This window comes from Stenella coeruleoalba (genome assembly GCF_951394435.1).
Source record: "Stenella coeruleoalba genome assembly, chromosome: 19".
Classification (NCBI taxonomy): domain Eukaryota; kingdom Metazoa; phylum Chordata; class Mammalia; order Artiodactyla; family Delphinidae; genus Stenella; species Stenella coeruleoalba.
Window position 1 is genome coordinate 51,999,362 of NC_137165.1, and position 283,369 is coordinate 52,282,730.

Consider the following 283,369-nt stretch of genomic DNA (forward strand, 5'->3'; position numbering starts at 1 on the left):
GTTTCTAGAAGAGGAAACGTGTAAGATGGTCTGAGGGGTCGGCCCCAGCTTTGCCTTGCTCCACAGCACAGCCCGACAAAGCCGAGAACTGCAGCAATACCCACTGTGCAAAGGAAACTGAGCGCAAAAACATTTTCTCCGCTTCTCTACAAAGCCAGTTTGGAAGGACCAGTTATTAAAGTGAAGTATCCATTTACAGATTGGCACAAATATCAAAAATAAGCAGCTGAGATGAATATAAAGGCGGGAGTGCTTTTTTCCCCATAACAAAAACCTCTGCAATATTCTCCAAACTTGGAGGGAAAAATTCATTTTACTCTCTGAGATGTGGCAGAAGTACCTAAGTCTGAGGAGCATTTTTCACAGCCGGTTACACACGGAACGAGTCCAGATGACACAAACAAATGCTTCTGGGTTCAAGTGGCTCTTGCAGAGGAGCCCAAGGCTGGCTCTGTCTCTCTGCGAGGACTCATCCCTCCCCTGCAACCGCTGGGGCGGGAAGGATCAGTTGGCAGGCTAAGAAGGGACCACCACCAAAAGCCAACAATATTTTAAAAGCCCAGTAGGGTCTGCAGTGTTTGAAATGAAATAGTTTTTATTCTTGGCAACTACCAAGATGACCCCCAGAGGTTTCCAGTAGGACAGTGACAATCCACCCTGCAGCTTAACTTTGTGAAGGAGGATGAAATCAAATCTATCATCTTAACATCAGGCCTCAGCCCTGCGTGAGCCGGCCTCGGGGAGGAGAGCAGGGTACCCGTGCGGAGGTGGTGATGTGGAGAATGTGGCACAGATGTGGAGCAATGGAGACACAGCCATTCAGGGCTGACAGATCGCCTGCAGCAGCCCACCAAGTCTCCACAGCTCTGAGCCAAGTCATTTAGAAGGGATTCAGGCCACTGTACTGTTCCGGGGAGCAGCAGCCAGTGTGCGCCCTCCGCCTCACCAGGGCGGCTAACTGTGCAGCAATTTCGTAAATGACAGTTGCTGCTAGATATTTCCTGCTGCTTTACTTTGTCTCCAAATCCATCTAAAATTCACATTGGTGCCCCCAGTGACTAAGAAAGGCTTTGTGCTTACTTTTAATTGTAGTTTGTCCTGTTCTGTGAAATAATAATTCAAACAAACAAACAAAAGAAAACAACATTGCAGAATGTTGTGCAGAGGGGCCGAGGGCTTTGTCTCAATTCCTCTCCTCCTCAAATGAAAACCATGTTGCTACAATAAAAAAAGCCAGCTGAGGCAACAAGGTTCTAGGATCCCCACATCGCTGTGAGGAAACTGCAGCTCCAATTCAACAGGCGCCAGTCCCAAGCCCACAAGGCAAGCACACCGTTAGAGGGCACAGTCAGGGCCCGGAGTGGGTGTCCCACAGGCCTTTTTTACAACTGCTCCAACTCTCTGCTCAGTCCGTGCTGGTGCTGAAACTCAAATATCACTGAATTTGTGATCTTGCAAGACTGCAAACAACATAAACGACTCATCTATGTTTTTAAGAAGTTTCCCCCAAAGAGGTTTTCCAATCCACTTTTTAAATTAATTTATTCCTTTAGGAAGATTCACATTAGAAAGACAGTGGAATTACCAGCTGCCTAAGCCACATCATTAATGGGAAGCAGCTATTCGAAGAGTATTAGAAATATTAAGAACAGGAACTCCTTCCTTGGATTTTTCGTCCCACCCCTGCCTGCTGTGTCCATGGATGACAGCTGGTCCAGAGCAAAACTTCCCAGGAAGAAGCCCCTCTGTGTGCCCTGCTAACTAAAGAGGAAGAAGCAGTGAGCCAGGCTTCTGGAAAGTTCCTTGTCTGGCACAAAGGACAACCTTCTCCTCGTCCACTATAGAGAAATGTTGCAAACTTTCCATGTGCCACTGGAGGTGAAGAAGTATCCTCAGCTGACCTCAAAAGCAAGAGGGCAGCTCTACTCTCAAGACATCAGTCCTTCTGCATCCCCTCCACGCCCCAGCCGCTCACGCTACAGTCATGGAAAGGGCTCTTACACAGATCAAGTCCAGAGGCAGAGTCTAGGGTCTAATCCCACAGCTCCCCCTTGTAAACCTGCAAATCACAAGATGGGATGGCGAGGAACACCTCACACACAGGGCACCTTCAGAGGCATGGCAGGGATGGGTTTGTACAATCCACCTGGGAGGAAGGGAGCTACTGAGACACCACAGACCTGATGCGGTAAAAAGGTATAGTCACAGGACCTGCAGCCGTCAACGTGAGATAATACAGAGCACCTGGAACATGAGAAGTGCACACAATAAATGGAGATTATTACGCAAATGAAATTTAAAATGGCATTCTTAATCCTGTTTGTCCAGTCACAATGGACCAATGATCACATTCACACATCGCATCTCAGCTGGACAGCCAGTCGTCAGTGTGAAGCCCAGACAGGTCACTGTAAAAGGGCTCTACCCACGTGGACAAACTTCTCCCCTCACCCTAAGTCCAGGAATCAATAAAGCAAAAACTACCAAAGAGAAAAAAGAGAATCCGTCACTGTACTTAGCACCAGCTGTACAACAGAAATAGCCCCTGGCACCGCCTTCAAGGAAAAACCCAAAAATACAGGTAAATATTCTAATTTCAAAGTGTTGATGTTCTCCTTTCCTAAGGCACAGTTAAGAGGCCCCAGAGGAAAGCTGGTAATGCTGAGGGCTGTGCCTTGGAAAGGATGTGTCTGTGTCCCTGTGGGACAGTGACGGTGGGGATGGCGTCACTCCGAGGCAGCTAGCTGCTCAATGGCACAGCGGACTTTCTTTGCAGTTTCTTCAAATTCTTTCTGTTTATTGTTGGTTTCCTTTGCCTGGAAATAAAGAATAGACACATGAAACTGAAGCTCTAGGCATGCTCGAATAGAGATGCCCAGCTATATGGGGTAAATGTCCTCATTCACCTCATCTGCCTCTCTCTCTCTCTCTCTCTCTCTTTTTTATCGGCCATGCCGCTCAGCTTGTGGGATCTCAGTTCTCCGATCAGGGATCAAACCGAGGCCCCAACAGTGAAAGCGCCGAGTCCTGACCACTGAACCGCTGGGGAATTCCCCTCAACTAGCTCTAATTTGAGCTGTCCCACAATAATTATAACAGAAAACACTGATGGACCGCTTTGCTTGTACCAAGCACCATTCTACCTGCTCCACACACCCTAACTCACTCACTGCTCCATGTCCCCATGAGGTAGGTGCCACCTTTATCCCCATTACACAGATGAGGACACCGAGGTCCACAGCAGCAGCCAGCTCAGGGGTACCAGCTAGTCTGTGGCAGAGCCCTGCTCTTCCCCACTACCCTACATTGCTTCTGAAGCTCCCACAGAAAGTCCGGAGCCCTCTTCTTGTTCACTTAAAGAGACGCCGTCAAGCATCAGCGTGCTCCTCAAACAGAGAAACCTTCCACCTGCAGCAGCTCTCTAAATCTGGCTTCCAACCTTTCATTCTGCTAAGTGCTCTCTCCAGGAGGACAAATGACAATCACATCAACAAATCCAGAAACCTCCTCCCTAATTTTCACTCTCCTGATTTCTCTGCCACATTAAAAAACAAACAATAGACTTTTATTGGGTTAAATGTTTTCTAATAAGAAAAACAACAGAGGTAACTTCTTTTCAAAAGAAGGTGGCAGCGATGCAGTAGCAGGAGCAGAGAGCACGTGGTGCACTCCAGGGTCAGACCCTGAGCCCCGGCTCTACCTCAGCCGCACACGTGCCCAGCGTCAGGCCCAGGTGGCTGCCTGACCAGTGGTCCTGTCAAACTGACCAGCAGCATCTCAATTAAATGCAGGGTCTCAGAAATTCACAGCATCACGACAAACAACACTTGTTCCTCGTTTTCAGTATTTGTAAACTGCAACGCATAATTATCTCACCTGGATAAACGTTTGCCTTACAGCTGTGTGCTGCAATCCCATAACTGACTTAATAAATGGTTTAAAAGTTCAGCTCCCAACTTATTTCCACCCCACGGTACAGTCGAGGTCCGCACGCCATCCCACCTCCAGGAGCGATGTACCCTAGAGGGGCCATCCAGGAGCTCTAGCAGGAAGCAGACAGGCCTCTGGTTATGCCCATTCCCTGCACTCTGACCCCAAACCTTACTGTCCACATCCATTCACATGCAAATGTGCCTAGGGACACAAGGGGACCTGAATTTTTATATCAGTGATAAATTATTTGCAACAAACCTCAAAATTGGGTGTCACTCTAGAGCAGCCCTGTCCAACAGAATTTTTTGCAATGATGAAAATGTTCAATTGTCTGCACCGTCCAGTAGTCACTGGCCACATGTCGCTAATGAGCAGATAAAATGCTGCTAGTGCCACTGAAGGACTGAATTCTAAATTTTCTTTGATCTCCTTTTCTTTTTTTTTTCCGGCTGCGCCGCATGGCTTGCAGGATCTTAGTTACCCGACCCGGGATCGAACCTGTGCCCTCGGCAGTGAAAGCACGGAGTCCTAACCACTGGACTGTCAGGGAATTTCCCCCAAATATATACATTTTAAAATGATCTGGGGGACTTCTCACAGCTTTCTCACAACTGTTCCTGAAGTACACAAAGCTCGTCTTTTACCTAGAACAGGAGTGGCAAACTACGCCCTGTGGGACACATCCATCCAGCCCATGGCCCGTTCTTAACCCAATGGCTAAGAATGCTTTTTACATTTTTAAACACTTGTGGAAAAAAACAAAGAAAGAATAATCTCTAACAGAAACTCTGTGGCCCAGGAAGGCTACACACTTACCATCTGCGGCACTTCACAGAAAGTGAGCTGACCCCTAATCTCGAAGGCCCTCCCTAGCCCCCTTCCCAATTCCAGCACTGCAGTTCCCAAGACCTCCATCGAATACACCGCTTTACTGACCACTGATTTCTTCTCACTTCCTGAAAAAATTTTCAATTTTGTCCTTAGCATTTAAAAGGTACCATATTACACAGAATTATTTCTAGTGATCTCTAAAAAGGAATACGATTTTCAAGCTGAAAAGGACCTGAGAAACCACAGAAGTCTATCCTCCATTTTACAGCAAGGAAACTACGACCAAGACTGGCCTAAACTCACAAAGTCTGTGAGTGGCAGAGACAACCGGTACATCTGGACTCCCTGCCCAGGGCTTTGCTAAAAATAGATTAAATACCTGAATATTTACTCTCTGTAGAGCTGCCAGATTTAGCACATAAAGATAGAGCCTGCTCAGTTAAATTTGAACATCATATAAACGAGTAATTTTTTAGTAAACAGCCATACAAAATGTGAGATATACTAAAAAAATTACTCCTTGTGTACCTGAAATTCAGACTTAACTGGGAGTCCTGGTTTTCTCTGGCAACCTTAATTCTCTACAGCCCGGGCTGCTTGGGAGCTGCCTCTTTGTGGACTCACTGTTTCACTCTTCCAATAACCCAGTGCAAGAGCCTAAGTTCGCCTGCAGAAATCCCTTCAAGGCCCAGTAGGACTGGTGCTTCTTTCTCCCAACACACATAATGCCCCTTTCCCAATATGCTGTCTACTCTGTGTCCCCAAACCCTCTGTTTCCACCACTGCTAACACATGAACACACCCCGTATAAATGACCTACCATCTCAGTTGTCACTAAAGGCAGAAATGCCAGCCTAGCCATCACATGTCCCACCACCAGAGGTAACCGCACACTGAGGACACCTCTACTCAGGGGATCCGTTTTTCTCTCTGCACAACCCCAAGGCCACACTCCAGGACAGATGCTTTTCTACCCTTTTATATCCACACGCACACACATCAGAGGGGCTCAGAAAGTGCTTACTGAGGAAAGGCGTCTATGCAGTGCTTGTGGCGGGCTAGGGAGTTTAGCACTAAAGATGCCGAACAGGATTTGTGCTTGCTTCTTATTCCCAGTAATACATACAATTTTGTTCTTGGCTCTTTCTTTATCCAGTTTTAAAAATTCGCTGAGGGTTAATTCTTCAAACTGCTTCTTGACAGAAAGGAAAGCACAACCAGATGAATGCTTTTTATGTTCTTCTCTAGAAAAAGCAACACATGAGCACGTCAACAGAGAAAATTCAGGTAAAGGGAGAAAGGCAACAGTTTGTTACCACCAGCCCCCTCCCCACCTCACAGACACACACTGCTCTGCTTCAGGAGCAGAGTGTGAAGTCTGAAGTGGACGGAACCAGGGGCAGGACCCACATTCCCACACAACTTGTCTCAGCACCTTCTTGCTCTGTGGACTCCCCCCAGCCCCACCCATATCCTGTGGCTGATGTAGTCTACCTGGAGTCCTTTAGCAATTAGTAGGAAAAGTGTTAGAGTATAAATCCAAAGGTATCACATGTCAAAGCCCTTAAAATCCTCCAGGAACCATTTGCAGTTGTCTCATTTCACTCGAATTATTACATAATCTGTTGGTTTGGAAAAAGGGCACCACTGACCCAGTTTCTCCAGTGAATTCCTCTGCTTCATACCATCATTCTGTGCATTCGGAATTATCCCTGCTAGCGGATAGCACTATAACGAGAACAGTCTGGGGAGTTCCCTGGTGCTCCAGTGGTTAGGACTCCACACTTTCACTGCTGAGGGCCCAGGTTCAACCCCTGGTTGGGGAACTAAGATCCCGCAAGCCGCGCGGCATGGCAAAAAAAAACCAAAACAAAAACCAGAACAGGCTGGAAGGAACACTCAGCCACGCAAATTCCAAAAGGACAGCCAATAGTAACTATAATCTGAAAATATTATAGCACTTGGAAATTCACTCCCAAGAATACAACCAGTATTTCCCCAGTGATACCTGGTATGATCACCATATCATCCCAGTCAATACTGGGTCATGAGAGCAAACACATTAGGGAAAACAGCAACACTCTTCTTGCCAAGAAGAGAAACAACTCCGGTGATTCTCTACGGGGGAAAAAAAGTTCAAGCCGTGGAAGCAATTGATTCTGACAGGAGAAAAAGCGGTGCGGGGAAAATGTGGCATTACATTACGGGAATATTGTTGTCTGTATGAATATATGCACACAATAAAAAAAAAACTAGATGCCCTAAAGAACGAAATCTAAACCAAAACTGAGTGTACTATTTTAAGGGGTGGTTTTTGTGCTGTATGAATTATAGTTCAATAAAGCTTCAGGGATTCCCTGGTGGCGCAGTGGTTAAGAATCCGCCTGCCAGTGCAGAGGACATGGATTTGAGCCCTGGTCCCGGAAGATCCCACATACCGCGGAACAACTAAGCCCGTGTCGCACAACTACTGAGCCTGCGTGCTAGAGCCCGTGAGCCACAACTACTGAGGCCCACGTGCCACAACTACTGAGGCCCACGTGCCACAACTACTGAGCCCACATGCCACAACTACTGAGCCCGTGTGCCACAACTACAGAAGCCCGTGCGCCTAAAGCCCGTGCTCTGCAACAAGAGAAGCCACCGCAATGAGAAGCCCTCACCGCAACAGAGTAGCCACCGCTTGACGAAACTAGAGAAAGCCCGCGTGCAGCAACGAAGACCCAACGCAGCCAAAAACAAATAAATTTATTTAAAAAAAAGCTTCAGATTTAAAACCTCTGAAACAAGAAAGGCACCTGGACATCCCTAGGTCACAACAGGATCTGCTCCAGTATTCTGTCTACCCGGAAAAGTATCAAGCACCTACAAGAATGAGCCTTTCTTCAACACTCCACCCAGGAGGACATTCGGCCAAATCAGATTTGATTAGGTTGAAAGCATCACCAAGGTGCCAGCAGAGACTCATCCTTTACAGCAGCTATTTAGGGCACAAACGAGGCTGGAAAGCCGCAGGTCCTTCAATAATACTTCGAAATTCAGATGTTTTGGGGGGAGCCCAACTCAAAACAAACGGTCCTATGGACATATATACGCTACCAAACGTAAGGTAGATAGCTAGTGGGAAGCAGCCGCATAGCACAGGGAGATCAGCTCGGTGCTTTGTGACCGCCTGGAGGGGTGGGATAGGGAGGGTGGGAGGAAGGGAGACGCAAGAGGGAAGAGATATGGGAACATATGTATATGTATAACTGATTCACTTTGTTATAAAGCAGAAACTAACACACCATTGTAAAGCAATTATACTCCAATAAAGATGTAAGAAAACAAAACAAAAAAAACCCCAAACGGTCCTGAAGTAACTGGGGAACCCCGGAAGCCCAGCGAGGCTGGCCTGAGGGACTTACATAGGGTCGTCATCTGGCTCCCAGCCTTCCAACTCCTTGAAGCAGAAGAAACACTGAGCCAAGTCGGGCTCGTTCTCAGTTGGACAGTGGATGAAGCCGGCCGCGGCCATCTGCAAAGCAGAGCTCGGCTCAGGCCCCAGAGTGGAGGGGTTCCCCCGAGATCCGGGAGGCCACAGAGGGGCTAGAGCCCGCAGAAGCGGTCGCCCCAGGGGCCCGGGAACCCACAGAGGGACCAGAGCGCGCGGGAGGGGTCGCCCCGGGGGCCCACAGAGGGGCCGGGGCCCGCGGGAGGGGTCGTCTCAAGGCCTGGGGCGGGGCTCTGGGGGCGGGGCGGGCCTGGGGGCTCCGGGAGGCCGCGCGGACTCACTCGCTCCGGGGTGCAGGCGCAGCCCTCCAAGAAGGGCCAGTTCTTAAATGTGGAGACACGATGGTCCTTGAGGTAGAGCTGCCAGGCCGGGGGCAACGACGGGGTATCCATCCCGCCGCCGCCGAGCGGTGCCGCGATTCAAATCCGGCGGTTGTCGGCCGCCGCGGGGCATGTCGGGAACGCGCCGCCCGCGGCCTTCTGGGAAATGGGAAGCTGGGCGGCGCGGGGTACGCTGGGAGTTGTAGTCCTCCCGCCACATGTCTCTGCTTCTACTCACCAGGCACCGACCCAACCACGCCCAGCGTACTCCCATCCCAGCTACTTGCAAACAGTGGTAGGAAGAGGAGTGGAGAATGGGCCGAAGTCCCCGTGATAGTTTCTTGGAGTGGCACCTGCCGAGCACAAATGGATTAAGCCCTTTAAGCGTGCAAACTGTTATTGTTTTTGTGGGTACCCCACTCCTGGAACCTCCTAGTGCCAGCTTCCTCAGCCAGCCCTTGTGCCGTCCGGGTTGGAACATGTGCTGAGGCAAGTCTTTGCACTGAAGCTTCCTGGAAGGCCAGAAATTGACCCTTGGAGCTTTGTTCTTCCTTTTCCACCAGAATTCCTCAGGAGTTAGATATCCCTTCTAAGTCCCTGCCCCAAACAGACGTGCGGGTGGGGGTCAACAGAGGTGAAGAAATGTGTGGAAACAATGCCCACTGCCCTCCAGCCAGGAGACCTGGGTGTCCTATCAGGGAGGTGGGACTGTTATGTGACTCCAGGAAGTGAACAGCCTAGGACAATCCGCCTGGATAATAGAAATGAGAGCCCAGGGAGCAGGCACCTGCCTGTAGGCACAGCCAGACTGGGTTCAGAGCAGGCCTGTGTAGCTGGTGCCTAGCCTCATGCAGACGCCCCAGCCTTCCAGCTCTATGGACCTGACTTTAAGTGGTTTTTATAGAGGTTTCACAGGCTTGGTTGATCAAATCATTGGCCTTTGGTGATTAATTGAATCACCAGCTCCTCTCCACTCTCTGAAGATTGGGAGGGTGGGGCTGAAAGCTCCAAGCTTCTAATGAAGGCTTGGTCTTTATGGCCACCAGCCCCAGCCAGAAGCATCTAGGGGTTGCTCATTAGAACAAAAGATGCTCCTATCACTCTGGAGATTCCAAAGGTTTTTTAGGAGCTGTGTGCCAGGAATCGGGGACAAAGACCAAAAATATATTTATCACAAAGGCAAATTTGCATTTTTATGTGAACTTTCTGGATTTTCAAGTAGTTGGCAACAAATCCTGATGGATACTGTGATGATCAGACAAAACTGTTTTGAGATCATAAAACATCAATGCTAGATATTACCTTATGGCCATCTAGTTTCACCAAAACTTTTGTGAACACATTTTTCCTCTACTGTAAGAGTGACACATCAATGCTGTAAAAGCAAAACTCATGCAATGGGAAGGAAGTCTTCCTCTCCCCAAAGACCTCTAGCAGAAAGAAACTTTTCAGCAGTTTCTATGTATACTTCCAGGTGTGTGTGTGTGTGTGTGTGTGTGTGTGTGTGTGTGTGTGTTCATACACCAGTTGGCATCCTGTCTTTTCAGGTAACAGCACATCTCAGCTTTATCGGCACCTAGAGATCTCAACATGTTTTATAAAATCTGCATGGTGTTTATTGGATGGTCTACCCTAATTCCAATTAACAAATTTCCCATTGGGTATCTCCAATTTTTTTTTTTTTGCTATTATGAATTGTACTACAGCAAACAGACACACAAACATGTGCAACTATGCCTGTAGCATAAACATCTGCAAGCAGGATTGCTGGGAAAGTGTGTGTGTGTCTTTCAACATTTTTTAATATTGCCAACCTGTCCTCACAATCATCAGACCAGGACACGGTTTGCTCCGCCATCTTGTCTGGGTGGATGTTGACCCTGCCTTTTTCATCCTAGGATATTTTAATCAGAGTTCTATCAATACTGATAGCATCTGTATAAAAATATATATCTTCCAGGGAACTCCCTCGCAGTTAAGTGGTTAGGACTCTGTGCTTTCACTGCCGAGGGCACAGGTTCAATCCCTGGTGACGTGGCCAATAAATAAATAAAACTATATATCTTCTGGATCAAACACCATCAAGTCAACGTATTTCTGTGATTCATTTTCTATTTGGCACCAACATATTCCAACTTTTACCATTTAAATTTTTATTTTACTGAAAACTTCAGCTGCTTAGGTCTTTTCCATAAGGTTTTTTTTTCCCAATTATCTGTTTTTGTCTGCGTTGGGTCTTTGTTTTTTTGTTTGTTTTTTTTTTTGCGGTACGTGGGCCTCTCACTGTTGTGGCCTCTCCTGTTGTGGAGCACAGGCTCCAGATGCGCAGGCTCAGCGGCCATGGCTCACGGGCCCAGCCGCTCCGCGGCATGTGGGATCTTCCCGGACCGGGGCATGAACCCGTGTCCCCTGCATCGGCAGGCGGACTCTCAACCAGTGCGCCACCAGGGAAGCCCCAGCTTATTTGTTTTATACATAATAGTTTATACCTCTTAATCTCCTGCCCCTATCTTTCCCCTCCCAAATTCCTTCTCCCCACTGGTAACCACTAGGTTGTTCTCTAGATCTGTGAGTCTGTTTCTTTTTTTTTTATATTAACTAATTTGTTTTACTGTTTAGATTCCACAGATAAGTGATAACACACAGTATTTGTCTTCCTCTGACTCATTTCACTTATGCCCTCCAAGTCCATCTATGTTGCTGAAAATGGCAAATTTTCATTCTTTTTTTATAGCTGAGTAGTATTCCATTCTGTCTATATGTGTGTGTGTGTGTGTGTGTGTGTGTGTGTGTGTGTGTGTATCACATCTTCCTTATCCAGTCATCTGTTGTTGGACACTTAGGTTGCTTCCATATCTTGGAAATTGTAAATAATGCTGTTGTGAACATTGGGGTGCATGTATCTTTTCGAATTAATGTTTTCATTTGCTTCAGGTATATATCCAGGAGTGGAATTGCTGGGTCATATGGTAGTTCTATTTTCAGTTTTTTGAGGAACCTCCATACTGTTTTCCACAGTCGCTGTACCAATTCACATTTCCACCAACAGTGTAGGAGGATTCCCTTTTCTCCACAGCCTTGCCAACATTTGTTTGTGGTCTTCTTGATGATGGCCATCCTGACAGGTGTGAGGTGGTACCTCGCTGTGGTTTTGATTTGCATTTCCCTGATGATTAGTGATGTTGAGCATCTTTTCATGTGCCCGTTGGCCCTCTGTATATCTTCTTTGGAAAAATGTCTATTCAGTCCTGTGCATTTTTTAATAGGCTTGTTTGTCTTTATGATGTTGAGTTGTATGAGCTGTTTATATATTTTGGATATTAACCCCTTACCCATCGTATCATTTACAAATATTTTCTCCCATTCAGTAGGTCGTCTTTTCATTTTGTTGATGGTTTTCTTTGCTGTGCAAAAGTTTTAAATGTAATTAGGTCCCATTAGGGTTTTTTTGCCTCATTACATTCTTATCCTAAAAGATCCAAATAATTCAGATGAAGCCAAAACACCCCCTCCTCGTGTTCCCGACGCCACTTCCCTCCCCAGAGGGGAGCAGAGGTGTTAGGTGTGCAGCCTCCCCAAACTTTTTCTCTGCATACACACACTCGCGTGCACACACAGAAACATGTCATTTTGTGAGTATTAGGTAATGCTGTTGAGATGGTACTGTATTGTATCGTTGAGCATCTTGCTCTTTGTCAGGTAATAGTATGTCTTGGAGATGTCCCCCGTTATAAACACAGACCTCGGACTTCCCTGGTGGCGCAGCGGTTGAGAGTCCGCCTGCCGATGCAGGGGACGCGGGTTCGTGCCCCGGTCCAGGAAGATCCCACATGCTGCGGAGCGGCTGGGCCCGTGAGCCATGGCCGCTGAGCCTGCGCGTCCGGAGCCCGTGCTCCGCAATGGGAGAGGCCACAACAGTGAGAGGCCCGCGTACCGCAAAAGAAACAAAAAACACACCAAAAAACCCACAGACCTCTTTCTAATGATGGTCGGCTGCTCAGATGTACTTACTCCCTACTGATGAATATTCAGGCTATTACCTATTTTCGCTATCATCAATCATTCTTGAACTGCTAGCTATTCAGAGTGGGCGAGGGAGGGGTGTGGTGGATGGTGGGTGGACCCAGCTGGCTCCTTGGGAACTGAATGCACACACACCCCTGTGTGTGGGGGGGAGTGGCAGAGGAAGTGTGTTCTACCTGTGGATGTCACTGTCCCGTCAGTCAAGGTGTTAACCCCAAGGATAAAATCCCAGGGCTTTCCGGGACGAATCCAGACGTCAGGTGGAGCCCAGGACAGAGTAGACAAAGGAGTGAAACAAAAACACAGAACAAAAACTGGTTTGGGGAGCTCTTACTCTTCATTTTGGTTGGGAGTTGTCACTTTTGTTTCACCCTCTCAGCAGACTGTGGGCCAGACTCTGGGTATCACACATGGCGTGGACCTGGGCCAGACCTTCCCTGGAACCCGCTCGATCCAGGCCAGGGGCAGGCCATGGAGATTTGTACTCGTGTTCAGAGCAGTGAGGGGAATGGACCCTGGCCGGGGTGGGTGGACAAACAGAGGCGCTGCTGGGCACAGGGAAAACTGAGGCCGGCAAGAATGGGGAGCAGTCGGGCTCTTGGGAGAAGTTTCACAAGTCGGGGTGCATGCTGGCGGCGGGGCTTCAGGTGTCATCAGGACTCCTGGAAGATTGTTTTCAAAATAATCTGCAGCAGGAGGGAAAAATACAAAAGCTCCAGAGTTGGAGAGGCTCTTGTGAGGATCTCTTGGGAGGAATTTGATTAAAGAAACAGGCTACGTTTTCGATCACAGAAACGTAATTTAAATGAGTCCTTTCCCACCTCTCATTTGAAATGTCACCCACTCATTGCCCGTTTTTGTACGACCCATGAGCTAAGAATGGCTTTACATTTTTAAACAGTTGGAAAAAAAATCAAAAAAAGAATACTTTTGTGACATGTAAAAATTCCACAAAATCCAAATTTCTGCATCCATAAGCACAGTTTCATTGGAGCAAAGCCATATTTATTCACCTGGGAATTGTTTCTGGCGGCTTTTGAGCAATAGTGGCAGAGTTGGGGAGTTCTGTCACAGACCATATGGCCCTCCAAATCTAAAATATTTATTAGGTTTCTTTAAGAGATGTCATTTATTGGGGGCTTGTTTTTCCCCAGTTAAAAAAAAAGTAATACATGTTCATGGTAGAAAATGTGGAAATTGATTTTTTAAATCCATTGTAACACCACCGGTAAACGTTTTTTGCGGATGCATATATATGCCTCTAAGGGCCTAGCTATCTATGTATCATAAAACTAGGAAGATACTAGGCCAGTTAATTTTTGTGTTTTTGCTCTTACCTCTGAAGCAATTTGACATGTCCTAACTAATTTTCACAAACTTCACTCTGTTACCTGATTATATCATAATTTAACCTCATTAGACATTTAGGTTATTTCCAAGTTTAGAACATTAATAAAGCTACAGAGACTATGTTTCTGTGTTTCTCTGATTATGCTGAAGACAGATTCCAAGCAGCAGAATTACTGGGTGAGTGGGTTTGGGTCCATATTGCCAGGCTGTACTCCCGAAACATCAGGCCAACGTGTGCTCCACAGGATGGGGGAGGCCCGCTTCACTGTGTCTTCACCAGCATTAGGCACTATTATAACTAGAATATTTCCCGTGAGAGGTGGGAAAGGACTCATTTCCAGTTACATTTCTTTCTTTCTTTTTTTTTTTTAAAGATTTTTTGGATGTGGACCACTTTTAAAGTCTTTATTGAATCTGTTACAATATTGCTTCTGTTTTATGTTTTGGTTTTTTGGCTGTGAGACATGTGGGATCTTAGCTCCCCGACCAGGAATTGAACCTGCACCCCCTACATTGGAAGGCGAAGTCTTAACCACTGGACCACCAGGGAAGTCCCATTTCAGTTACATTTCTATGATCACTAATGCAGCTTACTTTTCCCCCATGTTTACTGGCCATTTATATTTCTTTTTGAATTATCACTTATTTTTTGTCCATTTTTTCTATTTATTTCTGTTCTTAAAGAGAAATAAGACCTGCTCTTATTAAGTGGTACAAACTATTGATACTATGTATAAAATAAATAAGCTACAAGGTTATATTGTACAGCACAGGGAATATAGCCAATATTTTATAATAACTTTAAATGGAGTATAGGCTATATAAAAATATTAAATCACTATGTTACACACCTGAAACTAATATAATATTGTAAATCAACTAAATTTCAATCTAAAAAAAGAACTGTTCTTATTGATTTGAAAGTGCTCTTTGTGTGGTAAGGATATTAACTATGTGAATTAAAACTGAACGCTATAAAAGCCTAATGGAGGGACTTCACTGGTGGCACAGTGGTGAAGAATCCACCTGTCAATGCGGGGACACGCCTTCAAGCCCCACATGCCACGGAGCAACTAAGCCCGTACACCACAACTACTGAGCCTGCGTTCTAGAGCCTGTGAGACACAACTAATGAGCCTGCATGCCACAACTACTGAAGCCAGCATGCTACAACTACTGACCAGCGCGCTTAGAGCCCATGCTCCACAACAAGAGAAGCTGCTGCAATTAGAAGCCCGTGCACTGCAACGAAGACCCGATGCAGCCAAAAGTAAATAAATAAATATAAAAAATAATTTTAAAAAACGTCCTATTGAGGTGGCAGCTAATTGGGAGTGGGGGGGAGGGGGAATTGGAGGAAGGTGGTAAAAGGTACAAACTTCCAGTTGTAAGATAAATAAGCACCAGGGATGCAATGTACAACATGATAAATTTAATTAACACTGCTCTATGTTACATATGAAAGTTGTTAAGAGTAAATCCTAAGAGTTCTCATCACAAGGGAAAAATATTTTTTTCTTTTTCTTTTCTTTTGTATCTGTGAGATGATGGATGTTCACTAAACCTATTGTGGTTCATTTCATGACGTTTGTAAGTCAGATCATTGTGCTGCACACCTTAAACTTATACAGTGCTGGATGTCAATTATATCTCAATAAAAGTGGAGGAAAAAGAAATATTAAAAAAAAAAAAAGTAAAGTTAATCAGGTACCCACTTTCCCAGGAAAAAAAAGTAGTGACTGTATATTTTCCGGGTCCATTGCAAATATTTTCCCCAATCTAGCCTTTGACTTTTTTAAAATATTTTTTTCAGTTGAAGTATAGTCAGGACTTCCCTGGTGGTCCAGTGGTTAAGACTCCATGCTCCCAATGCAGGGGGCCCAGGTTTGATCCCTGGTCAGGAAACTAGATCCCACGTGCCACAACTAAGAGCATGCATGCTGCAAGTAAGACCTGGTGCAGCCAATAAATAAGTAAAATTTTTTTAAATAAATAAATAAATTGAAATATAGTTGATTTACAATGTTTCAAGTATACAGTAAAGTGATTAAGTTATATATATATAATATATATATTCTTTTTCAAATTCTTTTCCAATATAGGTTATTACAAGATATTGAATATAGTTCCCTATGCTATACAGTAGGTCTTTGTTGGTCTTCTATTTCATTTATAATAGTGTGTATAGGTTAAACCCAAATTCCTAATTTATGCCCCCCGCTTCCCCTTTGGTAACCATAAGTTTGTTTTCTATGTCTGTGAGTCTATTTCTGTTTTGTAAATAAGTTCATTTGTATCATTTTTTCCTTTAATTTGTTTTTTTAATATAGTTTTTGGCTGCATTGGGTCTTCATTGCTGTGCACAGGCTTCCTCTAGTTGCAGCGAGCGGGGGCTACTCTTTGTTGTGGTGCGCGGGCTTCTCATTGTGGTGGCTTCTCTTGTTTTGGATCATGGGCTCTAGGTGCGCGAGCTTCAGTAGCTGTGGCACAGGGGCTCAGTAGTGTGGCACACGGGCTTAGTTGCTCTGCATGGGCTTAGCTGCTCCGCAACATGTGGGATCTTCCTGGACTAGGGATCAAACTCCTGTCCCCTTCATTGGCAGGCAGATTCTTAACCACTGCACCACCAGGGAAGTCCCTGTATCATTTGTTAAGATTCCCCATAATAAGTGATATCATGAGATATTTGTCTTTCTCTGTCTGATTTACTTCAGTTAGTATGATAATCTCTAGATCCATCCATGTTGCTGCAAATGGCATTATTTCATTCTTTTTTATGGCTGACTAATATATATACCACATCTTTATCCATTCATCTGTTGATGGACATTTAGGTTGCTTCTTGGCTATTATAAATAGTGCTGTTATGAACACTGGGGTGCATATATCTTTTTGAATTATCGTTTTCTCCAGGTATATGCCCAGAAGTAGGATTGCTGGATCATATGGAAACTCTATTTTTAGTTTTTTAAGGAACCTCCATGCTGTTCTACATAGTGGCTGTATCAATTTACATTCGCACCAACAGTGTAGGAAGGTTCCTTTTCATCCTTAGACTTTTTTTTGTGTGTGTGGTACGCGGGCCTCTCGCTGTTGTGGCCTCTCCCGTTGCGGAGCACAGGCTCCGGACGCGCAGGCTCAGCGGCCATGGCTCACGGGCCCAGCCACTCCGCGGCATGTGGGATCTTCCCGGACCTGGGCACGAACCCGCGTCCCCTGCATCGGCAGGCGGACTCTCAACCACTGCGCCACCAGGGAAGCCCCATCCTTAGACTTTTAAAAGGATTCTCCACATTAAAATTGTAATGAACACTGATGTGGCCAACTCCAGCCCTCCTTTCCCAACGGCGTTGGTTTTGCTTTCATGCTTACACACAAACAGGCTAATACTTTCTCGTACCTGCCTGTCCCCATCCACACCACAGCCCCATGCAGATCCCACCTGTGTGCCCAGGACTAGCCTCTGCAGATCACCTGGGGCTGTTTCAGAGGGAGGTGAAGTACAGGAAGCAAGCGTGGCACTCAATCCCTATCGTCAAGTCCCCCAACCTCCTGGATGCCAAAGAGCCAGCGAGGTGACTCCCCACGCCCCCTGCCTGGCCACCTCGCCTTATGTGTAGGGGCTACAGCAGGACGCATTCTGTCCACGGTGAAGGGATGCACCCTACCTGGGTGAGCACGTAGTCCTTCTGGGTTAGGTTCCAAAGGATTTCAAAGTGATCCACATCATGGAGCTCTTCAAAGGAGACTTTCCACCCTCCTCGGCGCAGAGTCTGAGTAGGAGAAACGAGGGAAGAGGAAGCATGAGGCTGGGGGGGGCTGGGGGGAGAGGGGCTCTCGCAGCTGCCTGGCACATACCGGGTGCTAAGTATTTATTGAAGAAATGACTGGTATCGTGGGGTCCGTTTGGGTGAAATAAACAGGAAGATAATAAGACTGCATGACCCTCAACCTCGAGCCAAAAGCGGGGTGCTGGGGGTACCTGATAAAGTTCCCTGGACTGTCGGTGGAATTCGGGGCTGTCGTGTTGGCCCACAGTCACCAGGATGCGGCAGGCTGGATCCACAGGCTGTGTCGGGGCTGTCTTCAGGTGCCACTGTGGGCTGTTCCTCTGAGCATCCTCCCTGGTGCAGGGAGTAAGTGTGGTCAGGACAGACAGCAGCCTTCGCTGCACCCCTGGCCCTCCTCGCAGGCTGCAGGCCAGCTGGGGGACGAGCGGACAAGTGACTCACAGGGTTGTGAGGAGAGAGGCGTTCTCAGAGGTGTGCATGACAGGCTCCAGGTCATAGATCCCACTCACCAGGAAGAAGCCTGTGAAGGTAAGGAACAGTCACAGAGCCAGGCTGCAGGTGGGGCAAGATGGGGCCAGCCCGCCTCCAGGGCCAGTGGGGCAAGGCCAGGGTAGGGGGCAGAGAAGCAGCAAAGCAGGCCCTGCTCCCCAGGCTCAAAGCCCCGAGGTCAAGCTACTCACAGCTGTTGAAATTTCAAGCAGCTGTTACAGACCCTCAGGCCCATCAGGGGAGGGTGAATGCTGCCCAGCCAGGCTCAGTCCCCGTGGAAACCTTTGAGGTTGGGCGTGACTCCATGCTTGGTCCAGTTGGCCAGGAGCATCATGGCGGCGAGGTGAGCCCCAGCTGAGTGTCCGCACAGGTAAATTCCCCTTGGGTGGGTCAGAGCAGAGAGCTGGGTTTGCATCCAGTATAACCAAAGCAACAGGCCAGTATCAAGGAGTCCCAATTTGCCTTTTGCTCCAAAGCCAGAGGGGGCAGTTGGGCTGCATCCAAGATTAGTCCACTGTCCTCCCACTCAGTCTGACAAAAGGAAAATCTACAGCGATACCCACTGGTTGCCTGGATACTGTTTCTGGACAAACACGATGCTCTGGGTCACCTGGGCTACCATCTGGTCCAGGGTGCCTGTGCAGAGGGTAGGCGCTATGTCAGGCTCCGCCGGGGGCCCTCTCCCCTCCAAAGCCCACCAGCCCTTGCACCTGCAAGACTACCCTCATTACCTTTGGGGGCAACGTCATAGGCCACTATCACCACAGCCACTCCCTGTGCTGTCAGTGGGCCGACCATGAAGGCTGACGAGTCTTTACTGCAGAAGGAGACAAAGACGTGACAACTGGAGGCCACTTGGCCACTAGGCTGCTTCTGTGTCCTGTCCACCCAGGGCACTGTCGCTCTCTGACCTGGTGCAGTAAGGGAAGAAGGGAGGCTTTGTCCTTGCGACATCACATGCTAGCTATGGGACCCTAGAGACTATATTTAACCTCTGAGCCTAATTTCCTTCTCTGTAAAATAGGAACAATTATGTTTTTTCTCTTAGGGGGCTGTTTTTGAGAATTGAAGGAGGTGAGACATGTAGAGAGCTTCACAAAGCAAAGGGTAAAACTGCAATAAATGTAGCATTGAGATGATATGCTTGAAGAGCAGTAGGTCCTATAACAGGCAACGCCTTAGTACGATCCTAGGGAACAACAGTGTCCCTGAAGATCCCAAATTCCCCTGTGCTTATCTTAGGATGCCCCGTGGTCCCAGTTTGCCTGGGACTCTCTCTTTTTTTACCACTGAAAACCCCAGGTCCTGGGAAACCACTCACTTCTGAGCAAACAGGGATGGTTAGTCACTGTGGTTTTCCATTTGATTAGAGTAGACTGAACAGGCTTTTCACCGGGTATAGTGGATCCAATAGTGTCCCCCCAAAAAACATGTCCAAATCCTAAACCCCCATACCTGCAAATGTGACCTTATTTGGAATAGGGGCTATGCAGATATAATTCAGAATCTTGAGACGGCATCATCCCAGATTCAGGATGGGCCTTAAATCAAATGCCTGGTGACATTGTAAAAGAAAGGAGAGGGAGGATTGAAATACAGACACACGAAGACCCTGTGAAGATGAAAGTTGAGGTTGAAGTGATGCGGTCACAAGGCGAGAAAGACCCGGACACCCCAGAAGCTGCAAGACGTAAGAACGGGTCCTCCCCAGAGCCTTCAGAGGGAGCGTGGCCCTGCCCACACCTTGAAGAATTTCAGATTTCTGGCCTCCAGAACTGTGAGGTAAGACATTTCTGTTGTCGGAGCCCCCAAGTTTGTGGTAAGTTGTTGCAGCAGCCCTAGGAAATGAAGAGTCCAGGCAAAGATGAATCTCCCTTTTTCTCCATTCATCCAAATCCCCCGACTCACCTTCCGCTCTGCCAGTATCCTCCATGAAAAAACACGAGGAACGGCAAGGCTGTAGGACAAGACAAAGGGCGTGTGGGCCAAGGCAGAGCTCCCAGCTGAGATCCATGGGGGACCACTAGCCCCCGCTTACCTTCAGACACTGCCTCAGGAAAGTAGATGTCGAGTTTCTCCCCTTCGCCATCTCCATAGGGCACATCGAGCAGGTTCCTCCCGGTGGCCTGGGCCCTCTTGGTAGCTGTCTCCAGAAATGGACAAGTCGCTGTCAGCACAACCTCAGGCAGAACCTTTTTGCCGAAAGCCCCTTTGGGTTGACCAGTTAGCTCCAGCTATCAGTGCTTCCCCAAGTCCTCATGGTAATCGGGGCTGGGGGTCTGAAGCATCCCACAGGTGCATAGTTACAAAGAAATCAGACTGGCCCATCCAAGTGGGGGCCAGAACTATCTGTGACGTCTGTCTCTGGTGAGCGGGCAGTTCTGATGGGCACCATTTCGACCACTACTTTATTACATGCTTATTATGTGTGTTACACTTGGCTATGTGCTCTGGGAAGTATAAACTTTTCCAAGTATTTGGAAAAATAACCTTCTAGGAACTAAGATATAAAATCACTTGAAATAGATAATAAAGCAATATGAATATATAATTGAGCACCATGATGGGAGAGGTCAGAGGCATGTGAAAATTGGCTAGGACTGGGGTCAGGAGAAAGGACGAAGTACATTTACGTAATTTACCGTAAGTAAATTAAATACCAAAGGCAAAGGCCTGGAGGTGGGATGGGACTCTGTATGTTCATGTTGCAGTAAACAATGTCCCCTCAAGGCCCCACTTCGATCACTGAAACCCAGGAAGCTCAGCTCCCTCCACCACGGGGTGCCAGAGAGTGTAAACTGGTAAGTGCTTCCTGGGGGGCAACTTGGAAATATGTATCAAAGCCCAAGAAGATCATATTCCTTGATGCATAAGTCCTTCTCCATACATTTATTATAAGGAAATAATCAGAAGTATTCTTAAGGACTTGTTTTAAAGATGCCCACACTAATGCTATTCATGACAGCAAAACATTGGACACAGCCCCAGTGATCTACAATAGAAAACAGCTAAAATACATTATGGTATAGCCCCTTTCTCTCCTTTATTTAAAATTTTTTATTTTATTTTTTAAAATTTATTTATTTATTTTTGGCTGCATTGGGTCATCATTGCTGCGCGCGGGCTTTCTCTAGTTGTGGCGAGTGGGGGCTACTCTTTGTGGCCACGCGCGGGCTTCTCATTACAGTGGCTTCTCTTGTTGTGGAGCACGGGATCCAGGCGTGCAGGCTTCAGTAGTTGTGGCTCGCGGGCTCAGTGGTTGTGGCTCACGGGCTCTAGAGCACAGGCTCAGTAGTTGTGGTGCATGGGCTTTGTTGCTCCGAGGCATGTGGGATCCTCCTGGAGCAGGGCTCGAACCCATGTCCCCTGCATTAGCAGGCGGATTCTCAACCACTGCGCCACCAGGGAAGCCCCACTCCTTTATTTTTTATCCCAGCATTCATTAATCCTTCATATATTTTTTACTTGTTTACTGTCTGTCTGTCACCCTAACTAGAACATGAGCTCTGAGAAGACAAGGGCTTTGCTTTGCCCACCTCTGTACACCCAGGACCTGGTACATCATAACCACTTAAAAGAAAATTGTGTAGGGAATTCCCTGGTGGTCCAGTGGTTAGAACTCGCACTTTCACTGCCGAGGGCCTGCGTTCAATCCTGTTCAGGGAACTAAGATCCCACAAGCCGTGTGGTGCAGCCAAAAAAAAAAAAGAAAACTGTGCTGCTCTGTGGTGACCTAAATGGGAAGGAAATCCAAAAAAGAGGGGATACGTGTATATGTATAGTTGATTCATTTTGCTGTACAGTAGAAACTAACACAACATTGTAAAGCAACTATACTCCAATAAAAATTAATTTTTAAAAAGAAAAGTGTGTAAAAAAAAGAAAGAAAAAGAAAATTATGTAATGAATAAATATTTCAGTAAGTAGTGTTGGGTCTATTGAATATCTGAAGGGAGAAAAAAATAGTTTCCTGATCCCTACCTCACACCACACCAGACCAATTCCAGATGGACCAGATGAAAGCGAAAACAATAAAGCTTTTAGAAAAGGAAATAGGAAATCCTAATGACCTTGGACTAGGCAAAGATTACACAAACAGGACCCAAAATGCATTAATCAAAAAGGAAATACTGGAGGGAGAGTATTTTGCCATGTAAAGAGCGAAAGCAGGTTACGCAAATACCATACAGCACGAACACTGCAATCTTTCTGATACTGAAGATTGGTGGCAAGAGACCTTCAACTTGGGATCCCTGTCCCTGGAAGCCTCCAGATCCCCAACCTCGGTGGCCACAGTTCCCCCGCCCACCGGCCCCTTCCCAAAAATACTCACCAGGGCTCCCTTGGGTTGGGTGATTCTGCAATTCCAGAAAGGGCAAACTAGGTAGATGAAGATAGTTTGCATAGATCGTGTTTATGCAAGTGTGAATAAACTGTTAAAATGGGCCGCCTTCATTTCTGCTGGACTCTGCTCAAGGCCAAGAGAAATAAAAATGGTGGCAGGTGCCAAGTTTCCCACGTGCCTAAAGCAGGGACCAGGCTGCCTCTGCAGGACAGGTGAGGTGGCTGAAAAACCGATTTTGCCATCACCAACACCCCACCCTTGAGTGAGGGAACAAGGCCAGGGGGAGGCTTCTTAGGAAAGGGATGAGGCTGGCTGTGTTCTGTGGGTTCCCACTCCCTCTCCCATGGAGGGGTGGAAGGGGGCTTCCCATCTCCTAAAGCTTCAAGCGACCAACTGCTCAGAGCCTGATGTGTGACTTCTACAAGGATCAGACCCAAACAGGCTTCACCTGCCCCCAGGTGCCACGCTGGGTGCAGACCACACTGCAGGACACACTTAACTGAATCAATCCATTATAAATAGGTACGTTTTACTTGATTAGAACCATGCGATTCTGTTAAGCAGATCAAATGCATTGCATTTGCGATTATAATTTGAAGTGCTTTTTTCAGAATTCCATCACATCTTGTAAGTTGCGTTGAAAAGTTGACGGGAATTTAATCTGTGAAAGTTATGAGCTATCTGAGCATTAACTTAAAAAAATAAATGAAATGCCATTCATTTTTCTTTTGAAGAAATAATATGTTTATATGGTTAAAAAATATACAACAGGCATTTGCATGAAATATCCCTGCCAAGGTGACTGTTATTATTAATACGAATATGGACTCTCTCTCCCTTTAATCCAAAGGGCAGCGTATGAAATACATTTCTGCCCTGCCTGTTTCAATTCATCTTTCTTGGAGAGCTTTCCCAATCAGTACATAGACAGCTTCCTCGTTCTTTTCTTTTTTTCATAAAGTTAACTTGCTATTCCATCCTATGGCTGCACCTTAATTTATTTAACCAGTAGTGACACTTTTTTTTTTTTTTTTTTTTTTGCAGTACGCGGGCCTCTCACTGTTGTGGCCTCTCCCGTTGCGGAGCACAGGCTCCGGACGCACAGGCTCAGCGGCCATGACTCACGGGCCCAGCCGCTCCGTGGCATGTGGGATCTTCTCGGACCGGGGCACGAACCCACGTCCCCTGCATCGGCAGGCGGACTCCCAACCACTGCGCCACCAGGGAAGCCCAGTAGTGACACTTTTTAGGGCAAACAAACCACATCTGATCATCAGTAAAGTCTCCCGGCTCCCTCTCTGCTTATCCTGAATCCTGAGTCTTCCCCCCACCCCTACTGAGACCACCCTGGAACCCCTTCACTACTCCCTTGGAAGCAGGGACAGTCCCTCTCCACTCCCTTGCTTTCACCAGGGCGCCATCCAGCCACACGTGTGCGCCGGGTATAACTAGCATCACATCCTGTTGATCTGAGGCGCAAATTCAATCGGAGCCTCCCGTCTTAGTTGCTGAGGCTGCCTTAACGAAATGCCATACAGTGGGGGGGCTTCGATGACAGACTTTTTTTTTGCCCAGTTCTGGACACTGGAAGGCAGGGTCAAGGTGCCAGGTGGGGTGATGTCTGGTGAGGGCCCTCCCCAGGGGTGGCAGATGACCTTCTTGCTGTGCGCTCCCGTGGCCTCTTTGTGCTTGGGAGGAGCTCTCCCTCTCTAGGGGGAGGAACCCTCTGTGTCTCTTCTAATAATCCTACTGGATCAGGACCCCATCCTTACGACCTCATTTAACCTTCATTACTTCCTTAGAGGCCCCATCTCTAAACACAGCTACAGTAGGGGTTAGGGCTTCTACACGTGAATTTTGGGGAGACACAAAATTCGGTCCATAACAGCCCCCACACTCCCCCCAAAGGCCCTGGAGCTCCCCTGCTCGCCTTCTCTGAGGGGTTTGCCAACCACCCTCCCACCAGCACTGTGTGAAGGTGTTTGTTCCCGACAAGCTCGTCAACACAGCAGGCTCAGCAAAGGGGAGCAACTTAATTAACGCAAGGGTTCTGGAAGTGTACGTGGACCAACAAGATTTATGCTGTGCCAAAACTAAGAAAAAGATGATGCAATTTATGCCCTAAGCTGAAGAGCAATTAAAACCAAGCAGCTATCGATATTCGTTATCATGCATAAAAAAGTCTTCCTCCAGTATTAAAAAACCCAACCGACCCTGAGCCAGAGAAATTGCCTCTCTCCAGGAGGTGGTATGACGGTGATGGCGGGCAGCTGGCTGCAAGGACAGAGAATGGGGGGACCCACTGCCTCCTCCAGAGCGTGAATCCTGCCAGCCCTCCAGGCGCTGCACTTACAGGCAGCACAGGAGGGCTTCAACAAGACACCCCAGCAAAAACCCTATTACAAACTTCCTCTTTTGAAAAAGCAAAACTTCGGTTTCTATTAATCACAGTCCAAAGTGTCACAGCTCTTACAGAGAGAAACTCCAGGTCCCTGGACCCAACTGAGCATCGTGTTGGAGCAATTAGGGGGAGCAGGGGCCTAGAGACTAATGCAGGCGTGGGGCGGGGAGACCCATCAGACAGTCACGGAGAGCTGAAGACCAAGGGTTCATCACGTCTGGGGCAGCAATTTAAGAGGAGGCTGGGGCCCATCAGCCTCCATCTAGTTTCAGAACTATTCTCCCCCAGTCTTTTAATTCATTTAGCAAACAAATACTTATATAAGCAGCAGCCTTGTGCCCATTTTGGAATATCGTAGTGACAAAATAATAAAAAAAATCCAAATCACATGTGCCTTACCCCTTAGTGAGGGGGACAAGCAGTTACAGAAAGATGTCAGGTGGTAACGTGTGCTACAAAAATGAGCCAGAATCTGAAAAGGCTACATAGTGTATGATTCCAACTATAGGACATTCTGGAAAAGGTGAAACCACGGAAACAGTGAAAAGATCAGTGGCTTCTAGGGAGTGGGCGGGGAGGGGGGAGAGGGATGAGTATGTAGAATACGGGATTTTTAGAGCAGTGAACACACATTGGGAGCCATTGTCTGCCAGAACCAGTGGACAAGCTGGAGAAGTTGGGGGAGGTCAGTGGGGTGGGGTTCTGGGGCTCAGTCACAGTGAGTTCGTAGCCAAATCTGTGATAACCAAAGTCAGAGAAAAACCAAGTTTCCCAGGAGGAGGGAGTGGAAACCAGCAGAGCGGCACAGGCTGAAGAAGTGGAGAGGGGGGTGGTCAGGAGAGAAGACAAAGGCCCCCTCTTCTTCCCAGCACCTAGCACAGTGCCCCCGGGGCATGAGGACTTGCAGATGGACAGAGAGAAGTGGTAGTGCTGCAAAAGATTAAAAATAATTTATTGAGGTGAAACTCACATAACAAAATTAGCTACTTTAGGGACTTCCCTGGTAGCGCAGTGGTTAAGAATCTCCCTGCCAATGCAGGGGACACAGGTTCGATCCCTGGTCCGGGAAGATCCCACATGCCATGGAGCAACTAAGCCCATGCACCACGACTACTGAGCTTGTGCTCTAGAGATCGCGAGCCACAACTACTGAGCCCGCGTGCCACACTGCTGAAGCCCGCGCACCTGGAGCCCGTGCTCCACAACAAGAGAAGCCACCGCAATGAGAAGCCCGTGCACCGCCACGAGGAGTAGCCCCCCCACTCGCTGCAACTAGAGAAAGCCCGCATGCAGCAACAAAGACCCGACGCAGCCAAAAATAAATAAATAAACCAATTTTAAAAAAATTAACCATTTTAAAGTGAACAATTCAGTGGCACTTAGCACATTCACAATGTCATGCAACCATCACCTCTATCTAGTTCCAAAACATTTTCATCACTCCAGAAGAACACCCCCTACCCGTTAAGCAGTGTCTCCCCAAACCCCCCTTACCCCAGACACTGTAACCACTAACTGCTTTCTGTTCCTACGGATTTCCCTATTCTGGACATTTCACCTAAATGTGACCTTTTGTTCCTGGCTTCCTTCACTGAGCATTGTGTTTTCAGGGTCCATCCATGTTCTAGTAGGTATCAGTACCTCATTACTTTTTAGGGCCAAAAACGATTCCATTGTATGGGCATATCACATTTTGTATATCCATTCATCTGTGGATGAACATTTGGGCTGCTTCCACCTTTTGGCAACCGTGAGTAATGCTATGAACATGTGTGTACAAGTACTTGTTTGAGAACTTATTTTCAATTCTTTTGGGTTAGAAAGCTTTTTTTTTTTTTCTGTCGGTACGCGGGCCTCTCACTGTTGTGGCCTCTCCCGTTGCGGAGCACAGGCTCCGGACGCGCAGGCTCAGCGGCCATGGCTCACGGGCCCAGCCGCTCCGCGGCATGTGGGATCCTCCCGGACCGGGGCACGAACCCGCGTCCCCTGCATCGGCAGGCGGACTGTCAACCACTGCACCACCAGGGAAGCCCTGGGTTAGAAAGAATTTTTAAAATTGAAGTGTAGTTGACTTACAATATTATATTAGTTTCAGGTGTACAACTCAGTGAGTCAACGTTTTATAGATTACTCTCCATTTAAAGTTATTACAAAACAATGGCTATATTTCCCTGTGCTATACAATATATCCTGTTGTTTCTCCATTTTATACATAGTATCTCTTCTAGAAATAATTTTTAAGGCTGTTTATGCTATTACAAACAAGATTGCACATTATAAGTACAGAACACTTTCTCCTAGGAGAAAAAAAGACTGTAAGAAATGATCTCACAGTGTTAACAATGGGTGACAATTATTGACGGTTTTATTTTCTAAAATCCTTTTCAATCAGCAAATGCTCCTTTTGTAATCAGAAAACAATTGTTGCCTAAAAATAGCCAACCTCAGAGAGTGCAGAGCAGGGCTATTATAACGTGGTCTGTGGACAATGGGTGTCCCACACGGCTTGCTACTGGTCCATGATGAACTAAGTAAAAAGGTGGAGGTAAACATTTGGAATACATGCAGTTTGGTAGAATGGCTGTGTCTATCGAACTTAACAAGAAATTAGGGCTTTCAAACAAAAACTTGTACATGAATGTTCACAGCAGCGCTTTTCACAATCGCCAAAAGGTGGAAACAGCCCAAATGTCCATCAGCGGACGAATGGATAAACAAAACGTGGTCCATCCATACAATGGAAAATTATTCATCCATAAAAAGGAAGGAAGCACTGACTTGCTACAGCATGGTTGGACCTTGGAAACATTATGCGAAGGGAAAGCCACCAGACACAAAAGACCACATCTTGTAGGATTCCATTTATACGAAACGTCCAGAATAGGAAAATCCACAGAGACAGAAAGCAGTCAGTGGCTGCCAGGGGGCTGCTTAACGGGTAGGGGCTTTCCTTCTGGGGTGATGAAAATGTGTTGGAACCAGGTAGAGGAGATGGTTGTACAACATCGTTAAGGTACTAAATGCTGCTGAATTGTACACTTTACAATGGTTAAAGTGGTACATTTTATGTGTATTTTATCACAGTAAAACAAAATTGGGGCCTGTATTTTGCGTGCCTTTGTTTTCTTCCTTTGGTTTTTCTGATGGAGAGGAAAAAGCACAATCTCAGCCTTGAAAGGCAGGAGGGGTCCTCAGAGAGGCTCTCAGTCGCAGGGGCTGTCAATCACGAGGCCCCACCCACCTCACTGGTGATTGGTGCTCCTTGGGCGAGGCGTGGTTTGGGGGAATGGGAGTTTGGAACTGTGCCCCAAGCCGGGTTATACATATACCTCCTTTAGTTTCTTGTACAATGTGTTTTTACTGAGTCTTGTTAATCAAATTTAATAGCTACTGGTAGAGGAAACAGTTCTTCAAACCTTCCTCTGCCGGTGCTCACCCAGCTGTCCCCAGGTGCCCAGCCTGAGAGAGGCCAGGCCTTGGTGGAGGATAAAAATAACCTGCTCATTGGAAGAGGGCAGTCCCCACTGCAAGTTCCAGGTCGACGCTGTTAGAATGAACATAGATCAAAAGAAAAACAATTTCATTCTCCGTAGTGCAAAAAAGGAAAAGAGAGTTTACCTTCCTCCCTTTTCTTAGAGCATTTATTTTTAGGAGACTTCATCAAATATCCTTTCTCTACCCCTTTGGGAATGTGTGTAAATATTTTATCTATCTATCTATCTATCGCTGCGCGGCTTGTGGGATCTTAGTTCGCATACCGGGGACTGAACCCCGGCCCTCCGCGTGGAGTCCTAACCACTGGACTGCCAGGGAATTCCCCATATGTAAATATTTTTTAAAGCTAAAAGAGTCTCTTGCCAGTTTTACAACCTAGGAATGTTCTTCTCAAAGACCTGGGAGCTCTCCCTTTGAAATATAATTATCGAGCAAGATACCCCATGGGAGAGAAGGACCCTAACTTCTGCAGGCACCTGGCTCCAAGTTGCAAAACCACCTCTTGCCTTAAGGATATGGGAATTTCTCATCTTCCTCTGGATAAAGGCAATTTGCAAACACAGATGGCCACCCTTATGGAATTAGGATGGACTAGGGCAGTAGATAGTGCCCTCAGGTCCTCTTGCTTGAACACAGGTATGCTGATTTTGAGAACAGGTATGCCCTAGGGATATAAGCCTGGCTGTATAAAAGGGTGAGGTTTCTTTCTGGTTTTGCAATCTCCTTACTCAATTAAAAATCATGTTTTCTTTCTCTTCTACCTCTGTGGAGAGGTTTTCTGGGTTGGCGGGGGATTCCACTGTTCATTTTTTCCGCTTTATATTCCTTCGCCATCTCCTGGGAGTTTGACCCCAAGGAGGCAATCTGCAAGTCCAGAGGTCTGGGGAACTCCACCAAGAGAGGCAGCTGGTGGGCACTCACCAACGCCACCTGCCTGTCATCACCCCTTGTCAGCCTGCTCCCCTCTTACCTGGAAGCTCAGCTCTGGGAAGTGGTGGCTGTCCCTAGCCACGTGAGCTTGGGTGAGTTGTTTAACCTCATCATGCAGGACTAGGATGGGGTGAGTGAGCCACCTCAGGCACAGCATGGGGCAGGGCACCAAAGACTCAGTAACGAGGATCGCTATGGGCTGAAGGCCTGTGTCTCCCAAAAATTCATACGCTATTTTGATGGTGACTTTGGGAGGTAATTAGGTTTAGTTGAGGTCATGAGGGTGGAGCCCTTGTGATGAGATTAGTGGCCTTATAAGAAGAGGAAGAGCAAGTGTTTCTTTCTCTCTCTTTCTGCCATGTGAGGATGCAGGGGCAAGGGGTCTATCTGCAAGCCAGGAAGAGTACCCTCACCAAGGAACCAAATCATTTGGCACCTTTTTTTTTTTTTTTTTTCAGTTGGCACGTTGATCTTGGACTTCTCAGCCTCCAGAACTGGGAGAAAGAGATTCCTATTGTTTAAACCACCCAGCCTATGGCATTTTGTTATGGCAGCCTGAGCTGACCAATACAAAGATAACATTTAAGTGCAATATTTTTAAAAATCAGAATTAATGCCAAAAAGTCCACGATGAAAGAAATATCAACATTTCCAATAGAGACAGCCTCCAACCCTGCGCATGCATGGCTCCGCCCACTCGTCTGGCCCTGATGCCCCCCTGTTGTCGCACTCACCTTCTTCACCAATGAAATAGGGCAGATGCACCTGCGGCACCTCTGGGCCAGCTGGAGCATCGAAAATAGGAAGGGAGGTAGGATGTGAATGTAAAGCTGTCCATAGGGCTTCTCAGGAGGGATTGCTAAAGACAGTCTCTGAGGGCAACAGCCTCAGAGTCTCTTCTAAGCCCTTGCTTCTTATGAGAGACTCCCTTTCTCTACAGGGTCAGCTCTTTTCTCCCTCAAGACAATTACAATAGACAAACAGGTTTTCTACCAGCTCATGTAGGTTTCTCTGCACACTCAAATATATATTGAGTATATAGAGACATATTTGGTGCAGAGCTAGGCACAGTAGGGGACTCTGAAGAGCCCAGGACACAGCTCCACCCCCTATCAGGACAGGGAGGGCGCTGAAATGTGCTGGAACCAACCCCCACTAGCCTGTCCCTCCAGCTGGCTTATCTCAGTGTAGAGAACCACCAACCCTGGGAGCTCCAGTCAGCCTGCTGACACAAAGCTCATTTGCCAACATCCAGTTTTCCGACTTGGAGGAGAGGCTGGCTGCTCCCTCACCCACACATCCCCCATGGAGCCCACCTGCCCAACCCACTCAAAAGGTGGCAGCACAACACTCTAGAGACCCAGGGCTGGGATGGGAATTAACCTTGAGACTTCACTAGCTTACAGATTCCCAAGCCCTGATTTCTCTAAAGAAAAAAAAAAAAGACCTCTTTGCTTTTTGTAGATAGCAACAACATCCCGCATTCAGCAGCCACATTCCTTTTCTCACTCCACTTCCCTGGGCCACTGTGGCCTTAGGGCCTGGGCATAGTTGGCAGGTTGGCTGAGCAGGAGGGGAGGTGGGGCATGGTCACTGCCCCTGCCCTGCCTCCGGCAGTCCTGCAGCGAGGGCTCCGGGGCGCCTGGCCCCGAGCAGATGAGGTGCCTGGACTTTGGGAACTGTCCCGAGAGGCTGGGGCTGGGAGGCCCCTCCTCCCCGCCCTGGCATCCTGAAACACTGCCACATGCTAAAGTCCACCTGAAGCGGCCACAGAGAGAGCCCCCGGTACCTTCGTTTCCTATCTGTGAGTAGGTCCTCAAGGCCTCCTCTGCTCCCAGTCGGACGACCCATCTGCTGGGGGAGTACTGATTCTCCAGCTCCTACGGGACAAAGACACGAAGTTCCATAAGACCTTTGACCTCCACGCAGACTGTGCTCCCGCCCCTCCGCGTGCCTGGAGAAGCCCCTTCCCTGATATCTCAGGCTCTCATAGATGCCCTTAGCTTCCTTCAAGCCCCCCGGTCTCCAGCCTGGCAAGCCACTCCCCACTCTCCCCCCACTAACTAATTAGGCGTTTCAGATACAGCATTGCAGATGCTGCCAGATCCACAGTCTAGAGCAATGGCCATGCCTTTAACCAGCAGGACAGCTTTACAGGGAAATGAGGTCCCATAGATCTGTCCCAGTCAATGCCATCATGGGTACCACTTCCACAGCGGCTAAGGCCACAGGAAGCCAGGGAGCTGGGGTGGCCACTGCAGAGAAAGTGAGGTAGAGCTGATATTCCCTGAAAAGGTATGATTCTGACTGCAGGTGGACGCAGCACAATCGGTGAAACAGAGGTGAAGAGGAAGGAATCAAAGGTCAGTTTGGAAATGTTGACCAGCCAGATTGCTGAAACACAGAGGTGAGGCTGGGAAGCGGGGGCTGGGGGGTGGAGGGTCTTGAATGTCAAGCTAAGATGTTCAGACTTAACACAGAAAGTAATAAGGAACCAGGTTTTGGAGAAAGGGCTCAGAGGCAAAACAACAACAACAAAAAAACAGGTGAAGGCTGGACTGGAGAATTTGAAGACAGGTGGCCTCATGGAAAGGTCTTGGGCTCTGGAATCAGATGGGCTGAGTGCCATCCAAGCTCCATCACTTGCAGGCTCTTTTACCCTGGGCAACTTACTGACAGTCAGTTCCCTCATCTGTATAATGGGCAAAACAATAGTACTTTACTTCATTCACATGACTTATAGCTTTCAGCCTTGTGAGGCTGTATACCTTGTGAGGCTGAAAGCTATAAGGCATGTAAATGAAGTCAAGCTAGCCACTCAAATGTGGGTTTCCCCCTCTTCCCATTGAACGGGGTTCTTGGCCAGGGGTCTTTGGATCTGTACAATCTATGCCCGTCGGATGTTTGCAGTCATACCTCGCACACTCTGTGATTGCTATCATCATCATCTTTTATTATTGCTATTATTTATAATAATGAAAATGCAATGGGTTTCTGAAAGTGCTGATATTATAGGGGGGTGTGTGTGTGTGTGTCTATGTGTGAGACAGAGAGAGACAGAGACAGAGAGAGACCGAAAAAGAGAGGTTAGAATTTCTTGGGGGCAGTATCTGTAACTGTCACCACATTCTTAGAGGCGTCCGTGACCAGAGAAAGAACCACTACCTGAAATGTAGGAAAACTAGTTAGGAAATTATAACAGAATGATAAGCATAACAAATGCTTTGCATATGTGGTTTCTAACCCCCATAACCTTCCCTCAGTAAATACCAGCCCTCCGGTATTTACTCCTTCAGGTCTGACACATCCTCCAAACATTGCACAACCTCAGATTAAGGTCCAGAACTTCGGCCCCAACCTCATCCCGGTTTATGGGTATTGACATAGCCAGGGCTGGACTTCCCTGGCGGTCCAGTGGTTAGGAATCCGCGCTTCCACTGCAGGGGCACGGGTTCAATCCATGATCAGGGGACTAAGATCCTGCATGCCGCACAGTGAGGCCAAAAAAAAGTAGAAAAACATAGCCAGGGCTTCCATTTCCTCTACCCTTAAAATCAGGCTAGCAAAAGCCTACCTGTGGCGAGAAGTAAAATATCAATAAATCACAGTGCTAAAGCTTTCGGGAGCTGGCACACAGTAGGCTATCAACGGCGCCCACAGGAGTGGTTCTAAACTTTCCTCTCAACCCCCATCTCACCTCTGAAACACACTCCTCAGCCCTAGCCTCTCCCAGTGATCCGCCTACCTCTTTAGACATCCTCTTCCAGGGAGCCCCGCCCTCAGGACCTCCGTCCAAGTCGTCCATCCCGTCCATCCCGCTGTGTACGAGCCGACAGGCGGCCGGGCCGCCTTTTTATGCCAGGAGGGCGGGGCTCTGGTCAGGCCCCGTCCCTGGGAGCCGCGCCCACCGCCCTGGTGAGCTGAGCCTGGTGCGCGCGTTCCCGGTCCCTCCCACGAGGGGGCGGGCTGAGGCCAAATCTCCCGCCGGTCCCACAGCCGCACGCTGATTGGCTCCGGGCCGGCGGCGCCGGCTCCCGATTGGCCCGCGCGCCGGGGATAAAGAAGCAAGGCGCGGGAACCGACGAGAGCCTGCAGGGCGGCGGCGGCGGCGGCGGCGGCGGCGGCGGCGGCGGCGGCGGCGGCGGCGGCGGCGGCGGCGGCGGCGGCGGCGGCGGCGGCGGCGGCGGCGGCGGCGGCGGCGGCGGCGGCGGCGGCGGCGGCGGCGGCGGCGGCGGCGGCGGCGGCGGCGGCCGGGCCCTCGATTTGTGATCTCCCTGAAGGCACCATGAGCTGCATCAACTTGCCCACCGTGCTGCCCGGCTCCCCCAGCAAGACCCGGGGGCAGATCCAGGTGCGGGCCGCGGGGCGGGGTCGGAGTCGTGATCGAGGCCCGGGTGTCCGTGCGCACCGGGGCCCAGTGACCTCTCCTTCTCTCCTAGGTGATTCTCGGACCCATGTTCTCAGGAAAAAGGTAATGGCCTCGCGGGACAGGGGTAGGCCGGGATCTCTTCCTCTACTTCCCTGCTTCTCCTCCAACCCCCAGGACCCCGTCCTCCTCCCATGACGCCCCACGACCCCGAGCCTGCCGCCCCTCTCAGAGCCCTGCTTCTAGAGCAGCCCCCACTGCCCGACCCCGCGTTCGCGCCCAGGATGCCTCTCCTCCGTGGGATCCTACCGGAGGAGAAGCTCCTCCCCTTCCCGTCCGGGTCGGGAACTCTTCCCCTTGGGGTCATTCAACCACCGCTCCTTCCGGGAGCTGGTCACAGCTGCTCACCGTTTAGCCCCTCACTAAAGCCCTCTCTGAAGGCATCTACGGTGGCCAGGCTCTGTGCGCCGTGCAGTATCTGTGGCTTCCTTGCAGTGTATGATTGTTTCCTTAGATGGCCCAGGAGCGTAGTTACTCTCCACACTGAAGAGTCGAGCGCTGGTGCCTTTGCTTCCCTGAAGTGATAGAACCAATCCCAGTGAGCCCCCAGTAACTCCCCTGGCCCCCCTTCCTATATGGCGCTGGGGAATCACTCCAGCTCAAATCCCTTGCCCACGACGGTGAGGCTCAGGGTGGGCTCAGGGTGGGCTCAGGGTGGGCTCTCGGACTCAGAGACAAAGCACTTCCCTTGTTGCACCAAAAGGTTCTGTGAAGTTAGTTCAGGCTATGTGAAGAACTGTGGGGTGAGATTACTTTGGAATGGAATCTGAACCCCTCTCCTGTGCATGTGGTCTTTGCTTTGCCCCCAACAAAATCACTCCTCCAGCCCTTCCCCGAATCACCTGAGGGCCCTTCTTTGCCACCCCCCCCATAGAGAATGACTATCAGCCCAGGCATCCTCCTCCCTCCTGGGTCGAGACTGAACTCTCTGTGTGGGCCTTTTCTGTCCTCACTGGTCCACGCCCTGCCCTGCAGCCTTCCCATCCATTGGTGCGCTCAGGCTGTATACCCCTAGAAGGCTAGGTAAGGAGCCCGACTTGTGCTGATGGGGTCTTCCTCGCCCACACTTATGCATGGGCCTTACCTTGCAGTACTGAGCTGATGAGACGGGTCCGTCGCTTCCAGATTGCCCAGTACAAGTGCCTGGTGATCAAATATGCCAAGGATACGCGTTACAGCAGCAACTTCTCCACGCATGACCGGTCAGTCCCTGCCCCTTCTGTCCTGTCCCCACACCTTTTGTGAGAAGGCCAGTGACTGTCAGAACTCTTTAGAGAGGATGGTTAATAATGCTGATGCCAGGCAGTGAACCATTCAAATCTGCAAACTTTCCAGGTTGCTTGGCAAGGTACCCTAGAACTTGGCCTTTCTTGGGGCTCTAGCCCAGTGGTTCCTAGCGGGACGTGATTCTGCCCGCCAGCGTCTATTTGCAATGTCTGGAGACGTTTTTTAGTTTTCACAACAGGAGGAGGTAAGGGCATGATGGCAACTAGTGGGTAAAGGGCAGGGATGCCACTACATCCTACAATGCACAGACAGCCCCATAACAAAGAATGATCCAGCCCCAAATGTCAGTAATGTCTGGCCAAGGTTGAGAAACCCTGCTCTTGACCTATGTGGAGGTTGCAGACTGGTTTTGCTGGCCTGCAGGCTGAATTTTATTTAAGTTTTTAGTTGGCTTGTCCTTGCTGACTCCCTGTCTCGTGACCTTTGTGCATCCCCCTTTTATGTTTATCTGCCTGTGTCCTGTGGACATTTCAGCCTGCAGCCTGAGGTTGGGAGGTTAAATTTAATACCACTCCTGCCGTTCCGTACAGCATTTAGGGCCTGATGGTTTGGAGGCTGAGACACTTTTCTCGTCTTCCAGATTCATCCACCTGAGCCCCCAGCATCAAGGCTGTGCTGTGTGTGGCTTCAGGGTGGGAGTGCGGGGGGCTCTGAAGCTGGGCAGGTGGGTGAGGCGGAGAGGGCCCAGGACTTGGAGTTAAGTTAAACGTTGAGTGACGTTTCCTGGACATGTTGCCTGATGCAGGTCATTTACGTCTCCACGTTTGCTTTCTCATCCCTAAAACATAGGTGTCCGCTGCTCAGGACGTGAGAAGTGTCAGGGGAGGACAGTGAAAGCAGTGGAGAAGATTAGAAGTGCAGCTTCTGGGTCTGTCAGATGGGGGTGGAATCCAGGCTCTGCCCCAGTGTCACAAATCCTCTCTAATCTGGGCTGTAGAGGCCCAGACGAGCTGCAGCAGAGGCCTAGTGCTTGGCAGGCGTGACGGTGCTCCAGAGACGCTGCTCTTGCTGAAGCTGGAACCGGCTTGCGTTGCCTGCAGGATCAAAGCAAGATCATCACTAAGTAGTTGTAAAGTTTTACATAAATATATAGCTGCAAAACTGCAGAGCCGTCAGGAAACTCCTAGCTCCTTGGAAGGGTAGTTCAGAGGAGCAGGCAAAAATGGAAACAGAAGAAAATAACATTGCAGAAAAACAGAAACTAGAAGACAAAGAACAGCATTCCTCTTCCAAAAGGCCTGGCTGTGGGGCAGGGTGGGGTCCACCGCGTCATTGAATGCACTGGAACACTCCCACACATGGCCTTTCACTTTCAGACTCTGCTGGGTAGGAACCTCCCCTCAGGACACACGAGGCAGCGGTATGAATGTGGATCTGAATCCTGACTCTGCCCGTTAATAGCTCTATGATCTCTGAGAAATCCTTTAATCAACCAGAGGAGTCAAAGGGAGGGAATCCTAGGTCACTGCACTGCTGGTCGGTGTTCGTGGCTTATCTCTGCTGGTGCGCCTAGTCTTAGATTCTGGCGCTAATGGTCTGCCCGGGGCCATGGTAGGATTTTCATGGGCCCCTTCCTCTATAAAGAAAAAAATAAAAATATATATAATTTATGACTGCATTGATATAAAGACAAAGATAATCCAGACTGAGTTACATTTATTCTGATTTTTAGAAGAAATTAAAATGTTTCATTCGTCCCCAAAGCATCATGGGCCCCAGGCACTGTACCTGATGAAGTAACCCTGTCTGCACCCCACCCCACCACACACACACACACACACACACACACACACACACACACACACACACACACACACACACACACAGCAGAGAAGAGCTTTGCATCTGGGTTGAGCTTTACATTGGGCATTGCTAATTTCCAGTCCAAAGCGTGAAGTGAAATAGCTCTTGTTGAATAACTGGTTTTCCAAACAAAGGCCTTTACTCTTCTCCCCAGATGCCTTCCCACAGGTGCTAATTTCTCAAAGCTCTGGGCAGACATCTCAGCCTGCTCTGCAGGTAGGGGTTGCTCATGAGACCATTTCCCTGGCCCCTCATTCTGGTTCCTGGTCTCCTCTGGCTCCCTTCTCTTGCTCACACTCTGGCTTTCTGTCCCCAGGAACACCATGGAGGCCCTGCCAGCCTGCGTGCTCCGGGATGTGGCCCAGGAGGCCCTGGGCGTGGCTGTTATAGGCATCGACGAAGGGCAGTTTGTAAGTTGACTTGTCCTGATAGCACTCTCCCTGTGAACTCAACTGTCCCCCTTTTTCCTCTGCTGATTTGGAGGTTATTGGTTCAATTTCTGATATTTTTATAAGGTAAACATTGTTAACTTGCTTTAACTAGTGTCTGAATACCCTTTGAATTCCCTTTACTGCTTTCTGTGTTACTGTTATATAGAATTTATTGTACCTTAAAAAAAAAAAATTTACAGGACTTCCCTGGTAGCACAGTGGTTAAGAATCCTCCTGCCAATTCAGGGGGCACGGGTTCAAGCCCTGGTCCAGGAAGATCCCACATGCCATGGAGCAACTAAGCCCACGAGCCACAACTACTGAAGCCCGTGCGCCTAGAGCCCGTGCTCCGCAACAAGAGAAGCCACCACAATGAGAAGCCCACGCACCGCAACGAAGAGTAGCCCCTGCTCGCCGCAACTAGAGAAAGCCCGCGCGCAGCAACGAAGACCCAACGCAGCCAAACATAAATAAATAAATAAATAAATAAATTTTTTTTAAAAAAAGAAGCAACATTGAGCTAAACAGAACCAAACCCTCCCTATACACCAGTGTTGAGAAATCAAATTTTTTGTTTACTGTAAAAATAATTTTTTAATATATATAGTTTATTTATTTACTTATTTATGTTTGGCTGCATTGGGTCTTCGTTGCTGCGTGCGGGCTTTCTCTAGTTGCGGCGAGCAGGGGCTACTCTTCGTTGCGGTGCGTGGGCTTCTCATTGTGGTGGCTTCTCTTGTTGCGGAGCACGGGCTCTAGGCGCACGGGCTTCAGTAGTTGTGGCTCGTGGGCTCAGTAGCTGTGGCTCGCGGGCTCTAGAGCGCAGGCTCAGCAGTTGTGGCACACGGGCTTTGTGGAATCTTCCCGGACCAGGGCTCGAACCCGTGTCCCCTGCACTGGCAGGTGGATTCTTAATCACTGCACCACCAGGGAAGTCCGCTTCTTTTTTTTGATTTATTTTTTGGCGGTGTTAGGTCTTCGTTGTTGCGCAGGCTTTCTCTGGTTGCGGAGAGCAGGGGCTACCCTTCATTGTGGTGTGTGGGCTTCTCAATGCGGTGTCTTCTCTTGTTGTGGCTCACGGGCTCTAGAGCACAGGCTCAGTAGTTGTGGAGCATGGGCTTAGCTGCTCTGCAGCATGAGGGATCTTCCCGGACCAGGGATCGGACCCGTGTCCCCTGCATTGGCAGGCGGATTCTTAACCACTGCGCCACCAGGGAAGTCCCTGCCCCACAGTTCTGTTCCCTGTTTCTATGGCTACTTCCTCCCTGGCCAGCAAGTCAAACTCGAGTTCCCATAACTAGTGTTTATTAAACCTACTGCAGAAACATCACCAATCTTCTGTTCTGCCCTCACCCCTGTGGGTCTTGCTCTGCAAGAAGTTCTGGGGCCCAGAGGTGGCTGCCTCAGTTGCCTCTCAACATGGGACCTGACAAAAGGACTGCCTCTCCCTCCCTTCATCCTTCCCTTGGAGAGTGGTACATCTGAAGACCCCACGCTATAAGCTGAGGGTGCAGTGGTAGGTGGGCAGCTGGATCCTGGGCATGCCAGCCGCACAGTGTCACTCCAAGTGTTGGTCTTACCTCTGTTTCTTTTTAATTTTTTTTTTTGTCTGTGCTGGGTCTTAGTTGCAGCACACAGGGTCTTCGTTGCAGCGTGCGGGATCTTTAGTTGCAGCATGTGGGATCTTTAGTTGCAGCATGTGGGATCCAGTTCCCTGACCAGGGATTGAACCCGGGCCCTAGCAGTGAGAGCGCGGAGACCACTGGGACCACCAGGGAATTCCCTAGGAGGGATCTGGTTTTGTCTTGACCATCACAGTCACAGAATGGCCTTGCCGGAAGTTCGTATTTATAGATCGGGCTCATATCACGTGTTGTGACCATTTTTTCCTCATCAGCAAATACCTATCCTTATGAACATCCCATGTCTTCCACGAGCTGGCCCCTTGGGTGTGGCACTTACAGGCTGTGACGGACGTGTGTGCGGACATCCTGGCTATCGTCCGGTGTATTGGGGTTTATCTACTAAGTAGAATCACTGGTCAAGGGACCGATCTCATTCATTCAGTAAGTGTTTTCTGAGCTTGTGCTGTGTGGCAGCGATGTTCTAGGTGTTGGGGGTACAGCCAGGGTCTCACCCTTGCACTTACATTCTAGTTGGGGGAGAGAAATATGTAAAAGGTGGTGGCAACCGGGGGAGAAAGGCACTGTGAGGGGGTAGAGCTAAGGTGGGGATGATGCTTTATGAGGACGGTCAGAAAGGGGCCAAAAGGAAAGTGGGGTGAAGGTTCCCAGTCAGGAGTGTGCTTTTGGGCATGTCTCAGGAGCAGCCAGGAGGCCAGGGGCTTTGGCCAGGTCAGCGGGAAAGACTTTGGCGGTAACCCTGGGAGAGCCTGGAAGCCGCCCAGGGCGTCTCCTCTGCTGGAGGAGCAAGGACAGCATGGGGGGTGGGGGGAGAGTCATCTGGGTGTTTGCGGAAATCCCCGGCGGTGGAGGGCAGGGTGTTGGCGGCTGCATGCACACATCCTGTTCCAACTGCCCTTCTCTTTTGTTGCTCCGGTGGCTGACATCATTTTCCCTGTGTTTCTACTTTTGTAAATTGCCTCCTTCTCTTGGTTGATCTTTCCTCTACAGGACATGATGTAATCGGTGCCAGTTTGTCACATGCTGTAAATATTTCTTCCCTGTTTATTTGCCTCTGGATTTGGTCTGTGCATCTCATTTAGTCTCTACCATTCATGGTGGAACGGTTGAATGTTTCAGTGTAACGTCCTTCGTTCCTGTCCTCTGTGGCCTTTGCGCCTTCAACACCAGCCTGGCTGCCGGGAAGCCGGGCCTCCACCGGGGCAGGGCTGGGGTGCTTCCCTCGTGCATCATGAGGGCGCCACCTCTCGGCAAGATAAGGACGAGGGTGAAACTACTTCTTGGCTTCCTGATCTCCCCTTTCGGTCCTCTCCCCTCATCAAACCTTGTTCAGGAAGTGGCTCACGGCAGGTCAGCCCAGGTGCTGGATCTGCAGGTGAACCAAATGGGTAGACTTGTCACCATCAAGAAACCCCCCGTTACTTTTCTACCTGGATCCTGTGTGGCAATCATTTTTGTCTACCAAGAAAACCCTACGTTTACTAGGTCCTCTGAAGTTCCGCTTTGAATGTAACCTGTATTAGAGTCTATGGCTGCTGTGACACGTACCACAGACTGGGCGGTTTAAACCACAGACATTTACTTCCCACAGCTCTGGAGGCTGGGAGCCCAAGGCCAAGGTGTGGGCAGGGTGGGTTCCCCCGAGGCCGTGAGGAAGAATCTGTTCCAGTCCTGTCCCCTTGGCGTGCAGGTGGCCATCTGCTCCCTGTGTCTGTCCCTCTCTGTGTCCAAATTTCCCCTTTTTACAAGGACACCAGTCATACTGGAGTGTGACCCTGCTGACCTACTTTATGACTGGATACCTCTGCAAAGATCCTCTCTCCAAATAAGGTTCTGAGGTATTGGGGGTGAGGGTTTCTACGTATGGATTTGGGGGGTGGGAAGGGACACAATTCAACCCATAACATAACCTAAAAAATTTAATGGCAATAAGAACAAACGTCAGTAATGTGGTTGGTTACCAGTGGGCATTCTGGGATGTTGCAGACAGCTCTGACCTTACCTTTGATCATTCAGGAACCCCAGCTGGAGGCCCAGGGTTCAGTGTTTGGGTGGGGGCGGGGTGGCATGTGAACAGGGGACAAAGTTTAAGTGGAAGAATTGAAGTCTCTGATGGTGGGCATCGCTGCAGCGGGCAAGGTGGAGGACCCTGAGAGGTCCCCAAACCCTGGTGTGGAAGGACCCACATCTGATGAGGCCTTGACAGGGAGAGTGAGACGCAGGGGGTGCTCATCCCAGGGCAGTTTTGCCCCCAGCCCCTACCCGGGGGATATCTGGCAATGTCTGGAAACCATTTTGTTTGTGACAATGGGGGTAGGGTGGAGGGCACTGGCTGACAGCTCCTTGCAGGCTGGGGGCTGCATTTCTGTGACCTGTGATGAGTCCTTTAGAGAAGAAGAGGGGCCTCACCTGGAGCCAGGCTGGAGCCTCTGGGTGGGAGATGCTGTTTCCGTAGCTCAGGCTCGGCAGCCCTGCAGAGGCCGTCAGATCTGGCTTTGGTGACTCCCGCTGGAACTGATCCAGGTTTTCTAACCCCTCTCCTGGACCTCGTCTTGCTGAGCCCTCAGGTCTTGGTAATTTTGCACCTACATGAACGGCTTGGAGAGAGACCCTTTGCCCAAACACAAGAACTCCCCACTTCACCCAACCCAAAGACCAATCTAGACAGATGATTGACCAGTGAAAGTTCACCAAAGAATTTAAGTAGCAGCCTTGCCCTGGGCCACTTGAAATTTGATTTCCCAAGTAAGTGACCTTTCTGCAGGCCCTGTATTTAGAAGGGTGTGCCGTGCCATCCTGCTCTAAGTGGCCAGTGGAACCCTCACCCCTTCTCAAGGCGTCACACGGGCACATTATGTTTTTAAAGAAAGGCAAGCACACAGAGCCTGCCTCTCGGCCATATAGCATATGTCATAAATTATTCGAGGCTCCTGAATCCCTAAACACCACCAAGGGCCTTCCTTGCCTTTTCTTGGGCTCAGAAACGTGAAGTCATTGCCAAGGTCACAGCTAATGGGTCCAACCAAGACCACGGTTCAAGCCCAAGGCAGCCTCTGGCCTGGGCTTTTGACCACTGCGGTAGCAGACTGCCTCTCCTGGTGACTGTTCCGGGTGCTTGGCCTGGAGTGGGGCCCGGGTCTGCCATGGAAAGCTGGCAGGATGGTGGAGCAACTGGGGCTGCTGCAGATGTGCAGGCAGCGTGCCGGGTGTGGGGGGCTGGGGCCACCCTATTCTCGCGCTCCACGCCGATCCAGGTGGCCAGAGCTGTTGGGTCCAGCCACGTGTTCGTGGTTCCTGGAAGCTGCTGCCCAGGGCGGAAGCTCACTCCTCCTCTCACCCTTTCCAGTTCCCCGACATCGTGGAGTTCAGCGAGACCATGGCCAATGCCGGGAAGACCGTCATTGTGGCTGCACTGGATGGGACCTTCCAGAGGAAGGTAAGGCGTCTGGTCCAGGTCTCGGGATGGGACCCAGGAGGGAGGAAGGGGCCGGGGCTGTGCACAGCTCACCGCGCCCTGGATGACCAGACTGCCAGAGCCCAGGCGCTCAGGCGAGCCAGACCCAGCTCCCTGGTTTGCCCCAGACTAGGCCGCCTGCTGCAGGGGCTGGTGCTCTGGGGGAAAGCAAGGTCAGGGCCTAGTTTCCTGGCTTCAGGGCTGTGAATCAGAGGGTTTCAAGGAAAAGCCCACCCGGTGAGGTAAGTGCACACCAGTCTTTCCATGGGAATACAGGCTTTCGGGACCATCCTGAACCTGGTGCCCCTGGCCGAGAGTGTGGTGAAGCTGACGGCGGTGTGCATGGAGTGCTTCCGAGAGGCCGCCTACACCAAGAGGCTGGGCGTGGAGAAAGAGGTGGCGCCTCCTGCCTTCCCCAAGGGGTGGAGGGGAGGGGGTGGTGCTGTGTCCCCGCTCAGTCCCGGCGCTTCCTGTCCCATGGCCAGGTCGAGGTGATAGGAGGTGCAGACAAGTACCACTCCGTGTGCCGCCTCTGCTACTTCAAGAAGGCCTCGGGTCAGCCTGTCGGGCTGGACAGCAAAGAGAATAAAGAGAACTGCCCAGTGCTGGGAAAGCCCGGGGAGGCCATGGGAGCCAGGAAGCTATTCGCTCCTCATCAGATCCTGCAGTGCAGCCCGGCCAACTGAGGCACAGGCCCCACACCCAGGACGGGCGCTGACCAGCCACCTGCTCCCGTGCCTGCTGCTGCCCCCTGGCGGACGCCTGCCCCCTGCGTGCTGCCCGGCCTTCTTGGAGGAGGAAGCGGGGGTGGGGGGGTGAAGTTTCACCAGCGCCCCTTCCCCGGCCAAGGGCCACGGGCCGGTGGTCTGCACATCACACTTCCCTCCTTGCCTGCCCGCCGGCTTCCCTCAGTTCCCTTCCCAGACTACTCACAATCCACCCCAGGCCGGCGCGGGGCCACTGCTGACGTGAGTCCCTCCCTCTCCAAGCGGTGAGGCCGGAGGCGCGAGCTCCTGTGGCATCGGCGCTCCTGGCTTCTTCCCCTTTTGTGGCTTTTGCTGTTGAGTTTCTGTTCTCACTGGGAAGTCGGAGCACCAGCACCTCTGGCTCAGCACCGAGCCTCCTCTAGTGCAAAGACTTTAGTCCCCCTGCCTGGGACGGGCTCCTGGCCCTTCTGAGGATGGCTGGACTTGTTCTCTCTTACTTCCCTTTCGGCCAAAAGCCCTTCCTGCTCTGGCGATCGTTTTCTCCAGAATTACAGCTTCTTCCACGTGGGTGACACCCTGCTGGGGCTCAGATCCCAGGGGCTTGTCTTTTAAAGCAGGGGCTGGGATTTTTCTGTTGTAGTGTGTGATATTAATAACTAATATTAAAATTTACTGGTTGATGAAAGCGTATTTCTCTTTAACTGTCTGGGATTCCCCAGGTCTCACTGGAGACAGCTGTGACCTGATTTAGGTATGGGGATTTCTCTTCAAATCATTTTCTGGTACTACTGATCTCTTAGCCACAACGCTTTTTAACTGAGAAATGATCGTGAAGTGTGTCCTGAGAGGAATGTTTGCCTGCTCTTCTGTCGGGGCAGGTTTCAGGTCAAGATGGGGGGATGAAGGAGCCTGAGGCCCAGGTTGGAAAGATGAAGCTCTGGTCTGTGCTGCCAGATGGGGCTGTGAGGTCAGGTTTTGTTTGTGAAACAGACACTTGCCAGTTCAGGAGCCAAGAAGACCAGCTCTGCTGCGCCTCAGAAAATACGCTGTGGGCAGCTTACACGGAGGCAAGAGTGCGCCAGGTCAGGTGTGGGCGGGGTGAGCCTGGGCTGTAGGTGTGCCCCACGCAGATGGGGGTCCGGGTTCCCCACCCTCGCCCCAGCTTCTCCCTCCCCTTTGCTCGCGGTTGGTCCCAGGTTACAAAGGTGCAGTACAGTGATGAGAACGTAATTCCCAAACCCTATTAGTTTTTACTCAGGGTTTTGAAACTGTTGGGGCCCACTTTTGACAGCTCCCTGTCTGGGCTCAAAAGGGGAAGCCCCGAGTTGCCCTGGGGGCCCTGGCCTCCTGCCTGAGCCGGGCTTGTTCCCTGGGGCGGGCTGGGCGGTCAGGCCGGCCCCCTGTGTGTCCGGAACAGGCTGCAGAGGTGCTGAGCCCTGTCTACGGGAAGCAGAGGGCCCCTGCCCCTCCAGGGGCACACCAGGACCCTGGCAGAGCGGCCCAGAAAAGCCATGTTGTTTACAGGCTGAGCACAGTTACTATTTTAAGATGCTGATGGGAGGGCAGCGTGAGCAATGAGACCCTGGGTCGGTGGGGGGGTGGGGGTGGCGGGGAGCTGCTAGGCACGCTGGAGGGCCAGACTGCCACAACTCTGTTCAAATACAGGTTCCATAAGACCTCGGCAAGAGGGTGTACCTCAAGGTGGAATTTCTCTTTCTCCTACCCCTAGACAGAGGCCCCACCCATGACAATGGAGATTATGAATGAGAAAAACATTTATTCCATCTCCAAAGTTAGTCAACAGAATCCAAGGGTGCTGTGCATCTCCCCCGAGGCTCTGCAACACATTCAGAGCAGCCTGGGGGCTGTGGGTGTGCTCCACGCCTCCCAACTAACGATGCTGGGGTATTTACATAAAGCTGGGTGCTGTCGTCAGGCAAAGCCCCTTCCTGTGGCCAAAGGGTGGGAGCAGAGACAGGGCTGCCCGCCCGAGCCCGCTGGTGGGGGGCGGCACCAGCCCTGCGCCTAGGCTGTCAGGAAGGTGACCCAGAGGCACTGGCACAGAGCCCAGATCCAAGCGAGCAGACACTTCAGCAGTGAGCACGGGCTGCCGCTCGCAGAGCAGGCAGGGGGCAGGGGGCTGGGGGCAGAACGAACCTGAGTGAGGAGGAAAGGAGCCCCAGCCCAGTGCCAGCAGCAGAGCAGGGGGAAGGCCCCACAGCCTCATCTTTGGCAGAGACCCCCAGATGGCGGTGGCCACCGAGGCCTGCACGTGGCCCGGCTCCTTCAGGCTGGGGAGAAGCTAAGGCACTTGTCAAACCAGCACATCGGGCCCTTGGAGCTACTTCAGGTGGGGTTGGGGATCATTAAAAGCAATGACAAAACCCATCCAAACAAAAACCCTTCCCTAAAAAATGCCCTTGAGGAGTGGTAGGTGAAGCCCCCTGGGGCACAGGCCGAGGCTCTGAGGCCAGAGCCAGGACGAGGAGGCAGGGGCTCTCTCTCCAGGCCGTGCGTCAGCTCCGACAGGCGCCAGGTGGATCGAGCGGGGCCGGCAGCTCTGGGAGACCAGCCTCGGGGGAGGAGTCCGGGAAGAGGGGAGGCTCCCCAGGCGCCCTCCCTCCTCCCCTTACCATCCCCGGCCGCAGCTCAGTACACGGGGGGCGGCTGGTAGCCCTCTGTGGTCTCGGCGTTCTGGGTGAAGGGCGGCTGTTGGTAGCTGTCCACAGGCGCGCCTGGGTAGGAGGCGTAGGCCGTGCTGGGGTCCAGAGTGGGGTCCACATAGTTCTGGATGAAGTCGTCCACTCCGGCCTTGTAGCGCTGGTAGGCCAAGGAGGCCAGCACGCCCTGCAGAGAGCCCCGAGGTTTGGGTTCCTCAGCCCTCCACCACCCTTCACCAAAGACACCAGGGCCCTGGCCCGTCCTGGTCCACTTACCCAGGAGAAGACAGAAAAGAAGCTGAAGGCGATGGCCGCCCGGGCCGAGTCGGCTCCCACCAGCACGTATTCCGGCTTGGTGGCTGCCCACTGATTGGCAAGGAAGCAGAAGCTGACGAACCACATGAAGGTCCAGAGAGCTGGGGAGAAGGCCAGGAGGGCAGGGTCAGCTCCACGGAGCCGGCAGGAGGGCAGGGTCAGCTCCACGGAGCCGGCAGGAGGGCAGGGTCAGCTCCACGGAGCAGGCAGGAGGGAGAAGCCCCCGGGGGTGCAAAGGGCACTGATGCAGAAGCCAGGGTGGGGACAAGATGCTATCCTGGGAGTCCTTGCTCCAAGTCCCACTCAGCTGCGGAGGGTTTCAGCAGATGGTGAGAAATCCTTCCGTGCCAGCCTGTCTGCTGGGAGGTCTGGGAACCTGGGGCTACTCCCACCCCTCCCAAGCCCTGCGGTCACAGCACCCTAGAGCTCTTGGGACCACTGCCGCTCCTGTTCACCCCAAGATCAAATGGAGGTGCAGCCGGCAGATACCTGAGAAGAGCAGGTCGCTGATGACCAGGTACTTGCGGTCAGTGGCGTTGCTGATCTGGGGGAAATAGACGTCGATCACGAAGAAGAAGGCCGAGGCCAGGAAGGCCAGCACCCCGATGGCGCTGCCGAAGCGGCACGCGTCCTCGTTGCGGTTGAACACGCAGTACTGCTGTCTGGACTCGTGGGTGTTGCTGTAGCCCTCACCGAAGATGCATGAGAACACGATCAAGGCGAAGACCTGAGGGGGAGGCAGGGGAAGGGCTGAGTGACTGCTACCCTGTGACAAACCCCCCAGGTGGCACACAGAGTGGGGCCTCCTCTGCTCCTGCTGTCCCCCATGCTCCAGGTTGGTGTCCCAGCCCCTCCTGAACTTGGGGAGCGAGCCCCTCCCTCTCCCTTCTCCTGGGCTACCTCCAGACACCAGTCACAAGTCACGAGGGGCATGGCCGGGGATTCCTGGACTGGGGATGGTGGGGAGTGAAGGGGATCTCCTGGGAGGGGACTGCCCGCCCAGCTGTCTGCCTGGAGGATGGGTACTGGTGGTTAGGTACTTGAAGATTAAGGGCAATCGCCCAAACTAAAGCACTCCCACTTTCAGTGAGTTTTAAACAGGATGGGTCACAAAGTCATAAAAACCCAAGCTTGGAGTCTCACCCCCATCACCTGTCTGAGTCACCTCTACAGCACCCAGCCTCTGCCTAAACACCCAGTGATGGAGGGCTCCTCCCACCTCAGGAAAGCCATGCCTCTGAGCCGAAATAGCGTCCCCAGACCCCCACCTCCTGGAGCCCCCTCCACCTCTTCCCTGCTGGGCTCCCCAGTTTGGCCAGCTTCTTTCCTACAAGGAATTCTGGGCTCTTTGGCATCCTGGCCCCTGCCCTCCCAGGGAACCCCAGCTGGCCTCCCGCTCACAGTGGGTCCCACCCACACAGAGCACCTCACGCTGGTCTGCCCAGCAGGCCTGTGGACACAGCTCTGCACGCAGACCCCTGGATGTACTGGGGTGGGGGTCGAGGGGGTGTACCAGCCAGAACGCTGGGAGGGGCTCCAGGCCCTTGCGAAAAGCCTCACGTCACCCGTCTCCGCCCCAAACTGAAAGGCCACCGCTCACCCCTGCCTTATGTCAGCAGACCCGGGACAGTCTGGAGGCCTGGCTCTCTCTGGGACCGGCCCAGGCCTCTCCCCAGCCTGCCCTGCCTGCCTGCACAAGGCCCTCTCAATAGGCTCTGGAGCTGGCAGTCACAGGCCCCACCCCCAGCTGGAGATGAAGCCGGAACTCTGGATGCTGGGAGCAGTGTGCCAGCCTGACTCCTGGCACTGCCATCCCGAAACGTGGGCATCTGCTCCTGGAGTCAGACCCCACAGTCAGGCAGAGCGGGGGTGAGAGTGTCACCAGGGCAACGCGTAGGGCTCCAGTCCAGGCAGGGGCAGGTGTGGTGTGGGCGCCGCATGCCCAGCCCTCTGCCTGCGGGCTGGCTAACAGCTTGTTCAGCTTTGGGCTCCGGTTGTCCGAGAGCATGGGACCTCCCACCAACGCCCCACCCCGGTAACCTGGTACTGGAGCGCTCAGCCAGCTCACATGGAGGGGAACATCCTGGGGTCACCTGATCTTGGATGGGGAAGCAGACCCATGGGCTGCTCTTGAGAGACTCTATATCAGGGCGCCAGGCTGCCCCCCAACCCCACGCACCCCACGTGGCTTCGGAAAGCCCCTTCCTGATGAATTCCCCCAGGGTGGGAGTCGCGGCGTGCCGGCCACCTGTCCTGGAGCCGCCTCAAACTCCTCCAGCAGGGCGACGGGCCTGCTCCCCGCGGTGCCGCCCGGCCATTCCGCGCCCGGGCTGGGAGGTGGGGGGTGGCGGGACCCGGGTTCGGGGGGCGGCGGGGCTCGGGGGGTGAGGGGCTGGAGGGTCCCGGGCCCCGCTCGCCCGCCCCACGCGCGCCGCTCCCACCCCCGGGCCTCGGCCGCCACCACCTGTCGCGCTCTCAGGCTCCCAGCGGCCCCACTCCCCCGGCCTGGCGACGAAGTCGGTTCCCCGAGGCCCCGCACCCCGGCTCACCAAGCACACGGCGCGCACCACCACCTGCGGCTGCGTCAGGAAGCGCCTCAGGTCGAAGGAGCCGCCCGCCTTGGCCGCGCCGTAGGCCCCGCTCTCCATGTCGCCGTCGCAGCCGCCGCCGACGCCGCCGCCGCCGCAGCCGCGGACTGCTGAGGAGCCAGCCCGCCGCCCCGCCCCCTGCCCGGCTCCTCCCCAGGGGCGTGGCCGGCACCGCCCCAGGGACCGAGGGCAAAGTCCGCCCAAGACGAGCGGCGGTGCAGGAGCGGCAGGGTTACCCCGACATCCCGGCCTGCGCTTCCAGCGGCCGACATCCGTCCAGCGGCAGCGGACTCGTTGTCCAGCCCACCTCTCGGCCGGAGTCTCGTCCCTCTGCTCTACTGGTCCGCAGGGCGACTGGAAAGGGCCAGAGAGTCCCCAGGAAGAGAGGGTCGCAAGGAGGGCCCGCCCGCCTGCTCCATCCACTCTTTGCCCCTGCACTCCCGCCTCCGCCTCCAAGAAGTCCCGCCAGATGCCGTCTGGGGCCCATCTGCCCAAGACCCAGGCTCCTACGCACCTCCTCTCTTCTCCCCCATTCTACTTAAACCCCAGGCCACAGCCTGGACCCCTCCCTGCATGGCCTGTCACTCTTTTCTCCTCTCTGGAGCTAAGCCTGGGATGTGGTCGAGACCACCGCCCCTCCCAGTTTTTCCCGAGCCGGGCCCGGCCCCAGGGCCATGTAGGGCCGTGCGTAGGGCCGACTTCCAGGCTCCAAGATGGTGTGCAGACAGAAACGAAGTTCCCAGGGTGGCCGGCAGGGGGCAGAGTTTAATACAATTCTTTCCGGAAATGGTTCAGAGCGTCCAAACTGGGATGGCTCTAGGTGTGTGTGGGTGGGGAGGGGGGCTGGTTCTCCAGGGGCCTCAGGCTGACTCGGCAGGGAGGAATTCCAGACATCATAGTTGCAGGTAAAGATTAATGAGGGGGTGCTGGCCAGGTGGGGCCCAGAGTCCTCCAGGTGAATGGGACGGTGACAGGTGAGCAGTGGAGCCAGAGGACTGGGCCACCAGGAGATGGGGTGCCACTCCAGGGAAGAGGGGAGCAGGGGTGGGGGAGGAAGCAGTGGCCCTGGGTGGGCTGGTGCCTCTGGGCCTTCACATCTACCCCACCGTCTCCCCAGACCTGGATGGACGGTGACGAGCTGCTGAGCGGTGAGGAGAGGGGCCCTCACAGAGCCCCGTCCTCCTATGGACCTCTCCTTCCCCCTACAGCTCCCCCCATCCTAAATCCCTCAAACTAGCACCATGAGTATTTGATGAAGAACACCAGCGCTCCAAGAATCCAGGCTGGTGGGGCTTTTCTTCATTCTTTTCTTCATTTCATTTCTTCAAATGGTGGGTCCTTCTATAGGGGACAAGGACCAGGGCTCTCCTGGGGACTCTGCCCAGCCTGCATCTTCTGGTCACGACCTTGATGACAAAGGAGTTGAGACTCCAGGTTAAGCCAGCATACCTCCCAGCCACCCCCTCCCAAGGCCTCCAGGAATTTTATTGGTGGCAAGTGCATCAGTGCCCTGGGCAGGACGAGGGGCGTGAGGCTTAGTCACACCACGAAATAAAGTGGGGGCACTGAATCACCTGGAGGCCAAGTACTGGCCCCTGGTCTGTATACCCCCTGTTATAGAAGGGGAAACTGAGGCTCAGAGAGCTGACATGGCTCGCCCATGAGCCTAGCCTCTGGGACAGACTTGGGAGGGAGGGGCGCAGAGGTAAGACAAGGAGAGTGCCAAGGACTCCTGGACAAAGCCCACCAAAGAGGCTGGCCAGGTGTTAGTGAATTGGTCGACCAAACCCACACTGGGGTCCTAGCTCGGGCTGAGACCCCCTGTCTCAGCCAGGGAGGTTTGATTTGCTCAGTCAATAACAAAACGGATGCTGAGACTGGAAGAGCACCAGCTTTCTTCAATGGCCAAAGAATGGAGAAGCGGGAACCTAGTTTGCAAATCAACTCAACCCAATTCAGTTGGAGACACCAAATAAATAGGAGGGTTGGAGTAAAAGGGAGGGGTTTGGAATGAGTGGGAGGAATATTCATGAGTTATCCAAGAACAGGGGTGTGGTTTGGACCTGGAACTGATGCAACTCTCCTTTTCAGTTCTCATAGGGGCTTTTCTGGTTGTCATCATGGTGATCGCCAGCTGTCCTGGCGCTGGTGGGTGTGTCATTTAGCTAACGTATAGAGCGTGTAGTAAGGCTCTAGATCTATTGGAAGTCGAATCCTCCGCCATCTTGAGCCTAGTTGGTTCTAACTGGTTCTTGTTTTTTTTCTGTTTGCTGCTTCCTCCTGAAACTTAGATAAGAGTAATTGGTTTCTCTTCGAGGGAGGGACAGGGGTGTGATTCTAGGGAGACAGCTTTGGTACCAGAGGGGCGGGGAGGATGACCAGGAGACAGAAGTGTCTTAGGAATGAGGGGAGGTGAGAAGTTCGGAGGCAGAGGTGACCACTGCCAAAGGCCAGGCAGGTGGGGCGCACAGAGGCCTGCGGTGCCCAGGGTTGGACAGCACAAAGGCCCTGGTCACTTTACAAGTCAGTGAAGTAATAGCCTTCGAGAGGGGACCCCAGGAGGTCCGGCCCCTGCCTCCGGTCACCAGCTGGAAAGACTGACGGGGTTTCATGGAGGGTAGAAGCCCCTGGCCCACCCTGGTGCCCCGGAGGCTCCATCCTCCTCAGACCAATAGGGAGTATTGGAGAGAGCCCCACCCAGAGGCAGTGGACTCCACGACAAGGCGGCTAGAGCATGGTCAGGGTCAGATAAAGCCGCCAACGTGCTCCATGGGCACTTGGCACACGGTAGGCCCTAAGTAAACTTTTGCAAGTCATGCATAAGCCATACGGCCCTTTCTTTGCCCTGGTGGTGTTACCGAACGCAAGTTCATGTGCCCAACACACTGTGAGGCCAAACAGAACAAAATGTTGGAGTTTGGAGCACAGAAAGTTTTACTGCGGGGCCATGCAAGGGGAACGGGGCAGGGGCGCTCTGCCCCCCCAAATTCCGAACTCCTCGAGGGCTTTCAGCAAAGCACTTTTATCGGCCAGGTGAGGGAGGGGAGCCGCAGGGTATGTGATCAATTCTCTGATTGGTTGGTGTCACAGAGGTTAACATTATCGATCCTTAGGCACCAGAAGGCCCCTGGGCTACGAACCCATGATCCTCAAGTAGTTAATTTCTTCCATTGGGTCGTGGGTTTTAGCATCTGAAAAATTCAGGAAATATGCCTGAGATACTGTTATCTGGGTACTCCAGAGAGGAGCTACAGCAGAAGATATGGAGGAGGGGTCTGTCCTGGGAAAGCCCCATAGGGTCCTGCTTGGTTCCAATGGCAGCCCTGCCCTACCAAACCACCACCGGCTCTGCCAAGCCAGGGCCCCCGTTGGTCCACATAGGCCATCAGCAGTTCACTCCTCCCCCACATCCAGCACCCATTTCCTACCTGATCTGCTTGGTCCAGCTCAGTTTCCAAGAAAAGACGGCTATGATGGAGATGAGGCAGGCAGCCAGCGCGAAGGTGGGTCCCTGGGGCAGCTCTCCTGTGAAGGAGGCGGGGGACAGCTGGGCTGGACTTCCGTTAGGCCAGGCCAGGGTAGGCATGGCTGCGTCAGGGCACCCGTCCCTGCTCTTGGCACCTCCCACTGACCTACTCAGAAGCGCCAGCTGCCCCTCTGGAAACCAAGGGGCCCTCTCACCTGGGGGCACCAGTGTGAAGGGAGTGTGCTGGACGCTGATGTTGTTTTCAGCCTGGCACCGGAACCAGTCCGACGTCTGGTTCAGCGGGAAGGAGAAGTTGGCTGGCTGCCCAGGGTTCCGAGTCTGCTGCATGTGGATGTGCCCGTTCCTCCTGACCAGTCTGTAGGTGATGGGTGGGCTGCCCGAGGATGCCTGGCAGAACACCTCTACCCTGAGGCCTGACCCCCTGTCCAACAGGGTGAAGTCAGCTTGCAGCTGGGACACCGGCTCTGGCAGGGTGGGAGAGGGCGGGAGCACAGGTGTGGCTGGGAGACTTTAATGCCCTCCCCCTAGCCAGTTCCCTCAGTACACATGCCTAATAGGCCTAGTGGCCTAACTGACTGATTGCTCCTCCAGGCAGCCTTCTGGATTGCTCCCTCCGCCTCGCGTCTGAGCTTCTACCCTACTTGCAGTGTATACCATACAATTTCATCCATGTATTTGGTTTTATTTTCATGTGGTATATTCTGGGTTGCCAGACTGAGCAGTTAAAAATACAGGACACCCAGTTAATTTTGAATTCAGATTAACAATGAATAAAATTTAGGCAGTCTCTTAAAGATGAGACAGTCCAAAGAGGAAGAAGGAAACCAACGTTTAACAAGCACCCTAAGAAAATGCTCGTCTGGCAATTCCTCAAAAAGTTAAAGAATTACCACACGACCCAGCAATTCCACTCCTAGCTATATACCAAAAGAATTGAAAACAGGGACGCTAACAGATACTTGTACACACATGTTCACAGCAGCACTATTCACAACAGCCAAAAGGTGGAAACAGCCCAGATGTCCATCAATGGATGACGGATAAACAAAATGTGGTCCATCCACATGACGGAAGAGTATTCATCCATGAAAAGGAATGAAGCACTGACACCTGCTACAACATGGATGAACCTTAAAAACATTATGCTGCGGCTTCCCTGCTGGCGCAGCGGTTGAGAATCTGCCTGCTAATGCAGGGGACACGGGTTCAAGCCCTGGTCTGGGAAGATCCCACATGCCGCGGAGCGGCTGGGCCCGTGAGCCATGGCCGCTGAGCCTGAGCGTCTGGAGCCTGTGCTCCGCAACAAGAGAGGCCGCGATAGTGAGAGGCCCGCGCACCGCGATAAAGAATGGCCCCCACTTGCCACAACTAGAGAAAGCCCTAACGCAGAAACAAAGACCCAACACAGCCAAATAAATAAATAAATTTAAAAAAACCAAAAAAACACATTATGCTGAATGAAATACATCAGACACGAAAGGCCACATATTGTATGATTCTATTCATGTGAAATACCCAGAATTTTTTTTTTTTTTTTTTTTTTTTTTTTTTTGCGGTACGCGGGCCTCTCACTGTTGTGGCCTCTCCCGCCGCGGAGCACAGGACCCGGACGCGCAGGCTCAGCGGCCATGGCCCACGGGCTCAGCCGCTCCGCAGCACGTGGGATCCTCCCAGACCGGGGCACGAACCCGCGTCCCCTGCATCGGCAGGCGGACTCTCTGCACCACCAGGGAAGCCCTCATACTATTTTTTTTTCAAACACTCCTTCATGCAAAATCTTTGAAGTTAAGTAAAGCTCTATCTAGAGTTTAATCTACTCTCCAGGGCACCAGTTTGCAAACTGCTACCAACAATTTCGTCAACGTGACTCTGGGGCCCAACAGTCAACGGCTCTTGGGGCCAGAATCTTCCCCCCCCACACCCCCGGGGAAATGTGGGTTCAGGCTTCAGGGTGATGACACTGTTGCTCCCTTCACTGTGGGGAAATGACCTTGACTTAACAAAAATGGAAAGAAAGTGCTGGCCCACCTTCATTTCCATTACGATGGCCATTAATAGAAGCCTGATTTACATAAGTTCACAGACAGAAGCCACTTTCGGTTTTAGTGCCCTACAGGGTAGAGCACTCACTTTTTATTCTAACAAGACCTGTGTGGGTCTTTCCTTTTGATTATTTAGTTTATGCATCTAGCCCACCCATAACGAGGGGTCTATCATTTAATTACAAATTCATCATCTGTGTCTGAACATTTGAAGATAGGATGGCACACTCAGAATTTGATCAAGCGACAAGGACACCCCGGGGACCGGAAGCTGAGCCAGCCAGGGCTGGGGTGATCGAATGGCTGTGCAGAGCCTCCCGCTGTCACTAAAGAAAGAGCGAGCAGCTTAGGGCTGTGCCCAGGCCGGGCAGTGGATTGCCGTCCAGCTGGGCTTGGAGGCCCTTCAGGATCGCCCCTACCTCTCCCTAGCTTGTTTCTGTGATAACCCAGAAGCTTGGAGATTGGAGTCGCAACCCTGGAGGCCCAATTCATTAGACCTGAGCTCGGGCCCAGGGATCTGATGAGGGTTGAACAAGCAGCCCATCTGTTGAGAGCTGAATTGTGTCCTCCAAAAAGGAAGATGTATTCAAGCCTTAACCCCAGGTACTTGTGAATGGGACCTTATTTGGAAATGGGGTCCGTACAGATGGACTTCAGTAACCCTTGCTGGATTAGGGTGGGCCCTAAAGAGAAGAGACAAAGACACACACACACACACAGGCCATGTAAAGACAGAGGCAGGGTTTGGAGTGATGCTGTCACAAGCCAGGCAACGCCGAGGACTACCACAGCCCGCAGGTGAGCCTTCAGGTGAAGCTTCCAGAACCAGGAGAGAATCGATTTCTGTGTGGCACTTCGTTAGAGCAGCCCCAGGAAACTAGCACAGCCCCCTCACAAGTGAAGCGGGTTTCAGGATTGGGGGGAGGGGACAGTTATCAAGACTCCTTTGTACACACTCGCACTCTGAATCTGTCCTTCAACCAGCTGCGCCCCAGCCCCCCACCCCGAACATTGTCTTCTTTCATGGCAGCCCCACGGGAGACCCCAGGCCTCATCTTCCTGCCCCACCTTTTCTAGGGCTCTGAAAGTCCCCCTTTATGTCCCACCTCCCCCTGCGCCCTCTGGAAGGCTGGTAGGCTCAGTTGCACCAAATCCCGGAACCCTCAAGCTCTCCTCTCACATCTCACCTTCTACGCCTAATGGAAACCAGCCTCCCCTCCCCCACACAGTGCCTGCACCAGTGGTATCTCAGGTGGCGGGGGGTCCTCACAGCCTTCCCAACACTGGCCTGGGATGGCGAGGGCGGGCATCCTCTTGCTATTCCTGGACCACTCTCCCTCCTCCCTCCCTAAACAGCAGCCTTGAACCTCATGTCTTCGGACACTGCACCCTGCCCCTCTGGGTTACAGTTACCTGGAAATGCCCACCATCCCTTGAAGATTCTTGTGCCTGGTTCCTGCTACACTCAATACTGCACTTGCCATGATTCTTGGGGATTTCAAAATACACAGAAACGTTCCAAAATCTTGGCTCTTAACACCCAATATCTCAGGCCCAACCTCTTGTTCCCATTAGTAGTAATCAGTTGTAAGGCTGCCCTTGACTTCGCCAGTTCCCAGCTGCTCAGACCCAAACCCCCCGAGTCATCTTCCACAGCTCTGTCTTTCCCATCCCATCCCATCTATCAGCAAAGGCCTTCAGAATATACCTTGACCACCTTGCCAGGCCTCCTGGCTATCACCCAATCTCTCCTCTGGATCCCGGGAACAGTCTAAAGGCTCTCTGGGATTCTAGCCTTCATCCCCACCCCATCTCTTCTCAACACAGCAGCCAAAATGACCCCAGGAAGAGTAAATCAGGTCAACCCTTCTGCTGTAAACCCTCCCATTGCTATGCCCACAGGGCCCCCCCGACTCAACACTGCCCCCCTACCTCATCCAACACTCCCCTGCCCCTGCTTCCTGTGCTCTGGCCACGCAGGCCCTTGTCCAGGCACATCCTGCTCTACCACCTCCTTCGTGTCCTTGCTGGCGTGTCCCCTTCTCAGTGATGACTTCCCAGTAGATGGTGCCCTCCCTCCCCACCCCCAACCCATGTTCCCTTCCCCTCTTCCCCGCTTGCTGTTCTCTGGGACCTATCACGTTCTAGCACGCTGTAGAATGTGCTTATTTTTATTATCATCTGTCCCTCCGGCCCCACTAGAATGTAAGCTACGTGAGGGTAGGGATCTCTGTTTTGTTTCTGCACCCACCATCCTGGGGCCTCAAGCAGCACCTGGTACCAAACAGATGCTCAACCAGTAATTACTGAATGATTGGATAAATGAATGAATGAATGAATGAATGATTTGTCAGTCGGCTCCTTAGCAGTTTAGTTAGCAGGACTTGCTGGGCAAGAGTCTGAGCAGAAGTCAGGGGCTGGAGGGGGGTGGACCGGCCCTGCCCAGGTACTTCCCGGAGACCCAGAGGCCAGGGCCCTGCACAGTTCTCCTTTTAGCGGAAACACCATGGTGTGTTTTTTTTTTTTTTTGATGTGTTTGTTTTTAAAGCAAATAAGGAAATGATAGTTCAGCCCATGCGGCACTCAAGTGAGGTCCACCCTTAAGTGGAATAGAAGCGGCTGCAGCTGCAGCCCTGAGACCAGGGAAGTTACAGGTCCAGATGAGACCAGAGGAAGGGCAGCCGCCCTTGCAGAGATGTGGAGAGGAGGAGGTGACTGACCACCTTGACTTTAAGGGTCACAGGGCTGGAAATGGGGGCAGGGGAGAGGGCAGGAGAAGGAAGGGGAGTGGAAAGACAGAGGCGGCCAAAGCTGAGGGGAGGAGGGACGGCCACCGGGAGCCTCCCCTCTCACTGGCTCTTACACCAGGCGGCTGGTGGAGAGAGGGGCCCTGACACCTTCCTGTTGCCTCTGAGAGTCAGGCAGTTTCCCCTTTGCTGGACCTCAGGGAGGGGGGAGTTGGGGGAGCCCAGACTTCCTCATTCTCTCACTCACCCTCCTCCTGGGCCAAGGCACCCCACCAGAATGCCCCCAGCCTGCCCTGGGGTCACACCCACCCCAGGGGCTTCTGCTACAGATCAGGCACTCAGAGTGATTGGGGTACACCTGCCCGGGACACGCCCTCTGCCCGCCTCCGCTGGTAATACCTGCCCCCCCACCACACACAGCCCAAGGGGAAGCCAAGCACTTTCCTTGCCCCACGTCACTGTCCCCACCGTCTGTCTGTTGTCCCGCCCACTCCCACCTCCTGCAGAGCTTTCTCTTCTCCAACCCTCCAGGGCCCTGCATGGGTTGAGGCTGGGGTCCAGAACCTTCCAGTGGTCTAGCAGCAGACGCCACTCACCCGCAACACCCTTCCCCCGGCCGGCCAAAGCCTCTACCGTGGGTGGGGCCTCTGACTCCAGGGTCCCCATCTGGGGGTACTCCGCCCTCCAGCATGCGGGGAAACTCACCTTTCTCCTGCTTTGCGGAGCTGCTGGTGGCTGTAAGAGAGGGGAGGGCAGTTAGGAGAGCCCAGGGTGGAGGGGAGGCCAGAGCCCACTCAGAAAGCCTCATCCTCAGCCCAGAAGGAGGCCCAGGACTCCACAAGCACCGTCACTCACAGAAGCTCTTTGGAGCCCGGAGCGTTTCGTATCATCAGCCCATTCTGCAGATGAGTAGAGTGGACCCAGAGTGGTGAAGCAATAACTGGCTGGTCTGAGACTCAAGCCTAAACCTTCCCCTCTCTGTCCTGTGCTTGCAGAGGTGTCTCCTGTGCTCCCTAGACCCCTGGACCCTGAGTCTGCCACCTCAAGGCCCTGGCAGCGGCCCCCTCCCACCACGTCCCTGGGCAGCTCACCTAGCGCAGCCAAGCAGAGCAGCCGCAGGACGCTCATGGCTCTGCCGCGCGGGGCCCTCAGCCAGGAGGGCAAGCGCTTCCTCGAGCGAGGCCACCTCCACTCCAGAGCCTCTGGGTGCTCCCTGGGTGGGTGCGTGCCTGCAGCGGGGAGATAACCGGGATGCCACAGCGCCCCAGGGCTGGGCCCGGGACGGCGACTCTCCCCACACCCCCAGGGAGTTAGGAGAGGCCAGGAGCCAAACCAGGGTTCACAGTCGCTGCCACTGCCGAGCTGTAGGACCCCAGGGTAGAAGACGTCCGTGTCCTCACCCTGGAGTCCTCACCGGGACCCCCCCACCCCAAGGTGGAGGCACTGGTAGCCAGCAAGGGGGAATTAAGCTTGCTAACCCGCTGATTTTGAGACGAGAGGATTATCCCAGATTATCGAGGTGGGCCCGATGTAATCATGAGGGTCCTTCTGAAGAACTGGTGGGTTGGACCCCTCAGGGCTGGGGGCTCAGGGCAGAGAGAAGAGAGGGAGCAGGTAAGGTGGGACTAGGACCCATCCAATCCCACAGAGGCTTTTTTTTTAAAAAATGAATGAAGTGACTTTATTGAAACACTCCCTGTTTCTACACTGACACAGCTGCATATGTGTTTTTCTCCTGCTATCACAGAACATGGAGCTTTGATTTGTACACAGGTGCCTTCCTCAGGGAGGATGTCCCGCCCCCAGGGAACAATTTGCTTCCTGTGCGGGCTCTTCTCTCCTACAGAGCCTCACAGGTCAGTGGCACTCACATCCCCAGCACAGCCCGGGAACCGGCACCTGACCCAAGGCAGGCCAGTTACAGCCCTGCCCTGGGGCCCCTAGGCCCGGCTCAGGGGCACCCACTGAGGCCTGGGCGTGTTGGGAAGCTGGTCTGGTGGGATGACCCTGTCCAAGCCTGGGCACAGTGTCCTGGAGCTCCCCTGAGGACTGGCTTTGTCACCTCGGTGGTCCCTTCTCCTCAGTGGGCAAGAATCAGCATCTGTCCCTTGCCACCCAGAGTCCTGACTCGTACCCCTGGGGATGTGCTCTGGGGACCCACCTACCTCTCTGCATTTGGGCAAAAGCTAATCTTCTTTTAGTTTTCCTAGCGAAATTCCCTTCCAGAAAGTCTGTTCTCACTCTGCCGGGAGGGGTGCGTGGAAGGAACTGACGACTGAAGGCAGGCAGAAGGGTCCCCTCAGCTGTGGGCAATCTGTTGCCTGAAGTCCCAGAAGCTCGAGGTTTTTCCTCTACGTTGTGCTCAGGGCTTCTGATTCGAGCTGAGGCAGCTCATGAGAAGCCTCCCCCTTTTATCGGTGTGTCTGGGGAGCCAGAGTCAGAGCAGAGAACGGTGGGTGGACTCGAGGGACAATTCCCCCAGGCCTTGGTGGGACCGGGGGCATCTCTACTGCCTCACCCCGACTACCCCTCTCCAGCCATCACCTGTGTGCCCCACCAAATGAGGGCTGTTTCTCTGAGCTGTTCTGCGCCTCTTCTCCACAGGCTGCAGGTGTGACAGCACCGAGTAGGTTGCCCCAGGTGAGCCCAGGTCACCTAGATGGAGCGGAGTCAGGGTGTCCTCAAAGCTCTCCTGTCACCCACTAGACTGACATTTCGTGATTCCTGCCCACCGAGGGCCAGTCTCCTCTATGATAAATGGCCTTACCAGCACCTCCTTGCGTCACTTTCCTGGGAGGGTCCCCTGGGTGGGAATCTGTGCTGGGCTGCCTTGGCCAGAGTAGCTGGGAGCCCTCTCAGGGCTGGGTGGGGAGAGTCCGGGACCCCCTCCCCCACCCCAAGGTGGAGGCACTGGGGCTCCTGCACCTGGAGAGACCCTGGCTTCACTTACTGCAATAACCCCACGGGCCTCTCCCTGCCCACGTGTGTCTTCTCTGCTGCTGGTAGACGCTCAACGTTACCGGACCCCCGGGCTCTCCAAGCCCAGCCATAGGTGTGCTGGTTCCGCCTTCACTCTGGTTGTCCTCGTGGGCCCCAGAGCCCAGTCTAGAGGACTCAGAGTCCCAGTTTCCACAGCTCAGGCCCGCCCGGCCCGTCTCTACACCGTGGCTCAGGCCGTTCCTCTGCCTTCACCTCCGGTCGAGTCCTCCGTCCCCCAAGGCCCCGCTAGTCGCCCACTCCACGAAACCCTCCTGCTGACTGCGATGGCTCCCCCCTGAGCCCCAGGTTGCCTCGCTGGGCCGGCACGGTCACAGGGCCATCAGGGCCCCTTCCCATCTGTCCCACTTTGCTCCGTTAGGCCAATGACCATGTTGTAATGGGGCCTCAACTGCTCTTCTAGGAAGGACACTATATAAGTAACTGCTCATTCAGTCCTCACAGCCACACAGAGGAGGGTGGTGTCATCCCCAGGCTTTGGTCAAGCAAACTGAGGCCCCGAGTTTGAGTTCCTCAAGGTCCTGAAGCTCGTCCCCCTCACATCCGGTGATGCACTTGGCGGGTTCTCTGAAGGCACGTGAAGGTGATGAGAAGGACCTGGATGCCTCAGTGCTGCAGGTTCTCCCGCTTCGCACCCAACAGCCTCACCCCCGGGGGCTCATTAAACCACATCGCTGGGCTCCACCCTTAGAGGAGGTGCGGTGGGGCCCGAGAACTGGCTTTTCTAACAAGTTCCCAGGTGATGTTGGTGCTGCTGGTCCGGGACCACACGTTGACCCTAAGCTGCTAATTAACAACGTGTGTCGCCTTCTTTGGGGCCAGACTGGTTGCCCTCCCCAAGCTGAGCACGTAGCTCCCTGTGTCTCCCGCAGTCTCACCACCAGCCCCAAAACAGGGCCCGGCACTTGTTGACAGGCGGATGGGTCATGGGATGCTGGGTGAGTGAGAGAGAGGGACAGCGACAGGAGGAGCTGAACCAGCCAAGACTGCAACGACCACGTGAAGCCCCTGGACTGAGGGCGCCGGGCCAGAGCCGCCCAGATGCCGTGTCCAGGCTGGGAATCCAGCCAGGCGCTGGCCTCCTGCTGCTGGAAGTAGAGCCTCGTCAAGCACGTCCTGGGGTTTCTCCTGACCTTCCCTCCTGACGGCTCTTTAGGCCAGCAATCCTCAACCCTGGCTGCCGGTGAGAGTCACCTGGGAGCTTTAGAAAGTCCAGATGTCTGGCTGCTGGCTGCACCTGGACCAATTGCATCAGAGTCGCTGGCACAGGGCCAGCATCTGACGGGGCTTCTCAGGAGTTCTCCGAGGCTGAGAACCACAGATTGAGAACCTCTGCAGCCTCGGCACCCGAGGCTTGGGAATCTTGGACGCAGCCCTGCCTTCCTGGGCAGCGGGCTCCGCTACCTCCCGGGGCCCACACTCGGAGTGTCTCCTGATGCAGGTCAGATCTGAGCTCTGCCCCTTGCTGACTCATAACGTCTGTGGGTCTCAGTGGTCTCACACGTGAAGGAGGAATTACAGGATGTTGTGTAGGGTGCCTGCAGTCAGAGCTCAGTAAGCCCCCACTGTTTGCTCTCACTGCGGCCAGGCCTTCCCCTTCCCGCAGGTGCAGGTCTCTGGACTTTTGTAATGGTACTGCCCAGGGTAAACAGTTCCTGAGCACTGCCAATGGATGTGTATTTATAAACTGCATTCATGGGTTACTATACTAACATATTATGCATATTACAAAACATTCAACAAAAATAGAAACTTTTAAGGATTGAGATAAAAATATAAATACAAGTTCCCATATTTTCTTCTTGATGCCCCTAGGTATATGCACCCCACCTTAGGGCACCCTGCTGGAGGGCCCACTGAGAGAGGCGGTGGTCACCTGGGGTCACGAGCGTGGGGCGAGGGAGCAGGAAGTGGGGAGCTGCACACGGGGCCCTGGGGAAGCTCCGGGCGGTGGTGCGGGTCGGTGCTACAGCTCCGAACCGCTGGGGAAGCGGCAGCTACGGGCGGGGACCCGGACACCGCGCAACCCGTTAGGATCCTCAAGGGAGGGTTCCGGCCTGGAGGCCCTGGGTCCCGGGGAGCCCGGGCACGGGAATCCGGGGCAGAAGGATCTCGGGCGCGAACCTCGGGAGTGAGGGGACGCAGGCCCCAGAGAGTCGCCGGAGCCCGGCTCCGACATCAGCCGCGACAGGTCATCCACCAGGTGCCACTTCTCCTGCACTTGCTGGGGCGGAAGAGGGGAGCGAGCGGCCGGTTTACGAGCGGCGCCTCCTCTCACCAGCTGCCGCGGGAGAAGCGGCCACCTCGCAGTAGCAGCCCCGAGGCCCCGCCCCACCAGAGTTTCCCCTCCCCGCCCCCGCTACGGCCCCGCCCCACCAATCTCCCGCCCTATCCCTAGACCCGCCCCGCCGGGCCAGAGACCACGCCCCTCCCGATCCCGCCCCAGCCCAAGGCCGCGCCCCATCAGGTCCCGCCCCAGCCTGGCCAGAGACCACGCCCCCACCAGTTTCACCTCCTACTTCAGCCCAAGCCCACACTCCCGTTAAACCGGGTCCCCAAGCCTAAAGCCACATTCCTGTTGACTGGTTCCCGGCCGGAGGCACCGGTTCCCTCCCTCCACCTTCCCCACTTCTATCCGCGGCCTGAGGCCACAATCCCGACAGGGTCTTGCCCGGAGTCCGTGACCCCTCCCCAGTCCGGCGGACACTCACCCACACCAGTTGCTTCCGGAGCCCCCGGATGGCCCTCGCGCTGGCCTGGGACTGGGAGACGCACACGGTCAGGACAAGGCTTTGGATAGACGGGGATGCTAGGTCAGTCAGCCCCCCTACTTCCTCCTTCCCCACCCCAGTCTCTTAAAAACCACCTCCCGGGGTCTTCTCTCTTCCAGGTTCCTAGACACCGCTTTCTCTCTCCTCTCCTTCCTCCCACTGGTCGCTCAGCCCCTCTCCTCTAAATGTAGTAAGAATAACAAGCGCGGCAGGCTCACAGCATGTCTGCACCAGGCGACGTGCTTCCCCAGTGGTCACTTAAAGTGCCCGCTTTACAGGTGAGGGCCTTCAGGGGCTGCCCAGGGGCACAGGGCAACCCCCAGGCCACCTGCCCTTAGGCCCCTGGCTCCCTGCGACCTTGGGCTCTCCTTGTCTGGCCCCCAGATCCCATGAGACTGGCTGGGGGTGCCCCCTCCCTCGGCCCCTGCTGCCCCGAAAGGCACCTGAGCAGGATGAGAAGGGGGAAGCTGAAGGCGTGGGAGCCCAGGTAGTGGAGGATGCGCTGGCTAGGGGGTGGGAGCCGGAGGGCCACCAGCTCTGGGACCACCTGCCAGGGGGCTGAGTAGTTGGTGAAGAGGCCACAGTCCCAGGAGGAGCGGATGCTGGGGAGAGACCGCCAGAGGAGGGCCGGTGTCAGTGCTCGGGTGACGAGCTGCCGGCCCGGCAGTCTCAGCCCGTCTGCTCCCCTCACCTGCTGACCACATAGCCCAGGGGCACAGCGGCCAGGAGCAGGCCCAGGATGAGCACCAGCTGGAAGAAGAAGATGGAGCTGGAGGCGCGGAACGGCCGAGGGGACGCCCTGGAGTTCCTCAGCAGGGTGTACTAAGGAGCGAGCAAGGACACAGGGGCCTCAGCGCAGTGTGCAGATGGGAGGTGCCCGGCGGGGCAGCAGCAGGAGGTGAGGGCTGCTCTGCTGCTGGCGCTCGGGGTGCCCACACAGGTGCGGCCCTGCTCCCTCCCAGCCTCCGAGCCCTCACCTTCTTGATGTAGAAGGTGAGGAAGACGAAGATGCTGTTAAGCAGGGGCAGCAGGGGGCAGTAGAAGAGGCCCATCCAGGTGACTATCTGGCCCTCCACGATGTCCAGCACGTTCTTGGGCAGCAGGAACTCCTCCCGGTCCAGCCAGGCCCAGAACCGGCCCGAGAACCGCTCCACCAGCAGCCTGGGGGAGGGGAGTGCCCAGGTACCCACCACCCAGAAGTGTGTGGACCTCGTTGGTCCTGGCTGTGGACCATAACACACTCACACGGTAACAGGCATGTAGAACTGCTCACCCCTGGCTGTGGCCACTGGCCACCCCCAGACACGCCCACTCCACCCCCGTAGTGTCCCCACGTGGCTCACCTCCTAGGCAGGCTGACAAGGAAGGTGAAGGCCACCGTGAGGAGGAAGTTGAAGATGCTGAGTTTGTACAGCTCCTCCCCCACCGAGTTCTCCCAGCACTGGTCAGAGGGGGCATCTGTCACTACCCTCGGTCCCCAACCGCCCCTCACCCACCCGTTGGGGGACTCTGTGGTCTAGGAGCCTTGCCTGGAGTCTGATATGATTGCTAAGTTAAAACCCGGGCCTGGGATAAGATTTGAGCAGACAAAGCCCACAGTCTGGGCTGCCTCTCTGCAGAGCGCAGAATGTGATGTGAATGGCGCCCCCTGGAGGTGACTTCTGGGTGGGCAACTCTGCCCACAGCCTCTCACAAAGGTGAGACCCTGAGAAGGACGAGGAGATCAAAGAGGTGGGGCTTTGCAGAGGACAGGAGGGACAGGCCCTGATGGAGTCACCGGCCACCTGGTAGTCACATGCGTTGTAGCCGTAGGACTCACAGCTGGTCTTGTTTCTGCCAAAGCACAGCAAAGTCTGGCCCAGCGAGAAGGAGAACATTCCCAGGCTGGCCAGCTTCAGCACCACACACCTGGGGGTTAGGGGAGGGGGCGGGGACTGTGTCAGGGGAGGAGCCCAGGTACATGGCACATCTACTCGGGACACAGGTGTGGCTGACATCTGCATAAGCTCAAGTCTCTCCCGGGCCCAGCCCCCTCGAAACCCAGAGCCCAGCCTCCTTCCAAACTGCTCCATGCGTGGCAATATTTCCCAAAGTGCGTTCCCTAGAATCTTGGTCTCCAGATGATTCACAGGAGAATGGTTCTGTTTACATCAGTTTGGGAAACACGGCACAGTCCAGCCACCCTCCCCCCACACCCAGCTTGGAGATTCACAGGCACATACGTGCTTTTATATCATTAATGCAGGTGAGATCTCTCTTCTAAGGCCTATTAATGCCCTAGTCCGTTTACACTGTCCATATATCACAAACACGTGCATGCACACTCCTGAATAATATGTAACTGGATCACACAGGTAGGGTGGCCTAACCCCAAACGATTGCCTGCACGTTATATCAAAGTGTGGACTTGCTTTCTTTCTTTTTTTTTTACTTTTTATCCATACTCCGCAGTACGTGGGATCTTACTGCCCCGACCAGGGATCGAACCCGCGCCCTCTGCATTGGAAGCACGGAGTCTTAACCACGGGACCGCCAGGGAAATCCCATGAAGTGTGGACTTTCAAGGCTGATGCACAGCCGGAGCCTGGCTGGGAACAGTGGTTCTTGTGTTGAGGAAGGCAGGGGTGGTGGGGGCTTATTTTCATCTTCCATCCTTTTGAGCATTTTGAATTTTTTTTTTTTACCATGTGCACGTGCTATTACCCATTCCAAGAATAGAATTTCAAAGCAAACACAATCTACCTCGGAATGGGTAGATACGCAGAATGGGCTCCGGACAGCTTCTGTGCCAGGGAAGCCCGAGGAAAAGCAGACCGTGCCAAGTGAGGGGTGGGTGGCAGACGGAAAGAGAACCTGGGCTGGAGCTGTTGTGTGTGTGGGGTCCTGTGGGTGGGTGGGTCCAAGGCAGGACCCGAGTCCTGGGAGAGGAGACAGAGCAGAGCCTGGGGGCGGAGGACGGCTTGAGTTTGAACCTGCACCCGGCAGGCATGGGGAGCCTCCCTTGGCCAAGGCGCTTGACCCTTTCAAACCTCAGTGTCCTCACCTATCCAGTGGCAGTGAGGATGGTCCTAACTTCACAGGTCACGTGAGGGTGTCAAGGTGAGGGGTGTAAACCCTCGGGGCACATGGGAGGGAGCTGTGTTCCTAGGTGGGTGACTGTGGCACCCAACGTGTCCTGGCAAAAACAGTCACTGGCTTGCTTTGGATGGTGGGGACTGGAGAACCTTAGACCGGGGCCCCCCAGACTGTGTGTGGGAGCAGCTGCCTGCCTTCCCTTGCACGGGACCCCTGATGCCAGGTGATAACCAAGACAGGCGGCAGGACACAGCCCTTCCATGCCCTCCACACTCCGTCCCACCTGTCACCCCCCCAGGTGTCACTCACCAGATAAGGGTGAGGTTGACCTCAGTGTTGGGAGGGTAGTTTTCCAGCTGGACCAGGAAAACAAACAGCAGGGGACCCAGAAAGTTGACCAGGGCGATGACCCCAGGGGGCAGGTACTGGAGCAGCAGAAACAGGGACTCCTGTGGGGAGAAGTGGATAAGGGGGTGCCGTGGGCTGGAGGGCCCCCAGCGGCTCCCCTATCCCCTACGGCCCCCTTCAAGTGTAACTCTGGTGCAGGCCCGGAATCTGGAAGCCCACGGATTATTCCCAGTGGCAGCAGGGGGTATCCACAGGTAGAGCCTGTCTGACTTGGTTATGACTTTGGGAAAATTGCTTTAACCTCTGTGAGCCTCGGTTTCCTCTTCTGCAAAGTGGGACCATCCCGTCTCCTCCCCCAGGTCTGGCCAGGATTAAATAAATGCATGTCAGTCGCCTGGCACCTCCTTGTTGTCCTGCGAGTACTTGGTGGCCCAGAAGATAGCACTGATGGCCCCAACCACCAGGAGCCCGATGAGGATGTTGACCCGCAGGTAGGTGAGCAGGTGGCAGGCCCTTTGAGCCCGGGTCTGATGCTGCACCATCAGCAAGTGACGCCCCTCCTCCAGCTCCACCTGTCACGGGGGCAGGGGCAGGGGCACAGGTGGGTTAGGGCTGGCCCAGGTGGAAGCGGAGGGGGCTGGCAAACAGCCCCAGGTCGGTGTGCGTGGGGAGAAAGGCTGCCAGGCTCTAGGCAAGGTTGGGGTGACGCTGAGGCGGGGACAGACGGGCTGGTTTTGTCCAGAGCATCCCCAGAGTACCGTGCAGGTGAGCGCTCACACCCAGACACGGCACAGCCCCCGCCTCCAGCTGGAAAACCGTGTGTGCACACACACACACACAGACACATGCCCACACTCAAGCCACACACTCATACAGTCTCACGTGCTCTCACACTCATTCACTCTCACAACTCACACTCACGCACATCCTCACACACACCTTGAACTCGTTGCTGATCTCATGCTTCTTGATGGTAGCTGCCTCCTGCCCCTGGATGCAGAAGTCCCAGGAAGAGAAGACCTTGGCGCTGAGAGGTGACCTGTAGTCCTGGCCCAGGAACATCTTCTGTGGCAGCCCCTTCACCATCCTGGAGGGGGCAGAGGCCAGGGCTCAGCCTCGGCTCGGCTCTGATCTGGGGTGGGAAGTCCCAGGCAGCCCTAAGTGCAGCCTTTGGACTCGGCCTGGGTGGGGGGGGTGGGGACACAGGAGCGGTGGCCCCGCTCCTGAGGTCTGCAGCTGGGGATGGAACCTCCATTGGCAGGGACTCCCTGCCAGCTTGGGGGTACCACGCCAAGCAGGGGTGATCAGGGAAGACCCCCTGGAAAGGGGTGGAGGCAGGGGCTCTGCTCTCACCGCCGTAGAATCCCACAGAAGCAGAGGAGCAGGCAGGCCAGTGGGCTCAGTAGGTAGGCCAGGCGGATGCTGTATACTGAGCTGCTCTCAGGTCCCGCTCGGTACGCACCGTAAAAGAGATAGGTGTTGTTGAAGGCCTAGGGATGTCAGACAATGACAAGTGAGCCAGGCTGTGTGCTAAGTGTTTTCTTGCTGTTAACACATTAGCCCTCACAGTGACCCCATCAGGTAGAGAATAAGAGTATCCCCATTTCACAGAGGCTCAGAAGGGTTGGGCAACTTGCCTAAGGACACACAGCTTGGAAGAAGAGCCAGGACTGGAACACGGGAGCCTGCACGGTAACCACCCAGTGGCTTCCAGGGATGAGGGTAGGGTGGTGCTTATCCCAGAATCCTGGACACTTTTTCCCTTCTTGTCCTTCAAACCCCGACCCCAGCTGGGCTCTGAGGGCCGTGGGCACATGTCCATGGGCCTGGGCTGTGCACAGTGGCCTCAGCCTCTCTCTGACCCCACTGCTGACCCAGCCAGCCTGTCTGTGGAGGACCGTCTCCCTAGAAGCCAACGTGCCCTTGGAGGGGTGAGGGTCCTCTTAGACTGGGGTTCCCTGAGGCTAGATCACCAGGTTCCCCAGCCTCCCTGGTCCACAGCCAGTACAGACCCACTCACCCTGCCGGTTAAAACATTCCAAAGTAGATTGTTGAACTTGGGAACACCAGTCTGGGGTTGGTGGCCACCAGGACACTGGAGGGCTGTCGAGGAGGGAGAGGGGTCCAATAGGGAAGGGTCCCCAAGGCATAGGTGAGGCTCTGCCCCTCTCACTCCATAGCCTCCCATCTCAGGAGGCCTGAGCAGGGTCATGAGGGCATGTCAGGAGGCCTGTTATGCAAAAGGCGAGATCGAGTAGAGCCTCACGGCTGGACCCAAGCAGGACGATGCCCCGGGTTTGGACACAGAGGGTTGGGGCTGTCCCAGTGGACCAGGCCCCACAGGGTTCAGGTGGGCTCGGGGGGCACTGTTCCCTCCGTGGGCCAGGCACTCACTGAAGTTCAGAGCAGGTCCTCTGTCAGGGGGGCGGAGCCAGGTCAGGGGCAGCAGGACGAAGCTGGTGGTCAGAAGTAGGGTCAGCAGGTTAAGCAGCAGCAGGAAGCGAAGAAAGGTGAAGTAGGACTGGATTCCGGTGCCAAAGAGGCCTGCGGGGAACAGCAGGTGGGTCCGGAGGCGCCGAGCCGTGGGCCCAGCTGATAATCTGAGGGTTGTGGGGGGTGGGTGAGCAGCCTCACAGGGACCTCAGTGTAACAGCCAGTCCTGGAGGCTGGCCTAGCAGTACCTCTAACAGCCACCAGGGGTGCCATCATCCACCAAGGTTTGAAGGGTGGCTCTGGGGGCAGAGGGGGATGTGTGAGGAAGGCGGGGTGGGTTGGTGGGGGTGGAGGGGTACAATGGCCAGGGGGATAATGCCCTCCTCTGGTTTCCAAACTAGACATTGAGACTCCAGAGAGGGGAGGCAGGAGGTGGGGATTGGGGTTCAGGTCCTACCCCCGATCTCGTAGAGAGCCCCCTCCCAGAGCCCACAGCCCCGGGCCAGCCGCCGTGCTGCCTCCCCCAGGCGCCGTCCTGCAGTCTGCTGCCTGTGACGCCACTGCTGCCAGCACGAGGTCTTCACCCCCTCGGGCTCCCGCAGCTGCCTGGGATGGGGTGGTGACGAGAGGGGTCCCTGAGTCACCCAGCATGCCCACCTGGCCAGGCAGAGCAGCACCCTGGGCCAGGGAGTCTTCCCACTGCTGGTGATTTCCACCCCGCCAACCAACAGGTGCATCCTCTCCCCACCCCCACTGCTCCTCCTCTGCTGTGTTTGGCAAGGTGTTCGGGCACCCACCGGATGAAGCGCTTGTCCACCATGGCGTAGGGCAGCAGCCGCACAGGTTCCTGGGAGGAGCACAGCCGCTCCATCTCCTGCTCCCACAGCTCCTCGCCGGCCGGCTCAGGTTCTGGCTCCCCTGAGGCCTGCACCGACCACTGCCTCAGCATCTCTGTGATGGGGTTGAAGTTGGGGTTGTAACGCTCCCCCTCCTGGGAGGGGATGCTGTTGGAGGAGATCTGGCTCAGTCTCCAGCCACATCTCAAAGCAACGTATGGCCTCAGTTTCCCCATCTGTCAGACGGGGAGAAAGGTCCAAAGGGCTCGGAAAGATGGGACGTCACAAAGCCAAGGCCAGGTGTGGCCACAGTTAAGTGCGGTGGAGCCCAAGGCCCGCTCTGCCCCACCGCAACCGGTTACCAGTGGCCGCAGCCCTTCCCCATCGCCCCCTGGCAAGGGACAATTCCACGTGCCGATTCTCCCACTGGGAAGACCTCTCTGCCGCAAACCCCAGCAGTTCCCTGGATTCAGCATACTGCAACACCTCGAATCTGGACGTGTTGGGACCTCCTCTGTCTTCTACCTGGTGGTCCAGATCCCGGGACTGGGTCCACCCCGGCCCCCCATGGAACCCAAATGGGGAAGCGTGGCTACAGCCCCGGCCGTGGGAAAGGAAGGAAGGGACCCCTCTGCCTCTCAGCAGCGGCTCTCACTCCTTCCCCGCCAGCTGCCAGCAGCTCCTCGGCCTCAGTTCTCTCTTCCACCCCCTCACGATCCCCCCTCCCCTCACGCTGCACCCAGCTCACCTGGGGACAAGGGACCTAGAGACCGTCCTCCGACTGGCTCCCGCCACTCCCGGCGGGGCTGCGAGAGAGCCGAGGGGAGGGGTCACATGACAGGAACCCCAGCACCCCTAGCCGTCGCCTCCCCGCACTCCTCTCTCCCCCGCCTCCGGCACTTCCTCCGCGCTCCACTGAGGCCCGCACTTCCTGAGGGGGCGCGGAGCGCCAGCAGGCAGGTGAGAGGCGCTGCGCGTGCGCGCTGGGCGGGGGTCGGGCCCTTCCCCTCCCCACGGGGGACCCGCGGCTTCTGGGCCGAAGGTCTGACCCTGCGGGGCTGCGGTCGGCTGGGCGCAGGCCCCGCCCCTTATCCGCCGGTAGCCCCGGCTCCGCTCGGCTCAGAGGGTGCGATAGTGCAATAACTTAGGGGGTGGGTCCGACCACTCAGGGCTGCTCGATTTTCAGAGGCCCTAGGCGTTATTTCTCAACTTCCCGCCTCGATCTTTGGCACTTAAGCCGAAGCGGCCCAGCGCCTGGCCTATAGGAAGCGCTCAGGAACTCGCTGCACTCATGCCCCGCCCCGGCGAGTTATCTCGGCCCTTTCTCTCTCTTGCGACCCCCTGGGAGGCCCCGCGGTCCTGTCCTTCCTCCTTCTCCCTCTCCGCCTCCTTGAGGGCCCCCCCTCATCCCTAAAGAGCTCCAGTGTTTTTTCTGCCTCCCTGCCTGCTTCCGCTCCTGGTTTTCCAGACTCCCCCGCCCCCCCCCCCCGCCCCGCGCCCCATGCCAGGCCCCAGGCTGGGTGCTGGTGCTGGGCACACAGTGAGCATAGAGATAGAGACGGAGCGGGAGAGGGGGGACGGACTAGTAAATGTACATGTCACTAGGAAGTGGCACATGCTCCAACAGGGTTCAATCCCGGAAGACTCCTCAGAGGAGGTGACTTTCAAGTTGTGCCTGGGATCATGCAAGTAAAACGTGACTGGAGCATGGGTGTGCAGGGCAGGGAGTAGTGTTGGGGGAGAGGCGGGGGCTGGGCAGAGCTAGTTCTCTAGGCTGAGGTGCCTGTACCAAGATCCATCCTGAGGCAATGACTATTTGGGCATCCTGGCTTGGCTCACCTGTCCTCCCCTCCAGGAGGGCCCTCCCCTTCCTTTCTGCCTTCCAGCTCACTTTTACCCTGCCCGCCTCTCAAGTCTTCTCCCAACCAGAAATGGCTCCCACCACTGTCCAAATCCCACCCTTTTCTCAAACCCAAGGGTGACTCTCCTCTGGCCTGCCGGGCTTTTTCGAGGTTAGGTTTCTAGGTAGAGCTCCCAGGTGGACAAGACTTACACCCTGGCCGATGACACCCTAGAGGCTGACTGACCTCTCGGCCCGTTTCCTCATCTGTGAGCTAGGGTCATCAGTGCCCCCCTCCCTGGCTTGTGGGGAATAACGGAGCAAACAGCAATGGGGACAAGCCCCCAAGTGTGCCTCCCCTCTTCCCCACCTAGCACACAGGAAGAGTGCCGGAACTCTGCTGGAGAAACCACGCCCACATCGGGAGGTCGGAGATAACCCCGGGTTCTACCAGCCAGTTTGGGGCTAGTTGTCGCAGGAGGCTGTGCTGGAGGAAGGGGTTACACAACGTAATCCTGCAACGCCCGCCGTATCCGTGTGGCTTTGCCGCATGGTGTTATTTTGATAATCGCCCTGGGAAGTGGGAGGGTCTGGAATCATTGTCTCCATTTGAAACTTGGGGAAACTGAGTCCCACAGAAATTGGCTTCAACCGGAGATTGGAACACTTCCAGACACTCGCCGCCTTCATCTCGGTCAGACCTCAGGGTGGGGTGAGAGGAGGGGTCGGAAGCTGGTGGGGAGAGGGCACAGTCGCCGAGGGCTCGACGGGGAGGGGAAGCAGGAGGAGCGGGGCGCGCCCCCCCAGCCGGGTCACGTGACTTGTCCGAGCCCCGTCGCCACGTGGGCCGGGCTGGGCGGAGCAGCACCCTGGCCCCGCCAGGCCTGATACGCTCACAGGTCGCCCCAGGGCCCTTGGCCACTCCCTCCCTCTGACCTCACGACCCCTCCCGCAGCTGGTGGAGCCCAGACACAGTTTCCGGCGGCCCTCGCGGGGGACAGGTGAGCCGCGCGCCGGGCCCCTCCTCCCCAGCGCCTCCTAGGCCAGTGCCGGGATGCGGATGCCGGGTCGTGGGTGGGGGCCGCAGCTCCGGGGCTTGGGGACCTCGCCCTCGTCCTCCTAGCCCCATCCAATTCCGCTGCGGCCACCAGCTCCACCCCCTCCGAATTCCTTTGGGCCTCTGGGGCCACTGGGCACTGAGTTGACTCCTCGGGTTCTCTTGGATCTCCCTGAGTTCACTACCGGAGTTGACTCTCTCAGGGGTGTCCGGGCGGGGGACGTGAAGATCTCAGCTCACCCCAACAGTCAGGTGGCGGGCGTCAGGGGAGAGGGCGGTGGTGTGTGTCTCTCGGGATGGGAAAGGGTGGGGAGGCTGGGTTTGCAGGTGGGTACCACTGGTGAAAAGTGGGCGTGTGGGAGACTGGCAGATGAGGGGTCCAGGGTCTCTCGGAGTTCCTGCCTTCCCTCGGCTCAGAGGCTGGGCCGCGGCGCTGACTGGGCAGTAGCTGCTCCCAGAGGACTGGCTTCCGGCTGGGGTGGGGTTTCTGGAAACGCGCCCCACCCTGCCCCTCCCTACCTGGCTCACGGCTCAGGAATGGTGCACCCTGGGAGCTCCTGCCCGACTTGTCCCTGCCTGGGCGAGGGTGCCAGGGTGCTGGGTACCAGCCGGACAGAAGTCTTGGGCAGTGCCCAGATGCCAGTGCCCAGGTGAGCCCCCATCCCCCAGGCAGCTTCTGAGCGCCTTCCATCTCCCTGCTTCTCCCTCCTGGAGAAGGGGTGTGTGGGAGAGGCCTGTAGATCTGAACCTGGGAAGGAATTCCAGCTCTAGGGACTGGATTGGGGGGCACACCCTCAGCCCCAGCTACTTACCATTTCAAGCGGAGTTAAGAGTCCACCTCTGACCTCTCTCTGCTGGTTTCTCCACCCTGTGCTCCTGTGAGAGAGAAGGGGAGGGGGCTTGGACTCTGTGCGGCCTGGGCTCAGAGACTGGACACCCCTAAGTGAGGGCACTGTCTGGGTACAGCCCTAGCGGAACCTGCTCTGTCTGGACACCCTGGCCTCGCCCGAGGAAGCCCCTTGAGCTGAGCCAGCTTTCCTCTGTGCTGAGTTCTCTGGGGGTGAGGGTAGCGAGGAGGGGTGGACAGGGCAGACCGAGGGCTGGGCCCCGTTTTGCTGGGGCAGAGCCTGCAGGACTCAGGGGGTGGTTGGGAGCCTGCTGCCCTTGCCCCACTCCCACGGGCTGAAGAGCCTGGACAAGGCCGCCCTGGTTCAGTTGTCTTGGGTGATGGCAGAGCCCGGACAAAGGCTGCCTGTTCAACGCCCAGCACCCCTCCCCCAGCCAGCTGCCCTGGCCTGCGGGAGGTGATGGAATATACGGGAGTCTCCCAGGAGGGCTGTCAACATTGACGCGCCCAGGCTGGCGTGGAGTGACTCCTGTGGGGGGGATGCAGGGTGGGCCGCAGCCGAGGAGGCCATCCTGTCTGCCGTTCTGTCAGGCGCTGGTGGGGGTGAGGGCCCAGGCTGCTAGCTGTCTGTGGGATTTCCGGCCGGGAGGAAGTGCTGTGTGGTCACGGGCGGGCACAGGGAAGGTCTCAACTGCTCTGACCTTTCCCACCCAGAGGGCGGCATCTCTGGGTCAGAACCCTGGGAATGGAGAACCTATCTACAGGCACCCCACCCGCTCCCCATCTCTCAGGGATGGCGTCACTGAGGAAGCCGGTGGGGAGCTGCCCAGACTCCCCTCACTTCCTTCCTCCTTCCCTCCGGAATGAGCTCCCCCTCAATCCGTTCTGGCCTGAGGATTATTTGGGGCCCCTCACTTGGCCACTCGTTTGGTGTTTGTGTGTGGATGGGGGCAGGATGGGGGCTCAGGCAGCCTGGGCTGGGAGTGGCACCCCCCATGGTCCCCAGGGAGCGGGCAGTGGAGCTGGGTGCCAGGCTAACTTTGTTGTAACGCTTTCTGTCTCATCACGTGGGCAGCGGGAAGCTCCTGAGGCTGTGTCCAGGCTCTGAACTACCCTAGGTCGGCAGACTGGCTGTGGGTGGGCCGCAGATATGTCCCGGTCGCTGGCTTTTGTCCTCAATGTCCCTGAGACCCCACAGGACCCAGAGGAGTAAGTGCTCTGAGGTGGGGCTGGGGGGCTGGGATGTATCACCCCCAGGGAGAGGTGGTCTGGACCTCAGCCCTTCAGAGGGGGTAGGCTGCTGGGGCGAGGACTGGGTCAGCCGCAGCCTGAACTCCTGCCCCTTCCCCCATTCTCACCACAGCAGCCAGGAGCCCAGCCCCTATGATGAGAGCGAAGTGCACGACTCTTTCCACCAGCTCATCCAGGAGCAGAGCCGCTGGGTGGCCGAGGAGGGACTGGAGCTGCAGCAGAGGGTGCTGGGGGCTGGAGCCCTGGGGGCCTCAGGTGAGCCCGCCTGCCCTGGCCCAGGCCGGGTGCTGGGATGTGTGGGCCGGACACGGAGCCTCTCAACCTCTCAGGAAGCCCCTCCTAGCAGCCTGGGGCAGCGGGTGGGCAGGGGATATCTCCGGCCAGTGGTGTCTGTAGAACCTCTGGACGAGTCTTTTTTGCTGGGCAGGCAGTGACCGCCAGGCCTTGCTGGGGCCCGAGGGCGCCCCTGTCTACAGCACGGCCACACTCCGCATCTTGGCCAGCATGCCCAGTCGCACCATTGGTGAGTGGGACCCTCTGCCTTTGGACCCTGGGCTGGGCTGCGGTTTCCGGCGGGGATCTGTGTACCTCAGAGCCAGGCCTCTTCGGCTCTTACCCCACCCCGTCTGCTGCTTGGAGGCCCAGCCCAGTCCCATGCAGCCTCGCCGCGGTCTAAAAACGACTCCGGAGTCGTCACGGGGATAAAAATATGCTCTTGGGAACCCGGTGGTGCTTGAGGTCTCTTGTGAAAGAACTTTCATGGGTCCTGGGAAGGAGTGGGGGGGCAGCCCCTGCTTCTACATAAGAGGGGCGCGTCCCCCCCTGACCAGCGGCCTCCACAGGCCGGAGCCGCGGCGCCATCATCTCCCAGTACTACAGCCGTACAGTGAGGCTGCGCCGCAGGGCCGGCTGGCCTCAGCTCAGAGATGTGGGCCGCTCAGCCCGGCCCAGCCTCCGCCTGTACGACCTGGAGCTGGACCCCGTGGTCCTGGAGGAGGAGGGTGAGTGAGGGAGGGCCGGAGCCTCGGTGGGGAGGAGGTCAGCAGGCTGGGTCGGGGGACTGGGGTGCAGTGGGCTGTCTGAAGGCCCCCAGCGGTGAGGTCTCTTTGCAGGGGTATGGGAGTGTCTCGGTGTTCTGGCCACTGGCGTAGAGAAGTGCGGGCCTTTCCAGCTGCACAGTGTTTGGCTCATGCAGGCACGCGCTCCACAGCGTCTGTTGAGCATTTGTAGTGTCGCAGACGCTGGTGTTGGCTTTGGGATGTGATGGTGGTAAGCAGACCCAGTCAGCTCTCATGCAGCTTATTGTCTGCCTTGTGAAACAGACAGGAACCAAATAAATGGATAAGTGGATGGTTGAAGCTCAGATAAGGGCAGCTGAGGAAAGGCATGCCGCAGGAGAGTGTCACGGAACCTGTCTAGCCTGGAGCGACCCAGGAAGGCTTCCTGGAGGAAGTGACACTAGAGTCAATGGGGCATGGGCAAAGGCCCTGAGGTGGGAGCCTGCCGGCTTGCCTGAGTATCTCGGAGGCCTGTGTGGCGGGGCTGGGGAACAAGGGAGAGTGGTCATAGGAGGGAGCAGGGCCCAGCTCACAGGTTGGTCTTCAGCCAGGTGATCTCTGGCATCAGTGCCCAGGGGCTTGGGTACTTCCTGGGGCCCTGCCTGTGTTTCCTCTCCCTGTTTACCCAAGGCCTGCAGCTGGTGGGTGACGGAGCAGTGCAGGGTGGTGTGGGCTCTGAGGTCAGGATGGACATTCCAGTTTCATTGTGTAAACCATGCCAGGTGTCTGCTTTCTGGTCATTTTTTATGTGTAAAGTGGGGTTAAAATAGCACCCCCTTTCCAGGGTGGTTGTGAAGATGAAAGGAACGAGGACATAGGGGAGGGGCAGATCTCCAGGTCCTGCCCTCCCCTTCTCACCCCACCAGGCCTTGGCATAGTGGGATGTGGTGGGGGGACAGTGGGGACTGCTGAGTGGGGGGTGGACGGGGCTCAGGGGCATTGGGGGGTCAAAGCAAGATGCGAGTGGGGACCCAAGAGGAGAGTTTGGTTCAAGGCAGAGGGGCCACTGGGCTGGGCCTCGGAAGATGCTGGGAGCTTGATCGTGTCCTGGGCTCCAGGGGGTGGAGGTGAGAGAGTGATGGCCAGTGGGGGTGTGGGACAGGTGGGCAGCACAGTGTCCTAGCAGAGAGGAGCCATCGGGCCCGGCAGGGCGGCAGAGGCCTGTGTTGCCGGGGAACAGCCACAGTTGTGGGAGGGAGGGAAGGATGCTGCGGGGAACCTGCAGGGCTCCCTCCTGCTCCTACAGAGAAGCGGGGCCTCCTGGTGAAGGAGCTTCAGGGCCTGACGGTGGCCCAGCGGGACCACATGCTCCGGGGGATGCCGCTGAGCCTGGCCGAGAAACGCTGCCTGCGGTCAGTGCCCCTCGGCCTCGTGCGGACCCCAGCCCCACTTCCTCGGCTGGGCGTGGTGGTTGGTGAGAAGGGCCCTGAGCCTGCGGTGGGCGGGTGGTCCCTGGGAGGGAGTGGACCAAGCCCTGACGCTGCCTCTGCCCCCAGAGAGGAGAGCCGGCCCCCGAGGGGCAAGCGGAGGGTCCGGGGGCGCCATGGGCTCCTCTCCTGCTGCAGCCGGCTGCGCGACAGCTGTATCCTGGTAGGCGCCTCTGGGCGGCTGGGGGCGGGGGCCACGTGTTCTCCCTCCGCGTGCTGCTCGTGGGGTCCTCTAGCCTTCAGCCTGGCTCTGGGCGTGATCGACCCCCCCCTCCCCTAGCGGCTGCCCCTCCACTGCCCCTGCGCTCTAGGCCTGGCCCGGGGTCTGGTTGGGGGCCGGCTCCCCTCTCCAGCCTCGCCTGAGGGCTGTCCTGCTGCTGGCCCCACAGGCGTCGCACAACCTGGGGCTCGCGCTGCTCTCGGGGCTGCAGGCCCTGATGCCCTGGCACTACGCCCTGAAGCGGATCGGGGGCCAGTTCGGCTCCAGCGTTCTCTCCTACTTCCTCTTCCTCAAGACCCTGCTGGCCTTCAACACGCTGCTGCTGCTGCCACTGCTGGCCTTTATCGTGGCTGTGCAGGCCGCCTTCCCGCCTGCGCCCTCGGGCTCCACGCCCGCCTTCAGGGGCCTGGAGCTTCTCACAGGCGGGGTGAGGCTTGGTGGGGGCGGGCAGGCGCCCCCTTGTCACGGCTTCCTCCAGGGATCCCCACCCCACCCCTTGCTGCGACTCTGGGAGGGGGGTGCCCTGGCAGCTCCAGGGTGGCCGCGGCCCTTTGCCCACCTCCGTGTTCTCCTCACTGCCCCTGCCCTGGCCCTTCCCCTTCCGCCTTTCCCCTCGCCCTGCCCCCTGGGTGCCCTCCATCTGCCTTCCAAGCCTGAGGGTGGGTCAGGTGCAGGGAGGGGGAGAGTCCCTGATGTGGCCGGGCGTCCTCTCTACAGGGCTGCTTCACCCACACCGTCATGTACTACGGCTACTATAGTAACGTGACGCTGAACCAGCCATGTGCCTCCCCACTGGATGGCGGCCAGTGCACGCCTGCGGCGGGCGGCCTGCCCTACAACATGCCCCTGGCCTACCTCTTCACCGTGGGGGTAGCTTTCTTTATCACCTGCATCACTCTGGTGTACAGGTAATAGCCCTCCACTCTATGACCCTGGCTCTGAGCGCCATTGATCCACCCATACATCCATCTGTCCATCCATCCATCCATCCAGCTACCCATCCATTCATCCGTCCAGCTACCTATCCATCCACCATCACTTCCTCATCCATTCATCCGTCCATCATCACTCCATCCATCCATCCATCCATCCATCCATGGATCCTGCCTTCCTTCCATTCATCCATCTACACTTTCATCCACGCACCCATCCACTCCACAAACATTTGCTGTGCTCTGCTCAGGACAGGAAGGTAAGTGAGTTTGGTGCATGTCCTTGAGAAGCTTGCTGTCTACAGGAGAAGACGGGCCAATGAAGAGGCTGGGAAACTCCTGGTGTTATGTTGCTCCGGTGTTTTGGAGCATAGGAGAGGAAGTCAGACCAGCTCCCCAGGGCGGTGGCACTCATCCCAGAGAGGGAGGTTAAATAAGGGTGGGCTGGAGAAAGGCCGGGGAAGGTGTTTTGGTTATCGGGAGAGGCAGTGCAAAGGCCCTGAGGTGAGCCAGCACCCTCTGCAGCCACGTCTGGGTGGGAGGCAGCCAGCCATGTTGGTGGGGAGTGGAGCCTGACCCCTCTTCTAGCCACCTGTGGCTGGCGGGCACCCTGTTGGTCAGGGCTGATCTAAGAGTGGCCGGCGGTCCACACCAGGAGGCTGAGAGCTCTGGGCTAGAGGTGGGGCAGGGAGAGTGGCTGGAGGCCCATCCAGCGCCGGGAGGGCCCCCCTGAGTGGGTGGTAGGTTTTGGCTGCAGGGAGCATCCCATCTGTCTTCTCCCAGCCTCTGCGCCTTCCGCCCCATCTCACCCTCTGCCTGCCTCTGCTTCTCCCAGCATGTCCCGCTCTTTTGGGGAGAGCTACCGGGTAGGCAGCACTTCGGGGGTCCATGCCGTCACTGTTTTCTGTTCCTGGGACTACAAAGTGACTCAGAAATGGGCCAGCCGCCTCCAGCACGACAATATCCGAACCCAGCTGAAGGTGAGCTGCCCAGGGGCCCTGGGGCCGCTGTCCCCCACCCCGTATCCAGGGAACACCAGTCAGGGCCTGCTCCAGTGGGAGAGGGTTAGGGCTGCTCTTGGGCCCTCTCCCCGGAGTCCCCGTGTCCTCCAGCCCCCGCGGGCAGAGGCCTGCGGGGCGCCAGCTGGCACGTGTCCCAGTCCCCGGAATAGCCCTGGGGTACACGAGAGGACACTGCCCAAGGCCTCAGGGCTCGAGGGTGGCTGGCTGGGCCTCGCGGAAGGTTCTCTGCCTGTCTGGGGTTTCCCGCTGCGGGATTCGGGTCAGGGCAGCTCACGGCTTTGACCTGGCTGATGGGCCCCCAGGGAGTGCCCTGGGGCTCCGGGTCAGCGAGGGTACGGCTTTCCACAGGCAGGACAGCTCAGGAGGCAGGGCTGGGGAGGGTGCGTGGGAGCGGCTGGGGCCTGCGGCCCCGTCCTGCGGTCTCCTGGTGCCTGGAGGGGCCCCAGAGCAGGGGGAGCGACGGGCCGTGGCCCCAGGGGTGGGCGGGAGGCGACCCCCGGTGCTCCCCGAGCCTCCCTGTGTGTCTGCTCCACGTGTCTCCTGGGGTGTGGCGCGTGTGTCTGCGTGTCTCCGTGGGTCTGTGCCACGGGTGACAGGCCCGCTGCCGCCCCCAGGAGCTTCTGGCCGAGGGGCAGCTGTGGCAGCGCCCCCGGAGGGCGTGCGGACGGCTGCAACAGGGGGCCGTGCTGGGGCTCGTTTGGCTGCTGTGTTTGGGGACCACGCTGGTGTGCGCCCTGGCCGTCTACACCTTCTCAGAGCTCGTGATCCAGGTGCGGGGAGGGCATGGGGGGGTCCCCGCGGAGGCTCCGGCCGTGGGGTCAAATGCCTGCTTCGTTAGACTGGGCCCCCTGGGGCCCCGCCGCCTCCGCCCGGGCCCTCCCTGGAGGCCACTTCCCTCACGAGCCTTGTTCTCATTCTTGTTCTGTCTCAACACTCTCCCTATTTTTCTGTCCTTTTGTTTTCTCATCTTCTTTTGGTTTCTCTTTTCTTCCGCCACACCTGTGTTCCATCCTCCGTCCTCCCCCTCCCACGCCCCTTCCTGTGCGGTTTGAACACTGGGCCTAGGGTGGAGGGTGGCGTGCCTGCCACTTCCACCCCCTCCTTCCGCCCCGGGAACCCCTCCTCCATCTCGGGCCCATCAGTGGACCTGCCTCTGTCCTTGGGGCGCTGACCTCTGGCCCTCCCACTGCCATAGCAGAGCCGCGTGTCTGCTGAGCGGGACTGGGCGCTGCTGGCCTTGCCCCTGGTGGTCTGCCTTCTCAACTTGGGGGCCCCCTACCTGTTCCGCGTCCTGGCCGTCCTGGAGCGGCACGACTCCCCGGTGCTAGAGGTGTACGTGGCCATCTGCAGGTGCGTGGTCGGATGGGACCGCCAGGTGGGGCTTTCTGGGGCGGGACCTCTGTCTCCCAGGCACCCCTCCCTCAGCCTGTGCACGCCCTCCCCCCTCTTTGCACAGGAACCTCATCCTGAAGGTGGTCATCCTGGGGATTCTTTGCTACCACTGGCTGGGCCGCAGGGTGGGCACCCTGAAGGACCAGGTGAGGGCGGGCTGGGCGGTGCTGGCAGAGGCGTGGGGCTCTCCGGCCCCTCAAGAGGGTCTGCCCTGGTCCCAGGTTGGGGGTGGACGTGGTGGCCCCTCACAGCAGCCAGCCCTCACCTCATCTTACCTGGCCCGGTCTACAAGCGTATTGGAGGCCCCGAGGTGGGCATGGGGAGCAGGGGTGGGGGGCACCAGGGCACTGGGGGCTGAGGCCGCGTCCGTTTCAGTGTTGGGAGGACTTTGTGGGCCAGGAGCTGTACCGGCTCATGGTGATGGACTTCATCTTCACGCTGCTGGACACGCTTCTGGGGGAGCTGGTGTGGAGGTGAGGCCCCAGGGGCAGGTCCCTGCGCTCACCTCCTGGGCACCTGGGCTCCCCCTGTGGAAGGGCTCCTGGCATCCTCACCTGTGTGGTGGAGGTGAGGGTCACTCAGGCGGTTCTCAGGCCTCTGAAAATCAGGACCTGACCCCAGATTGGGGCCATAAATCTCTACCCGTGACGGCTCTTCTGTAAAATATCGATAAACTGAGAAAAACATTTAGGAGACAGGATGTAACCTATTTTGAGGTTGGAAAGGAAAACAGGTTTCAAAATGATGCATATGGTATAATCTGTCTCATACAAAGGAAAAAGGGGTGGGGAGGAAGAACAGAAAGTAGAGGAACGTTTTCAGATGTCCTGGCTATGAGTGCTAGCATTGTAGGTGTCGTTTCCTTCTTTTTGTGTTTTCTTTGAGAACATATGAATTTAATAATAATAAGATTTTAAAAAAGCTGTAAAACAGGGACTTCCCTGGTGGCGCAGTGGTTAAGAATCCGCCTGCCAATGCAGGGGACATGGGATCGAGCCCTGGTCCAGGAAGATCCCACATGCCGCGGAGCAACTAAGCCCGTGCATCACAACTACTGAGCCCGTGCTCTAGAGCCCACGAGCCACAACTACTGAGCCTGTGCTCTAGAGCCCACGAGCCACAACTACTGAGTCCACGTGCCAGAACTACTGAGCCTGTGCTCTAGAGCCCGTGCTCTGCAACAAGAGAAGCCACCGCAATGAGAAGCCTGTGCACTGCAATGAAGAGTAGCCCCTGCTCGCCACAACTAGAGAAAAGTCCGCGTGCAGCAACGAAGACACAACGCAGCCAAAAAAAAAAAAAAAAAAAAAAAAAAAAGGCAGTAAAACATTTGATGCTGACGTGCACATTTATACCTGGGTGTATCCATACATGCTTAGAAAAAGGACGGAGATGAAGCTGGCTGCAGTGTGGACCCTTCAGGGTGGGACCCCAGGCCGCCGTCTCCCCTCTGCATCACTGGGCACCCTGGTGGGGCGGGCAGGGTCTTCAGCTTGGCGTGCGGGTCGGGGTGGGGACGAGGGTCTGTCTTGGGGATTGGCCCTCCTGCGTGACCCCAGTCGTTCCTCTGCCCAGGCTCATCTCTGAGAAGAGGTCTCAGAGGAAGGGGAAGCCCGAGTTCGACATTGCGGGGAATGTTCTGGAGCTGATTTACGGGCAGACCCTGACCTGGTGAGCATCTCCCACTTGTGTCCCAGTGCCTGGCCCTTGGGGAGGCTGACTGCTTCCCCCTGGGCCACAGCAAGACCCAGCCCTGGGAATCTGGAGGGACCTGACCCTCACTTCCCCGGGGACCCAGCCTCTGGATGCAGCCCTCTCTTCTCCTCGCTCTCCTCAGGCTGGGGGTCCTCTTCTCCCCGCTCCTCCCCGCCATGCAGATCATCAAGCTGCTGTTCCTCTTCTACGTCAAGAAGGTAGAGGTGCCGCTGGGTCCCTGGGAGGGCGGCGGGGCCTGGGGAGATCGTGCAGCCAGGGTGGCCGCTGGGCCGGCAGATGCGGAGCCCTGAGCCAAGTGGTGTGGGGCTGGCAGCCCAGGGCCACCCTCTGGGGTCAGTCCCACGGGCCACAGCTGACCCCCGTCCCGCCCCTGCATCACTGCCTTTGTCAGAGTCCGTGGTCACTGCCAGGTGCCCGTGCGCACGGGCCAGGGCTTAGGGCCGGGGGGCTGGGAGTGCTCAGGGCCAGGTCCTTCTCCCTGGTCCTGTGCTTCCTCCTCTGTACAACGTGATGCTGCTCTGGGGGTGCTGCCGGAGATGACGTTTATAAAGCGTCGGGCACGGTGGAGACCTTCAGTCAGTGGAGGTGGCTTTTACTATCAACCCTTTCACATGCAGGTGACCTGGCCAGCCTGCCCCCCGTGAGCCTCAGTCTCCCCTCCGTAGACCGGGAGGTAGCCCCGCTGGCCCTTCCCAGCCTGTGGGCTGAGATTCTGAGTGTCCGCTTCTCTGCGGGGCTGTCCTGGGGGATCGGCTCGGGCTCCCCCTGCAAGCAGAACACCCCCAGCCCACTGCCGGCCTTGCCCCCTTCCCTCTTGGAGGCCCCACCAGGCCTGGGGGAGGGTGGGTGGCAGGGTGGTGGCAGAGCGCAACCTTTGTCCCCAGACCAGCCTGATGGCCAACTGCCAGGCGCCCCGCAGGCCCTGGAAGGCCTCCCATATGAGCACCGTCTTCATCTCGCTGCTCTGCTTCCCCTCCTTTCTGGGCGCTGCCGTCTTCCTCTGCTACGCCATCTGGCAGTGAGTGGGCCCTCGGCCTCTGGGGGCGCGGGATGGGGAGCTGCCCCCTGGGGCCGCTGTGGCTGGTGGCCGCGGTTTGGGTGGTGTGGAGGTGGCCTTTGTCCAGGCTGAGGGGTCAAGCCGCCCGCCCTCTTCCCCCAGGGTGAAGCCCTCGAGCATCTGCGGCCCCTTCCGGACCCTGGACACCATGTATGAGGCAGGCAAGGTGTGGGTGCGCCAGCTGGAGGAGGCGGGCCCCGGGGTCTCCTGGCTGCCCTGGATCCACCGGTACCTGGTGGAAAGTGCCTTCCCCGTCTACTTGGCGTCGGCTCTGCTGCTGTGAGTGCGGGGCAGGCCCGGGTGGGGGCCCTGGTCTCCCTCCCCCGGGGCTCCTGCGCGGGGGGCCCAGCCTGAGCGGCCATCTCCCGCAGGGCCGTGATCTACCTCAACATCCAGGTGGTGAAGGGCCAGCGGAAAGTCATCTGCCTCCTCAAGGAGCAGCTAAGCAACGTGAGTGCCCCTTGGGCTCCCACCTCGGGGGTGCCTGCTGGCTCACACCCGCGGCCCCTCCACACACCCCACGCCCCCCCGCCCCGCATCCCCACTAGAGGCTGCCCAGCCTTGCCCGCAGGCTGTCCCTCCCTCCTTGCGCAGTTACTGGGCCTCCCATCACCTTGAAAACAAGTCACTGCCCCGCAGGTCAGAGTCACTTGGGCTGGCATTTCCCCAGACAGGAATGGCCTTTCACCTGGTCCTGTCCTCCCGGGGTCTGGGCTGGCTGCTCAGCGGCACCTGTCAGTGACAGCAGGTCTCCCCTGAGCACTTGGTGGGCCCTGACCTCATCCCCAGGGCCCCAACCTTGCCCCCAGGGCCCTGACATCACTCTCCCCACTGCTGTTTCTTCTTTTTTCCTTTTCCTTCCCAGTTTCTCACTTGTGTACTTAATGCTTGAGCCCACCTTGGGGCCAGCTGGTGCCTGTGTCCCCTAGGTGGTCACCTCAGGGCTGGTGGCCACCAGCCACTCTCCGTTAGAAATGACTTGGGGGTCAGCTGCTGGGTGTCAGCCGAGGCAGGACAGGGCTGGGGTGCAGCTCGCCTGTGACTCTGCTGCTAGCTAATTGGTGCAAGGACTCTGGGTCAGGTCTTCTTGGGTGGAAGGATGCCCTGGGGACAGCTCCCACTTTTTATAGGTTTATAAGTAAGGCAGTACAAGGTAACCCCTCTCCTCCCCTTTCACAAACCGAGGGCAGGGCTCAGGCTGGGCATTTTGGCTGAGGTACAGCTATTGGAAGTGGGCTTTTCCCAACCGGCTCCTGCCCTACCTTGTAGAGTTTTGGGGCCTGCGGTGTCCCGTGGTGGTGGGACGCACAGCAGCGTCGGGAGGGGAATCCCAGCTCCGCCCGCCGTTCCTCTAGGAGCTGAAGGACGGTTCCCCAGGCAGCCCTTGCTGCAGGCTGTGTCCTCCCAAGGCCGAGGCTGGCCCTGGTTCTGAGTCTTTGGGGCCACACTTCTGATCTCAGCCTGCGCTTGGAACATCTTTTCCCTGGCCTGGGCTTGTGGCTTACTCAGGTGCACAGCCCTCTGTACCCACCAACTCGATGGAGAGAAAACAGGGAGGTCTCTTAAGGAGGTCCCACCTCGTAGTGTCTCAGCGCCTTCGTGGGTGAGCCAGGGTCCCCAGCGCCCAGAACGCATCCTGACCAAATTGCTGTTTTCCCTTTGTGAAGACTCCCTGCGAGGAATCCAGTCTGACCCCGGGGTTCGATGGGCCCTGAAATCCGCCTGATGTTTACTGGGTCCCAGACTTAAAGCTTTATGTGCGTTTTCACAGTCACTTGTCGAAAGAGCCCTGGGTTGGCCAATACCTGCCCCAAAGGCGTCTTTGTCCTAATCCCAGAAGCTGTGAATATGCCACGGTTACGTGGCATTGGGGTTGTGGGATTAGGTTCGCAGATGGAATTACAGTTGCTCATCAGCTGACCTGGAGGTGGGAGATTATCCTGGATTATTCGGGTGGGCATGATGTCATCGTAAGGTCCTTAAGAAAGGAAGTGGGTGAGTCATTGTCAGAGAAAGAGGTGTGAGAAAGACTGGACTGGCCATTGCTGGCTCTGAAGGAGGCCATGAGCCCAGGGATGTGGGCAGACTCAGAAGCTGGAACAGGCAAGGATAGATTCTCCCCAGAGGCTCCAGAAGGAACCAGCCCTGCTGACTCTTTGATTTTAGCCCACTGAGACCCATTTTGGACTTCTGACCTCCAGAACTGATGTTGCATTTGTGTTGTTTCAAACCACTAAGTTTCCATAATTGATTAGGTCAACAATAGAAAACTAATAAAAGCCCCATGACACAGACATTTGTATCCCTCTTTTACAGATGGTGACCGAGGTCAGAGGGGAGGTAATTTGCCCAAGACAGACTAAGTGTCAGGGCCGGTTGTACATTGAGTCAGGCTGGGTAGGCAGCCCTCACTGTGCAACTGATCACATTTCCCTTTTCACCTTGGCCACTAGGAAGCTTAGATGCATATATGTGTGTGTGTGTGTGTGTGTGTGTGTGTGCGCCCACTACTTGGCTCTTGGTATTTCCTTGTCCTTGTTTGGTGCCTCTGTCCCCCTTCTTTAAACTTTTTGTGCTTGTGATGTCAGACACTCTTTGTGAGCTACCCCAAGTGCAGTCTGGAACAGGGCACTTCTGGACGGACACGCGATGGATGTTTTCTCAGCCTTTGTGTTCTGGCATTTCTAGGAGGGGGAAGACAAAATCTTCTTAATCAACAAGCTTCAGCGTATCTATGAGAGGAAGGAGAGGAGCAGGTGAGGGGCCCTGGAGGGGAGTGTGTGGGGGAGAAGGAACAGGTGCTGCACCAGGAGGCCTCTTCCCGCCGGCGGTGGGGAGGGAAGTGGCTGCCGGCGGCCCGGGGTGGCCTGCAGCCCCTTGGGACTCCCCTACCCTCTTTCCCCACCTTTCCTCCTCAGGTGTGTGGGGTATTTGGGGGAGGAAGAAAACTTAAGTTTGCTGAAAAAGGAAAAAAAAGAAATGAAGGAACTGTGTGCAGGGGGCAAGGTGGAGCTGGGGGTCTCTCATGCCCTTTCCCTCCTCTCTGCCACCCCCGTCTTTCTTTTTTTAAATATTTATTTATTTTATTTATTTTTTGGCTGTGTCGGGTCTTAGTTGCGGCACGCGGGATCTTCGTTGAGGCATGTGGGCTCTTTTGTTGTGGAGCGTGGGTTCCAGAGTGCGTGGGCTCTGTAGTTGTGGCACGCGGGCTCTAGTTGAGGCACGCGAGCTCAGTAGTTGTGGCGCGTGGGCTTAGTTGCCGCACGGCACGTGGGATCTTAGTTCCCCATCCAGGGATCGAACCCGCATCCCCTGCACTGGAAGGCGGATTCTTTACCACTGGACCACCAGGGAAGTCCCTCTGCCACCCGCGTCCTGATGGGTCGGGGGTCAGCCTGGCTGGCCTTCTCAGACCCCTGCCCCCATTCTCCCCGTGAGGTGAACACCCCCCCTGCCCCCCGCCCCCACCCCACCGAGTGCTGCTGCCTCAGCCCCGGCTGCCCTGGCGCAGGGCTGGGGCTGCTCCTGTGGCCGCACATCTCACCCTTCAACTGTTACCTGCGGCTGAGCCCAGGGAAGGGGAGATGGACTCAGACATCGTCCTGCTGCCTGGACACACAGGCCACCCACGGGAATGCACACACACCCCTCCTCGACCCCTGCCCGGCCAGGTGGGCCAGCTGAGGTCTGCAGGTCGAGGCCCCTGGGGCTCCCCCGCCCCGACCCCAGGCAGCAGGAGCCCCCAGAATGAGCCATCTAACAAGATCCCCTGCCCACCCCACTCCCTCCCTTGCCGAGGCCTACCGGTGGTGAGTCTCGGCCTCGTCCGGCTCCTTCCACTTCTGTCCAGAGCCTTTCAGCCCTGGGAGGCCTGGAAACAGCTCCTGAGGAAGGCTGCTGGGGATCCTGTGGCCTCGGCTGGCCAGAGGGATGACCGTGGGGCTTCTCAGCCTCCCGAGCGAGGCCCCTTGCCGACTCCGCTTTCTGGCAGGGTTGGTAGAACCGAGGAGGCCGTGATGCCCCCGGCCGTATTCACAGACGACTGGGATGCCCAGTAGGACAGCGCTGGGCCTGGCAGCCCGGGAACCCTGTCACCCTGTCACCCTCGGTTCCCATGGACCTGCAGGCACAGATGCCGCCTGGAGATGGCCCGCTGGGACACGGGGACGGTGACGGGAGTCTGCAGCCCGTCTGAGGCTGGAGCACCCCCGGTGGACCCTGCCCAGGACTCTATTTATCCTGATTAAACACATTTTGCGAAGTGGGCTTGTCTCGTGGGAGTCCATGCTTATGTTCAGGCCTGCCCAGGTGCCCAGGGCTGTAGGTACAGCCCGTGGACGACCTCCAGGCCGAGGTCATGGGAACTTCGGCCTCGTGCGTGTGCCGCCCCTTCAGTTTCTCCCTCTGGTTCTTCAAGGCTGCTCTCCTTGTCAGGCCAGGGCCCTGCGGCCTACCAGATGCCCGAGGGGCCTCCCCTGGTGCCGGGCTCCCCATGAAGCAGACTCTGTGCGGCTTCAGTGTTGAGCGCAGGGCGCCCTCTTCTGGCCCCGCCCCCGATGGCAGGGATGGACCACGCCGCAGCTTCAGGCGCTGCCCTGCCAGCCTGTGCTGTGCGGGACAAGAACAGGGGTGTGTGGAGGGTGACGAAGTGATGCTCTAGTGGTTCCTGGGGTGGGGGTGGAGGGAAAATATAGGGCGGGACCGGGGTGGGTCATTTGCTAGTAAGCCGTGGGGAGAGGAGCCTGCAGGCCGAAGGGCAGCCAGCGCCCAGGCCTGTGGCAGGAGCGGGGTCTGGCTGCCGTGACTGGTGGGGGGTGACCCCGGGTCCTGCCCGGCTGTGCTTGAGGAGCCTGTGGGATGCCGTGGACCAGAGGGTGCGGGGAGGAGGGGACGGAGCTGTCACAGCCCCAGCGCCCGCTGTCCACAGGAGCTGGGGCAGCGGCCGCCGTGGGAAAGGATGGGAGAGCGGCGATGGGCCCACATTCCTCATCCCAGCGGGGAACCTGGGAGAGCAAACCTGGCCTGGGGGGGCCAGGCCAGCCCCGCAGTGAAGATGCCACTGCCATTAGCAGTGCTCCCAGCTGGGCCCACGCTAACCCCGAATGGTCCCTCTTCTGAGGATGGTCCCACGCAGGGTGCTCCTGCATTTGGCAGACGTCCAGGGGCAGACTGTCACCTGACTTTCTCGGGCACCCGACAGATCAGGCAGGATTCCTGGGCCTGTTGTGGCTGGTCCCAGCCAGGAGGTGCTTAAGGACCTCTACGAGTAGCTGGCCTGGGCTGTGTCTCCGGGCATGAGTGCCGCTGGGTGAGGTCGGGTGAGGACACTCGCCTGGGCTCTAGGGGCCAGCACCCCGCAGATGTCTGCCTCTGTGTGAAGAGGATGCACTTTTGGATGGATGGACATAAACCGACCACATCCAGTCTGAGCTGGCACTGCCACCAGCTATGACTGGGCCCACTTCGCCTGCCTTGCAACAACTATGAGGTCAGTCAGGACGAGCTGCTGACGACAAATAGGTGAAAGGCCCGCGGGTATTTCTGCAGAAGCCACGTGTGATGGTCATTTGGTGGCCCCGGCTATCGACTCAAGCGCCACCTGAGGAGTTGCTGTGAAGGCATCTTGTAGGTGCTCGGCACCCAGTCAGCTGGCTTTAAGGGTTTTATCCCCAGTGACGTGTGTGGGCCTCATCCAATCAGTCGGAAGTCCTCAAGAGCAAGGCTGAGGTTTTCCGGAGAAGAAATTCTGCCCAGGGCTGCGGCACCACCCTGCCTGGCCCTGTACAAATTCCAGGCTCGCCAGCCCTGCTACTGCTGCAGCCAGGTCTCTTTACAGGCACACCTGTCGCCCATCGAAGCTGTTTCTGATACACACGTGGCCTCAAGGTTCTCCAGCTGGAATATTCCGTGGTGGATCCTGTGTGGGGCTGACCCAGCGAGCGATGGCTGTGGAGTCAGATGGGCCTGGATTTGACCCTCATCAGCTCATGGCCTCGGGCACATTCTGTAACCTCTCCCAGTCTCAGTCCTCACCTCGTGGGGCTGTTGAAACAACAGACAGTTCTACACAGTGCTTAGCACCCTGCCTGGCACATAGCAGTTTTGCTAAAAAAAAAAAAAAAAAAAAAAAGCAAAAAGCTAGCTATGACTGCCAAATGAGACGCACTGAACTCTTGGAAATGGCTATTCCAGTGGGTAGGCGGCCGACAGTCTCAGCCTGACAGGCTCCCTCTGACACCGCCTCTGCCCTGGCTGCTCAGTGGAACCAACTGGGGAGATGTAAAAACTCTTGAGATGTGCCCTGGCACTGGGATTTATAAAACTTTCTGGATAATTCTAACACGCAGCCAGGGTGGAGAACCAGCGAAATGTCACTTAAGCCTGAGGCTTCTGCGCACTTAGGGAGCATTTGGAAATGTGCTTCTGGTTTTCACGATGACTGGGGATCCAGGCTCCGGGGCCAGGCCTGCCACACGGTCTGCCATTCAGGGGACGGTCCCACACAAGCTAAGCTGTGAAAACTGATGTGTAAAGCTAGTAAGTTAACTACATGTTTCCACCACGACTCTTACATGGTTTCTCCGTGATCCACCCCATATGTTCTATTCCTGCAAAGACTCTTCTCGAAATGCCTTCCTGAGTGAACGCGTGCTCAGCAACTCAGCTCCTCGGATCTTGTCGTTTATGCGGTTAGAATCAGTGCTGGCCAAGATGGCTCTCTCCTGGCCTCTCCTCTCCATTCAACAGTCCCTTCTCACATCAAGCTTCTACCCACTGAGCACCCTGCCTTCTTTCTTTGCCTTCTCCCACGGTATCGCCACAATGATTTTTTTAAAAAGTGCAGCTCTGAGCCTTGATTTTTCTCTTGATCCCAGACACCGAGCCTCCTTTTCACCTGTGGGTACCAGGAGCCACCTCCACTCCAGGCCATGAGGCCGTCGGTTGGCTTACCCTGTGTTCCCCACCTGTTCCCTACTTCCCCTGGGCCTGGGAGGAAAGTGCCACCTCCTCCATGAAGCCCGCCTCAACCTGGAGGCACTGGGCTTGTTCTCCTAGGAGCAGGCATGGGGCCGGCTCGCTCCCTGTGGCGATGCTGGACTCACGGGCACTGAACGAACACTTGCAGAAGGGCTGCTCACAGCTCCGGCAGGGTCGGTGCCTCCAGGTGCGTACAAGGGTAGGGTGTCAAGTACATTCCACTGTCCACATTCTGAGTTCCATGAGTTTCGTTCTAGCCTTTCGCTTCTCCTCCGGATGACGGCTCTTCTGCGCTTTCCTCCTCCGCTTTCTAAAGAGGCCAGTCAGAGCCGGGAGCTCGCCGTCTCGCCTGCGGGGGCCAACCCGGGTCCTATCTTCTCGATAAAACGTGGCCGAGGCACCTAAGAGTGGAGAGAAAAAGACACTCACTCTGCTGGTCTCTGAGCGGGGGTCACAAAGGACACTCTGGCTGGTTTTCAAGAGGCTGTCTTTACAATCCTGACGTGACAGGAGCACTGGTGCTGAACTTACTTAAGGTCATGGCAGGCGACCCAGGGGTGGACCTGAGAGCCAGACCCGAGTGTTCTGACTGCCGCCTGAACCCCGTGGGGAGAAGGCTGCTGCTGCTTTGCCCAGTGCCGTCACTTCAACTGTGCTTGTACAAGACGCTCTGTAAAGTTAGCTAAGGCTACTTTACCGAAACGAATGTCTAGGAAAAACAAAAGACCTTTTTTTTTAAAAAAAAAATTTTTATTTATTTATTTTTGTCTGCGTTGGGTCTTTTTTGCTGCACGCAGGCTTTCTCTAGTTGCAGTGAGCGGGGGCTACTCTTCGTTGTGGTGAGCGGGCTTCTCATTGTTGTGGCTTCTCTTGTACGGGCTCTAGGTGCGCGGGCTTCAGTAGTTGTGGCGCACGGGCTTAGTTGCTCCGTGGCATGTGGGACCTTCCCGGACCAAGGCTCGAACCCGTGTCCCCTGCACTGGCGGGAGGATTCTTAACCACCGTGTCACCATGGAAGCCCCAAAAGACCTTCACTACTCTCCTCTCTCCGAATATTTCTTATGCCCAAACTGGGTCATGGGTGAGAGCGAGCAATGGTCCTCGGCTGGGGCCACGTCCCACGGCTGCCCCAGATGACACCGGTTCCCACACGGAGCCGGTGGGTCCAGGCTCTACTGCACCTCTCGAAGACTAGTAATAAGATTTCAGTGTGGACTGCAAAACCACAGAACAAATGATAAGATCACAAGTCAAGCAACCAAAACTTGGAGGGTATCTGATTATACACGTGAACTCTGAGGACGGCATAAGACGACACAGGGAATTTCTTACACACAGTAGGACAACTCTCTCTCCCAACACATACAAAGTGAATTTGGATGACATCCGCCTCTGAAAAATAAAAAACACATTTATTTGAACAGCCAAGAAAAAAAATTGCAATTTATTAAGATTCAACAAAGCGTTGTACTTTTGAAAGCAACTTTCGGTGCATTTTCTTCAACAATCACATTCTATGAGGAAAAACATTAAAAGCCACAAACTTGTCTTTTAATCTCAGAGTTACAGACATCTTTAATTCAAAATAAAAGGTCCAAAGAAAAAAACCAAACCCACCCCAACAAAAAACAAAAACAGAGAGAATCTTTACTTCCATCCTCAATTTAAAAATATCAGTTTTCTACAACTCGATGCTAAATGCAGCATGGGAAGCTGTATGTCTGGGTGCACACGGGCACGCGTGCACGTATATTTGGTGTACATAACGCAGGGACGTGTACATCAAATATACAGAACGCATGTAATGGCAATGAGATGCACTTACTCTGAGGAAGGTCTGTTTAGCTAAATACACTACTGAACTTGAGAAAAAAGTCTTGAACCAGTTTGTGCATAGTTCATGATCCTCTATAAAACCAGCTTTTGTTGATCTGCAATTTTGCAGGAACTTTTTTTTTCTTTTCTTTTTTTTTGTTTTTTTTTTTTTGTTTGTTTTGTTTTGATAAAACCATTAAAAAGCTAATTAAAAAAAATGTAATGCACAAGTTTCCTGATCAAGCAGGCAGGGAGCACATGTTCATATATTTTTTTAAACATACTCAAGGGTATGTTACTCCATTGTCTTTCTTTCTTGCAAAACAATCAAAACATTGATCATTTTTAAAACATAAAGCAATTTTTAATATATAAAGCACTCTTCGAACATCTATTTCCTTTGAGTCCATTATTTGGTACATACGTAACTGCTACACGTTAGAGATTAGGTATCTTTCTTCTTTGTGTTTTTTTTTTTCCTCTTTTTTCTTTTTTTTCTTTATTTTTTGTTTGTTTTTTAATAACATCTTCAGTGCTAGGAGTTGGGTTACAAAATACATGAAATGGTGTGGAGCTGCCCCTCGGGAACCCTGGCTTTCCTGAGAGCGCATCCGCGTGTGCAAGACAGTGACCACAACTCGTCACCTGGACGAAGGGGACAGTCGACAGAGTCCACGACGGTGGCCGGAGGGGAAAACAACACTGTTCAATCCCAGAGCTCTGAAGTAGCGGATCTGCATTCTGAAAATAGGTTTCTTTACGACGGAAGTCTTTTTTTTTTTTCTTTTCTTTTTTTAAATTCCTTTTTAAAATTTTTTTATTTTAAAGTCTGAAGGAGAAAAAAAGGTCTGTAAACAGGTGGGAGCCCGCGCCTCGGGCTCCTCCGAAAGCAGTCACAACCCACGTCCAAGTGCTTGTCTCCGTTCCTCCCGCGGAACCATCCACCTCTACAAGTATCTATGGCCACAGTTCAACGAGAGTTGTTTTCTCTTTAACTTTATATTCCAAATGGAAAAATGGTGCAATACTCTGGTAATAATTTTCTTGCATTAGTCCACGATAAAAAGCTGCTAAAGGTAGGTATACATATTATTTCTCCAGAGATATACACTGTAATTTTTAAACGCAATAACAGAGTCCTTGAGTAAACATTTACACATGAATTGTCACCGGCCCTGTCCTATGAATTCTCTTTAATGTATAGGATTAGCTAAAGGAAGGGCAGGGACACTCAGTGCAAAGTTAGAAGCTAATAATAACAAACGTTTGACCAATGCGCCAAAAAAAAAAAAAAGCACATACTGAATAAAAGGGAAAACCCACAGTTAAATCCCTCACACACTTAACACACACAGAAAGTGCGCACGCACACGCACGCACACACACACGTGCCTCTGTTTCAACACACACACACACATAGGCTGTGAACTTAGAAATTTTTCCTAGAGCCTGTTTCTGCGTACTGATGCCAACCTGGAAGTGTAGAATTAGACTTAGAAAGTGTTCACATTTCATTATTGGCCTGCTGGATTCAAGTATTTGCATGTTTGATATGTCTATTTTTTTTAACTTTTAAAAAATATTTTTTGGGATTAAAAAAAATGACATGAAAAAGTAATGAAACAAGGGTAATGTGCATAGGCGGCTCCGTGGGAACAGAGAACAGATCGCAGACCGCTCCTTCCGCTCGGCTCGCTGGTCTGGGCCGCCAGGACCGTGTCCCAGTGATGGGCGCCAGCTCCCCCTGATTACGGGGTCCGCCTCTGGTAATGTGCATAATCGTCACAGGCTCGTTTTAAATAGGCTTTCTCGTCTCCCTCCCTCCCCTCCCCCCCCTTGATAAAATAACCCTTTCCAGCCCACAATCTGAAAAGTGCCCTTCATGATAGAACTATTCTAAGCAGCTTTTATACTTAAAAAATCAAAATGACAACACACCATACAAACATAAGACGACACAAAATAAAAAGCTGTGAGAAGCATCCTGTCATTACACATGACACTGACCCAGCGCAGCCCGCACTGTCTTGGGAACAGTTCGCAAGGACTGCGGCCAAGGTTCGTCTTCAGTACTGGACAGAGGTACTTGAAAGGGCTGCCGGGCTGCTCGGGTCAAGCGGGGTCCTCAGCGACGCCCGGACTGGAAAGGGTCAGCGTTTCTTCCTAGTGCTGATGACTGCGGTGCCCACGCAGCCTCTCCGGGCTAGATGGACTCCCCACTGAGAAGGTCGCCAGGAAGCAGAGTGTTCAGCGGGGTGGGGCTTCCGATGACCCTGCCATCGTCGCTACTGGGGGGGCCCCACAGGCTGCTGGAGTACTGGGGGACCCCGCCCCACAGCAGGTCGCTGCTCCCTTTGCCTGCCAGGCACGGGGCGTTCCAGTGGCCAGTGTCGCTGCGCACCAGGCCGTGGGAGCTGCCCGAGGCGCCCAGCCGCGTCTGGCTGGTCCCAGCACTGGGCTGCCAGCTGGAGGTGGGCGGCAGTGCTTGGCCTTGGGCTAAGAAACGGTTCACTTCTTCTTCGCCAGCAAACTCGGCCAAGATGGTAGTGTTTCCCAGAACACACCTAAAAGAGCAGGACAGCAACGAAAATAAGAGCTGGTTTTTTGAAAAGATACACAGAATTGACAAACCTTTAGCTAGACTAACCAAGAAAAAGAGAAGACACAAATAAAATCAGAAATGAAAGGGAGACATTACAACTGATAACACAGAAATACACAGGATGTGCCAACAAACTGGATAATCTAGAAGAAATGTTCAAATTTCTAGAAACATACGATTTACCAAAATTGAATCATCAATAGAAAATCTGAATGGACCAATAATGAGAAAGGAGGTTGAATCAATAATCAGCTGATTACTCCCAATACAGAAAAGCCCAGGACCACAGATGGTTTCAATGATGAATTCTATCAAACACTTAAAGGGGAATTAACATCAAATCTTCTCAAACTTTTCCAAAAAACTCAAGAGGAGGGAACACTCCCAAACTCATTTTATAAGGCCAATATTATCCTGACACTAAAGCCAGATAAGGACACTACAAACAAACAAACAAACAAAACAAAAAACAAGAAACAAAACCCCAAAAAACACACACAAAAAAAAACAAACAAAAAACCCACAGACCAATATAAATGAATATAGATGTAAAAATTCTCAAAAAAGTAAAGATTCTCAACAAAGTACACGCCGGTTAAGTGGGACTTATCTCTGGGATTCAGGCAGGGGTGATGGTTCAACATATGTAAACCAATAAATGGGATACACCACATTAACAGAATGGAAGATCAAAATCATGTGATCATCTTAACGGGAGTAGAAATAGCATTTGACAAAATACCATGTCCTTTCAAAAAAAAAAAAACAAAAAAAACCCACCATGTCCTTTCATGATGAAGACTCCTCAACAAATAGGGTACAGAAAGAACAGGTCTCAACATAATAAAAACCATACATATACACAAAGCTAACATCATTTTCAATGGTAAGAGGTTGAAAGCTTTTCTTCTAAGGTCAGGAGCGAGACAAGGGTGCTCACTCTCACCTCTTTTATTTGATATAGTATTGGAAGTCTTAGCCAGAGCAATCAGGCAAGATAAAGAAACAAAAAGTATCCAAGCTGGAAGGGAAGAAGTAAAATTTATTTGCAGATGACATCATCTTACATAGAGATAACCCTAAAGACTCCATCAAACATCTGTTGGAAGTAATCAAAGAATTCGGTAAAATTGCAGAATATAAAATCAACACCCAGAGAGCAGCTGCATTTCTTTCTATACACTAACAATGAAATATCTGAAAAAGAAATAAAGAAAAAATCCAATTCACAATAGCATCAAAAACAATAAAATACTTAGGAATAAATTGAACCAAGGAAGTGAAAGATCTACACCACGGAAACTACCAGACTTTGATGAAAGAAATTGAAGAAGATACAAAAGGAAAGCCATCCTGTATTCATGGATTGAAAGAATTAAAAATACTTTAAAAATATCCATACAACCTAAAGCCATCTATAGATTCAATGCAATCCCTATCATATTCCAATGGCATTCTTCATAGAAATGTATAAACAATCCTAAAATGTGTATGGAACCACAAAAGGCCCCAAGTAGCCAAAGCAATCCTGAGAAAGAACAAAGCTGGACGCATCAAACTTCCTGATTTCAAACAACACTACACAGCTACAGCAATCAAAACAGTATGGTACTGGCATAAAAACAGATACATAGACCAATGGAACAGAATAGAGAGTCCAGAAATAGATCCCCACATATACAGTCAACTAATATTTGACAAGGGCACCAAGGATACTCAATGGGGAAAGGACAGTCCCTTCGATAAATGGTGCTGGGAAAACTGGACGACCACATGCAAAAAAATGAAACTGGACCCCTACCGTACATCACTCACAAAAATTAACTTGAAATGGACTAAAGACTAAACATAAGACCTGAAACCATAAAACTCCTAGAAGCAAACATAGGGAAAAAACTCCTTGACACTGGTCTTTGCAACAAAATTTTGGATATGACAGCAAAAGCACAAGGAACAAAAGAAAAAAATCAACAAGTGGGACTACATCAAACTAAAAAGCTTCTGCACAGCAAAGGAAACCATCAACAAAACGAAAACACAACCTATAAAATGGGAAAAGTATTTGCAAACCATCTATCTGATATAGAGAATATCCTGTAACTCAAATATATAGAGAACTCATATAACTCAATAACAAAAAAACCCCAAACAATCTGACTAAAAAATGGGCAAAGGAACTGAATAGACATCTTCCCAAAGAAGACACAGAAATGGCCAACAGACACATGGAAAGATGCTCAGCATCACTAATTATCAGGGAAATGCAAGTCAAAACCACAATGAGGCATCACCTCACACTAGTTAGACCGGCTATCATTAAGAAGACAAGAAATAACAAGTGTTGGTGAGGATCTGGAGAAAAGGAAATCCTCCTACACTGTTGGTGGGAACGTAAATTGGTTAGCCACTGTGGAAAAAGTATACAGGTTCCTCAAAAAATTCAGACTAGAACAACCATACGATCCAGCAAGCCCACTTCTGCGTATATATCCAAAGGAAATGAAAATAGGCTACTGAAGAGATAGATATCTGAACTCCCATGTTTACTGCAGCATTACTTAAATAGTCAAGATATGGAAACAACCTAATTGTCAACAAATCAGTGGCTAAAGAAGATGTTTACACACACACACACACACACACACACACACACACACACACACACACACACACACACACAGATACAAACAGACACACTGGAATATTATTCAGCCATGAGAAAGAAGGAAATCCTGCAACAACATGGATTAATCCTGAGGGCCTTATGCTAAGTGAGATAAGTCAAAGATAAATACTGCATGATATCAATCATATACGGAATCTAAAAAAGCCAAACTTGTTGAAACATTCGGGAGTAGAATGGTGGTTACCGGGGGCTGTGGGTGGGAAATGGGGAGAGGTTGGTCTCAGGGTACAAATTTCCAGTTAGAAGATGAGTGAGTTCTGGGGAGCTCATGTACAGCGCGGTGACTACAGTTAGCAATTCTGTATCCTTTACTTCAAAGTTGCTGAGACAGTAGATCTTAAACGTTCTCACCACAAAAAGGAAATAATAATCATGTGCCCTGATGTGGGTGTTAGCTCCCACGGTGGTAACCACATTGCAATATATAAATGTGTCAAATCAACACTACACTCTAAACTGATACGCTGTTGTATGTCAGTTACATCTCAGAACAAAAACTCAAAACAAACAAACAAAAAAAGCAGAACAGGGGTCATGTGAGCAGAGCAGCTGTGTGTCTTCCTGTGTTCGCCTCGTTGGCGTTCCCCCCTTTTTTTTTGCAATGGGAAAAGGGCAGCTGGAGGCTTCATGTCACAGGCCACCCAGAAATGGTCCTGCAGTTTACGTTTTAGTATAGCTATTTCCAAGGCCAGATTATGACCTTTTTTTCTCACCTTAGACTTCTAGCAGCTATGTTGTGTTGGTGTAGAGAGCACATTCTTGAGGAAGTGCATGAATGGACCATTAAACTTGGGCATCATTTAGGGTCAGTGCAATTTTATACCCTGGGCTAAAAATAGGAATGATTAACTTCTAGGGTCCACACCCCAAGTGATGTCGCTGAGTAGGTCTACTCACACATCTTATCAAAAGCATCCTTTAATCAGGGGAGAGGAGTTGGCTGCAGGGACCACTACGAGGCCCAGCAGTGGGTCTGAATGTGTCGTATGCCTGGAGACATCTTCTATGGACAGAGCATCTTCTATCACTGGGCTCTACATGTGCTCTCTTGGGGGACCATTTCCCTACTGGGTGCGGGGGAGGCCGAGCCACGGCACTTCAGCAGCAGAAGAAACCGACACGTCACAAGACACCTATTACGGGGTGAATTGTGTCCCCCCCAAATTCATATGTTGAAGCCCTAAGCCCCAAGACTGCACTGTGCCTGTATTTGGAAAGAGGTCTTTAAAGAGGGAATTAAGGTAATATGAGGTCAGGGGGGTGGCCCTAATTCACTTAGACTGGTGTCCTTAGAAGGAGAGGAAGTCAGGACACAGACACACTCAGGCTGAGAGACTTGAGGACACAGGACTGGGCAGCTGAGTGCAAGCCGAGGAGAGAGGCCCCGGGGGCAGCCGACCCTGTCCACACCACATCGGACTTCCCGCCCGCCCGCGGTGCTCTGTGGCTGCGGCCCCAGGACCCACCCACGACGCCCAGCCCCCGCACCACCGGGCTGCAGCCAGGGCTGCGCAGGGCAGGGGAGGGACATACATGTGCAGGGACTTCTGGGCCTTGGCGGCTTCCTCCTTGGAGCTGTACCGGACCACGGCGTTGCCTTGGGTTAGGTTCAGGTGGAATGTGATGAGAGGCCCGTGCTGCAAGCACAGCGTCCGCAGGGTGGAGCCATCGATCTGATTAAGGAAGCAGAGGGGCGGGAACACGCGTCCTGGGGATTCTTCACTATACACGTTTCTGAAATCCAGGTGCACGGTACCTTGGGAAGATGTCTGTCCTTGAAAGGGCTTACTATATGATTATGATATTAACCTTTTGCACCTTGTAACTTACTGTGTAATTTAAAATCTTGGACTTTTCAGTTATAGTTTCTGAGTTGGGCTAACAGAAGAAGGAGAAAACCCTGCTTTGGTTCCGACCCCCTCTCTCCAGAGCACATCACACAGAGCCTCGCGGCCCCCGACCCTGGGAAAAGTGAGCGCAGGCCAAATGGTTCTGGAGCGGGTGCAGGTGAGCAATTCTGTTTATAAGGGGACACTCTTTCAGCCTCGGAAGAGTGAAAGGTGAACAATTCACCAGCAACATGGTTAAATGACCCATGCTGCCGGCGCTGCCTCTGGGCCATGAGTGAGGCCTCGGGTCACCGACAAGGCCCTCAGGCCTGGCGATGCCCCCACCGGGTGCCTGTACCTGGGGCGTGAGGTTGCGGAGAACGAGCCAGCTGCTTGTCCTTCCTGAGGTGTCAGTACTCCAGGCAGAACCTGTGCCCAGGGAAGAACCCGGTCAACAAGGCTGCGGTGAGTCAGACAGCTCTTCCCGATGCCCTCCCGTCTCACCACACGGACGCAGCACGGGCCGAACCTGTGCTCCAAGCCTTTCCCAACCCCCGGAAACCAACCCAGAGTCACAGTCCCTGCAGACCCCTGGGAGGCGGGTGTGGTGGCAGAGACTTGAGAACTGCCTGGAAGTTCTGGTCTCCTCCTCTGCCCCCCTCCCCCACAGCTTTATAATCAATGCTCTAAAATCCCACTTGCTAACAAAAATGAAGCAGACTTGCAGGGCTGGCTTCACTCTCGGCTTCTTAAATGCCCTGTGCACCCGGCTCGTCCCCGCAGTTGAGCAGGGGGCCGGGAGAAGCCTCCAGAACTGCAACTTAGGATGGGGTGGTGCGCTCACACTGGGAAGCGAGACCCTAGTGCTCGTTGATCGGGCCTCTCCAAGGGCCCAGTGCGGCCCCTCAGTGGGTGCCGAGACCGCCCGCCGGGACCTCCTGGCTCCGAACAAAGCTGTGTGTGCGAGCACCCAGGGCTGATGCTGAAACACAGGCAGCAGAGCCTGGGCCCAGATAATCCCCGAGGGTCTAGGGCGACTTGGCCCCTCCTAAGCCCTCCCAGGGTCCAGGAGTCCTTACAAAGGAGCTGCAGGACAAAATGATAGGCATCTTCCCTAAAGGACAAGCGGAGCAGGCACGGACACCCCCGTCCCAGCCACCCCGTTTGGACACGAGAACGGACGCGTACCCGAGGAGTAGGAGCTGGTCCAGCCGAGGGGACTGGCTCCCCAGGTGGAGGAAGGCTTGGGATTGGTTAACCCTGGAGGTGGCCTTGTGGGTGCAGTAGTGTTTCTGGGCACCTTCCACAGTTCATGAGACAGAGAGGCTTGTGTGTGAGAAGCAGGGCCAGAGGACCACGTCGATTTAATGTCTGACAGTTTACCTGGAAAGGCAGAGAAGTGGAGCATAGGCATTCCTGAGACAGAGAAGGAAAGTCACAGCAGCGCCTAGGGAATCACACCAGGCGCTCTGGCTCCAGAGGACTGCGTGACCGGAATGTAGCACCAAGTCAAGCTCCCACACGAGGACCACAGGCATCCTCTCTCTTGAATTTCTGCCCAGAGACACAGTCTGCTGGTGTCCGGTATAGATCTTGCCAGTATTTCTGATACTTAATTTGCTAAATGTGCCAGACACGCGCTTGCCACCCAGAAAAACTGCATTTTTGTAGTTCAGTGTTAAAGCTAAACTTAACAAATTCTGCTGGGACACATCTTATCTCATAACAAACTACTCAAGGTCAAGAGCTTTTGACGCCATTTCTTTAGGTGTCAGTCCCCTGTCAAAGCAACGCCCCCTCTGACATAACCCGCCTGAGCTCACGCTGACCAGCGTCATCTTTGCGGCTTTGAGACTCGCTCCCCATGCCTATAGAAACGGGTGTGGCCCAGGGCTGAGCAGTCTGGCATCTTGGCACCTTGGCCGGGGGAAGCCTGCTTTAAGGCTCTTGGGGAGAAAAACCAAAACCAGTAATGACCACCAGCTCCAGCCCCTCCTGTGCCCGGGGCACCTGCCACGCCTGCTTCAGCGGCCCAGCGCTGCGAGGACAGCAGGCAGAGTGGTCACTGTCACCATGCTCCTTGGGCAGCAGGGCAGCACCCAGGCCGGCACAAGCCCCGTGTGGAGCGCCTCTGCCACCCTGGCGGCCAGGGTCCACTGCAGCTTCACAACAACAAATGCTAATCTGAGCAAAGGCGTCACTGATCAGAAAAAACAAAACGCCATAAAAAACTGCCTGAGATATGGGAAGACGGTTTTGTTTGCCCATCTCTTTAGCCAAATGATTGGGAAGCACTAAAGGCCTAATGCATCCCCTTTGTAAACATCAGAGGGAATAAACATTAGAAGGAATAGACATAATCCAGCAGCTCTTTTTCTCTCTTTAAATAAGACGCTAAAGTACATCAAAACGACTTTCTCCCCTAGGCACTGGTATAAAAGGAATTCCTACAGCATTCTTACATGGATTTAAACAAAGGCTGGTGGAATGCAGAAACATATTTGAAGAAATGTATAAACAATAAACCCTCTTTACTTAAGTTCCACCTCTTTTTATAAACCTGTACTGTACACATTCTGTTTGTGTGTGTGTCCATTATCTCTATCCTTGTCTTAAAACTTCCAGATAACAATTCCTTTGAAGATACTATGACAAACAATTCTCAATTCTCCTCTCAGCCTAAAAGAAATTTCTAACTTGAAAGACTCGTAAGGTCTACACTGAGAGAGGAACAACCCAGGCCCTGCACTGATCCCAGAGACGGCAGTGAAGCACGGGGCTGCTGTGGCCTCCTAGCCCCTGGTGGCCAATGCAAGTTAACAGCAGGTCCCCAGAGGTGGCCGCCTTCACGTCTTTAAGCCTCCTATACCCCTGGTCTCATGGTTACGGCGGGAAGGGAGGAGAGGGGAAAGCAGCTGTGTCACATCCTGCCCTGGGGAGTTTACATAATCCCCGGATCTTCGTGACAGCCCACGGAGGAGGGGTCACCATTCCCACTCCACGGGGGTGGGGGGTGGGTGGGAGCAGTGGTGCCCGAGGCCCCACGGCTGCTCAGCAAAGCTCAGGCCCGCTCTCCATCACACCACATGGCCTCCCAGCTCAGGGAGGAGCAGACAGACCACCAGGAAAAGCCAGGCCATCCGTTTTGTTTGCGGAAAGAGAGAAAAGGCTACCTGCAAGTCGAGAGGCCAGGTGCGTACCTGCAATACTAGGAGCGGGCACAAGGCTGCTGAGAGAGCGACTGTAGCCGGAGGCAGCGAGCGGCCAGGCACTCGAGGAAGGCAGTGTGGCACTCTGAGATGACGGTGGGGAGGACCCTGCAGAACCAAACGCGGCACTAAGAAAGGTGAGCACGGGCCTGCGGGGTGAGCCGCTCAGCTTGGGCCTGAGAGTCCTAACAGCCAAGAACCAATGTCCTCCTAGGCTGCCGTTTGAGCAAATGGTGGAAAATGAGAGCGTGACGCGGCCAAGACCATGGGGAGGAGAGGAAGACACGGGCACACCGCCGCCTCTGGGGGCCCGGGGCCCTGGGAGAGGCCGGGGCGGGGTGCGGGAAACCAGGCAGCAGGAGGGAAGAGAACGACCACCGAGTGTTTACAACAACACGTCCAAGTTCGGAAGGATCCCACGGTTTCCCCTTCCAAGTAAGATAAAAATAAAAACACGGGGCCAGCTCCACCTTTTCACACCTCCAGCAAGATCCATAGAGCTGTAAACAAAACTCCAAGCTTTCTGTTACAGATTTTGCCATAAAAAGACCAGCGCTTTTCCTAACTCGAAAGGTCTCACGTATCCCATCTCCCCCATTCGTATTCTCTTTTGAATACGGGAATAATGAGGAGAAATGTGTGCTAGTAACTGTGTCACTGTGAGCTATCGTGTCCCCAGAACTGCGGTTCCCTCTGTTAAGGACCCTGTTCCTGCTCCTGGGAGGGGGGCTGACGGGGTGTGGCCCCCGGAGCACCCCTGCTGGTGCTGTTTCCATGTCACCCCATCCGTTTTCTGAGGAAAGCAGGAAGCCAGGGAAGAGGGAGGATGAAGCCGTGGTGACTTGTGGGTTAAAGCAGGATGGATCAGAGCTCTTCTGACTTGGCAAGTTACTCGGCCAGAGTGTGGAAGCTGGCCGGGGGAGGGGACAGGCGCACACAACAGTCTGGCTGTCAGGTTTACTACCGTGAACGGAATCTCACAAGACACGGGCCCCTGACGCAGGGCCCCAGCCGGGATGGCACTGAACAACGTCGGGAGTACCCTTCACTGGGACTACCAGGCGTGTGGCACCTCCCAGACTTGTGCGGTCTACAACCTGCACAGCTGTTTACAGCTGCTCTGCTGTAACTGACCTCCTTAGAATATGGCATGAGAGCGGATGAACATTAAAATTCATTTGTAATCTGCAGGTCTTCAATTTTGAAAGATGTCAGCTTTACTGACAACCTAATCGTAGTTCCTGAACCCTCTGCTTCCATCTACCAACAAAATGCAATCAACCCAAGATCCCAAATTATAGACTATTTAACCCTACGTGGCATTTCTTTTATAATTAACAGTAGGATACTTAGATTTTAACAGTGTTCTAGTTTTGACATTTTTAGTTTAATAGTGGAAACTGTTCCATAAAATTCTGGTTTATTTTCCTTTTCGTATCAATTTGTCAGGAGATGGCACAGCTGCATTTTACCATTCTGGTTGCTATTCACCTCATAAAGGTTAAAACTATAAATAACATCCAAACAAATACTGGGCTAATTTAAATTTTTAATATCAAATCAGAACTTAACACCAATGACAATAAATAAAAACAAAAATGCAAATAAAAACCCAACACCTAGTATACTCAGTAAAAAAAAAAATTCCATTATGAAAGTACGTAAAATAAATAAGCCAACAACAAGAGGCCAGTGGCATTTCTCACTCTTTTCCTTCTAGGGCACATTTTCTCCATTTTTTTCTCTGTATTTTATTTATTTGTTTATTTGTTTATTTTATTTTTGGCTGCGTTGGGTCTTCGTTGCTGCACGCAGGCTTTCTCTAGCTGTGGCGAGCAGGGGCTACTCTTCATTGTGGTGCGTGGGCTTCTCATTGCGGTGGTTTCTCTCGTTGCGGAGCACGGGCTCCAGGCGCGTGGGCTTCAGTAGTTGCGGCGCGTGGGCTCAGTAGTTGTGGCTTGCGGGCTCTAGAGCGCAGGCTCAGCAGTTGTGGTGCACGGGCTTAGCTGCTCCGCGGCATGTGGGATCTTCCCGGACCAGGGCTCGAACCCGTGTCCCCTGCATTGGCAGGCGGATTCCTAACCACTGTGCCACCAGGGAAGTCCCTTCTCTGTATTTCAGATCAAGCTGGTCACTCAAAAATACGACAGGCTTTTGTGGCTGGGCCCTGAGCAAGGTCAGCCCCTGGGGCGCCTGAAGGCCCTCGAGTGTTGGGTGCGGCACGGCACGTGGGCCCTGGAGAGGGGCGGTCAGCGAGGTCTGGCCTTTGCAGTTTACTTCTGGCCCTGCGGCTGTGGTGCCTTTTGTAAATAAGTTCTACATAAAGATCCGTTCATCCCGCCCCTTCTCTCAGATAAACAAACCAGGAGGTGGGGGAGCCAGGGCTTTCCGGGGCGAGGCCTGGTCACGGGGTGGAGGAGGCGCTGTCCCAGGGCTCCAGCCCCAGGAGGTCACACAGGGCCATGTGAGGCTGCAGGGAGCTCTCTCTGTCCTACAGCTGAGGTCCCGTTTCAGCCAACATCTCTGAGGCTGAGCTTCCCTCTGCCCTGACGTTCGTCTCATCTGCTCAGCTCTGCCCTCGCAACTCCCCTGCCCCTCCAGGACGCCTGTGTCGCATCACGGCACACGCATGCGAAGGCGGAGGTGGCCCACAATGCCCCAGGCGCCAGGGACCACGGGCTGACCATCAGGCACCAGTTGGGAAGCTCTGCTCTGTGCCGAGCAGCCTCGACTCTTTCCAAGGTCTTCTACTGCCCTGATCGGCATGGCTCACCCACCCTCCACAACCTCGAACACGCTGACCCACCCGGCTGCCCGGCTCAACCCTGCGGCCACACGCAGGGTGCCGAGGGGCGACGGCCAAGTCTCACCTCTGGCTGTGCCGCCCCCCGGTCCCCACCACCTCAAACAGGCTCCACGTCCCACAGCCTCTCGTCCCCCGTGCCACTCATCCGTCCCTGACCTTGGGGTGGCCTGCAATGTCCCTGCTCTGAGATGCAGCCGCCTCGCGACACGAGGAATGCACGGCACTAAATGGGAAGGTGATCTGTGTTTATGGCGCCTTTCTACCCGAACCACAGGCACGCAGAATCCTGTCACTTGAAAGAACCACTGATAAGAACGGCCTCTCCCCCACAGGCCATATTTAGGTAGGAAACCTAAATTAATGTTTTGGGAAATATGCGAGTGGCCTTATTAGTGCTGAGCCTCTCTGGTAAGCTGGCTATTCTCTCCCATTATTAGAATTACGAGGATAAAACTCCATCAGCAACGGCACTTACAGAGCGTCTTCATTTGCAGGCCTTAAGGAAAGGCAAGTTACTGCCCTTCTCGACACTGCATTTGAAATCTCTGTTTATGTTCTGTAACCTTGCAGCTCAGCTCATCACTTGCTCTGACTGGATCCCGAAGTCTGAAGAGGGTGTGCCAGACCTTACAGCATCGGGAGCTTGTGCCAGGAAGCAAGTCCTGGGGAAAGATCTGAGGCTTTTTACCAGACTCTTTGAGGAAAGGAAAAATTGGCTGACATGGATGAGTAAAGGGTCAGTTCACTTCTAGCTCAAAGAATTTCAAGTGGAAACCTTTTTCTTAAAAAGCATGATGGTTAATATTGTTATTTTATAACACAATGTTTATAAAAAACGATGTGTTAATAAATCCAGCAGAGACACTGAACCCAAATCAATTTCCATTTCCCCGTAAGCACTATGTTGCATCACACGGCAAGAGAAGGTTCCCATCGGACGTGCCTTGCACGCCCCAGCCTCACCACCCACACCCTCCCGCTGCCCTGGAGCGCCTGCACGGAGACCACTGCATGGACACGGGCGGGGCGCCCCCTCACCTCCACTCTTGAGGAGGTAGCGGTTGACATCCTGTATGGTGGTATTGATGGTAGGCCCGGTGGGGACACTTCCAGGAGTGACGTCGGGGTCATTCTCGGGATCTATATTCTGAAGTCCTTTCCAGGGAACTCCAGGATGGAACTCTGGAAAATTCCAAACAAATGAAAATCAACACATGAGTATTAGAGCACCTTCATGTTGCTTCATGATAGCTTATGGAAATGTTTATAATCTGCTAATTAAGTTAAGAGGCACACTTTAGACTTTCTTTAGTAAATCATCAATCCTTCGGAACAACCTAAGTATTATAGCCACCACGCTGGACACTAAGATGGTGTCCAGACGGGAGGATACAGCCCAGACATACTCTGACCGGATGGGACACAGCGCCCCTTCCCCTCTCTCCTTCCACTGAACCGAGGGCTGCAGAAAACCCTGTGATGCCAACCACACCCACAATTTATCTGATGAATGGATTTCCAATGAAAAAGCCAAAGCTATGGGGTTAAGGCTTCCAGGATTCTCAGCTTGGACCCTGGCTTCTACTGGGCCTAGTCGTTCCCATAGGCTTGGCGTGTTCTGATCGGCTGCCACAGGGAAGCGTGCACACTCTTTCTTACCTGGGGGCCAGTTGATGCTGGAGCCATTTGAGATTTTATCACTGTCAGATTTGGCACGTGACCAGCTATGGGGAACAGCTACAGGAGGACTGGCTGGTGACTCACTGCTCTGGATTAAATCGTACCGGCCATAGGAGTCGTCGATGGAGGACTTAGCTGGAGGCCCAATGCTCAGACCTCCAGGGATAGCACCTGGGGGGACGACAGGGAACAAAGAGCCGAGTGAACAGGGGACCCCGAGTCCCTGTGCTGGGCGCCGGGCCTTGCCCTTTGCACAGGTGCACGAACTGTCAGACTCGGTTTGGCCAGCACCTTCTGGGGGAAGTGACTATTTCCGTTAGCCCAAACTTGGCCTTGAAAGACAAACTCTTTAAGAACTGTTTCAGTTGTTTAAGTTGGAATTCTTGATAAATGCATACCCACACCACGGTGAAGCCCTCTGGGGACAGCCTGTGAGTCCCTGTGGTCAGCTCCTGTCCTTGTTGCTGCCTGTGTCCCTTCCCCAGTCTGCTGCCCTCACTATGGAAGGACAAACAGGCATGTGGACTCGGAGGCCTTAACCCCACCCACCCTGGGCGACTGAGCTCTCTCCTGCCAAGGGAAGTGCCCAAATAGCACGTGACGATTTTCTTCTAGAATTAACCATTAGGAAAAATTTTCTTTTTAGAATGCCTTATATCAAGAGAGAATTATACACCCTATTAATTTCCTTTGCTGTTTATGCTACGAGGAATTTAAGAGCTAAATTTAATGCAAGTGAGATCACCTCCTACGGTTACTAGCTTTTTTTTCCCCCCCCGGCCGTGCCTCGCAGCTTGCGGGATCTTAGTTCCCCGGCCAGGGATTGAACCCTGGCCCCAGCAGTGAAAGCGCCAAATCCTAACCACCGGACCACCAGGGAATTTCCTGGTTGTTAGCATCTGCTGTTTCTCTTTTCTAGGCATTAGATTTTCTATTGTGTTTTATCATTTTATGGAAAAAATTTTCTCTTAGACAAAGTTTTGGTTGAAGATACAGATACATGAGTGTGCGGCCATGACCTGTACTCTTCGTTGCTCTGGGGCATTTTCAATTACTTCTTGGTTTGTAGCTAAGGTGTGAACGTTGAGGCTTGGAGAGGTTTGATCATTGACTACCTGGGATCTGACACACTCTGTAATGAAGTGGAATATATACGTTTAACTTACTGAGGTAACACTGGTTTCTGACATCTAAGTTTCACGGGTGTGACACTGCATTTCGACTTTTGTCTACACCACAGGGTGCTCACCACCAAGAGCTTAGTTTATACCCGTCTCCACGCAGTTGACCCCCTTTCGCCGTTTCGCTCTCCATCCACCCCTTCCCCTCTGGTTACCACTACTCTAGTTCCCTGTATCCCTGTCTGTTGTGGTTTGGTTTGTTCTCTTGGAATATTTTCTATGCAGCTTTCAGCACTGAACTCTTAGAAGGGAAATGCAGTACGAGTAACAAAACGAGCATAACCAGCGAGTAGGAAAGAAGTGACCAGACTCCAGGCACCTTGGCTCAGACGTACCATGCTTGCTGGGGTTCTGGTCGAGTGGAGAAGCAGCACCGGGTAAGTTATCCATGGGGTTGGGATGTGTCCACTGAGGGAGGCGTGACTGGGACTGCGACGGGTCCTTCACTGATAAACCACCAGTCATGTCCATGCTGCTGACATTCATGTTTGGGTTCAGTCCAGCTAAAAACAAAAACGCTATCAGGATACGTCTGCTCTTCCTCTAAACGTTTACTTTCTAAAGCTCTCCTAGAGAATCAAACTAAGTCTTAATTCACAGCCAAATATTTTAAATGTAACTTTTAATGCTGGAGGAAAAAAAACCCCTTTTTGCCTTTTTAGTAACACACATCTGTAGGAATCTTATTCCTAAATTAGGGGGACGATGGTAACAAATAGTCTTTGATTAAGTAAGACCAATGATTCTCTTCATTTTACTCGCTTTGGTGCCAAACGTGGTCCTGAAGCTTCTCAGTCAGAGCCCACAGAAAAACAGAACAAGTCCAAACAATTAGGAAAGTCTTTTCTGATCTCAGGGCACCTTGTGCAAACTCACCAGATCCAAACCAGTCTCTCAGAGACGTAAACGGTACCCTAAGGTCCCACCGACAGAACAAGCTGGTGGGGAGACCCCAAATCTGCCTTTAGTGAACTCACTTTACAAAAGGCTGCTCTTAAGGAGTTTATGAATTAAACATCAAACTCCCTTAAAGGACTTGAACTATTTCAAAGTGTGGGTGCTGCCGTCTGCCCTGGCTGGAATGTGAGCTGATCCTGGGTTTATTTCTTACAGCTAAAAGCAGGCATGCACTGGGGCACGTGACAAGCGCCCTCACTGTGCTGGGTTAGTGGAGAGAGATGAGGGGGACGATAGCAAAAAGGCTGAAGTAAAGAGTCGCTGATGGGACACCCGTCATGAGCTGAGCAGGCTGCTTGGCCGGACAGAATGACCAGTGCAGGTGTGACCCAGTGTTTCCAGCCATTTCTAACCTGCGGTTCCCACACCACATGTCCTGGTACAGAGCAAAGGTACTGAACATTTTTGTTCTTAACTTTAAATCAAGAGCTTCAAACTCAAATGCCCGTATGGGCCAAGCAGGCAACACAAATGAAGGTGATGCGGGCCTGGTGGGGACAGCGCCCGCCCTGCTACAGGTGCTACCCATGCAACCAGTGAATGGAACACAGGCCCAAGGCAGCCATTTTCAAGAGAAGCCAGAAGCCACTTTTGGTTGAAAATTTCCAATTTTTAAATGTTGGCAATCTCACACACACACACTGTGCAGACCTAACCGAACGCCCATGGGAGTCCGACACCACTGGGGGCTACCTTCACCTCCACCCACACAGACCCAGTCAGGTGAGGGCACAACCGTTAGGACGGGCTTCAGACTGGCCTCCAGAGCACCCCAAGCCCCATGGCCGGGCCCCACCCTCCCCGTCTCGTTTCTTTCTGTTCCTCCCTCCACTGGCAGCCAGCCTGGCCGGCCCTCGCCGACACCGACGGCCTCTTCTTCCATGCGAGGCTGGCTCTGCTCCACTGAACTCTACTCGTTTGAGGTCCACGCTTAAACCCTGCTCTGATTCTTCTTTCACCGTGCAGGGTGACCATGCACTCTCCCTTCCCTAAGCTCTGCAGTAACCACGTTGCACTGCCTATGAAGGCTGGTTTTCGTTTTTATACGCCTGGTCTTCCTGGGAAGACGACAAGCTCGGGAGTCAAGACAGCATCCGGAGAAGAGGCTGCACAGGAAGGAAGGCGGACGGGACTTAGAGCTGCTGACGAAAAGGGGTGAGAACCAGCCAGAGAGGCAATTTTACAAACTAACTTGCTTAAACTTTATTAGCTATCTATTTTAACACATTTATTTTTAAACTTTAATGTGATTATAAAATATTATCCGAAGTATTTTTCATCAATTTTGAAGATTCAAGGCACTAATCTTTTCACTTGTAAGAGAAAGCGTTTAAGGGTGAAGATTTGTGTACTACATCCTCTAAATATAGGTTAAGAGCACAGATGGATGCTAGGACACTAGGAAGCTGCAGCTAAACATTTCAGGACAATAGATGGAACTGAATTTTCTTCTAAAACAACTATTGTTAAAAAAGAAGTATTTACATAAGTAGCCAACATTCTACCAAGTGCTTGCTATTACAAAGTACTTTGCCTGTTAGTTCACCAAATCTTTAGAAGAACCCTATGAGGTAAGTATTCCCACTTTACAGATGGGGAAATTGAGGCAAAGAGCTGCCAGGCAGCTTAGTCGTGGGGGCAGTGTGGTGGCCTGATTCCTAAGGCAGGTCTTAACTACTAGACTATTCTGCTTCTTCAGCACAGAGGAAAGTAACGGGTGGGACAATCATGAAGGGACAGAAGAACCGTAGTTTAGCATTTGTCAGTTTTGTATTAAAGACACACCACACTGGTTACATGTCAAGGAGACAGTGCTCATGTGATCAGAACATAGCTCTCAGAGGTGTTGGTAGTATTCCACAGAAAGGGACATCATTAGCCGAGATTCGCTGTCACTCACCTGGCCTTTGACCCTCTGGATATGTATTTCTCAGGTAACTAATTCCCTTTGCCCTGTAGCTTCAGACTCTAACAGTCAGCCTGACAAGCCTGAGGCGCTTTCACCCACTTCTGGATCCTTAGAGCAAATTACAGCTGACCCTCGAACAACGCAGGGGTCACAAATCCGGGTATGACTTTACAGCCGGTCCTCTGTACCTGCAAACTCAACCAACCGCAGGTCACGCAGCACCGTTATTTACGGGAAAAAACCCATGGGTAAGTGGACCACGCTGTTTCAGCCCGTGTTGTTCATGGGTCAACAGTATTCCCCGTACGATCACTTTCCTGACACAGCCCTTCTGACAGTCTTCAACGTCGTAACCTGTGTCCCTCCTGGTGACCTCGAGGGCGGCACCACATCTGCCACTGGCCTGCGGGTTTCAAGTGCTGGGCGGGCGCCCTACCGGTTGGGGGTGAGGGTGTGCGTGTTGGTCTGGGTGAGTACACAGTCGTGCTCTGCACTACAGGACTTGTGCGGGCAACCATGGCTTTTTAAGAAGTGCCTGGTTCACGGAAATCTGCATACCCTTCCTGTTCCCAGCAGTTCAGGCTGGAGAGAGCGAGGGACGGAACAAAGCGCCGATTCAACAGTGGAGAGGAGATCATTCTGGTACCACTTTCAAAGATTTTATACTGAAAGCACTTATGGGCGCAGCAAAATTCTTGCTCCGCGAAGACAGCTAGGGTCCCTCCCTTACGAAGGAGACCTGAGACAGCCTCGCTCCGGTTTTGCCTGGAACTGCATTTCTGCCCGGCTATTTCAGCCCCGCCAGGCGCACGCGGTCGGCGTCGACCCGGACTCACCGAGAGGGTAGGGAGCGAAGGTGCTGGGTGAAGACTGCTGCTCTTTGGTCTGCAGGTCGGGGAGGCCGGGGGCCTGGGGGTGGGGGGGGAAGCTGTCCAGGGCCGATTTGCCTGCAGAGGGGTGCAGAGACAGGGGCGGCGGGGGCGGGGGCGGCTTCGCGAGCAGGGCCTGGGCCAGCTGGCGCTGGTGCTGCTGGATCTGCTGCTGCAGGTTAGTGATTGTGCGCGCAACCTGCGGGCGGGGACGCGCGGTCAGCGGGTCGGGAGGGCCGCCGGGGCCGCCCTCCTCCCCAGCCCAGGTGACGCCGAGGCTTTCAAAACGGGAGGCTGAGCGAGAGAGAAGCCAGTGACAAGTAACAGGCCAGGGGAGGTGACAGCTAGCGACCCGCTGAGCCACCCGGGGGGCGCCTACTTGCTGCTCCTGTTGTCTCATGGGTCCGGAAACGTTCCGCTGGGCCTGTAGCATCTGCTGCTGGATCTGTAAACGCTGGTACGCCTGTGGACACAGACACGAAGAGAAGCGTCCAGTAGATTACAAGAAAGCCTCAACAAAGGGTTCCACTTCCGTACATTAGTGTAAAAAAAAAAGGCACCGATTCTCGGTTCCCTTACCATCCTGTGGTTTAAGCATAGCGTGAGGCATGAAGCTTTTTCAAAAGGAGACATGTCTTTCCAAAACCTTTCTAGTGCACAGACTTTACAAAGTAACTCAGTCAGTACCCCTGTTTAGTGCTGGTAATGAGGTTTGTCAGCAAATATTTTTCAGTTAATGAAGAGATCAAAATTCTTCTGCTCAATTCATACAAACTAAAAATAAAAAAGAAATGAGGGGAAAATAAAAATTTTTTTCCCCTTATAAAGATGTAAGTTGTCCAGAATGGCTCAGACCATGTGGCAGGACAGCAGTGATCGGCGGCCACAGAACAATACACGTTAAAGGGCTTGTAGCTACCAGGAGCCACGTGTGGCCTTGGTCCACAGGGAGCCTGAGGTCCAGACGTGGCCACTTCTGCCACACAGACCCCGTCCACGAAGCCAGCGAGAATGATCGTCAGATTCTTCCCACCATGAGGCAGAAGGCCGGATCATTTGTTTCGAAAGTTGGCTGAATACTGTAAATTTTTTCTTTACAACATGGATTTTTTTGGGATGTTTTGGGCAAGAGGATTTATTGAAATAGAATCCAAGTAGAAGTAGAGATTATACTACTAGAAATGCCTCATTAATCTGTAAATTAGAGAGGAATAAAATACTTCACTTAAGTGAATCCTTACAGGCTCTAAAACTTAACCTTAGGATGTACTAAAATATCATTTTACCAAGTTTTCTGGAAAAAAATGTTACAACAGTGTACATTGTTTTTAAAACAGAGCAGAGTAAACATAATCCAACATTTTCTTGGTATCTTTTACACTACAGAGGTCAATAAAAATTATGTATAAATAAAGGATTCCAGAACATCAGTACGACTGATAACGAGTTCTGTCTCCCGTCAGAATCCAGCCGTCCTCTGTGTTAGCAAGGAGTGGAAAGCTGTTTTCCTCTGCAGTGACAGCTCTAAATAGCACGCTTCTCAGCTGCTCCCCGCTGAGGCCGGCGGTCCCTTCCTGGCGCTGGCGGTAGCACACCGCGCAGGGGCCTTGCAGCAGGACTGTGAGGCAGCTTGGCTCCCTTTTCCGAGTGAGGTCCAGTCCCGGTCTGGATCCCGTGCCCAGGGCCCTGGGTACTTCACTGCACTGCGGCTTGTCCTAGGTCACCCCCACCCCACCTGGCCACTACCTGGAACCAGACACCCAGACGGTCAGACGTGTGTCTAACAAACGCTGAAGGGTCAGGACTGAGAGCCCAGGGCTCCCCCGTAAGGAAAGGCTGACAGCATGGTTTTGTCTATTGGAGGCTTTTCTCCCTTCATGACTCCTGGTCATTTTCTAGGAGATGAAGCTGTTGGGCAAGACTTCTAAATAAATCAGGCGTCAACGTATTAAAGAAGGAAATAATATACCGGGCCCTTCAGGGAATATAAATTCAGGATGCACCTAGGGATACAATGCCATGGCATTTCATGGTAAAAGCAGTAAGACTGTTGAAAACTAAAAATTCAACATATGTTAAACTGTAACACTTGCGAGAATTATTAGGCTACATCAGCCTTCCTCAAGAGGGATTCTGAGAAAATCAAGTCCTAATCTCTAAGGCATCTCATCTCCTGTATGTAACGAAGTAACTTCTGTCTTTTGTTTCTAGAATGCTATCTGTGTAGACCAACCTTGGAAGAATTTAGAGAACAATCATGAAATGATTTGTTGGGTTCTGTGGTTCAGATGAGAAAGGCTGGCTGAGAGCTAACAGACACCCTAACTGTCAGATCTGGAAGACTGTGATCACGAAAGGGCCACAGAATCCACAAAGCTTAGTGGACACACCCTTAAGGGAAGAACTTCCTAATTCCTTTAACAGTTTACAAACTTCGTGAACGTCTCAATGACATTCCCTGACGTGAAGAAAAGCGTTACGGCGACTGCTTTTCTTCAGTCGGCATGCATGTTGCTGGCACATCCCCGAGCTCACGGGGAGAAGGCTCTTCCTCTGTCCTAGAACCCGAGCAGATCTACCCACTCACCAGCTGCAGCTGATAGAGCTGGTTCAACATCGTCATATGCTGAGGATTAATTGGCGAGGTTAATAGTGCAGGGTTGAGACCAATGTTTTTTGCTGCAAACTGCAAAAGCTGTGCTTGAACCTGTTAACAAAAAATGCACCATTAGACATGGATTCTCTATTCAAACATTTACTTGTCTGGGCAGTTTTCTGAGATTCAAAACTGAGTAAATGACAGTTATATTTGTCTCAGTGAACTTCAAAAGCCATTAAAAAATTTACAGACATTTTAACATTAGTAGTTTACATGCTTTTGTGGATAATATGAAAGGAAGAAAGGAAGGAAGGGAGGGAGGGAGGTAAAGGCAGATGGCAAGAAAGAGATTTCTTCCTCCAAATATTTTAGTTACGAATTAACTTTCTAGGGCTCTGGGTTACTCCCATCGGTAACTGGTTTCACGTTCTGTCGAAATGAAGCTAAGTGGGCATCGTTTAAGGTGGGAGACAGCGAAGGCGTGGTCTCTGGGAGGAAGTTCGAGCCTCCTCAAAGGAGGCCAGTGTCTGCGTCTCACACAGGCGCCCTGGACTAGTCCCCGCAGGAGCTCAGCAGATGGCACCGCGGCCATCTGACCGGGGGGCCTTGTTCCAGGGCAGGCAGGGACCCCTTCTCAAGTTGACACGTTCGGGAAGTGGTCTCCCCCTGCTCGTGGGACCAGCCATTCCTCTCGGGGGGCCCGGCTGCCCAGCCTCCCATGTGGCACGTGCCCTGGTGTGGCCGGCCAGCCCTGACCGCAATGGTCAGCCTGCCTCCCTGCCCAACTGGCATTCACTGCTCTGAACCCTTCAGGGGCTTGGCACTGGCCAGCTCAGTGTTTTCCACGGCGTGCGCTGTACGTTTATCACAGTATTTACACAAGATGGTTTTAGGTAGAGCACAGAAGAGTATCTTTTACAGTCGTCTAACGTGTATTAGAAAAATGTTGCTTTTTCTCTTTACGACAGATATGTTCAGTTTTAAGAATAAATTTATCTAAATTAAGAAGGCAAGTCAACTTAAAGAAAACACATTATGTAACAGTCGTGGGAGGCACACAGATGAGTGACGTTCGGGACACGCTGGCTTGCTGTGTGTGGAAGGCTGCTCTGTCTCCAGGACCTGTCTCTGCTCCTGTGCCTTAGCTGGGGTGGCCATGTCACTAGGCTTGGGCAGTGGGACATGAGTGGAAGTGGTATGTCTCTCGCTTTCCCTCTGTCATTGGGCAAAGGCCGAGGCAGAGCTGCTACTTTCTGCTCTGTTGCTTGGGGGCGAATTACTTGTCTGTCTCGTCCGAGCACCTGTATTTCAGGGTGTCTTTGCTGTAGCAGCTTACAGTGTACCCTGTTTAATGCATTTTACTGTAGCAGCTTACAGTGTATCCTGTTTAATGCATTTCACTATTATTTCACCCAGATTTCAGCCATCTCAACTCAGTGCACAGATCTCTGGTCAAACAACTGTGGAGGAATAATTACTTCCAGCGAATTCTATGATTTACCATTTTAATCTATTACTGAATATTCTTTTAAGCGGTAAGGACTGTAACACTGTAATTAAAAACTCAGTCCAAAGTCAAAAATTATGGAAATGTTCTAAAAGTAAACAATATTAATATGAGAAAAAGCTGACATTATGCTTTAGAGCTATGCAAAACAATATCCTTTTCCTTGATTCTATTTGCTCTTTTGTTTTAAAACGATCTAATACTAAAGAATAAACTTAACTCAAAAGTCTGTGATATGGACACTATTATATATTGTCACATTTAGTTTGTCACTAAAGCATTACTCAGTCCTTCACTGCTTCTAAGAATTTTCTTTTATGTCCCAAGCAATTTCACTTGCCACTTTCCTCTCTCACCAATCTAGAAGAATTCAATGGGTTCATCCGAGTAATCTTCTCAAGACCAGGACGGAAGTCCCATCCCTGGCATGTGTCACCCGGCAACAGCACTCTGCCGGGAGGAGGCCCAGCCCTGGCCTGTGGGGCGGGGGCCCTGGGGGAGCAGCTCCGGAAGTGCCTCCCAGGGCAGGAGGGTGGGATGGACAGGTTAACACTGCGGGCTGACTGGCTCTCAGTGTAGCGCGGACGCGGGTCTGACCTGAGGGGATAGAAACTGAGGCACTTGAGCACGGAGACTGGGCTGGGAGGAGCTCAGGGGCTGCACGGGCGGCTGTGGCGGCTGCTGCATGGTCCTCGCTGGGGCTGCTCCGCTGCTGCCAAACATGCCCAGGTTGCCACTCGGTGTCTGCAGGGAGGCGGGGGCGCGTTACACCGTCGCCCGGGAGCCAGCGGGGGGCAAGGCTGCACCTGCTTCCTGCCGCTCTCAACGTGTACCAAAGGGGATGTTTAAGAAGTGCTGTCTAAACTGGGTACAGATGACAGGAGATCTGCCCGCAGAGCCTGCCCATGTCTTTAAATCACAGAAGCCGCCCACAGAGCCAGTTTTAGGTGCCCCCCAACAGGCCGTCGTCTTCCAGGAAGCTAGAATTACACAGAGCCAGGCACAGGGGCAGCAGGCACGGCTGTGTGGGCACCGTCTGTGCTGGGGTAAAGGGCATCATGTGTGGGGACCACTAACCTGGGAGAACAGGACATTTTCCAAAAGGAAATATAATTATGATTTCAACAAACCTGAAATTGAATACGTGAACAAGTCCAGGCAGTTAACTTTGTGTTAAATATAATAACTATATATTTGAGTGCTTCTTTCTACTCTCCTGACTGGGCATCTGATCCCCGGGGCCCGCCGGCCAGGCTGCTGACTTCCCGACCGCAGAAGAGCTGAAACTGGCACCGCAGCCCGGTGGGCAACAAGAGATGGCCAGGATCACGTGGATGGGGCGCCACTGAGAACTGCCGCCGGCCACCCCAAATCTCACAGCATCGCTGGAAGAGAAGGCTCAGAGCTGTGTGATGTGAGCCTCCCCCAGGAGAAAATCAAGAAGAGCAGTTCTGTGGACGGGAAGAGCGTGACGCGCTTCCGTATCATTTCATTCCAGGGGAGAGAAGTGACACGAAGCGGCCGTCGATCAAAACCCCAGGTCCCTCCGTTCAGGGACGTCTGAGGGTGACTTTCACCTCCCCCAAGAGTGTCAAAGGCAGGGAACAGTGCCAACATCACTCTCTGAAAACCACTGAGAACCTGCAAGAGATGTCACCTCTGTTCTGGGAAAAAGGGGAGAGTATGGTGTTTTCCTGCAGATCAATGCATTTAAGGTGTCGACTGTCAGGAGAGACAGGACGGCACTGCCTGGACCTGTGAACGCATCGGGCAGGTGAAGACGGCTCTGCGGTCCATGTCATTTAAAGTACTAGCAGTACGTTAGTACCAAGGGTGTTTTAGTTACATGTAAGAATAAATATAATTTTGAAGCATTTCCTATAACACGGTTAAATTTCAAGAACTGGATTCAATTCAGTTGAATTGAATCCAAGCAGTACATCACTTGGAAGGAAATCCTTATAATATTTCAGCTTCCTTTACATATTCAGTTATATTTTCAAATGCAGGCATTAATTAAAAATAAGAAGGTTTGCGTGTCAAACACATTTTCTGAAAGGCAAATGAGAGAGACCATGGTGGCCATCTACCAACAGCCTTACCTGTCTAGAAGAATTCAAGTTTTGCATGCCCAGCCCTGAGGCAATCCCGCCCAGGGCCTGATTAGGGAGTGCACTGTTGGAAAGGGGGAGCTTCAGGCTTGGTGAAGGCAAAAATGGTGAAGTCGTGGGCTCTTCCACGAGGCCGCCATCCTGATTGGGGAAAGAAAGCGTGAGCTGTGTGCGGTGCCCGTCCGCACACAAAGCACAAGTTTCCCGGGACACAGAAAGGGATGCGGATGAACAAAGAATTAAAAGATCAAAAATGTGTGGACAGGAAAATGGAGAAATGGTCAAAAGGAAGAGGGGAAAAAGAAAAAAGAGAAACAGGATTAAGATGCTGTTTTCATTTTAACAATTATTTTACAAACACATATCAGCTTATAATATTCTCATCACTACTGACCCTGCCTACGGGTAGGAGTCAGAAGAGAGACAAACACTGTAAAAAGTCTTACTTGGAAAACACTTTACAACCATTTTCAAATAAACAGACTCCTTTTGAGAAGTTATTAGCAAGGTTCTAGGTATACATTAGGTTGAAATCTGCTGACATTCAAATGTTTTTGACCTACAAACAGCGATTTCATATGGTTTAACCTAATAATAAGGTAAATTATAAAACAGACAAAAATCTTGTTATTATTATTTTTTTACATTTATTGGGTGCCAGGTCCTTTGTAAATTTATCTCATCTAACTTCACAACAAACCTGCAGTATTTATTGATAGACTGATTGATTGCCATGCCATGTGACGTACAGGATCTTAGTTCCCTGACCAGGGAGCAAACTTGTGCCCCCTGCAGTGGAAGTGCAGAGTTTTAACCACTGGACCACTAGGGAAGTCCCCAAACCTGCAATATTATTTCACATTTTAAAGATACGGAAATAAGTCAGGGTCCCACAGTTAGCAAATAAAAATACAGGGTGTGGAGTTAAACTGGAATTTCAGATAAACTACTAATAATATCTGAGAATAAACATGCTCCAAAAATGATTCATTGTTGTCTGAAATTCCGATTTCTCTGGGCACAGTGGTGCCGGGCAAGGCGAGGACTCCACTGTGTGGAGTGCTGGCAGAGGACACTGCTAATCTGAGAACAGACGAACTCTCAGCTCTTCTCCTATGAGCTTGCTTTTAGTCTGTTTGTTTGCTTTAAACTTGTCCTTTCTTGCTTCCATTTTTTTTTCAAGGATGAACATTCTGATTGAGTTTAACGGGATGCTGTGTCCCCCCTCTGAGGTCACACCAGTCTGGAGAGGGAGCATGACGATACTAAGGGGAACGAACTGGCGACTACACTTGTTGAAACATCTAAGGGGATTTTCCCACAGACCCCTGCGTGTTCTCTGAAGTAGAACATCCAAGCAAGGGCCATGAGACATGGGTGCCCATGCCTAACCACTTCTAGACCCTTTTTCCTGAGATTAGACATGTAATACATCATTTCCAGTGGGAAGAACTGTGCATATAAAGTAAGACCGTAAAACAGAAATTTGATGGACCCTCGTCTATTGGACAAATTGAAGCAGCCAAGCTCACCCGCTAACATGAAAATCAGTTTTCAATTTCAGTATTTTTATTCCTAGTCCCATCATATGAAATATAACACAACCTCTTTTGAGTTAAACATTCATATATATTAAAAAAATGGGTAAAAGTCACTTAAATATTATAGCCCAATAACTTTTTAATCCAACACAGTGAAAACGAAAAACACCTCTTGTTAAAAACAAACAAAAAGCCACCTAAACTCATACCTTGTCCAGGAAGGTGGGGCGGTCCACGGAAGACTCTTTGGAGATCGGTGGGCGGCAGCCAAGGGGCTTGGTGACCATCCCATTGTAGTCGGTCACTCCCAGTCCACGCTTGTCCACGTCCACCTTCTTTTCCAGCAGAGCGCCTGGGGCAAAGCAGACAGAAGCAGCGCTTGAAACGAGACGCCTCGGGGGTCAGCTGCGAGTTCTGAGCACGGACGGGCACCAGCCTACCCCTCAGGGAAGGAGTTAAGACGCTCACCCCCAGAAAACAGGGGCCTCGGGTTGGCTCTGGACCCTGCTCCTCGTCCCTCACAGCCACGCCGGCCACCTCTGCCACTGTGCGGATAGGCCCTTCCTCTCCCCCGGGACTCGTCGCCTCTTTTTCCAAAGAGGGCCCTTCCCTGGCTGCCCCGCCTCGTGGCCATCGATTTCCACCTGCTGAGTCCCTACTGGCTGTAAGGACCTGTCCGAATGTCGGGGATACAATACAACGCAAACCAGACAGAGTCTGTCCTTGTGCTCTTCCGATTCAGAGACTGGTGTTTGTTCCACTCCCTCTGACTCTGCGCCGCCTCACGGCTCTGAGGAGGCGGGACTAACTCCCTCCAGCTCACACCGATTCCCTGTGTCCCGGCAGCTTATACCACCCATTTGGCATTTGCATGTGATTATAAAGTTGATCCTCATTATTTGTGAATTCCGAGCTTGTGAATCCACCTACTTGCCTACATATACTTGTAGTCCCCAAATCAATAGTATGGCGCTTTTTGGTCATTTGTGGACACGTGGGGCGGTGAAGAATTTGAGCCCCCGACACACACATTCCCAGATCAGGCTCTCACAAAGCGACAGGTGTCCTTTTGTGGTGTACTTAGGGCTATCTCTGTGCTTTTTGTTGGTCATCGCAGTGGTCCCCATGGTCCCCAAGCCAATGTGCTGTCTAGTGTCCTAAGCGCAAGAAGGCTGCATGGTGCCTGCTTTGTTTAGCAGCTGCTGCAGCAGCGCTGCCCAGGCGGCTGAGTTCAGCTGATGAGCAGGGCAGTGCAGCCGGAACAGGGACAGAATGTCACCATCGTGTATAAGGCTGTGTGGGGGGAGCTAAAGTAATGTCTACAGTGTAAGATGAAGCTTCAGAAAAGATGGAAAGTGGCTAAATTTGTGGATTCACAAGATGATAACTTATTTAAAAAAAGCATAGCTCACGGCATTGGTGTGAGTCAAAAAGGGAACAAAATCTATGGTCACATTGTCCAGGGTCAGGAGGATGTTCAACCCTTCGAAGCTAATGCTTTATTATAAAGAAATATGGCACATAATTATTTGTGAGAAATACATATTAAATACGGTGTCTTTAAACAGAAACACACATAAAACGAGGTTACGTGTTGACTGGTTGACAAAAATGCTGTGGCCAGAGGCTCAGATGACCTCAACCCTGCATGTTCCCGAGGAGCAAGGGTTTAGTACTTCCTGATTCAGTGTCTGCAGGGACTTTATAGGACATAAGTACCACGAATGATGAGAATCAGCTGTATTTTACATGTAAACATTTAACGTAATTGATATTATTTTTAAAGCAATTCCAGAACTAGGGTTGCTTGTTCCTTGACAGTAACTCTCGTCTCTCAGCCAGCAGGCGATGCTCCCGTGGGGCCCTGAGCAAGCCCTGCCGGGCGCGGCACAAGAACAGCTCACTCAGCACCCAATGAGGTGGGCATGTGGTCCCAGTGCCTTTCTCCAAGAGGGTCACTATCTCCCCACTCAAAATAGATGGAGATAGAAAAAATTCATCTATTTGTTGCAAAAATAATAATAATAAAAAAACCCAAAACAGAAAAAGCAAACGTAGTTCAATGTGGTGTTTGGCCATTTGTTCCCAGTGCCCACCAGTCCTGAGGGACCGGCCCCGTGGCAGGTGCACATCCTGTGGGTGGCCTTGTCTCCCCAGTGTGTATTCAACCATTAACCCATGACTCTGAACACCAAAACTCACAAATTGGTACCTTTAAAAAAAAGTGTGCTTTAGGTGTGTCATCTTACTTACTCATGGCCTGGTCAAGATTCATATTATTACTCTTCAAGGCCTCTTCAGCTGGCTCTCTCTGTGGAGGGAAACAGAGTTTTCACTAGGACTGCGTGTTAACAAAAGGAAAAGCTTGTAAAGAGCTCTATCACTATTAACTCAGGGAAGTGATTGATATTAACCTAATATTGTTAGATTTTGGAACTAGAAATACTTTTCTTCCATGTGGTTAGAGAGAAATGTCTTAAAAATAAAAAATACTTGTAATAAGAAAATGTACTGAATTGATTTTTAGAGGGAAGAACTTGTATTTAACACTTTAAACCCCAAATGTCCAGTGCCAGGAGGGTCTTATTTCTGACTCTGTGGTTTAGCAGGGTGAAACCTCTCCCAGGGCAGCTGCAGGAAGTCACAGTAAGAGTCAGATTCTAGGCTCTGCTGTAAACTGCTTTTCACCAAAAGATGTAAAGACAACATAACACAAAACACGTAGGTCCATTTGGATAATTCTCTCTCTGGTTGAAACAGGCTAGTCTCGGTGGGGCCAAAACCGAGCTGGGCGTGGTGTTGAAGCACTGCAGGCCAGTGTGGGCCTATCACCTCACCCGTGGGGAGGCTGGGCCCCCGGCCACGCCCGCACAGGGTCAGGGGCCTGCACCCCACGTGAAGTATGTGGTCCCCTGCTCCAGTCTGGGGCCACTCTAGACCCATCCTTTAGGGACATCTGCAGCAATCAAAAGGTAAACACTCATTTGAATAAAGATTTGGAAAGAAGACATTTGAAGGGGCTATGTGGCAGACACAGGAGGCACTGCTCATGGTCTGAACTCCTGCCACTGGCTCTTAGGGACTGAAGAGACCGGGAGGCATTTTCAGGAGAAGACCCTAAGATTTCCAACTCTCCCTACACACGACATGAAACTCAGGAAGCAAATAGGTCTGGTTAGGACCTACACACGACATGAAACTCAGGAAGCGAACAGGTCTGGTTAGGATTCTTCATCTGGACACTAGGGTTTAGCACTTTATACCAAGTTTTCTCTTGAGATCTTGGTCAACGTACTGCATAAACGAATGAACACTCACTTTTAATTATAAATGAAAAGAAAATATAAAACTGTATAAACCAATGAAAATTAAAAATCACACATCATTTTTTATTCTAAGAAAAGGTTCTCACACCTTTCTTGATAGAAATGATGTGGATCTTTGCTGTAGTTCAAAGCAATGATCCCTAAGCAGACGCGCCCAGGTGAAAGGGGAATTTACGAGTTAGGATTTGCCAACAATCTCATCCCCCAAGTCTTCCTTCCGTGTTACACATGACAAAGGTGGGCAGGACACAACAGGGCCATGCAGGGCAGGACACATGGCGGGAGGAGTAAAGTAAGACGCCAGTCACCGGGAAGCCCATGTCTGTGAGTTGTTTGATCAGCCGGGTCATGATCCAGGCCTCGTCCTGCTTGCCAGATGTTTTCACGCCCTAGAACCAAGTGTGGGAAGGAGAAAGTCCATGAGCCACGCTTTAATGCACTTCTTCCAGAAGTGGGAGATGCCTAAAATTCACGTTGATTTACATGTCACAGTGTCTCTCTGCTACCGCTGAGCAATGCTGTGCTCCACATCGCCCCGACAGAATTCGGCGGCTCGTGCTATGAAATGCGTCAGGGTGCTTCTGAGGTTGGCACATGTGTGCAATTTATGGACTTAAAAAAGCAAGATAATTATTTCTTTTCTCCAGAGAATGAATTTAGTTCATCACAAATATGTACCGCTTCCATTATCAAATAATCATAATAAGTGCTCCCTTGAACATGACCCTATAATAACCATGTAAAATTTACTAAAAATTACATGGCTTTTGCCCTTTTATAAGCTTTATTCTAAAAGATGACAAAATACAGGGTGTTCATTCCAACAGAAAAGACAAGATGAAAGGGATCAAAAAAACCTATTAATTTTGTTAATTATTCATCGTTTATGGCCTGTAGGGTGGAGAAAAAAAATAAGTAGGGAAATGGCGGTGAGGGAGAGGATGAAGACAAAAGGAGGGAGTCCAGTAGAAAGGAAAGGGCAGCGAGACGGAGAGGGGGCAGCAGGCACCGCGGAAGGGCTGAGCGTCAAGATGTGACCCCTCAAGAATCTCCTGCTCTTCTGCGACGAGGGGGATGTAACAATGCGTCACTACCATACACAGTATTCCTCACAGTGCTTTCAAACCTGAGCCTGCCACAATCACAGGACAGCGCATGCGGGGTGACTGCAAACTAACAGGCTCACTTTCCTCAAGGAAGCGGCTTCTCTAGAGGTGATTTTAATCATTACTCTGTGGCCAGAGCCAGGTTTGCCAAGAATATACGATACTTTAACTTATCAATTTGGTGTTTCTGGTCCCATCATTAACAGGATTATTTGCCAGCCCGATTGTGAAAAGATTTAATTTGGAGTCTGCAATCATTTCTACTCTTTATGAGCAAAAAGCCGTGGTTTTAGTTTCTGGGTTCTGCTTACTGCTAACTGAATGGTTTTCAAATTGAAAAATTTTTGAACAGATAATACATTCACATGATTCAAAAGCAGAAAAAAGGGGCAAATGGAAGCATCTTCTTCCCGCCCCATGACCCGTCCGCTGAGTTCTTCTCTCCTTACTCATCCTTCCAGAGAATTTTAAATTCAACAGAGGCCGTTACGAGTACGTGTGTGCCTCACACTCACACACCCATCTTCTCTTCTCGTCCCCTTGCCCCCCAAAAGCGGGGTTGTGCTATACATATACTCTGTATCTTGCCTTTCACTTAGCAATATATTTCGTTGATCTTTTCATATCAGTGTTTAGTTTCTTTAAAAAAACTTTAGTTTTTCATAATACGGATGTAGCATAATTTAACTAGTTACCCCATCAATGTGCACTTAAGTTACTATTTTTTTGCTGTCCCTTGACAAGTAGAAGGTCTGTGTCAAAGTGCTGACGCATCTGTAATTTTGACAGATGACGCCACACTGCCCTCCATTTGGGTTACGCTAGTTTACACGTCCACCAGCAATGTACGAGAGTGCTGGCTTTCCTACAGCTTTGCGAAGACAGCGTATTTTGGATTTCTGCTGGGCTGAGAGATGAAAAATGGCATTTCTTCATGTTGTTTAAATTGAATTCTCTTTCTGCAAGTCAGGTTGAATATCCTTTCGCACGTTTAACAGTGACTTGTGTTCCTTTTCCACGGATCGCCTGCTTACATTCTTCGCTATTTGTCTACTGGATTACCGGTGGGTTTTGTTTTTAAAAAAAAACCAGTTTCTAGGATCTTTCTCTATTTATCAGGAAGGTCAGTCTTCTCTATGACTTACAAACATTTTTTTCCAGTTTGTTATTTGTCTTTTGACTTTGATGATGAAATTTTCTATCAGGTATAGTTTTTATGTTTACTGAAGTTATAAGCCTTTCATTCCATGGCTTTTAGATTTTGGTCATAGTTAGAAAGGCCTCTTCCTCACCAAGATAGTTTTTAAAATTCTTTTACATTTTTCTCTTTCATATTTGAATTTGCGATCTACTTGGAAGCTGTCTTGGTGCGCATCTGTGCTGTGGACCTCACTTGATTTCTTCTGGAGGCTGTGCATCTGGGTGCAGAGAACTGAGTCCCTGGGGAGTGCTCACACTTCCTGCTCCCAGGACCCCATTACCTCTCTTAAAAACCGAGGATCCTGGGCTTCCCTGGTGGCGCAGTGGTTGAGAGTCCGCCTGCCGAGGCAGGGGACACGGGTTCGTGCCCCGGTCCGGGAAGATCCCACATGCCGCGAAGCGGCTGGGCCCGTGAGCCATGGCTGCTGAGCCTGCGCGTCCGGAGCCTGTGCTCCGCAACGGGAGAGGCCACAACAGTGAGAGGCCCGCGTACCGCAAAAACAAAAACAAAAACAAAAACAAAAATAACCCGAGGATCCTAAAGAAGTTTTGTTTATATGGGTTGTATTTATTGATATTTACTGTATTAGAAATTAAAACTGATAAATTAAAAAAACTGTATTAATTTGTTTAAAGATAACCATAACAAAGCCATTATATGTTAATATAACAATGTTTTTTAATGGAAAATAATTATATTTTCTAAAACAAAAATTTTTAGTGAGAAGAGTGGCATTGTCGTACCTGACTGAACATCTCTCTACTGTCCGGCTTCACAGAAGCAGCTGGATTCACCCATCTGTCCTTGCCTTCGCTCTGCTGTGACAGCAATGGCATGTAGTCTCTGGAAAACCCCATTCTACGCTCGGCAGAGACCCGCCGAGAGGGCCTCAGGACCACCAGGGTCCTGAGAGCACTTTGAGAACCTCAGATCTCTCTGTCACTGTTACCTGGAGATACCACCTTGAAACTGAATGTTTTTAAGTACCACCACTGATTTTTAGAGTTTATTTCCTTTAGTGTCGCACGCACCTTTTGGAGTCCTTTTTTGGGGGCGTTCCCCCAGGAACTGCAGGAGGAGGTGCTTTCTTGGGAAGCGGCGTTGTTCCACATGCCCCCATCCTCGTCTTCCCACTGACCGGCACCGAGGTTCGCATCGTCCCCGCCGCTGCCCCAGCCTTCTTGCATAGATTTTGAAGCTAGAAAGAGAGGGAACACGAACGTATCAGATTCACCATTCCCAAAGCAGACAATGGTGCCCTATAACATCATTTAGGGGGAGGCAGGACAAAAGGGGTGTACATAACCTACCTTTTACTACTTTGTTTCCCTTAGACCTAAGAATTTAATTTTCCCTACTAGAAATGTAATATACATGTATATATGTACCTATTTTTTTCTTCAAACTTCAGCTATTTGTAGGCTGTGCTGTTCCAAACTCCTTTAACCAACTAGAAGTCATTTCAAGGCATGGACATTCTAACAGTAAATCCTGGAGGCTACTGAAGGAGGCAATCTCTGCGTGATATGGAATGGCTGGTAAAATGCAGAGTCCTGCAAAACGTCACTATCCTCCCTGTCATGTGGTATGTCACGTGGACCAGTGCTCCCCCAACGCGACCACACCCGAGTTGCCAGGGGATCAGGAGAAATGCGGCAGGTCTGTGGTTGGCCCAACAGTCTGCGCTTTTGACAAGCTCCCAGGAGATGCTCCCAGAATGACAGGATGGAGACAGCTGAGGCTATAGGCAGAGGGAGTTTTACAAGTTGAATACTGAGTTTTGATTTCAGGATATTATCTTTCTCCTTTCTTAAAATACAAAGCAATTCTTGGTATAAAAGTTACCCCAGGGCTTCCCTGGTGGCGCAGTGGTTGAGAGTCTGCCTGCCGATGCAGGGGACATGGGTTTGTGCCCCGGTCTGGGAAAATCCCACATGCCGCGGAGCGGCCATACCGCAAAAAAAAGTTACCCCGAATTTTCACTTCCTGGGGAATCTGAAGAAGGACAAAGGTCAGGTGACAGTACTGTTACTAGAGTCCGTAAGACGATGAAGACATGAGGCTTACAAGGTGGACAGGCATATAATTAGGCCTCCAAGGACAAATTATTAAAAACAAATATACTATCTCAGTGCCTGAATTTAAATACCCAGGAGCTCCCCATCCTTTAGATGTATAACAAGAAGTAATATAAATGAAATAAATAATCCAGCAGAATGGTTGGTATACAGAGCATACTATCCAGTGTTAACAACGTAACAAAATACTAAAACAATAAAGTTTCATTTTAAGATCTGAGACATTTAATGACGTCCAAAAAAACCACAAGAAACCTGAGCTTCTGCAGCCATGTGAACAATTAATTTTAATGTCAGACTTAAATCAGCAAACATATTCATGCTCTTGTCGTAAGTATCACATTGCAAAACAGCCACACGTTACAGGATGCCACTTGGTAAACATGATCTGCTCATTTGTAAGGATGTACATTTCATACGTATACTTATTATACTTTCAGATAATGGGAGGAAAACACAGCATAGTTTTTCTCTTTAAGAAAAGAAAAAGAGAGAGAAGAAGCATAAACGCGAGAATCTAAAGCAGAATTTTGTTTACTTGAAAGCAAAGCAAGTGTCAGACTGCTGTTAAGTAATGTATGTTTCAAAACCTAATCTCAAAAAGAAAAATGGCCTGGCTTATCCGCCTTGCTCAGTGAAATAGCAAGTTTAAGTAGTTTGAACGGCAGGTAGCAGAACACTGCTGAAGAAGCGTGGAGGCCACTAACCAGCAAGCAGCTATGCTTTACTGCTCTGATCCTTGTATTTATTTTTTTGTAAAAAGGAGAACATGGACTTCTGTTAAAAGCTCCCTTGTGTTCTTGTATCAGACAGGGCAAATATTTCTTCATAGTTTTAGTTTAACGTTAGACTTAAAAATGAGGAAAGCGTCCTAAAACACTAATTCTTAAAATTCAATGAGAAGCATCCCTCTAAACAGACTACCCGGGTCCATCTCGAACCGGCCAACCCAGGGCAGGAAGCACGGCTCACCTGGTTTGCACAGGGTTGGGGCGGCAGCGGGGGCGCCGGCTCTTCCAAACGTCACCGCCGGCTCGGTGGGCTGGTCCCCCCATCCGCTGCCGCTGCTGGGCGGCTTGCCCCATGCTGCTGTGCCGTTATCAACCAGGGTAGAAGGGGAGGATGGCTCTCCCCAAGAGTTTTCAGCCTTTGAATGAACATTAGGCATTTCTCCCCAGCCTGACGAAACTGAAAAGGGCACCAGGGGAGAGAGAAAACAATAAAAATGAAACAGAGAGAGAAAGTAAAAATGGTAATTTCAAGTTCAAAATAATTTTGAGATAATCTATCTTTAGGATGGCTTTTAGTAGAAAGCGAAAAGGAGACAATATTGAATCTAATCAGATTTGTTCAGTTTTTTTTTAAGCTGCATTTTTCTCACTCCTGACCCCTACCCACTTAAAAGTCCATTATATTAAAAACTATTCAATTCACAGTATTTGCAACATGATAGAGTTTAAAAGAATAGTTTAAAAACTAAAGTTTAAGAAGTAGCTCTTTTACTTCTGGTATTATACATAACAACCTAAAAGAAATTTCATGTTACATTAATCTCTTATAAAAAAATTTACAAGTGGCAAATATACACTGAAATTTATTTTTGCTTATCTTTTGACCAACCATCAAGGACATATATCTGGGCAAAGAAATGAGAAGATGGCAGATTAGACATGTACAAATAAAGTAATAATAGAGAACCCAGACAATTCTCAGGTACCAGCAGTGGGCCGAGAAAGAGCTGAGGCATTCATCTTTAAAGACGGGAACAGAGTGGAGGAATTATGGATAAGCGTGGTTCCAACAAACACACTGATTGCAAGTATTTTTTGCAAGAATTTTTCAGAATTCTTCTTTCATTCCTCCACCCAGTCCTGTTGCCACAGCACCCTGATCTGGGACTGGGATGCAATGAAGCTAGATGAGGGCCCCTAACGAATCCAGAAGCTATGGCATCACTATCTACAGGCACAGAAGCGGCCACGAGACCAGGCAACAGCAAGGATCTCCCCACCTTCTTTATACTTTAGTAAGAAAAACATTTTATGTTATATATGCAAACTTCACTTTTTCCGAATCAATCCAAATTCTGATCTTTTTGCTTTTGCCCATAAGCTCGCTTGACACTACTGATAGTCACAATGACAGGTCATATCACTTGTAGTCTTCATACAGATACAGCTTCTCGGAGACAGAACTGTGAATGTTTTAAATACTAACTGAAGAATAGAAAGCATAAAATACAAGTAGCCAACCACAAATTTTAAGTTATTTGGTTAAAATATGGATAGTACCATCTCCATTATGAAATTTATTAATTTTCTGACCAGAAACAGCATGTGATCAGCTCCCATGATGCTTTACTCTAATAAAATGCAATAATATTGATTCACAATAAAAGTACATGCAACCTATGAATCATTTCAAACTACAAGCTCTATGCTGAGCAATATATTATGTAAACTATTACCAATATCAGGGAAGTTAGCCCTAATTGCTGTTGTCGGCAATTGCTAACTGTAATGTTACCTATAATTACACATAAAACAATAATGCATTTTGGGAGAAGGAGTTTTACAAATCGAAGGGACAAAATTAAATTAGGAAAATTAACACAGATGACAAAAATTATGGAAGTTTGGGGAAGATAAAATAATACAGGTGTTGCTAAAGGCCAATCAGCTATAAAAATACTGATTTACTGTTGGTAATTAAATAACAAACTCACCTAAAATCTGTCTGTCACCCTTATACTGCCATCTCTTTGAAATACAGTACTACAAATTATTTAATTAAGTCAAAACTAAGAATAAGTGTTAAAACCCTGGTAATTATAGTTAAAGAGGTTTTAATTCCTGAGAAAGCAGCAGGAATGTCTACAGAGTATTTTTATATGGAAGGCAAAGGGTCTGCAAGCGGCAGGTTCTAAAACCTTAGAAATAAATGGAAGAAAAGCAAGAAAACAACATTTCCAGTTTACGTTGCTCTCTGGCAAGAAAATAATTTACCTACAAGGCCAAACTAACATACACATCAGAATGAGTGCACCACCTGACAACCGAGAGCCTCTGGAAGAGATGCTAAAAACCCAGGCACACCAGAACGTTTTGATGCAAAGCAAATATTTTCGGTAGCTAGGAGATAATTTTAAATACATACTACTAAAATAAATACGCTCTCCACTTTTAATGTTTATTGCTCAAGTGAATTTGGTATCCCTGTTGTTAATAATTTTATAGAAGTTCTTTTAAAGTTGGGCTTAATGAGGCTGAACAAATTTCTATCTTGCATTAAAACATTGATATTAAAGTTTTAAAAGATGGTCCATGGGATACAGGAGTCATTACCCTCCCAACCTCCCCCTTTTTTTTTTGGCCACACCGCATGCGGGATCTTAGTTCCCTGACCAGGGATCGAACCCATGCCCCCTGCAGTGGAAGCACAGTCTTTAACCAGAGAAGTCCCAATTATCTCCCTTCTTCAACTGAATAAACACAGTGCTGGGAATAAAATAACAACAGCAATGAGATGCTACCAGAATATGTAGTTTTCAGTCCATTTTAAATATACAGTAAGTCCCCTACATACGAACGAGTTACGTTCCGAGAGTGCGTTTGTAAGTCCAATTTGTTCGTAAGTTCAACAAAGTTAGCCTAGGTACCCAATTAACACAATCAGCTATATAGTACTCTACTGTAATAGGTTTATAATACTTTTCACACAAATAATACATAAAAAACACGGAAAAAGAAAACATTTTTAATCCTACAGTTCAGTACCTTGAAAAGTACAGTAGTACCAGTACAACAGCTGGCATACAGTACAAGGGGCTGGCATCGAGTGAACAGGCAAGAAGCGTTACTGACTGGAGGAGGGAGAGGAGGTGGGAGATGGTAGAGCTGAAGGATCGTCAGCAACAGGAGACAGAGGGCAAGCTGCACTTTCACTCACTCATCCTGGGCTTGAAATAAAGATACTGTACCACTGTACTCTATACAGCACTGTACAGTACAGTACACAAAAGCACAACCACTTGTAGAGGATGCGTGCACGTGACAATGTACGCCAGACATGTTGTTACCGCACCCAGGTCCGGCTGCTTGCCACTCAAAAGCCAATAAAGAGGCCAGGTTGGTGCAAATGAAAGTTTGCTTTATTTTGGATGCTGGCGACAAGCGGGGAGGGTGGGGAGGGCGGACGCCTGTCCAAAGGCCGACTCCCCCCTCCCCCGACAATCAGGGGGCAACAGCTTTTAGAGACAGAGGGAGGGGGCTACATGTAGAAACAATACAGTCAGCCTGACAGGCATCTTGAAATTGGTCATCAGTGGTCTGACCAGAGTCATCTGGATTGCTTTAGGTACAGTTAATCTTCAGTTCCAGGGTCTGTTCGTTTCCATTTCCTTGAGGCCAGTTCTTGGAATTGTGGCAGCTTATGTCATGGCTACAGCCTGCTCATCATGTAGATAACTTCTGCCACCTGGTGTGGGTTTCACTATCTATAAGACAGCTCACAGGATACGGCTCAGAATACTATCTACAGCCACTGAGGAGGAAATAAAGGTCCTTGACTATGTTTACTGACTAAACTATTATTATCTGGTCTCCTCTGTTTTCCTTTGTTTCTGCATTTTCTCACTTCTCTGATTAAACTAATTCTTTGGCCGAAGTTTTTGCACAGACGAAAGGCAGGCTGAGGACATGGTGGGAGGGGGCAAGGACCCTAGGGTCCTGTTCCGTTTCAATGTGAACTAACTAATGTGATTGGACGTGTGAACGCACATTCACATCTTTGAAAGTTCGCAACTTGAAGGTTGGTATGTAGGGGACTTACTGTACATTCTTTATCTTTCTATCAGAACGGAGAAAGGTGTGCCCAAGGTGCAGGCCCAGAAGTGCCCAAGTGCTGCAGGCCCAGAAGACTGGCGTGAAAATGAGCACAGAGCAGATAAGAGCCCAGGAAACAGAACCTAGAGAAAGAGAATCTTCACCCGACTCAAAGATTCTCATCCTAAGCACTACAGATAGTTAAGCTGGGAGGTGGCATTCATTCGTTATTCTGTGAAATAAGAAATCAACGCTAGCTTGTTCCACGGATGCTACTTAGAGAGTTCTACAAGTGTGACAGGCACTCCTTTTGGGGAAGAAAGGTTCAGTTAAAAAGTGACCAATTACAATTAAATGAAGGAAAAATAAAGAACTGAAAATTTAATTGATTAGGCATTTGAGCGCTTGCTATGTGCTTGGTATTTTTAGGTACTAACTTAAGTATTAATGAGATGGGAGTTTGTTCATAATGATGGCACGTAAGCCTAAATGTAAATTTATTACAATGCTTGGATGGCTACTGGCTACTGGCAATTTTTCTTATTTACTGCAGCAACAATTAATTTTTCACATTTGAAATCAAGATAGGTACTTAGAGTGAAGCTTTATGTGGAAGAGTTTGCTCAGTCAGATGCAAAGCATCCCATAATTTTTAGAACGCCCTGTTTCTCGGGCATTTATTTGACACTTCTGTTCCAAAAACAGGGGAGTCTATCTGAGGGTTACAGATAAGGGTCCTTTTTAAAGCTGACCACGTGGTCTCAAGTTGCACAACAGCCTCTTAGGAAGAGCTGCCTTTGCCCGTCTTACTGGGTCATCACAGAGGGTAGGTATCACAAACAGAAAAATAGGTTTTTATTTTAGTGCATTAATACCGATTTTAAATGGGCTAACTCTTTCTTACTGATATGCTGTGTAGCGGGGCAAATGGCATCTTTGTCTCATTTTTCTATTCATTTTGAACTGAAGGTACCTAAAGTGAAAACCTTCACGTGTATCCGCAGGACCTGCACTGACAGGCATCTTCTCCTACTTCTTGAGCAGGACTTCTGATTCCCTGGTCCTCCTTCACGTCCAGCCCGACTTACCAAGTCCCTCAACACACATGAAAGTATAAACAGCCTAACCAAACTGAAACCCAAGAAAAATCTCATACCCACACAAAGCATTGATTGCTCACAGCTCATTCCTCTTTCAGTAACTACTGCGTGGTGCTTAAAATAGAATTCCTCTGGCTGGAGGGGTCGGTGAGATCGATTTCTGAGGTTATGGTGTGAAAATAGTCACGCTCTAACAGCATCTTGCTGATTCACTCCATCTGCAGGTGACTCTACTTTTGAGTATCATTTTTATACCAAAGGATGATGAAAGAGCAATTGAGCTTCTAGGACAGGGCGGCTTGCAGGCAGGACGATGTCCTCCAGCTTCTGCTCTAAGGAGACTTAGAGAAACCGCACATGTGTTTTATCTACCTAGCGAGAGGATTCCCAAATCCAATTTCTTCCAAGTTTTAGTTCATCGAATGGGTGATATGCTTCTTCCATGATTAACTCACACAATCTCTGCCTTTGGTTATGTTTGTGCCAGAAAACTAAACGATAAAGCAAATATAATATCATTAGAATAAGAATACAATGCAAAGGCAAGTCTGCTTCTGGCTGGGGCCTCCTCCAACCTCATGAGACAGCTACAGGGATTACCACCGGCACAGCTGAACGCCTGGCCAAGGGTGATGAGACCCATTTCCGAGGAGCTGAGGAGAATAGGTAGATAGGTACGTAGAATACGGATTACAAAATGTTCTGGAATAGGAGCGACATTAGCAGTATTCTTCTGGTTTTCTGATTGACATGTGGCACTATGTTTCACTTCCATCCACCGTGGGAGGACACAGCCCTAGGCAAGATATCATGACCCCACCATGTCACTGGTTTCACTCAGATCAAGCCTCTAATGGCCTTCATATTTGACTCTAAATTAACTGGGTAGTTATCGCTCTAACCCCTCACCCCACCGCCTCCCAATCCCTCTCAAATTATCTGTACGTCTTAATGAAACCTGACAAAGTTCAGGGGTGAAAGAAACCGTCTCTGGAGATTCTCCCTTAATCTCATTGCTCGATTCAGAGTTTACTGTGAAGATGTTATTCATCAAATGTTTTATTAATTAATATTCAATGTTCTCCTGTGTCTGCACATAGATTTTTAAGTGTCCCAGAGTATTTATTTCTAAGTGCACGAGAGAATCGGGCTGTACTTCAGGAGCTGCCTTCACTTCCTTAGAAACGTAAGTAAGGGCTACGCTTGCAGGTCTGGCTCAGACTTACCCCAGGCCTCCGGGCAGAGCTGAGGCGGCGGCTCTGCTCCAAGCCAGCTGACACCACTTCACACCCTCCACCGCCAGTGAGACCCCGAGTCTGAGAAGGACTGGGAAGGGCAGCTTACCATCTCTGATCAAAAGGCAGGCATGGGGTATTTCTCTAGATTATTACTGTACTGTGTTCCAGCTCCAGAATGGGTTTGAACCTCCAGACCAATGACACTAGCAATCTCTCAGGTTGGTATCCCCCAGTCCCCAAGCTCCCGGGTAATTCTAACGAAAGTCCTCTGGTGTTGAGAACCAGTGGTTTATCTCATAAGGAAGTGAAGACTTGGGACTTCCCTGGCAGTCCAATGGTTAACACTCTGAGCTTCCACTGCAGGGGGCACACGTTCGATCCCTGGTCGGGGAACTAAGATCCCACATGCCGTGCAGCGAGGCCAAAAAAAACCCACAAAAAACAAAAAAGACTTTGTAATAAGTAAACACAAACTAACATAATGGTCCTCAATCTTTCCTAAGAGGACGTATTTCTTCTTTCCTCTCCTTTCTTTTGAAGGTGCTTAATGTTTTTTTTTTTCTTGAATCAAAAGCTATCAGAGAATCCTACTTAACTTTCTTCTCTTTGGGTGACATTCAATACGATATTGTAAGGTGAAGGGCACTAAAATCAGTTTAATGTTATTTGCTACAAAAACACTAGTCGAGTATGTGTGCAAATGTAATGAGAATAAACATTTTTTTCTTTGCCTCTAAAGGAACACACAGCCCCCCACGTACCTGGACCGAGCAGTGGCGATCGGTTCAGCTGGGCGCTGGCCTGGTGCGTCGGGGGCGCCTCGGCCACGTTTGCGTTGGTGCTCGCGGTGGTGGTGCTGGTGCTGGTGGTGGTGCTGACCGAGGCACTGCTCTGGATGCCCGGGTTGTTTCTGTCCCACATGTTTACAGTTTTATTGTTGTAGTTGCTCGGGTCGCCCCAAGCTGAGGTACCGTCATCAATTTCCATTTTGCGTCGAATAGATGGCGGGGAAGGTTCCTCCCAGCCCGTGGCCTCACTGCTGTCCTTCTGTTTGACAGGGACCGGCCCCCCAATCCACCCTGTTCCTGTCTGTTTAACGGAAGTGGCTCCTCCCCAGTTACTCGCGCTGCTGTCTTGGGGTTTGCTCGCCCAGTTCTGTTGCGGGCCAGGCTTTAAAGACTCTCCCCAGCTTGTCCCTGGATTCACCTTTGCATTTGTGCCATTGCCCCAGCCACTGGTCCCAGACCTTGGAGCCTCGTTCCAGCCAGACCCTGATCGATTACCGTCAGCATCCCATCCAGAGCCGTTTTTTTTCCCATCCCCCAAGTGTCCGAGGACAGAAGACGAGTCTGCCCAGTCTCCCCCTCCTGCGCTCCAGGCGGGATTCGCTTTGTGTCCGTCTCCCCAGTTCTGAGCTCTGGGTTTTTGAGGCTCACCCCAGGTGGGCGACTTGTCCTCCTGATTTACGGTCCCACTCCAAGCGTGGCCACTCTTGGCCGCAGCAGCATTACTAACAGCAGTAGAGCTTATCGTGTCCCCCCAAACCCCGGGGCCATTTGGCGCTTTGCTGCTGCTGTCTCCCCAACCTGTGTTTGCTGGCGCAGCAGCAGGTGGTGAGCTGACCCACCCCGTTACTGAAGAGGTATTTGTACTGTTCATGATGGACCCATCGTTCTTCCCCCCTGAGTTTGAAAGCTGAGTAGCTGCGCAACCCCAGGCCTCTGTCCCATTGTCATTCTTTCTCTCAGACCTTGGGGATTCTTCAAATTCCCAGGCAGTGTTTTGCTTTACTGGAGTCTGTCCCCAACCAGTATTAGACAGAACTCTTGGGTCAAGATCGTTCCTTGGCAATTGGATGTGCCCTTGGTCTAGAATCCCTTTGTCTCGCCTTCGGCCTTCTGTTCCTTCCCTCCCAGCGCTTCCTTCGTTGTGGCTGCCAGAACCGTCGCTGCTTCCTTCACTTGCTGTCGTTCCAGAAGATGCAGCTTTGGCCCAAGAGTTCGTGTGTTCGCTGCCAGGCTGCGTGGCAGGATTCTGGCTGCCGACACTAGGACTCTCCCACCCTGTTGATCCTTTCCCATTGATGTCGCTACTGGAATGCTGGTTTGGGGGCTTTCCCCAGTCCCCGTTCACCCCGTTAGAGGGGCTTCGGCTGGGGTGGCCCCAAGCTCCCGAATGGAGGTTACCGACGCCATGGTTGCCACTGCCCCGCCCCCAGGCGAGGATGCCAGGACCGGCAGGAGGTCCCGAATCCCATGCGTTCCCTCCGTTTCCCTCCTTGTGCACAGCACTGCTGGAGCCATTCTGCTTAGCACTTGATGCTGAGTTCACAGTGTCGCCATTCCCCTGATTGAACCCAGAATTGCTATTTCCTGTGGCAGGGTTACCTGGGGACAGTCCCCACACAGAACTGCTGATTCCTTCGCTGCCACCCCCACTGACTTGAGAAACTGATGATCCGTTAGCACCAGGAAGGCCTTGCAAGTGGGGCGGGATGATGGCCCCCATACCAACAGCCATGCCCCAGTTTGGCAGTCCGTTTGTCTGCACTGCATTGATAGGGTTTGGTGAAGAGTTCAGGGGGTTAGTGTTATTTGGTCCATCAGTGTTAAGGTTCTGAGGTTGTACGCTGAAAGACACATTCTGAGAAGTGGACGTTTGTGGTTCTGTGCTCTCTTGCGGCAGCAAGTTTCCCCAAGCACCTAAAGTGCCCGCTGGGTTCCCATTCTGGTTGCCCATGTTTTGACCTATGGCACTGACTGGACTGCAAATACTGGAAGGGTTGCCTGTCGCCACAGTTCCTTCATGTCCAAGTACAGGCCAGGCAGCTGGGTTGGCATTGGGATTAAGGTTAAGATTAATGCCAGCATTGGAGTTGGAAGCACCCCAGCAATTCTGACTTCTCCCATCTCCGATCATGTTGTCCATCTTTCCATCCCCACCACTGAGGGAGCAGTGAGCCAGGCCGGAGCTGGAGCCCGTGGCTACGCCCCACACTCTGGCTGCATTTCCATTACCGTTTGCTCCCCCCGCCCCAAGGGCACTCTGATTAGAAGGGCTTTGGACGAGTGCGCCGTTGGTGCCATTGTTGCCGCTCGTCTTCTTGGTGTGTCCCGTGAAGCTGCCCTGGGCGCTCCCTGTAGCCATGCTACTGTTCTCTGAGCCACAGCTGGAGGTACAGTCAGTGTCTGTCGTACATTCTGAGGCAGATTCAGCCTCTGTTCCCGTGATGGAAGGCCACGCCTCCTTATCGGTCCTGTCTATTATCACTTTATCCCAGCTGCCGTTGGCTTCGCTCCTGTAAGTGGGCTGCTGTCCCCAGTGGGAACTTTCATAATGCTCTGCCAGCCCGCTGTGGCCGATTTCTGAAAAAGATGAAACAGGTTCAAAGTTAGATTCTCCTCCCACTTATCGGTGAATCAACTGTTAAAACTAGTCTTTGGGGGAAGCTCTTTATTTCGAGTTTTCAATTCTGAATGACAAATACTAAAAAATGACTTCAAGAAAAAAGTTATTTGTCTTCTAAGTAGCTCCCATTCAAAAAAGAGTTAATGCTTCTAAAATTACTTTAATTCTTACCACTACACCATAGTATTGAGAAGATTCACAATGCACATTAGCACAGGAGCATCTGGGAAAGCGTTTGTAGTAAAGAAAGTGGCTTAACTGGAAGCAGTTTGGAATCTATGCGACTATGCAACACCTGTGAACACTCAGCTTCTGGGAAACGCTGGCTACAACACTGAAGCTCGCCTGGATGCTGGGTGCAATGTGCAGTTCTTTTCAAGACTTCTAATGAGTCACAGTATTAGATAGAAGTTACACAGCCCATTTGGTAGAAAAGAATTGTAAATCTCCCGCAGAATCATATAACAGAACCAATATTTGGGGGGTGGGGGATGGAGGGAGAGAGAGAGAAGTGGTTTTAGAAAATGATCTCTCATGTTATCAAGGGTACAAGAGTTAGAACGATTTGATTACATTTATACTACTTTATCTGTTATTACCAGTGATTATGGTTTATCCTGGTTTCCTGTGCATTAATAAAAAATATTCTCAGCGCTATATCTGGTATCTTCTCGGATCTCTATGGATTCCTTCTACAGTTGCTTTCTACTTCCTTAATTTAGTCTTTTCTTTGGAGATCCCCAGAATAACTTTATACGATATCTTCTACAGTATTTATATCTTTTCACTCTTATGATCCTTTTAAAGAAGTTAGTATTTGGTATCTGTTATTTACCTCCTTTAATTTCCTAATTTTTGGGGTATTTCTAACATTGCAATCAAACTTATATTCCAACGAATTTTCCAATAGACTTTATTCGAAGTATGCATCACTCAAGACCTCACACAGTTTAGAAATCGTTGACAGTTTCTTTAAATAGTATGATATACAGATAATTGCAATTAAATATTTCTTCTCTTTTAGAACACTTTCATTATTATGTTCTCTGCAAATTAATTTCAACAAGAAATATCTTACTCATGGACAGTAAAACTGGGTTCCCCCCCGCAATCTCTTTTATAGTTTGATGGAGCTAAAAGAGGAAGTATTCAAAGAATTATCACCATCACTAGAAAGAACATACCAAAACTAACTTCAACCTTAAAAAAAAAAACCCAAACAAATGACTTTTGTTGCCTGATTTAAAAGGAATGTAATGAATTTATCAGCTCCACGCTCTAACCAACTGAGCTAACTGGCCGCGACTAAAAGGAATGTGATGAATTTAGAATGATGGTCTAGGTGATTCTAAAGTAGGCAGGTAGGGACTTCCCTGGCAGTCCAGTGATTAAGGTTCCATGTTCCCAGTGCCAGGGGCACGGGTTCAATCCCTGGTAGGGGAACTAAGATCCCATGTGCTGCATGGCGTGGTCAAAAAAAAAAAATCAACTGTGTCGCTTGTAAGAGGTTTTTATTCTTCTTTTAAAAAAATGTTTGGCAGCATTGGGTCTTCGTTGCTGCGCACAGGCTTTCTCTAGTTGCGGCGAGTGTGGGCTTCTCACTGCGGTGGCTTCTCTTGCTGCAGAGCACGGGCTCTAGGCGCGTGGGCTTCAGTAGTTGTGGCGCACGGGCTTAGTTGCTCCGAGGCATGTGGGATCTTCCCAGACCAGGGCTCGAACCTATGTCCCCTGCATTGGTAGGCAGATTCTTAACCACTGCGCAACCTGGGAAATCCGAGGCTTTTGTTCTTAAGAAAATAAAGAAGTAAATATTAAAAAAAAAAAGTAGGCAGGTAATTCCAGGTGAAAACTACAAAGGGAAAATGAAGATAGGCAACAGAAAACTTTAAGTATCTAAATTACCATAAAACAATGAAGTTCTTTATTGCCAAATATTGATATTAGGGGTTGGCTCTGCTACCCTGGTTTATGACAATTTCCTCTGTTGGTTTTGCCTATACTATAAAAACTAGCTTATGTAATAACCAATTTAAAGAGATCAACGAGGGCTTCCCTGGTGGCCCTCAAAATAAAGAGATCAATGAGCCACTCATCATTTAACACTGAAAATAAGACCAAGTTAAAAAACAGAGATTATCCCTAAATGCTCATTGACAGATGAAGGGATAAGGTGTGGTACATGTATACAATGGAATATTACTCAGCCATAAAAAGGAATGAAATTGGGTCACTTGTAGAGACATGGATGGACCTAGAGACTGTCATATAGAGTGAAGTCAGAAAGAGAAAAACAAATATCATATATTAATGCATATATGTGGAATCTAGAAAAATGGTACAGATGAACCAGTTTCCAAGGCAGAAATACAGACACAGACGTAGAGAACAAACGTATGGACATCAAGTGGGGAAAGGTGGGGTGGGATGCATTGGGAGAGTGGGACTGACATATATACACTAATATGTATAAAACAGATAACTAATGAGAACCTGCTGTATAGCACAGGGAACTCCACTTCGCTGTACAGTAGAAACTAACACAACATTGTAAAACAACTATACCCCAATTAAAAACAAACAAACAAAAACCAAAGATTATCACTTTTTGTCAGCAAACCTACCACAGTTCACTCTCCCTCGGTCTTGCCTCTGCAGGGACAAGGTTTACCCAAAGGCGGGCCACCTACCTCTTGACTTGGAGAGCACTCACTGCAACCTGCACCCAGCAGTAGCAGGTTACCAGCCTGGCCTAGCAAGGTTTTACATCCATAATGCTTGCTACATATTAGGCAACCAATAAATGTCTGTTGGACAAACAAAAGAATCAATGTATAGAACCAAATATGAGTTTTAGCTAAAGCCACCAATTAGCTGAACAATCTTAAGTCATTTCTCAACTCTACAAAGATGATGATGAACTAACTACCTAAGCCCTAAAGTTCTCAGCTCTAAAATTTATAATCTAGAGTTTATATATACTACATTAAGAGTCACACAAAAAAATACCTAGCAACATATTTGACACTGTCAATCTCAACTACAATATTGGAGAGAAGATTTTTTTTCTGGTAAAATATACAAAATATAATTTTCCATTTTAACCATTTTTGAGTATATAATTCAGCAGTGTTAAGTACATTCATTTTGTGAAACCATCACCACTATCCCTCATCCGAAGATGAAACACTATACCAGCAATACACCAGGGTTCCAATTGCTCCACATCCTTGCCAACACTTGTTATATTCTGATTTTTGAATAACAGCCAGCCTAATGGGTGTGAAGTGGTATCTCATTGTGGTTTTGATCTGCTTCTCCTTAATGATTAGTAATGTTGAGTATCTTTTCACATGTAAAGCATTTTTATAATCAAACTGATTTATTTCGTTTAAAATGAACAATCCAAGAACTACATCGTTTGCATATAAAAAAACCATAAAACCCAATGAGTTTTCAATAAATAATGTAAAACAATTCCAAAATATGCCATCCTCCTACTCAGATGGTTTTGTTTTGGAATTTTCTACAAATATTTATAATCAAAACATAAAACTGTAAATAGTAAATATTATTTAATTTCTGACATTATGAGATGATAAAATGTAGGAGCAATGTTGTTGCTTGTGAGAAAAATAAATCTAGATCATTACATTTTGAGCTATAGAACATCCTACATTTTACAAGATAAAATAATTTATAAACTTCTCTATGAGACAGAGAGAGGGTAAGGCAAGTAATGAATTTAATACAGTAACTAGGGAATTCCCCGGCGGTCCAGTGGTTAGGACTCCACACTCTCAATGCCGAGGGCCCGGGTTCAATCCCTGTTTGGGAAACTAACATCCCACAAGCTGTGCAGTGCAGCCAAAAAAGAAAAAAAAAAATACAGTAACTAAACCTGAAAAAGGGAGATGGAAAACAAGGAGGAGAAAAATTACATGAAAAACACTGAATCAACATGCTGATAAATACCTGAATTCTCTACTTTCAAGGATAGTCCTCTGCCCTTAGAGCTTTACAAGAGCAACAAAGGGCCAAGGACCAAAGGCTAACGTTGGAATTAAGGAGATAATCCTGTGAGAAAAAGGATTTTTTTCATTCACGTAAATTTTAAAAATCCCAAATTTCATGAAAAATATTAGTCATTAGGTTAAAAAAAAAGACACATCCATAAAGGTGTATCAAGGGTATGTAGCATCGCCGTGCAGCCTGGGCTCTTTCTAACAAGTGTGTCTGTCTGCTGAAGGGATGGCCCCCACAGTGATCAAGTTCCACCGCTCAGTCCTTCCCTGGGGTGGAGAGGAAGAGCTCAAGGGCAAGCAGAGCCAGCTCGGCACCAACGAGGCAGTGCTGGCAGGAGCCCCAGCACCCGGGCCGACAGAGGGCAGGATGAAGTCTCGCCTGTGCGTTTACACACTGGAGTCTCTAGGACACTTTCACTTACTACGACTGGATTCTCCTATGAGAATCTAGGAGAATTTCTAACTGTCTCCCCCAGACCCATTCCTGCTTCTCTCCAGTCTCTTCTCAGTAATGCACCTTTCTTCTCAGTAATGCAGTCTTTCCAAATGCACCTCCAGCAGATCATGAATGCCCTACTCACACACTTCAAAAGGTCCTTAACATCAAACCCACGAGGTATCACCTCACACTGGTCAGAATGGCCATCACTGAAAAGTCTACAAATAATAAATGCTGGAGAGAAGAAAACCCTCACACACTTTTGGTGGGAATGTAAATTGGCGCAGCCACTATGGAGAACAGTACGGATGTTCCCTAAAAAACTAAAAACAGAGTTACCATATGATCCAGCAATACCACTCCTGAGCATATACCCAGACAAAACTATAACTGGAAAAGATACACGCACCCCTATGTTCACAGCAGCACTATTAGAATAGCCAAGACATGGAAGCAACCTAAATGCCCACTGACAGAGAAAGAAGATATCATGTGATATCACTTGTATGTGGAATCTAAAAAAGTTATACAAATGAACTTATTTACAAAACAGAAACAGACTCACAGACATAGAAAACAAACTTAAGGTGACCAAAGGGGACGGGGGGAGGGATAAATTAGGAGTTTGGGATTAACAGATACACACTACTATATATAAAATAGATAAACAACAGGGACCTACTGTAGAGCACAGGGAACTATATTAAACTATAATAGGGAACACTGGAGTAAGGGCAGTTCTGGGAAGGAGAGAAGAAAGGGAGATGACGGACTGAGATCCAGACATATTGAGTCTGGGGCGGTTGCAAGACCTCCGAGCGGATCCGCCCTCAGTCCCGGGAGAAGCAAGTCAGAAGCTCAGATGTTAATGTGCAGCTCATCAGCAGTCTCTCCGTGTGGACTCACGCATCCTTGCAGGTGCTTCATCCAGCTCCTTAAAAGACCATTAGCACCACTCTTCTCCCCTCTTCACCCCTCCATCACCTGCTTCAGTAGCTGGATCCAGTGGGGGCTCCCTCCAACAAGCACTGCGGAATCTACGTGTTGTCATCCGCTCAACAGGACACTCTTCTCAAAGGCGAGAACGTGTCTGCAAGTGGTGCATGCCAGGAGACCAGTGCTCCTAACTCAAAGGGGAGCTAAGTGTTCTGGAACTCGGTACACATGGTGGGAAAGGAGACGAGAGAGAGAAGGCTAGAGGAGAGGAGATAAAAGAGGGAAGGAGGTGAAAGCATGAGATGAAATGTCCCCCTGGGAATTCCCTGGCAATCCAGTGGTTAGGACTCGGTGCTTTCACTGCTGTGGCCCTGTGTTTAATCCCTGGTCAGGGAGCTAAGATCACTCAAGCTGTGTGGTGTGGCAAAAAAAAAAAAAAGAAGGAAGGAAGGAAGAAAAAAAGAAATGTCCCCCAAACACCAAGGGAGTTTTACTGAACGGGTACTTACACCTGTGTTTTGGCACAGACGGTATAAAGGACAGGGGATCACTGCTACTAAAGGAACCTAAAGGAGAAGCTCAATTCTCACCAGTGCACGGAACAGCTCAAGTCCATTTCCAGGTGAGGACTTCTGTCCTAAGCTTGCAAAGACGGCCACCCTTATATGAGGAACTATTTGGAGGGGCTTAAAGTGAGGCTAACAAGTTAATTTGCTATATACATTTATATGTGTTATTACCATGTAAGCCACTAAAAATATTTTTCTACTTAAAATGTTTTTAGTTGTAATGGAAACAGGGGATAAGGAAACAAAATGAAAGAGACAAATATTACAATGTCTTTCACTGTAATTAAACTTCAGGAACACCAAAATGATATATGGATTTTTCCAAGATAATACCACATTTGGGGGTGTTTATAGGGTCAAAATGAACATTAAATACATTAAAAACCAAAAAGTTAAGGCTAAATGGTAAAAATTCCTCTATGCCGTGGTTCTACAATTTGATTTTCGGCCTTGCTCCTTAGTGTTCCCAGTTCTGGTACATTAAAGAAAGCTCTTAGCCCCAGGATCTTTCTTTACAGGGTCCTCTCTTCCTACAGTTTGGGGCCCCGTACAGAGCCTGTTCCTGTGTGACTCTAGTCACGGTGTCCTCCGATGACAGTTCCCTGAGACACTCACATTCTGCTGAACAAGCATGTTCAACAGCCCTACCGATGAGCTCACAAACACTGCACAGATGAACAAGACCTAGTCTCCCCTCAAAGAACTTTCTGTGCCGAGACGAGCATGAAGCACAAAGGTGCCACTCTTTGCTCTAGCTTTTTATTTTCCTTCTTTCACTTTAACTTGTTTTCTCATTTTTTTCCTTCTCAAAAAGTTTTAAAATGGGAATCAACTGTGTCCTATGTACTTTAATATATTAAAAAAAAAAATAGTTTGGGGACTTCCCTGGCAGTCCAGTGGTTAAGACTTGGAACTCTCAATGCAGAGGGTGCTGGTTTGATCCCTGGTTGGGGAACTACGATACCACATCCTGCGCAGGCAAAAAAAAAAAAAAAAGTTTGAATACATAAATGCATTTAAAAGCTGGAAAGGACTTGAAAACTAGAAAGCAGAAAGTTATGATTTTAATGCAATATTTTTGATTTTCAAATATAGACTTAAGTTGATTTGAAAATACCACTCACCGTCTTCTTAGTGCAGTGGTAAAAACCAGACAACAGAAAACAAAGAGCAGAACCTACTTCCCCAAAACACAAAGGAGTTAAACCTAAAGCCACTTTGGAAAAATTAGGCTTTCCCCACTCCCACCATCCTTTCACCACTCAGACTCCTTTAAAGTCTTCTGTGGGTATCTGAGGAGCACAGTTTGACTAGTTCTGTTCTGGGGAGCCCCTGAAGTCTCTCCTCTCTTGCCGCTCATCGTCATCATCACCAACACCACCATCACATCAATAGCATTATCACTCCCACCATCACCACCACCACCATCATCACCAGTAGCACCAGCAATACCCCACCACCACCACCACATATTCTGACACTAGAATTTATCTCTAAAATGAAAACGTGTTACATTTTTAAGGCTATTACTCTCTTTATGTTTAAAGCACACCATTCTTCTTGGGAGAATTTATGACTTCAAAAATATTTGAATAACATGCCTTTCATAAACCAAAGTCTCTTGACTGTGCTATCAATTCACAAACCCATCTTCTAGTTATAGTCTAAAAGACTCTATGAACGAAATTTGTGAAATGACTGACTTGTGGGAACAGGCATTTTGAAATGAATGAAAGCTCTAAAATAAACCAAGACTGGATTCTCTTGTGAGTTGTTCTCAACTCTCCAGGATAAGCCCACAGGAGCTGGTAAAGGCTAAGATCCACGCATCTGTTATGCAGCAAGTTTGAGAGAGTTTATAAATAAGTCTTCCTATCCCTAAGACACCACATATTTCATAGCACTTTCAAGTTCTACGTATTTCCACACACATTAAATGAACTGAACCTTACAAACTACATCTGTTTTACAGATGGGGAAACAGAGGCTCAGAGGCCAGATTTGGAAAAGGTGGTATAACCAATAACCAGTAAGGACTGAACAGAAATGCCTATCTTCAGGATAAAATTCCAGTGCTCCTTCCATTACAACATTCTATCACCAAATGTTAAATTCACTTTTTTCCTGCTGTTTGAATGGTTTACACGTTCTAAAAATAGGTGTCTCTATAAAAATGTAAGTAACATAAACAGTCTTAGGTGATTAAGAAGGATCACACGATAGCATGGTTTAAAGAAAAAAGCTTTCTTCTTTTTTTAAATTCCAAAATGTTACCATGTAAAGATAAAATTTTCCAGAAAAAGTGTTTAACGAAGAGCTTCCTGAAGCTACAGTGAGCGAGCTTTTAATTAGGCGTCACATTAATCAGGTAGGGAAGCGCGGGCAAGATTTACTCAGCAGTGCGCGGGGTGCTTAATTATTGCTAACACTGACAAACAGTACGTAGTCCATTCTTTCTCACCGCAGTCCTTTTAACCGAAATGACAGAATAATAAATCATAAAGTCATTCCAAATGCCTTCCATAGTTGAAAACACATGAGTGCTACGCTTACTGATAACACACAGTCCTCGGTTTCAAGGGGCGGGATCAACGAAACCATCGTTTTCAGCTTTGGAGAACCGAAGCCACCTCCCTCTCCACTGCCTTGAGTGTGCGTAAAAATCTTGTGGAGAAAGTGCTCTGAGTTCAGAATTCCGTCACTGGACAGACTCCGAGACACCTCCTTCGTCAATTTCTATCAACGGAAGGAATTATGAAATGCAGAACCAAGTGAAAGGTTTACTGCAAACAATAATTAAAGTGTCCAAAAGCAAACGCTTATTGCCTTGTTTTTCTTCAAAACGGCAGGAAACGAGGCTGCTTCCTCCGCGGTCAGACCCTGTGAGAGGCACTGCCGAGCGGGGCGGCCGCGGGGGCGGCGGCGCGGGGCCCGGAGCAGCTCCGCGCGCAGCGACGGGGGCGCCATCTTACGCGTCGTCTGCGCGCCCCTCGCGCCCCGTCCGAGGCCCTGGAGAAGCAGCTGCTGTCTGCTCCGTGTCGGCTCTGTTTCTGCGGCTCTGCGGGCCGCGGGGGCGAAAGTACCTGCGGAGAGGGGCCGCCCACCCCCTGGAGACGCTACCTTGCGCGCCGAACGCCCGGGCGCCCGCATCTAGGGCAGCGCGGGTTCCCAGCTCCACCCTGTCGCCGCGCGCCCCGGGCCGCCGGCTGTCGTCACCGGGAGGCTCCGTGCTGGCTGCGCCCGGCGACCTGCAGGCGCCCGCGGGGCAGGAGCTGGCGTTGCCCTTCCCTTCCCGGGAGGGAGCCGATCACCCCCTCCAGCGGGAGGGGCGGGGGGAGGCATCCGCGGAGAGGACTTGAAAGCTCTGATTATCTAATTGCAGCTGACACTAAACCGATCTTCCTGCCTCTTAAAATTCGTTCAATTGTCACAGCCATTTTCACTACAGGACCCAGTTACAGCAGCACCAGAGCCACTTTTCCTCTGTTTTTTGAAAGTCTGCCAAAAGAGCAAGGGCGCGTTGCCCATTGGCTGCATGCAAATAAACCGCTGCTCCTTCCTACTCCTTTGTGTTCCGTTCCTTCCTCTTTCCCGCTTTTCCTGAACACACACTAAACGTTCGGCATACCAACACTAGCTATAATTTTCTAAATGAGCCCCATATGTAAATTGGCACGTGTCCAACTTCTTTCCTGCTTCTATCTACAAAAGATCTAAGTAGCAAACACTACCGCGTATTAATCAAAGCCTCAGTTTACGAATGTGCAAAGTAGCCACCAAAACAATACATTGTTCTGCCTTAAGCGCAGCGAGAAAGAGTTTTTTCTTTTTTAAAAAAGATAAAAGCTCTCAAGTGTTTCAAGCTGGAGTTATACTGCAGGTTGGCAAAAACATAGTCTGAATAGAAAATAACATTTTTCTGGAAGCTTAATAGGGTGAATCACTACACATATACGACTATATACACTTATCAGTTAAAATTTTTGCCAGTTGGCTAAGTGACAAGGTCACACAGGGGTCGTGGGTCTGGAAAACGAATCGGACCTGTCTCTTGACCACACTGCCACACTGCCTCCATGCCCGGGGACGCCCACCTAGGTCCCTGTGCTGATTCCACTAGGACATGGGATGGCGTCCCAGCAATGCTTTGCATTGACAAAATCAAGCGAGCTCTTTGGAAGCGGGTTTGAGTTGGAGATTCCAGGGAAAGGACCTTAGAAGTCTCATTTTAGGTGAGAAATGGAAGTACTGGCTGTGGCATAACCAGTGCCGGCTGCCAGGACTTCCCCTTCAGTTCAGTTCCTTTCACTTTGCTCAACTAGTCACACAGAGGTTCGGACACTGTCCTTTTAGGATACAATACAGGTTACACAGTATACAGTGCGTGTGAGGCTGCATGTTGCGGATGAATGGAGCATCCTACAGCTTCAAGAGGAGCTTGAGGACAGAAATACTCAAGGGGCTTCACGGAGGGTGGGTGACTGTGATTTGCAGACAGAAAGGGGCAGGGCGATCAGGTGTGTGCATGTGCTGGGAAAGGCAACACTGAGTGTGGCCTATTTGTGAAGCCAGACGGAAACAATCCCAATCAGAACGGAAAGCAGGACCCGGGGACAGAAGGAAACGTGCTGGCTGGACAAGGCTGGGAAGGGCACTGAGCCCGGCAGAGAGACGGAGACTGCATTAGGAACTAGGAAACCAGGACAGGTTTCCGAAGGGACCTCTGAAGCTGTGATACCAGAGACTGCTGGCGAAGAGATGCAATTGGTGTAAAACAAAGACTTTTGCTTGGGAGCCAAAAAAATCAATCATTTCTTATTTTATTAATATAAATATATAGATTGATTCCATTTCTCAAGATGTTTTTATGTATAAAATGATGATTTAGTCTTCAATGTATATATTTTAAAAAGTACAAACAACTAGGAATAACTTTCTGGAGAAGGATATTATAATTACAGAGCCAGATACTTTCTTAAAGAATATTACTTTCATATAAAATTTTACTGAATCAGTTTCTTGATTACTTTCTCCTTATCTAAGAAGATACCAGTAACATCTTGCACCTCTCGCATTTGGTGAGAACACTGATGCAAGACTGCCAACTAATCTTATAACAATGAGATAAGCCCAGAAAAAAGCAGGGCTGTTACACTTCTTTTTCAGTTTTTCAGTTTTTTAAGCGTCTTAAATCAACACCCCAAGCTATACAGGTCTGACTATACAATCTTTGTCTCTGTTAAGATTGGTCGGAGAACCATATTTCAGTGTGGAAAGTAACCATACGTTTGACTATAAACTGGTTGCAGTTAAGCAGATGGGATTATATTCAGTGAATATATTTGATCATTTCTTTCCTTCCTAGCTTTTTGCTGAAAATCACTGACCTACATCGCCTCTACCAGGAATTTAGCAGATGAAAGTAAAGACTATTTGAAGAGACATGGCAAAGCTGTCTAAAAATATTTGTTCCAAATAAAACCACAAAGTCATGGTTTTGAGAAATTCTGCTATAAATACTTCTATGTCATGCTGGAATTATTCCCCATATAAAAAGGCAGCACATGAAGGAAAACAAATATTAATATGAATTGTGACATGTTTCTTTTAAATTCTAATCTAACACAAGAAGCCTCCTTGACTCTCTAATTACAGACCTGAATTTCACTACTATCAGCAAATACGCTTTCGATGCCAGAACCATTGCCAATTGTTAGTTAAATTACTTGAAACGTAAAGATTTAAGAAGATCAGAGATTCATGGCAGTCAAACACATGTACTTTGCTCTTCCAAAAATTTCCCTGAAACTCCAGCAAAGAAATTGTTAAAAGTGTAAATCCATGAGGTCAAGAAGATGGGAACAGGAGAGAGAGGAGATGAGAGATGCTGACATTCTGGAAGCTGGAAAGCAAATGAGCAAGTTGCGAGCTCTCCTGGGAGCCCAGAGAAAGTTATCGTTGAACTGCAGGCAAGGACACAACAAGCAGCAGGCGGCGTAGAGCCCCAGACACCGCAGGGGCCGAGCACGGGGAGACAGCAGGCAGGGTTGCCTCAGGATGCTTGAATAAGTTACTTAGAAACACCGCTCCCCATAAAATGCTATTACCTCCCTGCACAGAAAGTATGTGTGCAGTCATGAGATATCCTAGTAACCTGAGGGAAAAGGGTTTTATTTTGAAGTGTTCACTGCAGGGTTCTAAAGCATCTGCCTTGGCAGATTTATATGTACTGACATAGACCTTTAGTTTCTGGTGAGCAACAAACTAGCTGAAGTAGCTAATGCCATCTGAAAGTGTATGAGGAACAATATATTCCCCTAGTAGGGGGAACTAGAAGTAAACCTTAAGATCTAATTGAAATGAATCGAGCTATCATCTAGCTAGCTTTACTAAGTGTACAGTAAACACGGATCAAAACATGTCCATTTCTATTTCTGGGCAGCAATTTCAAAGTAGCAAACCAGTTCTCAGATAGAAAGAACGCCGGGTTCTGTGCGGTTTACCTGGCTGGGGCTTGCTGGGGTGCAGCTGTGCTCCGGCTCCAGGCAGCGGGGGAGGGCTCAGCCCTGCAGGCCCAGCACCCTGGGTGGGGCTCACGCTGGTCAGAGACCCCGTGGGCAGTGGCTGACCTCTCTTTAACAGCTGCTTCTGTTCTTGCTGGCGGAAGCGTGGAGGCACCTCGCGAGGCAGGTAACGGGATGCAGCTGGCTGCTGGCCACCGGCAGACGCACGTTTGCCATTGCTGCTGCTGGAGAGAGTGCTGGTGGAAGTACTGGTACTGGTCCCGGCAGGTTGGAGCTGGCTTGAACAGGTCTTAGTAGGTTCTGGCACTAGAAGGAACAAAAGGAAAAGACCCCAACACTTTAGTTATCACCTCCTTCAACCCAAACCAAAGAAAACAAAACCAAAAACTGAGGAAGAAATGACAGTGGAGAGCTTTGGAATCGAACTCCACGAAAGCCCAGAGTTCCAGGCTTGAGACCCAGTTGTCCTATAAATGAACCTCGATCCTGAGCTGTAGCTCTTGGCCAGTTTCCTCATCTATAAGACAGGTGATCACGCTGGGTTAGAGCAGCAGCTCTTCAGCTTGAGCTGGAGTCAGGTTAAAGGCCTGATTCCTAGGACCCGCCCGGGGAATTCACGTGGTTGGAAGGGAGGGGAGACTACAAATCTGCATTTCTAATAAGTTCCCAGGTGAGGGTGATGCCCTGGGTCCTGGGCCCACACTTCGAGAATCACTGCTCTCAGTCTGTGTTTCTCAAATTTAAGGGATCATTAGATGTCCATGAATTTATATATATATTTGTTTTAATTCTGAAGACAATCTAAAAAAAAAATATATATATATATATGCGCATTCTGGGTTACCTGAATAATTAAGGCATTTGTGGTGATGGTATATCGATAGCACCACTACACTCCTCCCAGATTTATTGGAAAAGAATGCCCGTAGGCTAATTTGCAAATGATGCATTACGTGAAAGCCAAAACGCTATCAGAGTGTGCTGCATCAACAAAGGTTCCACAGCAATGTAAACAGGAAAAAGGAGCAGGAGAGTTGAGTGACAGCCCTGCTAGTGAGCATGCCAAATGCAAAAGGTGATCTGAGTGGTGGCCCTGAGTGAGGAACGGAGCACAGGCCTGTCAAGTGCCAAAGAATCTGAGCCTCAAGTTCATTTCCATCTTGAATTTGAAACATTAATATCCAGAATATTATGTTACCCTGTTATTTGAAAAAAAAATTTTTCGGCTTAATTTATAAATGTCTTTGATTTCAGAATTGAGTAAAAGCTATGTGCAAAACGAGTTATACCTAGTTCTCTGTATATCTTGTTTGTATAAGCAGCATTATAAAAACCTTTCCAGTCGACGCTGTTTGCCTTTTATTATCCCTTGCGATCAGCCCGCATTTCTCACCTCCCGTAATGGGTTCTGCTGTCCACCCCGCAACCCCATTGTACACAGTCAGTATCCGCGAAGCCTCTGCCCACTGTTTTTCTGTCACCCTGCCTGGCAAACCCTCAATTCTGGATGAAGCCACTGTCACTGTCCACTCTCTCCACCCTGGACTCGGACTGCTATGTCTCTCAAGAAAACAGAGCCGTGCAGTTTGGCATCACTATGAACTCCTGGGCCCTAACCTCAGGACACGCTCAGTGCTTCCTGACCAGCCTATGATTTCCTGGGTCTGCCTGGTTCCACTGCTGTCAATGACTCATTCAAAGACCTTCCACTCTCCAGTGATAATGCCTTTATCTCCCATCCCCAGAAGATAAACTGGACCTTATTCTTCAAAGAAATAAAGACCAGCAGGCAAAAACCAGGTTTCTGCTCCTACAATACACATCACACTGTTCTCTGTCCCACACTTCTGTTATTCCTATCCAAGGCTAGTATTATATTTACCAATTCCAAGACTCACGTTTCTTCACATATGAAAATCACTTGCATCGGCATGTGTCTTACCATCGACGGCACATCCCTTCCTCAGTGGCACATGAAATACTGGGGCATCTCACTGCCTATGGTGTCAGAGAGGCACCACAAGACGGCTCCCTCCACGGCTCTGGATCCCGTCTCAGGGACTTTGTGTGTCCTGGATCTTCAACTCATGACATTCTCCAGAGCAGATATAAAGGCTCAAAGTTGAAGACTGGGTCTTCGATTAATTCTTTGTTTTACAAATATTTATATTTTTTCTTCCAGGGCTTAGTAGATGGACATTGCTGAGTGTAAAAGAGAAGAGAAATCCGGCCACCGAGTTCGCGTGTGGAGTGGAGGAGAGCACATTTCCAACCAGTAACCAGGCCAGGATGTGGCCACCCTGCAACCAGGCGCTCCTGGTCAGCACTTAGACATGCGCACACCTCTGCTCTCTCTAGACAGTGGCTCTCCGGCTCTTCTCGACCCACACCCCCCTCCCGACTGGCCTCCTTCTCCTCTCCTCCATCACACTTCTGGTCCAGCTTCCTCACCTGCTGTGTGCCTCTCAGCCAGGTCCTCTCACCCTCCTCTTCCTCCTTGTGGCTGAAACCCTATGCCCCCCTGAGCTTCCTCTGCTTGCCCTCTCAGTCGTCTGTATTGGCGGTGACTGCTGTGGCTGTCCTGAGCCTCTCTTCCTGGGCCTCCACGACACCGGAAGTCCTTTCTTGGATTTCCTCTGACCTCTCCAGCCACTCTTTTCTGCTCCCCAATGACAGGCTGCTTCTTCTGCCTCTTTAAGGTTCTGCTGCAGACGCTAATCCTGGGTCATCTAATCTACGCACAACGCTTCATTTATCAACCCTGTGGTCCCGGTCTGAGACCTGGATGGCTATTAGATATCTACATCGAAGTCTTACGGGCACCTCAAAGTCAGCGTGTCCCAAACACTCATCGGCTTTCTCGACTCATTCTTCTTCTGAGTCTTCCCGTTGTTCTTCCGGCAAATGGCTCCAAGTCAGAAACCCAGGTTCCATCCTTGATTACTCCCCCTATCTCCCCAAACCTATATCCAACCAACCACGAAACGCTGACATTTCTAGCTCCCAAATGTCTCCCCTAAGTAGCCCTCAAACTACTCCCTCAATTTCCATTCCTTTTGCCATGACCAGAGCCTGTTTCTAATCCATCATCCACTGCGGCCAGCATGATCCTTCTGAGATGCAGATCGCCTCCCTGGTTTAGAAGGCTTTGGGGATTCCTACGGCCCTTAGGAAAAAGTCCAAGGTCCTAGCAGTTAGCTGTCCTAATGCCCAATTTTCCAGCCCCCTCTAACTTCACGATGCTGAACTTCCTGCTTCTGGGCCATTGTGCCCCCTCTTCTGTCTAACCACCATGTATCATGAGTCCTAAAACAACATATTTCCGCATTTCAACATCTCTCAAACTGAGATGCATCTTATAATTGATGTTGTATGTATCAGTTTAAAAGGCAATGCTTTTTTTCTAAGTGGTGCATAAAATAATGCATAAAACAATTGATCATATCTCAGATTCAATAAAACATGGTAATTCCTAGTCATTCTTTAAATATCAAATTAAATGTCACTTCCCCTCAGAACCTTCTCTGACTCTCCTAGGCCAGTTTGGGTGTTTCCCAATGCATTCAGCATTGTATATTGCTTAGGTGAACATCCATTACATCTTTTTTTTTTTTTTTTAAAGAAAGTGATAAAACCTATTATAGGTTGATTTTTAACACTTCCTTTTTTTTTTAAATTTTTGGCCGCGTCGTGCAGCACGTGGGATCCTAGTTCCCTGACCAGGGATCTAACCCACACTCCCTGCAGTGGAAGCACAGTGTCTTAACCACTGGACTTCCAGGGAAGTCCCTATAGGTTGATTTTTAAATGTACAGGGGCCTTCAAATATATTTTTTCCTGATATTGGCCTTTAGCTAATTAAAGTAGCAGAAGTTTCTAAGTATTTACCTAAATGAGTGGAAAACTTATGTCCACACACAAAAACCTCTACATGAATGTTCACAGCAGTTTTATTCATAATTGCCAAAAACTGGAAGCAACCAAGATGTCCTTCTATACGTGAGTGGCTAAACAGACCGTGGTACATCCATACAATGGAATGTTAGTGTTAAAAAGAAATGAGTTATCAATCCATAAAAAGAAATGGAGGGACATTAAATGCATTTTATTAGGTAAAAGAAGCCAGTTTGGACAGGCTACATGCTCTATGACTCCTATAATATAACATTCTGGAAAAGGCAGAACTACGGAGACCATAAGGCACTCAGTGGTTGAGACGGGCTCGGGGGAGAGGGAGGGAGGGAGGGAGGGATAAGCAGGCAGAGTGCAGGAGTCTTTCAGGGTGGTGACACTGTGATACTGTGAGATCGGATACACAACATGAGGCATTTGCCAAAACCCATCAACTGTACAACACAAACAGTGAAGGCACAGGTAAACTCTGGACTTCAGTTAATAATAATGTATCAATACGGGTTCATCCACTGTAACAAATGCACCACACCAAGGCCAGATACTACTAACAGGAGACACTGAGGGTGGGCTGGGGGTGGAGAGATGGAATATATTGGAACTCTTTATTTTCTGCCCAGTCTTTCTGTAAACCTAAAACTGCTCTAAAAAAATAAAGTCTATTAACTAAAAAGACAAAAAACGAAAAGCAGAGAAGCAAATTTGATGTCTCTTTCACTTTCCATTAGGACTTTGCGAACGAAATTGAGAGCAGAGTAGAGGTACACTTGTCTGGGAAACTTAGAACCACTAAATTTATTTAAAAACATGTCATCAGCGCATCAATTCACTTAACTGCACATTTTAATGTATCTGGCCCAAAGGTTTTATTCTAGACCTTGCAGTTGCTTCTTAGGAAGCTCAGTCTGAATGCAACTGGTTCTTTCCTTTTACTACAAAATTCAAAAGAAGCAGAAGAAGAAAAGGAGGAAGAGGAGTAGAGGGAGGAAGGAAGCAAGAGAACCACTAGAGAGCCCTACCTGCCCTTGTTACAAAACCTGTTTCCTTTTGTAGTAACCAACATCGGCTGGCCAGCTACTACCAGGCAAGGCGCTTCCACCCATCATCCTGCCTGTTCAAAGGCTGGAAACGAAGAAAACCTACCTGAACTCAAAACCTGGAGGAAACAACTGGCAAGGACTCAGAAGCAAAGAACCCACACTGAGCCTAAGAAATCACCCCGTCTTACCCTCATCCACACAGACTCCCTCGGCCCAAGTCTGCTAACCAAGATGACAGTTGCTGTCAGGACTGGTCTTCCATGACACTGCTGTTATCTTTTGAAAAGTATCAAAGGACAAATTCAGGGCTATTTTTCTTCAAAACCTTTACAGGAAAAGGAATTCATGATACAGAAATGAAGAAATAAATGAATGTTATCAGTTACTAGTTTATTTATTTATTTATTTATTGCGATACGCGGGCCTCTCACTCTCCCGTTGCGGAGCACAGGCTCCGGACGCGCAGGCTCAGCGGCCATGGCTCACGGGCCCAGCCGCTCCGCGGCACGTGGGATCTTCCCGGACCAGGGCACGAACCCGTGTCCCCTGCATCGGCAGGCGGACTCTCAACCACTGCGCCACCAGGGAAGCCCCAGTTACTAGTTTTGAATCTAAACAACCAGTTCTAAGTTATTTGACATGAAATACTCAATTTTCCTTGTGTTATCTGCCTGATGCATTATGTGTAGTCCTTTTTATATCTAAGATAGCCCCCTTTTTTAAAAAAATTTTTTAATGCAGCAGGTTATCTATTTAAAATAGTTATCTATTTTATACATATTAGTGTATATATGTTAATTCCAATCTCCCAATTCATCCCACCATCACCAGCCCCCCACCCCGCTTTTCCCCCTTGGTTTCCATACGTTTGTTTTCTACATCTGTGTCTCTATAAGACAGCCTCATTCTGAGAGTGAAAGTACTCTAGGCCAGTCTTCCCTTTCCGCGTGAATAACTGCTGATTAAGGCAGGAGCCAGCAGGTGAACTAAATGTTTCTTACATTTTTAAAAGGCAGGGAAAAAAACAATGAACAATATGTCACAGAGACCATATATATATGGCCTACGAAGTCTAAAATACTTACTATCTGGCCCTTCACAGGAAAAGTATGACCAGCTCCTGCTGTAGGGACTAGAAACTTCTTGTGCTATGATATTAAGCATCAGACGTACAAATTTCTTAGGGGAAAAATCCAAGTAATGTATATGCCAAAGTCTTGCGTGAGCGTTGTTTTAATAAATAAATAAGTATAACTAACTAATTAGTTTCATGTCTCCTCTCCAATTGTGAGGCTCACCCTCTTTATGATTACTGAATGAAGGGTAATATGATGCTATTACTCAAGAAAACAAAGGGAACACTTTAAGTTGAAGAGATTTGATCGCTCTCTTAGAAACCCAGGTGCTCTTAATACAGCCTAGCACTGAGCTGCGAGAACAGAATGCACTCTGTTACCCTGTCAACACAGACTGGATGAGCTGCTCACCTCTTCTTCCTATTTGCTCTGCTGGCCCTCTGACCAGAAGCAAGAAGCAGACTTCGAATCTTTGGCCTCATTCCTCTGCCCTGGACTCTGCGGAGAGGCCATCCAGGTTCACGATTAGGACCATCAACTCTAGGCTGACACCCGAATACTGTCTGTTCTATATTGCCCCCAGCTCTAGTTCAGCCTTGACCTTCAGTTGTGTACTGGACGGTGATGCTTGGAAGCTGTCACCCTTCAAACTGAAAGTACCCAAAGGCCAAACAGGATTTCCTGGGCTGAGCCCAGGATGGTGCTGACTGTTGCAGGAAGGCACTGAAGCATAAGGTGTTTCTCACCTAAGTGAACCAACAATCAACAGGGGAAATAAAAGTTACAAGACACAGAAGCATGTGGTATAGACTGGAAGTTGGTCACTTAGCGGAAAGATAACCATGTACTGCCCAACATGGTAGCCACTAACCACATATGGCTACCGAGCACTTGATGTCTGAACTGAGATGTGCTCTAAGTACATACACGCTGCATTTCAGAAAGTCAGTACACAAAAATCTCATTAATTTTTATATTGATGTATTGAAGTGATAAAATTTTGAATATATTGAATTAAAAATATTAAAAGTAATCTCACCTGTTTCTTTTTAGTTTTAAAATGTTGCTCCTGGAATATGTGAAGTTCCTTATGTGGCTCACATTTGTGGCCTGAATTCTATTTCTACTGAATAGCGCTGGTCTAGAAACAGCACTGTCTTCTTGAAGGAGTTAAAGTTTGAGTTGGCTTCTCAGAAATGTGTTAAATTTAAATAACTGTCTGTTTTCATAAAGGACCATCAGTCGTGGTAGATCACAAGCCTTTTCGGGTGAGAGATTTTCCCTTACAATTCTGTGCCAGCTGAAGTACTAGCGCCTTATCTCACAAACAGAAAAATGTCACTAGATATTTGCAAAGTAGCTAGCGAGACCAAGGGCCCAGAGTACAGAGCAAGCACGGTATTCCCAATTTACCCACACACTCACCCTCATGGTTGTATTTCTAGCTGCCTGAGATACTAGTGTCGTGGCTGGTGGTCTGGGGGGGGGGGTCACCCTGGATGCTGAGGAAAAGGAAGAGAAGTGTCACTCAGCAGAGGGACGGGGGAGAGGGAACAAGAATTCTGACCCTGCCAAACTGCACCTCTGGCCTCTTTTCCATGAGATAGTGATAAACCTTCTTTAAGGTAGTATTTTGCAGATCTTTGAAACTAGCAGGCAACTAACAATCTCAACTGAGAAACAGAGACTCTTAAAATCTGAATCTATTCTTAAAATACAGATAAATCAAATGGTCAGTTTTGACTCTCCACACTCTCTTCTCAATCTATCGCTGCCCAAAGAACTAGGCTAGGGTATCAAAGCAATTCTGACATTCCTCTTCTCAAACAGACCGGGATCTAAGGTGATACCTCAATGACAAAGTCTCAGAAGCCAGTCGACCTGACACATCACTATTTTCACAGTAGAACAAAGTAAGGCAATGGGAATTTTAGCTTGATTCATATGGATCGCCAACAAATGATCTGTTTTATTTAGAAGAAATTAGAATAGCATCCAGTGAATAACTACACAGCTAATAAAGAACTTCCAGCAAGCTGGACACTGGTTCTTTAATAAACCTTTACTTTTTTTATTTTAAATGAGAGCGACACCTGCTGGCGAAAAGGTAAGATATTAAATCCTTATGTAAGAAAGCAAGTCCTTTCAACAATTTTCTTTCCAAGAAACAATTTTCCGCTTTCAGTTAAAAATTTCAGGGGACATTGTCACATCAGGGTCCAAATAGTTTATAAATTCCTACCATTGCTTTTCCAAAACAACAGGCCACAGTATAGGCAGGAAGTTTAGACTGTCCCTTCAGGTGTCTGGGTGACTTCAGGAAGGATCTCCTTTCAAACTTTTGTACGACACCTTGCCATCTCTAGGAGACCAAGACAGAAGGCTCTGCCCTTGCTGACCCAGCCTCCTTACCTTTTATTCTACTCTGGACGACCCCGTTCTCTCTTCTGCTTCTCTAGCCATTTTACATGGCCCAAGCCCCAAAACTGCCATCTGGACGCCCCCCACCCCCCAGCCCCCCTTGGCCTTCCTTCCACTATGCTATCCACACCTCTGTACCATCCCAGCCTTCAGTTGCTTTCCAGACTGCCTGAAACTGCAGGCTCAGGAAGCGACGAGTTCTGTACCCACTTCTGCTATTCCAAGCCCCTACTGCTAACGCTCCTCGTATAATCTAACGTGGTCGGCCCAAAGTCCCTTATAGCAACTGTTCCAAACTCTCCCTACCTCTTCCAAATCCTGATACCCACCCCCTTCTCTCAATCTCTGGCTGGGACTCTAGGTTCCTGAGATCGATGCTACTCACTCATTCACACACACACACACACACACACACACACACACACACACACACACGAAGCCTTTCTACAGCCCAGCTCCAGGTGCTGGGACCTTCCAGTGAACAAAAAAGGCAGACTCCCACCTCCTCACCCCCTCCGCTCACATCTCAGCAGGGGAAAACGACAATGAACGTGATGCATTTAAGATAAGTAGTCATCAGAAGGTGCTAAGTGCTGTGAAAAACGAGGAAAGCTGGGCAGGGTAACTGAGGGCTCAAGCTGACTTTTCTCATGTTATCTGCCTATCATTTTCACACCCCACATGTGTCAGTATCCTCATTTATCCTCTCTTTATTTACTTATTTAGGAAATACATAATCAGTGCCTATTTTGTGCCAGGCACTGGGTGTGTTGAGGAAAATAAATAGATACGGCTCCCATCCTTGTAGTTTATAGTCTAGTAAGAGATACTATCTTAAAAATGATTCCACAAATATACAATTACAAGTTGCCACAAGCACGATAAAAGCGATAGGATAAAAGAACCCAGCTTAGGTTAGGGACTCAGAGAAAGCTCCTCTGAGGAAGTGACAGCTAAGCTGGGCCTGGAAAACTGTTGGCTGGGTGGAGCGCGTCTGCGAACTCACGCCCACCAGCTGGGACAGGGCATGGGAGGGTCTTGAAATGGGAAAGGGCTTCCGTGCTTTCAAGGTCTGAAACAAGGCTGGTGTGGCTGGAGCTTAGTGCCCAAGGGAAGAGCTGCTGGACACAAGGCTGGAGAGGCAGGCGGGGACTTTGTAAAGATTCTGGGTCCCATCACTTGGCCGACAGCTGGAAGAGCACTCGGGGCAGCCTGTGGAGGGAGGCCCCGTGGTGTTCCTGTCCCGGCTGCAGCACACTGACGAGTCTGGAGCCTCCAGTTTCGGGCAGAAGTTCTCTGGGGACGGGTTCCTCTGATTACAAACTCACAGAGTCCAGGATGTTGTGACCACTGGCTGTTTAAACTCAACAAGCAGGTGACCTTGATCAAGAGCCTGTCTGTCCAGGCTCCAGAGCCAGGGGGTCCTGCCCGACAGCACCTTCCCGGCAGCCATGGCCCAGAGCAGCAGCACCCTCGTTGTCTTGTTCTATAAACTTGGGCGGTTTGGTTCCTGCTATGAGGTACCTTGTGCTGCTTATCAGAAACTGAACAGAGCAGGGGAGGGTGGGGTGCCCAGTGTGTTGAGGTGTTTCCATCTTATTACCCAAGTCATACTACAAGACATTCTTTGTAAAAAAAAAAACTTTATTTGGAAATATTTAAGATGTACAAAAAGGCATAAAGACCAAATAGTCAACAAACTCCATGGACCCAATCTCCAGCTTAAGAAAGAAAATGTCCCCAATTCCACCAAAGGCTCTTCTCTCCCCCTCCCTGGCTTCATACTCCACCTCCCCCCAGGAGACTGTGGCCATGCGCACTTTGGGGTTTATCATTCCCACGTGCTTCTTCTCTTCAGATGCGGTGTAGTGGCTATGGGCATAGACTCATCTATTTAAATCTCAGCTCTGCCACTTACTGGCTGGTGACCCTGGGTAAGTCACTTAACTCTCTGTCCCTCAGTGGTGCCACTTGTAAAAATGTAGGTAAGTGGAGGATGAAGTGAGGGTAACAGTACCTCACTGAGAGGGTTCTTTGAGGAGCGAACATTAATATATGTAAAGAACCGTTTAGAATAGTGTCGGGCACATACTGAGTGCATGGTAAGTGTTTATATTATGTTACAGAAAAAATGCAATGACACTTGTTGAAGATGGTAAAGCAGAGTTGATACAGGACCATCACAACGGGACCACAGTAATGGGATTTTACAGTGTGGGAGAGAGACTGGGCTCAGCTCGGAATATAGCATGGGCACGTGGGAACTGAGAGTTAAGGAGCAGGGGGTGAGGGTGTCAGTGGATGGAAAATACTAAGCGGAAACATCAGGGGTGAGGGGGTGTTCTAGCTAAACCAACCTAACAGGATTCTTGCTGCAGGCAGGCGGGGTGGGGGTGGTCGTCAGACATCACCTGGGCGACGGTGGAGGAGGAGGAAGGAAACTGGTTAAAGCGACCCAGTGGGGCTCTTGCTAAAACTAGATTTTTACAGGGAGGTGCAGAGATGGGCCTAAGAGAAGGTCCAGGAGCCTGAGAAAGGTTTGGTCAAACAAAGAATCTTTGTCAGTCTTAATAATCCTCTTCCTCTCAGGAGCAATGGGAGGTATTTTAGGCTGATTAAAAACAAAAACCATGGGCTTCCCTGGTGGTGCAGTGGTTGAGAGTCCACCTGCCGATGCAGGGGACACGGGTTCGTGCCCCGGTCTGGGAAGATCCCACGTGCCACGAAGCGGCTGGGTCTGTGAGCCATGGCCGCTGAGCCTGCGCGTCCGGAGCCTGTGCTCCGCAACGGGAGAGGCCACAACAGTGAGAGGACCGCGTACCGCAAAAAAACAAAAACAAAAACAAAACCCAACTTACATTAAATGAATTGCAGATGATGAAGTAAACAAGGGAAGAAGAGAGGCAACACTCAAAGAGGTTAGGCCAGGCGACAACTTGGGACAGACAATGACCGTTGTACTCAGGATCATCAGAGCACTAGATCTCCAGTCTGGCCCTAGACCTCTTCCGTTAATTTGGGTCTCTCATTTCCACTGTTTGAAAAGTGTGAAGCACTATACAAATGTTATTAATGGACAGCCATTCCAGCTTTTTAAAAGCCTTACAGAGCAGCAATCAAAGGTGCCTGCTCAGCGACAGGCACACCAGCGGCAGGCCCCACAGGGGTCGGTTCACAGCTGCAAGGAGGCATGTGCGCGAGGGATCCAGCAGTGACTAGGCGCTCTGTCCGTTGCGCCAGCTCCAAGCGTAAGCACGGCCCTGGAGATGGTGGAAGTCTCTGCATGGGGTCCCGGTTCCTATCACTGTCTTGGTCGTGGGGAGAGGCAACACTGGTGGCAGCTTCCTGACAGCTGGGCTGCGGCAGTGACACCGTGCTCCTGAAGCCAGCAGTACCGGCGGGGCCTCCTGACTCTTCCCCAGGGAGCAGCTCTTCTGGAGGACCCTTTGGGGAGTCATATCTGCCTCCCAGCCTAGGGCACGCCCCCCCCCCCCGATTTTATAAGCACCCAATTCCCTGTACTTAAACTCATTTCTGCTTAAAATAGCTAGAGTAGTTTCTATACTTTTCAATTCAGCTCTGGTTAAGAGCACGGATTTTTTTTAGCAAGTAGGACATTTAAATCTTTCATTCACCTAGACGGTATCACAGTATATGGTATGAGCTAGATATTCAACTAATGACATTTACTGTAACGGGACTTACCTATGTACACCTGGATTAGACTCTCAGAGGCTACCTCCATTAGCCTGAAGTATGCTGACAAGCAGGCATGCAATGGGTTATAGAAGTATATTTTAAAAGTAAGTTTTTATAGGTAAATGTTAACCTAAAGGGACGTTTTAACCTACACATTTCAATACGTCTTATTTCTGAAATTTGGATGCTTCTACAATTGGTGTATAAATTTAACATACTTTCCTCATTCACCCTCCAACTCCATCAATAAGACATTATTAAATCAATGGTATGCCCTATAATTGATGCTATCTTAGAACTTAAGAAACAGATGTTTCTATATGATAAGGCATAGAATTTCTCTTATGCATAAGACACCACACAATGACAAAAAAGGAAAAATATTTTAAAATCATGCATTAATTCTAGCCATTTCAGAATATATACTCCAAGATTCAGAGTTTCTTAAAAATTTAAATTTACTGAAATGTATATGTTAACTGTTTGCAAAATGTGACTATGAAAGAGAACTATTCTCCTGTGCTGAAATAATCAGTGATTCCGAGGAATATTTTCATTATTACAATTACTTCTGCAACCTCTACAGCAACAAACATTTTAGCGAGATGTTCCCTTAGAACAACAGAGATTCAAGGAGAAGACAGCTATGAGCACTGGTCCATCTGCTGTTTATCGCAGTCCCGGTGGGGTACAAAGCGGTGGCCTTCTGTTTGTTCTGTTGATGGCTTCTGGCTGATCTGTCACCATAGCAACTTTTAGAGTCCAACTCAAATGAGCACAAATTCATTAGCTACTAACTACATTAACTTCGTGTCTGCTGCTAATGAGAAATGCTGTTCAGAGTTTTCTATTCTAATGGATTATAGTTACCTCTCTGAAAGGTATTAAATTAAACGCTACTCTTAATGTATCAGACTGGATAACATGTTACAGTAAAATTATTTTAATAAAGGCTACTAACAATAAGAATCATTTCATTAAAAGGTTACCTTAGGGACTTCCCTGGTGGCGCAGTGGTTAAGAATCTGCCTACCAATGCAGGGGACACAGGTTTGAGCCCTGGTCCGGGAGATCCCACATGCCACGGAGCAACTAAGCCCATGTGCCACAACTACTGAGCCTGTGCTCTAGAGCCCGAGAGTCACAGCTACTGAAGCCCATGTGCTTAGAGACCGTGTTCCGCAACAAGAGAAGCCACTACAATGAGAAGACCGCGCACCGCAACGAAGAGTAGTCCCCACTCACCGCAACCAGAGAAAGCCTGCGCACAGCAACGAAGACCCAACGCAGCCAATAAATAAATAAATAAATTGGGGGGGAAAAAAAGGTTACTTTGTTTTGGTCCTTGGATTCTTCTACTCTAAGAAAATGTATTACTTGTCACACCGGCAAATGTTTCTAGGTTCTTTTAAACGTCGGCTAGCTGATTTAGAAAATAAAAATTGAAAATTTTGATAACAGCATATGTTAAAGCCAAGTAGCAATACAGCATTAACATATATTGGCTTATCTATAACCTTGTCAATACGGACCATCAACTGAAATACTCCCCAAAGAGGTGACACACCGGACAGACGTGAAGGGTAAAGAAAGTCCAGTGAGTGTACAGCTTCTATGTCTGACCTCTTCTCTCTACACACAGAATCATCCGGAGCTGAATAAGCTCTGGAAGCAAAGAGCAAATCCGAAATCTCATGAAACAGAGGTTTTAAGTGGGATTATGTCTCACCAGTGTTCCAGTGTTCTCCCAGGACATGTATATTGCCTTGTGCAGGAGGGCTGTGTGCGTGTGTCTTAATAAACTAATAAATTGTGGAAATGAACTTATTTACAAAACAAAAACAGATACACATAGACAACAAACTTACGGTTACCAAAGGGGAAAGGGGGTGGGGGAGGGATAAATTAGGAGTTTGGGATTAGCAGATACAAACCACTATATACTGGGCTGGTCAAAAAAGTTGTTTGGGTTTTTCTGTACCGTCTTATGGAAAAACCCAAACGTAAAATAGATAAACAACAAGGTCCTACTATATAGCATAGGGAACTATATTCAATATCTTGTAGTAACCTACAATGGAAAATAATCTGAAAAAGAAAAAAAAATATGTATAACTGAATCATTCTGCTGTACACCTGAAACACTGTAAATCAACTACACTTCAATAAAATAAATAAATCACGGAATAGCAATAATCCTGAGATGTTTTTCCTCCCACAAAGTGCAGAATCCTACATCCTGCCAGAAGAGGGAGCCCAAGTTTCTCCAACATTTAGTCAGAGAAGGCGGCGGATGGGGAGGGAAACTGCCCATATTGCTAATTTATTTTGAAAAGCCTCCTTACTGTTCTTAGGAAAAGGAATGTTCCACCTCTATCACGCCCTGGTCTCCATCTACCACTTTCTCCTCATCTCACACCACTCTCTCCCCCTTGCTGATGGCTCCTAGGCCCTGACGGCTTTTTGTTTGTTTAGGGTCCAGCCAGCCAGCCAGCCTTTGCAAGCGCTGCTCACTCCATACGCGGGAGCCCTTCGCCCTCTCTCTACTCTCCCGGGCCTAGGTTCTCGTCATCCTTCAGGTCTCATTTGAAGCAGCACTCAGTTGCCTTCCCTAATCCCAGCCTAGTCCAGGCTCCTGTGTTCTGTGCTCTCATTAATCAATGCTCCTCTCCTTCACGGCAGTTGGTAACGATACCTATAGCACTGTGACTGATGTTTATGTCTGTTCCCCATAAGACTCTAAGTTCCAGGAGAGTGGGAAATATATCTGTTTTTTTAATAAATTTATTTATTTTTTTATTTTATTTTATTTATTTTTGGCTGTGTTGGGTCTTTGTTGCTGCATGCGGGCTTTCTCTAGTTGCGGCAAGCAGGGGCTACTACTCTTCGTTGAGGTGTGCAGGTTTCTCATTGCGGTGGCTTCTCTTGTTGCAGAGCACGGGCTCTAGGCGCGCGGGCTTCGGTAGTTGTGGTTCGCGGGCTCCAGAGCACAGGCTCAGTAGTTGTGGTGCACAGGCTTAGCTGCTCCGCAGCACGTGGGATCTTCCTGGACCAGGGCTCGAACCCGTGTCCCCTGCATCGGCAGGAGGATTCTTAACCACTGCGCCACCAGCGAAGCCCCTGTATTTATTTTTTAAATCTTTTTCTCCCCACAGTGAACAGCAAGCGCAAGGCCAATAGTAGGTGTTTAATAAATATCTGCTGGATCAGATGGTTAGCGCCCGGTTGGCCTCTGGGCTCTGCCCACTCTGTCAACATGAGCCGTCCTCCCTACCCCCACCCATCAGCTTAGCATCTGCAGGCTGAACTGGGCAGCGGTCTCACTGCACCCGCTGCCTCCAGCTCTCTCTCCAACTGTTTAATCCACCTTCAATCTGGTGCTTTCGGTGATCTTTCTAAAACATAAATCTCATGATGTCACTCCCCCACTCAGAACTCTCCAATGACTCTCCTTTTTCATAGGGTAGGCTCACACCTGATGGATGGGTTTGGGATGACTGGCGTAAGGCATCCCTCCTTGTCCTTGTCTCCACAGCTAAGATAGGGGCCAATGGGAAGAGCAGCCCAGCTCCAGCATGCATTTATCTCACTCTCAATCAGTACTGTCCTTTCCCCCAGTTTTCTCACTTATTTTTAAAAACAGGTTATCTTTTCTCATAGAAATATAAATATAGGATGAAAAGATGATCAAATGAATGTAACTTCAATCCTTTCAGGTAGAAGATGTGGGATAAATAAATCACAACACCCAGAACATTTTATTGCATTCACTTGCTTATATATCCATTTGCTAATACAGCCAACTCTTCCCATTACTATATCTCTTTGAGAACAGAGAACTTACCTCTGCTGTCTGATAGGTATTTATAACCTATTTACTAAATTAATTAGTGAACTAACTTGACAACTCTAGGTGATAAAATGTGACTAATATTTAGCTAATTTATTAATGCAATCTTTAGTATGTTAAAGCTAGATGAAATGTGATCACAATGGAAAGTGCATATCTTCTGATATAACTATCATACAAATAACTGCAGGCACAGAAAGAAAGGGAAATGACTGAGGCATGCAGAAAACTAAGCTGCAGTGATGAGACTTTCCGGCCGAGTCTAGGGGCCAATTTAATATTAGAAACCAATCTGGAGTCAGAAAGCAAATAACTCAGGAAGCAGTGGCAAAATATTTGAATACACATCCACCAAAGAAGATACGCAGATGGCAAAAAAGCACATAAAAGTAATGTTCAGCATCATTAGCCGTTAGGGAAATGCAAATCAAAACCACAAGGAGATTCCACATCTATTAGAAAGGCTAAAATTATGAAGACTGACTTTCCAAGTGTTGATGAGGATGCAAAGAACTGTGAAATGGGACAATCACTGTGGAAAAGTTCTGCAGTTTCTTGAAAACTTAAACGTCCATCTATCATAAGATCTTGCCATTCTACTCCCACAGATTCACCAAAGAACAATGAAAGTGTATGTATATATATCCATGTAGAGATTCGTACACGAATGCTCACAGGCACTTTATTCATCATTGCTAAAAGCTCAAAACAACTCAAATGTCCATGAACAGACGAATGGATAAACATGTTGTGAAAAATCCAAACCATAGAATACTACTCAGAATGGTCTCCTGATACACGCAACAACAGGGATGACTCTCCCAAGTGTTATCAGGCTGAGTGGAAGCAGCCAGGGTGCACACTGTATGATTCCGTTTATGTAGTAGTCTAGAAAAGCTTCTGTAGTGACAGAAAGGAGATCAGTGTTTGCCCAGAGACTGGCGAGGGGACGGAGGGGTAGGAGAGTTGGGTTGGGAAGGGGCACAGGGTACTTTCAGGGGTGATGGATGCTGTCTTGATTTCAGGGATGGCTTCACAGGTGTGCCCATGCCAACATTTATTAAACTGTTCTCTTTAAATACATGCAGTTTATTGTATGTCAACTATAACCCAGTAAAGCGCTTACAAAAAAAAACAAAAAGAAGAAAGCAATCTGGGCAAACAAATGATTTCTCAGAAAGCAGATTGCCAGCTTCCTTTAGAGCTATAAACTATAATTTTATGCCTGGAGATCATGATTATGTTTAACACTTCAGTGAAGTTATGCTAAATAGAGATGTGGACTTCACCTGAGACCTATCCAGAAGATGCAGTTAAAGGGGCTTATAACAGACAACAGATAAATTATCACTGGGTTTACTTCCTTTCCTCTAAATTTGATCAAGAAAGAATATATATATATATATATATTTCCTTAGGTTTTTTTTCCAATAAATTTTTATCCTTTTAAATTGTCTACATATTTAGGGGAAAAATACCACATCTTAATATACTATCTTTTGTTCCCATGGAAAAAATATTCATGCATTTATTATATCTTCCTTCCCTAGGGATTTAATAGTAAAATTAAATAATTCCTTTAAACAGAGAGCAATGGGGTTAAAGAATGACATAGATAATATTTAAAATCCTGTAAGATACCATCCCATAACGTTCCCTCATATAACAAATCTCTTAGGAATTTCTTCCAGTCTTATTTGAAAATATCCTAAGTTACTTCTTAAAAGGAACTCACACAGTACTGGTGATACATAAACAATATCTACGTCTCCAGTCCCTTCACATGATAGCGGAAAAAATATATAACTGACAACCAGAAGATGAGGGTTCTAGTTCTAGTTCTGCTATTAACTAGCTGTCAAAACTTGTACAAATCATTTAACCTCTTTGAATCTCATTTCCCATCTAACAGGAATTGGATAATCTCTAAGGATCCTTCAAGCTCTAAGATTTTATTAATCTTGTAGACAGGCAAATAAAATGCCATATTTTATAGAAAATATTGTGCTAAGTACGCTGACTAGATTTTTAGATGCTGCTTTTAAGAGTAACTCATATACTCGAAATAACATGTGCTTTGGTTATGCGGATGTGAACGTGAATACATGTAAATTCAAGGAAGCTGGCCAATTTTATGACACAGTATAACTCAGGAAAACACAGACCTGCTGCTTTATAAATACTAACTGCTGATTATTGTGTTGAGACCCCTGAAGGACTGAGCAACAGAAATCAACTGCCTCAGCTAAAGAAAAGTGCGACCTAATTGGTGAGGTGCAGAAATCTGGGTTCGTTTCTGTTTGTTTTTATCTATATCTGACTATGAAATTGGGAAGGCATGCTTTAAACATCAATTCTCACTTTTTTCACTCATGTTGAGGGAAAGCTTTATAAATATATGTTTAGGGAATTCCCTGGTGGTCCAGTGGTTAAGACTCCATGCTTTCACCTGCCAAGGGTGCAGGTTCAATCCCTGATCAGGGAACTAAGATCCCACAAGCTGCACAGCATGGCCAAAAAAAAAAAAAAAATATATATATATATATATATATATATATATATATATATATATTAGAATGAGCCTTAATAGCAGTACAGCACAGTGACCCTCTCCAAGCCCTTATCACTCAACATAAGGCTACTGAAAGAATATGCTTTCAATTGACTTACATTAATAAAAGCATATAAAAGTTTGCTTAAAATTAACAATTAGAAACTGAATGCATGCCAGTCAGAATGGCCATCATCAAAAAATCTAGAAACAATAAATGCTGGAGAGGGTGTGGAGAAAAGGGAACACTCTTGCCCTGCTGGTGGGAATGTGAATTGGTAGAGCCACTATGGAGAACAGTATGGAGGTTCCTTAAAAAACTAAAAATAGAACTACCATATGACCCAGCAATCCCACTACTGGGCATATACCCTGAGAAAACCATAATTCAAAATGAGTCATGTACCAAAATGTTCATTGCAGCTCTATTTACAATAGCCAGGAGATGGAAACAACCTAAGTGTCCATCATCGGATGAATGGATAAAGAAGATGTGGCACATATATACAATGGAATATTACTCAGCCATAAAAAGAAACGAAATTGAGCTATTTGTAATGAGGTGGATGGACCTAGAGTCTGTCATACAGAGTGAAGTAAGTCAGAAAGAGAAAGACAAATACCGTATGCTAATACATATATATGGAATTTAAGGGAAAAAAATGTCATTTAGAACCTAGGGGTAAGACAGGAATAAAGACACAGACCTACTAGAGAATGGACTTGAGGATATGGGAAGAGGGAAAGGTAAGCTGTGACAAAGTGAGAGAGTGGCATGGACATATATACACTACCAAATGTAAAACAGATAGCTAATGGGAAGCAGCCGCATAGCACAGGGAGATCAGCTCGGTGCTTTGTGACCACCTAGAGGGGTGGGATAGGGAGGGTGGGAGGGAGGGAGACGCAAGAGGGAAGAAATATGGGAACATATGTTTATGTATAACTGATTCACTTTGTTATAAAGCAGAAACTAACACACCATTGTAAAGCAATTATACTCCAATAAAGATGTAAAACAAAACAAAACAAAAAACTGAACGCATGGAGAAGCTGAATACCTGATTGCAAAACTTATAGTCCTTTCAAGCAAGATTAGGAAACTAATTAAAATGTACAAATTTTTAAAAGTATATGACTCGAAACCATGAATCATGAATCATATGAAGTTTGAGCCATGTTGGGTCATCAAAATATTCACTTTTATACATGATATAATTAACTTTGAGCTTCTGGTATGAAAAATTATCTTTCTATTTTATGAATTTGAGAAAATCTGGCTAAAACCACTAAATTAAATCCACTTCACCTTTAGGAATATTATAGTTAATCCTAAAAAACCCCTTTAAATCCATGAAAAAACCCAGAAGACAATACGGAAAATTTAGGCTCATAAGGTCATCACATCACATGTAAAGCTATTATTTTCTCTGCCCAAATTAAGGGCAATGCCTCAAAGAATGAACAGAGATTACTGATTACCGAAGCAAAACCCATTATAGTGTCCAACACTTAGACACTGGCTACTCCACAGCAGGGATACAATACACAAGTTAATGGTGTTTCGAAACAGGATTATATCTGATTCCTCTTCCCCCTAACTATGAGAACATCTAGGGTGTCACTAAGGCATTGTGTTCAGCTGGCTCTTTCACTGGTCACCAATGCAAAGACAATGTTTAGAAGAATTTACTAAGGACTGTTTTGTTTCTGAATAGGCTTATACAGAGGTTTTCAAGTTGCTTAGTGCAGCTCCTTGAGAGGCAAGGGATGGGGAAGTGTTTAATTAGGGGAAGCAGCAGAGAGTCCATATAAAATGCATATTTATGTATTCATAAAGAGATGCTTTCAAGGATGGTCAACAAAATGTTAACTGCTAAATATCTCAAGATGGAGGGATTTCACTGAACTTTAACTTCTTTTTAGACAATGAGAATATTATTACTTACATTTTTCATCACAGGAGGAAAAATAAGGAAAGGATGATTGAAACAACCCCACCCAAGACTACAAAGCACTGAAGGAAAAGAGTTCCAGTCACAGAAACACGCTCAGATTCCTACAGTGCAGGATACTCAGGGGTACAGAAGGAGGAGGAAACTGGTGAAAGGTGAGGGTGAATCCACTATTTGCATAAAAGTCTCCAGCGCTTAACTAAGCAGAGAAAATGCAGCTCCCCCCTGACATCAGGGCAGAAATGCTGGGATGCTGGGCACAAATGCTGGCAGCACAGTGTTTCAAACAAACCAACTCGCTTGCCTGAATCTTAAAACAAAAAGAAAATGACCTTAACAAAGAAATCGCAAGGCAGGATTTGAAAAAAGAGGTACTAAATTTAATTTTACTTGTAATTCTGTAAAGCAGAATTTCTAGCACCTGGTTTTCAGATTGCAGTAGGGGAGGAGGAGCATGCTATATATTAGATTAAGCTAATGAAAAAATTTCCAGTGAGATTCAGTTCTTCATTTGTCTCTTAAATGAAGATTCATAGTTCAAGTTCAATGGTTATAGCCAGATATAAAAAACTTTTTAAGCATAATTAATGCTATATGAAGACTCGTCTATCAAGAATGGATTAGGCTAGTTATTCTCTAGGAGAAAGCAGAAAGGTATAATATATGTATGTGTATAACATAAAGAGTTCCCTGAAAATGTTTAAAATAAACCAAAATTTAAAGAAGTTAAGTTTCAGTTATTGAGAAAATTAAGTCAAATATAATGCTAACTAGTGGAGGCACTGCTTTCCTAATACCACTATTTACACCATGTGTAATACTGCAGAGCAAGGAAGTTACTAATTGATATGGTCTAGTTATCTAATTATCGAAATAAAATCAATTCAAACTTCTATGTTGATTCAATGTATTATATAACCTTAGTTATAACTGTAGCCTCTCTCTTAAGAGTATTCAACTCCTAGACTCACTCAAATTGCTAAACTCCTTCCTACATTCTAACAACTCAGGGCCCTGAGACTTCTGGGTGCTGCCTTGTGGTGAGAGCAGGGTTCTCCGGCTTCTTGTGGTTCTGAAGTGGGTCATCACATCTGGCCAGGAAGTCAGAGACCTGGCTCGGGAATCAGAGGCAGGACTGACCCAGCTCTGCTACTCACTAGCTCTGTGACCTTATCTAAGTTACCATACCTCTCTGAGCATCCCTTTCCCGATACAGGATTGTTTTGAAGCATGGTAGGTACTGAGATACAGTAAATGCTTGATGAATGTCTGTCGTGTGCCCTTCCTGGATGCCGTAAGTTCAGGAAGATTCTGGGCACATCAGCCCTGCTGTTCACTAGCTATACAGTCTTGGGGGCACTGGGCAAACTCTCAGAGCTTCAGTTTACTCGTGTGGACACTGCAGACAGTGGCAACAACTGGAACTAATACATGTACAGGGTCTGTCTGAAAGCAGCTGCTGATGAGGGTGCCGGTCTCAGGCCTCCTGACTGCACACACAAAGCAAGGAGCTGGGCGTGTGAGAGAGAGCAAGGCAAACTTGGCCCTGCCCTTCTGGCTACACACAATAGAGTAGGGGAAAGACTCGAAAATGACAGAAGGTTAGAAAAGCGGACCTATTGCTCCGTGTGAGCACTCATACTATTCCTACAATGTATCTCAACGTTCAGTCAGGCCCAGCTTGTGTTATTTAACACACATGTCCAGTTGGAAATTCAGAACCACCACCTTGCAGGCAGCTAATTTTGACTGTAACCAGCAATAATGGACAGTCTGAGAAAAATTTAGACCTTGGTGCTGCTAATATTTATTAATGAATTACCTAGCAGCACTGTTAGATTACTGATAATTCAAAAAGCATTTTTTTATTGTTTAGAAGGACGTTAACAATCATCATTGTGTTCTGAGGCTAGTTATGGTTAGTACAGTTACTGACAAATTGTATCCAAAGGAGCAGTATTTTAGAGAAGATGAAAGGAAAAGATAAAAACCCAGTAGGGTTTGGAGTCAGCAATGAAAATACTCATCAGAACAGCAATAGAAAATAATAACTCTGTGTGAGGTGGCAGGACAATCATAAGCAATTTGTTACTATTTCAAGAGAAAATAATTATTATGACAGTGACAACAGAACACTGCTGGTACTGAATCAGGTTGTAAAAACTTCTCAAAATGTTAAAAAAAAAGGAAATAGATGATTCAGAGCAATAATTCATTTAATAATTTAAATGACAATTTTAAGAAACCATTATTTCGCATTCATGATCATAATTTCAAAACAACCATGTACCAGGGCCCTTCTGACAAGAGTTTTGTAAATTCACACTACCACTGAGAATGTAAGAGAGAAAAACGTCCTTTTTGAAAACTATGCTGTCTTTAAATATTCTTTTACATGAAATCCATCTCTTACCGTGGCTCTGCTGCGGAAGCTCTGCAGCCGCCTGCCCTGGGGTCAGATGCCCGGGCTCCCTCGAGGCCTGTCCTTACACTAACTCGAGGCCAAGAGCAAGCCACGTAAGTCACACTATCGGCCTCAGTTTCTTCACTGTCAATTAACACCTGCCCTGCTCAATCATGAAGTTCAAATGAGATGACATAAACTCCACTTTGAAAACTATAAATGTCAAACAAAAGTGGAGCCCTTCGCCGTGTCGCTGCCTGGGACACAAGCCTCTGCAGAGCGTGTGTCTGTCTACATTTACATGTGACAGTCCAAAAGGAATAAAACCTACAATGAATCACAGGCAACCTCTCGTGAGCACCAGCTCTGTGCCAGGCACCAAGCCTTGCCCACGTGGATCTCATATAGTCGTAAGATAGCTCTGTGAGGTGGGAACCATTCACCCCTTACCCTTCCCATTGTAAATATGAGATACCCAAGGCTTAAAGATGTGAAGCGCCTTGCCCCAAATTAAACAGAGCTGGTCTATGCGAGTCCTGAGTGTGTGCTTCCCAGCACTGGACAGGCCCTGAACAAATCAAGTATGAAGTGCGGAGGCTCCGAGCGTGGCTTCCCTTCTGCTTGTCCTCCGGCACATCACACAGAGATGCCCAAGTTCCTGTGAGAACCACATATGTTCCCATCCACACCCATTAAGACAACCATACGCCAATTCTGGACTTGGAAAATAAAAAAGAAACCTTTCACACATTATTAAGCAAAAAGGGAAGAATATAGAAAGAATATACCTCTTTTTATTATAAATAGTCGGCAAAGAGAAATTGGAAGCTTTAAAAAAATTCAATGTCCTTTGGTTGTTCTTACTCAAATTGGACCAACTTTATCAGCTTAATCCTTGACTGGTGGAAATCAAACCAAAGGAAAATTATAAAGCATTGTTTAGAAAGGTAATGTAACGTTCTTTAGGCATTTTAGATTAAGCATATGCCAATTAAATGCAGATGTAAAACCAGTGATAAATGAGGAATTTCACAGGGAATAGTAAACAGCAGATTCAAAGGCACGGTGAGATTCTTTGTTTTTAACCACCAATTTAAAAAAAAAGTCATCATCGTAAACTTTGGTACTGTCATAAAACGTATCCCCCCAAAATAAAGTAAACTTACCTTTGGTTTTTTGATCAGCAGCCTGAAAAAAAAAATCAGAAACTCTTTAGGAATAATGTGCAGGATGTACACATCCATATGAAAGTTTATAAGCAAACTTTAATATTGGAAACTTTAAAAACAAGTTTTTGCCCAGTTACCTTATTAAAATTTACTACTGGGAAAAATGTATAATTGTCTACATTCTATTAATTATGTGCCAATATTGATCTAAAGGCAAAAAAAATCTATGTGGAAGCTCACTTAAACTCTATATTTTAATACAAACTAAAACGGATACAGTTTTAACTATAAGATGCATTAAACCAGGCAAGAACAATACAAATGGCATAACTTGGTACCTTAAATGCCCTAAAATTCAAGCATGGCCGTAAGATATACAGTAGGACTTTAGATTTTAATATTTACTAGTACAAGCTGTAAAAGAACACTTGCCAAAGCTGCAAAAATTATTTCTAGCTTTTCAAACAAAATCAGTTAAATGGCCCTTAGACATGGCTGCCCCGGACAGTTCAGTTTAAGTAAAATAGCACGGACATTCTTTACTACCAATGACTAAAATCAAAGTCCTTCAAAATACAGCTCTAGTATTTCTGAGTCCTTAAAAAAGACATTCTGTGGCTGTCACCTTTTATCTATATCACTAGCACTCTAGATTGAGCATAGTGAATTTTAAAAGTAATAACCGAACCTCTGTAATGCAATGGCTATAACGCGGTGAGACACGAGTGATGACAGAAACAATGAACTAGGAACTCTAGCCAAACCTTTTTCTGAGCACCTTCCTTCTTTTTCTTTTCTTCCTGCTTTTTCTTTTTCTTTTCTTCCATCAAACGTTCCTCTTTTTGTGTTTCTTGTTCTTTCTCCCTATTAAAAATAAAATGGTATTAGTATAATGTCCATTTTAAAATGAAAAAATGAAAAAACATTAGCTGCAGAAAGTTTTAAGTCACACAGTTTCACACGTGGTATAAAGAAGGATATTTTTGAGAAGCAGTGTTAGAAATGGACCTTCACCCGTCCCCCCATCAGCTCCACTTCTCTGTTAAGTACTAGAGCACGTGGCCCTGACTTCTTTGGCAGTGTTCATTCACTGGCCCACATGTGTTGAACACCACCAACCTTTTATCAGGCAGTGTACCAGGAATTAAGGGTACAAGATGGAGAAAGACATAGTCCCTAGAATCCAGCCCCAGACCAGTATTTCTAGAAGTGCTGTCTCAGGGACCACCATCGTCAGAATCTACCTATTAAAAGTGTAGATTCCTGGATCCCACACTAGCCCAACCAAATCAGAGCCTTTGGAGGTGATTCTTATGCACACCTTTTATGTTGGCTGGACAGAACAATTGTTTTTTAAACAAAGATCCCTACACAGCATGGTGAGCTACTATAAGGGTACACTGGAACATAGCATAGAACAACACTTGGAAGAGTGAGGTAGCCTATGAGCTACGGCTTAAATGTGGCAAAAGTGTTTGGCTGGCATGGGGTGCTGTGTCAGTTATCCATTTGCTGCCTGTCAGCTCCAGATTCACCCTCCGGCACACGCTTTGCCAATAATGGACCCGTCCCCTCAAGCACCTCTCCTTCCCTGTGAGCGCAATGCAGAGGTTTCCCAGTGAGGGGCGCTGGAGGGGCCTGCAGCAGCAAGGGGCCGTCCCACTGCCTCTGGAACCTGCAGGGTGGGGTCAGCATGTGGCTATGAGGACACCTGGTGAGGACCCCAGCCACGGACCAAGAAAGGGCAGTCTCTTAGCAACCTTGCAGCTCTGGCGTGATCTAGTGTCACCTTCCAGTGACCCTGTCAACACAGACATTGTGCACTGCGGGCCTCCTGTTACTTGCCCCACTCCCACACCAGTCTCTGTGGCCTTCTCCCGATGATGTGGCCGCGGCCCTCCTGACGGGGATGCCACGTGCTCCGTGCCCGTGGCACTGCCACTGCCACGTTGTCTTCACACCTGCACGCCTGGCCATCAACTGCAGCTCGCCACCAGGAGGGCTGCCACCAGGGCTCCCACCTCCTGTGTGCCCCTGTGGCGGGCTACCGGCTTTCCCGGGCTGGAGGAGTGCTTCCTTCCTGCTGCCAGCAACTGCCCACTGGCTGACCTGGGCGAAGCTGGGAGCCACTCTGCCATCCAGCGGGCTGCACCTACAGCTTCTTCAGTGAGTGGGAGCTCCAGCCTTGGGGAGGGGCCCCCTCCAATTGGCCCTTCCTCAGGTTCTCTCCCTCAGCCCTAGCTAGCTCTACAGTTGTTCTCTTACCACAGTTTGATTACTCTTTACAATAAATGTTCCCTGTTTATATCACCATGTAGTTTCTGCGTCCTCACTGGGCCAGACTGACACAAGTGGGAAGGAGGGTTTAATAGACTAGAGCAGAAGGAGCAACGTGCACAAAGGCCTAAGCAAACCTCACTGTCCACACACCACTGCTGTTTAACTTATTAATTTTGGAGTTTGTTTTTAACCTGTAAATGTGTTTACAACTACTACATGCATAGGGAGTCTCAACCTAGTGTCAGTTTGTACGTTATTTGAATACCATCATAATAAAAATAACTTAAATCAACAAGGTGCTGGTGATGGGGGGGCACTCAGAGCTTATTCTTCCTTTAAAACAGTGGTTCTTGGCTGCTCATAAGAATCACCTGGGAAGTTTTAAAAACTCGCAATGCCAAGGCTGTATCCCTTTTCAGTGAAATCAGGGAATTGAACTCAGACATCAGCAGTTTTAAAAGCTTCCAGATGACTCCAATGTCCGACCAAGGCTGAGAAACAACTTTTAAAAGGAAGTCAGTACATTTCCCAAGCTTGGAAACCAGCTATTATTCATTGCCTTAGATGATACCTTCCAGGAATATTTTCATGTTAAAGGATGCAGAGACACTAAGACATCTGTGTTTAAATATTCTTACAAGGTATAGGCAAGCCCTGTGAGTGATGGGTTGTTGCTGTAATCACCATGCTACTGCCACACATCTAGGGAAAAAGTGAACAAATGTTCACTAGGAATGTAGTGTCTGTCCACCGCTACTGTTATACTTTCTTAATCTACAGCATAATGAAAGCCTTAAGTTATCTTCAGATATTAAACTTAATAAAGAAGGCAAGTAGAGCTACATTTAAAAAAAGGCATTCTATAGGAGATGGAATAAAAAGGATCTTTGCTTGATTGGATTACTCTGAAAGTTAAATTAATTAGAACCAGCTATTCCCCCAGGAGTACAGTTAAGGTTTTACTGTACTGGTAAAATAAAGTGCTGTAAATAAACAGCTCACGTAGCCCTGAGATATCTTACACTTCTCCTGCCTGAGCTCATGTTCCTATGACAAAGCACAATTCAAATGTATGAACTTTAATAAAGTTTTTATCTAATATCCCCCAACTAGCACTAATTTCTTCTACCTCTACAATTCCTGCAATTTTTCATTAATAACTTAAAAAAATCAACACTGAATCTCTTTTTTTTTTTTTTTTTGCGGTATGCGGGCCTCTCACTGTTGTGGTCTCTCCCGTTCCGGAGCACAGGCTCTGGACGCGCAGGCTCCGCGGCATGTGGGATCTTCCCGGACCGGGGCACGAACCCGTGTCCCCTGCATCAGCAGGCGGACTCTCAACCACTGCGCCACCAGGGAAGCCCTGAATCTCATTTTTATTTGTAAAGTAATACATGCTCATGAGAAAACATAAACGGTGCAAAAGATACGTTAACAAAAAGACAGATTCTTCCTTCTCCAGCGTCCGCAGGCTCTCTCCTTGGAGGTAAGGAGTTTTTTAAAGAACATTCTCTATGTGAATATACGGTTGTGTATCTTTAAAAATGCTTGGATTCCTATTTCTTATCAATTTGAGATAGTAACAATTTAATTTCTATAATGATGGATACGGATTTGGTTCTTCAGACCCCTATCTTCCACCCCATCACTGCTTTGAGTTCAAACGATGAATGGCATTTGCTTTAAAAACAGTATGTTAATGTTCGCTGCAGAGCTAGGTAGGGTACTGTGAGGACATTTAACTTCTTGTGTAGCTGCTTTTTTTCTAGAGTTCTTAACTGTTCTTCTTTTCCTTTTGCAATATCCTCCTTACAAAAATTGTTTTTGTTTTTTACACAACCACCCTCCTCCAGTTTAAAAACATGAGCCCTCTCCTCAACTGCATTTCCCAAACTCCTTTCCAGAGCCTCAGTCCAGCTCACTCAGTCGGGAGCACTCTGCTAGAGTTTTCTAATACCCTCTAGTTATTTTAATAAAAAGAAAATTTTGGGGCTTCCCTGGTGGCGCAGTGGTTGAGAGTCCGCCTGCCGATGCAGGGGACATGGGTTCGTGCCCCGGTCCGGGAAGATCCCACATGCCGCGGAGCGGCTGGGCCCGTAAGCCGCTAAGCCTGCGCGTCCGGAGGCTGTGCTCCGCTGCAACGGGAGAGGCCACAACAGTGAGAGGCCCGCGTACAGCAAAAAAAAAAAAAAAAAAAAAAAAAAATTTAATTGTGGTAAAATATACATAAAATTTGCCATCTTAACCATTTTTATGCGTACAGTTCAGTAATGTTAGTCACATGGTTGTACTACCAATCTCCAGAACTCTTTTCATCTTGCAAATGTGAAACTCTGTGCCCAAGAAACAACTCCCCACTACACGCCCCCTCTCCCCAGGCCATGGCAACCACCATTCTATTTTCTGTTTCTATTAATCTGACTAACCCTAAGTACCACATTGTGGTTTTGATTTGCAGTTCCCTAATGGTAGTGATATCAAGCATCTTTTCATATGCTTCTTGGACATTTGTGTATCTTTTGGGGGCCTACTCTTTTATCATAGTTTACATATTCCTTATTTTTAACTCTGTATCACTGTGTCATTTCTATCAATCCAGATTGATACAGTGGGAAAGGAGGAACTAACAGACTAAGCAGAAGGAACAGTGTGTGCAAACTCCTCATCATTGCCCATCCATGAATGCTGACCTAAACTTACTAATTCGGTCATCTTGTGACTTCCCTTGTTTTCCTCCTTGAATGATGCCCTCAAGTTATGCTGGAATTGGCTACCTTTTTGTTTCACTGATGGCTTGGCTGAGCATAAATTCTAGGTTGAAAATCAAGTTTGAAGGCACAGTGCCCCTGTATTCTAGCATCCATACCTACTCAAGAGAAGTCTGATGTCATTTTGCTTTTTTAGTCCTTTCGAGGTGCTTTCCCCCCCTCCAAAGCTTCTTTTCACCCCTGGGATTCTGAAATTTCATGATGATGTGCACCTTGGTATCTTTCTCCCCCATTATGTGTGCTTAGTATTTGGCTGATGCTTTCAATATAGAGACATTTCTTTCAGTTCTCTATTTTATTGAAAACATCTTCTGTTTTCTAAACAACACATATTAAGTTTCTTGGAGGGATCATCATAATTTATCTTGATGTTTTCTACTCTTTTTTGTTATTGTTCTCAGTTTTCTGAGTGCTTAACTGAACTTGGTGTTCCAGTCCTTCTACTGAGCTTCTTATTCCATGATATTAAAATTTTATATAACTTTCTTATTCTCCAGTTGCTCTTTTCCCACAACACTGGGCTCTTGTTTTATGGACGCAGATCATTTTTATGCTGGCAGAAGATATCAATTAGGGTTTTTCTGAAGTTCTGCTAAATTTTCTGCATTGTTTCCTTTCTGAACAGTTCTTCCCTTAGACTCCCTTTGATGTGAGAGACTTTTCTCAATTGTCTGGTCATCTTTGGTTTGACCGTTCAGGGTCAAAAAAAACAAAACAAAAAACCAATTATTTTTGTGTGCATGGGCTGGACTTGTTTCCTCATTGGCTTTGCTTTAGGGAGACAGGTTGGGGAGCTGGCTATTTTGCTAAAGTAGCCTCAAAGATGAAAACATGCAGCCTTTCCCCTGATTACCAGGGTGCTTTATTCAAAGTATTAGCTACTAGACCTTAACCACCTAGAACTGCTGAAATTTTCGATGTCATTATTCTGAATTCTGACCATAACCTCCTCTCCTTACTATTTCCACTGTACCCATTCATTATCTTTACCAAAAACTCCTATTCCTTGTCTTCCATTTTCTTCTAAGCTATTTTCATCAGTTCCTTTACTAGAGAGCCTAAACCTTAAGATCATCTCATATGTTCACTAATTCAGTCACTCAGGAACTATACAACTAGCATATGTTATTTACTGTGGTAGGCACCAGGGACAAAAAGAGCGATTGATTCATTTAACAAATATTATAGCAGAGATTACAGCAGTGACAAGGCAGAGTTCATACGCTTTTAAGGATATTCATATAAATAATGCATCAAATAAATGATCACTATTACAGCAGTGACATGTACAAAATGCAACGAGAACATAAAAGTCTGCTGGGTGATGCCCTCCTGCTTATGTTATCTTTCTATTATAGTTAAGGGGACCTTATGTCCTGCTTTAATGAACATTGTGTGCTTCCTTCTGTACTCTGGGCTGTAAGAACCTTGGTGGCAGGACTGTCTTCTGTCTCTGTGGCACCAAGAAAAGCCTGTCATCATTCGGGACATTTCTAGTACCAACTTCTGGTCCATAATCTCAGGTGAAATTTATACTGGAAAAAAATCTTCTATATTTTCTTTTCAAGGGAAACTTTATTTTCTGAAATGACCAAGTAATATTTAATAAATTTCTATCTACCTTTTGAGGCTAGTAAGAAGATTATAAACTGTATTTTTTTTCCTATGTGGAGAAGTTGTGAGATTTACAAGTCAAGCTGTAAGGGAAATAAAGAAGAGGGATAGCCAGGTTGGGAGAATTTCACTTTTAAATTTTAATTTCAACTTAAAAAATTAAATTTAAATACATATGACTTTATATACATGTGTACATATAATCTTATATATTTTTTCCCAATATAACCTTTGCTTTTGTTTCTCATTTGCTTGGCATCCCTTACTCATTCTTTCTTCTCCCTCCACATCCATCTCAAAGGTTCACTTCTCCACCTCTCTTCCAGATGACCCATGTAGCCACCTAGTTCATACCCTTCTGTGCCTCTCTCCATGCTCATGTAATTATATGGAAACATACATACCTATATACGTTTACAAAGGATTTTATTTGATCATTGTTCTGTAACACAGGGATCATGTTATGTAAACTTTTTTGCATCTTGCTTTTCTCATTCAATATATGTCTCTCTCTCCTCATCCCCTCTCCCAACTGACAGATCTAATCCATATCCATTATTTCTAATGGCTACATAATATACCATGGTGTGAATGTTACCATATTCTATTCAGTTATTCCTCTATTCATACACATTCACTTCATTTCCAGTTTATCACCATTACAAGTAACTCCAGCTTTAGTCTATCTAGCTTCTGCTAAAGAGAACAACATTGCTTTGATTAGTGATATAGCTAATGCTTCAGTAATAGTGAAAACTAGGTAAGGAGAAATCTCATTCGGGGATCAACTTCAGGACCCAGAGCAAGTCTGAAGGGGCAAAGTGGACACAAATTACCTCTACTCTGTGTGGCAAGGCATACTGTCATGGGTCCCTAGCATACTGAATTCTACTGGAAAGAAAATATTTTTAATAATCTGGATTTTCCAGATGCATACTTCCTTTACTCTCAAATAGTTTAGCAATCGCTGGATTAGGAGGCTTTGGGTGGAGAAAGAGCCACACTCGTATTTTGGAGGCAGCCAGAAGAAGGAAGGGTCGGGAGGTAGGAGACTGCCCTTAAGTGCAGCCTCTATGGGTATCAATCATCTCAGTATTCCTAGCTAACTACACCTTTTCCCAGGGAAACATGATTTGACAGCTGTAGCCACCCTACGCCGAAGTATTCTAGGTGGGAAGTCTTCCAAATTTCCAGTCTTTTATTAGTTGATTACTCCCTTTTTGCAAATGAACGGGATTCAAAAAAGAGGGTGGGCTTGTTTTTGCCTGTGAGGTTTAGTCACCAGCAACTGTAACCTAGTTTCACCTACAGGACACATCACAGCTTATGCTCTGAAGTTAGACTCCAATGTCATGTCATTAAAATATTCACTAATTCAGTGTGTATGTGTGTGTGTGTGTGTGTGTGTGTGTGTGTGCGTGTGCGCGCGCGCGCGTGTGTGTGCTATATGCCGTTATATACAGTTTGGCTAATTCAATTAGAATTTCCTGGCAGGGTTTACGTTAGGAAGAGCTGGTTAAGTGTTATCAGACAAAATTAAAAAGGGAAGGGGAAGGAAGAGGTATCCTGTCCAGTCGTCAAATAAATATTTAAGATTCTTTTCAACATGTGTTTGAATACACGATACAGCCTTATGGGCAGTACAGAAAGGATAAGACATAAAATAGTCTTAGACCTTGAGGGGAATAGAATCTAATAGGAGAGTGACAGTAAAGCTTGAATTATCCTTAATACTTGATAGACTATGGAAATAAACAGAATAATGTAGTAGACAGCTTATGCTTGAGATTCAGAGTCACAGAACTAGGTTCGAAAGTAAAGGTCACTAGCATAGGAGGTCAAGAACCTGTAGGCTCAAGTATGGGCTGGACTGGGTAGAAGAACTGGACTGTCATGCAGTCATTCAGCGTGACACCAGGACGTGGGGTGGAAAAGGGCACCACAGCTCTGACAAACAGGAGCAGAGGGTGGAAGGGAGAGTTTTTATTTGAGGATTAAAGGAAAACACAGTTAGAGAGAATCTAAGGTCTCCTGATGTTCACAGCTTTGTGTAATGCCCTCCCCGTGAGTGTGGGAGGGACCCGGGACTTGCTTCTCACCGCTAGACTATGGCAAAGGTGACGGAATGCTGCTGCCTTGACTACATTTAGAAGACTCCATCTGTTTAGCAGACTTGCTTTAGTCTCCCTTTCAGGTGTTGGCTTTGAAGAAACAGCTGCCATGAGTCCTACTGCTGCAAGGAAATGAATTCTCCCAACAGCCTGAGTGAGCTTGGAAGCCCACCTTTCCCCAGTCAACTCCCCCCACACACGCGCCCCGCCCATGAAAACCCAGACCTGGCCTTGACTGCAGCCTGCAGTGGGTCCAGCTAACTAACCCATGCCTAGCCCCCTGACCCACAGAAACCGTGAAATAATGAATATGTATTGCTTTAAGTTTGTGGTAATTTGTCATGAAGCATAGGAAACTAATACAGGTCGTGATTTAAGACTTCCAGGGCAAGCCAAGAGGGAGTAAGCCCACCACAGCCTCTCTGCCACTGATTACCACAAAAGACTGGATGAGGTACAATATAAATTCAAAAATACAAACTATGAAAAGTAAACAAAAGCAGGTGGACTAGGCAGAGGAGTCAAAACTTGGGGAGGTGACTGTATGGGGGCGAGTTTCTCACCTACCCTCCTCTTGAAGCTGGTTTGTTGTAATTTTAACAGCAGGTTGGCCCCAGTCACAGAGCTGTGCTGTGCTGTGGTGGCCCAGGCAGCTGAAACCGAGAGAAGCCCACCTTTCTGAACAGAGAATTAGGAAACTGAGCTCTTGTGAGCTAGACAGTGTGGGGGACCCAGAGAGCAACTGGCTGGAGGAGACCCCCAAAGTCTGTGCATAAACTTCCACAGTTCTGGGTTCACCTTCGAGTCATGCGTGTGTGGGACAGACCCAAAACAGCGAAGCAGTTGCTTTGAAAACTGAACTACAACTTCAACTACTCTCCCCTCTTCTCTCCCAAGTCTTGGACTAACCCCTGAGTGGCACACGGGTGGGCCAGGCCCAAAGCAGCATAGCAGGGTGAAAGCTACGGAAACTGAATGACATTTGAACCACTGCCCACAGAAGACGAGACAGACTTTGTGGTCTGAACCTAACTGGGTTGACTGCCTGCTAAAACAAAAACAAAACAAAATAACAGCAACAGAATCAAATGCTCTAGAGGAGTTTAGTAGGACTCAAAGTCTATACAACACATTCAGAATGTCCAGGATAAAATCCAAAATTACTCTTCATACGAAGAACCAGGAATATGTGGGCAAACTGTCAGGACAAAGTACAAGGGCTACCAACTCCCAGATGACCCAGGTGTTGGAATTATCAGACAAAGACTTTAAAGCAGTTATTGTAACTATGCTCCAGGAGGCAAATAAAGGCAAATGCCCTTGAAACAAATGGGAATATAGGTGTTCACAGCAGATAAACAGAAACTGTAAAAACAGAAGTGGAAATTTTATTCATTCATTCACTTATTTTTTACTTTTTGTCTGTGCTACGCAGCTTGCAGGATCCTAGTTCCTTGACCAGGGATCAAACCCCCATCCTTGGCAGTGAAAGCGCAGAGTCCTAACCACTGGCCCGCCAGGGAATTCCCTCAAGTGGAAATTTTAGAACTGAAAAATAAAATATCTGAATTAAAAACTTCACTAGATGAGTGCAATGAAAGAATGAATGAGGGAAAAGTTTGTGAACTTAATTCAAGCAAAAGAAATGATCTGAAGAACAGACAGAAAAAAGATTGAGAAACATGAAGAGTCTCAGGGACCATGGGACAATACCAAAAGGTCCAACATTCATGTCATTAGGGTTCCAGGAGTAGAGGAGAAAGAGATTGGTGAAGAAAAATAAATCTGCAAAAATAATGGTGGAAAACTCCCCAAAGTTGGTGATATAAATAAATTTACAGATTCAAAAAGCTCTGTGAACTCCTAATAGGATAAACTCGAAGAAAACCCCACTCAGACATATCATATATTAAGTACAAGCAGCCAGATTCAAAAGGATACGTGCTGTATAGTTCCATTTATATGACAATCTGGAAAAAGAGAACAATTATAGGAACATAAAACAGACCTGTGATTGCCTGGGCCTGGGGAGGGAGGAAGATATTACTACAAAGGGGCAGAGCAAGGGAACTTTTTTGGAGGATGACAGAACTATCCTGAATCTTGATTATGATGGTGGTTATATACACCTATAAACATTACATATATATATACTGTATGCATTTGCTGAAACTTAGATAACTGTACACTAGAGAGTGAATTGTACTGTACGTAAACTTTTAAAAAAGTGAATAAAAACAACAAAAATCAAAAACAAAAGCAAAAAATGATTTGTAAATGGTCACCGGGCGAGGCAGGGTGGGGGGGAAGGTGGTGGTTCTGGGGAATGTTGAATCCCTCCCTCATGCATCTTCTTCCCCCTCCATTCCTGGCCTAATGAGAGATGGGGTTTCAATTAAATGGAGGGGGGGACATGGAGTGAGTTGCGAGGGTACAGAGTTAAAGATAAAGATCTTCATTTACCACAGGACCAGTGTACCATAAGACACAGAGGGAAGATGTGGAGGAAAGGACGAGACACTGACTGGGAATGCTGACTGCAGGCACCTTTATTTTAGAAGGATGGAGAAGCATCACAGAGATCTGAAGAGAGGCATGGCAACAGCAGCTGGCCTCGAGGTATTCCAAAAGAACTCTGACATTACTTTCATTTTAGTGCTAATACAGACTTACTACTGTGGCTAAAACACCAAACCAGAACAAAAGCCAGCAGCACCCTTAGTAGGGAGCAGTCTGACTGACCAGACTTCTTAGCAGTTCCTCTCATCGGATAAACACACACTATGGTGCTTGCTGTCTAACCACTGACATATACCCACTTCCCTGTCCCACTAATGCTTCTCTACATCTTATTATCTTCTTCCATTGGCTTTTTGTCACAGAACAAATGATGTCCCTCATTTGGTAGGCTTTTCTCTGAACAATAAAGTTGATTACCTCCGTCTGTTATTTTTGCCGCTCAGCTTCCTTTACTCCTCCCTTTGGAACCTGTGCCCCAATTTCCCCCAGAGTACCAGTCCTTCTCTCACGCTAATGTTAAGGACAGTGGCTCCAGAGATGTGTCTGGCCAATCAAAAAGCACTGCATTTCCTGGGCCATGGTGATTAGATTCAGGATGACTCTGCATGTGAACATCACAGGAAGGACGCTGAACGGAAACTCAAGGCCTTAATCACAGAGGGCCTGGAAATGAAGCTGACGCCAAGGAAAAGAAGCAAAGAAATGGCGTGAGAATTAAGTCTTGGTAATGTATGTCCTTTGAGCCCAGGAACAAGTTGTTCCTGTGGCCTGGTACCTCAGTGCCTTGCCCTTGCCTGGTCCTACTAGGCCAGTCAAGATCCTCCTTGGAATGTGAATCCTGAACTGAGTGGCAACAGCTGGAACAGATCCATCGCAGCGACTGCAGCCTCCAGATCTGTCCATTAGCACTTGCTACCTAGATTTTGCAGGCTGAGGAGCCCGGCTTCTCAGTTTTTCCTTCAATGATGTCAGCCACCTCATATCATTCCAAAGTCCCTCTTCCCCTCCCCCCTTAATTTGTACAGAGTCACTTTCTGTTGCTTGTAACCAAAGAATCCTGATAAATACAGTTTCTCAACAATCTATTTATTTAATTTAGACTTAGTAAAGTATGTGCTGACTGGATCTAGCACTATTTAATTACGATGTCTCAAAACTAATCATGTTCAGTAAACATTTTTAACCACTATAAAAACTGCTTTAGAATTACTACATCACATGTCAGTTACAAGCATAGAAGTTATAAGTACTGTTTTTCTTTTTTTTTGGCCGAGCCACACAGCATACAGGATCTTAGTTCCCCAACCAGGGATTGAACCTGTGCCTTCCACAGTAGAAGCGTGGAGTCTTAACTGCTGGACCATCAGGGAAGTCCCTAAGTACCATTTTGTGAAAACCTTTTCTTTATTTCATTTCTGAGTTTAAAGTAGCCTCAAATTAAGTCAGAAAATGCCACTATACTTTTTATTGTTGCTCCATTTCCATCGTCAATTTACATAATGATAACTTGAATATGTGTACTTTAAATATGCTTAAAATAATAGAAGCAAATCTCCAACCAATCTCTCAGATACAGTAGTCCTGGCTGGCACATCCCGGTATGTAAGCCACAGAGTGGTTATTAATAATGATCAGGATTTCACTGTTTGCTAGAAAATTTTAAAATAGGTACGGTACTGGGTAACCAATGACAAGCATGCTTTACCCAAAAGTGTCTACTTCCAACTACTAAGGAATGTGGAGGTGGGGAACTGTGCTATTGACTTACTGCCGCTCAGCTCCACGCTCAGCTTTTTGCCCACTCTGTGAAAACTGGGACCTTTAAACATTTTCCTTTGCCAGCTGGCACGATGTTAACCTTTTTCAACAGAGGGTGCTAGAGAGACACAGCAGGAAAAGAGTTTTGCTCTTGGCTGACTCCTAAAGGCCCCTCCCTCCCCCACCCTGAGAACTTCCCAGCGGTCCCCCCACCCTCCACCCTCCCACGCTCAGTGACTTTTCTGCCATCCCTTGTGCCCTATCCAGAGGTCTGGACCTCAGCCAGGGGGGCTCTCACTGGGCACCCCATCTCAGCCCTGCGGGCAGTGGCTACTCCTTACACCGCTATGCCTGCAAAATTTAAAGTTTTCTCTACTGACTAGCAAATCCCTCATTACTCCAATCCCGTTAGAGTTGGCAATTCTTTATATTAAACTTTCCCTGTTCACGTTACCGTTTGGTTTCTCTCTCCTGACAGAAGGATCCTTAAATTAGAGCCTATTTCAATCCTGTCAACAAACCGGAGACTTTTTAATATTGCCACACTAATGAATAAGTAAAATTCACAGATGTGCCTAAATAGCGAATAAATGACATCAAATATAAAACAAGTTAAATTTAATTAATAGCACATAGACCTGAAGTATGCAACCTGATAGGTGTGGAAAAAGACTCGATTTGCCTGGATTTGCCTAATATCACTTGCCCAGTATTTTTTGTTTGACTCAATAATATTTCTATGCTCTAAAACTTGTGATACATCTGGGCGAATTTAGAGAAGGTTCTCCTTCATGATTATGAAGAAGAAAGAACAAAGTTCTGGCACCATATAACCGCAGGCCAGTCACTAAAATGATGAAACAGACACCTGGGGCAGTTATCAGTGAGAGAGCTGGACTGCAGATCATTTCCAGGGTAACTTTCTATTTAAAAATGTTGCAATCCTGGGACTTCCCTGGTGGCGCAATGGTTAAGAATCGGCCTGCCAATGCAGGGAACACGGGTTAGAGCCCTGGTCTGGGAAGATCTCACATGCCGCGGGGCAACTAAGCCCGTGTGCCACAACTACTGAGCCTGCGCTCTACAGCCTGCGAGCCACAACTACTGAGCCTGCTTGCCACAACTACTGAAGCCCGCACGCCTAGAGCCCGTGCTCTGCAACGAGAAGCCACCACAATGAGAAGCCCAAGCACCGCAAGGAAGAGTAGCTCCAGCTCGCCGCAACTAGAGAAAGCCCGCGCACAGCAGCAAAGACCCAGTGCAGCCAAAAATAAATAAATAAAATTTAAAAACAAAAACAAACTCTTTAAAAAAAGAAAAGGAAAAAAAAAGTTAAAATTCTGTGAACTAAAAGGACTGTTAACTGTGGACTCAATTTCCGGAGCCATTAAACTAACCTGTGCTCAAAGCTGGATTCTAATTTGGGAGAGCAGGCAAGTGCACAAGACCTGGGCAGAAATAGCTTTGTGACAATCTGCACAATGGAAAAGTCAAATATAAAAGGAGATGATACCACCACCATCCACCCAGTCCCCTGATCCAGAAACATCTGTGAAGCCAGGGTTTATATGAAAGGATGGTAGGAAAGAAGGTTTCAAGGGTCTGTGCTGGAGTCATGAGGTGAGAAAGGCGTCAGATGCCTGTCTAAACAGTTTCTACAAAGAAACCTAAGGCAGGAGAGAAATCATATGACCAATTTTATTTGTGCAGAAAAAACACAGGTACTGAAAGGGATTGTTAGTATTTCACATTAAAAATGTGAAATACAAAGACTCATTTCAGAAATGATCAGGAAGCAAACCTACCCGAAAAATACCAGTTATTGAAAGAATTGAATTTTCTGTTTTGTTTTCTAAACATACACCAGGTTCATAGGACCAAAAACAAAGAAACAAAACAACAAAGTCTAGACAGAGATCCTACGGGAACCTAATTAAGAAAAAAAGTGTTCTATAATTTGCCATGGTGCTCTTATATAATCAGGTCTAGTCCTTAGTCATTCATTCAACAAACACAAAGCAGTGAACTGTCCACTGGACCCTGACTTGTTCAGTTCTATACTTTGAATCGTAAGAAGTATTTACTAGTCACAGATTGTTGTGTCAGCACCTTAATTACTGTTTTAAGTCAACAACTCTAATACTCAAAGTATGTAACTTGTATGACCTGGATGTCCAATACTATGTTCACATACCAATTTAAAAGAGCAAATGTTTCCTATTACTCTCACAAAGTCAACTCTCTGCTAGTTCCCACCATTTTGGCTTTCTGATTTCTTAAAAAAAAAAAAAATTCAGAGTTCACCTCCTTAAAGGACTCTAATGGAACCACATCTGGTAACGGATTAGTATAAGTGCTCAGAGCTAACCCACAATCTGCCTTATAGTGAAGCAATGAGCAACTTACTAAATTATGCTACTATTAATGATTCAATTCCTCACTCTGTCCTTTATGGCTTATTAAAACCATGAGAACATACACCAGTTCTACAAAGGAAGAAAAAGTTTCCCTAGCACTCAGGTCCAGAAATAAGTTTTCCAGGGGATACCTCTCCCAGGTGACATAGAGTCAGGCTCTGGACAGCTTCTTTCAGGCCCTAGAGCATGCACATAGCCAAAAACATGATGGGAAAACTCAGGGAACTGTCAAAAGTTGTTGAACGGAAACTCAAGGCCTTAATCACAGAGGGCCTCAGCAATTCTCTGGGGAGCCAAGGTACATGGTCCAGGTATGAAGGTTTCTGATGGTTTTGCTGAATCCAAAGATAAAACCTAGAAAATCAAACAATCCTCCACAGATACCAAGTTCAACTGAAAATAATAGTTTGACGTTGTAGTCTTTGAAAAAACTAATGATAGCAATAGCTATCATTTAGTAAACACTGGGCTTGCAAGGCCTCTTCAACAGACGACCCCAATGACTCCTAAAAACAACTTTGTTAAAATGGACATCACCTGCATCTTGAAAGAGGAGACTGAAGCTCAGAGGATCTCGGTGAGTCGCCCACTGTGACACAGACAGGAAGTGACTGACTCTCAAGCACATGCTCCTTCATCATGCACAACGCACCCCTAAAGAGCACATACGCTTCGTCGTACGTAGTCCAAGAGCAAGAGCCAAGTGCTTCAGATTTAAGACAAGCTGATAGTAAAGCTGACCCCACTTTTTGGAAATTGAAGAGTCCAATTAAGACAATCTCTTAGATGATACATTAGTTACAGTACAGGCAGAGCCACTGTAACTAAGAGACCCCAAAATGCAATGTCCTCAAGACGTTTCTCCCCCAAGTCCGGAGGCTGGCCAGGTACCTTTGCTCCAGGAAATCATCTAGGGACCCAGTTCTTTTCATTCACTAGAGGAGGGAAAAGAAGAATTGCAGAGCAAATCATTTTCTTTTTGGTTCATGCCCTGCAAGTTCATACATTATTTCTGCTCATATCTGATTAACCAGAACTTTATTCATATGCCCATATCTAGATACAAGTACGGCTGGGGAAATCTAGGTGTGCTCATCTAAAACTTCTTCCAAAAGGAAGGAGAAAATGCATTCCTGGGGGAAAATAAACAGTTTCCAGAACTGATGGAGCGCTTCCCCATCTCTATGTGGAGATAAAAAGTAGGTAATTTTTCCAAAACAAAACAGATATACATACACAGATACAGATTTGAGTTTGTGTGTTACTTGAACAAATAATACATAAATCAAGTCCCCAACATTCAACTCTATAGAATATGAGCAAAATGATTTTGGGCAGAAACTTCTTCAAGGGATCAAGATGTCACCAGTTACTTGCTGTGGCAACAGAAAAATCCTAGTAATGCTTCTACAGAATGATTGAGCATCACAAGGTTGCCAGTAAATCTTCCAGAATGAATTTGTTATAAAAATACCAAATTTTATCTAATCTAAGATGCTTTCAAATATAAGATGCACCATTATTTCTTATGCACTAAGAAAGAAAAATGCTGCCAATTACACCATGAAATACCATTATTGTCTATAAGATGCATGCCAATTTCAGAGATGTTAAAAGTGGGAAAAATGTGTTTCTTAGAACAAATGAAATACAGTATGCCCCTGAAATAACAAATCAAAGTGATCTACCTTATGAAATTACTGGACAAAAACCAATTAAATTTTAGAAAATAAATTGTTGCTGCTAGGCCATTCTTTATGATGATAATATAAATAAATATATGGAGGTCAAACATACACTTCATGAATTTTTAAAAAAACAACTCAATTCTATGGGAAAGTCAGACAGCTACTTTCATAACACATGAATTACAATTTGCTAAGAAGCACAGGGCGGGGGCTTCCCTGGTGGCACAGTGGTTAAGAATCTGCCTTCCAATGCAGGGGACACGGGTTCGAGCCCTGGTCTGGGAAGATCCCACATGCCGCGGAGCAACTAAGCCCGTGCGCCACAACTACTGAGCCTGTGCTCTAGAGCCCGCACACCTAGAGCCAGTGCTCCGCAACAAAAGAAGCCACCACAATGAAGCCTGTGCACTGCAACGAAGAGCAGCCCCTGCTCGCTGCAACTAGAGAAAGCCCGCACACAGCAATGAAGACCCAACACAGCCAAAAATAAATAAAATAAATTAATTTAAAAATATATATATATAAAATAAGCACAGGGCATTGTGAGAGCACGAGGGAGGAGGTAGTCAGGAGAGCATGGGAGGTTTCCTGTGGAGGTGAGCTAAGCTCTGAAGGATAACTAGCTGAACTGGCAGGGGAACAGCATGGATAAAAGCTCTATGGTGGAAAAGAAATACGGCACGTTTTGAGAACAGCAAGATGACTAGTGAGCCTAAAGCATGGGGACAATGAAGAAATGGCTAAAGCAAGTCTGGTGGGATAAACTGAGTTAAAGTTTTTGGTCTTATCCTCAGAGCAGTGAGAAGTTACTGAAGAATATTCAGCAAGAAAATAACAATCATATTTGTCTTTTTACGAGGTCATTCTAGCTACTACATGGAGAATGGAATATATGTGGATAAGAGTGGACAGGTGGAAACCAATGAGTAGGCTCTGCTGTCAGTCTAAGAGTTTAGAATTGGTAGTTTAGATTTGGGGAGCAGCAGAGGATTTGGGGATGGAAAGCAGGGTTTGAAAATTATTTAGGAGATAAAATGAATAGAACGTGGTGATTAATTGCATATGGGCATAAGGGAGAGGGGGGCATCGAGAACAGCCCCTGGGTTTCTCACCAGTGTGACTAAGTGTACGGCATCGTTCAAGATAAACACTGGAGAAGAACACCCTGAATTTGAGATGCTTGAGCATTAAACTGGGAAGGGAGCTGGCAGCTTGATATATAATTCTGGATTCAGAGGAAAGATTTGGGCTGGAGAGAAGTCTACGGAGCTGTCAATGCAGAGATAAATCAAAGCCATGGCCACAGCTGAAATCAGGTAGGGATGGGGTTAGAAAAGAGGGCCGGGGACAAAGACTTAAGGAACATCAGCATTCAGAGGTCAGACTCAGGAGGATGAGACTGTCATTCAAACACCCACCCATTATTTATGCATCAATTCTTTATTAGTAACTGGCTACAATATGCCAGACTCTGTTTTAGGTATAAGGATATCCAGTGAACAAGATACATTAGCTTCCTATTATTAAGGAGCTTACAGTTTAGTGAGCAACCAAATAAAAAACACAAGAAAATAAGATAATTTCAGTTTGTGATAGTGCTATGAAGAAAATAAAATTGGCATCGCAACTCAAATTCCATGATGGCATGACATCAGTGATGAGATTTCCAAAATGATGAGTAATTACTGAGAACGTTCCAGACAAAGTATAATCTTCCCTCAACTTACATGAGAGCTGCTTTCCTGGGAAATTCAGTATATATCACAACAGCACACACACACAGACTGTATATACATGTAAAATAGGTTCTGTGTGAGAATAAACAAAATGTTCACCCACCTAAATATCCAGAGGGCTATCCAAAAGCCACCAAGGATGTGGTACCAGGCTTCACTGTATGGGGCTGGTCCAGGTACTACAGAACATCTAGGATCCTTGGCTCCTAACCCACTAAATGCCACTGTGCCTGAGCCCAATCGTGCCATAGCTCTAAACACATCCCCGTATTCCCAAATGCCCCCCAAAGGAGTTGGCACCTCCCCTGCTGAGAGCCGCTGCTTTAAGGCAACGAAGTACACCCTGCTAAATGACACAAATTCCAAGAAATGGAGAGACACTGAGGTATCCATACTAATGAATTCTAGTTGCAGACATTTCCATGAAGTGGCAATCAATCACTCTTTTTCATTCGATATATACAGTTGACCCCTGAACAACATGGGTTTGAATTGCGCAGGTCCACTTATATGTGGATTTTTTTCGACAAATACATACTACAGTACTACACGATCTGAGGCTGGTTGAATCCAAGGTTGTGGAACCACCTATATAGAGGGCCGAATGTAAAGTTACATGCAGATTTTCGGCTGTGCAGTGGACTGGCACCCCTAACCCCCACATTGTTCAGGGGTCAACTGTACTTACTATGTGCCAGACAATGTTCTGGTCCCTGCCTTCACAAAGCTTACATTTTAGAGTTTCTTGTCTTTTCTGGATATATGCCCAGGAGTGTGACTGCTGGATCATATGGTAACTTATTTATTTATTTATTTATGGCTGCACTGGGTCTTCGTTGCTGCACACAGCCTTTTCTCTAGTTGCGGCGAGCAGGGGCTACTCTTTGTTGCGGTGTGCGGGCTTCTCGTTGTGGTGGTTTCTCTTGTTGCGGAGCATGGACTCTAGGTGTGCAGGCTTCAGTAGGTGCAGCATGTGGGCTCAGTAGTTGCGGCATGTGGGCTCTAGACCACATGGGCTTTAGTAGTTGTGGCATGTGGGCTCAGTAGTTGCAGCTTGTGGGCTCTACAGCGCAGGCTCAGTAGTTGTGGTGCACGGGCTTACTTGCTCCGTGGCACATGGGCTCTTCCCAGACCAAGGATCGAACCCGTGTCCCCTGTATCAGTTGGCAGATTCTTAACCACCGTGCCACCAGGGAAGTCCGAGCTTACATTTTAGAAAACTGGAATAAACACACAACTACTTGAAATAAAGACGATCCAGAACGTGGTTCTTATACTTAAAATCTATACACCCTGGCATCTCTCAGGTAAAAGTACAAAGAGTTTCCTTGAAAATTAATGTTATTTTCTCCATTAACTGTTTGTAGTCATTTGTAGGCACATGTACCATAATAGAGATTTAAACATTCAGCACCCAACAAATGACATCCAACACTGAAAAAGCAATTGTGTACTTTCAAATCGCACTGAAAAAGTTTTTACAGTCTGAAAGACAGTAGCACCTACTGGAAAAGATGCTAATTATAACCAAACCCTTTTGGACTCTAAATACGCTCAGACATAAAAGAAAAGAAGGGGGGAGCTGTGCATTTTTAACCAGGGAATCATTAAAGTACAGAAGTGATCTCCATGGAGAACAGATTCACAGATGGGCAGATGCAGAGAAGAAATTCTGATGTTGGGAAGAAGATGCGATAAAGAGTAAAGAGCTGGTAAATACTGCTAATTAGCACAGTACCACTGGTACACGGTTGACCACAGTGTTAATTTACACTCTCAATAACGCTCAGTTCAGTTCATGGAATTTTCTAAACTTGAAAAAGAAAGATGATGATTGAAATAATTCTATATATAAAATTTTATACTTTTTTTTTAATTTATAACAAGGTATTCTCACACTAAGCAAGCTTCACAAATACAATTTTTAATGACAGATAACATAATATTTTCATTGTGTAGACAGACCATAATCTTCTTAACAATTCTCCTGTTATTTACTTAGGTGTTTCCTTTTTATACTGCTTTCATCACTAACCCTCATTTGTGTAGTTTGTTCTGTATTTGTGACTATTCGATTTTGTTCTGTATTTGTGATTGCTGTCTTAAGAGAGGTTTCCAGAAGCAGACTTACTAAAACAGAAGTGTATAATTAAGAGTTTCAATACTTATAGCCAAACTGTTATCCAAAAGCATTTTAATAATCTGTACTTTTTTATTAGCTGAGTATAAGAGTGCTTAATTCAAAATATCCTCACAAGCACTGAGTATTATAATTTTTAATCTCTGCTAATCAGATAGAAAAAGTATCTCACTGGCATTAATTTACAATTCTTTGATTTTTTTTTTTTTTTTTTTTTTTTTGCGGTACGCGGGCCTCTCCCGTTGCGGAGCACAGGCTCCAGACGTGCAGGCTCCGCGGCATGTGGGATTTTCCTGGACCGGGGCACGAACCCGTGTCCCCTGCATCGGCAGGCGGACTCTCAACCACTGTGCCACCAGGGAAGCCCTCTTTGACTATTAATTCCCCATATATTGTTAACCTGCATGAATTTTGTTTTCTGTGAATCAACCATTTATATTTTCTGGTCTATCCCTTGGGTTCTTAATTGGTTTTTTCTTTATCAATTTGTAAGAATTTATATATGTTAAATGGATTAAACTTTTATCCTGTTGCTGTAAACATTTTCCCCATTTTTAGTTTGTCTTTTAATTATTTTTAATTTTTAGTTATTTTTTTATTGGCGTACAGTTGTTTTACTGTGTTGTTAGTTTCTGCTGTACAGCAAAGTGAATCAGTTATACATATATGCACTCTTTTATATATCTACTCTTTATATCCAATCAGTTATATGTATACATATATCTTCCCATTTAGGTCACCACAGATCACTGAGTAGAGTTCACTGTGCTATACAGTAGGTTCTCATTAGTTATCTATTTTATACATAGTAATGTATATATGTCAATCCCAATCTCCCAATTTGTCCCATCTCCCCTCCCCCCTTGGTAACCATAAGTTTGTTCTCTAGAAGTGACTCTATAGAGTCACATATGTGACTCTATTTCTGCTTTGCAAATAAGTTCATCTGTACCATTTTTCTAGATTTCACATATAAGTGATATTATGCAATGTTTGCTTTTCTCTTTCTGACTTACTTCACTCCGTATGACAGTCTCTAGGTCTATCCACGTTTCTGAAAATGGCAGTATTTCATTCCTTTTTATGGTTGAGTAATATTCCATTGTATATATGTACCACACCTTCTTTATCCATTCCTCTGTTGATGGACATTTAAGTTGCTTCCATGTCCTGGCTATTGAACATCAGGGTGCACGCATCCTTTCGAATTATGGTTTTCTCCGGATATATGCCTAGCAGTGAGATTGCTGGATCATATGGTAGCTCTATTTTCAGTTTTTTAAGGAATCTCCATAGTGTTCTCCATAGTGGCTGTACCAATTTACATTCCCAGCAACATTGCAGGAGGGCTCCCTTTTCTCCAGCCTTTATTGTTTGTAGATTTTTTGATGATGGCCCTTCTGACGGGTGTGAGGTGATACCTCATTGTAGTTTTGATTTGCATTTCTCTAATAAGTAGTGATGTTCAGCATCTTTTCATGTGTCTGTTGGCCATATGTATGTCTTCTTCAGTGAAATGTCTATTTAGGTCTTTCTGCCCATTTTTTAATTGGTTTGTATGGGTTTCCTTTGATATTGAGCTGCATGTCATCTCTTAATTATCTTAGAAGTTTTAAGTTTTAAGTTTTAAGAAGTTAGAAGTTTTAAATTCCCATAAAATCCCACAAGAAACTTTCACGAGATTTTTAGTGCAGAAACATTCCTCAAATTGTTTTTATTTTCTAGATTTCTTAATTGCTTTATACAGATGATGCTTTATTTAATGTTTCTTTAGGTGTAGGGTAGACACTAGGATTTATCTTGCCTCCTTTTAGATCAACTGAGTGCCTAGATGTCATTTAGTGCCCAGGACTGAATGATCCTTCCTCTCCCAACTCATCTGTGACTCTGACTCTTCATATATGAAAACCACATATAACAGATGGGCCTGAAGACCATTCTGCTCCATTAATCACTGTGTGCTTCTGCCAGGACCACACTATTTTAATTATTCCGGTTTCATAAAATTTTGGTTATCTGCTACCACTAGTTTCCCTCATTATTCTTTTTTAAAAATTTACTTAACTATGCTTTTATCCTTCCAGATGAAATTTACAACCATTTTGTCATGTTCGAAAAGAAAAACATGTAGTTTTTTTTTAAATAGAATTGCTTTAAACCTACAAATTAATTGAACCAAAAGCTCTGTAGGATTTAATTTTCCTAATTGAGGAAATCTCTCAATGTATTTCTTTCTCTTTCAGTGAAACTGTCATTTTCTTTATATCTATTTCCTATACATGTTAAGCTCATTTCTAGGTATTTTATGATACTTTATTGTTATTATGTTAGGATCAAATAGTCTATGTATTGCCTAAATGGTTACTGATGGTAGACTATTGATTGATCTATACTGCATCAAATAACTTTACAGCAGACCACCTTGGGTTTTCTGGATATACAATCTGTAAACAACCATCTTCTTTTCATCTTTTTATTTCTCATTTCTATTTCATATTGTGGTAGGCAGAATTCTAAGACACTCTCCCCATACTTAGCTGCTGGTTTATACATACTTTCTCCCAGTTATTCAATCAAACACTAATCTAGGCACTGTTGTAAAGGAACTTTGCAGATGTAATTAAAGTCCCAAATCAACTGACCTTAAGATAGGAAGATTATCTAAGGGGGCCCAACCTAATCACATGAACCCTCTGAATCCAGGTTTAGAGGTCAGAGACAGAAGCCAGAAGTTCAGAGTATGAGAAGGATTCAACACACAGTTGCTGGTTTGAAGATGGAGGATACATGGCTAGGAACATGGTGGCCTTGAGAGCAACCCCCACTGACAGCCAGCAAGGAAACAAGGACCTTAGTCCTACAACCACAAGGAACTGAATTCTGCCAACAACGAGCCTGGAAGCAGATTTTCCCCCAGAGCCTCCAGAGGAGAGCTCAGCTTGGCCGACACCTTGAGTTCAGCCCTGTGAGACCCTAAGCAGAGACCTCAGTCATGCCATGCCAGACTTTTGGCCCACAGAACTCTAAACTAACATTGGTTGTTCTTTTAAACAGCTAGGTTTGTGGTAATTTGCTATGCGGCAATAGAAAACTAACACACCTTATTAACTGGCAGGGACTTAGAAAGCAATGTTAGAGAAGATTAAATACTAATGTCAGTAAGTCTTAGCAGTCAGAGAACAGCTGGCATCAGAAACCACACCAATAATTTGAACAGGGTAGATTTAATAGATCTGTTAACTAGTAAAAGTTGGCTAACTTTTAAGAGGGGCAAAAAAGGTCTCTAAGTGATCCAGAAGCAGCAAATGCAGACAGCAGAAATTTACTACCTCTAGGCTGAGGGTGTACAAATAAGGCGCTAAGAATTTAGAAGAGGATCCCTCCCTGTGGACTGGAGGCAATGTGGCTGCCATAGGACACACAGCTGGTGAGTAGCAAAAAGACCTAACAGAGGGCCCAAGTCAGAGATGGTCCATACAAGGGCCCTCCTAGGTGGCAAATAATCTTCCCCAAGGGTATTATGGGTGGACCAAAGCTGCTCCTTAAGTGCCACTGAGGTGAGAACCACCAGGACTCCCAGATGCTAATCTGCTGACTGCTGCACCAAAAAAGTACATTAGAACCAGGAAGGGAAGCCCCCTTTGTCCCTCTCTTCCTCCTTCCATTGTCTCTCCAGTGCCCCAAATGGGTGGCAGCCTCATAGTCCAACTCAATGAAACTATTCTGTGAACTCTTGTAGAAGCATTCCCCACTTGGAAAGTAAGAACTTCAAACCCCAGCAGAGCTCAAAAGTTTCTAGAATGAAAAGCAGAAATTCTGCAAGTGGGTTATTTGGTATAAAAATTAGTGAGAGAGAGCTTTTAGGGTTTTAGCATTGAGTACAGTAGGGAAAGCTGGTCTGAGAGTTTATACCACATTAAACAAATACCCAGCTCTTCCTAATTTGTGTCTAACAGAAGAAATAGTGATAATGAATTTATCTATTTCTCCTTTTGATTCTGTTGATTTGTGCTTTATGTATTTTGAAGCTATCTTATTATGTGCATACAAATTTCCTAGTGGATTAACTCATTTTGCATTACAAAATTTCCTTTTTTTATTTCTAGGGATGTGTATTGCCTTGAAGTCTATTTTGTCTGATATCACTTAAATTGACCATTTTACTACTTGTTTTACACTTTATTTCTCTCCTTTCTTGTCTTCTTTTGGACCAGTATTTTTTTATTATTCCATTTCCCCTCTCTTTCTCCATTAGGTTTTTTTTTTTTTTTGGTAAGCGGGCCTCTCACTGTTGTGGCCTCTCCCGTTGCGGAGCACACAGGCTCTGGACGCACAGGCTCAGCAGCCATAGTGATTCTTAAATCTATGGCTTGATAGCATTCATCAGTTTTGGAAGATTCTCAGCCATTTTTTAAATTTCTTTCTTTTTTGACCGTGTCAGGTCTTAGTTGCAGCATGCGAGATCCTCATTGAGGCATACGGGATCTTTTGTTACAGCGTGAGGGCTCTTCGTTGTGGTGCGTGGGCTTCTCTCTAGCTGTGGCACGTGGACTCCAGGGCACGTGGGCTCTGTAGTTGTGGCATGCGGGCTCTCTCATCGAGGTGCATGAGCTCAGTAGTTGTGGCACACGGGCTTAGATGCCCCATGGCATGTGGGATCTTAATTCCCCGACAAGAGATCAAACCCACGTCCCCTGCATTGGAAGGCAGATTCTTTACCACTGGACCACCAGGGAAGTCCTGATTCTCAGCCATTTAAATATTACTTTTGACCTTCTTTCTCCTCTCCTCTGAGACTCCAAATATAAGTATTTTAGACAGCAAAGTGTCCCATTTGTCTATGTATTTTTTCTTTTCCTTTTTTATCCTTTTGTCTCTGTGCTTTAGCACGGATATTTTCTTCTAATCTGTCTTCCAGTTCATGAATGCTCTTTTCAGCTGTGATTAATGTGTTATGGAACCCTTCTGTTATTGTACTTTTCAATTCTAGAATTTCCATTTAATTTTTTTAATAGTTTCCAGTTTTCTGCTGAAACTCTTATGTCATTAAATTTTCTGAGCATATTAATTGATGTTATCTTAAAGTCCAAGTCTGATAACCCTAATACCTGGATCTTCTGTGGGTGTCCTTATTGTCTGTCTTTTCTCTTGATATTCAGTCTTTTTTTTTTTTGAAAGTTTAATGATTTATTTTCAATCCATGATCAACAAGGACCTACTGTATAGCACAAGGAACTGTGCTCAATATTCTTTTTTTTTTCATTTTTATTGGAGTACAATTGCTTTGCAATGGTGTGTTAGTTACTGCTTTATAACAAAGTGAATCAGTTATACATAAACATATGTTCTCATGTCTCTTCCCTCTTGTGTCTCCCTCCCTCCCACCCTCCCTATCCCACCCCTCTAGGTGGTCACAAAGCACTGAGCTGATCTCCCTGTGCTACACGGCTGCTTCCCACTAGCTAGCTATTTTACGTTTGATAGAGTATATATGTCCATGCCACTCTCTCACTTTGTCACAGCTTACCCTTCCCTCTTCCCATATCCTCAAGTCCATTCTCTAGTAGGTCTATGTCTTTATTCCTGTCTTACCCCTAGGTTCTTCATGACATTTTTTTCCCTTAAATTCCATATATATGTATTAGCATACGGTATTTGTCTTTCTCTTTCTGACTTACTTCACTCTGTATGACAGACTCTAGGTCCATCCACCTCATTACAAATAGCTCAATTTCGTTTCTTTTTATGGCTGAGTAATATTCCATTGTATATATGTGCCACATCTTCTATATCCATTCATCTGATGATGGACACTTAGGTTGTTTCCATCTCCTGGCTATTGTAAATAGAGCTGCAATGAACATTTTGGTACCTGACTCATTTTGAATTATGGTTTTCTCAGGGTATATGTCCAGTAGTGGGATTGCTGGGTCATATGGTAGTTCTATTTGTAGTTTTTTAAGGAACCTCCATACTGTTCTCCATAGTGGCTGTATCAATTCACATTCCCACCAGCAGTGCATGAGTGTTTCCTTTTCTCCACACCCTCTCCAGCATTTATTGTTTCTAGATTTTTTGATGATGGCCATTCTGACTGGTGTGAGATGTATCTCATTGTAGTTTTGATTTGCATTTCTCTAATGATTAATGATGTTGAGCATTCTTTCATGTGTTTGTTGGCAGTCTGTATATCTTCTTTGGAGAAATGTCTATTTAGGTCTTCTGCCCATTTTTGGATTGGGTTGTTTGTTTTTTTGTTATTGAGCTGCATGAGCTGCTTGTAAATTTTAGAGATTAATCCTTTGTCAGTTGCTTCATTTGCAAATATTTTCTCCCATTCTGAGGGTTGTCTTTTGGTCTTGTTTATGGTCTTTGAAGTTTCATTAGGTCCCATTTGTTTATTTGTGTTTTTATTTCCATTTCTCTAGGAGGTGGGTCACAAAGGACCTTGCTGTGATTTATGATATTCAGTCTTTTTACATGCCTAGTTTTGGACTGAATGTTAGTCACTGCATGGAAAAACTGTGGCGATATCTGAGACTGGATGATATTATCTCCCTCTAGAGAACATTTATTTACTTTTGCTTCTGACAGGCACTTCAGAGTAGAGGTGAAATCACTTTAATCTATTTTAACCAATTCAAAAGTAAGTTTCAGTTTCTGCAAGGGTTGGATTTCAGGATGATCTTTATGTTCATCATTACTCCTAGGATAAAACTTTTGTTTGGGGGTGGGGGAAAGCAATTAGGGAGGCCCAGCCAAAAGCCTGGGATGTTTACCAGGGTCCTTTCCCCACTGTCATCCCTGACATCTCTCTTGTGGCCCCCCCCCATTCCGCCAAGACAACACTCTACTTAGCTTCTCAGCCTCAGTTTTCAGTTCAGCTCTTCAGTTACAGCTTTTGAGTTGGCAAATGTCTCTGAGGGGTCATGTGGCAGCAAATGTTTATTCTGCCTCTTACCTCCCTTCTTTTGGGAGATCTTGGCCCCTCAAAATCCTCAATGCTGGGACTTCCCTGGTGAGGCAGTGGTTAAGAATCCACCTGCCAATGCAGCGGGCATCGGTTTGAGACCTGGTCTGGGAAGATCCCACATGCCGCGGAGCAACTAAGCCCGTGCATCACAACTACTGAGCCTGCGCTCTAGAGCCCACGGGCCACAACTACTGAGCCCGTGGGCCACAACTACTGAAGCCTGCGCACCTAGAGCCCGTGCTCCACAACAAGAGAAGCCACTGCAATGAGAAGCCCACACACTGCAACGAAAAGTAGCCCCCAATCGCCACAACCAGAGAAAGCCCGCGTGCAGCAACGAAGACCCAACGCAGCTATAAATAAATAAATAAATAAATAAATAAATCCTCAATACCCTGGTAGCTTCCAATGCCTTCAAAGAGTTGCTTTTTATATTCCACCTAACTTTTTTAGTTCTTGGCAGCAGGGGTGGTCTGATACAGCTAGTCTGCCTTAGCCAGAAGCAGGAGTCTAAGGGATATTGAATTTTACTCAGTGACTTTCCAGGTAGCAGTTAAGATAATCTTATGCTACTGTATGTCTCTAATGCTCTTTAGAAAGAGATTTTAAAGAAATAATGCTAACACTGATGAATTATACTTTCTGTAAATTACTTAAGATTCTCAGATTATATTTATGTTAATAGAAATCTAAAGATAGCTTTGTTGATGTCGTTTTCATGTTTTTGATATAATTACGCTAGCTTCACAAAGGAAAGTCAATAGCTTTCCCTTTTTAAAACTCTGAGACAATTTAAATAGTAAATATTAAAAAGTATAAAAGAATTTATGTTATTTTTATTTTTTATTTTTTGGCTGCACTGTGTGGCTTGCAGGATCTTAGTTCCCCAACCAGGGATTGAACCTGGGCCCTGGCAAGCACCGAGTCCTAATCACTGGACCACCAGGGAATTCCCATGAAATAATTTTATTAACATTATCGAAAAGAAGAAACTTTCTGGAGAGAAATTCTTTTATAATTAAAATTTCTTCTTCATTCCATTTAGGTTTTCTGGAGTCTCAAAGCGTTCTGTGACTACTTAAAAGGTTAAGATCCTGTCCTACCACAAGGTTAAGGCTCAATGAATGTTTCCTTTTGACCTAAGAAGCTGTCTTTTTGTTTCGCACCAGGGCATAAATAACTACTATTCTTGAATCAGGAAGTTGCTTTTCATTACCCAAAGCTTTAAAAGTACTGGAGATTACAGATCTAAGAAAGATATTAGTGGAACTGAAAAGGCGATATTATTGCTCACTCTACTCTCCTCCTCTCCTTTCTCTCTTTAACATATGTGACTGAGTGACTGTATATTTCTTAGGTATCTGATCGTACTGAACAAAGTTTTACCACATTATGATAATTAAATGCCACAGACGATCGATTTAATAAGCACTTCTGGAACCCTGAATGGGGTTTCTCTGTGTGAAATACAGTAAATTAAACGGACAATATAATCATCACAAGAACAAATCCTAACAGTCTACAAAGAATACAAATTCAATCTCTATTCCATGCCTTTTGTTCAAGCAATAATTTTATAGGCCATCTGTGGATCTTTTCTGGATAAAACAACCCCCTCCCACACCTTACAAATCATACTAAAGTGATTACTATGGTCATGTCTATGATAGGGTTAAAACAATACCTCTCTCTAGACTTGAATCACTCCTTTGAAATTACAGTAATATACACACAAATAGATGATAGCACAAATGTGTGGTAGGAAGGAACAGACTTGGCAGGGCTGAATACAGGGAAGATAACGTGTACCTACAATGTATCAAATTTATGCACTATCTCACTTAATTTGTATAGTAACCCTGTAGTGGGCGTTATTATCCACTTCTTCCAGATGAGCAAAGGCTCAGAGAAATTAAGTCACTGAGCTGATAAGTGGCATTCCCAGAAATCTATCCCAGAATTTATACTCCCAAGACCATGCTTATACCAGTGGTCCTCAAATGCTGGTTGTCAGTTAATGAGAATGAACTGCACATATTTAAAGTATACCATTCAGTAAATTTTGATATATGTACACAGCTGTGAAACCAACCCCACTATCAATTAACTCCAGATAACGCCACAAAATTAGAAAAATAAGGATGAGGAACATTTTTCACAAAGTTACATTCACTTAATTTATAGGACTCTCCTCTAAGATGGTGTCCTTTCTACTTCTTTGCATGGGAACGTCTTTTGTTTTATAAAATAATGATAAGAGCAGATGATGGTGGTTTTCACTCAAATGTCGGGACCACCGGGACTTCCCTGGTGGTCCAGTGGTTAAGAATCTACCTTCCAATGCAGCAGACGTGGGTTCGATCCCTGGTCAGGGAACTAAGATCCCACATGCCGCAGGGTAACTAAGCCCGCATGCCGCAACTACTGAGCCCATGTGCTGCAACTACAGAGCCCATGTGCTCTGGAGCCCACCCGCCACAACTAGAGAGAAGCCCACGTGCTGCAACAAAAGATCCCGCGTGCCGCAACTAAGACCCAATGCAGTCATAAATAAACAAGTAAATATTAAATGAAACAATTAAAAAAAAAGACGGCAACCATATGTCAGCTCCCACTTCTGCTGTTAAAACTTTACTTGTGTGTGAAGTCCCCAAATCTCTTAACCACAATGCTTTTCTATATTTTCAAAAGAATAGATTTTAGCCCCAAAAGGAAAGGTTTGATTAAATAATATTTAAGAGATAATTACCTTCCTATAAGAATGACAAATATTTCAAAAACTGCTATGTGTAGCTTACCTTTATGGGCAAAATTATAAGGAAGGCATCCCCATTCCCTCTACCATCGTTTTCCAGTGGTCATGTGGTTTTTAAATTTTGCTTCTCATCCCCCTCCAGTGCACTGTCCCACTACTCCTACCAACATACTTCAAAACTTAACCTCAACAGATATGCTCATTGCCTTGATTGTGGGGATGGTTTCAAAGGTATATAAAAATTTATTGAATGGTATACTTTAAATATGTGCAGTTTAGTATATGTGGGGAAAAATACCTTAATAAAGATGCCCCCAAAATAATCTCACTAGGGGTATTAAGGTATTTGAATCTTTTGATATGTACTACCATTTTCACTGCCTACAGGTGTTTGTACCCATTTTCACTGCCACATTTTCACTAGCACCATATGAGTGGAAGATTCTTTTCTCATTCTCCTTAGGATTATATTTGAGCGTTGCCAACTGAATATGTCAAAAAATTTTTCTGGTTTCTCTAATTTGCTTTTCTTTGACTACTGGCAAGATAAATTTTTTAAACGTTTGATTACTAGTCTCTTTTATAAATTATCTTTTTCTTTGCTCATTTACCTATGTCAAAAGACATAAAGCTAGTGGGGTTTTTTTGGCAAGACCTGGGTTTGAACCCAGGACTGTCTGATCTTACGCAAGTCACACCACCTCTTTGGATCGCAGTTTTCTCCTCTATAAACCCCAAAGATCTGCAAATTTTAAATAGCTTAAATTAGTTAAGACTCATTCTTGGAAATGCAGCAGATATACAAGATATAATGCTGGTCGCTAATCCATTAACACCTTGACTATATAGAACATTAAATAGCAATGGTAATATACCCCCAAAATAAAACCAAAAAAACCCACAAAACACACAAAGAACAATTCTCATATTTTTAATAAAAAATAAGATGAAAACGTCTGATAATTAGTATACATATTTTAACATGCATCAAAGCCTTAAGATAGCATTTTTCCTTCTTAAAAAAAAAAGATGCAGAGTAAATTTAGAGCTATACAGCCATAACCATAATCCAGTTTTCAAACAATTTCATTATCCACCAAAGATCCTTCATGCCAATCCCCATTCTCACCTTTAGCCCCACACGACCACTAAGACACTTTTGGATCCCACAGATTTGCCCTTTTTGGAAATATCACGTAAATGAAATCTGGTTGCTTTCAATTGGTACAATGTTTTTGAGATTCATCCACACTGTAACATGTATCCCAACTTCATTCTTCGTATTGCTGACTAATATTCCATTGTATGGATATCCATAAGGATATCCACATTTCATTTACCCATTTACCAGTTGATGGTAGTTTGGATTACTTTCACTTATTGGCTATTATGAATAACTTCCATGTTCATGCTTTCGTGTGAAGATATGTTTTTATCTGTATTGGGTAGATAGGTAGGAAAGGAGCTACTGGGTCATAGGCTAAATTTATGTTTAACTTTTTAAGAAATTGCCAAACTGTTTTCCAAAGCTGCTGCACCAAGCAATTCCCACCAGCAATGGATGAGGTTCCCCGTTTCTTCAAGTCCTTGTTATTGCCTGTCCTTTTGATTGTAGCCATTCTAGTAGATATGAAGTGGATATGGTTTTAATTTTCATTTCCTGAAATCTAATGATGTTGAGCATCTTATGTGCTCATTAGCTATTTGTATACCTTTTTCAGTGAATGTCTACTGAAATCCTTTGTCCATTTTTAACTGGGTATTTTGTCTTATTATTGGGTTACAAGAGTTGTTCTTTATATAATCTGAAACAAGCCCTTTATCAGCTGTATGATTTGCAAATATTTTCTTCCAGTCTGTGGACTGTCTCTTCATGTTCTTAATGGTATCTTTTGAAGCACAATATTTTTAATTTTGATGAAGTCCACTTTATAAACTTTTTTCTTTTTGGATCATGCTTTGGGTGTTTTATCTATGAACTCTTTGTCTAACCAAAAGTCTTGAAGATTTTCTCCTGCACTAACAATTTTATAGTTTCAGCTTTTACATTTAAGTCTATGATCCACTCTGAGTTCATTTTTGCATATGGTGTGAAGTCTAAATCACCTTTTTTTTGTTTTTTGCATATGGACAGCCAACTGTCCTAGAACATTTATTCAAACGACTATCCTTTCTCCACTGAACTGCCTTGGCACCTTTGTCAAAAAATTCACCATAAAGATAAAGGTTTATTTCTGAACACTCAATTCTGCTCCATTTGTCTATATGTCTGTCCATGTGCCAGTACCACACTGTCTTAATTGCTTTAGCTTTATAGTATATTCTTTTTGTTTGCTTATTTGTTTTGGCCACACCACACCGCACATGGGATCTTAGTTTCCAGACCAGGGATCGAACCCGTGCCCCCTGCAGTGGAAGCGCCAAGTCTTAACCACTGGACCGCCAAGGAAGTCCCCCTATAGTATATTCTTAAATTGGAAATTTTAAGACCTTCCTTTGTTTTTTGCCAAAATGATTTTGGCTATTCTAAGTCTTTTGCATTCTCATGTAAACTTTAGAAGCAGCTTGTCAATTGCTGCAAAAAAGAAGCCTTCTGTGATTTTGATGGGAACTGCATTCAATTTATAGATCAATTTAGGGAGAACTGCTATATTAACATCACTGTGTCTTCCCATCCACGAACACAGACTGTTTCTCCAGTTATTTGGATCTTCTTTAATTTCTCTCAGCCATGTTTTGCAGTTTTCAGTGTCCAAGTCTTTCACTTCTTTTGTTAAATTTATTCTCAAGTATTTAATTCTTTTTGATGCCATAGTGAAATTGTTCTCTTAATTTCATTTTCAAATTGCTTGCTAGTATACAGAAGTACAAATGATTTTCATATACTGATCTTGTATTCTGTGACCTTGCTGAACTTGTTTACTAGTTCTAGTAGCGCTGTGTGTGTGTGTGTGTGTGTGTGTGTGTGTGTGTGTAAGAACTCCTTAGGGTTTTCTACATACAGAATCATGCCAAAGTTTTACTTCTTCCTTTCCAATAAATGCTTTTTTTTTTTTTTTTTTAACCTGACTGCTCAGGCTAGAATCTCCAGTACAATGCTGAATAGAAGTGAGGAGAATGGACATTCTTGTCTTGTTCCCAATTTTAGGGAGAAGGCATTTAGTTGCTCACCCTCAAATATGAGTTAACTCCTTGTGTTTTGTATGTTTTTCCTATACACCCTTTATCAAGTTGAAGAAGTTCTCTTTACCTAATTTGCTGAGAGGTTTTTTGTTTTTTTAAATCATACATGGGAGCTGAATTTTGTCAGATGCTCTTTCAGCATCTATTGCGATGACCATGTGGTTTTGTCTTTGATTTTATCAATATGGTGTATGACATTAAGTGATTTTAGGATGTTAACCCAAACTTGCAGTCCTAGGATAAATCCCATTTGGTCATAATCCTTTTTATATGTTTCTGGACTTGGCTTCCTAATATTAGACTGAAGATTTTTGTGTTTACATTGATGAGAGATATTGGGCTGTAGTTTAATTTTTTTATGATGTCTTTGGCTTTGTTATCATGGCAGTACTGGCCTCAGAATCAGCTGGGAAGTGTTTCTTCCTCCTGTATTTTCTGGAAATGTTTGTGAAGGCTTTGTATTAGTTCTTTTTATGTCTGACAGAATCTATCAGTGAAGCCAAGACGACCTGGGCTCTTCTTTGTGCCAAATTGTTAATTGCTAATTCAGTTTCTTTACTTGTTGGATGTCCATTCAGACTTTTCATTCTTCTTGAGTCAGTTTTGGTAATTTGTCTGTTTCTAGAATTTTGTCCATTTCATCTATGGTGTCTAACTTGTCTGCACAAAGTTATTCAGAGTATCTACTTAATTTCTGTAAGATCAGTTCTCAAGTCCCCTCTTCATTCTTGATTTTGGTACTTTGTATCTTCTCTCTTTTTCTTGGTCAATCTAGCTACAGGTTTCTCAATTTAGTTGATATTTTCCATTAACCAGGTTTTGGTTTTACTGACCTTTTCTACTGTTTTCTATTTCTATTTCATTGACTTCACTCTAATCTTTATTTCCTTCTTTTTGCTCGCTATGGGGTTTAGTTTGTTCTTCAGTTCCTGGAATCATAAGGTAGAAACTTAAATTATTGCTTTGAGATCTTTCTCTTTTTCTAATACAGACATTTAAAGCTATAAATTTCCCTCTTAGTACAGCTTAGCTGCATCACATGAATTTTGATATGTTGTGTTTTCTTTTTTAAATTCAGTTCAAAGTGTTTTCTGACTTTCCCTTGTGATCTCTTCTTTGACCCATGGACTACTTGGAAATCACCTGTTTAATGTCCTATGTACTGTACATGGAAAGAAAGAGGGGCCCAAGGAGGACTCCAAAGTTTGAGCCTGGAGCAACTAGAAGGATGTAAGTGCTCTCGAGTAAGACAGGGAGGAGTACAGGCAGAGTGGATGCGGGGGCAAGAGCAGGAGTCAGGTCCTGACCCTGTGGGGTGGAAATGCTCACTAAACAGTCATGTGGAGATGTGGAGAAGGCAACTAGCTATGCAAATACTGAGTCTTGGGAGCAGCCCAGGCTGGCAAAACAAAACATAGGAGTCTTCAGGGTATGTATGGTATTTAAAGTCACAGGACTGAATAAGGTCACCAAAGGCATAAGTGTAAACAGAAAAGAGAAAGTTTACACAGTGAACTTAGAGACGGTTTCAGGAAAGAGACTGGTGTTCTGTTAGGTATGTTAGGGCATTTAGAATTTGATCTGGCAAGGACAGAAGCCAATTCAAGCATTCTACAAAGCCATGGGTGCGAAACAAATGTCATCACATGATAACGTCAAACCTGTGACTAATGGTGGCATTAATGATAACAAGATAATGATATCAAGAGACCCAGGTCTCCAGATAAATAGACATTTTACAATATAGACTTATTAATGCCAGGCTTACTGCATATGTATTTACTAAAATTATAATATCCTTAAATTATCCATGTTACTAAAACAAGATCCTTACCCCCACACACCTGTGTTTTTCTTTACCCATATGCCTCTCTACCATTCTCAGTCATTCAATATGTATCTCTTCTGAAAACTGTGACATGAAAGTAAACAAGCAAAACCATTATCCCTCCAACCAGAGAGCCAAAGGAAGAAATAACAGAGAATATGCTTATTCCAAAGCAGGTATCTTAATCTCTTCACCTTGTTAGGGTTTACAACACTCCATTCCTTCAAACTCTCTGTGTTGAAGAACTGAAAGAAAGACACAATACAGAAGAAAAATGGGTCAAGTGAGGAAATTGCTTTCCAACTGAAATGTGAGATTGAACAGGAAGTAGTAGGAAGTAGTTGAATTAGACAGAAGACAGACAGTTATCATACACTGCTCATATATATCAAAGGCACCTTACTTCTAGCTTATCCCATTAATAACTAAAGCATCCTGGTGTCAAGGTGACACAGATTTTCATTAAAATGCCTTACTTTTTATAATTTGAATCAAAACTAGAATCCCTTTAAGCAGGCTTAAAATTTTCAGTAATGTTAAATTTCAAACAATGTTTTAAGAAAAACCTGCTGCTGTGGCAGAAAAAAAAAGTAATCCATAAGATTTCAGGAGATCTATGTTTGTCTCACAGACATGCTCCTGCCTCAGCTGCATTCTGGATGCCAGACTTAGAAATCAGGGAGAAAAAAGAATTCACTATCAGGTTTTTCCAAGAGAAATAACATTTCTTATAAACACATCAAAGTTATTTTTCTTTCAATGTACTTTTAGAGCCCCAAATGATACTACTGATATTGGGGCTATCATAAATTACCCGTTAGACACAGGTAATTTATGTTAACATTTGGTAAATTTTTAAAATTAAAAGAAGCCAAATGCCACACATCAAATTTGGGGCCCCAAGCCATGCTGCGCAGCATGCGGGATCTTAGTTCCCCAACCAGGGATGGAACCCGTGGCCCCTGCAGTGGAAGTGAGGAATCCTAACCACTGGACTGCCAGGGAAGTCCTGATCTCTTAGATCTTTAATGGTAATAAAAATCACTCTGTCCATCTGAATGAGGGGGAACAACTGAACAGCCAGGAGCACAGTCCCAGCAATCAGGGAGCCCTGACCTCTCTGAGGTGCCCTGGTTTCCACATCTATTGATGAGAATAAAGTAGGTAATGTATTAAGTGCCCTGTACTTGGCACACAACAAGCACTCAAAAAAATACAGCTATTATGAAGTTTGGAATCCTTTCTCCAGTTGTGGTTTTATATCCTCAGAGCAAATAGGCTTAGCAAAACAACAATACATCAAAATGAAAGAAAGCACACTGTTCATCCTATTGCCTCAAGATAAGCCTTTACTCCCATCTCTGAAGTGCAAAGTTTCAGGAGAGAAAAAAAAAAAATGAAAAGAGCAAATGAAAAAAGCTGAGGGGGAGGGTTACAGGAAAGACAAATAAAAGGCAAGAAAAACTTCTGAGTAATCCTAAAGGCTGAATTCTGAAATCAATGTCCACTAATTTGAGATTTAGTTGGAAGACCACAAGCTAAAGAGAAAACCCCATTTTCTTAGGCCATGGGATCTACATAATCAAAATTCTGCCATCAAAGGCTAAATAGGGGGCTTCCCTGGTGGCGCAGCGGTTGAGAGTCCACCTGCCGATGCAGGGGACGCGGGTTCGTGCCCCGGTCCGGGAAGATCCCACATGCCGCCGAGCGGCTGGGCCCGTGAGCCATGGCCGCTGTGCCTGCGCGTCCGGAGCCTGTGCTCCGCAGCGGGAGAGGCCACAACAGTGAGAGGCCCGCGTACCACAAAAAAAAAAAAAAAGGCTAAATAGGCATATGTGTAAACTAATTAACCACATTTAATAACTGTGCTAAAAGAGTACTTAAATTATAGTTAACATAAATTGATTTTAACAAAAAGAATTTTGACAAAATCCTTTAAAAATTCGATCTGACTTCCAGAGTCCCCCTAGAGGAGTATAGAAAAATACATTTAATATATGCTAACCAGACATTGTGGATTGGCCAGAATGATCCTATTAGTTATAACACTCATTTTTCCAATGGCTAGTATCTAATGATAGTCACCTGATCTGTGAAAGGCAAACCAGGAATTATACCTAAAGTTCAAATGTCCTTAAGAAATGTCACATATTACTTCTTTACAATTTGGTTGGTGGAACTTACTGGCAATGCCCAGAGACCTGAAAAGAGAACTGCCCATTCCTACAGGTACCCACAGAAAACACGGTGCAAAGCATTCCACCGAGGACTGTTAAGATGGACTTATCGCATAACTCTACTCACACCTGCAGGTGCATCCCGTGCTCCCATGATGGGCTGACTAGTTGAAAATATGGTGGGTCACTATCCTAAAAAGACTAAAAAAAAAAAGAAAAAAAAAAGGCAGAGGAAAAGTAGTCATTATCAATCTCTTCCCTTCCCCCTATGATCATCTGTGGAAGCAACATCTCTGAAGAAACAAATGACTCAAAATTGAAATTTTTTAATCTTAGTATCCACAAAATACTGTAGATATTACAAAGACAAAAACATTATTATCCCTGCTATCAAGGAACTCAAAACCTAATAGAGAAATGATGATGATAATTAAGGCTTTTTTGCAAAGCACTAATCTGTAAGTGGCTATGCTGGGGTTTAGAGTCCAAAATGAACAGGGAGAATAAATAGTGCTCATCAATTAAATGCAAAACCATAATACATACAAAGGTACAACAGTGGCTAAAGTTCTTATTCATCACCTGAATGTGGCAAATAGATAATATTTTTGTCTGTTTTAAAGCTTCCCCACCCCGTTCTAGAGGAGTAAAAAAGAAAAAAGTCTATTTTGTTGCTTTAATTTTTTTCTTTGTTAATAAAGAACATATTATCACTTCTAATAAATTCATCTAACTTAAAAAGTTCTAGTAACTTCAACACAGCCACCATGAACACTGGTATACTACTTACATTATAATCTGATCTCATATTTTCTGGAAATACTTAAGATTTGTTTTCTCCCTTTCTTTTGTCAATATTCCATATCCATAAAGTTTACAATATTATCTGGGACTTTTATATAAAGTCTGAGTTAAGATTTTTGTTTTTTACAGGGATGGTACTAAGAAAATTCAATTTCGTTGCGAGTACTCACCATAATTAACAGCAGAACCCTATTATTACATGGCTCATTACATACTGGGATTTATGCTTGTGAGTCAAGTCCCCACCCCAGAACCTCAAACAATAAACTCTCCTAAAACTGCTATATTATGTGCCATCTTTCCCCGAACAGCGTTTTAAAAGGACTCATTTATGTATTTAATCAAACAGTTTAACATTAGCTTCTTTATTTACTTAATTTAAAGCCTCTCTGGAACATCCCAGAAAGAGCAGCGAGCACAGTGTGTCTGACCTCTTAGAATTCTTTCTTTCCAACAGCCCACACCAATCATTTGGTATTATTTTGTCCTGCTGATTTTTCCTAACACCGTTTCAGTGTGCCCCCACCATTATGCTTGTCCAAGCTCGCATCGCCTGACAGACAACCACAACAGCCATGGTTTTCATGCTTCCAATCTCCCCTCCAACCATCCACTGTGTATCAGCTCCATGCAAGTTTCTAATCTACCACTTGGTTCAATATCATGCCCATCAACAACCATCAAAAGTTCCTAACCAGCCAAAGAATGGAGATTCTACCCATATAACCCCTTCTAAACCTCACTGCCAACATGAAAACTCCACGTACAGCTAGGTCTCGGTGTTCACTTATTCAATAAAAATACTGAGTTCCAGCTGCTATGGTTAGGTACTTGCCAAAATGTTCCCCAAACATGGCTTGCCCATTCGTCTCCTTGTAGAATATTCCTTCCATCCAGCCAAATGCTATCTATCAATCTTCCAGGGCCCATTTCAAGTGAAGTTCTGCCTGACCACTGTGACCCATGGGTCCCCTCCCTCTTTCGAATGACTGGGCACTCTCTTTTCACATTCCCAAGTCTGTTCCACTGAACTACACTACAAGGTAGTACCAAAGGGAAAACAGTGTTTGATGGTCACATAAGTCTGGGAAAGGCTGACTGGGCTAACGAAGGTAAACGTTTCTTCTGCTGCTGGACTTCTCTAAGCATCCCACGTGCTAACATGCAGCTTCAAGAGGGGAGATGCGGAACACAGCTGTATAATTATATACCAACGTGGATTGCTGTGAACTTAAGGAAGCTTCACGACATTTAATTGGCATCTCAGTTTTTTGCTTTGTTTGTTTTTACTTGTTTGGTGCCTGTCTCCCTCACTAAGGACACCTCGTGGAGGGCAGGGAGAGGTCAGTCTTCACTGTGGCCGCTGAACACAGAGGTATTAAATTTTTGTAGAGTAAAGGAAGGAACGACATGACCAGGCTTGGGCTTTAGAAAGTGGCTCCGACTCTGGCATCAGAGGACCTAGACATGTTATTAAGGCTCTAACTTCGGGCAAACTATTCAACTTCCATCAGCCTCAGCTTCCCAATCTAGAAAATGAACACAATATACTACCTACCTTACAAGCTGCTGCTGAGGAATGGAAAACATACATAAAGTGCATCAGTGGGACACAGACCAGAGGAAAAGAGACTATAATCCAAGCTATTAATCCATGTGTGAGGGCTCTGAAGTAGACTGAGTGTAAATTCTGGCTTCACTTCCTACAAGCTGTAGGATCTTTTATTTCCTTCCCTGTCCTCCCTTTCCTCCTTCATAAAATAGAACTAAAGCACCCATTTTCTGGGAGTGTTGTGAGGATTAAGTAAGATAAACACTCACATCCTTGGCACACTATCACACAGTAGATGCTCAAATGTTAGCTGTACCTATTTGAAGATTATTTTTAAACTGAGATCTGGCGACCTGAGAGGATGCTTCCTAACTCCCCAACATGCACACACAATTCTCCACTGTCCTCAGTGACTCAAATGTACTTGCTTCCACACAGCCAACATCTGCTGCCCTCACCTACCCCCAAAGCCTCATTTAAAACATCAGCCTCCTGAAGAATAAAGCCCGTTGCTGTAAATTCCCTTCCTACAGTTTCCCCTCCCCCTGTGCATTTCACATAGAGTGTGAGAAAACATGCAATCAAAGGAGTAATTCTACCCCACCCCCCCAATTCCTGACGTTAACGTCTTTTCACAGTCCCAAAGGTTGGGAAGGTGATAAGTTTTGCCTCTGCTGCCATTTCCCAGCTTCAGACCTTAACTTTAATTCCTGGTTGCTATCTTAAGTTATTCGTTTATTAAAAGAAAAATTAAAAACAAATTATCTTTGGTAATAAAAAATAAACAATGCCTTTGCCAGACTCAACCCAAGCAACTGATTTTAGTTGTGAGAAATCTTATCCTTAATAAGCTAGACTATACACATAAAATGAATCTGGCAAAACACATACGCCCAATAACCACCTCGGCACTAACCACGTTTGGCACTAGCCAGCCTGTGTGTTAGTAAAAGACTCAGTCACAGACAGGGGTTATCCCGCTGCTGAGAATAATTTGACTTGATATTGTAGGTTTGCACTTCAGGCCTTCAGAGGAAGGGCATTACGAAATAGAACAGTGTAATGATTTCTAAAACATTCTAAAGAAGGAAAACAGAGTAGGACTTTAGATTGAAGAAAAAAAGCTGTTCAGGTGTTTGTATTCTAGAGGATTTATACAAGTAGATGGGTGTTATACAAGTAGATGGTGTTCACAGAAAATGCTGTAACCTTATAACAAAGATGAGCTGACATGTCTGGATTTATACAAGTAGATGGGTGGATTTATACAAGTAGATGGGTGTTTATACATCTATACATCTATTTATACAAGTAGATGGGTGTTCACAGAAAATGCTGTAACCTTATAACAAAGATGAGCTGACATGTCTGCACACTCTTCCATTTTCATATTTCTGTACAAAAATTTTTTTTAAATTTTGTGTCAAAAAACGTTTATGAAAAAAAAGGTTTATGAGGAAGTAGAGTGGGATCTAAGCCACATGGTACCTATCTAGCCCATAGGCTCTCTTCTCTGGTGGACAGACTCCACAGGACTCTCTCCTCTGGGCCCTGTACACAAGGCCCAGTGGCCAGGTGATGTGTCTTCAGGCAGGTCATTACCCAACAGGATAGAAGTATTGCAACAAAGAGGCAAACAAGGAGAGGGAGACCCTGAGACAGACAACCTGCTGCTCCTCATTTCCCACAGCAAATGTTGAAATCCATTGGCCTAGAAGAGACATATTTCAGAAGCTGTATTCTTGCCTACCCTTAACCATTACTACATCTTAGAAAACCAATGTCCCAATGCGGAGCTGGAACTCAGAGAGCCACACAGAATATTAAGAGTTCAAAATAGCAGTGAACGCTGCTTTCCCAAGCCCATTCCTTCTGTTGTGGTTTGCAGCCATGGAGGGCTCAGGAGGGTGCGAACAACTATCTGTGCTACAGCAGGGATGTTTTATGGCTGGATGCCCAGATTGTCTAGCTCTGCACACAGCTCTATAGTCTTTGAGGGCTACAGAGGAAGAATGCATTCTTAACAAACAGCTCTCCATCCCTGCAATAGCTTCTTCATTCTCTGAAAGCATGTGTGGCCAAGAAAAGAATTCATTTTTAGTAAAACTCCAAAAATAGCACAAAGGGTATGAATTTTCACCATGTTTTTAACACGCAAATCCTTGTCACATTCCAGTTGGAGAACTGAAAAATAACTATTTTACTTTTCATTAAATAAGTTACAGTTCAAATACATAATTTGCACAAGAGAAAAGTTACAGGATTATTTTAATCAAGTTATTCAAACAAGTTCACTGGGCAAGGAGTACACATTTTTTGGTTTCAATGTCAAACATACATTCTCTACGTAAGCTTTTACAGTTATTTCTGACAACAAGGAATCTTTATATTTTTAAGTAATTATATTCCTGAAGAGTTGTGTATAAGCTGAATGTTTATGATTGAAAACATCTTAAAGCTTATGTATATTATTTTGCAAAGTAAAGAACGTTCTCCTCATGAATGCACAATTATTTAAAAGCTAATTTGATCTACTCAATACTCTGTAATGACCTATATGGGAAAAGAATCTAAGAGTGGAGATACATATATAGATATATAGATAGATAAATAGATAGATAGATATACACACACACATACACACACATATATATACCTATATATAACTGATTCACTTTGCTCTGCAGCAGAAACTAACACAACATTGTACATCAAGTATACTCCAATAAAAATTTTAAAAATAATAAAAGCTAATTTGTAAAAATGTAGATAGTCATGATCAGACTGGCTTAAAGAAAGAAAATCTGTAAAATGTCCTAAAAAAAAAAAAAAGGCCACTTCATACTCTGCTCCCTCTACTTACATCTATGGCATCTTCAAACAAAATTATTAAGATGTTAACTGTCTTAATTAAGCAAATAAAATCCAGTCACCTTTACCGTGAAGCCAGTTATCATACAAAATAGACCACGACACTAATACTCTTTGAAAAGATTTCCTTACAGCTCACCTAATAAATAAATAAATAAATAAATAAATAAATTAAAAAAAACATCAGAAGAGCCTCTGAAATTAAGCTGGAATAAAAGGTAAAAACCCACCTGATTGTCTCAAAATCAGGAGTAAGAAGTCAAAACAGTTTTAATCACAGAAAAAGAAAAGCAAAACAAACAGACAAAAACAGAGTTACCTGGTTCCTGCCCACTTACAGCTCTGCCTCCTCAGGGCTCCACCTTCTGCTCCCTCAGCCTACCCAGGTTCCAAGGCTTTCTATAAATCTGTCCCTTGTCATATTCCCTTGCTACCTCTCCATTTCTCATGCTTTCCACACAGGCTTCAGTTGCTCTGGCTAAGTAATCTTTGCTTGCTCCATCCCCAAATCTTAACTAACTCATATGCTATTCAGATATGTGGAATAGCCTCAGACTTCACATCCAATCCATTTTCTTTCTTACAAAATCTTCTTAGATATCACCTTCACACAATAAACCCTGACTGAGAGGTCCATATCATGGAAAACATAAGCATGCAATCTCATGGATCTAATTCCTACTGGGGAAGGCCAAAAATACCCCCCATAAAATAGTCTTTAAGATGGCTCTCAGCCTTAAAATGTTAAGTTGCTAAAGAAGTTATATGATGTCAAAGACATTCTATATGCTCAAATCAAATAACAGAGAAACAGACTTTCACTAGTACTCTCTCTTTTTTTAAGTGTAAAATTAGCATCACTTTCTTGAGTCAAGCAATAGTAAGTTTACATTCAGGACCTTATCACCCCCACTTGGAGTTTGGGAAGTAATGCAAACAACCCATTCTCAGCCAGTACTGAAGGAATTTTATCTTCCATTTCTTTCCAACTGAAAGCTCTCTTCAGTAAGGAAAAAGGCTGCCGCCTTTCCAGCCCTGACCTCCTCCTCCTCCAGCTTGGTTTTGGAAGTGAGCCAGATGACAGCATTTGCAAAAGCACAAATTTATCTCCGTAAAGCCGGCTGTTTAACAAAAAGGTGGTGGTGGTGAGAAATACTGTAATTTAAAGTTTCCTATATTCCCTCCATGGTTTAGTTATAGTTAATCATTGAGAGTCAAATGAAACAATTTGCTCCACCTTCCCTCAGAATCAGCACTCTAAGGCAACTACTTGTTCCAAAATTCCTGAGCCAACTAAGTATAAACATAAACCTGTTACAAAATAATCTTTGTCAAAGTGTTAAAACATACGCCACTTGAAAAAGAACAACAATAAACACTGTGAGGAGGAAAACCTAAAATCAACTTTGACGTGTACCCCAGGTTACTACTAAAATATTTAAATGCCAGAATCCAAAACGAAGTAGTTAGGATTAAGTCTGACAGCCTCAGTGTCAACTTTATTTAATTTCATACCTTAATAGTAAATCAGAGGTACCAAACAGTAAGGTCTCTGATTTGGACAAGAATATGAAAGACTCAGAACAAAGTAACAACTATTCAGACGTTTATCATCTGTGAACACCAATAATAAAATTAATTCGGATAATACAACTGGGTTAGTCATTTTGAAAACCTCATTTTGCATCATTTCCCCCAACAAAGCATCCTAGGAGTGCCACACAGAAAGGTGTTCAAAGACCTTCACCACCTTCCATGGTTCTGGAATAATGTAAATTTTTTCAAGGTGCCCTCTGCCAACCAAGTTCATCTGGCCTGGGGCTAAGTTTTATCCTTTATTCATTCATGTAGTATTGAAGGAAGTCTGGAATCTATGCGTAGAATTGTCGCACCCCCTACACATTTCAAACTGGCCACCACTGTCTTCGAAGATCACTCAAGCCACATTTCCAGTGCCTCAACTCATCCCCATAGTTACTCAATTCTAAATGTAGGAAATAACTTGCGTAAAATAAGCCTCCTGCGGGGTCAAATTACGTTCAGAGACGTAGCAGCCTCTACACAGTGATCATCAAACTGACCACCTACACCGCAGCACATCCACGTGAACACCGGATACAGGAGAAAACCCGAACCTCAGCAACACAATGGATTAAACCAGCCAGACGCCTCCAACTTGCAACTCCTTAAAGACGCTTAAGTTGGACATCTACAGAGCACCATTTTGAGTTCAGAATCTGCAGTTCATGCCTAGGCATAACCGAGCAGACCACTCAAATGGAGGTTCAATCTGACAGAGGCAAAGGTTCGAGACAGTCGCACTCATTTTGCACAGAATCCCTGAGGCTGTCGAGCAGAGTCTTACACCGCAAGAGGTGCAGCCAGGATCTGCGGCTCCTCCTCCCCCGCCCCGCTACGTGGAGGCAACAATCCTGCATCTTCCGTGAGATTCCCAAAGCTGCGTGTAACCTGCAAGCGAAAGGTTCTCCACCGAGTTAACGCGCAGGGAACCCCTGTATCTGTATCTGCACATTTAACAGGCACGAATCTATTAATTAACCTCATCCACCAGGCAAAGGTGCAGACGAGGCGTCGCTCGAGCGGGGGTGGCCCCAAGGCGCTCGGGTTCCGCGCTCCGAGAGCGGGGCAACTGCGGGTCGGCTCCCGTCCCCCGTGCGCATCGCCCTGCAGCCTGCAGCGCGGCGAGCAGCCCACCTGATTCCAGACCCGTGGGAGGCCGAGGGGCTCCTCCACGCTCGCCTAGGCACGCCCGCGCCTGCTCTCCCCCAAACAACGGCGCGGGAGGCCCCACACCGAAAACGCTTGGGTTCATGCATGCCATCAGAAATGCAAAACCCGCGGGTGACTGCTCAGGGGAGCCAATTCCACCAACCGCATCGTTTCCAGACACCACACACGCAACCGCCGTGTGGCCGCGCCGACCGTGCCGATCGCGCAGGGCACCGCGAGCCTCTCTCCCCGCGCGCGCCCGCACCCGGCCCCGCGCAGCCGGCAGCTCCTCCCGCCGCCCTGCGCCGCTCACCCTTCCCGCCGGGACCCGCGACCCCTCGCGCTCCGGGTCCGGCCGAACAAAGGCGACGCCAACGGCTCCGCCGACTGCGGCGGCTCGGAGGCCCAGCCCGCGCTCACCTGGGATCCGTCCCCGGCGGCGGCGGCGGCGGCTCCTCGGCGGGGCTCCGGCGGCGCGGGCCTGGCGGCGGCGGCGGCAAAAACGACTCGAGCAGCCGCCCCGGGGCCTGCGGGGCGCTCGGGCGGCGGGGGCCCGCTCAGCGCCGGCGCCGCGGGCTCAGGTCCCGGCGCGAGCGGCGGCGCGGGCGGGTGGGCGGCGACGCGTCCCAGCGGGTCCAGGTCCGGCCCCGGCGACGCCGCGACGCGCCCTCCTCCTCGCACCAGCAGGCGGGACAGCAGCTCCGGCGCGGCCCGGGATCCGAGGCGGCGGCGGCTGCGCTCGGCGCTCTGCTTTCGGCCGGCTCCGCTCCCTCCGCCTCCGGCTCGGGCGGGCCCGCGGCGGCGGCGGCAGGAGCGCGGCAGGCGCAGGGACGGCCCTGTCAGGGGCGGTGGGGGCGGCCGGGGCGGCGCTCAGGGCTGCGGGGCGGCAGGGCCGACGGCGGCGGCTGCGGCTCCCGGGGCCGTCGCGCTGAGGTGCGGAGCTGCCACCGCGGCCATCTTGTTGCTCTAACTGACAAGAACCCCCCCTCCCCCCGCTCCAGCCAGACGGGGCGCTCGCGCCCCCTTCCCCGCCCCGCCTTGGCCTCCAACAGGAAGTCGTCCTGGCCCCTGGCACGTGACTCCACCGTATCTACATACCGGAGAGCCAACTGGCCAATCGGCACTCTAAACCCGAGCTCCGCCCCCGCGCGCCCCTCCCCGGCCCATTGGCTACTTCCAGCTAAGCCACGCCCCCACCCCCCCCTTAATACCCGCCAGCACTGTAGTTCCCCAGACCGCGCGGGGAGCGCGCCAGGGTGCTGGCGAGTACGCGCGAGTCCCGAGGGATCGCGCTCTGCTTGGGGTGCGTGGAAACTCGCGCGGCGTCATTCCTTTTCTTAGGTTGCTGCGAGTCTGCATTAGCGCGGCTCAACCGCGGGGCGAGGACCCGGCTCTGTGCGCCCGCTCGGTTTCCCCAGCCGGCCGGCCCCCTGCGGCTCCCGAGCCAGGGTTTTGCGCTGTATTTTCACCCGTTGGCGCTGGCCTTCTATGCGGCGGAACCCGGAGACGGCCCGGGCGCGCGTCCCGCCCGTGCCGTGCACACGCCCTGCACCTCCCCACCGTGCACACACACGTACACGCGCCGGCCGGGGCCAGGGAGCATCCTGCTCGCCGCCCGCCTCCCAGCCTGCCCCTGCGCGCCCTCTGCGAACCAAACAAGCCTCGCTGCGAAACAGCCCCCGGGAGGCATCCCTGTCCCCGGAGCGCGAGCATCCCGCCCCCACCGCGCAAACAGCTGTTGGGCCGAACCCGGGCGCTCCGGCTCCCACCGTCCACGGTTCCTTCCCGGTGCTCTGCACCCGGTAGTGGTCCTCCATCCCGCCGCTCCTCTTCCATGTACACTAGTCATTAATCGTGGATAAGGTCAGGAGCGATGTGCAATTTAAAAGTCCCTTTTTAACTTTCGGTTCAAGTCACGAGAAGATATTGAAACCAAGATTTCTCTTCATTTTCGTGAAGCGTGGTGGAAGCAGGCCAGCTTTCCCCTTTGTGCGGTGGAGGCTCAGCGGTGCTACTTGAAAGTTGCTCGTGTTGGAGACCATTCCCTATCTACGTGTCCCCGTCTTGAAGAGCAGATGACACGTTACTTTCGCAGTGCAATTTTGTTACCGCGAGTGTCTTGCTTTGAAACGTCTGTGGATGAAAGAGACACAACAAATTCCCCTTTCTCGATTCCCTTCGGGGTCCCATGAGCTCGGCGCCCTCCTTTCTTCTTACTGCCATATTTTAAGCTCTCCGGTAGTCAGAGTCACAAACCACGCTCTAAAATCATCTTCAAATGTCTGTCTGTGCTGGGTATTTCGCCTCCCGAAAACCCTCATCACTTAGAAAGCTTTGAAGTCAGCCGGAGCTGACATAGAGGCTTCTGCCTTTTCCACTCAGCGTTTTACTTAACATTAATTTGGTTCTTGACTTCGGAGAAACCTGCATCCTTTGTATTTCTCAAAGATAAAGGTATCATCACATGCTCCAGGAGGGAGCTCAAAATAATAACATCAAAATATTCAGCGTCCACTAAGTAGACTGCTAAATCAATGAGAAATCCAGATACCTGGGTGGACCCATCATTGCAATAAGCAGAACTTCGCTTTTTGGAAAACCGAACCAAAATTACACGATTTAATATTGGTCCTTGATGTTGAATTTGTGACTGTAACCTCTCAACTTTTCTCCATCTTGTTCTTTTTACTGTCCCCCTCCCTCAGCTTAAACCAGGCAAAGTAATTGTCCTCTCCTATTATCTTACACTGTAAACACCTGGAGAAAAGGCAGCACTTATATTGACCATAGTTTCTGAACCAAAAATTAGACTCATGGTTTGGCATGTGGGCCTGTAGCAACAGAAAGAATACTTGAAATTAGGGCTGATCCAGAAACATTGAGGTATGTGATGGCCATGAGTGTGGAGACTGCAGTGTCACTTATCAGTGGCTATTTGGGCTGAATAAAGCATGAGCAGCCCCCAGGCAAAGTTGTAAAATGGGTCAGTGCATATTTGGGGTCTGTTATCCCTTTATCAGCCCTGCCACTACCACCTCATAACTAAGGTATGGGTTATAATCTATAAAAATGGGCAAACCCCACAGAATTACATGTAAGAGGATTAAATATTAAGTGTAGCTCTTAAGTTAAAAGGTCAAGGGACTTCCCTGGTGGTCCAGTGGCTAAGGCTCTGCACTCCCAATGCAGGGAGACTAGGTTCAATCCCTGGTCAGGGAACTAGATCCCACATGCTGCAGATAAGAGTTTGCATGCTGCAACAAAGACCCGGTGCAGACAAATATGTTTTATAAATTTCTAAAAAAAAAAAAAAAATGTCAAGTAGTTAAGGACAGATGGAGAAGACCTGGCTGGACACATCTGGGAGAATGTAGGAGGCAAGACTGGGATAAGTGTGTTGAAGGTTTGGAGGTGAATTTTGGTTTCATTCAAGGAAGAATCATGAGAGTTATCCATAGAAACTCTAGCTTGAAATGTAACAAGATGCCACATCTCTTTTAAGCAGAAAGACAGGCTGATCACATCCTCATCTCCATAGATATTGCAGAATAAATGACTGCATTGGGCACAAAGGTTGAATTAGCTCAGTGGTTCCCAAAGTGTGCTTTTTGGACCAGCAGCAGTATCAGCATCACCTGGGAGCTTGTTAGAAATGCAACTTCTTGGACCCCACTGCCAGATCTGCTGAATCAGAAACTCGGGGGTGGGGGTAGATATCTGCAGCTTAATAAGCCCTCCAGGTGATTCTTTTTTTTTTTTTTAGCCTTTTTTGAATTTGTTACAATATTGCTTCTGTTTTATGTTTTGGATTTTTGGCCACAAAGCATGTGGGATCTTAGCTCTCTAACCAGGGATTGAACCCGCACCCCCTGCACTGGAAGGCAAAGTCTTACCCACTGGATCGCCAGGAAAGTCCCCCTCCAGGTGATTCTACGCTAAAATTGGAGAATAAAAAATAATAAAGGGCACGTTTCCTTAGGGTCCTATTTGTGTGCGATACTTGCCTGCCCTCCACTCCCAGCTACTTCCAACCACACAGGGCTGCTTTGCTTCCTCCTGAAGCCCCTGCTTACATCCTCCTACCTATGTTGACTTTGCAAGTAGAATTTGCATCCTAACAGTGGACTCTAAAAGGAAAAAGCTTCAAGACTCAACAAATGATTGCTTTTCAATGAAAATGTAATGGAGAAGGGCTGCTAATCACCAAGCAGATAGCTACCGACTTGGCCTTAAAAAAAAATGTGATGAATGGTGGTCCAGTGGTTAAGACTCTGTGCTTCCAATGCAGGGGGAGCGGATTCAGTCCCTGGTAAGGGAACTAAGATGCCACGCGGTGTGGCCAGAAAAAGAAAAAAATATGATGAACTTAAAAGGCCTCTCAGGCAGGCAGCGAGGCATGGGGTGTTGATTCTCGAACTCTGTTCATAAGAATCACCACGGTGGCTTGTTTGAAATACAGATTCATGTGGGTCTAAGGTGAGGCCTGTGAGGCTGCGTATTTAACCCCCCCCACCAAGTGGTTCTGGTGCAGTCGTCCTCCCACTGCACTGAGGAAAATACTGGAGTAGAGGCCAGAATCTTAAGATATGAGCAAGGCTGAATCTCAGCACCACTGCTCACTGGCTGTTTGACCTTAGGCAGTTTTCTGGGCCTGACCCTTCTCCTTTGTACGAGTTAGAGATTCTCACTGAACAATTATTGAACCTGTGTTATGTGCCAGGCAATGGACTAGGTGCTGGGGATTTAAAGTTGAAAGGCATGGTTGGCTTAGGATTACAATACATCCATGGTGCTGAAGGGGGCAGGAGGGGAGACCCAGGTCATTCTGGAGTGCTCAGAAAGACCTCCCAGAAGGCCCTCTGATCTCAGTCTTGAAGGATGCAAGGGGAGCCATGGTTAGAATGCTGCAATGACCAGGAGCTGATGGAAGGGTATTGAAGACAGAGGGAACAGCCAGTGGAACAGAAATAGAAGAGAGCAGCATAGCACTTTCAGGGGGCTGCAGAGTGTCAGTAGGGTTGGAACACCGAATGTGTAAGGAGAAGTGGGAGTGGTGAGCAGGGGCCAGGTTATAAGGAACATATCATGTCACATGAAGGACATTTGGACTTTATATCCTGAAGGCCATGGAGGGCCCTTAAATGATTCTAAACCTTATACTTGGCTGTCCTAGAGATCTCTCTGGGAACATCGTGGATGACAGGGAGAAGAAGGCTAAGACAGGGAAGGTAAGGCAGGGGGTGATGGCACAGGGTAGGATGCCCACAAAGTCATGCAGCCAGGAAATGAGAAACTGTGGAAGGAACTAGAGTGACACTAGAAGTCAAACAGAAAGGATCCCTTTGAAAGATAATTTTAACTCCAGTGGACTCTGGGGGCGGGGGTTGGGGTCAGTATATACATATAGTGAGTAAGGAAAATGGTAAAGGGCGATGCCCAGTTTTCTTGCTCAGTGAGAGTTGGGAGGATGGTGAGAGAGGGGCTACAGGAAGAGGAGGAGGTTGAGCTAGAGGCCTTAGGTGGGACTTTGGGAAACAAGGGGTGGGTCTGCTTGGGTCCGTTTGCAGTTGGAGGCACCGGGGGACAGCTAGTGGCATGGTCAGATCTGCAAGTGAGGAGAGATGTCTGGGCTGGAGAGATCTTTCTGGGGTGGTCTGCATAGGGGTGGATGTTGAAGGCAGGGCATAGATGATTAGCTGGGGGTGTTGGTTAGGAGGGAAGATGTGAAGGCTGAGTACTGAGACTGAGGGACACCAAGGAGGAGGAGAAAGCCCTAAAGGAGTCTGAGAAGGGATCGTCCGAGATTCGGAATCCTCGGTGGTGACCCCATGGAACTGGAGAGGCTGGAAGGGGAAGGAGTTTGAGGAAGGACTCGGTGGTCGATGGTGTGACTGCAAGGCCCACATGGTAAGGACAGGAAGGTGTCCACCAAACTGGGCAACGGTGAGGCCATTTAGTCCTCAGCAGGGGCGGTGGGGGAGCCGGGGGCAGCAGGCTGCAGAGTGAGCTGGAAGGGTGAGCACGTAGTTGAAGTGTGATCCCCCAAAAGGATTTGCTGGAGTCCTAACACCCAGTGCCTCAGCATGTGAGGAACAGGGTCTTTGCAGATAGAGTCAAGTTAAGGTGAGGTCTTTGGGGTGAGCCCTAATGCAATATGGTTGGTGTCCCTGTAGAAAGGGGAGATTTGGACACAGACATGCACACAGGGAGAACACCATGTGAAGATGAAGCCAGAGATAGGGGTGATGTGTCTACAAGCCAAGGAAAGCCAAAGATGCCAGGAGAGAGGCGTGGAACAGATTCTCCCCACAGCCTCAGAAGGAACTGGCCCCGCCAACACCTTATTCTTGGACTTCTGGCCTCCAGGGCTGTGAGACAGTAAATTTCCGTTTAAGCCACCTGGTACGTGGTACTTTGTTACACAGAGTAGTTTGGCAGCCAAGGGAAAGGGGGGAATATGACTAGAGAGGAATTTGAGGCTAAGAAATAGTTTTTTTGATTGGTTTGTTTGGTTTTACTCCTTTAAAGAGGGAGACGTGAGCAGGTTAATATGCTGAGAGGAAATGGTCAGTAAAGGGGACACAGCAAAGAGCAAGATGTTTGTCTGTTTGTTTGAAAGGGGTTGAGTAAGGAGTAGATGCAGGGGTGAGGGGATGGGGATGGGGGTGGGGAGGGGGTCACTTGTCTTACTGAGACCAGAGGGAGACAGGGGAGATAGCTGCAGAGGCGTGTGTGTGTGTGCGCACACACGCATGTGTGAAATGGGGAGCATGGTTTGCAAAAAACGGAGGGAATTACCACCTTTTTCTTTTTTTTTAAGAAGTTGAAGTGGCCTAAGATTCCTCCTGGGTCTGAAATTCTGTTTCTAAATCTTTTGGAACTCAATAGGTATTTGAATACAAACTATTGTTTTATTCTATATTAATAGTATGACATTTTTTTTTTTTTTTTTTTTTTTTGTGGTACGCGGGCCTCTCACTGCTGTGGCCTCTCCCGTTGCGGAGCACAGGCTCTGGACGCGCAGGCCCAGCGGCCACGGCTCATGGGTCCAGCCGCTCCGCGGCACGTGGGATCCTCCCGGACTGGGGCACGAACCCATGTCCCCTGCATCGGCAGGCGGACTCCCAACCACTGCGCCACCAGGGAAGCCCCGATAGTATGACATTTTAATTTGTTGTCTGTGGTGTATTAAACCTAATGGGGGACTTTGCTGGCCGTCCAGTGGTTAGGGCTCTGAGCTTCTCCTGCAAGGGGCACGGGTCCGATCCCTGGTCAGGGAGCTAAGATCCCAGAAGCCACACAGTGCAGCCAAAAATAAATAAATAAACAAACAAATAAACCTAATAGGAAAATATACTCCTGTATCTTTGTTATGGAAACAAATTTCAAACCCCAGACTCCTCAGGCTCACATATTGAAACCACATATTAGATGTAGCCCTTGAGACTTCAGGGTTTGTTAGTTCCAGCAGCTACCGCTACCCTAACCCATATTAGAAAACCTTTGTAAAGTCTTTCAATAGGGATTTCAGGAGAAAAGTACTCTTGGGAAGATGAATATGCCATTGATCAGTAAGGTGATGAAGTAAGAGGGAGAGAATCACTGAAGGACAAGAAATTAGCTCAGAAGCTGTTGCAGGGATTGTCACATGACATAATGTGAAGAGTCATGGCCTCCTCATTCCTGCCTCTGCTTCATGGTGAGATTCATAGAAAAGACAAAAATACATAGTGATAACCCTTTCTTCTTTGCTTATTGCATGCCAGGCATTACAATATGCACTTTATACACATTACCTCACTTAATGTTTAAAAATTTTTATCTTGCTACATTGTAAGCATTAAAAACAATTTAAAAACTCTAATCCATGTATATAGTTTTAAAAGGCAATTATAGGGACTTCCCTGGTGGTCCAGTGGTTAAGACTCTGTGCTTCCAACGCAGAGGGCACGGGTTCGATCCCTGGTCGGGGAACTAAATGCCCACATGCCACAGGGCACGGCCAAAAGAAGAAAAAAAAAGGAAAAAAGGCAGTCACATACTCCTGGACTTAAAACAGACTCCCAATCGCATGGCCATCCTTCTTCCCTCTCAATTTCTACCCCCAGAAGCAAACATTTGCAAGTCCTTTAGCTGTTTCTTCTGCTGTTAACCTTCATTGTTCTTAAATAGTTTGCTTATACACTTCCTTCTTGATTTCTCTACTTTAACATTGTGACTTCCTGCTTTAGAAGATGAGGATTTGGTTCTTCTACACCAATTCCAGCATCCTACACATTTCTCCTCCTTCAGACGGGTAAGATTTCAACAGCAGAATGGGAGGTGAGTTTTCTAGACAGGCAAAACAAACAGCAATAGTTTGAGTAGTACACAGGTTATCTTAGAGGGTTAGAAGGAAACAAAGCTAGAAAGGTAGGTTGAAACCAGACCGTGGAGAGCCGCCAGGCTAGGGAATTTGAACTTGACATGTGTGTGTTCAGGAGCCATTGAAAGTTTGAGGCAGGGAACGTGAGCAAAGCTATACAAGGGGCTGGTTATCTAGGCAGGACCGTTGTAGGATGGCTCAGAGTGGGAACCATGACAGTCCAAGCAATCGGTCATTTATTCATTCATTCATCTACTCATGTGCTCTATGGGCCCTGGTTAATGCTCGTCTCCCCCGCTAGACGGCACTTTCCACGATAGCAGATAGTGCTTGCTCTTTTTTTTTTTTTTGCGGTACGCGGGCCTTGCACTGTTGTGGCCTCTTCCGTTGCGGAGCACAGGCTCCGGACGCGCAGGCTCAGCGGCCATGGCTCCCGGGCCCAGCCGCTCCGCGGCATGTGGGATCTTCCCGGACTGGGGCACGATCCCGTGTCCCCTGCATCGGCAGGCGGACTCTCAACCACTGCGCCACCAGGGAAGCCCAGTGCTTGCTCTTTTGCTCACTGCTCTGTCCCAGCACTAACACAGTGCGTGGCTCACTGCAGGTGTTTAATGAGTGTTTGTGGAAGGAAGGAAAGACAACCGTTGATAATGGAGAGGTAAGTAGGGTGGTGGCCATGATGAAAGAGTTGGAGGCAATTCGGAGAGAGCCATGAACTTGGCCACTAATTGGGAAGCAGGAGACTGGGGTTGGGCGGGGGGAGTCAAAGTGACTCATGATGAGCTGGGCGATGGGTAGAATGGTGCTGCCAGGAGCAGGAATAGTAGGGTCCCAGGAGGGTGGGTTAACGTTCAGATGGTAATTCATCTTTAATAATATTTGAGTAAACATATCACCAACCACATTCAGTCTGTTATAAAGTCAACCCAAGGGAGTCTCAACCCCATTTCAAGCAAGCTGTTGCCTGACTTCATCTCAGTGGCGTGGTGGTAAGCTTGGACGTCTGCTCTGCTCTGACAGTGGAGCTGGCTTCCCACTGGCTTCCTCTTGGCCACTTATTAAGTATCCACCCATTTCTACAACCCATGTCAACTGGTTCCCGGCTGTATCCCCAGTGTGTGACAGATGAAGAGCGCTCAATAAATATCTGTCGTATGAATGAATGGTTTTCTGTACCAGGCGTTACTGGTTTCCCCCTTGCCTGTGGGTGGCAGGGAATGCGTCATCCAGAGATGACACTAAGGACAGAGTCGGTGAGTATCAGGAAAACAAGGGAGGGAGCGGCATTCTAGGCTCAGAATTCCATGTGTGTAAAGGTGGGGAAGCCAGTTTGGGGTACAGAATCCGATTCCCCTTGGCGTCCAGGTAATGGAAACCATTCTGACCTCAGACACTCAGCTGCAGTTCTTGTTAAAATAAACAGGATAAATAATTAGAGGAGTGAGGCCAGGGAGAAAGTCTCGAGCTGTTGTAGCTGCCCAAACCACAGGTTTCAATCAGTTGATGCAGTGGGAATGAGGGCAGGTTTACCTGGAGCCCGTCACCGTGTGTGCCCATCTCCTGGGCCGTGAGCGTGCTCCCCGCCTCCTGGGGACCGGTCCTGCTCTTAGACCAGGAAGCTCGGGGACGTGCCCTGTGTTGACTCTCAAAGTCACCTGTGAAACGCAGCCTTTGTGTTGGAAACCACGACTCTGGGAATTATCACTGAAATCTGTCTCATCTACAGCTAGGCTTCAAGGGTCAGGGACCCTTGCAGATGAACAGAATTGGGACTCCAGCGTCTGCAGAGTCTACTTTCTTGCAGAAAGACTGTGTCAGGTACTGCAAACCGGCTTCTTGCAGGGGTGCCACCCATGGTGAACCCCACAAACCAAAGTGTGTAGATTCTGGGGGGGGGTGTGTGTAGAGCCAGAAGTGGGGGGAAAACCCCAAACTGGTGAAATTCAGAGGTTGCCAAACCTCTAAATTCGGCGTCTGATGTGATCTGGAGTCAGCCAAGAGGTCCTGGGTATTCATCTTATGTAGCCTGGGCAGGGTTCCCAGCTGCCAGTTTTCAGACCACGGGTTTAATGTGATCCTGGAACAACGGAGAAGCTAGATAATGAAGTTCCCACCCTATTTTCTCATCATAGCGACTGGCTGTTTGTTTATTTTTATTCTTCCCAACTATAAAATAATAAGGCTCTTTATGAAAAAATGTAGAAAATATGGAAAGAAGAAAAATACCACATTGTCTCAATCCTCAAAGAAGCCTATGCGAACATTTGAAAGTGTTTCCTTCCAGACTCATATCTTAGCATAATTTAAAAAACCAGAGACATGTTCATGCTCTACGAATTGTTTTGGAATTACTCTCTGGGGAAAAGAGAAACATGTTTAGTCTAGGAGTAAAAAACTTTTTCACATTATAATTTTTTCATGTTATTACAGTAAAATCTATAAAAACCATCTTAATGGCATTCATACTGTTTTATCAAATGAATTTGCTATAATTTACATAACGAATCTCCTGCTAGATACAAAAGGGTCTTAGATCTAAGTCCTCATCTCTAATTGGACCCGAGGGCTCTTAATACCATTTAGTGGTACTGCCACCAATGATGATGTAGAGATGCATTTGTAGGGGTCAGCACTGTTTTGCTACAAATGTTTTAGAAAAAGCACCTCCATTGCTTTCTTCCACCTGTTTAAAGATGGAAATTTACCCCTGAAGAACAGATTTTAGTAGCGGCTGCATTTATTGGGGAAAATCTTATTTCCGTGAGTCTGCCTTCGGCAGCCTCAGTTTACCTGCTGCCTCTTCACAATCCAACTTCCTTCCCCAGCTCTGCGTGGAGGAGCTGCTGCTTGACCTCAGGAACAGCGGCTGCCCCAGGGGAAGACAGGCCTTGGAAAGCCCACTGGATGCTGTGGTTGGCAGTGGAGTGATGCCCCAGGGACCTGTATGAAGCCCTGCACCCCGGCGATCCCGCTGCACTGCCAGCTTGGCCGAACAGGAGGAAACGACTCCCCAGAACCCCATCAATGACTAGCCCAGGCTCCTCCATCCCGAGACCCGTGTCAAAAGATTCAACACACTTCCCTCAGCTGCCCGGGCACAGCCGGGCCTTTGTGTGTTGGGGTCACTCATGGCTCCTAATTGGCAGTGTAAACAATGGGCCTCTGTGTTTGTTCCCAGAAGACAGCAGCGTTCTGGGGCAATGACACGCGTTTCAATGTGCAAAAAGGAAAAAAAAAAAAAAAAAGGGAGCAGAGCCTGACATTCCAGCAAAAATTTCTTTGGAGGATCCTGTACTTTTCACTAAAAAACCTTGTTCTACATCGTCCAGATGGCTGCAGCAGCAAGCTCTTTGGGGCCTGCTGGGTAGGGGAAGCCAAACATGCAGTGATGGGCAGCTGGCAAGGTTATACTGGACATGATGGAAGGGCCTTACCTGCCACAGTGCCTGCCACAGAGTTCCTCCACCCTGGGTCCAACTCAAGCCAAATACGGTAGCCGTCAGAGAGGGAGTGAGCCTCTTCCCCACAATCGGCCCAGAGGACTTGTGAGATGTGGTAGGTGTGTTTTTCATCCCACGGAGTCCTTGAAAGAGGAAATAGAAGGCACTTGTGGCCAGGCCATTGGCACAGGTAGTGGCAGCTCCTACAGCTGTTTGTAGTAGAAACTTTGAGGCGGGAGTCTTCAGATGCAACCCCGGGCTCAGCAGCCTCCACCTCGCCCCGCCCGCCCCGCCCCCCCTTTGCATCCTGACTCTGGCAGCTGGCGAGGTTGGGAGCAGGGAGGATGGTAGAGCCCGCAGCTGTGCCTCGTGTGCTGCCGTATTAGTTAGGGTTCTGCAGAGAAAGAGAACCGGGGGGAGAAAGGGAGAGAGAGGGAGAGAGAGAGGGAGAGAGAGAGGGAGGGAGGGGGAGGGAGGGAGGGCGGGAGGGAGGGAGAGAGAGGGCGCACGCGCTTTATTTTAAGGAATTTGTAACCGAGCAGGACCCCATGGGGCCTTCGAAAACAGAACTACCCCCCCCCCAGGTCCTCTACCTGCCTTTTGTCTGGAGTAAACTTTAGTCAAAGAATAAATTTAATCAGAGAAGTGAGAAAATGCAGAGAGAAAGGAAAACAGTCAAGTAAGACAAAATAATAATAGTTTAGCCATTAAACAAAGTCAAGGCCCTTTAGTTCCTCCTCAAGGGCTATAGGTAGTACTGGTAGCCATGTCCTTTGAGCTGTTTTGCAGTTACTGAAACCTCTCCCAGGTGGAAGAAGTTAACTGTGTGCTGCACACAAGCATGGAGACCCCAGACCCGTCGGAACCAGAAAGTTGATGATGTTGACTCCCGATTACCTCACCACCAACCAATCGGAAGAATGTCCACGAACTATCACGCACCCCACAACCCCTCTCCCTCACCCTCACCCTGTCTTTAAAAACCTTTACTTGGGGGCTTCCCTGGTGGTGCAGTGGTTAAGGCTCTGCCTGCCAACGCAGGGGACACGGGTTTGAGCCCTGGTCCAGGAAGATCCCACATGCCGCGGAGCAGCTAAGCCCGTGCGCCACAACTACTGAGCCTGCGTGCCTAGATCCTGTGCTCCGCAACGAGAGAAGCCACCGCAATGAGAAGCCCGCGCACCACAACGAAGAGTAGCCCCCACTCGCCTCAAGTAGAGAAAGCCTGCGTGCAGCAACAAAGACCCAATGCAGCCAAAAATAAATAAATAAATAAATTTATTTAAGAAAACCCCAAAACCTTTCCCTGGAGGCCTTTGGGGGAGTTTGGGTCTTTTAAGCCCTAGCTGCCCTGGACTCCTTGCTCGGCACCTACACTAAACGCTGCATTTTCCTTCACTACAACCCGGTGTCGGTAGGTTGGCTTTACTGTGCACGGGCAGGCAGACCCAAGTTTGGCGTGGTAACAAACTGGCTCAGGTGACTGGAGCGGGGGGACACTGGCAAGTTTGAAATCTGCGGCAGGCCAGCAGGCTGGAGAGCCAGGGGAGGGACGATGTTGCCATCTCCAGTCCGAGAGCAGTCTGGAGGCAGAATTTCTTCTCCCTCATGGGAGCCTAAGTCTTTTTTCTCTTAAGTCCTTCAACTGATTGGATGAGGGTAATCTGCTTTACTCAAAGTCTACTGGTATAAATGTTAATCACGTCTAAAAAATCTGAAAAATACCTTCACAGCATCTAGACTGGCGTTTGACCAAACCATGGGGTATTTTCGTCTAACCAAGCCAAGTTGCCATGTAAAATTAACCATCCCTGGTGCCCGAGGTGGTAGGTGGGCACTCAGTATTTGCATGGACCACCAACTAGGATTGCCCTCACCTTGGCCTCACCCTTGCTCTCCTCCCTGGCACCTACCCCCAACTGACATCCTGTACGTTTTACATAGTTATTTGCTGTGGCCTGTCCTGGATTTGTGTCTGTTTTGTCCTCAGTGCCCAGAGGAGTGTCTGACACAGAGTAGGCCCTCAATAAATCTTTGCAGAAGGAATGAATTTGAAGGGTAGTCGATGCCCACCAGCAGAGCGTTAAGCCAGGGGTGAGGTCCTTGTATGTGCAGGGCCCCGCTGGCTTACGTCACTTTAACAGTACTTTGCTCAAGATGTTCATCGTTGGATTGTAGATTTTTCCTCCCTCATGGAGGTTGTGAGATCCTGGAGGGCTGGGGCTGTTCCAGGTAATCTTGAGTTCCCAGTGCTTGGCACAGTGCCTGGCACAGACCAGTGGGCTCAATAAAATGCTAAATGATTGAATGGATCCATCGACACCTTCATTATTAATTCTTCACAACCCTTTGTATCCTGACAGTCTCCAACTTGCCATTTCAACTTTTGCTTCTCATCCCTTCCCACAAGGAATAAATGTAATTTGACTCTCGGAGCTATTCTGGTGATGCTGTGGGCACCCGGTTGCTTTATAGTTGGGCCTATGGCCCGTTTCTTCCAGTTGTGCTCACCCTCCTGCATCCCAGGGGTGGACAGACTTCACGGAGTCTCTCCGTAGCCTCCTTAATCAAGTGGAGGGACCTCTTGTGATTCTGAGGGCTTTATAGGCACCTACCCACCATTCATGGGCTTTCATAGCAATACAGATCCATTAGACAATCATTCAGAGAGAGATTAAAATAATGAAGGTAAGAATAGTGAAGATACTGTCCTGTTGGAACTCCATTAATCATTTGTGGCTTAAATAAGAAAGAGTTATCATCCCAGCCCATTAAAGAAAGTTGTCAATTAGGCACCATGTTAGAACTTGGAAAATTGTTCCCTGAAGAGAATTTTAGGAGGGCAGCCATGTCCCTGTGATGAATTTATCACCAGAGAGCCCAGTATGGTTCCCCGGATGAGGCTGGGAGTATTTGAAATACCAAGCAAAACGTACTCTCCTCAACACAGTTCTAAGGAGAATCTGGAGAAGGTAAACTGAGGGAGAGTCTTACAAAATCTAGGATCCCCAGCATGGTTTCCTGAGGTCAGATGATCACCCACTTTTTTTTTTTTTTTTTTTGCAGTACGCAGGCCTCTCACCGCTGTGGCCTCTCCCACCATGGAGCACAGGCTCCGGACGTGCAGGTCCAGCGGCCATGGCCCACGGGCCCAGCTGCTCTGCGGCATGTGGGATCTTCCCGGACCAGGGCACGAACCCGTGTCCCCTGCATCAGCAGGCAGACTCCCAACCACTGCGCTACCAGGGAAGCCCGATCACCCACTTTTAAAAGAATGACCTCTTATGCCCAATTTGAAATTTCAAAATGCTTCAGGTTGTATTTTTATAATAGCATGTATTTTAAAAACAACCCATTATAAAATGATTAAATAGATCAATATACCTCATCTCAGTTATCATTTATGCAAAAGCTGTAGGTTGAGTGAGAAAAGTGAAGTGTTAAGTGAAAAAAGTAAGACATCAAATATATAGATAATATGATCACAGCTACATAAAAAAGTCTGCATACAGGAAAAAAACTGAAAGGAAAAGCACTCCGAAATGCTAAAAATTGTTGTCTTTGGATGATGAGATTATTATTATTTTAAATTAATTAATTTTATTAATTTTATTTTTGGCCGCATTGGGTCTTCATTGCTGTGCGCAGGCTTTCTCTAGTTGCAGCGAGCGGGGGCTACTCTTCATTCCAGCGCGCGGGCTTCTCATTGCGGTGGCTTCTCTTGCTGTGGAGCATGGGCTCTAGGTGCAAGGGCTTCAGTAGTTGTGGCTTGTGGGCTCAGTAGTCGTGGCTTGCGGGCTCTAGAGCGCAGGCTCAGTAGTTGTGGTGCAAGGGCTTAGTTGCTCCACGGCATGTGGGATCTTCCCGGACCAGGGCTCGAACCCGTGTCCCCTGCATTGGCCGGTGGATTCTTAACCACTGCGCCACCAGGGAAGCCCCGGATGATGAGATTATTGATGACTTGTTTTCTTTTGATAATTTCTTATATTCTCAAAATGTTCTATTTTGGGCAAGTACGGATCAGTGCGGTCCCTGCTAGCAGCAGTAGGCATTGCTGGTTTTGTGGTTAAGCTCCGCTTTCCCTGTAGTGATAATAGTCACCCCAGTTTTAATTTAAGGACCTATCCCTTACTTTTAATGACTCACAATGAGTAGTTATTATTATTATATAGTTCCAGTGAACTCACGGATTCTAATCACATATCTCATCCTCCCAGTCGTTGGACTGGTAGCGAGATGGATCTCTGATCAAGTAAAGCCCAACAAGCCCAACAAGGCGATTCCATTCTTTTTATTTGAACTACTGGGAAACCAGAGTCCTCCCTGATGGATGTGAACCTGAGAGCCTATGAGGGGAGAGTCTGTCTGGGAATCAAGCCAAGGGAGTTAAGTGCAGAGATGCGCAGTGACAAGTCCTGGTAACATTGTCCGAGCTCTAGGATGAAGCACGTCTAAAGCCAGGCCTGCCTTCAGCCTTGGGGGCCAAAACATTTTCTTGTGCTTAATCCCATTGGGTTGGTTTTCTGAAATGTGCAGCCAGAGGACCGCTTTCCTATACCTTCTCTTTGAAGAGCCTTCTGTCCTGCTGGGGACACAGATAGATGACTTCCGATGAGCCTGGGCTCTTGGCGGTTCCCTGGAGGAACAGATACCCGAGCTAAGTTTTCATGAATCACCTGACTTAAAGCTGGGGAGCTGTTAGCATCTCGGAGTCCCTAGAGCGCACGGTGTGAAGCAAGGAGTATCACAGGCATGGGGGCTTGACTCCACAGGGCAGGGCTTGAATCCCTGATGTGCTCCTTGGTTCCCAGACCCAGCGACTCAGAGGCCTGGATGAGAAACGCAGGCGTGCGCACAAGCCAGCAAGCTCTGAAGCCCCAAGCTCTGCATGGGGGCCTCCAGGAGCGTCACATCTCCGGGGTCCTAGAGTGGAAAAATTCATGCTCCGACAGAAGGGAATTCTGCCTGAAGGAAGGTTGCGTTTTACTGTTGTCTGGTCCTGGACTGCCAGATCAATCTTCAAGGAGGGAACATTGGGGATAGAAAACCAACCTGGCACTGAAGCGCCTGGGGAAGGAATTTTGCAGTAAATAGGGGTGGTTTTGGATTCACGAGACTATATAGGCTGCATAGCCGAGTCGGGGAGGGGAGGGGAGTTTGGGGGTGAGGAACTGGAGTATATTTTTCTTTCTGTTGCTGGCAAAAATGTATTTGCAGTAGAAATGCTATTCAATGAATAAATAAGTAAATAATGAATAAACCATTAAATCCTGCTTTGGGTTTCCACCGACAGTCGGAAGGAGCAGCAAGTTCAAGTAGATCATCAAAAATGTTGGTAAGAAGCAAGGTGCCAACCGGAGAAGGAAGAAACCGCTGCTGCCCTTGACTGATGTTGCCATAGGGCATGGGGGCCGGTCTGGAAACATCCCTGGGTAAATACTGAGCGGAAAGGGACGGCTGGTTTGATGAAGACAGATCAGAAAGGAGGACTTGAGACCGAATAACCCCCAGGAAAGTCTAGGGATTACAGGCTGCGAGGCGATTTCCTAGGGGACAGTACTGAAGTGCCTCATTTCATTGAAAATTGGACCGTGTGAAACAGGGTCAAATTAAGGGACCTTTCTCAGCGGTTACCTGCGGGGCCTCTTCTCTCTAATTACCAGGATTGCACCGTTAAAAGCAGCCCATTGTTCAGCCGGGCTTCTGAAGGTGCTTGAACGCAAAGCGCCATGTGTATCTGAGATTCTCTGAAGTAGTTAATCTACCGGAGTAATGAAAATGTGGTTTATTAGGTTAATTGCTGCCGCAAACAAAACAAAACAAAAACCAAACCAAAAAAGAAAAAGAAAAGCCTCCCAAACTGCTGAGAACATACATTTTGAAAATAGATACATAAGATTGTGCAAATAAAAATATAATTGTGGCACCCCAATTTTCTTCCCCACAAATTAGTGTGGTGGTCACATTACATAGCGCCTGGACGATAAGAAACCAGAAAGGTCCCTGTGTATCTTTGAGCTGCTCTAGGAAGTTTAGGCGGCCCCGGGTGTTGCTCACCTTGTGACCTCAGTAACACACTGGAACCGTATTTCCACACACCCCCCCCCACCCCATTCCAATTCACCATGATTATAAAACGCACTGTTAGCCAACAAGTCTCTCTTGACATTGATCATAAGATGTACCTCCATTTCGAGAACACTAGAAAGTGAAAAACATGTTTATTTTCAAATGGAGAAAATGTGGTCGTAAGAGGTGTGATTCGTTTTCATTGTCTCTATTTTTGTCTGTTTCTGCCTCACTCTTTTTCTCACCATTTCTTTCCTCTCCCTCCTCCATCCTTTCTCCAAGGGTTCAGCTTGGAAATGTACACAGGGGGAGGGGTGTATAGAAAAGACTGGTCCACATTCATGAAGTGAAACGATTCTTGTTTGCCTGTTCTGCATTGCTCACCTCCTCCTGGGAAAGCAACCTCCCCGGCAGAAAGGAACAGAGCTTTGCTATCCTCTGGCCTATCTGCACCTATGGGGTGTGATTCTTGCCACTCCCACCCCACCCCAAATCCCTCCACCCGCTGGCCTTGGGTAACTGACTTCCCTTCTCTGAGTCTCCTGCTGGAATAGTGGTAATAAGATCCTGTTTCAAAGATTCTTGAGAGCAGTGAATGGGATGATGCCTTTAGAACTCCACAGAGAGCTTTGGAGAGCTTTGAACACATAGCAGCTGCTCAATAAACATTCAGCTCCTCTCCTTCCTGTGAAACTCTACATAATTTGGGAGATTTCCTTGCTGGCCAGACATGCAAATGGACTCTTTAAATTGAAATAAGCTGGGTTTCTTGGCCATCGTCTCTCAAGATCATGGAGACCCAAGTAGTGTTCTCCAAATATTGAAGAAGCTTTCCAAGTTTGGAAAACTGGGAGGAAATCATGAGAAAGGAAATGGACAGAGGGAACCTAGTGATGCAAAAAAAAAAAAAAAAAAAAGGCAACCAGGAGGGAAGGACAAAAGAAAGGATGATGTGACATATCAAAGCTCCCAAGCTCAGGTAAGAACACTCTTCTGGTTGTTTGTTCTGGGTTATGAGAAAGGAAGAGAAAAACCTGGGAGATTTCTGCACGCAGCGACACTGCCTGTTGCCAGAGAGCTCGCGGAAGCTTGGTTCACGGAGAATGTGAAGGTGGCCTAGAGCAGTGGTCTTCAAGTGGAGACCCACTCAGGGGTGAAATCCAGGTTGTGGGCTGTGAAAAATGCAAATAGAATAAAATAGAAAAAATAATATTAAAAATAGGAAAACTGAATAGAAGAGAACATCTTAGTGTGTGTGCCCCCTATGAGGGCGAGACCTTTGTGATGCATTCGTCTTGGTTATTTATACACTTGTCTGCATGTGCGTTTCTGGATTGGGTCACATGGTGTCATCTGTCTCTTATTGTGGGTCTTGGCCAAGAAGGTTGGAAAGCCACTGGCCCGGAGAGCCCAGGCAGAAAGGTGTTGCCCAAGAAGGAGTTTTGGAAGTGGTGGAGGGAGCGGAGAGGGCGGCTCCGCTGACCACACTAAAAGGACAAGCCTGCCCTGGAGGATGAGACTGCCTGTGGACGTTGGTCCTGGAGGTGCCTCTGGGCCTGGTTCTCGGGGGCTTGGGGTCCCAGCTGAACTCAGGGTGTAGCTCTTTACCTTGCAACCTTAAACGCCACACTGGCCATCCCAGTGCCCTGACGCGTGTTCCATGGGAAGTGTTTCTGGTTCCAACAGCACATTCTGGGAACATCTCCACCATCAGCCTCCCCTACAACTGGGGAACCTCACCCATTCCCCTCCCGGCCCCTTCCTGCTTTAAGGGCTCTGCTCAGGTGAGGGGGCTGGAGATGGAGGACAGGCAGAGCAAAGGGAAAACTTAGCTGTGCTAGTGGGACGTGGGTAGGCAGGGTGGGCATGCAGGGGGTGAGGGCTCTGGCAGCCTGCCTGGAGGTGGGCACCCAGCTGTCAGGCCCCAGAGCCCCAGCTTCATCCAGCCTCAGAGTTGTTGGCTGTGTGGTGTAGAACGGGTGGGTTCTCCTGAAAAGGGATGCGGTTGACGGTGGTTCAGCCCCGTGGGGTCAGTTCTGGGAGGGCAGTTCATGTTGGCCCAGAGATACTGGGAGACCCCTCACCCCTGCTGCTGCAGACGCGTCTGCCTGTCCTATTTGCTTGCTCCCAGGAGCCATGCAAGCTGCAGGCCCTGCTTCCTCCAGTGTTTTGGGTGCAGACCCAGGGCGTGGCAGGAAGAGGTGTTTGGCCGGGGGGGACCTTTCGAAGGCTCTCGAGGCACCTCTGCCAGCCTAGTCACAGCCTGACCCTCCCTCCTTCCCAAGCCCGGAAACGGGGAAGGCGTTTGTCCAGGTGGAAAAGAGGCCCAGCATCCCAGGGAGAAAGGGGGAGTCTGACCCCAAAGGGGGAATATCTGTCTCCCGACTTTTTCCTGGGACAGGAAGGATTTGGAGCGGCAAGTCTCCATGGATACGCCTCTGGGCTGTGGTGATCAGAGGCCAACAGCTCGGCCAGGGCCGCTGTGCATGTCCACCAGCCGTGAGGCATCCGGTGCAGGAAGTGCTGTGGCCTCTGAGGAAGCTTCCACGGCTGCATTAATGGGGCCTCATTCCCCCTCCAGTCAAGACCCGCTCGGGCCGGGCCCATCGAGTGTGTGTGTGTGTGCGCGTGTGTGTGTGTGACCACACACGTGCCCAGAGGAAGCCTTTGCCAGGCAAAAGCAAACAGGAAGAACATCTCTGTGTGTTATATTCTCCAATGACCTTTTAAATATATGACAAACAGTTAAAACAAAAGCCCATTTAGCTTTTATGCCTGTGATTCGTGGTATCCATTCCAGTTAATTACAGTGATTTAAAAACATCTGCATTTAATAAAGAACCTTCCTCTCCCCCTCTTCTCTGTTCACCCCCCACCCCAATCTTTCTTCAGGCCACTGGGCTAACACAGTAATTATCATCTCCACTAAGCCGGGCCACAGCATCAGATGTGCAAGAAGAGACTTCAGGAGGCCCAGAGAACAGAGTGAGGCATGGGTCCCAGAAGGAGGGAGCCGGGGATGGTTCGGTCCCGGCAACAGGGAGGCAGGCGGGGGAGGAGGGACATAGGAGAGGGCGGGGCTTGAGCAGGTTACCTAGATGCAGATACAAGCCCAGATGGGAGCATGGTGCGGGCAGCATCTTACTGGAGAGGCCCTTATATTCAGGCCCTGCTTGGCTCTCCTCCAGCCATACCCAGACTCCTTGTAGGTCAGGATGCTTGAGAGAGAATGGTCCTGTCTCTGTACCTCTTTAGACTTGGAGCTGAGAATGAGCTTTGCTTGGGGAGGTGCTTTTTTCCAGGGCTAAGGGAGGCAGGATCAGAGAATGAGTTCTCAGTGGGATTCAGCTTGCCCTGCTGGGCCTCGCTGCCACCCGCTGGGACCAGGCTCAGATAAAACTCCAGGGGTCAGACCGCTTGGCTGGGGGGTGGGGGAGAGAGGAGGCAACCCCACCAGACTTCCTTTAGCGGCAGCCCACCAGCCTCAGCACATTCAAAACCCGCTAGAGGAGGGGGTGTGTCTGCCAGCCTGCGCCTCCTGGAGAGGTGGATGGAGACTCCAGAAAGCAGACTCCTTGGAGGAGAAAGAAGACCTTTCTGCAGTTCCTTGAATGCAAATTTCTATCCCACCCCACTCCCTACCCGCCGCTGCTTTCCCCACACCCTGCTTATTTTTCTTCATGGCTGCTACCAAAGCATCATGTTTATTTCCTGCAAGAGGGCAGTGACCGTGGCTGTCTGCTCACTGTCGTAGCGGCGACTAGACTGGTGCTGGCAGAGAGCGGGGGCACGTGGCCACTGCACGATGGGGGCACGCAGCAGTTGCACACCTGGCCGGCACACCAGCTCCCTCCGGGGCCTCGGCTGCACTGCGGGTTCTGCACAGGCAGGGCGTGATGCTGGGGACAGATGCGGTTGTCTTGTTTTGATTTGTTTTGACTCCCTTTGCCCCCTTTCACCTTGGTCCTCTTCCACCTCCCCATCCCAGCCTCCTACCAGCCCCTTCTGAGCCCCTTTCCTTCTGAGCTGAGGGCTTCCTGCCACATCCTTGAGCTTTTCCTGGAAGGTGACATCGAACCTCTCCCTTGAATTCACAGAAACCTGGATCTCCCTGCCTCTCTCCAGGACTGCCTGCACTTCTGTCCCACCGCATACCCACCTCCCGCTGGGAAGAGATACCCGGACGGCGCCCTCCCATGGATGCTTCCAGGCTAACAACCGCCCCAGGTCCTAGCCCTTCTTCCGCTGAAGAAGTCATTCCGCCATCACCATCATCTGCTGACCCTGCTTCCCTTCTCTTTCCGTCGTGGTGGCGCCGTGACCGTCTCTGCGAGCTCACCACCCTTGTTTGACGACTATGCCAACTCGCTGACCTCCCACTGCTTTCCTCCCTGCTCCCCCCCATTCTCCACTTTGGCCACAGCACAGCGGGAACCCTGTCCCTAAGAACTGCTCCCCTCCTCCTTTGTCCTCCCTCCCTGATTCCTCAGCTGTCCCCGAGATGGCCGGCCACTCCTGGGGCTGCCCAGCTTTCGGGATAGGCTGGACCTCACTCCTGAGGCTTAAATCTCACCAGCACACACCCTTTCCTTGCCCAGCAGACAATGGCTCACCTGCCCCAAACTGTGTCCCAAACTTGAGTCAGTGGAGCCATGAAATTTCCCAGGCAGCCAAGCTCAGTTAAGGTCAACGGGCCTCACCAGCTTTAGACCTTGGGCCTGCGGCTTGGCCTCTCGAGCCTCAACGTCCTCACCTGTAACGTAGAGGCAGCGAGTGCTGCCTTGTGGCGCTGGTACAGGTAAGCGAAGACCTGCCTGCTGCCTGCAGAATGATTAGTGCGGGGGCCAGGCCAGAGGATGTGCTCAGTGAACGACTCTACCTAGACTCCTTTTACGGCACCAACTCACAGCCTTGTATCACAGGTACTGGCGCTAGGGTTGCCTTCGCCTCCAGATCACCAGGCCCCCGAAGAAAAGGGACCAGGTCTTTTGTCATCCTTGTAGCGTCAGGAACTTTTCATGGAGTACCTTGTGTGTAGTAGGTATATAATGTGTCATTGAATTGAAGTGGATCAAGTCTGGAGTTTTCCCAAATTTTGGTGGTAAGGGATCTGTGGGTCGAGTTGACCTCAGAGTGTTCTGATGGGGACCTCAAATGAGAGCTGACAAACCCACCCAGCTTCTTACCACCAGGAGTAGAAGGGCTCCACTGGAGAGGGGGCCAGGGTCATGCTGGTTATTGGCGAAGACTCGTATCCTGGAAGGGCAATGTGAAACCTCAAATCTTTCTTTTGGCGTGTGAGCTCACAGCTAATTGACAAGGGCGTGTCCTGTGTGTGAGCTGCTGAGATTTTCCATGACGTCAGCAGGACCCAACAACATCCTGGGCTGTCCCAGAGCTTCAGGGCATTGGCTCATGAGGACTCCTGGCAAGGACTAGCCATTGACAGTGGAGAGCCCACGGATCACTGTTAAGGCTCCTGCTCTTGGCAAGTTATGACCTAATGAGAATCGGCATTGTCCAGTGCTGAGCGCAGTGGGCACTTAATAAATATTTCTTAATGAATGAATGAATGTATGAGTGAGGGAACAAGTGAATAAAAGGCCAAAGTGTGGCCATATGCTTTATTTATTTGTTTTTAAAATTTATTTATTTACTTTTGGCTGCGTTGGGTCTATGTTGCTGCGCAGGCTTTCTCTAGTTGTGGCGAGCGGGGGCTACTCTCCATTGCGGTGCGAGGACTTCTCATTGCGGTGGCTTCTCTTGTTGTGGAGCACGGGCTCACGGGCTCTAGAGCACAGGCTCAGTAGTTGTGGCGCGCGGGCTTAGCTGCTCCGCGGCATGTGGGATCTTCCCGGACCAGGGCTCGAACTCGTGTGCCCTGAATTGGTAGCCGGATTCTTAACCGCTGCGCCACCAGGGAAGTCCCTCGGGCCATATGCTTTAACCACAAAGGTTTTGGGTTCAATCCCTAACTGTGACAAGGAGCTTTAGCCCTTTCTAGAGTTTAGTCTGTGTTATGTGGTCCTCTGAGGGGCTTTCTCTGGTTGCTTATTAATTCATTCAGCAAATATTTATTGACCCCCCACCATAAGCCAGGCTCTGAGTTCTGGGAAGGGGTGGGATGCAGCAGCCCGGCTCATCACCACTGCGGGAGATCGTCTCCAGCACCGGAAGCCTGTCGGCCTGGGTGGAGCAGAATCCCTGGTAGTGACAACCCGTTTGCTTTCTTGCTTCCTAAATCACTACGCCTGACATTTGCTCCCAGATAGCATTCTGAGTCCAACGTGATGTTCTCATGCCTTTGCTCTTAAGACGAGAAGCCCCAAATAGGAAAGGGTGGGGTGACTTGGACTGGGTTTCTGGCAATTTCAAAATCTCCAGGATCGATTGATCCGTCTGCCCCTTCGTTAGCCGTTCATGAACGAGCCTGGGGGGGTCCGAGCTTTACACCAGTTGTTGCTGGAACACGACCTGCTCCCACGCTTCCTCCACTTGGTGCCAGGCCTGCCAGGTGAACCCCAGATAATGCCGGGCTCTGCTGACGTCATGGAAAATCTTACCAGCTCATGCAGAGGACACACACTTGTCAATTAGGTGGAGAGCTGACTGCCAAAAGAAAGAGGTTTGCGGTTTCACATTGTCCTTCCAAGAGACAAAGCGCTCTCTGCCCTGGCGTCCGAGGAGCGTTTTTCCACGCACGGTGCTGGGCTGCCCAAGTCCAAGGCTGTGCGAGGTGCCCCCCAGCCCCTGTTGGGATGTGGGGAGGCGGAGGTGAGGGAGATGCCTCTCTTTGTTCTGGGCACCTGTGACGGTGCAGCTACCTGGGTGGGAGGGAGGGATGGGGGACGCTCTTGCGGGTTTGCTCGTTCGGGAATAGAAATGACAAATGGCTCCCGCTGGGAACCCTGCCGGCCTTCCTGCCGGATCGTTTATCTCAGCGGCGAGTGATTTGCATACTGGCGGGGTGGGAACCGCCGCTCTCAGCGCTCGTTTCCCCTACGCACCCTTCCCCTCTCCTCCCCCGTTCCCACTCCAGCCCGACTCTGGACGGGGCTGCGTGCCCCACGGCCACCTTGAGTGGGGCCCTAAAGCCCTTAAACCCCACGGGAACAGCTGAAAATGATCATCGTGTCACCAAAAGGCTCCTGTTTCTAAGGGGTGGGGGGCTCGGGACACTGTGCCCCGCCCTTTGGATGTTCTGATAGAATGGGCCAGGAGGAGGAAAGGGGGAGGGGATGACCGATTGTCCGCCCTGGTGCCAGGTGCCCTCTGCCCCCACCCCCGGGGGCCTAGCACGTTCCCTGAGGGCAAACAGCTGAGAGAGGCAGGATCTGAATCCACATCTGCAGACTCCAGAGCTTACAGGTCACGAGGAGGCCAGCTGCACCCTGAGGGCGTCAGGGGAGAAGAGGGCGGGTGGTGGTGACCAGTGACTAGCCACCACCTGGCCTCGGAGGCTGTGAGCAGGTGGGTGGTGGCCAGAGGTGCTATAGGCGGGGTGGCTCGGTTGTTCTGAAAACCAGACCCTCTTTCCCCTTCCTGCTCCTTCTCTGCTTCCTGATGACCTCATCCTTCCACCCTACATGCTCAGAGACTTCCAGATCCCCCCACTTCGCAGGGCCAGTCGCTCCGGGGTGGCAGCTGTCTGTGGAGACAGCCACTCACCAGTTGCCGGCTTCGTGGGTGAGTTCCTGGTTGAGAGTGTCCCTCGTGGCTAAGAGCAGGGTAGGGGAGTTCCGAGGGCGGCGAAGGCTGGGAGGCCTCACTGGGAGGCCAGGCTCAGTGGGACCGGGGTGTCCCCGGGGAGAAGGTTCCCACCGGGGACCCACTTGGACTTTGTGCAGTTGTGTCTAGGCCCTTCCTGCAAATCCCTTCCCAGCTGCTGGCCTCAGGCCAGCGGGAAGCGTCCTACCTGATACTCAGTGAGGGTCTGGGGGCGTTTTGTGGAAGTCCCTTCTCCCCCAGGCCTCTGCCCACCCCGCCCCGGGGATCTCAGTACTGCACTGTGTGGCGGGGCGCTGCCTGGGAATACCCCTCAGCCCCCTGGCCCCGGGTGCGGGTCGGGGGAAACCTGGCTTTCCTTTTTCCTGGTCTGTGAGGAATCCTGCAGGTTGAGTGGGAGGCCCACAGTTCCAAGAGCGGCAAGGAGGACACACATTATCTGTAAGAAATCCGAAAACAACAATAAACCCGGCAAAAGTTGCTCTGCTTTTTGTTAATATCATGAACCCATGATTCCCAAAAAATGTCCCTGAAAAAAATTTTTGTTGATCTAAGTTCTAAACAATGGCTGTTACTGTTGGGTTTTAATAATATATATGTAAGCTTTGAATTAACACCTTTTTTTTTTATTACTTAGCCTTTGATAAACATCCCATTCTTTGTCGGAGTCAGTTTGGAAAAGCCCAGTTGTGCTGTTGGCTCCCCGCGCGGGGAGGGCCGCTCCTGTTCATTTGGGGAATAAGTTTATGGGGGTTTGGGGTCGCTGGAGATCCCTTCGGGTACAGTTTGTGGGTCCCACCCCCGTGGAATTGCGCTTTCCTGCTTTTAAACAGCAGATTAGAAATAAACAATGACAGCACAGCGACCGCAGGGATGAAGAGAACTTGACTTACTTCAACTCAGTCATTCTGTGTGACTCCACATCAGTGTTTAAAATTTAAAACAGGGAAGCAGTATGAACCGTGACAAGAAGTATTTACGTTTGGTGAGTACCGATTTTAGTTCATACGTGAAATATTTTACTGAATGTGAACAGTCTTTTTAAGATGAGCATTTATTCTTCTTTCAAAATGATTTTTTAAAATCACACATCAAGAAAAGAATAGCTGTTTACACATTATATTGCAGTTTTAGTTTCCTAGGGCTGAAGTAACACATGACCGCAAACTTAGGGGCTTACTGCCACACAAATCTATTATTTCACAGCTCTGGAGGCCAAAAGTCTGAAATGGGGTGTCCCCTGGCCAAAATCAAGGTGTTGGCAGGGTTGCGCTTCCTCCAGAGGCTCTCGGGGAGAATCCTGTACCTTTTCCAGCTTCTAGAGGCTGTCTGCTTTCCTTGGCTTGTAGCTCCTGTCTCACCTTCAGAGCACTTCGCTCTAACCTCTGCTTTTGTCCTTACGTAGCTTCCTTCTCCACTCCCAAGTCTCCCTCTGCCTCACTCCTATAAGGGCCCATGTGATGAATGTTAGGGCCCACCTGGATAATCCAGGCAAATCGCCCCATCCCCAAATCTTTAGTCTAACTATGTTTTGAAAAGTCCCTTTTGTTCTACAAGGTAACATTCATAGTTTCTAGGGATTAGGATATTTTGGAGGGGCTATTATTCAGCCCACCGTAATTACCCCACATAAATTCGTTGTATGGGGTGTGGGGTAAAAAATCACCCACTCTGGATGTGAAATGAGGCCTGGGGGCTGAGGCCTGGCACGGCCCAGAAAGCTTGTGGAGAACATGTTCTGTCTGAGGGGAGGGGAGATTGCATTTGGACGCAAGTCAGGGATGTGCGTGTGTGTGCCCCTTTATGTGTGTGGTTCACTTGCCTGATTGAGTGGTGTGTGAAGGGCGCATGTGGGGCTGTTTGTAGGGCTATAAAAGCTGGCCGGGCTCCAGGGTCCGAGCTGTTGAAGCTCGGCCCTGGTAGGACCTTCATGCACGCATTATTACCACCTGACATGCATATACAGTATAGACCCACTCTGGTTCATAAGTTATTGAGGGCCTACTATGTGCAGGCACTCTTCTGACATTCAAGATTCAACAGTGAACACACAGACAAGCCCTGCACTCATGGAGTTCATATCACACCCATATGTGTTTGTTTATTATCTGTCTCACCCATAGAATGTATGCTCCTTGAGGGCAGGAACTTCTCCTGTGAATTAGCCACTCCCCAAGTGGCAGCCCACAGTGAGCATTTATTGAATGAGTTAATGTCCCATTGGGACCATCTCTGAGAGGTAAAAATTTGGAATTACGGCTCTCCAAGTAGACATGCCCCAACAGATGACAAAAATGGATTTTCTTTTTTGCACATTATTTATCGTGGCAATGCTGTTGTTTTTCCTTTAACATTTCCTCAAAAGTCTTGGAATTCAGTGTATATCGTGGGTCCAAGTTGAATTTCTGAACAACTAAATATGGAAGGTTTAACGCTGAGCCTTCAATGGTCATTCATCGTTTTGCTGACACGTATTATGTACCATGAAATCCAGCCAGACTGAAAACATGGTCTTAGAAGCAGTAATTTCCCCCAAATCACTGGATCTGAAAAACCTCCACTTGGCCTTCAGACTTTGTACTGCTTTCTAATGCTCCCCTTTCCCTAAACAAGGCATGTTGCTCCAATACCCTTTGGTCCCCACTCAGCCCTGCTCTCCACTGGGACGGAGAGACAGAGGAGCAGACGGACAGACACTCAGCGTGGAAGTGAACGGGCTTCTCAGTTTTCAGGCAGATGTCAGTCTCCAAGTAAGTTCAGCCTGCTGCTTTGGATTAATTTGGGGGATCTTTCTGATTCTCTTTGGGCCCTGCAGAAAGGGATAAGGGCTTTATACTTTGCCCCAGCTTTTCCTGTTTCAATTCAGAATCTCAGAGCTGAAGCGTCACGCTCCTTTAGGAATGTACATAATCTAGGCACTCAGAGTAGGGTGCCAGCCGCCCTGGGGTGGGGTGTGAAGAAAGCGAGACCCAGATGGAACGCCCGACTTACCAAAAGGCAAGCCCAAGACAAGAGACGGATGAAAGGGAATAATGTTAACTAACATACACCCCCGAAATGGACATAAATTCAGGCTGAGATTCCATCCCCGGGTTCTGATGACATGAACCACAAGAACAAAGCTAAGGGAGATTTTTAAATGTCATCACCAGGCTCCTTTCTGGAATTACAGCTTTGTTATTTATTATGTACCATGAGGAACATATAATTCCTTATGTTCAGCGTTGCTGGAGTACTTTCAGCTCGGCCATCCTGCTGGATTCCACACCACGTCACCATGTCAGTTTGAGTCCTTGGTAGAGTTGCCAGAAGTGGAAAGAGGATTTTTTAAAAAAATAGATGTTATCTAGGATCATCCCAGACCAGGAAAAAAGTGGCAAGAAGGCTGAAGTCCAGGGAGCAGAGTGATGGCCCTAGCCTGCTAAGGACCAGGATTTGGGGAGATACGCGTTGTCCACAAGCGGCATGGTGGGAATTTGCTTGCATAACTGTGATCTAAAAAAAAAAAGCCCAAGTATGTGTGGCCAGTTGGCTGAGGCTCCAGGCTGAAGCTGTCTCCTGAGCTCAGCATCCCTGAGACTCCAGCAGTGTCCCTGGGGGAGAGGGACGAGTGTGCGGCACATTGGCAAATCTGGGCAGCCCTAGCCCGGCTGTATTTCACCTTTATGCCCACCGAGCTTCCTTCTGCTTTCGGAATGGGGAAATTCAGACATCAATCTGGGCTTTCCAAGAAGTTTCAGTTCCACGTTTTTAGCCCGAGAAGGAGGCACGCTGACAGATTCTGGCCACGTGATGACCAATGGGCTGACCGTGGCTTTCTAGCAACGCTGTAGTGTCAAGTCAGGGTCGCAGGGCTGAACGGGGTGCTTTCTGCTTTTCCCAGGCCATCCTCTCTTCTTTCAAATTCGACCTTCTAAACAAGGCATTGCCACTTGGTCATGATAAGGCAGCCCTTAGAAGGAGACCACATTAAAATTGTTATGTAGCATGCCCAAGACAACGACCATGCAAACTCAATTCTGCAAAAAAATAGTTTAATTGATTTTCTTAAAAAAAAAATCTATTATGTTTCTGTGGGCCTGTCTATTGATTTGCAGCCCCACAGCAGTAAAGAAGAAGCTTTGTGATCAATAAAGCCAAAGTGTATCTTACCCCGAATCAGTTCTGCGGGCCCTAAGGGGATGCGACCAGCCGGCCTCCCCAGACAGTGACTGGAGTATGAACAACCTTCTCCACGACGGCCGAGATTTATTTCTATTGGCATAAACATAACAAATGAAACCCTGATGACTTTTCTTGCTCTGCAAGCCAAGAATACATCGCATTAGTCATCAGGAAACATACAAGTACACAATTTGCAAAAAGAAAAGGAAAGCAGTGCATTTTTAAAAAATCTTAGTGCATTAACTCCTCCCCCATACTTAATTAGGATAATAATTTACACCTGGCTCTTTGCTGGTTTTCTTTTCTATTCTCTGCCCCCTCCTTCCCCAATGCTGCTTCAGATTGGTTTCACAAGTGTTGGAAGGTTTTTCTGCCTCTGCGGTGAATACCAAGTACAGGTAACTGCAATCTGACAATCCTGTGTAGAACTAACATTGCTATCTTATCCTCTAAAAAATAATAATGTTGACCTAGATAAGGCACCTGCAATAACACGCGAACGGCAGCTGGGGAAGCACTGCAGACACCATCAGGAAGCATTGGCTGCGCGGAAAGAAGAGCTCCCTGAACTTGATAAGTAATCTTGGCTGCTGTTAATTTCAGAATTTGTCATTTGCATTTTGCCCTTAAACTGGAGGACACTGCCTGAGGCAGATTCTGAACAGATGCTGTGCAAACTCATCCTGCTGCTTTGAACGGATTTAGGAACAAGCTTTCTTCAGGCCTAGCCCTGTGCTGGCCGATTGCCACCCCCTCCAATGAAGTTGATCGGTAGGGCTGGATGGGTGAGGGTGCGGTGGTGCAAAAGGAGGTTGTCAAGGTCAGCGGGGACCAGATTTTGAAAGACTTTGCCTGAGGGCACTGGGGAGCCAGAGAGAGATTATTGAGAGGGGAGAGAGAGTGATCAGATATGTACTTCACAGCCATCTCTGGCTACAGTGCAGGGCTCCAGTTTTCAGGTCCGCTTTTTGTACACACATGAAGATGATGATGATGGTGATGGTGATAGTAGCTAACATGATGGACCAGGCTTGGCTCCAAGTTTCATTTAATCCTCACACCAACCCCAGCAGGGAGATGCTGTTATTCCCCCATTTTACAGACAAGGAAACTGAGGCACACACAGAAACATCCCACATGACAGTGACCATTGCATGAGCCGCACTCCCTTGGTCAGGCAGGTGTGGAGTTCTTCCCTATTTTAATGCCCCCCCAGGAATGCATGCTGGATGAGAAGCACCAAGTGAGGAGCTCTTTAATAGAGGAATAATAACCTTGACTCAGTTCAAATTTGTATTCTAAAAAGAAAATCACTGGGGGAAAATGCAATTATTAGTAAATGATCTCATGTGCACATCTTCCGGCAGGTTAATATGAACCAGTGTGGAGCCCCGGGCAGCTGCGGGGAAATGGGTGGAGGATGGTATACGTGGCAGGGGAGGGACGGTACCCGCCTAGGGACCCCCAGGACCACCCTGCCCTCCTCTACTCTGCGCCACTGAGAGCCCAGAACTCATTTCTCAGAGGCTTGGAAGGTAATTCCTTAGCACAGTAGCCCCAGGCGGCCTTTAGTGCCAGAGGGTCTCTGAGCTGCACGGTGGAACCCTGGGCCCCACCCCAGGCTGTGAAGTCGGAGTCTCTAGGGGAGGCCTGGGCTCCTGCAGTTTTACTGCCTCATCTGAACATCAGCCAGAGCTGAGAGGCCCTGGGCTGACCCTTTATGCGCTTACGCATCTCCCTTAGGTGTAGTGGCCGCTCTCTGAGCACCAGCTCAGAGGAGGCAGAGCCGGAGGGGCAAGGAGAGAGGCCAGGGGTAAGGGGAGGCAGGGAGCAGCCTCGAAGCAAATTCCTCTCTCCTCCCACCTCGTCTGGTTGACAAAAAGGGCCACAGGCTGGGGACCTTTGGTGGCTGTGTGTGTCTGGCACAGAGAAGGCACCGAACAGCTGTATACAGGGTAAAAATGGGTGGACAGTGAGGGGGGTGGGAGGGGGGTGGATGGGTGGGGGTGGGGGTGTGTGATGCGCTGGCCACCCAGGCTCCTCTAGTTGATGCTTTCACTGGGTGTGGTCGTGGGGGCAGAGATGGGGAGGTGGCCGAAGATGTGAGGTCTTCTGTTCGCTTTGGCCCTGGCTTCACAGGACACGTCTTGGAAAATGAAAACCATGTCGGTGTAAAATTAGAGCTTTGACTGAAAGCCAGCCTTGAACACAATTTGTCTTCCGTTCTTTAACTGAGAAGCTGAAAGAGTCTCAGTGTCCGGAGGGGATCTCTAAGACTTCTGGTTTCTTGTTCAGCTTTCCAGGTGAAATCCCATCCAAGCGTGGCTGGCTCCCAGCTCTGGAGTTCAGCTTTCTCTTCGGTGGGCTTCCTGGTCAGGACCCCCAGCATCTCCTTCCCAAGGTCTCTTCTGCGTCAGAACCCAGTGTCTCCCGCTGACTGTGAGCCCCCCACTTCCCCCCTTCCTTCCTGGCCTGGCCCCCATCCCCCACTAAGCCAACGCTATCCTCCTAAACATTGGACAGCCTCTGACCCTGGATGTGACCGGATGCGAAATGAAGAGGACTGGACAGAGGGGTGAGCTGTTCGTAGCGCTCGATTTCATAGTCACTTTAAAGACCTGCCCTCTATTCTGAGATTATATCCTTTCTACCTTTTGGTGTTAGAAGGTTCTTGGTTTTATAAAATGATGGGGATGTTGGATGGCAAATGCTTTAAAAATTGTACTTACTCAGAGAATAAGGTGGCCATCCATGCTCATTCCCTACTTTTCTGTTTTGAAGTTTTGCCGCATGGAGCAATCCAGGTGAGGGTGCCACAGGGCGGGGCTTCCCCCGCATAGGGATGGAATTCGGGTGGAGGCACGGGAAAGAGCACTGCTGTTCCAGAACCCCAGTGACCCTTTTGAACACCTCGCTTTCCACCAGCCTAGGCATTGGGAGGACATTCATCTGACGAGCATTGATTGAGCACCTGCTGTATGAGAGACACTGGGTCCTGGGGATACCAAGACGTATGACACCATTCCTGCTCTCGGGTGGGAGGGATAAGACTAAAAGGCAAAAAGTGTCACTTGATGAGAAACAAAGTGCCTTCAGAGGACAGAACCATTGCTGGCATCACATGTCCCCCCAGCAAAGCCACAGTGTTACCTGGGTTAGTAACTGGGCCTGGAGTTCCTTTCTGTTAAATGGGACAGAAATCTACACCTCAAAGACAATACCTGGCGCTTTTCAGATCAACGTATGTGTATGTGTCGGCGCCTGCCTTTTACGCGTAAACCCGTATCACGGCATTTTATGGTCATTTGTTAGTGTGTGAGCTTCACGTTGGTGGTAAAGATCGGGGAGAGTGATGTTCACAGGTGTGGAATAGGTGTGTCATTTTGAATCTTTAGGGTTAGCTGCAATCTGTGCTTTCTTCTTATGGCTGGTCCTTTCCGCATATGTGCGTGCTAGAGAGAAGGGGAGAGAGAATGGGTGGCCTGGGATAGAAAATGGTTCCTGCTGACTCACATGATCCGTTTTCTCATTGCCTGAGTTTCTAGCGAGATCAGCCACAAGAAAAATCAGAATGAGAAAGGGTTTCCTGGTAGAAGAGGAGACCATTTTCGGGGTGTGGTATGTGATTTAAGATTTGGTGCCCTGGTCCTGAGATGGGATGAGGTGTGCTGTTTGGGTACATGCGTGGCTTCTCTGTGGTCCAGCTGTTCCAGGGGTCAGCATGCATGCTTGCCGGTTGGAAGGCCACCCTGGGACAGGGGACACGGCGGTCCTGGGAGGCCCCCTGGGTGGGAAGGGGAGCAGTCGTTGCTGGGCACTTTTGCCTCAGGGGGACACAGCACGGTATGGATGGAGCCCCCGCACCTGGAGCATGCGTCCTGTGCCGGCATTGCTGACCACACCGCGACCAGCTCTTTCTGACTCGGGGCCCGCACACACCCTCCTGCCGGGCTCCTCTCCGCACTCCTTTGCCTGGTTGGCTTCTCATCCTTTGGCTCCAGGACCCCCAAACCAGGAAGCCTGTCTTCCTTATTCTGCATCACGGTTTCCTCTCTTTCCCCTTCATGGCACTTGTCACAATTTATTCTGTCGTACTTGTTGGTTTACCTGTTTCTTTGCTGTCTCCCAGCTGGACTGTGTGCCTGTGTCTGGGAAAGGAGAAGGGCTCCGAAACTATTTGCTGGAAGATTGGTTTTATTTAACCCTTTCAGCAATCCTAGGGGTAGTGATGATTTTAGCTGCGTTTTGCAGGTAAGGGAACAGGTGTCTGGAGGGTGAGTCACCTGCCCGTGGCCACCCATGTGGGCTGTGGCAGAGCTGGCCCTTGGGTCCCTGCCTGGCCCCCAAACCATGCCTCCTCGCTGCCACCCTGGATCCTGTGCAGGCAACGTCCTGACCCCATGCACAGGCCCCTCTCCTTCTATAAGACATGAGGACACAGAACAAACAGAGAGCCCACTATTCCTCAGTGCTCTCTTCCATCAGAGCAGCGTGTCCAGACAGACTCCCAGAGTGTCGAACACACTGCAGCCAACAGCCCTTCAGCTGACCTGCCCAACTGGAAGAGGGGCAGTGGCCAGCTTATTGGGGGGACACGACTCCCACTGTCTGCAGCTTCTGGGAGTCAGCCACAGGCAGGAGGGAACCAGCTGGGTTTTCCCCTGGAGACTCCCCCGGCCACCTGCTGTCCCCTTCCTCTTATGGCAGAGTGGCCTGACCAGCTGGCCTTGCCTTGCAGCCTGGGGTCCAGTCAAGAAGTCTCCTTGGGCTTCCCTGGTGGCACAGTGGTTGAGAATCTGCCTGTCAATGCAGGGGACGCGGGTTCGAGCCCTGGTCTGGGAAGATCCCACATGCCGTGGAGCAACTAGGCCCGTGAGCAACAACTACTGAGCCTGCGCGTCTGGAGCCTGTGCTCCGCAACGGGAGAGGCCACGATAGTGAGAGCCCTGTGCACTGCGATGAAGAGTGGCCCCCGCTCGCCGCAATTAGAGAAAGCCCTTGCACAGAAACGAAGACCCAACACAGCCAAAAATAAATAAATAAAAAAAAGAAGTCTCCTTATTTTGTGCTTAACAGAGACTCAGATGGCCCTCCGGCAATGCTGGCCTGGGGGCCCGTATCCCCAAGCAGGGAGGGGACTGTCCATCTCCAGAGGTCCTTGCGTTAACACAGAGCCTCTATCACCAGGGAGCAGTGCTCCTCCCCGGGCCCTGTCGGGCTGGTTGCTGCCAGCACCCCCCAGGCAGCCATCAGGGAACCCGAGACCCCGGCCTGAGCGCAGCTTCCCAGTCACCCCTCTCCACCGCCTCTAAGCCCAGCACCATTATTCCTACGCTTGCACGGTGACCCGAGGCTGGAGAGCGTGGGCTTCGATGGGGAGGAGGTGGAGGGAAGGCATGCAAGGGGGCTCTTAAGGAGAAGTGGCTCCTGGGTTCCTGGCACCCGTGTTAAAAAGAAAAAAAAGACCGTAGGAAACCAGCGATGGAGCACCGAGGGGGAACGTTTCACTGCCCAGCCAGGACCCTGAGGCAGTACAGTATCTATTTCAACAACTTTAGGGATGAGGTTCGGGCTGGGGGTGGGGGAATTGGGTAGATCTTTTCAAGCCAAAAGACAGGAACTGTCTCCGTCCCAAGTCTCCGAGTGGCGCTGGCTGGCGAGACCCCGGTTCGGGTGTTGGCTGGGGTCTGCTGAGGATGTGGGGTCCCTTACTCGCATCACAGGGTCCGAATGTCCATTCAGGGCTGCGCCGGTGTGAGTGGCTAGTGGCCAGGCCGGGGTTTATGGCTGTACCTATTTGACTTCATTTCATCTTTTTAACTCTGCAGGGTGGACGTCATCATTCCATTTTATAGATTGGGGTTGGGGGTGGCTGCTCAGAGGGGTTAAGACACTTGTGTGGGGATGCAGAGCCAGGGTTTGGACCCTGGGCTGTTCACCTCCTGGGCTCCTGACTCTTGTGCAGGACGTTCAACCACCAAGCACATCAGCCTCCAAGTCCGCCGGGCTCGCTTCAAATTCTGACTCCTCCACCTAAGAGACCTGGGGCTTAGGGTCTCTCAGAATTCATTTCCCGCTCCGTAAAATGAGGGAATACCAGTCAACTCTCCTCCAGGTTGGAGTGAGGATTAGATGAAAAAATGTATGTAAGACCCTTGGTGAAGTGCCTGCCTTTACCCGCCCATCTGCCTGGGTTTGGGAATGAGGTTTCCATTGAAATTTGCTTTATTTTTTAAAAATAAATTTATTTATTTTTGGCTGTGTTGGGTCTTCGTTGCTGTGCGCGGGCTTTCTCTAGTTGCGGCGAGTGGGGGCTACTCTTTGTTGTGGTGCGGTGGCTTCTCTTGTTGTGGAGCACGGGCTCTAGGCGTGCAGGCTTCAGTAGTTGTGGCGCACTGGCTTAGCTGCTCCGTGGCACGTGGGATTTTCCTGGACCAGGGATCGAACCTGTGTCCCCTGCATTGGTAGGTGGATTCTTAACCACTGCAACACCAGGGAAGTCCCGAAATTTTCTTTAAATAGAGGGGAAATATCCAGACAAATGGAATCTTGGCTCACTACACATGCACACACATTCATGTCTATCTAGTCACACAATGTACATATATTCATATACACACATATTTATAGCTCTCTATGTATATTATCTATACATACATAGATACACATATATATTCATATCTATATACATATATTTGTATATACATATATTCATATCTATGTACACATATACATATATTCATATATACACACATATTTATATCTATATATACTTATATATACACACATATATTCATATCTATTTATATACACATATATTCATATATACATATATATTTATGCACACATGTACATATATTCATTTATATGCATGTATATTTATAACTATGCACATATATACATATATTCATATCTATGCATATGTTTATTATGTATACATACACATCACAAGTTCCTGTCTATTTATATACTCATATATTCATGTATACGCATATGTGTATCTGTGTATACACATACATATGCACATTCGTATCTATATACATATATACATATATTCACATCTATGCACACATATACATATATTCATTTATATGCACATATATTTACACCTCTCTATACACACATGTATACACATGTGTTCATATCTATCTATATACACACATATGCACATACTCCTTTTGCTTTTCTTTTCTTGGCTGGAAAGTTGGAGGTTTTTACTCCTCCCTAGGAATAATGACATCACAATGACTTTAGAAGCTAAAAGTTCTGCTAAAGGAGAAAGGTTGGTCACTTGCTGGTGTGAGGGGCGGCCTCTCTCCTCTGGTCACGGGCTGGCAGCTGAGAGGAGCCTGCATCAGTCCTCGGCTTATCTTCCCTTTCTCCAGGTCTCTGACCTGTCAAATCAGCAAATTAACAGGAGAATGTGGAGAAAGATGAACTTGACCCGCACCTATGAGGCTTAAACATATGGTAATGCAATTAGCAGCCTTCGCAGCCTGATGAAGCCTCTCTAAAATGCTGAGAAAATACCACTAAAGAAAAATGCTTAAGAGCCTCTTCAAACTTTCCAAAATGTGAAGTGCGTCCTTCTGGAGAAAATGGCAATCTAGCCTCCTTTCTCCAAGGTTCAAGATTAATTAGGGGCTTATTTAGTGCATGAATGAGGAAACAAATGAACTCTTGGATCACAAAGCATTGAAACCAATTTTGTAATCATTTTTTTTTTTTTACAATTACATTCCTATCATAAAAGTCTTCATTAGACGTTGTCACGAGCATGTGTTGTGTTCGGGAAGTGTTACCACCCTGGGTTTTTGACAAGACCGCAGTCCCTTCCCATTAAAGAGGGCTCTTATAACAAAAGCCTTTTCTTTCTTTTGAACAGCAAAGGGCCGTGGCTTGGAAGGCTAGGCTAGGCTGCAGCAGGGGTGGGGGTGGGGGGGACATGCAACTCGCTACTAGCCCTCCTCAACCTGGGTGCACCTGCCTTTTCTGTAGGCGTGGCCCCTTCCCAAACGGGACAGACTGATGAGGTGCTGGGTGAATGTATCTGGCTCCCTGGATGGTTTGTTCATTTTTTCGGTCATTTGTGATGACAAGGCAGGCCTGGGGAGAGACGTGAGTCCTGCATACCTCTTTCTCCCCCACTGGGTGAAAGAGCCATCGGGTGGGTGGCAGCCAGGGCTTGGGGTGAGACAGAGGCCGCCATTTGTTGAGAGCCTTTGTGTACCTGATGCTGTTCCAGGTGTTCAACAGCAAGGATGGTACCAGGAGTCAGTGATTCAGAGTCCGGGTCTGGGGTCAAAATGCCTTGGGCTGAATGCAGCTGACCACGTCTTAGCTGCATGATGCTGGATGAATGCTCTCAGCTCAATATATGAGTTTCTTCATATATAAAATAGAGGTAGAGATAGTATCTTCCCTTTTCTCATAGAATGAATAAATGAAATATTGTGTATAAGAGGATTTAACTGAACGCTCAGTCCGTAGAAAGTTCACAATAAAGCACAGCTTTAGTTACATCAAAAAATAATGTCATCTACATGACAAAGCTGCAAGGTACGATTTTTCTTATTTTCCAGATGAGGAAACAGAACTCCAGAGATGTTAAGGAACAAGTCCAAGGTCACACAGCGTGTCTCCTGTCCTGGGGTCCTGGGCAGATCAGACTCTTTTTTCTTTTTCTTGGCTGCGCGGCTTATGGGATCTTAGTTTCCCAACCAGGGGTTGAACCTGGGCGCTCAGCAGTGAAAGCGCGGAGCCCTAACCACTGGACCGCCAGGGAACTCCCCCCCAGACTCTCATTTATATGTTCGGTTTCTATAGAGATATTTGTGGCCTCTGGATCAACCCTCGTTCCTGTGTCTGTGTTAATTAGCTCTAAGAAGTACACGTAGGTCTGCTGCAGCCAACATTATCCAGAAGGGCTGGCTAATGGTCCCTGGAGATGCCAGTGCTTTCTTCGCGTAGGAGGGCACCTTTGGTGTCAGGATCTGGCTTACCTGGCCATTTTGGTGAATTATCCTGTCTTTGCCCAGGGCTATGTTATGTCCTGGCTCCTGTTCCCTGTGGACGATGACGCTCACCCTGGAGGAGCTCTATGGTTTCGAAAGTTAATGCAGCAGGCACAGGACCAACGCGGGCATTGGTGGGAAAGCAGGGGTCCTGTCTGAGAAGCACTGAGCGTGGTTTCGAGGTGCAGTCTGGGAGGTGCAGAGGTGTTTCTCCACTCGGCTCGTCTCTGGGGCAGGAAACAGCCCCAAGGCTGCTCCAAACTTGGAATCTCGGTGGAGAATTCACCCTCACTGCTGTACACCCTCAGCCACAACTCCTTGCAGCTAAAGAGAGACAGGGTGGCGTTTGCATTCCAGAGTTACTTCATGTTTAGGATAGGGCATTCCCTGAGGCTTTGGACAGGCGTATCTTTGGGTGCTGCCCTGGAGCAAGAAAGGATGACCCCAGAGGAGGGCGTGGAGCGGCCTGAGCTCCAGGAAATCTGGCCTCCTGAGGGTTGGTCAGGCCTGCGGTGGGTGGGCAAACCCCCTGCCCTCTGCAAGGCCCTGCTCGTTTGTTCCGTCACCAGAGCTTGCTGTCCTCGATGGACAGGAAGGTGGAAGGAGACAGCGGCCTTCCGAGCGCCTGGAGGTCTGCAGCGACTCAGCTACCAGATGAAAACGGGAGATTCAGAGAGAGCAGGCTTGGATTTGCATCCACTTTGCATTCATTTGCATAGGACCAAGTTCTGCGGAGACCACACCTCTCACTCATCCTTCTGTGGGGGTGGGGAGGGGGGGGCTCCTCCGGGTCCTCTCCTTTGGAGAAGAGGAGGGGGGCCAGCCGGAGGAGGACAGGGCCCCTGCCCAGGGCTGCAGGGGCGGGGTGCAGGATTGGCTCTCCTGAGGTCCAGCGTTCCCTGGGAAAACTGCCGGTGGGCAGGGGAGCTCTCCTTCCTTTTCTTGGGGATCATTTTCTCTCTTAAGCCAAAAGCTTGCTGTGCTAACGAATTGGCCCTTGTGGTTTAATCTCAGTTTGGGTCACTTGGCTTTCTGTGGCTGCCAGTAGCACAGTGGTCCCGAGGGCTTAGAAAGGGAAAAATGCATTGTTCTGGGTTTGAATGAAGTACAGAAATTCTGCCATTGTGATCACTTCAGGTGACCGCAGGCTCAGCTGGCCTCTCCCTGGCACTCGCCGGCCTGCAGACCCCCTTCGCCATGGCAGGCCAGGCTAAGCTCGGAGTCTGGGGTCTTCAGTGAGTCCCCTAGGACCTACCCGGGGCCTTCTGATGAAGGGGATTCATCCTAGAGGGTCTGAAGCCTTTACCCTTTCCCGGTTAGAAAGTGGAGGGATTGAGACTGAGCTTTGCGTAGGCTTTGGTGTGACTGTGCCCTCGCTGGACTCCTCACACCCTGACACCGAATTCCAGAAAGTGGAAAACAGTGATGGCAACCTCAGCTACATTTGACCTCTCCTTTGAAAATGGGCAGTAGCCGACCGGCTCATTGCAGAGGGCTTCTATGCCCAGCAGACAGGAATCCCTTCGGGGAGCTTCGCTGGTGGTCCTGTGTCAATTGTCCGACAAAAGCAAATCCCAGCGCTGCCTCTTGCTGTGTGATCCTGGGTGGGTCTCAAATCTGAGAGCCAGGGGTCAGTGGCATCTGTCCTCCGTGAAGGGTATTCTCAGGGCTGACACCTCCCTTTTCCCCTTCACCACACCCCCACCTCAGTTTAATCAGTTCGGCATTTAGGGCAAAACTCAACCCTCAGCCCTGAGGATCTAGCAGAGGTGGGTCCTGGGATCTGACCTCAGCCAGTGCCTGTCAGTTATTCTTGCTCTGCCGACGGGAGCCCAGGCTGGGGCCTCAGCCACGCCAGGAACACGGTCCTCCCTTGGAAGAATCAGGCGAGTGGCATTTGCCGCCGAGTACCACTGATGGCTTCAAAGGAATCCACAGCTCCCACCCCCCTCCGCACACTGAGAAAAAGAGAAGGGGGACGCAGTGGGGAGAGGCTGAGATCTGAGAAACGCTAAGCAATAAAGGACTTTAAAATAGATTTACTTTAATTATATACTTCGGTAATTTGCTGTAGTTTCCCATCCCATTATTAAATTACAACGGTAACTCATCTAATGGATTTGCACTGAGAAAACATTCATTTTATTTTATTATGTTTTTGTGTGGTTGTCTATAATGAAGGCAACAGAGTCTGCCCTTGTACCCAGAATAGGCCGCGGTGGAGGTGTGTGGTGGGGACGAAGGTCAGAGGATCAAGTGGAAGGTCACGATGCTAATTCCTAGGGCAGCCAGGGCCTGTCAGCCACAGGAGCTGAAGGTGGGGGGCTGGCAGGGTGGGGTGATTTGGAAAGAGAGGGCCTGGGGTGGGGTCTCAGGGGTGGAAGCGGGAGGAGTGGAGGATGCTGGGGGCAGGTGAGCCACCCCTCCCCGCTGAGTGAACAAGACGGATTAAACAGGGTACCACCTCCTTCCCTCTGGGTCTGAGCAGACCAGGGGTGGGGGGGGCGGATATGGGGGGAACTGGGAGTAGGTGTGGAATGTTTCTCTTTATCCTCTGCTTGGCCGAACTGCAGAGGTGAGGAGGGAAGGACGAAGATGTGAGAGGGGGTGGCAGGAGTGGCCAAGGACGTCCAGGAACGATTTTCATTTTCTTTGGTGTGGAAGGAGCATCTCCAGAGAAATCCAACGCCACCTGGCCTCGCTCCATGACCCTCAAGTCCAATCCCAGTCTGTGCTCTGATGCGGCTGGACGGGCTGAGTTTGGCATTAATGCGTCTCCTGCTGGGGTGGCTGAAGGTTCCAGGCTTGGTGGAACCATCCTTGCTTCTCTGTCTCTCTCTTCCCCACATCCTCTGAGCTGATGTCCTTGGCCACCCCTGAACCTCAGCCGTCACTCTGCCTGGGTATCAGACAAACACAGAGATTGAAATAACGTAGGTTTGTGGTCCCCACACCTTGTTGCGGCAGGGATTGGAGATAAGCCACTGGTAGTAATAATAGAACAATAATGACAAAAACATGTTTTAAGCATTTACCATTTGCTTGGCCTTTTTAAAGCACTTTATGCGTTGCGAGGCAGCTGTTGATAATCATTGCTCCTCCTTTCCATACAAGGAAACGGAGGCTTAGGTCAGTCAATAAGACAGGTAAGTTCTAAGTGCCTGATGGAGACCGTAACCTGGTCATGACCCCAAAGCTCTTGCTGTCACCTCTGGTCCTCAAAGGTTAATGTACCAAAGAGTCACTGCAACAGGCCACAGGCCTGGCTGGAGAGAGACCTTTACAGGGAGCATCTCAGGCGGTCGTGCTACCGGCGAGACGAGACGTGTTGCAGCCGTGGTGGTGGCTCCAGGGTTACCTGCGAGGCCTCTCACGGCCCCAGCTGCTCCTTTTTCTTCGTCGTCTCCTGGTCTGCCTCGGTGCACGGAAGGCGCCCTGGATCCATCTTGCTCTTCAGGTCTGGCCTCTGGTGGCCCGCCTGGCCCCGCCCCCTTGGGGATGGGGACGTGGCCCAGACTTGGGTCTGCCAGGTGGGTCCAGATGCTCGGCACCTGGTGAGGGTCCAGCTTGCAGGCCCTGCCTGCCTGCCCCTCATTGTACCCAACCTACCCAGGCCCACGGGATGTCACACCTGCACCTGCACCTGCAGCTCACCCCACCTGTCACACGAAGGGCTTTGTTCTGTCCCGCTCTGTGCTCCCCTGGACCCCTGGTCCTCTGTGGCCCCTCTGCCTTGTCCCCAGTTATTTCCCAGGCTTCTACTTGGCCTTGCTCTCAAGCTCCAAGCCACCCCTTCAGGTTCTACTAGGCTCCCCCAAACCCTCGGACTCAGGGCTGCTCCTGGAGGGACTCACGCCTGCCTCACCCCAGCCACGAGGGCAGCCTCTGAGCTGCAGTCCCAAAGCCCACCCTGTGTCCAGGTCACTTGCCATGATCTCGCCTTACGGGGTGAGTCTCTACCTGGTCCCAGCTCAGGCCTCCCCCGCTCCCCACCAGAGACTCACCACGCCCCTAGGCTGTGGGCCTGCCGTGGTCTGATGGGAGGAGGTGAGCAGGGAAAATGCATGTCACGGGAACAATGCATCCCGCAGGGACTGGTAGCTCTAATCCATTGTCACCCGTGCTTGGCATATTAGAGAACCAGAGGACCAAATGCCTCCGTGTCTATATGCACAAAGACATCCAGGCAAGTCAAAATAAGTGAACGACATACCGTGTGTCTTATTTAATGAATCCCTGGCAACCAAGCTTCTTCATAATAAACAAATGAGCAAGTGCAATTCACCAGCCACTCCAAGCAGGGTAGTACTGGTTTAGCACGGCACCAGAGGCACTGAGATGTTTACGGAAAATCGCTTGGGAGGGCGAGTGTAATTAATGGATAAACTCAAGCACCTTAAGGCAAATTAATTTGTCTCCAACCTTGAGCTTCTCAGCCAGGGATCTAGGGAGGAGAGGAAGGGGAGGAGGTGAGTTCTGCTTCTCCTGATTTCCCACCCTGAGGACTCAGGTACCTTCATCTGCTGCCCCAGGTAACTCAGCGGGCCCGTCTACGAGTTGGAACCGGATGTGTATGCATGTTTGTGGATTCCAAAAGTCTGTTATTTCAGGAGCGGCTTTGAGATCTTCTGAGCACCAGCATCTTGGTTCCCTTCCTGAAGATCTGGGACATGTCCTTGTGTATCTTCTGTGCCATCGTAGCCGTGCATGTTACTTCCACCCCTGGCAATCCCACTCTTGACATTGCAGTGCTTCTTTAAGATGTACTCTCTCCACCATACGGTAACGTCTTTCTCAGGCTGTGCCCTGGTTTAGGAACTGGGGGGACATGGAGGGCACAGCACCTCGAGCTGCTCCCTGGGAAGCCTCTGATCCCCGCTGTTCTCCATGGAGGGTGTTTTAGCAGCAGAGTGAGTCTTGATTGTGAAATTGGAATGAGTTCATGTCTCCAGTTGGTGGGGAGCTTTTATTTCTGATCTGGTTTATTGACCATTTATTTCTAAATTACAGTCCTCCCTTCACCCTCTGCTTGTATCGCACGTTTGGTTTCCCGGGAGGCGTCCTGAGCCTGTGGGATGTTCATTAGAGAATGAAAGGAGTGAAGAAGCGGGTGCGGGCAGAGGGAGAGTCTGGATGAGGCTGGCCTTCAGAGCTGTGCTGGGCTGGGCTGAGCCAGCCAGTCCTTTATACTTCATCCATAGGTCCTGGGATGTGGCCCCCAAGGGAGGGTGAGGCCCTGGGCTGGGCGCGTCTCTGCAGCTGAGGCCACCCCGAGCGTGCTGCCAGCTGGGGGCAACGTCTCCAGCATTAAAGGGGCATCTGGGTGGCATAGCCCAGTGGCCACCCCTTTGTGGCAGTGGACGGGGGCAGTTGCTTGGGGCTGGCCTCACTGGCCCTCCAGTGTGGCCTAGGAATCCCAGCTTGGCCTCTGTCTTATTGCTCCTCATGTTCTAGCCACTCCATTCAAGTTCTCTTTGTCTGTGTAGAAAACTCCTACACATGCAGTGAGACCCAGATCAAATTCCCCTCTCCAGCCATCTGTGCTTCTCTCCCCTCTCAGGGCTCCACAGTGCCTCCTCCCTACCTTATCCTAGGATTCACTTTCATCCCATGGAAATGATTTCTTGCAAGCCTGCCTCCCCGCCCGCACCGACCCTGAGTGCCCTGGGGTCAGAGACCATCTCTGATTTCTCCTTGCGTCTTTGGCACCTAGTGCCGTGCCCGGAACTGGGAAGATGCTCATTGGCCTTGTTGGATGAATGATGGAGTGAGAGCAAGTGAGGCGTGGTGGGGCACCCTTTTCCAGCCTCGCAGGCCCCCCCAGCTGTCAGACCCCAGGCAGAGCCCCGCCCCAGCCCAGGGGCCTCATGTCTGCTGGCCTCTTTGGCAGGAAAGGCCCCGTCATCAGGGGCTTAGCTGCCCCCTGGGGAAGTGAGACAGATAGGCCCTGTTGCTCACACTGACATCATTCCTTGGCCTTTGTTCTCTTTGGCAAACCTCCCTGGATTCTTGGCGGCCAGAGCGTCGTCAGTTTGATGGATGGGCTAGGTTTACAAGGAGCTCTTCCTCTTTGTTTTAAACTCTCTCGCCTTTTATGACTGAGAGAGTCTGGGAGTAGAGGAGGGGGTGGTGGCTCGTCCTTGCAGGGCTGCCACCCGGCCCTTTAAAGGTTAAGGGTATTCATGTGGCACGTACAGGAGGTTGCGGGGCCTGACGAAACAGGAGAAGGATGATTAATGGCTGGGGTCCTGCAGTCTTGGGATGGGCCGCTGCTGTGGCAGCGGGGAGGGTGGCCACGGCTGCCTCCAAGGTACCACCCAGGCAGCACCCGGCTCTGGCCTTCAACTGGCTTGGGGCACAAGCTCTCCTGGACCAAGAGGAGGACTAGGGCATCTGGAGGGGAGCCTGGAGGGAGGCTGGGGAGATGCTCTCTTGGGGACGGTGGGAGTGCTGGGATTTGCACAGCGCTCTCTCTGACCCCTGAGTCCTGCCTTCTCTGCTGCCCTGATAACAGTGGACGAGGGTTCTGGGACCCAGTTCCAATGCGTGTGTGGTTTTCCCCCCACGCCCCAAGCAATTCTCTGACACCAACTGGGTGTCCTACAATTCAACTCAATTCTGACATAACCTACCTGGAGACTTACAGGCTCAGCCCCACGAGACTGCCCTCACTTCAGAAGTCATCACAAACCCAGGTTGTCACCTGTGCTTCCGACTGACCTCACACGACTGGGCTTCCAATGACTCCTGCCTGGGGTTTGATTAGTCTGCCAGAGTGACTCGCAGAACCCAGGAAACCCTTTTATTCACTGGCTTATTATAAAAGGATATAACTCAGGGGCAGGCGGATGGAAGAGGTGCACAGGGCTAGGTGTGGGAAAGAGGGTGGAGCTTCCGGGTCCGCTCTGAGTACCCTCGCCAAATCTCCATGTGCTCACCAACCCGGAAGCTGGTTCTTTTGGGTTTCACGGAGGCTTCATGACGTAGGCATGATTGATGAAATCATTGACCATTCGTGATTGATTCAACCTCCAGTCCCTCTCCTCTCCTGGAGGTCAAGGGAGTAGGACTGAAAATTCCAACCCTCTAATCACAGGGTTGGCTCTGCTGGCAGCCAGCACCCCCCATCCTTAGGTGCAGTTCAAAAGTCACCGTAGACCCAGGGGCTTAAAAGAACAGACATTTTATTCTCTCGCAGTGTGGAGGCTGGAAGTCTGAAATTAAGGTTTTGGTGAAGTTGGCTCCTTCTGAGAAAATGTCTCTGGCCTCTCTCCCTGCTTCCTTGGCGGCCCCTGGCTCACAGACACATCAATCCAATCTCTGCCTCTGTCATCCCATGGCCTTCTCCCCTGTGTGTGTCTGTGTCCAAATTTCCCTTTTCTTATCCTTATAAGGATAAGAAGTCATTGAATTTAGGGCCACCCTCATCAGTATGACCTCATCTTAACTGAGGATATCTACAAAGACCCTATTCCCAAAGAAGTTTGCATTCGCAGGTACTGTGGTTTGAACTTGACCATGACCTTTTGGGGGAATGCGGTTCAACCCACAATAATTCAACCCACACAGACACGGAACTCGTGAGCATCACATACTGTTCTTAGTGTCACTCTCTGGCCCTCTTCCCACATTTGACCCCCCTAGACCAACACTCCAGGATAAAGCCCAGTCGAATGGGTCCTGGTGACAGCAGTGTGGTACCAACAAGGATAGCCAGCCGGCGCCAGACTTGGTGAGATGACTGATCTGGAATTTCCAACCATCCAGGGGACCATGGAACTGTCCATTTAAGCCATCCGGACTGCACAGCAACGGGACACTTCGGGGAGAGGACCCTGGACTGAATACTCAGGGCCCCTTTGTGGGAAGTGTCTGGCCACCTGCAGGCCTCTCAGTGAAGGATGGACAAATGACCTTGGAACATGGCCCCTGGGGGACATCCTGAGTTTCTCCAGGGGATTTTGCTTGAGAAAGTAGCTCATTGGGAAAGGACGGCCTGGGGCAGCCTGGGAAAGCTGGGCTTGTCCCTGGCTCTGATATAAGGCTAGGTGGATGTTTCTGGCAGAGGGGAAAGGGGTCCTCGGCCACGGTCTCCAGACCTGTTCTCTGGAGGCCCTGACCCAGAGGCCCTGCCGTGTGAGCTTGTCTATAACCCTGGAGAGAGGGCATTTGCTGTCTCATGAGGAGGGCAAAAGCTTCCGAGTTGATCCAGCCTGAGTTTGAATCTTAGCACCACCTCTTACTAGCTGAGTGCTGTGGACCACAATTCGTATGTAGAAGCCCTAACCCCTTGGGGCATCTGGGGGGTAATTAGGTTTGGATGAGGTCATGAGTCTAAATCCCTGGATCCCTCATAATGGGATTAGTGACCTTAAGAAGGGGAAGAGACACCAGAACTTGCGCACGCTTTCTCTCTGGGCCATGTGAGGACACAGCAAGTCGGCAGACGTCTGCAAACCAAGACAAGAGCTCTCACCGAGAGCTCGGTCTGCTGGTGCCTGATCTTAGACTTTCGGCCCTCAGACCTGTGAGAAATAAATGTCTTGTCTGAGCCACCCAGCCTATGGTATTTTGTTAATGCAACCTGAGCTAAGACACTGAGTAACCTTGGGCAAACTCCTTGGTCTCCCTGAGCCTCAGTTTTCTCATCTGCAAAATGGGAATAATAAGTCCCACTTCACAGGATTCACGGAGGCTGAGATGATAGCAGGGGCACACAATACCCATCTTGGCACCTGGCACAGGATGGGGCCTTGTTGACTATCAGTCCCCAACACTCCCTTCTCCTGAGCTGGGGAGCAGAGTTTAGTCTGCCCTTAAATGCTTTCCTTGGAACTACAGGCTGATTCCTACCGCCGGGGAGTTGGGGAGGGTAAGCCAGTGATCAGAGCAGGTAGGGAGGTGGGAACTGGACAGGGGGTGGACAAATGGTAGGCGATATGGTACTGGGGGGCGGCGAGGTGGTCCTACCACTGAGGCCCAGGCCCAACCCCTAGCTCAGGCAAGGCATCCACCCAAGGAAGTGTGGATGACAGCACGTGTCCCTGAACTCCCAGGCCTGTACGGGCACCTCACGTGTCCAGCATCGGTATTTGGCCTCCAGGGTGACCCGTTAGCATCTCCCTATGTCACCCAGTGGTGGGTGTGGACCCAGGCTGCACATCAAAGGCCCTGGAGCTTAGAGCTTGAGCCAGATTCTAAGGGAGACCCTGAGAAGGCAACTAGCGCCAAAGGATGCCAGCCAGCTGTGTTGGGAGCCCCCATCCCAGCTGTCCTGTGGAACCGTGAAACTGAAAAGCCATTTGTAGGGTAGATTTGCACAGTGGCTGGTTCTTCCCAATGGGCGGCCTTAGGCTCATTCTACTCGTTCCTTAGAAGAGGCTCCCCAGCAGGACTGTCCCCAGGTGTCCAGGCGCAGACAGCTTGCCCTCTCTGTTTGCTCCCTCTTCCCTATCTCACCCCACCCTGCGACTCCATCGTCCTGGGATCAACTCCCAAAGAGCCTGCTGCCTCTGCCTTCAGGGCGGCTTGAGCCAACACAGCAATGGGGGCATCTGTGTGTTTGCAGGAGGGGGCCCCATGTGGAGAGCAGGTTGTTTGGGGGAACGAGGCATGAACACGTCTGTACACGGAAGCTGGACGGCAGCCACACAGAGGGAAAGGCGGGAGACTGAAGGAGTTGGAGATATAATTGGTGGAACCAGAGGCCCGGGGGAGGCAGCACAGCTGGGGCCATGCACGGGCTGGGGAGTGAGGCGGGAACCTCAAGTCTCAGGGTGGGAAGGAGAAGAGAGGGTGTCCTGAGGAAGGAGGAAGGAAGCATGCCTGTCCCACGAGCTGGTGGTCCCTCAGCACTGGGGAGGGTGAGAGTGGGGCGAAGGCTGCCAGGTTCTCATCCCTCCTGGTGTACCGCCCAAGTTGGCAAGCAGTCTGACCCCTTTCGACCTTGTTTTCCAATCACCCTAATTGGGGGAATAGCTCCTCCCCTTTGAGACAACTGATGAGAAAGTGCTTGGAAATGAAAAGCATCGTTGGCCGTTTACGATTTTATGATGTATCTCATGCTGCATGATGACACTGTCAAACATTAGTAATTCGGCTACTTCCAGATTTGTAATAATGATCGATGCCCCCAAGACTATTAAAATGCCATTGTAAGTGTTTACATTATCCGCTTGGGTGAGTGGAGCTTTGGAAAGGGAAAGAAGGAAGCTAGAAGACTGACAAACTTCTGAAAACAAGCAGAGTTTGCGGGAGCATCCTTCTCTCCCCGAGAGCAGAATTGGAATCCGAGTGTGTCCTGGTCTCAGGTCACTGTCCCAGGCATTTTCTCATCTGACACTCACGGCAGCCCAGAGACAGGCAGACCCAGTGCATTGACACCTTTGAAATGAGTCTCTTCAGGGGAGCAGCAGGGAGGGAGGGGGTGTGTGTGCGCGTGCGCCACTCACACAAACCGGAAGTCCAGGGATACACTGACACAGAGGCTGTTGGGTTAACTCTGCCCCCATATTTCCGCTCTCTGAAAGGCCTCTGCAGAGCCAGCCCAGCTGCCCCCGGGTGCTTTTTAGAACCGGGTTAAGGAGCCATGTCCTCAGCTTCAGTCCACCTGTGAGGTGGGTCCCTCTGCCCCGCACTCCCTTCCCCTCTATCAGCGACCCTCTTCGTGGTCACTGTGCTGTCCAGCAGTGGGGACATTGGTCGTGATAACAGTTGCTCTGAGGCTTTGCCAAGGCGACCCTGCAAGGGGCACATTCTCTTCACTGTTTCCATCTAGTAGTTTGTGGCAGACTGGGTTCTCGTTTCCACTTCCTCCTTCCCTCCCTGGATAGAATCTCACACTTGCATCTTTGTGGGGGGCCTTGCAGCGCTCCCCACTAGAGGGGGCAGAACTTGCCCCCTCCCTGTTGATCCCGGGTGTGGCCACACGGAGTGTTTGTGGACGTGATGTGGGCAGAGGATTTAAGTGTGGGTGCGGGACTGGGACATTCGCCGTGAGCAGAATGGACCACCTGCAGCTGCCGGTCCCAAAGGGAGACACTGCACCCTGGAATTGCCCCTGCTGACCTGTGCCCATGAATAAGAAAAAAAAGTCAATGCTTATCATTGTAAATCATTGAGATTTGGGGAATTGTCTCTTACGCAGCATTATCGCAGCAATAGCTGATGAGTTCGTAGGCCATTCATTCACTCGACAAATATCAAGTGGTCGCCATGGGTTAAGAGTGCGGAAAGACAGGGTCGCTAGATTGTCCCTAGCCTCCATGGGCCTACTGTATAACAGAGCCCTGGCTTTCAAGCTGTGGGGAGACAAGAGAAAGTCTCTCCCCCATCGCCTGGGGGTTCTTCAGAGTTTGGGGTGGTGAGGATGGGATTGGGCACCCGAACAGGCAGGACGCACCACTGCTCACCCAGAGCTACCCCCCTTCTTACAATCTGGATTATGTATTGGGGTCCTGAGTAATCCTTTTCCCCAGTGATCCCCCTGCTCCTGTCCCTCAGGCCCCACTGGGAAGCAGGGGCGAGCAACAAAATCTTCTTCCTCTTTCTCCCTTTTTCAAACACCAGATCTGGACGACAGCTTAGGACTCATCTAGACCTACCACCTCTTCGTGTTCTCACCTTCAAAGAGACGGGCCCAGGGTCCCACGGCCACAGGGCGCAATGGCCCTCCCCCTCGTCCTGGGGATAAAGCCACACACACACGCTCCACTGCCGTGAACCCCTCTATCTGCCGTGTCAGGCGAGTCCCCCCTGGTCTGTTGGTCCTCCCAAGCCACACACACTGACGGTAATCAGGAATCGGTGCTTTCATCACGCCAGCTTCTCTTTGCCAGTGGGCGTCTGCAAGGGTCTGCAGGAGAATTAAGATGAAAACTTCCAGGATTGTCTACTTTTCAGGAGCTCTAGGCAGACAGCAGACACAGCCTGTCAATCCCTCAAGAGCCACCAAGGTCGTTTGTGTCATTAGACTGGGCAGCGTCATGTAACGGGATGGAGATGCTGAACTCTGTAAGGATGCCTTAATCACACTTTTTCTATGTTTTGGCCACACCGTGCAGAATGCAGGATCTTAGTTCCCTGACCAGGGATCGAACCCGGGTCAGTGGCAGTGAGAGTGCCGAGTCCTAACCACTGGACCGCCAGGGAACTCCCAATCACACTTCTTCTTATGTGTTGCTTCTCACACGCCCCGTGTTACTGGCAGGTCTCAGTTGCCCAGGCCTCAGTGTCCTGCTCCGTGAAGTGGGTGATCAGACACTGCTAATGCCTCACTGGGGCTCAGGTTTCCTCAGAATTCAGGGCATGATTTATTTCTATTATCTTCACCAAAAACTTGTGTCTAGTCACCTTTTCTCTAAATTTTCTCCAACTTTCTGTTCGGTGTTTTTCAGGTTAATGAAGAACACGAGAGGCTCTTAAACGTTCTTTTAAGGCATTTCTTGACACCACTGAAGTTTGTTCACAGGGGGACCCACCTGGGACAATCCCTTTGCTACCTGCCTCACTTCACTGTGTCTTGATCGCCCTGGCAGTGAGATCAGGACACCGTTCTGCGTCTGTTCTAACAGGTGGTGAGTCTGTGGGCGGTGTAGTGGGCATGAGAGGGGGGCAGCTGTGATGGGCTGGCTGGGGGGAGGGGGATTCCTGCCTTCCTGCCTGGGGTTGAAGGAGATAGTCCTGCCTTTCAGAGTGTGAAGAGATCAAGGGGAAGGGGGACTGAGGAACAGAACTGTGGGTTCCCTCTTTCTTCACCCTTACCCCCCAAAACACCCCACTGTAGAATCGTTCAGAGAACTGGGTTCTGGAATCCAGTGGCCCTGGCCTTCTGGCTCCCAGCGCCTCCCCAGCTCTCACCCCGTTTCATGGTCTCAGTGGGCCTTTGCTCCAAGAAGGGAGCCTTTATCTGCCACTTTCCTCCCTTCCTTCCATCTGTCCATTCATCCATCCATTTCTCATTTAACGAGAGGGACCACTTCTTGTCTCCTACTATTGAGAACACAGCCAAGTTTTTCCCCAGTAGTTACAAAAGCCCAGCAGCTGGGCTGAATCCACGTTTTGGGGAGGGAGGCGGGCGGGCGGCTTTTGTATCAGGGCCAGGCCTGCCTGGGATGCAGGTGCTCAGCTCCACGCCAGGATCCAGGCAGGCCGTGGACAGCTGGCTTCCTTGCTGCCAGGGGCCCGTTGCTGCATCTCAGCACATCCCTGCCCCCAGGTACCCAGCTGGCACAGGGACATTTAGCAGAAACAAGCACGATTTAAAGCAATAAGGAGATGGGGTGACCCTCCCCCCACTCCAGGGAGACCTGGAGGCTGTCAGGTGAGTGTGATGCCACCTTAAGTCCTTGGTGAGCAGAGGCCATGCCCCTAGTGGGCAAATGGCCTCTGCTCACCAAGGACTTAAAGCAAAGCTCTTTAAAATTAGTGGCCAGTTTGGCACGCACGTAAGCGACCTTGTAGACTTCCTCTTCATTTTCAAATGTCCCCCGAAATCTTTTCCTGCTACCATGGACTGGAGTGTCTCCTTCCTCCAGCCCCATCTGAGTTGGGGGGAATTGGACACAAAGGTCAAAGGACAGAGATGCTGGAAACAGCTCCCGGAAAGCTAACGCAGAGCTCAGTGACACAGCGACAGCCCTTGCCCTGCATGGTTCATCTCATCCCTCAAAACCTGTGTGTTGGGCTTCCCTGGTGGCGCAGCGGTTGAGAGTCCGCCTGCCGATGCAGGGGACACGGGTTCGTGCCCCGGTCCGGGAAGATCCCACATGCCGCGGAGCGGCTGGGCCCATGAGCCACGGCCGCTGAGCCTGCGTGTCCGGAGCCTGTGCTCTGCAATGGGAGAGGCCGCGACAGTGGGAGGCCCGCGTACCGCAAAAAAAACCCCCAAAACCCAAAAACCTGTGTGTCTCGGGAGGTGACCGGAGATCACACCTGGGGGAAGGAGAGTGGGGGTGGGTAGGGCCAGCTCAGGCTGGTCCGAGTCCAGAGCCAGGCGCCTGCCCTTGCTGGGTGGCTTCTCTCTGTCTACAGCTGGCCGCCACCTTTGCTCAGCCCGCTCCGTGAAGCAGGAGGGCACCAGGATGATTGTTGGCTGGTCTCCATGGCAACAGCTGATGAGTCTGCATCGGGAGATGGCAGGGCTGCCAGCCTGAGCCTTGGAGTGGGAGCTGGGCGGCGATGGCAGGGGCTGGCGGGAGAGAGGAGCTGGAGGGTTGGGGGGTGCAAGATGGGTGGCTCTCCCAGCAGCCATTCGGAAGATGCTCCGTGTCCCATCTCAGTCAGGTCACTGGTTCCGGGTGGCGTTTTGCTCTCTGTGCTGAGAAAGTTTGTTCATTCCACATATATTCCATGGACATCGACATGTGTTGGGCACTGAGCACACAACTGGCTACAGGACCCAGTTTTGCTCTTAGGAGATTCTAGGTCCGGGTGGTTGGGGGGGACAAGTAGTCAGGTAATTCCAGGCCACCATGATTGATGCTATGATAGTAGAAGTTTGGGGCACGATGTAAGCCCCCAGGGGAGGCACCTAACCCAGACTTGGGGGCAGGAAAGGTAACCAGGAGAGAGGAATGTCTACTTGGCTTCCTGAAGGATGAAGGAGTCAGTCGTGAAGAATGGGGGCGAGAGAGCCATGTGGAGGGAGGAGAGGGGGCCAGGGAGAAAGGAGAGAGGGAGAGGAAGAGGGAGAGGGAGGGAGAGAGACAGGGATAGACTGGGATCTGCGAGCTTCTGAGCGGCTAGAGCCTGGAACCAGGCTGGGGAGGACAGAACAGAGAGGGAAGTGGGGCTAGTCCTGGTCCAGATTAGGAGGGAAGGGGGTGCGTTTGGTCCTCACAAGACCCTGAAGTGGGCATCCTCACCTCCACCTCTCACCTCGTAGATGAGATTGAGGTTCAAAGAGGTGCAGCTGGTAGGGGAGGGGGGGCCCAGCTCTGACTCTGGGGGTGGGTTCTATGGTGGACTCCCCCATGCCGAATCTGGGGGTCCCGGCGTAGAGTTGGGTGGGGTTTGCCGCGCACAGCAGGCTGCCTGTCCGGGAGACTCACCCAAGCAGAATTTCCTGACCTTGAGGGGGATGATGCAGAGAGTGGGCTCTCAGGACCCCGACGAGAGCCCCAGAGGAGAGCAGACCCCCTCCTGGGGAGCCCTCTGGGGTGAGGTCAGCTTTCTGTTCCTCTCTGGACATGTCAGCTATCTCACAGCTCGGGATGCAGAGCCCAGAGCAGGGCCGGGGCTGGACACTCTCCGGTCAGTGCTGTGGCTGGCGCCGTGAGCTCTCACCCTCCGGAGGCTCAGTTCCAGTCGCCGCTGACACGGCTGGAAACACCATCCACCCCTGGAGCATCTGGTCTGAGGAAGAACCTCGTCTCGCCAGTCCTTTTGCTGTGTCCTCTTTCTTACGTCCTGATGATCTAAAGGCAGCATTAGTGTCTGAACTAAGATGCTGCATGGAGATAAGCCAGCCAGACTAACTCCCCAAAACCTCCGTGTTTAGAGAAACGAAGGCCTGGAAGGTTCTGTGGCTGAACGCTAGAAAAACAGCTTACATCCCCCGCCTGAAGAAATGGTCAGGAAATCCCCTTGTTCCCGGTGAGGAGAAGCAGCACTGCGAGCGGAGGCAGCGAGCGCGTACAAGCCTGGGCCGCTCAGCCGTCAGGGGGCAGGGCCTGCTGTCCTGGACCAGGCCGGGGAGGAGGTTAGGAGGGGCGGGGCTGGCTGGTGAAGGCAGGGGGACTAGTGGAGTTACGAGAGGGTGTGGGGACTGTATTTGGGATGAGAAGGCGTCGATGACCTGTGTGATCTGTCAGGCAAGTGCCTGTGTTCCTCCTGTGAGCCAGGTTCTGAGATGGGAGCCAGTGGAGAACATGGCGAGGAAGGAGAGGATGGAGAGGAAGGAGGGGACGGAGAGGAAGGAGGGAACAGAGAGGATGGAGGGAACAGAGAGGATGGAGGGGACAGAGAGGAAGGAGAGGATGGAGGGGACAGAGAGGATGGAGAGGACGGAGAGGAAGGAGGGGACAGAGAGGAAGGAGGGGACAGAGAGGATGGAGGGGAAAGAGAGATTGCTGCTCCTATGTCCTTGGCTTCCTGAGGGTCGCTGGGCAGTGCTTGCTTTCACGGTGGGTGTCTTTCTGCTCTGCTCTCCCTCCTTCCCTTTCTCCCCAGGACCCTCACACAGGCACACTCACATGTGGTCACACACGTGGGCATTTGCATGTGCACACTCGTGCACGTTTGCACACATACCTGCACACTTGAACACAGCTGCATTCGGACGCACATGTACATGAAACACACACATGCACGCACACACATTTGCATGCATAGGTATATTTGCATACAAATACCCACCCACCCATGCGCACACACACCCATGCACACACGTACACTTGTACACACCCTTGCATCTGTCTCTGCAGTCTCCCTTCTCTCCCCGGGAGCCTCACCTGCCTCCCCTCTACTGGAAGGGTAGGGGCCTGGCCTTGTCGCCCACCTGTCTGCCTCCTGTCTGTCTGTCTCCCAGTGCAGGGGGGCCTCCTGAGGACCGGCTGCCAGCACCGCCACCCAGCGGAAGTCTCCGAGTGGCAGAGGCTGAGAGGAAACCGCACTCTCGCTCAGGGCGCGCGCAGCTCCTGTCCGCTGGGGGAGGAAGGGCAGCTGAGGCTGGGGAGTCGCCTGAGAGGCAGGGGTGAGATGGCCCAGGGGAGGGAGGGTGTGAAGCTGTTTCTCCCAGTCCCTTTTCAGTGTCAAGGACGAAGCTAGGCCACAGTGCTGCAGGGGAAGAGAGCCCCGTGTTCCCCCAGGTTGGGGCTCCCAGGCACTCTGGCCCCCATCCCATCTCCTGCTTCCTGGTCTCATCCTCTGGGTCTTTACACAGCCTGCGGTGGGCAAAGGGCCCTGAGGGAAGTCTCGCCCTGCCTCTTCCAGGGAGTGCCCTCAGCCCAGGCACGGGCCCTCGGGTACCAGCGCCCCCTAGAGTTGTGTGGTGCGGGGTGACCCCTGTCCCATACCCGCTTTGGTTCTTCGGCCCAGCTCTGCCTCAGTCATGGAGGAGGAGGTCTGGGGCTCTGGGGACAGGGCCGCCTGGGAGTTTGGGCTTCCTGGGTCTGGCTATGGGGGAACACCCATCCTCCATCCTCCTGTCCTGCCCCTGGGGGGTGGGAGGTACTCGCCTGGTGTGGAGAAGAAGGCTCATTCAGGGCCTGGCTGGGTGATTCAGGGAGAGAATGCCACTGCTGCTCCCAGTTTACGGGCAAGAAATTGGGGTCATGGTCCTGATCACACAGCTAACAGGTGGGAAGCTGGTTTGAGTTGATGTGAACCCGGGCAGGCTGGTTCTTTTTTAAAAAATTTATTTATTTTTATTTTTGGCTGTGTCTTTGTCGCTGTGCACGGGCTTTCTCTAGTTGCGGCGAGCGGGGGCTACTCTTCATTGCGTTGTGCGGGCTTCTCATTGTGGTGGCTTCTCTTGCTGCGGAGCACGGGCTCTAGGCACATGGGCTTCAGTAGTTGTGGCACGCGGGCTCAATAGTCGTGGCACACGGGCTTAGTTGTTCCGCAGCATGTGGGATCTTCCCAGACCGGGGCTCGAACCCGTGTCCCCTGCATTGGCAGGCGGATTCTTAACCACTGCGCCACCAGGGAAGCCCCGAGGCTGGTTCTTGAGTCCATGCTCTAATCACAGGGCCATCCAGCTTCTCTTGAGCCCTGAACCTCATGGCTTGCCTGTGACACACCCTCTGTCGTTTCCAGGCAAATAAGCTCTAGCAGCCTCCTCACCCTGGGGGCACTTTGGCCCAGACCTCTGCCTTGCATGGTGGGCAGCCAGCGCCCCCCGCCCCCCCAAGGATGGGGATCTGTGGTGAGTCTTCTCCAGGCGGCTCCTTCTTAGACACGGGTCCTGGTGTTATCGTGTGGATAAAGAAGGGTGGCAGGACGGTCATTCCAGGGAGGTGCCCAGCTGGTGTCCTGGGTGAGCCCATGGCAGGTGCCCGACTGCCTTTTCTGGAGGGCAGTAGGGCACAGGGCCAGGTGCCAGGTGGAAAGGGAGGGGCAGTGGTGGCCTGTGTCCCTGGAATTACCTGGTCCATTTGGCGCCCTGAACCTGCCCTGCTGGGACGCGATGCCTGAGTCTAGGCACCACCCCCCACCTTCCAACTGTCCCCTGACAGCAGTCTCTTGCCCTGGGTGGAGAAGGGTGATGCCTTATGGAGACTGACTCTCCAGGCCCAGCACGGCTGCAGCAGATGCCATGAGGGACCCAGCAGCAGACCTGACCCTCGTCCCACATGGTCCTGACCTCACCTGTTGCCATGAGGCCGGACACCTACGATGACCCATCTCCTGCCCTTGTTCTCAGGAGGAGAGAAGGGAGGCCCGTCTCCCAGCCAGGGGGCAGCGAGGCAGGACCTCTGGCGGGTTAGCAAATCACCGCACATCTGACACAGCCTCGCTGAGCCTCATTTTCTCTCCTTTTCATGCTAACTTTACTATTAAAGAGCATTTTTAAAAAGAAGACAAGAAAGGGAGAGAGAAAAGGGTAGAAGGGAGAGGGGAATGCCTGGAAATCCTTTTCAGTTCCCACCGCCGCTCGGGGTCTGATGTGAGAGCAGGAAATTGAGGGGCAAGATTTCAGCCTGGGGGCGAGGCCGAGATGGGAAGGAGAGGTGGTGGGCGATGGGTCTGGCTGGAAATCTGCCCACAGCCCAGTCCCACGTCCAGCCCTCGCGGGCGCCCAACAATGATTGAATGAATGAAAGAAAAAAAATCAGTGGATGGAGGTTAGACTCTTCTCAGGGAGCCATTCCACACCTCTTTCTCCGAGGGATTCTTAGGCTGAGAAAGGCTCAGGGTTCTGCGTTCCTAAGTGAGCATCTGTGGCGAAGAGCCCAGATCACCATCTCCTCCAGACCCTGTCGGATTTGAGTCCCCTGATTTTTCTAAATCAGTTTGGTGGGGCTCAGACCCCAGAAACGCCTTCAGAGCCCCAGGCAGGGACTCAGGTCACTTATTCTGGAGGGAAACCCTGGCTCTGCCTCTCTCTCCTTCTCTCTCTCTGTCTCCAAGTCTCTCTCTCATGCACAGGTGCACACACACACACGTGCACTTTCTCCATATCAGCATATACGTCACACTTACTCCCTCTCTCTTCTGGCTCAGTGACACAAGTTGAGCTGAATCAGAGAGCTGTAGGGTGAAGACTGTGAAGGCACGGGTGCCATGGAAACTCCTTGGAGAGCCCCGCCAGCTGCCACCATCGGCCACCGTTCGGACCCTCTCCCTAGTGTGCCGAGTGATGTTTACTGACTTACCCCTTTGTGTGTCTCACCCCCTCTTTCCACTCTCACCCTGGCTCCTCGGACTCAGCTCGGGAAGCTGCCTGCAGGTCAGGAGAGTAAAGGTGCTAATGATTTTTAAAAACTTAACGGTGTTTTCAGTCTCATCTCCTGGTGCTCACACCTCCACCCCAGGAGGCAGCTACAGATTCGGAGGCAGAAAATGGGATGATGACACACGGAGAGGATGCCAGCCCCTCTGGCAGGCGCTGTGGAAATGGCTCCTGTTGCTGGTGGCAAGAGGAATCCTCAATGTACCTGCGAATCCAGACATCCTCACAGGGGCCAAAGGCTGGGTGGGCTCTCAAGAGACAATCGGAGTCACACTGGGGACTCTCTCCGGGTTGGTGGCGAGATTCGAAGCATCTTGGGCAACTTTGATCTTCCTGAGCTTCTTTTATGTAAACGTGTTGTGCAAACTGAAGCAGGTTGTGAGCTCCTGGCTGGACCCCAACCTCTTCCTCCCTTTGAACCATCATCATCATCACCATCATCTCTCACATTGGCTTTTGCCCTGACAGTTTTAAATCCTTCATTTTATTTCTTTCCAGCAATGGCTTTGAAAAGTTGGCAGGCCAAGTGTTATTAGCCCCACTTTACAAGGTGGGAAAGTGAGACCCAAGGGTTTCAGTGGCGGGGCTGAGACTGGCACCCAGGCCCCCTCTCCCCTCTCAAGGCTCTTTGTGCAGGGCGGCTGGATCACATAGGTCGGCACCTCTGGCTGGGCCATTGGCTGAGGCTGTGGGCAAGCTATCTTGGGTGCTCATGGCCTGAGGCCTGGTAAGGAAGGAGGGTTTTAAGTAGTGAGGATAATAAGCAGGTCCCATCCTCTCCTCCTTCTATGCTCCGATTCCTCAATCAACAAGCTTCTAAGCAGCATCTCTACTCCCTGCACACATGCAGGTGCACACACACACCTGCACCTCTTCGTGCTTTTATCCCTCTTGGTTAGGGGGTCCATCCCCACCATGCCATTAAGTGTGTTCTGGCAAAGTCTCTGATGATATTTTTAAAAAAATCTCCTGAATCTATGAGTTGACTGGGCTCAGCTGGGAGGTTCTTCCGCCTGGGGCTGTAGTCATGTATAAACTTGACCAGACCAGAGCCCCCAAGATGTCTCACGCACGTGACTGGCATTTGATTCTGATTCTGGGCTGCTCACTCGGCAGGGGCTGTTGATGGCAAGGCTATGCGTGTCCCAGGCTGGGCTTCTCACGGTCTGGCGACCTGGTTCTGCCAGGGAGTGCCCCAAGAGAGGTCATTTCAAGAAAGAGGAAGTGGAAGCTGTCAGTCTTCTTAAAGACTAGACCCAGACCTGACACAGCAGCTATGGGAGGTCTGATGACATCTTAAGTACCAAATCGAGTAGACCACTGAGGCCTCATCGAAATGCACGTCTCTGGCCACATGACTCGGCTGCCCTACGTTCACCCTTGACCTCCAAGTCATCCCTCTCTCCTGGTCCTTCCCCTCCTCTCCATTTCCTTCCAGGATCCTCTGATGATTTCTCTTCCCCAGGGTCCTTCTTGCTTGTTTCACCCTCGACCCTTTTCTCTCTCCACCCTCCACGTCGTCCTGGAGATCTCATCCAGCCCCGTGATGCTGATGCCTCATTTGGACCTCGAACCTCCAGCCCACACCTGAGAGCTGGCCCTGGGTCTCCAACCCTCTCCCACACATTCCTGCCCACAGGCAGAATTAAGAATTCCAAAGGGCGTCCGCATGCTCCCAGCCAGAGAGGAAGGCGTCATCTTTTCCCCCAGATTCGTCTCTCCCCACGTGGTCTCCAACTCAGGGAGCAGCACCGCTTCATCCCGCCCCCCCAACCAGCCTTCCAACCCCAACCAGGGCTGCCACAGTGTTCCTGGGTGGTGGAGCAGGCGCTGCTTGGTAATCAGGAAAGAAAAACAGCCAGAAGTCATTTGAAAAAATAAAAGGCAGGAACGTCCCTGTCTCAAGGATTTTTGTTTCTTTAGAGGGAAAGCAGATAGATGGTTTTTTAAACCAGAGATCTGGGAGCAGCCCCAGCTTAATTGGAAAACCTCATTCAAACAGGCTGGAGAGACCTCAGGAATGGCAAACAGCTCCTCCCCGCTCAGAGGAATTTCCTGGAAACCTTAATGGCTGCTCTTCCCAACCACAGGCTGGTCTTTCTGGCAGAATTAGCGCAATCGTGTGGTCAGGGTGGCCAGGCTGGAGCCAGCCTGGATGCTTCCGTAGCCTGGGCTCCCTCAGGACCAACAAGTGGGGGCCGGGGGCCGGGGGAGCGTGTGGCGCCCAGGAGCTGAGGGTCACATAGGGAACTGCTGTGCGGTCAGGACCTGCTGGCGGGCTGCTCTCTGGCCTGAGCTAGGAATAGGGCCCGGACCCCTCAGCAGCTCCCTGCCTCCCCAGGAGCAGAGGGGCAGGGGGAAGTGCACGGGGAGAGAAAGGGTTGGTGATTGCTGCGTGCTGGCTCTATGTGGAGCAGTTCCCTGTTCCACTTTTCCTAAGGGACGGTTGGTTACCATCTCCATTCTTCTTAAGAGGAAACTGGCTCAGGGAGGTTAAGAACGTGCCCGTGATGTCACAGAGGAAGTGCTGGGATCCCACCAGGTCTGTCTGACTCCAGCCCAGCCCTAGGTGCTGCTTGTCTGGTGGGGGAGAGGCAGGGCAACCCAGGCCTCTGAGGGTGGGCCCAGCAGCACAGGGTCCAAGATGGGGCTCAGCAATGTCAGCACAGGGATGTCCTCAACCAGCGTGGCTGGGCTGAGCTGGGTCTCCCCATAACATGGTGCCTCCCCTCCTCCCGACCTGTTCTCAGACAACGGGCCAGTACAGAACACCCCTCTGCCACTAAGGCCAGGGGCGGGTGAGGAAAGGAGGGGCCGGCTCCGGATCCATCCATAGTGATGGGGACAGGCAGAGAGGCGGCTGCCTCCTCCTTAGCGGGGCTGGGAGGGTTCTAGAGGCTGGTTGGGTCTTTCCGGGTACTTTACTGGAGCTTTAGGGGTGGAATGACCTGTTCTGGGTATTTCATAGGAATGCAGCCTTTGGACGGTACAACCTCATGAACCGTAGGTCAGGGGCTTCTTGGGATGTCAGAACAATCAGGTATGACTGAGTCACTTATGATTTTTCCCTATTGGTGTAGTTATTTTATTTAAGAATGTCTGCTTACAAGGTAGAAGCAAAAATCACACACAGATGGGAGCAAAATTTGCAGAAATACAACATGAGTAATTAAAAAAAATTTTGTGTGTATATGTGTGTCTCTCAAAGATAAACTCCCTTTAAAAAACCGTGACCACAATCTGCGGTCACACCAGGCAGGCCTTTAATGCTGAAATTCCACTGTTTAGTTACAGATGGCTGTGACTTCCTGTTTGACCCACGAGGGGTGGAAGGTTGTAGAAATAGCAATTTAGAGCAACACCTCCTTGCGTACTTAGCATATGTCAGGACCTGGATGAAGTACTTTCCTTGTGTTAATTCCTTTGAACCTCCCAACACAACTACTACATAGGCACTGATACTGTACCCATTTTAAGGATGGGGAAACCGAGGCACAGAGAAGTTAAGTTACGTCTCCAGAGCAGCACAGTGTGGTATTCCTGGCTGGCGCAGAGCAAGTAAGGGTGGGGCAGCAAGAGAGAAACGGGTCCAGGTTGGCCTCTCTATTCCAGGCATTCCAGGTGGATTTCCTGGGATGACCATGAAGCCCTGAGAGGCGTCCAGCAAGGAGTTCACCTGTCGCCGGGTTTAATAAAACTTATGCCAGATATTTTTATGTGCTTTTCTTAAAGAGTCCCTGCATAGGTATAAGCTTCAAGTGCCCCAAATCCTGGATCTTCCCCTTCCAAACTCAGCTGTTTAAGAATAACCAGCCTAACCCTCCTTGGGCAAGGGTCTGATAAGCAGGCCAGGGGGCCTCTTCATTTCCGCTTCACCCAGGGGGCTCCTGAGCCCACTGGGCTAAGGCGCAGGCCTGCATGTCGTCCTGCCTTCCGAGCTGGTGAGAGGTGGTGCTGGGGCCTCCTCACGTGCAGGCAGGCAATGGGGTCTTGCTCTCGGTCTTCCTTATTTTATACCTCATGGTGGCCCCAGTCCCATGAGATGCCACCGGGGCTTATTTTCTCCATGCTTCTTCTAGATGTGGAAAATCACTCATTCATTTATTCAACAAAGGTGTGCCAGTGCCCACCGAGTTCCTGGCGTGCAGCCAAGCGGGAGGAACAGTACGGTGAGCAAGGGACATACAGCCGCACCTTCAGGAGCTCTCACTCTGTGGGGGAATTAAGCAGCGTGGGAAGTACATGAAGAGGAAGGAGGTACAGGATCCTGGGTGTGGTGGCCCCGTGCAATGGCTCCTGACACTGTGGGGCGTTGCCGGCCTGGTCTGTGCACCTTGCGTGTGTTGGCCAGGAGCGCAGCAGCTAGGTACAGAAGCGGCGTTTCTTTTTTTTTTAATGTATTTATTTTATTTTTGGCTGTGTTGGGTCTTCGTTGCTGTGCGCGGGCTTTCTCTAGTTGTGGCGAGCAGGGGCTACTCTTCGTTGCAGTGTGCGGGCTTCTCATTGTGGTGGCTTCTCTTGTTGCGGAGCATGGGTTCTAGGTGCGTGGGCTTCAGTAGTTGTGGCTCACGGGCTCAGTAGTTGTGGCACGCAGGCTCAGTAGTTGTGGCTCGTGGGCTCTAGAGCACAGGCTCAGTAGTTGTGGCGTGCGGGTTTCAGTAGTTGTGGCGCGTGGGCTCAGTAGTTGTGTCTTGCAGGCTCTAGAGCGCAGGCTCAGTAGTTGTGGCACACGGGCTTAGTTGTTCCGCGGCATGGGGGATCTTCCCGGACCAGGGCTCGAACCCGTGTCCCCGGCATTGGCAGGTGGACTCCTAACCACTGCGCCACCGAGGAAGCCCTAGAAGTGGCGTTTCTTTAATTCCCGGTGATCATAAATGAGGCCCAGAGTCTATTTCTGC

The 283,369-nt window shown here is 49.2% G+C and overlaps 8 protein-coding genes and 1 long non-coding RNA gene across 21 annotated transcripts; 3 read left to right on the top strand and 6 right to left on the bottom strand.

Moving 5' to 3' along the window:
* Positions 1–1,176: 1,176 nt before the first annotated feature.
* BIRC5 (baculoviral IAP repeat containing 5) lies at positions 1,177–8,777 on the bottom strand. 2 transcript variants are annotated; one of them, XM_079905057.1, is made up of 4 exons: positions 8,539–8,777; positions 8,172–8,281; positions 5,789–6,008; positions 1,177–2,816 (listed from the first exon to the last, which is right to left on the bottom strand). In XM_079905057.1, exons 1-4 carry the CDS (start codon positions 8,647–8,649, stop codon positions 2,727–2,729), a joined length of 531 nt encoding a protein of 176 aa, XP_079761183.1. In that variant the 5' UTR covers positions 8,650–8,777; the 3' UTR covers positions 1,177–2,726. The 2 variants fall into 2 exon arrangements, with proteins under 2 accessions (XP_079761183.1, XP_079761184.1); XM_079905058.1 differs by having other exon boundaries at positions 1,180–2,816; positions 5,891–6,008.
* AFMID (arylformamidase) lies at positions 8,699–33,204 on the bottom strand. 4 transcript variants are annotated; one of them, XM_079905054.1, is made up of 11 exons: positions 33,147–33,204; positions 31,191–31,281; positions 20,269–20,373; positions 20,139–20,187; positions 18,962–19,047; positions 18,794–18,866; positions 18,513–18,610; positions 18,183–18,261; positions 17,933–18,074; positions 17,619–17,723; positions 8,699–8,930 (listed from the first exon to the last, which is right to left on the bottom strand). In XM_079905054.1, exons 1-11 carry the CDS (start codon positions 33,156–33,158, stop codon positions 8,808–8,810), a joined length of 963 nt encoding a protein of 320 aa, XP_079761180.1. In that variant the 5' UTR covers positions 33,159–33,204; the 3' UTR covers positions 8,699–8,807. The 4 variants fall into 4 exon arrangements, with proteins under 4 accessions (XP_079761180.1, XP_079761182.1, XP_079761181.1 ...); XM_079905056.1 differs by lacking the exon at positions 8,699–8,930 and adding an exon at positions 12,632–13,286; XM_079905055.1 differs by lacking the exon at positions 8,699–8,930 and adding an exon at positions 12,632–13,286 and having other exon boundaries at positions 20,139–20,373.
* A 443-nt stretch (positions 33,205–33,647) lies between these two features.
* Positions 33,648–44,327, top strand: TK1 (thymidine kinase 1). Its single transcript, XM_079905073.1, has 7 exons — positions 33,648–33,752; positions 33,841–33,872; positions 34,919–35,029; positions 37,234–37,327; positions 42,338–42,427; positions 42,722–42,841; positions 42,931–44,327. Exons 1-7 carry the CDS (start codon positions 33,687–33,689, stop codon positions 43,129–43,131), a joined length of 714 nt encoding a protein of 237 aa, XP_079761199.1. The 5' UTR covers positions 33,648–33,686; the 3' UTR covers positions 43,132–44,327.
* Positions 44,328–44,411: 84 nt separating this feature from the next.
* On the bottom strand, positions 44,412–48,807 carry SYNGR2 (synaptogyrin 2). 2 transcript variants are annotated; one of them, XM_079903724.1, is made up of 4 exons: positions 48,677–48,807; positions 46,617–46,854; positions 46,089–46,228; positions 44,413–45,999 (listed from the first exon to the last, which is right to left on the bottom strand). In XM_079903724.1, exons 1-4 carry the CDS (start codon positions 48,773–48,775, stop codon positions 45,802–45,804), a joined length of 675 nt encoding a protein of 224 aa, XP_079759850.1. In that variant the 5' UTR covers positions 48,776–48,807; the 3' UTR covers positions 44,413–45,801. The 2 variants fall into 2 exon arrangements, with proteins under 2 accessions (XP_079759851.1, XP_079759850.1); XM_079903725.1 differs by lacking the exon at positions 46,089–46,228 and having other exon boundaries at positions 44,412–45,999.
* Positions 48,808–51,792: 2,985 nt separating this feature from the next.
* On the bottom strand, positions 51,793–58,119 carry LOC307177810 (protein IL-40; the record flags this gene model as incomplete). Its single annotated transcript, XM_079905240.1, has 5 exons — positions 51,793–51,906; positions 52,144–52,240; positions 52,397–52,666; positions 57,697–57,726; positions 58,083–58,119. The coding sequence occupies 5 exons, from the start codon at positions 58,117–58,119 to the stop codon at positions 51,900–51,902; spliced, it is 441 nt and encodes a 146-aa protein (XP_079761366.1). The 3' UTR covers positions 51,793–51,899.
* Positions 58,120–61,681: 3,562 nt separating this feature from the next.
* TMC8 (transmembrane channel like 8) lies at positions 61,682–70,333 on the bottom strand. Its single transcript, XM_079905458.1, has 16 exons — positions 70,200–70,333; positions 69,413–69,566; positions 69,073–69,221; positions 68,577–68,726; positions 68,203–68,285; positions 67,536–67,672; positions 67,122–67,269; positions 66,584–66,754; positions 66,144–66,283; positions 64,544–64,667; positions 64,103–64,200; positions 63,737–63,920; positions 63,451–63,581; positions 63,203–63,361; positions 62,700–62,778; positions 61,682–62,212 (listed from the first exon to the last, which is right to left on the bottom strand). The coding sequence occupies exons 2-16, from the start codon at positions 69,562–69,564 to the stop codon at positions 61,955–61,957; spliced, it is 2,163 nt and encodes a 720-aa protein (XP_079761584.1). The 5' UTR covers positions 69,565–69,566; positions 70,200–70,333; the 3' UTR covers positions 61,682–61,954.
* A 1,766-nt stretch (positions 70,334–72,099) lies between these two features.
* On the top strand, positions 72,100–87,535 carry TMC6 (transmembrane channel like 6). 4 transcript variants are annotated; one of them, XM_079905454.1, is made up of 21 exons: positions 72,100–72,292; positions 74,271–74,404; positions 74,559–74,701; positions 74,874–74,969; positions 75,289–75,447; positions 76,751–76,856; positions 77,001–77,094; positions 77,321–77,578; positions 77,869–78,059; positions 78,919–79,063; positions 79,720–79,875; positions 80,301–80,455; positions 80,562–80,643; positions 80,873–80,970; positions 82,073–82,168; positions 82,335–82,410; positions 83,098–83,231; positions 83,373–83,549; positions 83,642–83,720; positions 85,959–86,026; positions 87,262–87,535. In XM_079905454.1, exons 2-21 carry the CDS (start codon positions 74,346–74,348, stop codon positions 87,326–87,328), a joined length of 2,439 nt encoding a protein of 812 aa, XP_079761580.1. In that variant the 5' UTR covers positions 72,100–72,292; positions 74,271–74,345; the 3' UTR covers positions 87,329–87,535. The 4 variants fall into 4 exon arrangements, with proteins under 4 accessions (XP_079761580.1, XP_079761582.1, XP_079761581.1 ...); XM_079905456.1 differs by having other exon boundaries at positions 80,562–80,622; XM_079905455.1 differs by having other exon boundaries at positions 80,304–80,455.
* Positions 87,536–88,168: 633 nt separating this feature from the next.
* On the bottom strand, positions 88,169–220,826 carry TNRC6C (trinucleotide repeat containing adaptor 6C). 5 transcript variants are annotated; one of them, XR_013824962.1, is made up of 23 exons: positions 175,161–175,278; positions 174,394–174,415; positions 150,299–150,625; positions 135,183–137,786; positions 128,233–128,448; positions 126,214–126,380; positions 123,184–123,264; positions 121,803–121,860; positions 119,759–119,901; positions 118,000–118,149; positions 116,495–116,641; positions 114,379–114,498; positions 112,171–112,254; positions 111,759–111,990; positions 108,392–108,559; positions 106,855–107,046; positions 106,234–106,377; positions 102,381–102,497; positions 100,369–100,563; positions 99,539–99,609; positions 98,885–99,024; positions 94,071–94,627; positions 90,611–90,649 (listed from the first exon to the last, which is right to left on the bottom strand). XR_013824962.1 is itself a non-coding variant. In XM_079903688.1 (23 exons), the coding sequence occupies exons 2-23, from the start codon at positions 175,221–175,223 to the stop codon at positions 94,267–94,269; spliced, it is 5,802 nt and encodes a 1,933-aa protein (XP_079759814.1). In that variant the 5' UTR covers positions 175,224–175,260; positions 220,722–220,826; the 3' UTR covers positions 93,904–94,266. The 5 variants fall into 5 exon arrangements, 4 of the variants coding, with proteins under 4 accessions (XP_079759816.1, XP_079759814.1, XP_079759815.1 ...); XM_079903688.1 differs by lacking the exon at positions 90,611–90,649 and adding an exon at positions 220,722–220,826 and having other exon boundaries at positions 93,904–94,627; positions 175,161–175,260; XM_079903689.1 differs by lacking the exons at positions 90,611–90,649; positions 123,184–123,264 and adding an exon at positions 220,722–220,826 and having other exon boundaries at positions 93,904–94,627; positions 175,161–175,260.
* A 24,683-nt stretch (positions 220,827–245,509) lies between these two features.
* Positions 245,510–252,752, top strand: LOC307177509. Its single transcript, XR_013825054.1, has 3 exons — positions 245,510–245,861; positions 246,734–246,885; positions 252,360–252,752. It is a non-coding gene; the product is annotated as an uncharacterized lncRNA (long non-coding RNA).
* The last annotated feature ends 30,617 nt before the right edge of the window (positions 252,753–283,369 follow it).

Excerpts from the sequence above, each read along its gene's own strand:
- TMC6 (XM_079905454.1), top strand. The coding sequence starts at position 74,346 with ATGTCCCGGTCGCTGGCTTTTGTCCTCAATGTCCCTGAGACCCCACAG. Across the intron at positions 74,702-74,873 it reads TGGAGCCCTGGGGGCCTCAG|GCAGTGACCGCCAGGCCTTG; the intron begins GTGAGCCCGCCT and ends TTTGCTGGGCAG. Across the intron at positions 83,550-83,641 it reads TTGGCGTCGGCTCTGCTGCT|GGCCGTGATCTACCTCAACA; the intron begins GTGAGTGCGGGG and ends CATCTCCCGCAG.
- AFMID (XM_079905053.1), bottom strand. Across the intron at positions 18,262-18,512 it reads AGTCACGCCCAACCTCAAAG|GCTTCTTCCTGGTGAGTGGG; the intron begins GTTTCCACGGGG and ends TTACCTTCACAG. Across the intron at positions 17,724-17,932 it reads AGTCCAGGGAACTTTATCAG|ACTCTGCGCCGAGGAGGGTG; the intron begins GTACCCCCAGCA and ends TCTCCTACTCAG.
- BIRC5 (XM_079905057.1), bottom strand. The coding sequence starts at position 8,649 with ATGGATACCCCGTCGTTGCCCCCGGCCTGGCAGCTCTACCTCAAGGAC. Across the intron at positions 8,282-8,538 it reads GCGCCTGCACCCCGGAGCGA|ATGGCCGCGGCCGGCTTCAT; the intron begins GTGAGTCCGCGC and ends TCTGCTTTGCAG. Across the intron at positions 2,817-5,788 it reads TGCATAGACGCCTTTCCTCA|GCAAAGGAAACCAACAATAA; the intron begins GTAAGCACTTTC and ends CTTTATTTCCAG.
- SYNGR2 (XM_079903724.1), bottom strand. The coding sequence starts at position 48,775 with ATGGAGAGCGGGGCCTACGGCGCGGCCAAGGCGGGCGGCTCCTTCGAC. Across the intron at positions 46,855-48,676 it reads TGGTGCGCGCCGTGTGCTTG|GTCTTCGCCTTGATCGTGTT; the intron begins GTGAGCCGGGGT and ends CCTCCCCCTCAG. Across the intron at positions 46,000-46,088 it reads TCTTTTCTGTCTTCTCCTGG|GGCGTGCTGGCCTCCTTGGC; the intron begins GTAAGTGGACCA and ends GGCTCTCTGCAG.
- TMC8 (XM_079905458.1), bottom strand. The coding sequence starts at position 69,564 with ATGCTGAGGCAGTGGTCGGTGCAGGCCTCAGGGGAGCCAGAACCTGAG. Across the intron at positions 68,727-69,072 it reads GGCTCTCTACGAGATCGGGG|GCCTCTTTGGCACCGGAATC; the intron begins GTAGGACCTGAA and ends TGTTCCCCGCAG. Across the intron at positions 66,284-66,583 it reads ACTCGCAGGACAACAAGGAG|GAGTCCCTGTTTCTGCTGCT; the intron begins GTGCCAGGCGAC and ends TTCTCCCCACAG.
- TK1 (XM_079905073.1), top strand. The coding sequence starts at position 33,687 with ATGAGCTGCATCAACTTGCCCACCGTGCTGCCCGGCTCCCCCAGCAAG. Across the intron at positions 33,873-34,918 it reads CCCATGTTCTCAGGAAAAAG|TACTGAGCTGATGAGACGGG; the intron begins GTAATGGCCTCG and ends CTTACCTTGCAG. Across the intron at positions 42,428-42,721 it reads ATGGGACCTTCCAGAGGAAG|GCTTTCGGGACCATCCTGAA; the intron begins GTAAGGCGTCTG and ends ATGGGAATACAG.
- TNRC6C (XM_079903688.1), bottom strand. The coding sequence starts at position 175,223 with ATGGAAGAAAAGAAAAAGAAAAAGCAGGAAGAAAAGAAAAAGAAGGAA. Across the intron at positions 111,991-112,170 it reads TGAGACAACAGGAGCAGCAA|GTTGCGCGCACAATCACTAA; the intron begins GTAGGCGCCCCC and ends CCCCGCCCGCAG. Across the intron at positions 106,378-106,854 it reads CAGCATCAACTGGCCCCCAG|AGTTCCATCCTGGAGTTCCC; the intron begins GTAAGAAAGAGT and ends GGAATTTTCCAG.